Raw genomic sequence first — 288,358 nt, 5'->3', positions numbered from 1 at the left:
AGAAACAAGATAACAAAGTTGTCAAGATCATGAGCATAGGTCATGGAGAATAGTTTGATACCACAAAGCTATGCACAACTACTAACAAGAAAATGAATTAAGAAGAATCGTTAGAGGCTAAATGTGAAGACTTCATTAACTCAAATTTTCATTGGGGTACTAAAGAAGAAAGCATGAATATTTTACATGGATATTTGATCCTACAGACATTTAATATATTTTGGTGATTACTTTTCCAAAAAACTATCATTAATTCAGTAGTTCATATTACACACCATGGCTTCATATAATCTGAGAAATATAATAATTCATTTAAACATAAATATATAAAATAAATACTATATAACAAAAAATACAAAAAGTAAGCATGTATGTATCAAAAAAAGTCTTTTTGAACTATATTATGTCTGCTTTACTTCTGTCATTCAATTCACAGCTTTTATTAGAAATTAAAACTGTGTTGAAGTGAAGTAACCTTATTGCAGTAAATATTTTCCAACAGATATATATATCAAATCATCATATTATATACCTTAAACTTACACAATGTTATATGTCAATTATACATCAACAAAGCTGGGAATAACAAATTTTAAACTGTGTAAATAATACTTCAATACTTACCATGCTTTGGTAAGAGCTACAGTGTTTTAAATTCAACTAGTCTGATTCTTTAGGAGTTTTCAGAGCCAAGAGACTGCACTGATTTATTATTTCTTTCTGAGGTAGTGTTTGTTTTTTGAGCTAATTCATCCATTTCACCTTCTTTTTATACTTTTTCTGCCTTTTATACACAAAGAGATGATAAAGACAACAATGATGATGATAATGATGATGACGACTTATAAACTGAATTACAGAAACTAGTATTATAATCATGGTATGTTAACTAACTGGAATTTCAATAAAAACTTGGAAGAAAAAAAAGTATGCATGGCAGGAAAAACTGAAATATAAAATACAAGGTAATAATCTGTACTCAAATATCACATTGTTGGCATACTATTGATTGATTGATGAGGATGGTGTGTCTAGTGAAGGACAAGGCAAATGAGAACTAATATTACTAATATATGAACTTTATCATTTCAAACCTTGTTAAGAATCAGAATAGTCAACATGGGAGAAAGTAGATACAATATTAAACAGAAGATTTGTTAAGTTAAAAACCTGCATCCTGAATTTGAATTGGAAATAAGAATGTGACCATGGGATATATTTACCTTTAAAAAAAAAAAATCTAGCTTTGTCCACTGAAAAGAACAGAAACCTAAATTTAGTAACAATGAACAGCCTTTGCATCCAGATTCTTGTCTTGAAATTCCATTTCCCACTATTAACAGTGAAAACTCATTGGAGGAAAGGCTGACCCAAAGTTGGGAGTAGGAAATATATAAGATGAGTCTGGGACATTTTGCCATAAGACAGCAAGGAAGCTACCAAACACTGAAAAAAAAAAAAATGACCTCAGAAACCAACTCAAAAAGAATCATCTACTAGCCAAAAATGGAAGAATTTAAGCATCAATAAAGAGGCTTACTGTAATAACAAAAGACATCAAATATATTGAAGTTTATGACTTCATCATGATTTTTAAAACTATTTGGTCACCACTGGAGGAAATACTTATGGATGAAACTACATTACATCTAGCTTTTGCCTCCAAATAGTATGGCAGAGGAAGTCAGTGAGGGTAGAAACAAAATAATATTGGCATGATTTGGTAACTATTGAAACTGTGTGATGTTCATGGATATACACTCTGATATTTTCTTAAGTTTATTTATTTATCTTGAGAGAGACAGGGGAGTCACAGAGAGAGAGAGAATCTCAAGCAGGCTCCACACTGTCAGCATAGAGCCCAGTGCAGGGCCTGAACTCACAAACTGTGAGATTGTGATCTGAGCTGATGTCAAGAGCCAGATACCCAACCAACTGAGCCATTCACATGCCCCTACACTATGATACTCTATCTACTTTTGTAGATGTCTTAAATTTTCCAAAATAAATGTTAAAATTTTAAAAATCTGGTTTTAACTTTAAAAGAATTTTCAAAAAGTTTCTCAAGAAAAATATATTCTAATGAATGTTGAAAGCAAAAAAAAAAATAGCATGAATGATAAGAACCCTGGTTATAATGCTGTTAAACAAACCAGAGCTAAATATTTAATCAGAAATGCAATATACTGATTATTCAAAACATTAAGATATCAGATGCAGACTGAGCTATGCAGAGACACTAAACAGAATTCAAAATAATCAAAACTCTATTTTAAACTATTCTTTCTAGGAGCCTGGGTGGCTCAGTTGATTTACCATCTGAATTTTGATTTTGGCTCAGGTCATAATCTCCCAGTTCATGAGATCAAGCCCCCTGTCAGGCTCTGTACTGACAGCATGGAGCCTGCTTGGGATTCTCTCTCTCCCCCTCTCTCCCACTTCCTCTCCTCCCCCCTCAAAAATAGATAAATAAACATTGAAAATAATCTTTCTAAAATTCAGAACTTGTGAGTCATTTTGTTACCAAATGGCTTAATGGCAGACCAAATGAAGACTCAACATTCTAGTACAGTGAGTCCAAACCAAATTACAAAGGAAATCAAGCCTGTCTTCAGTTATAGTCACCCAACCCTTCCAATGTCTTCTGCCCTTTAAAGATATCCAGGATCATCTTCCACTTTCTCTTATAAAAATCATCTTTGAGGGAAGAATATGATCACATTCACCCCCAAACTGTAAATGACTCAAATGATTTACCACTGGAATCCTTAGGCAACTAACCAAGCAGCATTCTCCTGTTCACTCACAAGTGAACAAGTGGCCAATTGCCAATAAGCCATAAGAACTTAGAACAGTGCTTATCAGTTAAGATATTAGACCAGAAGAGTCACCTGACAAAAAAATTAGTGGAAAAAAAAGAAAAAAATTTATTATACTATAAATTCATCTTTCTTATGACATACATTTCAAGAATTACATGTTATTAAACCAGCATAACACTGTCATAAAAGAAACAGTTTTGGTTTTTGTTTTAATGTTTATTTATTTAATTTGAAAGAGAGAGAGAGAGATAGCACAAGTGGGGGAGGGGCAGAGGGAGAGAGAGAATCCCAAGCAGGCTCCATACTATCAGTGCAGAGTGTGGAGTTCGATCTCATGAATGGTGAGATCATGACCTAAGCCAAAATCAAGAGTTGGACACTTGACCAACTGAGCCACTCAGGCGCCCACAAAAGAAATCACTTTAATAAGAATATACTCCAGAGGACTTTTGGAAAAATGGTGGAGTAGGAGTAACACATCAGTGTAAATAACCCAGAAAACTAGCAGAACAAACTCCACAACTAAATGTAGAGAAGAGGCCACATCAAAGAGGGTAGGAAAGCCAATGTGGCAAGGACCTAAATTGACCTACATCTTCTGTCCAAGGGCATGGGGAGGGGCAAGAAACAAACTGTCACACCAGGAACTCTACACAGGGAAAATGAATCCCTATAGCATTTGGCTTTGAACACCACCAGAAGGGCTGAATTCCATAAGTTCTTACAACCAGCAGGCCTTAAAGCCTGGAACTTTAAAAATAAGCAGGCTTAGCTCTGGGAGAAGTGGCAGAGCACTGAAAGCTGAGTCCCCACCCTTAAAGAGACAGCACAACAAAGAGCCCTCAGAGATACAATATATAATCAGTAGTTTGGAAAACATCTGGGTCATATGGGAGAGAGTTAGTTACTTATTTCAGAGTGTCCAGGAGCAGGGTTCACTGAGGGACCTCTCCAAGAACAAAGGAGCTGGTAGGTGTCATTTCCCTTCCCCACCCTTCAGTATGAACACAGGGACACCTGTGGTCCTCAGTCCCAGCAACAGAGGCAGCTGGTCACCTCTCACAGAGGAGTGTGTATACCTTGTTAAAAGTGTGTGCCCACCTGTGCATGCTTTGTGGCTCAAACCCATGCTGCCCCAGTGTCAGCGGTGGGAGCATGCCACCTGTGGAAGAGGACTGATGCAAAACTTGCAGGTACCATGTGCCCTGCCCACACACAATTTGTGGAGGGGCCCTGGCTTCTCTGGTCTTGGTAGTGGAAGTATGTCCCCTCTGGCAAAGAACTAACACACCTTGTTAAAAGTGCATGCCCTATCCACTACTTACAAGAGCAAGAAATGTAGCTGACTTCCTAATACACAGAAATAGACACAGAGAGTTGACAAAATGAGGCTACAGAAGAATATGTCCCAAATTAAACAACAGGACAAAACCACAGCAAGAGACCTAAGTGAAATGGATATAAGTAATACGCTTGATAGAAAATTTAAAAATAATGATCATAAGATATCTGCCAATGGCATACTGGATAAAGGGTTAGTATCCAAAATCTATAAATAATTTACCAAACTCAACAGCCAAAAAACAAATAATCCAGTGAAGAAATGGGCAGAAGACATGAATAGATACTTTTCCAAAGAAGACATCCAGACAGCTAACAGACACATGAAAAGATGCTCAACATTGCTCATCATCGGGGAAACACAAATCAAAACCACACTGACATACCACCTCACACTGGTGGTATGAGTGGCTGGTGAGAGTGGCTAAAATTAACAACACATGAAACAACACATGTTGGCAAGGATGTGGAGAAAGGGGAACCCTCTTGAACTGTTGGTGGGAATGCAAACTGGTGCAGCCACTCTGGAAAACAGTATGGAGGTTCCTCAAAAAATTAAAAATAGAAATATCCTATGACCCAGCAATAGCACTACTAGGAATTTATCCAAAGGATACAGGAGTGCTTATTTGTAGGGGCACATGAACCCCAATGTTTATAAGCAGTACTATCAACAATAGCCAAATTATGGAAAGAGCCCAAATGTTCACCAACTGATGAATGGATAAAGCAGATGTGGTATATATAAAAAATGGAATACTACTCAATGATGAAAAAGAATGAAATCGTGTCATTTGCAACAATGTGTTGCATTCCAACAACTCATATGTAAAATTGGAGAAATTTAACAGAAGACCATAGGGGAAGGGAAGGAAAAATAAGTCACAAACAGAGAGAGAAGCAAACCATAAGACACTCTTAAATACAGAGAACAAACTGAGGGTTGATGGGGGTGGGAGATTGGGGAGGTGGGGATAAGGGGTGATGGGCATTGAGGAGAGCACTTCTTGGGATGAGCACTGGGTGGTGTATGCAAGCGATGAACCACAGGAATCTACTCCTGAAGCCAAGACTGCACTGTATACACTATATGTTAGCTAACTTGGCAATAAGTTATTTTTAAAAAAAATTTTTTAAATAAAGTACTGATCATAATGATCCCCCACTGGACTTGAGAAATTTTACTTGTAATTGCCAAAATTTGAAAGCAACCAAGTTGTCCTTCAGTAGATGAATGGAAAAATAAACTGTGGTACACCTCAACACTCAAATATTATTCAGCACTAAAATGAAATGAGCTATTGAGCCATGAAAAGACGTGCGGGAAACTTAAATGCATACTACTAAGTGGAAGAAGCCAATCTGAAAAGGCTATATACTCTGTGATTCCAACTATATGATGTTCTGAAAGAGACAAAACTGTGAAGACAATAAAAGATCTGTGGCTGCCAGGGGTCAGGGAGAGGAAGGGATGAACAGGCAGAGCACAGAGAAGTTTTAGGGCAGTGATATTATTCTGTATGATACCACCATAGTGGATACATGCCACTGTCTATTTGCCCAAACCTATAGAATATACAGAACCAGAGGGAAATCCTAATGCAAAATGTATGGACTTTAGGTAATAATGATATGCCAAAGTAGGTTCATCAATTGTAACAAACATACCATTCTGGTGGGGGATGTTAAGAATGGGGGAAGCTATATTATATGTTGGGGTAAGGGAGTAGATGAGAAATCTCTGTACCTTCCTCTCAATTTTTCTGTGAACACAAAATTAAAAGTTAAGTTTTTTAAAAAGTGTAGGATCACCTTTCACCTTCAGCAAACACCCTTTACAAATATAGCAGTTAATAGCATGAACTTTGGAGTCAACAGAGTCAACTGGAATCCTGACTGTGATGTGTGACTTTGCACAACATACTTAGCTCTCTATGCCTCGGTTTTCAAAACTAGAAAACGGAGATTATAATGGAGCACCTGGGTTGCTCAGTTGGTTAAGCATCTGACTTCGGCTCAGGTCATGACTTCACAGTCTGTGAGTTCAAGCCCCACATCAGGCTCTGTGCTGACAGTTCAGAGCCTGGAGCCTGCTTTAGATTCTGTGTTTCCCTCCCTCTCTGCCCCTTCCCCTCTCACACTCTGTCTCTCTCTCTCTCTCTCTCTCTCTCAAATATAAACATTAAAAAAAAAATTTAATGGTTATGCCTGAAGGCTGTTTGAGAGGATTAAATGAGATAGTATCCATTCGACATTTGGTACAGCACCAGCGACAAATGCTCAATAGATGTGGACTGTGATGCAACATCCTCATGTTCCAACATTCCCATCTAGGGAAAATAAAAGGCTCTTCTCAACTTTGTACACATATAAGTATAGAACAGGCTATGGAATATTACCTCAAACTATTTTAACAAAGTTTTCATTTTTTATCCTGATGAAAGTATCTGTATAGCTACCAAGAAAGTCAAGGTTAAAAAATCTTATATATTCAAATGTTATAAAAGATGGTCTGAGTCTCACAGCATCAGTGTTTCACACATTCTGGGTCCCAGATAAGTGCTGAATTCATAAATAAAATGATTACTAAAAGAACATGACATATAATATAGCCTTCCTCATCTTTTGTTCCTGTGGGAATGAATATATATATATATATATATATATATATATATATATATATATATATACTGTTTTATACTTTTACACTTTTCTGAAGACACAGATGAACAATGCTCTTTTACCAAGTGTTTGATGGAGTGGGAAAACCGTCAATCTAAATTGGAGAGAACATTTGGAGTAATGGGAATCTTATGGTTTAAAACCTTTTGAAGTGCTAATGGGCTTTTGCTTCAGGAAGGAAAATAAGCACTTGTCAACTTGGGTCAGATCGAGCATTTCAAGAGTAGTGTTTATAGAATGCTTGGTAACAAAAAAGGCAAAAGCCAGAACAGAACAGAATAGTTCTTACCAAAACTACCTCCCTACAATAGGAAATAAACACGGTGAGTTAGGCTCTAAGGTAAATTAGAGGCATGCATAAGATGCATGAAATATAACGCTAGTTCTCAACACCATTTCTTGGCTTTTTAAAAATAAGTCTGACAATTGGAAGCACTGTCCCCTTTGATTTTTAAATACTGCGCTCAGAGAGAAGATCATGCTATAGAGGTATCAAAATCTGAAGGCTAAACATGCATAGTATAAAAGGTAAATGAGGAATCTGAGATGTAAGTAGGGTAAGTGGTTTGGCCAAGTCCATGGAGCTTGAGCCAGAGGAGGAGCAGAGCCAGAAGAGGGAACAGAACAAGCCCAAGAATCCCAGTTTTCCTCCCAGGCTCCAAAGAATCCTAACACAAGCAGGTCAGCTTTTAGACATAACCTCAGGAATAACGTGATTTCAGAGATAAGAATTTTTACTTGTTTGGAAAAAGGTTTTGGGCTTGGGGCGCCTGGGTGGCGCAGTCGGTTGAGCGTCCGACTTCAGCCAGGTCACGATCTCACGGTCCGTGAGTTCGAGCCCCGCGTCAGGCTCTGGGCTGATGGCTCAGAGCCTGGAACCTGTTTCCGATTCTGTGTCTCCCTCTCTCTCTGCCCCTCCCCCATTCATGCTCTGTCTCTCTCTGTCCCCCCAAAAATAAATAAACATTGAAAAAAAAATTAAAAAAAAAATTTTTTTGGGGGGCGCCTGGGTGGCGCAGTCGGTTAAGCGTCCGACTTCAGCCAGGTCACGATCTTGCAGTCCGTGAGTTTGAGCCCCGCGTCAGGCTCTGGGCTGATGGCTCAGAGCATGGAGCCTGTTTCCGATTCTGTGTCTCCCTCTCTCTCTGCCACTCCCCCGTTCATGCTCTATCTCTCTCTGTCCCAAAAATAAATAAACGTTGAAAAAAAAAAAAAGTTTAAAAAAAAAATTTTTTTTTAATAAAGAAAAGGCAGGGAAATTTAAAATAAATTAATCAAATTTAATTAAACAAAATAAAATTGTTAAATCTAATTTTTCCTTTGTATTTCACCCAAATGCACTTTATTTTAATTACAAAATAAAAAAGCAGCACACAAATGAATGCCATTACTATATACTTTGGTTTGAGAGCAAATTCAATATAAGTCCCAATCAATAACTTTTATACAGTTCTGTCTGCCAACAAAATATATCCATATCTGATATGATATTGGCTGATAAAACAATTCCTGGGTGGCAAATTTCCTATGAAGAGAGGACTCAATTTAAATTTTTTTCTACAATTTAAATTTTTAAATGCTATTTTAGCAAAAGCAGTTATGGAAATATTTTGAGGTATACGGACCAGCAGCATTATATCCTGGGAAACTGTTAGAAAAGCAAATTTTCAGGCCCCATCCAGAGCTAATGAATTAGAAATTCATGGGACAAGCACCAACAATTATGTTCCAATAAGCCCGCCAGGTGATTCTGATGCACACTGAAGTTTGAAAATCACTGGTCTAAACTCTAGTCAATACGGTAGCATGTTTTAGATACTCCTGGTTGAAGCTTCCTAATCACTGAGAGGCTGCCCCCACGGGTAATAGAGAACCTAAAATACTTGGTTTATGCCATGCGATTACAGGGAGAAGTTCTGTACTCCACAACCAATTACCAACAGCCCATAAAGTGTGCAGGGGAAGGAGGTGGCAAAACTCCAAGTCATATAGCCTCAAGTCACAATTAGACATCTAGAAGCCCCAAATTTTACCCCCTACAGGGAATCCCTAACCAGGATGAATGCAGCTACAAACAGAGTAAGGAACTCCTTCGCACCATGCCCCTGCCATGAAACTGAGCAATGTTCACCAGTGCGTGTGGTAACAAAAAGTGTTTCCGGGGAGGCTTGACTTAGAAGATCCTTTCAATATTTCAACTCCCTTTTAAGAGAAAAACAAAAATGATCTCAAAGGCCTAATCCATTTTAATGGACTGAGATTCTGGGCTTTCTAAACTATTGGATTGGAAACTGTGGGTTTTCACATTATTTCAAAGGATTAACAGTTTGTAAACACCCTAGGCACTGTGGAGACAATAAATAACAAAGCAGTCACCATTCATTCATCACTTGTCCTGTGCCCAAAACTTGCATGCATTCACTCACTCAAGCTTCCCAATACTTTCTATAATATACAGGTTAATGTTTTTAAGTATTATGAATCTGCCTAAAAGGCAAGATAATTTTATCCAACATGACCTATAGCTGTAGTGCTTAAGGTCTAATTTTACTTAACAAAAAAACCATTTTTTCTAACTTTCTTACCTAAGGCCTTGTTTTCCTAGCCCCTTCACACACACGTAGAGAGAGAGAAAGAGAGAGAGAGAGAAAGAGAAAGAGAGAGATTGTATACCAATTTTAAAAGCAAACCATTCTAAGATATAAAAGCAAGGCTGCAATAAATACAATCAGGCATTATATCACCTAATCCCCACTTTGGCCTTTAAAATATCATAACAACTACAGGATATTTTAATTTTTTAATGTTCATTTATTTTTGAGAGAGAGAGAGACAGAGCATGAGCGGGGAAGGTGCGAGAGAGAGAGACAGATTCCAAAGCAGGCTCCAGGCTCTGAGCTATCAGCGCAGAGCCTGATGTGGGGCTGGAACTCACAAACCTCGAGATCATGACCTGAGCTGAAGTCAGAGACTCAACTGACTAGGCCACCCAGGTAGCCCTATAAAAAACTTAATTTTTCACTTAGCATAACACTCTCCAGTTCCATCCACGTTGCTACAAAGGGCCATATTTCATTCCTTCTCATTGCCACGTAGTACTCCATTGTGTATATAAACCACAATTTCTTTACCCATTCATCAGTTGATGGACATTTAGGCTCTTTCCATAATTTGGCTATTGTTGAGAGTGCTGCTATAAATATTGGGGTACAAGTGCCCCTGTGCATCAGTTCTCCTGTATCCCTTGGGTAAATTCCTAGCAGTGCTATTGCTGGGTCATAGGGTAGGTCTATTTTTAATTTTCTGAGGAACCTCCACACTGTTTTCCAGAGTGGCTGCACCAAGTTGCATTCCCACCAACAGTGCAAGAAGGTTCCCATTTCTCCACATCCTCTCCAGCATCTATAGTCTCCTGATTTGTTCATTTTGGCCACTCTGACTGGCGTGAGGTGATATCTGATTGTGGTTTTGATTTGTATTTCCCTGATGAGGAGTGACGTTGAGCATCTTTTCATGTGCCTGTTGGCCATCTGGATGTCTTCTTTAGAGAAGTGTCTATTCATGTTTTCTGCCCATTTCTTCACTGGATTATTTATTTTTCGGGCCTTTTGTAGCAACGTGGATGGAACTGGAGAGTGTTATGCTAAGTGAAATAAGCCATACAGAGAAAGACAGATACCATATGGTTTCACTCTTATGTGGATCCTGAGAAACTTCACAGAAACCCATGGGGGAGGGGAAGGGAAAAAAAAAAAAAAAGAGGTTAGAGTGGGAGACAGCCAAAGCATAAGAGACTCTTAAAAACTGAGAACAGGGGCGCCTGGGTGGCTCAGTCAGTTAAGCGTCCGACTTCAGCCAGGTCACGATCTCGCGGTCCGTGAGTTCGAGCCCCGCGTCAGGCTCTGGGCTGATGGCTCAGAGCCTGGAGCCTGTTTCCGATTCTGTGTCTCCCTCTCTCTCTGCCCCTCCCCCGTTCATGCTCTGTCTCTCTCTGTCCCAAAAATAAATAAACGTTGAAAACAAAAAAAAATTAAAAAAAAAAACTGAGAACAAACTGAGGGTTGATGGAGGGTGGGAGGGAGGAGTGGGTGAGTGATGGGTATTGAGGAGGGCACCTTTTGGGATGAGCACTGGGTGTTGTATGGAAACCAATTTGACAATAAATTTCATATACTGAAAAAAAAAGAAAAACAAATAAAATAAAATAAAATATTTAATTTTTTAAGGTCTCAGATACATTTCTTTTTTTTTTTTTTTACATTGAAGTATAGTTGACACAATGTTATGCTAGTTTCAGGTGTACAACATAGTAATTCCATAAGTTTAAACACAGTGCTATGCTCACCACAAGTGTAGCTACAATCTTGTCACCGTACAATGCTATTACAATGCCATTAACTATATTCCCTATGCTGTGCCTTTTATATCTGTGATTTATTCATTCCATAACGGGAAGTCTGTATCTTCCACTCCCTTTCATCCATTTTGCCCATCCCTCCACCACCACCAGAGCACCCCCCCACACCGCCCCTCTGGCAACCACCAGTTTGTTCTCTGTATTTGTGGGTCTGCTTCTGCTGTTTCTTTTGCTTTTTAGATTCCACAAATAAGTGAAATCATATGGTATTTGTCTTTCTCTGACTTATGTCATTTAGCATAATACCCCCTAGGTCCATCCATGTTGAGTTAAAACATTTAATTTTAATCAATATGATTTCTTGTTAAGTCTTCTAAGAATAAAACATTACAAATTGTTTATGTATTATAAATCACCTAATGAGTCGATTGCTAAATAAATTGATAGGTATAGCAAGTTAAAGGTCAGGGAACATCTCCTAAAAACGATGTCTTTGCTTTTGAATAGTTAATCTAAAGCTCATCTCTCTTATACCAGCAATAAAAGTTGGGCCAGTCTTCTATTCCTAATTTGTGACTGTGAATCCATGCCATTTACATTAAGAACAAGATTAGTGTTCAGTCCTCTGTAGTGTGGTGGAGAATAGGTGGAGTGGAGCAATGACAGTGGAGCAGTGGGATTGCTGTATCAAATGGTAGTTCTATTTTTAATTTTTTGAGAAAATTTCATAATGGCTGTACCAATTTACATTCCCACCAATGGTGCACTCTAATTTTAATATGCAGTTATGTTTATAGGATAAATAAATACTGGGATTAAATGTACATGACTATAGTTTTTTTTTAATGCAGTTATGTTAAACATGACTTGTATCCATTATCATTTAACAAGCTGTATTTACCTTTATTAATTTTTCCTTATATCATCTGATTTGTATATGCAACTTTTCCCCTGAATTCCCCCTGATTTGCCTCATATATCTAATCTCCTTTCTGTCATGTAAGAAAAAAACAAGGTAATTTATTTTTTTCTTAAAACCCTATCGTTTCTAACCATTAAATATACCTCCAGCTTTTTTAGCAAGGACATTAAATTCTTGTTTGGTACATTGAATATCAAAGACATTATTTCTTTTTCATGAAATGACATCTTGAATAATCCATTTTCTTTCAAACTTCCAACAAATTATTTCTCTCCCGGGAGTGACTGTCATTTTTAAAGTAACCATACTATTCAAGCATTGTTTACTATGGTAAATCCAATGTCTTTGAACTAAACTCTGTTTTTCATTTTATACATTAAGAAGTGACTTATTTCTATGCTTTCATTGAAACAAGGATAGATGTGCATTTCAATATGCAGCAATGGATTTCTAAATTCTGTATTTTACACAAAGAACTTAAATTTATTCTGAAAAGGCCAGGAGTAATTAATTTTTCCTTAAGAAAAACTTTTTATTATGATCTTAAGACCTTGGGGCCACTGTATTTCAGACTTTTGCATGCTTCTCTTAGCATATGAACCAAAAATATTCATTTTCTTATAAGAATTATAAATATTTGTATAAATTTATAAATGTTGAATACATAATTTTATGAACATTGATCATCCTCATTGATGACTCTCAATAAGAACCTTCTAAATACAAAGTACTACAGAAGGTGGAGTTGCAAAGAAGTTTCCAGACTTGTACCTCAGATAAATAACACATCATAAGTAAAGTGTTCATCTCCTGAACCTGGTGATGTGAATGTTTGCCTTGCCATGTCTATTTTCTGAGAACAATAAGATAATGCTATCCTCCATCTACAAAGATTTTTTTCAAAAGCTGAAAGGTTTTTTCTGCTTTGTACATTTCTGAACTGTCCAATATGGTAGACACTATACAAATGTGGCTATTGAACACTGGACTTAGGCCAGCCTAAAGCAAAATGTGCTACCAGTATAAAATATACATTGATTTTCAAAGAATCATCATGAAAAAAAGAATGCAAATAATACTGATTACATGTTTAAAATATATTTTGGATATACCAGGTTAAATAATAAATTATTAATATTAATTTCACCTGGGTTTTTTTAGACGCTTTTTAATGTAACTACTAAAAATTTTAAAGTATGTACATGGCTCACATTATGTTTCTATTGAACAGCACTGGTCTAGTCTCTCTCTCCTGGATCCTAAATGGTACACATTTATAGGTATAAAACATATGATCTAAGTTAGGGGTATCAAATGTTACAATGATACAGAATAAAACTAGCCGGTCAATAACAGGATTAAATATATAATGTCAAAATCTATAACTGAATGTTAACTTTACATATTGTGGTGACTGTTTTTGCATTGCACACCTAAAACTAATATAATATGTCAAATACACCTCAATAAAAAAAATATATAACTAAACGAATTAACCATCCATACTTCCAAGGAATTCGTGAATTAACAGTGGGTATAAGTATTAGAGAGCAGCAAGAGGTCAGTCCTGTCAATTCAGATCCTGTCAGTCTGGTCACTTGGGGAAATCTCTGGGACCTGCAGTGCCTGAATGCTCACATGCTTGTACATGTAAAGGATAATGGTAAAGATAACTGTCATGTACTGAACATTCAATTTATGTTCGATGCTTTACGAAGATTCCTCCTGCAGTCTTTATATCAATCCTAGAGTTGTGTTAGTCAGGGTAGGCTAACTGCTGAAACAAACATCCTCCAAATTTCAGTGGCTTACCAAAATACATGTTACTTCTTCCTTACATCTAATGGGGGTGGTAAGAGTGTCAGCAGACTCTGCTCCAAGCTTCTTATGTCTTGTAGCTCTTATGTCTAACAGGTCTCTATAGTTGTCTCCAGTCAGCCAGCAGATGGAGAAAATGAGAGAAGAGGCCACCTGGGGGATTTTTATGGGCCAAACCAGGAAGTTTATTTCCTGGCATTTTATTTCCACCAGCATTCCATTGCCAGAACTCAACTATGGACAGACTAATCTGCAAGAAGGGCTGAAAATACAGAGTTTAATTGTGCCCAAGAATACAAGGAGAACATGGATATTGCAAACATTAGCAGTCTTTGCAATAGGTCTTATCTCTATATTCTATATTCTATGTAGAATAATATTCTACATTATTTTAATAATATAAAATATTATCTCTATTTTTCAGAATAGGAAACTGAGTCTTAGAAACATTAAAGTAGGGACAACTGGGTGGCTTAGTCAGTTGAGCATCCAACTTTGGCTCAGGTCATAATCTCACAGTTGGAGTTTGAACCCCACATCAGGATCACTGCTGTCAGCCTGTCAGTGCAGAGTTGGCTTCAGATCCTCTGTTCCCCTCTTTCTGCCCCTCCCCAGCTTGTGCTCTCCCCCTCACCACATCAAAATAAAGAAACATTATAAAGTAAATCCCTAAGGCCACAGACCTAGAAAATGACATTCAACCACAGGTCTGCATGCCCCCACAGCCCATGCTCTTTCTAGGTAACACTGCAGAACTCACAGAAATTGCCACCATCTCAGTATACTTATTGCAGTGGAAAGATTTAGCAAATGGTCAGAAGATGTTAGGGCACTGAACTATTTATCTTCTCCTGTCATTACAAAAGGGCAAGTTTGGGAAAATTTATTCAGGCAATGAAACTCTCACTCTGCATCGCTAAAGAATATGTCTGCATGACTTCAGGAAAATCTTCAACAAACAAAATACACAGAGCTGATGAGGTGGGCATTTCATTGCCAAAATGCCATAGTCAAATACATAAGTTCCCAGGATATTCCATAAATGATTACAGTCTAAGAGGATTAATATGAGAAAACCAAAGGATACTTATGTTTTGAAGGCTAGAATAATCTACTATTTATCCAGAATCCAAAAACACCCAGAACACCTTAATAATCAGATTTACTTTTCAGAACGACTGAATAACAATTCTTGCTTGTATTGGTGAGCCTAGGCCACTCCAAGATTCTAAAGTTTCTTCTGAATTATCAAAGAAAGACTTTATCATGTTTAATCTTATCACTAAGAATTCTATTATAAAATAACTCATTCAAGATTGATAATTCACGTAGACTAGGTATGTTAACTCAGCCACATTGTTCAAACATTCAGGATTATTTTATTCCCTGATATTTCTGGACAAACAGAAATCAATTACATTTAGGGAAAGCACAGAACATGAAGTGATTAAGATGACAGTGGAGTACTTTCTTCATAGGCAAATGGCTAGTGAACCGGCAACGAAGTGCAGGTAAGATTGTTACATATACGCAAAAATCATTAAGCAAATTTGGCTATAAACCAGACAGAAATCAAGGCACACCAAAAATCAGTTTGGTAAAAAGTGCTGGAACAGCTCATAAAAAGTCTTGAATTTCACAGACTTAAAATCTGATTTGATATGAAAAGACCACCTTAGGCTCTAAATTGCTGATGGAAATGATTACATTTCTTCTAAGTGGCCATGGAATTATGCAGTTGGTTCTGGTGGGAAAGTCTGGAAGCAGATAGGAAAGCTGTTTAGAAGGATGATCACTATGGTAGTGAAAAAGAACAGATCCAGTGGTGGCAGTCATTTGCTCTTTTTCCCCCCCTCTATTTTTTTATTCACTGCATCTCAGGAGCACTTCCATATCTTGTTAGTCAGCATTTCTGATCCTATTGAATTTTATGAACGTGTTTCTGAGAGAATACAGTTTGTTTTCTTGTTCAGTTTTGTCATTCTCGAATGTTATTTATCTAACTTAAGCCTCCTTGGGACAATTTTTTACTGTTCTCACAATATATATTTTCTAAGCTTAATGTTACTTAAGCATGTTTTCTACAAGTCTGTAAAAAAAAAAAAAATCATATGCCTTAACTCCATCCTCAGAGACATGACTTGAGTTAAACCTATTCCTCTAACAGGTACTGTCCTTTATTTTAGCTGGGTGAGTGGTATTTTCAGAAAAGCAGTTTTCCTCCACACTCTGTCAGGTACCACGTAAGCTAATTTTGTTCTATCAGAGCTTCCCTACCTTACTCAGGAATATTCCTCAAAGCCAAGGCTGTCCCAGCTCCAAAACTGATGTAGGACTATACAAGACAATTGGAAGTCAAGTGCTTACTTAAGTTTTTACCACTATGTGTCAAGCACTGTTCTACCCACCTTCAATCATCCCCAAAATTGTTCTGGAAATCCAGTCATCTGATCTGTCAGCCTGAACCCCATTCTCTCTTTGAGAAAGGCTCCTGTGAGAAATTCCATTGCCCTTAATCCTGTGTACTTTCATTCTCATGGTCGACTGTGGCTCCCACTTGTACTGAACTCTTGATCTCACACATGTCTTACAGAGGTCTTGCATATGCCTGCTTCTTTGTTCTAAACAGAGCTGCTTTCCTTGACTTCCCGCAAACCACACAGACAATGCAGTGCTCTGATGTGTTATACTGTTGAAAGGTTAACAACTAAATATTGTAAATTAGATATCTATGGTTTTTAAAGTTCTTGGCCACAAAGCCACCAGGGAATTTTATATCTTTCTCCAGAGGATCTAGCCTCCTATCTATATTGTATGGCCTTTTCTCCAACTCCACCCTTCCTTGTCTTTCTTCCTGACATTCCTCCTCCCACATCTGTGTTCACTTCTTTATGCAGAACTGCTTGGTTCTCTCTTTGTACTGCAGTCTCCTTCTAGACTACACTCTCAAGGCCTCACCTTCCACACTCACAGAAGTTTATCAAGGCATTTTCCTAAAAACAGACAGTTCTGTAAGTAGAACTGTAGTAGTGGTGTTTAATGATATTTTCTAAAACACACACACACACACACACACACACTTCATTTAAAAAATAAAGCAACAAAGTATCAAAAGAGGTAAGTTTCACAGCTCACATAGCTTGATAATGCAAGTCACTTTAAATAGTTTTGTCTTTTTGAAACACAATGTTACAATAATTCTTTACTCTTGAATTTTTTTTTTCATTGACTTGTATTTTTTTTTATTTTTTTTTATATATGAAATTTATTGACAAATTGGTTTCCATACAACACCCAGTGCTCATCCCAAAAGGTGCCCTCCTCAATACCCATCACCCACCCTCCCCTCCCTCCCACCCCCCATCAACCCTCAGTTTGTTCTCAGTTTTAATTTTTTTTTTCAACGTTTTTTAATTTATTTTTGGGACAGAGAGAGACAGAGCATGAACAGGGGAGGGGCAGAGAGAGAGGGAGACACAGAATCGGAAACAGGCTCCAGGCTCCGAGCCATCAGCCCAGAGCCTGACGCGGGGCTCGAACTCACGGACCGCGAGATCGTGACCTGGCTGAAGTCGGACGCTTAACCGACTGCGCCACCCAGGCGCCCCTGTTCTCAGTTTTTTAACAGTCTCTTATGCTTTGGCTCTCTCCCACTCTAACCTCTTTTTTTTTTTTTTTCCTTCCCCTCCCCCATGGGTTCCTGTTAAGTTTCTCAGGATCCACATAAGAGTGAAACCATATGGTATCTGTCTTTCTCTGTATGGCTTATTTCACTTAGCATCACACTCTCCAGTTCCATCCACGTTGCTACAAAAGGCCATATTTCATTTTTTCTCATTGCCACATAGTATTCCATTGTGTATATATACCACAATTTCTTTATCCATTCATCAGTTGATGGACATTTAGGCTCTTTCCATAATTTGGCTATTGTTGAGAGTGCTGCTATGAACATTGGGGTACAAGTGCCCCTATGCATCAGTACTCCTGTATCCCTTGGATAAATTCCTAGCAGTGCTATTGCTGGGTCATAGGGTAGGTCTATTTTTAATTTTCTGAGGAACCTCCACACTGCTTTCCAGAGCGGCTGCACCAATTTGCATTCCCACCAACAGTGCAGGAGGGTTCCCGTTTCTCCACATCCTCGCCAGCATCTATAGTCTCCTGATTTGTTCATTTTGGCCACTCTGACTGGCGTGAGGTGATACCTGAGTGTGGTTTTGATTTGTATTTCCCTGATAAGGAGCGACGCTGAACATCTAAAGAAGACATCCAGATGGTTACAATAATTCTTTAAAAATACCTAATAAAGTATCATGAACAGAGAAACCATTTCTGTAAGTAGCCCTCTCTTATTCATTATAATTTCACCTGATGTGCAGTATAAACTCGACCATTTCATCTGCATAAACTTAAGAAGTTAAATAAGATGTTCTCCCTAAGTTATTTATATATCTGAAAAACAAATTTTAAAAATTTTAATTAATAAATAAGGGGGCCTAGGTGGCTCAGTTGGTTAAGCTTCCAGACTTCTGCTGAAGTCATGATCCCACAGCTCGTGAGTTCAAGCCTCCCCCTGGGCTCTGTGCTGACAGCTCAGAGCCTGAAGCCTGCTTCGGAATCTGTGTCTCCCTCTCTTTCTGCCCCTCCCATGCTCAGGCTCTGTCTCTGTCTCTCCTTCAAAAATAAATAAACATTAAAAATTTTTTGATTAATAAAAATATTTTAGAGTATTTTTAGGCTCACATAAAAGTCAAACCAAATACAGAGAGTTCCCATATACCCCCATCCGCCTACACACACACTGCCTCCCCCACTATCTATACCCTATACCTGTGGCACCTTTGTTACAATTGATGAACCAACATTGACACATCATAATCACTCAAAGTCCACAGTTTATATTGGGGTTCACTCTTGGTTTTGTATATTCTAGGGTTTTGACAAATGTATGATAACATGCATCTATCCTGCATCTATCATACAAAATAGTTTTACTGCCTTAGAATTCCTCTGTGCTTCACCTATTCATCTGTCCCTGCCTACCACTGATCCTTTAACTGTCTCCATAGTTTTGCCTTCCCCAGAATATTGTATATTTGAAATCATACAGTATGTGGCCTTTTCAGATTGTCTTCTTTCACTTAGTAATATGCATTTAAGGTTTCTCCATGTCTTTTCATTGCTTGATAGCTCATTTCTTCTTTCTTTTAAGATTTATTTTTAAGTAATCTCTATACCCAGCATGGGACTCAAACCTGCAACTCCAAGATCAAGAGCCTCACATTCCACATTCCAGCCAGGTGCCCTGATAGTTCATTTCCTCTTAGCATTGAATAATATTCCATTTTCTGGAGGTACCACAGTTCAAGTTTTCTTTCACTTACTGATGAATATCTTGAATGCTTCCAATTTTGGCAATTAGAAATAAAGCTGTTATATACATCCATATACAGGCTTCTGGTGAACGCAAGTTTTTAACTCGTTTGAGTAAATACCAAGGAGTGCAATTGCTGGATCAGAGGGTAAGAGTATGTTTAGTTTTTGTAAGAAACTGCCCAACTATCTTCCAAAGTGGCTATAGCATTTTGCACTCCCAAGAATGACTGAGTGCTCCTACTGCTCACTCCTTATCAGCATTTGGTGCTGTCCGTTTTGGATTTAGCCCATTCTAATAGGTGTGTAGTGGTACCTCCTTATTGCTTAATTTGCAATTCCTTAAGGACATATGATGCGGAACATCTTTTCATACACTTACTTAATATCTGTATATCTTCTTTGGTGATGTATCTGTTCAGATAACACTGTTTTTTAAATAAAACTTTTATAATATCCATCATCTTGCATTGTCATTGACCCTGCTTTCATTTTTTTTAAGTTTATCTATTTATTTTGAAGACAGAGAGAGTGGAGAGGGGCAGAGAGAGGAGAGAGAGAGAATCTCAAGCAGGCTCTGTGCTGTTAGTATGAAGCCCTATGCATGGCTCAATCTCACAATCTGATCTGTGACATGGTAACCTGAGCAGAAATCGAGAGTCAGATGCTTAACTGACTGAACCACCCAGATGCCCTGACCCTGCTTTTAATATTAAAATAAATCTACTCCAGCTCTTTCATCTTACAAATAAGAAAATTGAGTCAGTAGAGGTGAAAGTTGAATCCATGAAAGTAGCTACAAATTTAGAGACAGAAGAAGTAGGCTGAGGACTGAGTTTGTCAGGGGAAAGAAATCAGTGAAACATGAAGTAAAGAGGTGGCCAGAGAGAAAGAAGTAGAACAAGAAGAATAGAGTTTTATAGGAGTCCAGGGAGGCTAGAGGTGAAGCAAATTTTGTTTGTTCATTTGCTTTGAGAAAGAGTGTGGCCAGCAACAATAGGCCTCTATGTACTGCAAATAATCATTCCTCCTTAGGAGGCAGCAGGGCACAGTGGAAAGAACATTAGACTGTCTCTGTCCCATAAACTGGGGCACTTAACTTTTTTAAAATTTCTGGTTTGTTCTAGTTTGTTTATCTGTAAAATGAGACTATGTTTCTTCTAGCTTCCAAACTCCATGTTTTCTTTCCTACGGTCTTTTCTCTTTTACTTTTTCTAATTATTGGATATCATCTTTTTTTTTTTTCTGATAATTTGGTAATTTATTTAGCATCCACCTCGCTGTGGCCAGTTATATCTCTAGTGATTGACCATCTAACCAAGGTGTTATAATAATTCTTTAAAAATATCTAATAAAGTATCATGAGCAGAGAAACAATTTCTGTAAGTAGCCCTCTCTTATTCATCACAATTTCCCTTGATGTGCAGTACAAATTGAAATTGACCATTGCATCTGCATAAACTCAAGAAATTTAAAAAGATTTTCTCCCTAAGTTATTTATGTATCTACAATGTCCTATTGGCTTGGATACAACTAGAATTTGGAATTAAATAATTTTTGGAGTTTAAAGTATCTATTGGCAAAGCTATCTCTAATCCACTGTTTTCAAAGAAATTAATACCAAGAAGAAGCAGTCTTTACCCAAGTGAGAATTTCACAGCTTAAATTTACAAACAAGCTATCAAATTGTTTTATTGTCTTGAATAAAAATAGTATAAGTCAGCTAAGATATAATTACAACTAGTAATTGCTACTATTACTATATTAGTTTTATTTATAAAATAGTACTTCTCCCTTCATTAAGGCATCCACTGCTTTGTGTAAACAAAATGTTACGTGGTTATATTATGCAGCCCAACATGTGAATACCAAGAGTAAACCAGATAATATCAACCAAGGCCAGTGATGTGAAATGGATTAAAGAAAAATTAAGTGCAGTGAGAGAAGATTTAAACCAAAAGCTTACCTGACAAACTGAAGTGTCCAACAGGTCAGTCAAGTGTGTATACAGAGTCAGGTGGTTTCCAATTCAACAGCAAAACATAGGACAGCCCAGCCTAACAACAAGATGATATAGTAGGGAGGATGTTGCACATTTATTTTCCCTTAGAGAGTTGAGATGTACTTGGGAATACTTTTTCTGTACTAATTTGTAACTTTCAAGATAAAGCTATATTTATTGGACTCTGGAACTCTGTGTAAGATAGGCAGAGGAGAAAAGTAAATAAACCTGACTGGCCAAAGTCCCCATGGACACAGCATACCCTATGCCCACTATCCTGTTCTACCTGTATCATTTAAGGTACCAGAATAAACATCTTTAACCTGTAAGGAAGCAAACCACAAACCTGGAAATAATAAGAAAAGAGAGGAGAGCTATTTCCTGTGTCTGGGGTATTTATAAGATAAGGTAGGATATTATCTTCATTTCTGGAAAGTCTGAATCCAATTACTTTTTCTAAAAAGAAAAAAAATCCTTCATATACTATTAGATACTTCTCTGACTTTCCTTTTTCTAGTCACTCACTCATCCTTTAACAGTTTGTCAACCAGTTCCCAGTGAATCAATTTTTTGAAGGTCATTAATAACCCTCTAAATATTATATTCAATAGACATCTGTGCCCTCAATTTTTTTATAGGTCTGTATCATTTGGCATTATTCATCACCTTTCCCTTTTTGAAAGTTTTATATCCTCTGGTTCACAACATTGCGCTATTTTAATCTTTCTCCTACCTCTTTGAGCCTTTTCTGCCTCCTTTGATCTCATCACTTATTTATATATTTTCCACAGGTAATTAACTAGAAAGTATTACAACAAAGTACAATATAATTCAGTATCTCCAGCCTCTTTTTGAACAAGCCAAGGACCTTAAGATGCTTTAACCAAATGCAATGGAACGTCTCTCATCCTCTTTTGTTATAATGTCTAGAATATTTTTTTAGTTTCTATTTTTGTTTCACTATCCTCACACAAACAAGAAATCATTTTCACTAATTAAATTTAAAAAAATTTTAACATTTATTTATTTTTGAAAGACAGAGAGAGAGCACTAGTGTGGGAGGGGCAGAGAGAGAGGGTGACACAGAATCCAAAGCAGGCTCCAGGCTCTGAGCTGTCAGCACAGAGCCTGACATAGGGCTCGAACTCACGAACCACAGATCATGATCTGAGCCGAAGTCAGACGCTTAACCGACTGAGCCACCCAGGTGCCCCAGTAATTAAATTTTTCAACATGTTACCAATTTCTGTAATTACTGTTGTTTCTTCCATGCCATGCTTTCCTTTTGGACTTAGTAATATCACAGAGACATAGTCTATGATAATATTTTAGTGAGAAATCTATAGGTAGTAAACTCCTTTAAGTCTTCGTATGTCTGAAAATATCTCTATTTTCCTTCATTATTGAGGAAAAGTTTAACACACACTTCTAGGTTAATTTATTTTTTTGCCCCTCAGCATTTGGAATATATTGCTCCATTCTCCTCTGACAATTTGGTTTTTTAGGTGTTCAGAACTGCCATCGTAAGCTGGATCCCGTCAGACACTCCATATCATACAGGCAGGCAGCCCAGCAGAAATTCAGCCCAGCAGAAATGAAAAGGCATAAACAAGCTGCATGAACAGGTATCCCAGACTCCCATGCCACACAGCAAGGCTGCACTAGAATACCATTATGAGCTCACGCCAATGGTTACATTGGTGGTTCTTGTATGAACAGCTAAAGGAGGAGGAAAAAACTTGAGCCCTTATGTATAGATTTATGGATAGACTGGCTTGATAAAGAAAGTTCCAGTAGGAAATGGAAAACAACTGCATGACAACACTGCTGTGTGTCCTTGAATGATAATGGAGAGCAAAAATTCCTCAAAGGGTAAAGCTTTGGGCTTTTACCTAATGATCCACTTTGTGTGGAGCTCAATAAATTAGTTAAGGCTAAAAGCTACACAAGTCAACTTTGAATTCTTCTCCTCTTATCCATTATTATTAGTTAATATTTTTAGTTTTAAGAAAACAGAAAACTCAGTCAAGCTACTTCTGTAAAAAAAAAAAAAAGTGGGCGAGATTTTATGACAAGGATACAAGAATATTTTCTAGAACTCTAGGGCAGGAATGAAACCAGGCCTAAAGAAAATTCTAGAAACAGAGATTAGAATTGCATCTGTACTCTTCCTCCATCTCCTCTCTGTTCCTCTCTGGATGTATGATTTCATCTCTTTCTCTCTCATTTTCTCTCCGTTTCTCTATACACTGTCATTTTCTGCTTCTCTGCTAGAAATGGTATGTATAAAATGGCCAATCTACATCTGTCAAAGTTTTATATGTATGTATGAGTGTATGTCATGACCCACCATCTGGGAAACTTAATTTTAAAATTTGGTGTAGGGGTGCCTGGGTGGCTCAGTTGGTTAAGCGTCTGACTTCAGCTCAGGTCATGATCTCACAGCTCGTGGGTGTGAGCCCCATATCAAGGCTCTGTGGTGACAGCTCAGAGCCTGGAGCCTGCTTCGGTTTCTGTGTCTCCTGCTCTCTCTGACCCACCCCGATTCATGCTCTGTCTCTCTCTCTGTCTCTCTCTCTCTCTCAAAAATGAATAAACATTAAAAAATAATACTAATAAATGAAATTCGGTGTAAATACAGATTCCCAGGTTAAAAACAAAAACAAACAAAGCCAAAAAACACCTCTAACTGTCACAGCTTGAATGAGGTGCCTATTCCAGATCCAAACAAATTATGTAGAGAGTCATCTTATTCAGAATGGTTGCTAGAAGCTTTGCCTTGACTCTGAGGAAGAATTGGGTCCTGATAAAATAAATAGATAAACTCATCCTCATTTATTCTCTCAGTTATCCTGGCTGAAAACCTCAAAGTCCGATTTGGCTTATCCTTCTCTCTTATTTATTATATAGTTCTGTCACCAAGAACAATTTCATTCTTCTCTCAAAATTACTCTTTTTTTCTATTCTACCTTCATTTCCACTGCTTTATTATTTGCCAAAATGATAGATCCTAAAAAAAAGTTAGTTCACTATAGTTAAATTTGCATTTCTTTAACTACTGGTGGAAATAAATATTTTTCATATTTCCCTCATGTTATAGACTATTAGTATTTCTGTTTCATTGGTTTGTGTTATACGAATTATGTGTCTCCCTCTTCTCATTCATATTTTGAAGTACTGATCCACCCCACCCCACCCCCATGTGACTGTACTTAGAGATAGGGCCTTTACAGAAGAAATTAAGGTTAATTTGGGTTACAAGTATGGAGCTCTAATCAATAGGTCCTCTTATAAGAGGAAGAAATGCCAGGGAAGCTTGCCTACATAAGAAAGGCCATGGAAAGACACAGTGAAAAGGCTTTCTGCAAATCAGGGAGAAGCCTCAGGAGACATTAAAACTGTCAACATCTTATTCTTGGACTTCTAGTCTCCAGAATTGTGAGAAAATAAATTTCTGCTAAGCCACCTAGTCTGTGGTATGTTGTTACAGCAGGCCTAGCTGACTAACACAGTTTCCCTGTGTTCATTTTCCATTTTTCTTTTCTTATCTTCTGGTGAGAGCTCTCTTAATATTAACGCTATTAGCCTTTCATACAAAATAAATGTTACAAATATTTCTCCCAGTTTATTTTGCACCCCCTCACCTTTCTCTTTTGTTTTGTTTTATATACTGAAGTTTTTTTTAGTGTAGTAAAACTTTTCAAGCCTTTCATTATGGTTGCTACATTTGAAATTGTGCTTAGAAAGTTCTTCCATTGTTACAGCATACTTATGGTCACCCATATTTTCTTCCAATTCTTTTTTTGTCTCATCTGGATTTTACTTTCAATGTATGATGTAAGATACAGATCAATTCTTTTTTCATACAGCTAACCAATTATCCCTGTACCACTTACTCATTTTCCCATTTATTTTAAATATATTATCATATCCTAAATACTTATATGCACTTAAAACTTCTGTTGCTTTTTGTTTATGATATTCATTTATTCAATAACTCATTTTGGAAATTATATTGTTCCACATTTATCATTAAGGAAAAAGAATTTTCCACCAAATTCAAGAAGCACTATTTTGGGTGTCTCAAATGATAGAAATTACAAAAATACTAAGGAGAAAAGTTTTTAAATTAAAATACTATCACATACTTGTTTTTAGTTATAAATAAACATCAAAATAGATACAAAATTGCTTTAACCCAAATGAAAGAGGGAAGGGGGTACCATCTGATTTACTTGCATTTTTTGATCTAACTAAATGATAAGAAAAGAAAAACATAGAGGAGAAGCTTCATGAGGATTGTCAGTTGGCCTTTTCAGGTTCCTTTCAAGAGAACAGTTGTCTTTTTAGTTAGTTATCTTTAAAAGGTTTTTTTTTTTTTTCTTCATGGGACAGGAGAGGTAATATCTATATAAAAATATCTTTTACAGGGGCGCCTGGGTGGCGCAGTCGGTTAAGCATCCGACTTCAGCCAGGTCACGATCTCGCGGTACGGGAGTTCGAGCCCCGCGTCTGGCTCTGGGCTGATGGCTCGGAGCCTGGAGCCTGTTTCTGATTCTGTGTCTCCCTCTCTCTCTGCCCCTCCCCCGTTCATGCTCTGTCTCTCTCTGTCCCAAAAATAAATAAACGTTGAAAAAAAATTAAAAAAAAATCTTTTACATACTTAGTGGTAAGAATAAAACCTACCTAATGGGGATCAGTGGGTTGAAATTAGTGTTGTTCTCTCAAGAAAGGGGTACAGATAAGATCTAAGTTGCACAGACCCAGCAATGTTCATGTTGAATGTGCTCTGACACCAGTTGAGTCTCTCCTGTCAATATTCAAAGCCAGAATCATTCCAGGGATTTTAAAGAAAATTCAAAAGATGAAAATCATGTCAAATCTATTACTATTGGCTATTCGTTATTTTCTCTTTGCTTTCCATACAGCAAGCACTTAAAACCACACTGCAAACGTGAAAAGTATTGCCAACATGACTTTAGAAACAATGACACTGAAACTCAAGAGGAATCATTAACTCCCCAAGATTAAACTAGCAGAAAGCAGTTCATCGCAACAGAACTCTTTCCCGTACCGTGGCGCTGTGCAGCCTCAAAGAGCGGTCTGTGCCCAAGACGAACCGGTAAAGTCAAATTAGACAAGGCTGGGGACAATCGCAGACCGGCGTCAGAGAAATGTAAAAGCACTCTCACTCTGCCCAGCCTGGCCTCTCCGGAGCTTCTTCGGAGGTAAGCTAGATAGGGGGACAGTCACGGACGGTGGGCATGGAAAGGCGGCGCTAAGAGGGAGGGCGCAGAGAAAACTCACTAAGATTTTTGGAAGCCGTAACGTAAACACGTTAAAAACTATTAATAACGTGCCCAACCAACATCTGGTAAAGGAGACACTGCAAAATCCTCGCAGCTCGCATCCGTAACTGTGGGGCCTCCAAGCCCATCCCAGCATCCTTTGCACCACGCACAAAAAGCCTGGCGCGGTTTGGCTCCTTCGGCCGCCGTAGTCTCTAAGTTGCTATGGAAACCCAGCTACCTTCGCTATGTCTTTGCAGCAGGCCCCTCAGTCGCGGGTGTTCGTGGAACTGGTTCCCTGGGCTGACCGGGGCCGGGAGAACAATGTGGTCACGGGGGGTGAGTTGCTGCCAGGACCCCGACGCCACGTCCCTTCAGCACAGGCCCAAACTGCGACCCGCGAGGTGCACGTTAGCGGCACCGCTGAGGTGTCTGCGAGCCCTGACCGGGCGCAGGTGGCGGTGCTAGTGAGCAGCACGAAGGAGGCGGCGGCCGAGGCCAAGAAGAGCGTTTGCCGCCGCCTGGACTACATCACACAGAGCCTCCAGCAGCAAGGTGTGCAGGTGAGAGCTTCGTTGGGGAGGGGCCTCGGGCGGGACCGCAAAAAGCGGAGGCAGAGTTCCAGGCTCCGACGGGTGTCAGTTGGAGGTGGCGAGGGTCTTGACCTTATCTCATCGGTATTACAGAGCGACAGGACCTGGCGGAGTAGAACTTTCGGCCCATTTTTCTTCTAGATGAAAGCAGTTATTGGTCCCAGTGGCTTATGAAATAAAAGAATGTAAATGGAGTAGGTTTTTATTTGGCGACATTTGCCGCAGTAATTTTGTATTTTACCTTGATATGGTTAACTGTTAGACCTGACACATTACATGAAAGTGCTTGCCTGAGTATACTAGACACTAATATATTTTTTTTGTTTTTATTCTGCACCAGGCAATTAGCAAGTGAAAGCATGCTTCCTCCCAACTATGTAAAGATTTGCATGGAGTGGTTCCTCAGTATTTTTCGCAAACAGTAACGTGAGGAGGAAAATTGCATCCATTCGTTTAACGAGCACTCAAAACATTTCGGCAAATTTTTTAGTTTTAACTTTAAAAACAAGCCAGTATATTGTAGATGCCACATAAATGAAATACCTTTACTTACCAGAGATGTCCATAAAACAAATCCCTAAGTAAATCTACCTAAACTCTGCTTGTAAGAAAAGGAGAAAAAAATGAACCAGCTTTTTATTTCATCTGAACAACAGTTCTGTTAGACAGGTTTTAATATCCCCATTTAGATTCAAAGAGGTTACATAATGCCCTAAGCTTTAGTCAGGGCGGTGTTTGAACTCTTGTCTTCCTGAGACTAAACTCTACATTGCTTCCAACCATAGTTGGCCCCAGATAATTAGAAAAAGGAAATGAAGAAGCCACAGAATGAGTCGACTATCTCATTTCCTTCATTTTACATAGTATGACTCAAAAGGCCAGAGTTGCGATTATCCAAAGTAACACTGAGTGCATAAAAGCGCTTCTAGTCTATTGTTAGAAATGGCACACCCCCAAAAAGCAATTTTATTGCCTTAAGGAAAAAAATACATTTGTACTGCATTTACAGACATAGAATTATTTTAAAAGTCATTTGGAACAGATGTCTCCATGATTTTAGAGTTTAGAAGAATTCAAAGGCTAATTATAGACAATGTGATTTAAGTGGTTTAATATGTGGAAAAAAATTCCTCGTAAAAACTATTGCCAGTGCTACAGTCCTGTTTGAATAATATAACTAATTCTTAAGTATACCGAGCTCACATGGCTATAACTTCTAACATGGAAAGCAATAAATTACTGCATCTAACTTAATTACATTAAGGTTCAGTGTTCAAGACAGAAAACGTCAGTAATCTCCCAGTTATCTCTGCTAATGGAAGAAAGCAGTCATGTAGACAATTTATTCAGTAGATGATGCAAAAAACAATTTGTATTACTTTTCAGGATGAATTATAATGGGTTTTCACAAAGGTATTCATTTTAGACTTTGGAATTGAGGGTTTAAAAACATCCCTCCCCTACTTTAGGGTCTCCTTATATCCCAGGTTCCTTTGCTTAATAGATGGAACCTAACTCTGTTTCCTCTCTTCTCTCTCCCCTCCTTGACTAGCTGACTCCCAGTTTTTCCTTTAAGAACTAGCCCAAGGGGCACCTGCCTGGCTCAGCCAGCGGAGCATGCAACTCTTGATCTCAGGGTTCGTGAGTTCGAGCTCCATGTTGGGTGTGATTGCTTAAAAATAAAATCTTAAAAAAAGGAAAAAAGAATCAGCCCAAGCTTACTTTCTTGGCATTCCTTTTCTAACATAACTCTAGTCTCTGCCATACCACACTCTATTCCCTACTTATAATAAAACGTATCCCTGCATTCAAGGGTTACGCTTCACACACATCACATAGTATATACTCAAAACATGGTTTTTGAGGGGTGCCTGGGTGGCTCAGTCAGTTAAGCATCCCGTTTCGGCTCAGGTCATGATCTTGCAGTTTGTGAGTTCAAGCCCGGTGTCAGGCTCTGTGCTGACAGCTCGGAGCCTGGAGCCTGCTTTGGATTCTGTGTCTCCCTCTCTCTTTCTTCCCTCACTCACACTCTGTCTCTCTCTCTGTCTCTCTGTCTCTCTCTTTCAAAAATAAATAAACTTTAAAAAATGGCTTTGAATGACTAAAAAAAAATGAATGAAGCACTAAAACTATTCAATATATTATAGATCAACTACATTATAGATTATTTTATGATCATATATAGTTTCACATATGAAGGCATACCCTCATTTTCAGTGTTGTAGTTTTTTAATGTTTATTCATTTTTGAGAAAGAGAGAGAGAAGGAGGGAGAAAGAGTGAGTGGGAGGTGGGGGGCAGAGAGAGAGAGGGAGACACAGAATCTGAAGCAGTCTCCAGGCTCTGAGCTGTCAAGAGTCAGACACGGGGCTCGAACCCATGAACCGTGAGATCATAACCTGAGCCAAAGTCAGAGGCTCAACTGACTAAGCCGCCCAGGCGCCCCTTCATGGAGAAATGTTTTAAAGATACTAAGCAATATTTATTCAACCATCAAACATTTTTTAAGCATTTCCTGTCACTGTTTAATTTTAAATAGCACTTACATGATAGTAATTATTTTGTTTTCCAATGTGTATGTTCCTTTTGTAGGTACAAAGTCCAATATTTGCCTACTCACAATTGTGGAGTTTTTTGATAAATGTGTAATAGATGCATATTGCTGGGCACCAGAAATGGAAGTGAATCTGTCAGATCTTGAATAGTGACCAAAATGAAAGCATTCCAATTCCGCACTAGAATGCAGCAAGTATGTGTTCAGGGCACTATATACAGTTCATTATGGCTAGGACACAGGAGTACTTGGGAAAAATGGACGAGAACTGAGATAAGACTGAAGAAGAAGGCTGTAGGCAGAACATGGAAGAAGGCCTTGTTTGCTGCATTGAGGAGTTTTGAATGTTATTGGTGATAAAAAACCGCTTATTACTGCTAGATCTTTTACGAATGTTATCTCATTTGATACTCATTCCCATCATATGAGACTGGCATTTCAATTGCTATTTATAGATGAGAACTCTTGGGATCAAAGTGATTATTGGCAGGTCGCTTGCCCAAGGTCACACAGCTAGGAAGTGACAGAGTTTCAACTCCAGTCAAGAATTTGGACCTCAAAGCTCTTGCTCTTAACCACTGTAGTATGTCTCTGCTTTATTGTCTTGGCAGTGGGTGATTGAGTTTTAAGTAGGGGATGTAGCAGATGCTATTGATACCCCACACTTGTATCCCTTGGCACTTCACATTTGTGTGCATACAGGCCCAACTTCCATCTGCCAACATGGAGCATCCTTTGCCAGTTTTTCCTGGCTGCAGCTTTTCCTGGCTCCACCCACAAATGGGCCAGCCAGTAGTGCCAGAGGATTAACAGCCCCTCCCCAAGCTCTAACAGCCTTCAGCTAAGAAGTGAGGGAGGTGAATGGAAGGAGACCTTACCTCTTGGGCAGGATAGCTCTGAGGCATATGTTCTGCCCTGGCTCCCAGAATTTCTCTGCAGGAATAAGTTCCAGTTGCCCACAGTGGTGACCGCTTGACAATCCACACTTTAATGGCTTGCTTTCCTTTTGTTTCACTTCCCATTCCCCTATGGTGCTTCCAAGGATTATCTTTTTTTTTTTTTAATTTTTTTTTTTTTACCCCACCCCCCCCCCCACCCTGGGGAGAGGGCAAAGAGACTGGGAGGCAGAGGATATGAAGCAGGCTCCATGCTGACAGCAGAGAGCCCAGTGGGACCTGGAACTCACAAAACCATGAGATCATGATCTGAAATGAAGTCGGCTGAGCCACCCAGGCGCCCCTCTTGGGATTGCCTTAAAAATTAACTGCTTGTACTCACATCCATGTTTCAGAGTCTATTTCTAGGTGCATTCAAATTAAGATAGGGAGTAGTAGGAATAGATTGAGCATATCATAGTTTTTCATTATTAAAAATGGTGACAAAATGAATAACCTTGTTGCTAGGTATTTATACATGTTTTAAATTATGTTTTTGGACATTAATTCCTGGCTTATGCATATTTTTAAGGCTTATGAAAAATTACAGTGTAGGACAATAAGTTTACAACTTCACTACAAATATATCTTTGGCATAGTGGGCATTATTTTCTTTTTTAACTTTGCCAAGTCAGTAGCCAAAAAAAATGTTACTGTCATTTCCTATGTTTCTTTTTTTTTTTTTTTACATTTGAGGTTAAACTTTTTTCATGTAAGTTGCCAGTTCATAAAATTTTGTCTGCTTTTTCTACTCTTTTATTAATTTATGGGAACTTTTTAAAAATTAGTTTCAGCTGTACAGTATAATGATTCAACAATTCTGTACATTTCTCAATGCTCATCAGTGTAATACTCTTAGCTTCCTTTATCAATATCCCACCCCCCACTTCTCCTCTGGAAACCACCAGTTTATTCTCTGTAGTTAAGAGTCTTTTTTGGTCTCTTTTTTTCTTATTTGTTCATTTGCTTTGTTTCTTAAATTCCACAAATGAGTGATATTATATGGTGCTTGTCTTTTTCTGGCTGAGTTATTCTACTTACCATTAAATCCTCTAGATCCATTCATATTGTTGCAAATGGCAAGATTTCATTCTTTTTTATAGGTAATAGTTCAGTGTGTGTGTGTGTGTGTGTGTGTGTGTGTACATATAAGTGTCTCACATCTTTATCTATGGATGAACACTTAGGTTGCTTCCATATCTTGACTACTGTAAATAATGCTGCAGTAAACATAGGGGTGCAGATATCTTTTTCAGTTAGTGTTTTCATTTTCTTTGGGTAAATATCCAGTAGTGGAATTACTGGATCATATGGTAATTGTTTTTAACTTTTGAGGTCCCTCCATACTGTTTTCCACAATAGTACACCAATTTACATTCTCACCAACAGTGTACAAGAGTTCCTTTTTCTCCCTATCCTCACCAACATTTGTTACTTCTTGCATTTTTTATTTTAGCCATTCTGACAGATATAAGGTGTTAACGCATTGTGGTTTTAATTTACATTTCCCTGATGATGAGTAATGTTGAGCATCTTTTCATGTGTTTATTGGCCATCTGTATGTCTTCTTTGGAAAAATGTATGTTCAGTTCCTCTGCCCATTTTTTAATTGGATTATTTGTTTTTATGGTGTGAAGTTGTATAAGTTCTTTATCTATTTTGGATATTAACCCCTTATCAGATATATCATTTGCAAATTATCTTCTCCCATTCAGTAGATTGCCTTTTTGTTTGGTTGATGGTTTCCTTCACTGTGCAAAAGCTTTTTACTTTGGTATAGTCCCAATAGTTTAATTTTGCTTCTGTTTCCCTTGCCAAATGAGACATATATAGAAAAACATTTCTATGACTAATATCAAAGAAATCATTGCCTGTGTTTTCTTATAGGAAATTTATGGCTTCAGGTCTCACATTTACGTCTTTAATCCATTTTGAGTTTATTTTTGTGTATGGTCTAATGAAAGTGGTCTGGTTTCATTCTTTTGCATGTAGCTATCCAGTTTTCCCAATACCATTTGTTAAAGAGACTGCCTTTTTCCCATTGTATATTCATGCCCCCTTTGTTGTAGATTAATTAATTAATTAACTGTCATAGGCCTATAAGTGGGGTTTATTTCTGGGTTCTCTATTCTGTTCCATTGATCTGTGTGTCTGTTTTTGTGCCAACATCTACTGTTTTGATTAGTGCAGCTTTGTAGTATATCCTGAAATCTGGGATTGTGATACCTCTAGCTTTTTCTTTTTCAAGATTATTTTAAGGGAACCTTAAGATTATCAATAACTCTCTCATTATTGCAAATATTTTCCCAATTTCATATTTGCCATATTTGTTTACAGTATTGAACATTCAAAATTTTTAAATTTTATTTAGCTAAAATCACTAATCTTGTCAGTATGTTTCTTGCCTTTGGTATAATACTTATTGGGTCCTTCCCAAGCCTAAGGTTATATAGCTGTTAACTAATATTTCCTGGAACTTTTAGGGACCCTTTATACTACATTAAATATTTGCTATGTTGGAATTTATTTTGGTGTAAGGAAAAGGGCTTTGTTTTCTCTTAAATGGGTAAGTGGCTCTACACTTATTTTATGTAACTTTTAGGGAAGGTTTAAAACATCAGGCAAACAAGTTCTTTCTGCATTCTCTGTTATTCTGAGTTTAATAAGTTCAGGTTTCTACTTTATGTTTTAGAGTAATTGCATTTGGTGGCCAAACATTGAGTAATCATACTCTTGTACTTTCTGCTTCAGGCAGAAAATGTAACTGTGACAAAGGATTTTAGAAGAATGGAAAATGCTTATCACATGGAAGCAGAGGTATGTACTTATCATGAAAAATAATTGGTAACAGCATGATTTTGTGGATACAATTTACATTTATTTTTATTCTTGAACTGAAATGTATAGGAGGACTGCTTCTCATGATATTGATAAAAGATTATTTTTCTCAGGGCGCCTGGGTGGCTCAGTCGGTTAAGCGTCTGACTTGAGCTCAGGTCATGATCTCAGTTCGTGGGTTTGAGCCCCACATCGGGCTGTGTGCTGTCAGCTCAGAGCCTGCAGCCTGCTTCAGATTCTGTGTCTCCCTCTCTCTCTGCTCCTCCCCCACTCATGTTCTGTTTCTTAAAAATAACAATCGAAAGAAAAGAATTTTTTTAATTATTTTTATTTTTATTATATATATATGTGTATATATGTATACATATTATATATATGTGTGTATATGTGTATATACACATTTTTTTTTAATTTTTTTAAAGTAATCTCTATACCCAACATGGGGCTTGAACTCACAATCTGGAGATTAGAGTCGTGTGCTCTTCCGACTGAGCCAGCCAGGCGCCCCTGTATGAGCTTTTAAAATAAATTGTAATGAGATATATTTAAGAGAAATTGTTTTGAAATGGAATAAAAATAGCAAGAAGGAAGAGCAGTTAATTGCCCCCTGAATGAAATTTTAGTAAAGTTATCACCTAGTGAGCAGGAAAACACTATAGGAAATTTCTTCTCAGATAAAAAGCAAATTAATAATGTCCTAACATAAGGATTGAAACACTTTTCAACCTTATTTTCTTTCATAATGCAATTTTACTCTATTGTGCTAAGTTATCAGGGTTTTGTTTTTTTTTGTTTTTTGTTTTTTGTTTTTTGTTTTTTTTACAAAAAGCACTTGGGACACCTGGCTGGCTCACTCAGTAGAATGTGTGACTCATGATCTCAGGGTTGTAAGTTTTATCCCCACATTGGGTGCAAGGTTACTTAAAAATAAAATCTTTAAGGGGTGCCTCAGTTGGTTAGGCATCTGACTTTTGATCTCAGGGATATGAGTTCAAGCCCCATGTTGGCCTCTGCACTGGGCATGATGCCCACTTAAAAAAAGAAAAATTCTTATAATTAACTAAAAAAAATAAAGACCACTCAACCTCTGCCTGAATTAAAAAGAACAAAATATTTTTTGTGCACTCAATGATAACATTTAATTTCTACAACTGCCTATACTTTTTACTTATTTTTAAAGATTTTATGATCAGGATTTTATGAAATCAGGTATGTTATAGTTGTGGTTAGGTTATAGGACTACGATTTGTTTCAGCACCCAAACATCTTGGTATTTGTGTGCTAGTTCCATGCTGCCTCCTCACAGGAAGCAAACAAGAATGGAGTTAGAGTTAGAGATAAACTCTTATTTATCTAGTCAGATAATCTTTTTTTTTAATGTTTATTTTTGAGAGAGAGAGAGAGAGAGAATGAGTACGAGTGGGGGAAGGAGCAGAGAGAGAGGGAGACACAGAATCCAAAGCAGGCTCCAGGCTCTGAGCTGTCAGCACAGAGCCCATTGCAGGCCAAACCCACGAACCATGAGATCATGACCTGAGCCAGCCGAAGTCAGCACTTAACCCACTGAGCCACGCAGGCGCCCCTCTAGTCAGATAATCTTTATGTTTAGAGGTGGGAAATATCTCAAAAAATCATCTAGTCCTACCAGATAATCTATTATTTTTATAATTTTAAGGGCGTGACTTCAAGTTCAGATAACTTGGGGTCTCAGACTTCCCAGTCATATTAAAAGAAAGAACGGAAATTAGAATCCTGCCTAGCTTCTTACCTCCTTGAAACAGTAATTTCTACAATACACTGTTGCTCCAGTACTTAAATAGTTTTATTTTTCCACTTAAAATTTAACTATCTCAAGGAATTTTAAAATTACTCATGATAATTTTAGAGATCCACATGGCAAAACTTATTTTATGGTAGTTGGGATTGAAAAATATCTTTCATAACAGGATGAAGAGGGGCATTAGGGGATGGATAAAATGTGTGAAGGGCAGTGGGAGATGCAGGCTTCCAGTTATAGAATGAATAAGTCACAGATATAAAAGGCACAGCAAAGGGGATATAGTCAGTATTATTTTAATAGTGTATGGTGACAGATGGTAGCCACACTTCTGGTGAGCACAGCATAAACTATACACTTGGGAGGGCACCCAGCTGGCTCAGTAAGAGAGTATGTGACTCTTGATCTCAGGGTTGTAAATTCAAGCCCCATGTTGGATATAAAGATTACTTAAAATAAAATCTGGGGGGAGGGGCGCCTGGGTGGCTCAGTCGGTTAAGTGGCCGACTTCGGCTCAGGTCATGATTTCACGGTCCGTGAGTTGGAGCCCCGCATCGGGCTCTGTGCTGACAGCTTAGAGCCTGGAGCCTGTTTCAGATTCTGTGTCTCCCTCTCTCTGACCCTCCCCCGTTCATGCGCTGTCTCTCTCTGTCTCAAAAATAAACAAACGTTGAAAAAAAAAAGTTAAAAAAAAAAATCTGGGGGGAAAAAACAAGGTGTATATAGACTTGTTGAATCACTATGTTGTATACCTGAAACTAATGTAACATTGTGTGTCAAACTGTACTTTAATTAAAAAAAAGTAAGGGGAGTTATGAAACTTCTCAGATGTGAAAAGTTTTAATATAACTTTTAGTGATTTTTATGATATCACACTATGGTATCACTGTTTCATATCAATTGTTTTCTTAAAATAAGTTTTTCAATTTGGGGCTCTTTGGGTGATATTACAATACTGGATGTCTTGAAAAAAAGGAAAAACAGGATGAAGAACAGAGGGGTAAGAGTCTGTATTACAGAGAACAAAGCTGGAAGTTATTCTAGCACTCCTCCAGCAGTGATTACCTGTCAGGACTTCAGGCTGTAATGAACATACATTGGCTCAGGTTATCTCAAGTGAATGGGGTTTAGTGTGAGGGTACCCCCAGAAGTAAGGAGAAAAAGGAATGGTTCCAGCAAATACACAGAAAAGCTTCATGGAAAACTGGCATCATTTTCAGACTTAAGTTGTTTTAGGGACCAACTATGCAATTACAGAAAATGCATTAGAGCTGCTTGTTTTGTTAGAAGAACATGATTAAATTAGGACTTGGCTAAACTCTGCTTTTTTCCCCTTCTGTTATACTTTTTAATGTCCCATACTCAACTTCTTGAGAGAATCTGATCATATTTTGTATAGGGCTCCCTGATAGCCAGAATTCTTATGTCATGCAATCTGATAATATTACCCTTAGGTCAGCATCAGCAGTCAGCAGAGACCAGGGTGATGGGGTCACAAAGTACAAAATAATGTCTAACATATACCAGTACCCCCGTGGACAGTTAAATATATAAAGTTAGATTAGGAGGTAGAACATTACTTTACAAAATAACTAAGATTTTTATCCTGAATGGCACTTTAGAGATTCTTTATCTAAACTCCCACCTACCCCCTGCTGTTTCTCTTTATTTTATAGGTAAGAATATTGAAAGTTAGAAATGATGTAAGTACATGAATATAAAAAGCTTATTCCATTTTCAGATGTCTAATCAATACAAATTTTTCTAACATTAAGCCAGAATGGACTTAGTAGTACTCATCCATTATTAATGATGTACCTCTCCAAGAACAAAAGGCAAATACTACTTCCTTGAAGTATATACTTGAAGTTCAGTATCATGTTGATGCTAATTTTTTCTTCTCCAGGGGTAAGAATCTCCAGTTTCTTTAGTCATTTCTTATAATAAGACAAACTACTGAGTTAACCAATTTCCATCCAAAGCACCTACAACACAACTACAGTGTCCTAATTGTGATTTAGCCAGTCCACATTAGTGAAAGATGATTATCTCCTTTATTCTGGAATGTTTAAGACTGAACTTGGTACTTGTATCACATTGTTCCCTTGTATTGAGCTCACAGTTATAATCAGTAATTAAAATTATCAAAGTATCTTTCTCACATGCTGTTTTTACATATTTCTATTTTATACCTCTTATTGCTATTTCAAAATAAAGTATGAGAGTTTAAATTCATCTCTGTAAAATTTTATCCACTAGATTTGACCATGTTTCCAGCCTGTTAGGATCTTTTTGGATCTTGATTTTATCAATCAGTGTTTATATTCTGCCTGGCCAGCTTTCTGTCACCTGCTGATTTTATCATCCGTGTACCCATCTGTGTAATTAATAAAAATACTAAGTAACATCAATCAACTATGACCTTGACAATGTTGCCATGAAGACTATATGTCAGTATATCCTAAGTAAAAAATAAATTCTTTATTGCTACAGTATTTCTCTGGTAACTTGCCAGTTAGGAAGTCAAGTTTAATACATCGTGATTTGTTCTTAGTAATCTCAAATATACATGCTCAATAGATTGGCCTTTGGATAGAAATAATTTGGCAGTGGTTGAGAATGGTAGAGAGCAGAAGAAAAGCATAGAGTTGGTGAACTTCACTCTCAGGAAAAAAACAAAGTGAAAAGTCAGATGAGTTCTTACCTAACATCTCATCAAGAAACTCAGTACTTAAGAGAACTTAGAAGATTTTACTCTTAAATTCCCGTGTCCTTATTTTGTTCTTCCCTGAATGCCTTCTTGGAGGACCATTAAAATGAGAAAACCCTGTATTCTTTTCTTCAGTGACAGAACTAAAAACAAAAACTGGGGGATATTTAAAAAGGGAAGAAAATAATAGATTGTGGCAATTCCAGAAAGAAAAAATATACAAAGTACTTGGAGGCCTGTGGCAAGGTAACAAAATGAATGACAAGGTCCTATCTTCTTTGTTTCTCATAGAAACCTTTTCTTTCCTAATTCCTTACAAACTAATTTTTTTAAGTATTTATTTAGAGCGTGGGAGAGAGAGGGAGCACGTAGGGGGGTAGGGGGGGTGAGCAGCAGAGAGAGAGAGAGAGAGAGAGAGAGAGAGAGAGAAAGAATCCCAAGCAGGCTCCACTCCACACTATAAGCACAGAGCCCCACAAGGGACTGGAACTCAGGAACTGTGAGATCATGACCTGAGCTGAAAGCAAGAGTCAGACACTAAACCAACTGAGTTACCCAGGTGCCCCACAAACTAATTTTTAAAATAATCTTTTAGAATCTTGCCCAGAATTGAAAGGTGTCTAGCCTACTACATGTAGTTTGTTCAGTTTTATACACTTGCCTTTTTTGGAAATTAGAACTGCAAGTATTTTTAAAGAGGCTTTGGCCTGTTTCTCTATGGTAGTTGAGATTAGCAATAATTCAGAAGTCCCATTTGCAGAAAATTTTAATAAACTGAGATTTGATTTATCCAGGAGACAAATTCATTAAAAACACTTAAGAGCTCACCTTTCAGGGTACTTGGCTGGCTCAGTCAGTACAGCATGAGACTCTTGATCTTGGGGTCATGATTGAATTCCACATTGGGGGTAGAGTTTACTTAAAACTCACCTATTCTGGAATTCAGTTTCTTTTTTAGTACTGAAATTTCTAAACTAATGAGGATTCTTCTTGACCAAAGAGATGGGAAGCATTTATCTATCAATCTGTTTTGTAATTTAATATAGTTATTACAAGATAGTGTGTAAATGTGCATACATTTGTAATCACATTATTTTACCATGATGAAACATATAATGAGGATTCTGAATATACGGATTTATCTTTATCTTCAAGGTATTAGGTAGTTAAAATATTTTTATCCTAAATACCTCTTTAAAAATTGTAATGCAACATCTCTATTCTTCAGCAAAGTGACTCAACTTCATTAACTTGGATTTCTGTCTAGCTACATTTTGATTATATACCACATTGCTGAATTTAAAAGCAGAAGTTCAGACCACTGGAAGACTTAAAACAGTTCTTGAACTGTTAGAAAAAGCAGAAAACAGTTTTTTTTCCTACCAAATTTAGTTGTTAATCATTCAACACAAATACTCCTAAACTATACTTTGTTCATGGTCTGTTTATCAATGTAGATGTACTTCTAAAAGCTACATCTGCTAACTTTTTAAGTCATGGTAATGGTAAGAGGGAAGAAAGGCAGAGAAAATCTTGTTTGAGCAGCCACAGAGCTGATCTTAACAGACAGGTTTTCCTGTTATTTATAGAAATAGAGCAAGTAAGTACCACATGTTAAACCTGATTCTGTAGGAATAAATTTGCCTCAGATGATTAGGGGTAGAGGGGAATTGAAGAAGGAAAAATTAGTATCTTTTTTGCAACCTGCTTAGGAATTTTTACTGTCCTTCCAGATAACTTATTTTTAGCAAAGAAGAATACCAAGGATGCAAACGATTCAGCATATTTCATAGGAAAGCGGGTATATTTATAAAAATTATTTTTGTTTTAAGTTATCAGAGTAGAAATTGGAATAAATTTTAAAAATAAAATGCATTTCAAGGGCACTTGTATAGCAAAGAATTGCTTTTGTTGACACTTGAAACCTGTTATACTCAATCACTTTAATCTGCATGCAGAGAAACCCTTTGAACTCTCATATTTGGCTACCTTCCAACTTCCACAGAGTCACTGTACATCTTGCTATGTTTCATTACATGTAATGAAATGTATGTACAGGGCCGCTGTGGCACTTTTATAGATTAAATACAGCCACAAAAGACAGGATTTGTTTCCATATTTAAACTATGCAAATGCAGAAAAGTATTTATTGTCTGTACTTCTTATTAAAGGCAGCCTATAGGCATTTTGGAGCTTTGATTTTCAACCAGGAAGGAAATATAAATTTGGAAACTTACCCAGAGATTAAAAACTCGCATCTTGGGTATGGCTGAGGAAACTGATTTTGACTAACAGAAAAGTTTATTAGCCCATATAGTGTTTAAAAAAACAAAACACACAAAAAAAGACTTCTCTTCAAAAGACCGACAAGACTCCTGCTTCTAAGGTAGAATAACATGCACCAGATTTACCTTCCCACCTGAAACAGCCAAAAAATTGACAAAGTATATGAAACAATGGTTTTCAAAAGAGTGGACATAAAGCAATGAAACACTGTGATCCCTGAGAAAAAGGAAACAAACAAAAGTCCTACAGTTGTCCTAACTCAGTGTCTCAAGGTGTCCAGGCAGCTTCACAGGGAAGGGAACCCAGACAGAGCCTAGCAAACTCCTTGTATTGAAGAAATGGAATTGAGAGCCCAAACAAGACAGCTAGAGTTTGTAGGAGAGTAGAGGGCTGCAGAGAGAGAGTTTTTCGGAGAACCACAGAGGGGATACCACCAACCCCTGCCAAGTACTCAGCAGAATACTGATCAGCACACCTATGTGTGAAAATGACCTGAGGTTAGAAAAAGAATCACCCCGGGGCGCCTGGGTGGCGCAGTCGGTTAAGCGTCCGACTTCAGCCAGGTCACGATCTCGCGGTCCGGGAGTTTGAGCCCCGCGTCAGGCTCTGGGCTGATGGCTCAGAGCCTGGAGCCTGTTTCCGATTCTGTGTCTCCCTCTCTCTCTGCCTCTCCCGCGTTCGTGCTCTGTCTCTCTCTGTCCCAAAAATAAATAAACGTTAAAAAAAAAATTAAAAAAAAAGAATTACCCCAAAATTTAGAGGGAACAGTGTTTGGGGTTCATACAGGGCTGTATAGCACCAGATTAGAAAATTTTACAATTCATAGGGCATGAGATGGAGTATACAGAAGTATCTTGCCTCAAACATTACTCCAGTCCCACGTAACAGATCTTAAAAGCAAACCGAAAGAGATCAGTTTCCAAGGAAGTTGATGGAATTCTAGAACAAATAATTAATTATTTATAGTGGTATATACAAGAATATCCAACACCTCTCATAAAGTTAATTCACAAGGATTACCTGATATACAAAACAGCATGGAAATAAAACTCACAATAAGGAGGAAAGTCAAACCAACCAAGAACCAATACAGATATTAAAATTAACAGACATAATCATTAGTTATTATAACTATTATGTTCAAAAGTAGAGATACTACTTAAAAATAATTTAATAAAATTTAATTTAGTTGTTGAGTATCAAGTAGGCTTATCTGTTACATATTATAAAATGACCTCGTTATCTGGCTTTAATTTTTTTCCTCATATTTAGAGAAAACTTTATTTTTTATTTTTATTTTTTAAAAGTTTTAAGTAATCTCTACGCCCAGCATGGGGCCTGAACCCATGACCCCAAGATCAAGAGTCACATGTTCCTCCAACTGAGCCAGCCAGGTGCTCCTAGAGAAAACTTTAAAAGAAGCCATCAGGCATGAAAATAATTTCAAGTGTCATTTCATTTACAGGTCTGCATTACATTTACTGAATTTGGAAAAATGCAAAATATTTGTAACTTTCTTGTTGAAAAGCTAGATAGCTCTGTCGTCATCAGCCAGCCCCAGTTCTATCATACTCCAGGTTCTGTTGAGAATCTTCGGTAAGTTAAGCACATCTTTAACTAAATTATCAATTAAACAAAACTATTCAGTGCTAAAGTTCATTGAATGTCATATTAATAATCTCTGCATTTAATTCCTAAGACGGCAAGCCTGTCTTGTTGCTGTTGAGAACGCATGGCGCAAAGCTCAAGAAGTCTGTAACCTTGTCGGCCAAACTCTAGGAAAACCTTTATTAATCAAAGAAGAAGAAACAAAAGAATGGGAAGGCCAAATAGATGATCTCCAGTCATCCAGACTCTCAAGTTCATTAACTGTACAACAAAAAATCAAAAGTGCGACAATACATGTTGCTTCAAAAGTATTTATAACTTTTGAAGTAAAGGGGAAAGAGAAGAAAAGAAAAAATCTCTGAAATTCCAACTAAAATATATTGTATCTTTTTATTTTTATACTTTTTATGTTTGCTTTTTTCATGAATATATATATTGTATAATATAAAGTATTTCTCCCCCAAATCTGTCAGTCCTTGAATCCAGTCCCACAGTATCTAAGCTTATTTTCTATTTTTAAAAATTTAAGTATGAGAAATACTCTGAAAACAATGTGTTATATGTGCATACTTTTATACTGACAAGAAATGTTTATATTTCTACTACAGGAATAAATATTGGCAGTTATTAGCATGATTCTTAACATTAACAGAATGATGAGGAATACATTAACTCTTGATAAAAGCAGAGTGAGGTATACTAGGAAAATATTTTGATGCCAGAAATAAAATATATGGACCAGATCCTCTTCACCAGGCTCCTGTGATTGATTATACCGGCACTCTTTAATACAAATAAAAGAAAGTCACATAGTAATTTCAAATTACTTAGTTGACACATAGAAAAAAAAGTAAAAAATAAAGTAGTTGAAACTAAGTTTAATAATATTTCATTTAACCTAGTATGTCTAAAATATCATTTCAGCATGTAGTCAATATTTTAAAAATAACTAATGGATATTTATATAGTGTACATTTTATATTGTAACCATGTTAATTCAGATGCTAAATTTTCATCAGAAATAATCTGTATTTATTTACTAAAATGTAGTTGAAAAAATAGATTCACACACACACACACACACACACACACACAGGTTGTTACAAACATGCTTAAAAGATGTAGTAACTGAAGTAGCAATTTTCAAATTAAAATTTTTAAAAATTTAAAATTCAGTTCTTTGATTGCACTAGCCACATTTTAAGTACTTGAAAGTGGCTAATGGCTACTATGTTGGACAGTGCAGGGTTATACACTGAGATAATACTGATCTTAAGACTGAGATGTATAACGGCAAGTACATGGCATTGCTATTGCACTGCACATTATCTACAGATGATCATAAACCAAGACTGTTACTTAGCACAGGCTTCCATTTCTCACCATAGAGTTATACAGGTCGTAGCGTTCTTCCTTTGATATATCTTGATACTCATATACCAGTATTTCTTCCCTATAGCACGCTCTAGAATGTAGTTTACATCCCCACCCACTTTCTTAAGTGGCACTGAAACAATTTTATCTATCTCCTCTATAGTGTGTCCTTGGCAGGAGGGAGTGTAAAAGCTAAGAAGAAAAGTTTTAGATTGCAACACCTGTGTTCAAATCCAGACTTTACTACTAGAATGTAAGCTCCTATAGAATGAAGATCTTGTCTTGTTCACAGCTGCATTCTCAGACCCAGCATAGTGTCAGGGCCAACACAGAGCAGGCTCTCAAGTATCCGCTGTGTGAATTTACCAGAGGTGTAAACTTAGCCAGGCACTTTAATCTCTCTAAGCTTTTCTTTCCTCACCAATGAAATGAGGCTAAATATCTACGTTGCAGTGTTACTATAAGGGTTAAAGCTGATAAATACAAGACCACAAGAATAATACCCAGCACCACAGCTGTCACTCAGTAAATGGTTGCTATTATAGCAACTGCATTCTTTGATTACTATCAACCCAATTAAAAGTTGGCTCTTCCAAGTCTTCCATTAAGATGAATTTAAAGAGTCATATTAAAAACAAAGTTATCATGAACATTGGGGTACAAGTGCCCCTATGCATCAGTACTCCTGTATCCCTTGGATAAATTCCTAGCAGTGCTATTGCTGGGTCATAGGGTAGGTCTATTTTTAATTTTCTGAGGAACCTCCACACTGCTTTCCAGAGCGGCTGCACCAATTTGCATTCCCACCAACAGTGCAAGAGGGTTCCCGTTTCTCCACATCCTCTCCAGCATCTATAGTCTCCTGATTTGTTCATTTTGGCCACTCTGACTGGCGTGAGGTGATACCTGAGTGTGGTTTTGATTTGTATTTCCCTGATAAGGAGCGACGCTGAACATCTTTTCATGTGCCTGTTGGCCATCTGGATGTCTTCTTTAGAGAAGTGTCTATTCATGTTTTCTGCCCATTTCTTCGATGGGGGGTGGGAGGGAGGGGAGGGTGGGTGATGGGTATTGAGGAGGGCACCTTTTGGGATGAGCACTGGGTGTTGTATGGAAACCAATTTGTCAATAAATTTCATATATATATATATAAAAAAAAACAAAGTTATCACAAAAACAGTTTAAGATAGGTTTTTATTTCCAAAAAACAAAGCTAAATAAATTCCATTGTAGCTTTTATTTATCCAGTTGGATAGGAATATACTGTGGGGGTTCAACATCAAGAAAAAAATTGTTTATACTCAATAAACAATTATATTTGTAGATTTTTCTTAGCTGTACCTTTATTTTAATTTGGTTCCATTATATTTGGTAAAGTTTTCTACTTAGCATGAAATACCTAAAAACAAATTTTAAGTTACCAAATAGTTTTTAGAGTTTACATGAATTTTTAAAGATGTTGCTTTAAAAAAAAAAAAAAGCCTATAAAATGGGCAATGCTACAATTCTGTACAGCAATGAAGAGAAAAAAATCCTTCAAAGATTGGACTGGCTTATGTATGACATCCTATGTCCTTAAGACTAACGGTATCAAATTTAGTTGTCAGCTGACAGAGCTGAATTTCTGACATGTGGCATATACTAGAGTCTCACAATGAATTCCTCAGGGGACCTGTGCCACAAAGCCTGCTAGAATCAGCCTACCCCAAACTTAATCCTTAAAAAAATTTTTTTCTGAACCCCCCTTTTTTTAAATTTTTTTAAATGTTTTATTTATTTTTGAGACAGAGACAGAGCATGAGCAGGGGAGGGGCAGAGAGAGAGGGAGACACAGAATCCGAAACAGGCTCCAGGCTCTGAGCTGTCAGCACAGAGCCCGACGCGGGTCTTGAACTCACAGACCACGAGATCATGATCTGAGCCGAAGTCAGACGCTCAACCGACTGAGCCACCCAGGTGCCCCTGAACCCCCTTTTAAAAAAATCTTTCAGAAAGCAGCAAATTTTAATTGCTGTTTTCTGAAAGAAAGAAAAAATTTCCAATTAGGATATCTGAAACAGACCCACTATATTCTTTTTTTTTTTTTTTTTTAACGTTTATTTATTTTTGAGTCAGAGAGAGACAGAGCATGAACGGGGGAGGGTCAGAGAGAGGGAGACACAGAATCTGAAACAGGCTCCAGGCTCTGAGCTGTCAGCACAGAGCCCGACGCGGGACTCGAACCCACAGACCGCGAGATCATGACCTGAGCCGAAGTCAGCCGCTTAACCGACTGAGCCACCCAGGCGCCCCCAGACCCACTATATTCTAAGCACCTTTGTAAAAGGAACTACTATTAAATATACAAGTTTTCTGAATATTACCGACAAAATTTAGGATTCTATTCAGTTACATGGTAAAGAATACATTTTTTTGGAGCAGCAATTTACCTTATTTTAAGTATCAGTGTTCTTACTTGACAGTTAATTTTTAGTTCAATGTAAATAAATAAGACCTGGACAAATAGTTTGTAATTTAGGATGCTGTACTTCATATCCCATAATTATTGTTATGTCCTCCTCAGGAATGTAGGTCGAGGATATCCTAATTCTGTCTGACATGTTGATGAGAACTTGATAGCGAGGAATTCTTTTCACTGGCCTAAAAATATAAAAACATGAATTAAGAGGTCAAAAATGGGAGTTAATATATTATCTATATTACAAAATTGTGTAGGAGGCAAATGCTTTACTATTCATTCCTCAAAAAACCCACTGTATAAATTAGTTTAAAATAACATTTAATATTTTTATGCATATTGTATTTACAGCCAAATGGCTCCTACCAATAATCTAATGTGGTTTAAATTACTTTACATGTTCAGTTTTGTTTCAAAGACTAGATGGGACACCTGGGTGGCTCAGTCGGTTGAGAGTCCGACTTTGGCTCAGGTCAGGATCTTGCAGTTCGGGAGTTCGAGCCCCGCGTTGGGCTCTGTGCTGACAGCTCAGAGCCTAGAGCCTGTTTCAGATTCTGTGTCTCCCTCTCTCTGCCCCTTCCCTGCTCATGCTCCGTCTCTCTCTGTCTCTCAAAAATGAATAAACATTAAAAAAAATTAAAAAAAAAAGACTAGGATTCACAGTGGCTAATCCAAGTCAAACTGTTCTCGGGGTGAGGTAATAGATATTTTTCAAGAGGGATGATTTGTGCTATTTTATTAAAAGAATAATACCCTTGGGGTGCCTGGGTGGCTCAGTTGGTTAAGCATCTGACTTCGGCTCAGGTCATGATCTCGTGGTTCATGGGTTTGAGCCCCGCGTCGGGCTCTGTGCTGCCAGCTCAGAGCCTGGAGCCTGCTTCAAATTCTGTGTCTCCCTCTCTTTCTGCCCCTCCCCTGCTCGTGCTCTGTCTCCCTCTCTCTCTTTCAAAAAATAAAAAATTTTTAAAAAAAGAATACCCTTTTATAACTTGTTTATCAGGAGGGTATTTATGTTTCAGCCACTCTTCTGCTGGAGATCTGGCTTCAATATCTTGACCAACAATTACTCCCAGATAGCCATGGTGATTGTGGATGATCACCAATCCCACCTCAAAATAGTGTCCAGCCTATCTTAGTTTCCATACTAAGGGATGAAAAGCCCAGGTGACAGGAGAAAGTGCTAGCCTAAATGATCCTGAAACCAGTAAGTGATCCCTAAATTTAAAATAAAAAATCCTCCAAATATCATGCTACTTACCATCTGGTGGGTGGTGGAATGTGTGTGTGTGTGTGTCTGTTTTTTAAAATATGAAGATTGTATCACTTATCCTCTGCTTCCCTTCTGCAAACAACTTTGAGCAAAGAGTTAAAAACAGATAAATAGTGCCAACACTTCATACATACATCAGGTTTACACTGATCACGTTAATTACATACTTATGTTTTATCTGTCTCTATATAAGACTATGAACTCCTTAAGATCTGGGCTATATCCTAAACATTTCTTTTCCCACTATCTGGCTAATAACAGGCTAAGAAGAGGAAAAGCTGGCTGTCAGATCTTTTGTTTTATTCCCTATCAGAGGGATAGCGTTTATAGCAGAGTACAATGCTGGTACACATAGAAGTAGGGAAGGAAAATGCAAAGCACTGGTTCTACAACGTTATGTTCAGAATGCCCATTTTATCTCTAAATGGGTATGCTTTTATTTCTCTAAAGTTTAGCTTTCTCAGAAAATAAGTCTGTGGCTATGCAAAAACATATTTTGTTGTCTAAACTAATCTCTTAAATTATTTCAGAACCTATATTCACTTTAAGCTTACAGATCTAAGCTATAGGCTCTAAGTGTCCACCTCTGCCCTTTAGCCACCTGCAAAACTGAGTCATTATCACTTGTGCCACACATGCCTCACCAATAGAACAAAATACACTGCTCAGGGAAAGTTGCTTTTGAAATTCTGACTGCAACCACTATAAAAGTGCATCTAATAAATTAAGTTAACTTTTAATAAACAGATGCTTAAATTGAATTTGTTTCCATTAGCATTAAATTTTACTTTCAAAGCTTATTTTAGAAAACCATATTTGTATTTAATAGCAATAACGCATTTGTAGTTCATACAAAAAGGTTTGTTTTCCTTTTATTGAATCAGTCACATTTGCTGTAATTCATTTAAAAAGAATTGGTACAACAATTCAAATATATCAACTCTAGCCCAAGTAAATAGCATCAAAAGAAAATTTTTCTTAGTTTATGCTAAATTAATCATGGAAAGTCTAAGATATTCTATATTGGAGTGGGGGAAAGGTATAATTAATGCTGAATGTCAACCAAATAAAATACAAAATTATTTTTAATATATCAAGTGTTTCACCAGCTCAATACTAAAGTAAGCATAGATTTCTTTTTCATCATCATTGTACCTATTTCTAGAATTATAAAGATGCAGTGATTACAAACTGATGTGTCTCTACAAAGAAGCCAATATGAATATGCAGTAGAAACCTTTAAAAAATGTACTTGCAAACCATAGAGGTCAGCATGTATTTGAGGAATGACTATATTGGTTTCATTCTGTAGGGATGTTGAGATTTCATAGTACCCCAAAATGTTACTACTCTTAAACATTACATTCATTTAAAACATTCAATTGTTTACTACTTCATTTGAATAATAATTATCTCATGACTATTAAATTCAACACAGTGGAAATGTTTTATGTAAATGTTTAGACACTTCATTAACAAATATTAACTAATGATTTTTCATATTATTTGGGAATAACTCTGGAAACATAACACTGCAACAACCACACAACTGAATAACTATGAGAACACCTGCAGCTCTGAGATTTGTACAGATTCCAGCCACTTACCCCACCCACCACAGCAGCCCTGATGGCAGGAATAGTAGAAACCCCAGCAGTATCCACACAGCCACCCAACTACTGTTTTGCTATGTGTGAACAAGTGTGTTCAGAAAGGGAACATGGGAGTTGGGAGAATAATGAACTTTTTTGAAACATAGTATGGCAATGATAGGGGTAATACCACTTCCAGAGGTAAAAATGGAGGTTGTACTTTCTTTGCTTAGTTTTCAGTCCACTACTTATCAGAACTATTATTTACACTTAAAAATTTTTTTAACGTTTATTCACTTTTGAGAAACAGAGAGAGTGTGAGCAGGGGAGGGGCAGAGAGAAGGAGACACAGGATCAGAAGCAGTCTCCAGGCTTCCAGTTGTCAACACAGAGCCTAACCTGGGGCTCGAACACATGGACTGCGAATCATAAACTGAGCCAAAGTTGGACGCTTAACCAACTAAGCCACCCAGGCACCCCATATTCACGCTTTTTGAACACCTGTAGATAAATGCAATGCACCTCCTATATACCTAAGTGAGTATGCAGACCTGAAAGAAAATGTAAATCTGAAGAATTTTTAAAAATCATGATCAGGATTACGGAATGTAGTGTCACTGTGATGCTACACTTGCAACATATGATAAAGGGGCAAAAACTAAAAATGCTTGAAATTAATAAAAAAATAAAGAGAAATCACTAAAATTTTAAGTATTCGCTTTAAAAAAAAAAAAAGAATTCTCAATACCATTCTCATTCTCCCCTTCTTATCCTGTCTCACAAAGTGCTATTTCCCATGAATGTTCCCTGTCTAGTCATAGGAAGGATGAACAGCCTAAAAGTTTGCACGTAAGTGCCCTTAACTGAATCAGCCACATCACAAATAAGGCCAGACATCTTTTAGTTTTTGCCACTGAGAACTCAAATGCATTATGATGGAGAGGTTTTCATGACTAATTTGGAAAAAAGTGGATTATGTGTTTGAAACTATTTATCAAGTCTTTAATAATAGTGATGGAAACTAAGGAATATTGGTTTACCTAGAGCATAGTTCCTTTTTCATAATCTATCCCCATTTCTAGCCAAGCCTAAAATAATCTGGGACAAATGGAATAAATATCAAGTTACCTAATTATTGCTTACAGTTTTTCTCATTCTTCTTCTTAAATAAGAATAAAATCAGCACAAAAATGTCAAAAATTTTATTTTTATTTTCAAGGTTGGCAATGAACTTTGGATAAATCTTCTTAAATTTGTAGTGCCTATTAAACTATTCTGTTTACTGATGCCTGTGGTCAGTGATACCCCTTGGCCCATAATTATTTTTGGACCACTCTTCATTCCCTAGTGGTCGTGATGCTTTTAAATTCATGGATTTACACTATTATCTGAAAAGTTATATAAACATTTATGTGTATGTATAGAGCTAGACAGACATATAAATCTTCAAAATAAAAGCATTACTCTTTTGCCAGATCTGCCATTACTCCTAACACTACAGTTGAAAGAAAATGAATCTGCCTCCTCTTTTTTAAAAGGAAGTAATTATCCTTACTCTTAGTTCTCTGCCCTTTAAAATATTTATGCAGAAAAACATCGATTTAATAAGTATTAAGTAGATGACTAGAAACTAGGTAAATCTTCCACATGGTCAGAAAAGACCTTTCCTAACTTCCTTTATTTTATACACAAAATCTTCATTCAAAATATATCTTGGAAATGGTATGTGCAAGTCAAGAATCAGTTTAGGACTCAAAGGTAAAATGTGAAAGCAGATTTATATCACATAAACGTATACTACTTTATCTTTAGTAACCAGTCTTTCATATGAGTCATCCATGCTTTCATTCTTTGGTATGCCCATCTAAAACCATTCCAAAAATCAGAAAGCACTAAAAATAAATAAAATGCTTAAAATATGCATATTAATATATAGCAAATGATGCTGCTTGTTACATAATGTCTAGCTGTCATCTGAGTAAAGGACTTGTCTTTTTTTTTTTTTCTTCTAGAGAAACAGACAGCGGGGAGAGGGACAAAGGGCCAGAGGGAGTGAGAGAAAATCTTAAGCAGGCTCCACACTAAGTACAGAGCCCAGTACATGGGGTTCAATCCCACAACCCTGGGATCAGGACCTGAGCCAAAATCAAGAGTCAGACGCTCAACTGACTGAGCCACCCAGGCGCTCTGAGAGGGGACTTGCCTTTTATCCAACGACACTGAGTTGATCTGTGCGAAAGTTAAGAGAAGACAGATCTCTCTTGTAAAACAAGAGTATTAAAATACATAAACACACACACATTCTGTATCATGACCAGTAAATTTTCTCTTTTTCATGAAATAAGGTGTCAGAACTTCAGATTATTGTATCACAAGAATATAATCTATAAATCAGAAAAGTATAATCTGGCTACATAACATTTTTCTGCGTTTCTGTAATAATTTTATTTTTCCTTACAGTCAATTTCCTTTTCCCACAAAGGCTCTTTTTCTCGTTTTGTACATGCTTATTTTTTTGTTACATGTTTAAAAGGACTATAAATCAGATAAAGTTTATTGTTCAGAAAAAACTTTTTGGAGCATATTTGTTTTTAGAAAGTGAAATACATCTTATAGGGCAATGAGTCACCTCTGGAATACTTTGGAGCTTTTTGGGGGTCAAAATTGGTCTAGTCTAATGGTAAAAAGAATTCTAAAACCCTATATACCAATATTTAGCATTGATATGTGATTTTACAATATTTTGCTACTGTTCTCTAATGTCCCAAGAACATATAAAACTGCAAACAAAATAATGGAGGCTGAGGGTAAAATCCAGATTTGGGGCAGCCAAGAAACTTACCACATCCTCTACCTCAGCCCTCAACGACATGACACATGATGTCTGTCTGAAATAGCAAGAGTAACTTGGGTATTTCTCTCCCCCAAAGGATAAGACAAATATACACCAATAAATTGCTGAAAGTAAGATTTTTGTGTATGGCAGAATAAACTACTCTCAGGTATATGGAAGGATGAATATTCTTTTTTTCTGAATATGATTTATTTTCCAACTACATAGGGAAATGACAGATGAAATAGATAAAGACAAATTAAGATCACTTTTCCATTATCCTCACAGTCTTGCTTCATCTTCCTGGAGATAAAGCTAAAAAGTAAACATTTTTCAGAAACTACACTTTGTCAACTAAGGTTATTAAGTGACCTTATTTCTCTCCAAAATTGTCTGAGCCCCCATTTCCCCATCAGTGCTCAAGCTAGTGTTTTTTTTCAAGCTAGGTTTTACGAGATTTGAAGAAGAGTTCCTCTTTGTTCTTAAAGCTAACTGAAATTTTTAAGTAGTCAAATCACTCAAATATTGTTGAAAAGTATTCTACTAATCTAAACAAATAGATTTAGTGTTACAATTTACTACACCATCCTCTTCTGCCCTCATGTAAAAGGAGGGACGATTTAATTACAAAGCTTCCACTACAAAAGGACAATGCATACTGATCTTGGATTAGTTTAGTTTACTTTTGTTTTCAAATATTTACACTAGGATGATTATATCAATGTGTTAGGAGGTTTCTATTCCTGAACTTTTTCAACATAAATAGTAAGATGTGCACTTTTTAGTTTGTTTATTTACTTTGAGAGAAAGAGCACAGCAAGTGCAGAAGGAGATTTGGAAGGACAGAGACAGAAGGAGAGAGAGAATCCCAAGCAGGCTCGGCACTGCACTGAGCCCGATTGGGGCTTGATCTTACAGACCGTGAGATCATGACCTGAGCCAAAATCAAGAGTCAGACATTTAACCAACCAAGGCACCCAAGCACCCGACATGTTGTTTTATATACTTTATTTGCCAAAAGCCACTACATTGATTAATCATTATTTTCTGCCCTGCAATCCCAAAACATTTTATTAAATAACATGTAAAGGTCTCCTCTGAAGGATGGTAGCAATTTTTTTTAAGGATGAAAGAAAATAAAAGAATTACAATACAACACAACTTTTTTTTTCCTTTAAGACTGTGACAATTGCTCACATACCCCGGAGACAAAACACTGCAAGGGTAGAGCTGTCTACGGAAAATAGAGCTACAAAACCCTCAGTACACTATTTGCAACAATCTCCACAGTAATAAGTCTTCTAAGATGCTTCTCTATGTAGTATTATCAAACAAAAAGGAGGAAAACATGTTTACTCACCCTTAATGTGAAAATTCCTTTAGCAACATTTGCATGTGAAACAACAGATGGTTTTCCAATTACTACTGCCAAACTCAGAAGGTTACTAATTTTTAGTTTTTGGCATTTTTACTTTTTGGATTGAAAGCTATTATAAGCATTACCAGTTCATTAGGTTTCCTCCCAGCTATTACTCGATTTAAAATAAATGATAAATAGCTTAACTTGGTTCCCCTAATTCAAGCACCCAATCTTCCACAAAACTTGGGTTCACTTAACAGGTGTCTCACATTTGTGAGCCCAGAAAGCTTACTTCATCTATGCAGCAAAAACAGTTAAAGAGACATCTTAGACTACAAGAAAAGCTTCCCTCACTAGGATTAGAAGATACTTTCTTAAGAGGGGACTGAAATTCCTGAGACCCATTTAATCCATAGTTCCTGTATTAAAACAATAAAAGGTTAGAACTTGGTACAGAATAAAAAATTGAGAGAGTCTAATTACATTGGACTTTTCTGCTGACTTGAGCTCTCTTACTCTGGTTACTAAGATGGCATTTGTCGGTCAGTGTAACATAGCTGCCTACGTTTTCCTGCGGTGTTCATCCGCCAAAAGAACTACTGGTTTTAGACATGTAGTGGGGCAGAAAATCAATGTGCTATCATTTTTTAAGCTGTCATTTCACACCTTCAGCTGACTCTTCGCCAACAGTAGCCTGACTGGTTTCTCTCCTTTCAACTTCTTTCCCTGCATCAGGTTTGTTTCTTGATTTACATGCAATCCTGGAGTTGAAGGACCACAGAGGTCAACTCTGGGCCCACCTTCTACTTAATCCCAAACCTTTTCTACAGCATCTTCGATGAATGGTCTTCAGCGTTACAGAATTGGTAGAAAACTATAAAGAGTAATAGCGTAAAAAGCCAGTCTTGGGACTAGGGAGAAAATATGAAATAAGAGGGGAAAAGTATATATTGAGGAGGAGGAAAACTACTAATTTAAGAAGGGAAAGCAGACAAATAACAGATTGGCCTGAAGGTCAGCACATCCTTCTCTTTCCCTGAATTGTAAAGATTTTAACCTAGCTTCTCAGCAAACCCACCATGTGTTCATGTATTAAGAGTGTCTGTATGTTTTCTAAAGTACATCAAGGATCCCCCTGAATGCAAGCATAATTTAAGAGACTTTAAAGCCAAAATGCTGGCTTTAAGTGCATGAAAAATGCACAAGAATTCCAAAACTGTACATCTAAACATCACTGGTGAGTCACACATTTCACTACCTATGAGAAGGGCCTTAAAAATAGGGGTGCCTCCCCAATTTTAATAGCAGCACTATCAACAATAGCCAAAGTATGGAAAGAGCCCAAATGTCCATCGATGGATGAATGGATAAAGAAGATGTGGTATATATATATATACAATGGAGTATTCCTCGGCAATCAGAAAGAATGAAATCTTGCCATTTGCAGCTACGTGGATGGAACTGGAGGGTATTATGCTAAGTGAAATTAGTCAGAGAAAGACAAATATCTTATGACTTCACTCATATGAGGACTTTAAGAGACAAAACAGATGAACATAAGGGAAGGGAAACAAAAATAATATAAAAACAGGGAGGGGGACAAAACATAAGAGACTCATAAATATGGAGAACAAACTGAGGGTTACTGGAGGGGTTGTGGGAGGGGGGATGGGCTGAATGGGTAAGGGGCACTAAGGAATCTACTCCTGAAATCATTGTTGCACTATATGCTAATGTGGATGTAAATTTAAAAAAATAAAATAAAATAAACCAATTAAGTAAGATTAAAAAAATAGGGGTTCCTGGGGGGGCTGAGTCAGTTAAGCACCCTATTCTTGATTTTCGACTCAGATCATGATCTTGCAGCTAGCTCTGCACTGACAGCAGGGAGCCTGCTGGGATTCTCTCTCTCCCTCTCTCTCTCTCCCCCTCCCCCATTCATGCGCGCGCGCGCGCGCGCACACACACACACACACACACACACACACCCTCTTCCTCTCCCTCTCTCTCAAAATAAATAAACTTAAAAAAAAAAAAACTCTTACTCCGATAACAATAAAAAGGTACAGAGGCTGAGATGAAGTCCAGATAGAAGGGGAATGTATGGCTTACTTAAAATATATTAACCGGGGCGCCTGGGTGGCGCAGTCGGTTAAGCGTCCGACTTCAGCCAGGTCACGATCTCGCGGTCCGGGAGTTCGAGCCCCGCGTCGGGCTCTGTGCTGACTGCTCAGAGCCTGGAGCCTGTTTCCGATTCTGTGTCTCCCTCTCTCTCTGCCCCTCCCCTGTTCATGCTCTGTCTCTTTCTGTCCCAAAAAAAACAAATAAACATTGAAAAAAAATTAAAAAAAAATATATTAACCAATTACAACGTGTGGAGCTTATTTGGGTCCTGATTCAAACAAACTAAAAAAATATTTACGGCAGGAGATATTTGGAAATTTAAATAGTGCCTAGATGTTTGTCGTTATTTCTATATGTTTGCTATTTGCATAATATAGTTGTTTAAAATGGCATCTTTCCATTATAGTATGCTGTTTCTGACAAGAATATAGGGAATGGGGGGAAGAAAAAGTAGGAAAAGACTTGGGTGGGTCACAAAGGATAGACATGCAGAGTCTGAAAGACAGGCTGAAGCCCGATGCCAAGCCTAGACATGTGTCTGGGTAAACAGCAGGCTACAGTGGAGGGAAACTGGAGTCGCTCTCGGATAAAGTGCGAGGTCCATGACAGGGAAGAGGGCAAGTCTGGAGAGTGGGCGTGTGATCAGGTCACAAGAACAATGAGAAGAGGATACTGGTTTCTCTCCGCATAAAAACGTGATAGATTATCAAGAATGTATTGAAAGTCCACCATGTACCGACCACTGTCCTGGACATTATGGAATATTCAAGAGATATACACGTCCTAGAACTTGGCTCAAGAGTCAGCATCACTACAAAATCACCAGGGCAGACTATTCACAGAAAGTAGTGGCCTTGGTGTTAACATTCGACAGAAAAATCTATTTCCGGTTGAGTCCACAGTTACTGACGGAAGACTTCCACTGATGTAGATCCAGGTTGTTAAAAAGTCACAAAATAGGGGCACCTGGGTTAAGCAAGAGCCTCTTGGTTTGGGCTCAGGTCATGCAGGATCTCTCAGCTTGCAGAGTTCGAGCGCCACGTGGGGCTCTGCGCTGGCGGTGCGCAGCTTGCTCAGGATTCTCTCTCTCCCTCTCTCTCTCTGCCCTTGCCCCGCTCACACTGTCTCTGTCTCTCTCAAATAAATTAAATTAAACTTTTTCTAAAAAAGCCACAAAATACCCGAAGAAACTAACCAGTGGGATGTAACAAGGGGAGGAAACCTGACAGAGACCGGAAGAGAGAAAGGTACGGACCACAAATCACAAACCAAACTTTGAGAAAGATAAACACCTGTCCTCCCCGAGGCCGACAAAGGCGCACTAAAATATGCACGTCGCCTCCTTCTCCCTCACCCCAAAATACCTGAAATGACGCAACAGAGGCAGAGGGCGCCGCCATCGCCCAGGTTCCTCGTCGATCCTGTTCAGGGGTCCCAGAGAGGAGGCCCCTCGCGGGCCGTGCCCTCAATCCGCACGCGGCCCCGCGGCCCGGTGCCCTAAGGAAGCAAGCGGATGAGAGCCAGGGGCCTCTGCCAGGGTGCCCCCCACCTGGGCCCTAGTGGTCTGGCCCCGGCTCCCGCTCCTCACTTCCGGGTGGGGCGCAACGGTAGGCTGCGGGCACAACGCGGGCGAAAACCGCGCTCCCTCCGGCGGGGCGGCGCGGGCATCGCGGCGGGAGCGCGCTGCACACAGAACCGCCGCGCGCACTCTTCTGGAGGCTTTAGCGGGGCTAGGGCGCCCCCCCGGGGGTCTGAGCCGCACCTTCTCCGCCTGCGGAGTCGCCAGGCCCTACACGGCGTCTATTCTACCGAGTCCACCCAGAGCTCCCGCTCGTGTGGTGAAGCGGCGTCCTAGGCGGTGGCTCTGCCCTCTTTTGCCCACTGGTAGTGCCAAGAGGCAGGATGGCCTTCCTATCCGCCGCATCACTCACGCTTCTTACACAGCCAAGGGCTGTCGATTTGGTCCATTTTCTCCCCTCTCTTCTCAGGCAACCGCCTGAGAGCAGGCCTCCGGCCCCACTGATCACCCTACTCCAGTCTCAAAATCTGATCCCCTCAAATCCACACCAGAACGCAGTGGCCTAACTTAAACTCGACTCTCATCGCCTTCTTCCCAGTTTGGGAAGGACTATACCGACCCTTCCCGCCAAACCCTTTAGGTGGTTTCTGATGGGCAGCAGCAGGGAGACCAACGCCCTCTTCGAGGTTTCGAAGGCCCCTCAAGATCTGGCCTCTTGGGAGCCCCTGGGTGGCTCAGTCAGTTAAACGACTGACTTAATCTCCGCTCATCATGAGCTCACAGTTTGTGAGTTCCAGCCAGCATTGTGTTCTGCACTCTTTCTGAACCTGCTCTTTCTGACCCTTGCCCGCTTGTGCTTTCTCTCTCAAAATAAATAAACTTAAAAAATTTAAAAAGGTCTGGCCTCTGTGCTTTTCCCATTCTCATCCCTCCTTGTATGCTCCAAGAGAAAACGAATAGACTCCCTTCTCTGGTATAGTCCTCATCCCAATTGCCTCCCAGGCTTGTCTGGCTATTTTACTCATCTTTGAGTTAAAAAATGGGCTCTGACATCCTATCTTCCGGGATGGCCATCCCAGCTGAGTTAGAGGACCTTCTTGGGATCTCCGGAGCACCTGCCTGTTTCTCTCCATTGTAGTCACCATCATTATCCAGCTATGTAGTCACTTACCTTTCCCAGCCCACTTGCAGCAGTTCATTGCCAGCTATTAGGCACCAGGCACGAAGTTAAGCAGGTGTTATAAATTATTTAATACTTAGAACTACCTTATGGAGTAGCCTCTATTATCCTCATCATACAGGAGGGGTATAGACTAAGCAAGCTTAAGAAATTTGTTCAATGTTACATGGCCCAGACACAGGGAACTCAGGCTTCCATATTTTTAAAAATAACCTCCAGGTGATTCCCATATACAGCCCAGGAACCACTGCTCTAGCCTGATGAGCTCTTTTAGGACAAGGGGCCTTGTGTTTCCTCTGTGGACCTAGTCCAGTGACTGGGTTGGTGTTGTGGAATACCACAATCTTCTATACCACATTGGAAGGCAGGACATTCAGGAATCATAACTGCCTTTTTGCTGTTACGCAGAGACTCAGAAAGCCAAGTGAATTGAGAATTCATAAATAGCAGTACCATGGTTGAAGACTAGAGACATCTGACTCTTCTTATGCTCTTTTCACCATAGTGACCTTTTCTGGGACAGCCTCCCAAAGGAAGAGTATTTTTTTATTCTTCCTAGAAAACTTTGGTAATAAGGATTAGTTTTTTTTTTTTAATTTAAATCCAAGTTAGTTAACATATAATAATGGTTTCAGGAATAGAATTTAGTGATTCATACTAAATACAACATACATACAACAGCTAGCATTCATCTCAGCAAGTGGCCTCCTTAATGCCCATCACCTACTTAGCGCCCCCCACCATCATCCCTCCAGCAACCCTCACTTTCTTCTCTGTATTTAAGAGTCTCTTATGGTTTGTCTCCCTTTTTTTATCTTATTTTTCCTTCCCTTCTGCTATGTTCAACTGATTTGCTTCTTAAATTCCACATACAAATGAAATAATATATTTGTCTTTCTCTGACTGACTTATTTTGCTTTGCCTAATACATTCTAGTTCATCCATGTTGTTGCACAAGGCAAGATTTCGTTCTTTTTGATCACTGAGAAATATTCCATTGTATCTACATACCACATCTTTATCCATTCATTAGTTGATGGACATTTGGGCTCTTTCCATACTTTGGCTATTGCTCATAGTGCTGCTATAATCATTGGGGTGCATGTGCCCCTTCAAATAAGCATTTTTGTATCCTTTGGATAAATACTTAGTAGTGCAATTGCTGGGTTGTAGAGTAGGTCTATTTTTAATTTTTTGAAGAACCTCCATTCTGTTCTCCAGAGTGGCTACACCAGTTTGTATTCCCAGTGAGAGTGCAAAAGTGTTCCCCTTTCTCCACATCCTCACCAACATCTGCTGTTTCCTGAGTTGTTCATTTCAGCTATCTGATAGGTGTGACGTGGTATCTCATTGTGGTTTTGATTTGGATTTCCCTGATGATGAGTGACGAGAATCTTTTCATGTGTCTGTTAGCCATTTAGATGTCTTCTTTGGAAAAGTATCTATTCATGTCTTTTGTCCATTTATTCACTGGATTATTTGTTTTTTAGGTGTTGAGTTTGGTAAGTTCTTTATAGATTTTGGATACTAACACTTCATCTGTCATTTGCAAATATCATCTCCCATGTTGTCAGTTGCCTTTTGGTTTTATTGATTGTTTCCTTCACTGTGCAGAAGCTTTTTATCTTGATGAACTCCCAGTAGTTCATTTTTGCTTTTGTTTCCTTTGCCTTCAGAGACATATCAAGTAAGAAGTTGCTGCAGCCAAGGTCAAAGAGGGTGTTGCCTGTTTTCTCCTTTAGAATTTGATGGTCTCCTGTCTTACATTTAGGTCTTTAATTCATGTTGAGTACTGACTTGATCATTACAGCTTTGTCATACAACTTGAAGTCCAGAATTGTGATGCCTCTACCTTTGGTTTTCTTTTAAACATTACTTTGGCTATTCTGGGTCTTTGTGGTTCCATACAAATTTTAGAATTGTTTGTTCTAGCTCTGTGAAGAATGCTGGTGTTATCTTGATAGGGATTGCATTGAATGTGTAGATTGCTTTGGGTATCGACGTTTTAACAATATTTGTTCTTCCAATCCATGAGCATGGAATGTTTTTCCATTTCTTTGTGTCTTCAATTTCTTTCATAAGCTTTCTATAGCTTTAGGCATACAGATCTTTTACCCCTTTGGTTAGGTTTATTCTTAGGTTTTTACGGCTTTTGGTGCAACTGTAAATGGGATCGATTCCTTGATTTCTCTTTCTGCTGCTTCATTATTGGTGTATAGAAATGCAACTCTTCCTTTTGGGTTTTCTACATTATGAGTATCATGTCATCTGCAAAGAGTGAAAGTTTGACTTCTTCCTTGCCGAGTTGGATGCAATTTATTTCTTTTTGTTGTCTGATTGCTGGTGCTGGGACTTCCAGTGCTCTGTTGAACAACAGTGATGAGAGTGGACATCCCGTTTTGTTCCTGGCCTTAGGGGGACAGCTCTAAGTTTTTCCCCATTGGGGATAATATTAGCTGTGGGTCTTTCTGTATGGCCATTGTGATGTTCAGATATATTCCTTCTCTCCCTTTTCTTGAGGGTCTTTATCAAGAAAGGATACTGTATTTTGTCAAATGCTTTTTCTGCATCTATTGAGAGGATTGTGTGGTTCTTATCCTTTATTTTATTAATGTGATGTATCATGTTGATAGATTTGCTGATATTGAACCACCCCTGCAGCCCAGGAATAAATCTCACTTGATTGTGGTGAATGATCCTTTTAATGTATTGTTGGATTTGATTTGCTAGTATCTTGCTGAGAATTGTTGCATCTATGTTCATCAGGGATATTGGCCTATAATTCTCCTTTTTTAGTGGGGTCTTTGTCTTGTTTTGGAATCAAGGTAATCCTGGCCTCATAGAATGAGTTTAGAAGTTTTCCTTCCATTTTTATTTTTTGGAACAGCTTCAAAAGAATAGACATTAACTCTTCTTTAAATGTTTGGTAAAATTCCCCTGGGAAGCCATCTCTCTCTGGACTCTTACTTACTGGGAGATTTTTGATTACTAACTCAATTTCTTCACTGGTTATGGGTCTCTTTAAATTTTCTATTTCTTCCTGTTTCAGTTTTGGTAGTTTATATGTTTCTAGGAATTTATCCATTTTTTCCACATTGCCCAATTTGTTGGCATATAATTGTCATTATTGGTTGTATTTCTGTGGTGTTGGTTGTGATTTCTCCTCTTTCATTCGTGATTTTTATTTATTTGGGTCCTTTCCTTTTTCTTTTTGATCAATCTGTATAGGGGTTTGTCAGTTTTGTTAATTCTTTCAAAGACCAGCTTCTGGTTTTATTGATCTGTTCTACTGTTTTTTGACTTTGATATCATTGATTTCTGCTCTAATCTTTGTTATTTCCCTTCTTCTGCTGGATTGGGTCTTTATTTGCTGTTCTTTTTCCAGATTCTTTAGGTGTAAGGTTAGGTTGGGTATTTGAGACCTATCTTCTTTAGGAAGACCTGGATTGCTATATACTTTCCTCTTATGACTGCCTTTGCCGCATCCCAATGGTTTTGGACTGTCCTGTTTTCATTTTCATTGGCTTCCATGTATTTTTTATTTCCTCTTTAATTTCTTGGTTAATCCATTCATTCTTTAGGAACATGTTCTTTAATCTCCAAGTATTGGCAGTCTTTCCAAATTTTTTCTTGTGGTTGATTTGAAGTTTTATAGTGTTGTGGTTTGAAAATATGCATGGGATGATAATTGATCTTTATACTTGTTGAGGGCTGATTTGTGACCCAGTATGTGATCTATTCTGGAGAATATCCCATGTGCACTTGAGAAGAATGTGTATTCTGCTGCTTTAGGATGAAATGTTCTGAATATATCTTTAAGTCCATCTGGTCCAGTGTGTCATTGAAAGCCATTGTTTCCTTGTTGATTTTCTGCTTAGATGATCTGTCCATTGTTGTAAGTGGAGTGTTAAAAGTCCCCTACTATTATTGTATTATTATCAAGGAATTTCTTTTTTTGTGTGATTAATTGATTTATATGTTTGTGTGCCTTCAAGTTGGGGGAATAAATATTTATAATTGTTAGACATTCTTGGTGGATAGATCACTTAATTATGATATAATGCCCTTCTTCATCTCTTGTTACAAACTTTGCTTTAAAATCTAGTTTGTGTGATATAAGTATGGCTACCCCAGCTTTCGTTTGATGTCCATTAGCATAATAGATGGTTCTCCATCCCCTTACTTTCAATACAGGTGTCTTTAGGTCTAAAATGAGTCTCTTCTAGGCAGCATATAGATAGGTCTTGTTTTCTTATCCATTTTGATATCATATGTCTTTTGATTGGAGCATTTAGTCCATTTACATTCAGAGTAATTATTGAGAGAGATGAATTTAGTGCCATTGTGTTGCCTGTAGAGTTAGTGTTTCTGGTGATGTTCTCTAGTCGTTGTTGCTTTTGGTCTTTTTTTTGTTTTATTTTATTTTTTCCCCCACTCAGCAAGGTCCCCTTAAATTTTCTTGCAGGGCTGGTTTAGTTGCTCACCAATTCCTTTAGGTTTTGTCTGTATGGGAAACTTATTATCTCTCCTTCTATTCTTAATGACAGACTTGCTGGAGAAAGAATTCTTGGTTGCTTATCTTTTCAGTGATAAGATATTCACATCTGACCGGATTTGGAGCATCTATACAGTGCCAGAGTATGCAGCAGAGAGGGACGGGGTAGATTTGTTGTCGAAAACTGTGTTCCAGAGCTGAAACATAGCACAAAGACAGAGTTTGGAGAAAAAGAGAAACAGTAGTTTTATTATTTTGTCAGGAAAAGGAGGCTGCAGCAGACTAATGCATTCAAAACTGCAGACCTGCCCAGGGTAAAAGTCTGAGGGGTTTTATAGGAAAACACAGGATCATGGCTGTTTCAACAGTGCTGCCAGCTGCTTTCATCATGTCTTTCAAGGTGACTAGCACTAGCAGGGGGCCATCCAAGTCTGGTTACGTTAAGGTCAGCAAGATATCCATATCAATGCCAAGTTCCTAAAACAAAGGATTCTACAGAAAAACAAGTGAAGGGGAGGGAGAGGCTTCAAGAATGAGAAAGAGAAAACTTTTTCAGTTTAAAGTCAAGCCTTGCTGAAGCATCAGTGTATCCATCTTAATTTCCATCCATCTTTACGTTTCTATAGCGGTTTCAGCTTCTGGTGACAAAAAGAAAGAGAAGTAGCAAACTCACTGAGCAACATTGCTATTTTTTTTTTTTGTTTTTTTTGTGTTTTTTTTTTTAACGTTTATTTATTTTTGAGACAGAGATAGGGGGAGGGTCAGAGAGAGAGGGAGACACAGAATCTGAAACAGGCTCCAGGTTCTGAGCTGTCAGCACAGAGCCCGACGCGGGGCTCGAACCCACGAACTGCAAGATCGTGACCTGGGCTGAAGTCGGACGCTCAACCGACTGAGCCACCCAGGCACCCCGCAACGTTGCTATTTTGATGAATATCCTCAAAAGGAATGGCTTGAGTTCACTGTAGTTATCTTGATATCATTACAGGCCATCTGAAATATTCCAGGTGGTTAGGCCAAGTCACCAGGTTGAAGGATTTTTAAGTAGAAAAGTAGTATGATAAGAATTGTATTTACTGAACACACACACACACTGTCAGCAAGAATGCAGAGGATGTGGGGAGCCTGGATGGCTCAGTCAGTTAAGCTTCTGACTTCGGCTCAGGTTAAGATCTCCCAGTCTGTGGGTTCAAGCGCTCCAGCTCGGAGCATGGAGCCTGGAGACTGCTTTGAATTCTGTGTCTCTTTCTCTCTCTCTGCCCCTCCCCCACTCACACTCTTTCTCTATCTCCCCAAAATAAATAAACTTTAAAAAAAGAATGCAGGGGATGAGTTGTGGGACAAAAGCAAACACAGGAAATGATGTCTATAGCAGGGTTGTTCAGAATAGCAAAAGGCTGGAAAGGATTACCATGTCTTACTGGCAACAGTGATTAGATTTTGATAAATTCACAGGATAAGTATTATATACAGCAATGAAAATGACTGAATTATACCTTGTGTAAAAACATGGTATTTTGAAAATATTACAAAATTATTGTCATATAAAGGGACAAAGAATGTGCCACCAAAAATGCAGAAATGAGATATAAGAGGGGTGCGTGGCCAGCTCAGTAGGTGGAGCTTGCAGCTCTTCATCTCGGGGTTGTGAGTTCAAGCCCCACATTGGGCATGGAGCCTACAGTTAGACAAGATCTAAAAGGGCGCTCAGGCTCTTTGTTAAAGAGAAATGTGATATCCGTATTTTCACTTATTGTATTTGCAACTTATTTCACAAACATCTGAGTGTTTATATTTTATAAGGCATCTATAAGCACATGAAGAACATGTTGTATAAACACATAATGCGTTTGGAATAAAATGGACTGTGAAAGCATGATCGATGGCACAAATATTACTGCGGAGATGATCTCGTTTACATATGGAATCTAAAAAAGTGGAACTCATAGAACGAGACAGTAGAGCAGTGGTTTCCAGGGGCTGAGAAGGGGATAGGGGCTTGGAAGAGGCTGGTCAAAAGGCATAAGCTTTGTTATGAATAAGTTCCGGGGATCTAATTTACACAGCATGGTGATTATAGTTAATAATTTTGTATTGTGTGTGTCAAATTTGCCAAAAGAGTAGATCTTTAGTGTTCTCACTACCACAACTGAAGTAACCATGTGAGGTGATGGATGAAGAATTCCAACTACAGGGAATTTAATAGGCCAGGGGCCCCCACAGCCACACTCTGACTGTGGTAATCATTTCACAATGTATACATCAAACCATCACATTACACACCTTAAATATATACAATTTTTGTCAATTATACATTAATAAGTCTAGAAAAAATAAGAATTTAAACCAAAAAGTGAGGAGAACAAATTAATTAACACATATTTAAAATGAACTTCCTTTTTCTTTAGCAGTATTTCACCCATTTTTGTCAAAGGAGTTAAATTGGTTATTTCTTAGACTTCTTGGAAAAATACAGCTATTAGGTAAAATTGTAAGTAAAATGGGGAGGGGTAAATAGGAAGGAGCAGGTGATACACTCTGATGTCTTTTGACACTTTCTAGCAATGACAAGATGACAGAATGAAGAATCAATATTTGTAATAATTGCCATATTATACTTGCCAAATAATTGCCAAAATTCTTGTGTGATATGTACTGTTCCAAAATAAAATTTCACTTGTAATATAGACCACTTTAACCATTCCTCTAAATTAAAAGAAACTTGTTTTAACTAGTGATCAAAAAGTTAATATGTTTATTAGCTAACTCCTGGATGATTTTAAAAACTTGTAAGAGAACATTGAAAATTTTTCTCAAAACTCAAGAAAAAGCGTGTGTCTTAACTTGCCTCTCACCTTACAAAAATTATGAAAAGATTAACCCAGAGGCTAACTTCTTTTAAAGTCTTGACTGAAATGAATCTTAATTTTAAAGATGAGCCATTTTCTAAATTTTGGAATCATAATATCCAAAATGTAATATCCATTACAATTGTTTGTACAATACTTTCATGTTTCTAAAATTTTGGAATCATAATACCCAGCAAATGTAATATCCATTACAATTGTTTGTACAATACTTTCATGTTTCTAAAATAAAGTCTAGTTTTTGCATACCAAGGCTATTGGTAGGCAGGCATCCAAACTGAGAAAAGAAAATGTCAGACTGTAAGGTCTATTTATGCAGTTATAATCTGACATTTCTGTATTATGTCTAGTGTGTTTTAGGTTGTTCTGCCTAAGTTCCATTTCTGCAAGTGTCCTGGTTGATGGCCTCTATCATGTAAAAAGTTAATTCAAGGTTGGGGTGCCTGGGTGGCTCAATTGGTTGAGCATCCAACTTCAGCTCACGTTATGGTAGGTGGGTTTGAGCCCCACGTTGGGCTCCCTGCTGTCAGCGTGGAGCCTGCTTCAGATCCTCTGTCTCCCTCTTTCTGTGCTCCTCCCCGTCCACATGCTCTCTCTCTCTCTCTCTAAGATAACAAACATTAAAAAAATTTAATTCAAGGCAACACTCCTAAACAGTTTTAAAGCTTTCTGTGATATATGGCACATACAGAATTGCTCTCAAGATTTCTAGTGAATCATCCATTGCCTATATGTAATGATGGAACAACTCCCTTGTAAGGTGATTATGACACTTGGCTTAATAAGCTGAATAAATTTTACTGATACTAATAATATTAACAATTAAGTTATAGTTTTTATATCTTAGGTATTATAGACAGAATTGTCATCATGTTTGACATACGAACTTCTGGCCACATCATATGGGTCATGGGATACTGGGTTGCATATCATGAATTAAATTATGAACAACTGAGATTAGCAGAAAAACATATTGAAGGACTGAGAGTCTGTATTCTTAACAATGCAATACATCAAGAGGTTAGGAGTGATGGAAATAATGTAGCAAAAATGTTACACTGAACTTAGACTAAAATAAAGCCAAAGCTCTTCAGCTGCTTAAGCATATTGTGTTGGCCTTGAGAATGCACCTTGAAGAATTCCAACTACAGGGAATTTAATAGGCCAGGGGCCCCCACAGCCACACTCTGAACTCCATTGCTGCATTTGTGCCATAGATCCATCTTCCTGGGGCTGCTTCCAGCCAATATTGGCATGCAGGGATACTAAAGCAGGTGCATACATACCTGGGAGATGGTGGGGGGGGGGACTCCTCTGGTGGTCAACTTTGGTTCAAGGACTCCCACTTGTCCTGCTGAACTTCCTTAGACTACACAGCAAAGATAATTTTTTAAGTTTATTTATTTATTTATTTTGAGAGAGAGAAAAGAGAGTGCACATATGCACACACATGGGTGCAAGTGGGAGAGGAGCAGAGAGAGGGAGAGAGAGAGAATCCCAAGCAGGCTTTGTGCTGTCAGTGCAGAGCCCAGTGAGGGACTTGAACTCATGAACCGTGAGATCGTGACTTAAGCAGAGATCAAGAGTCTGACAACCTCCTGAGCCACTGAGGCACCCCACTCAAAGTTACTCTCATCCAAACTTACTTCCCTCTCTCCTTCATCTGGGGTCACACTTAGATTGCATCTGATGGATCTCAGCTTTTCCTAGCTCCCTCCCAATTTTCTTTCAGAGGCATTTCCTTTATTCAAATCCTTACATGTTTAATCCCATCTTGGTGTATACTTCTTTAGAGGACTTTGACTAACATATGTCTAGAAATATACTGTTGGGGATTAACAGTAATGTGATCCATGACAGATTAGTGATGTTTTTAATCCAAGATATCAGAAAATGATCATGGGTAGTACAAGTAGGACCTCTTGGTGGTCTGTGTCCTGGCCTTTTGTAACAAGACCTAATCTTAGAAAAAATTGCCTTTAGAGCCAATATTATAAATCACAAATAGAAATCACTCATTAATCTAGTCAACTCATTTGGGAGTAGAGAGCAAGTTACTTAATCTCTGTATGTTTTAGTTTCCCTAACGTAACATGAGAATAATAATTGTACCTAACTCATAAGATTATTCTGTAGTCTAAAAAAACTACTATAGGGGGTGCCTGGCTGGTTCGGTTGGAGGAGCCTGCAACTCTTGATCTTGGGGTTGTGAATTTGAGCCCCACGTTGGGTGTAGAGATTACTTAAAAATAAGATCTTAAAAAAAAAAAGAGCTGCTATATGTAAAGAATGTAGAACAGTGCTTGGCACATAGTGTTTAGTGTGTTAGCGATCATTATTACTATCAGTATGAATTTGGTACTTGAGAACACGTAGATTGCAAACACAGCTAAGATAGAAAAATCTACATGTAAGTGAAAAAAGTCAGAAAAGAGATGGTCAGAGTGGTTAGAAAAAAGCTAGAGTTTGTTCATTCAGTGACATGTCTGAAAAGGGAAAGAGAACTTCTTTCATTTGCTCTAAGTTTTGCACTGTTTTTATATAGCAAGCTTATTTATTAATTGTAATTTGACATCTGGTGAATAATGTCACTTTATTTTATAAAATATGGCTACTCTACTATGATAATTTAATTAGCATTAAATTGGTTTCCTAATAGCAATGATGGAGAAATACATTCTAGACCAACCTTTCAAGTGGTCTTAATAAGTGAGGAAGACTGGCTAAAGTAAAAGAGCAAATAGATCACCATGGGGATTAGCAAAATTTAGTGAATCATGAAAAAACAAAACTGGGACCTCAGAGTCTTTAGGATACCGCTCTAGAAGCAAATTGGCTATATACGTTTATTATTTCTCTGGGATAAATATGGCCTACACGGGTTTAATAGGGTTGTCCTTATATGATGAGAACAGCAGAAAGCTTCATGAAATTATGTTTTATAAGTCTGGATATGGTGTTTTAACTGAGTATATGAAGTCCTTTCCAAAGACTTTTAAGATTTTGGTTAAAGGTCCCACCCAGATCAAGTAAAGTTACATGTTGACTTACAGATTTTGTCTAGTAGAGTTAAAAATCATTTCTGTTTATTGGAAAAGATAACTACAAAGCTATTGTATTGGTCTGTAAAACATTAACCAGGTTTTTTATGTAATCCAGCGATCTTACCTTCCTGTGAATGAGCCCCACTTTCGTCTTTGCATGCAATTTTTTGTTTAAAAAGTGGACATTTAAAATGTCGTAATATGGTAACTGGAAACCACATTTGCCTCCCAACCCAGACTTTTTCTAGTACGTGTAGGAGACATTAAAAGCAATCTTTCTGGGGCACCTGGGTGTCTCAGTAAGTCGGGCATCCCAGTCTAGATTTCAGCTCAGGACATGATTTTATGGTTGGTGAGACTGAGCCCTGCGCTTGGGATTCTCTCTCCCTCTTTCTGTCCCTCCCCCAATCGTGCGCATGCCCATATGTGCATGTGCCCTCTCTCAAAATAAACTTTAAACATTTATTTAAAAGTTTATTTATTTTTGAGACAGAGAGAGAGAGCACAAGCAGGGAAGGGGGCAGAGAGACACACACACACAGAATCCAAAGCAGGCTGCAGGCTCCAGGCTCCGAGCTGTCAGCCCAGAACCCAACATGGGGCCTGAACCCATGAACTGTGAGATCATGACCTGAGCCGAAGCTGGATGCTCAACCGACCGAGCCACCCAGGCGCCCCCAAAATAAATACATTTTAAAACAATCTTTCTTACAAAAACCACTGGCTCACAAACGTCTTAAAATGGGTCCCAGTTCATATAATTAAGGTGACTCTCTGGGCAAATTAAGCTGATTTAGTAATTTTGGTTTAAAACATTTTTTTAATGTTTATTTTTGAGAGACATAAGAGGGTGAATGGTGGAGGGGCAGAGAGAGAGGGAGACACAGACTCCGATGCAGACTCCAGACTCTGAGCTGTCAGGACAGAGTTTGAGGTGGGGCTCAAACTCATAAACCTTGAGATTGACCTGAGCCGAAGTCAGATGCTTAACTGACTGAGCCACCCAGGTGTTCCAGTAGTTTTGGTTTTAAAAGATAAACAATGGCTGCATCTTTTCTATGTATACAGTATAATCCAAGAATACATTTTATTTTTAAAATGAAGATTGGATTTGCTTTCTCAAGAGACTAGTTAATCTTAAGTCCTTAAATTTATGTCGGTCTACTGACTAGATAAGCTAACATTACTTACATATTTGGAAGAAAAACATAAAATGTGTTCAAATTGAATTATGCTTCTGACAAATATTATTCATTTTTTAAGATTTTATTTTTACCCAATCTCTACATCCAACACGTGGTTCGAATTCACAACTCCATGATCAAGAGTCGTATGCTCTACCAACCAAGCCAGTCAGGTGTCCCATGACAAATGTTTTAATTAACAGTAATAACATTTCATATTATGCCAGCTTGAACATAATTTCCAAGATCCTCAGGTAACTTAAAACTTTGGACTAATATTAATGGGCAATCATTACTTATTTAATTGTAAGATTCAATACTAAAATACTGCTCACTCAGCATAATTTCATTTACATTTGCTTCTTATATACTATGGAGTGGTTATCTTTGGGTCATGTATTTAATGAACATGTTCATTTTTGCAACGTTAAGGTTTCAAAGTTGTGTATTCATGAGCTTTGCTATTCTACAAAAATGCTTGCATATGAGTTTTCAATTACTTTCCTTTCAGTTTTCTCAGTTAAATAGTTACTTTGCTTAAAATTTGTAATTAACGTATGTAGCTGAGACCAGGTACAAATACTGATGGAAAAATACAATTAAGTATCGGAATAATACAATGAGTTTGTTTTTCAGTTTTTTCCTGAAGTGTCTATTTGCTCCAAAATATGAAAAACTGGAGTATCTAGAAGAAAAAGTAAGAGTCTAAAAAGAAACTACAAAATGTACTACAAAATTTCCCCAGTTTTGATGCACTTACTCACAAGGGAGAGAAGAGCGTGTGAAAACTTTATTGCCAAGTACTTATGTCAATACTGAACTAGAAGTTGATTTTGTTAAAATAATAAATTGTTCCTTAAAATAAAAAAATAAAAAAAAAAAAAAGGGGCGCCTGGGTGGCGCAGTCGGTTGAGCGTCCGACTTCAGCCAGGTCACGATCTCGCGGTCCGTGAGGTCGAGCCCCGCGTCAGGCTCTGGGCTGATGGCTCAGAGCCTGGAGCCTGTTTCCGATTCTGTGTCTCCCTCTCTCTCTGCCCCTCCCCCGTTCATGCTCTGTCTCTCTCTGTCCCACAAATAAATAAACGTTGAAAAAAAAAAATTTTAAAAATAAAAAAAAATAATAAATTGTTCTTAAAGAGCTCAAAAGAAGACTAAATTGCTCTATAACTTCTGTATAATTTGCTCAAATATCCCATATCTCATCAGAATAATTTGCTTGGCTTTAACTTTATAATGTTAATTATTAAAACAAAGATCAAAATGAAAGAACATGTTTCCCATTTGCGATAGAGGAGTTTCCTTGAAATTGCTCTGCCTTCTAGGTTTCTTTTTAAATATTTTCTCTCACTTTTATTAAGTGGGAAACCCACTATTATTCTCAGGCACCCATGATCCTATCTTAATGAAGTGATTAAATCTCTGAAAACTTTTGATTTTGCTTTCCCAAAATTGAATCCTAAAAATTTCTAGGTATGTTTTACACAGAAACTGTCTTTGAGACTTCCCAGAGGGCCCTGGGAAAATCACAAACTTTAGTACTCTTTATTAGTAGCAAACAAATATTGCAACTCAAAACTCCATTTTCTAAGGGTTCACAAGATTTTACACTCCCTACAATTAGGTCATGGTCATATGTACACTTACTACAATCAGCTTGCTTGGAAGTTATACATTAAATGGCTTATTTTATTTATGGACTAAACAGAAAAGCCAAGACTGATCCATGAGTACAGCGGACAATATACAAATGAGAAGTAACCATAGGCTATTTGAAATGAATTGGACCTTGGAAATTATCTAATAAAATTTTTTTTAACTTTACAGATGAAGAAAGTAAAGCTAAATGAGATGAAAGGACTCAACTCTAAGCCTACTTCATTCCATTACGCTGCTGCCACCATGTCTAGCTAATCAGGCTAAAAGGTATTTCATTGAATCTTTCTATTCTTGTCCCAAACAAAACCGAAGAGCAATCAATACACAGTAAATGTGTTAAGTGCAGAAAGATTACAAATACAAGGTATTATACTGCAAGGGACAGAAGTCTTGTGCTTTGGGTTTTAATCTTACTGTCCTTAAATAATAGGGAAACAGCCTCGAACATAAAATTGATGCTATTACAAAAAGAAACCAGTAAAAAGTGACTGCTGAAAATGAATTTTTCTTGACTGGTTCTTCTAAGTATATACCACATGTAAGTATCCGTCTATTTTAGAAAGAGGGAAAAAAAAAGTACCCCAGGAATGCCTACCTGCTTTCCTCAACTTAGAAATTTTAGTCATTTAAACAAAACTTCATAGGGAGAAATGATCAATAGCACAAAAATACAAATCATCCCTTTAGCTGCTTAATCTGAATGGTCATTTATTATAGCCTTATATATTCTTTTTACTATAATTGGGATTCTTGGGAAGTCAATAAGCAATGCTTTCATAAATCTTATCTTGTTATAACTGCTTAACAAGTGAAATATTTCCTCATTCCTCCATTTCTTTTGCAGAAATTTTACTTCACATTTTTGAAAAAATACACAAACTGTTCCTTTGAATTATCTTACATATCTGAATACTGTATTTATCACCCAGTACAGTAACTTGCACACAGTAACAAATTAATAATTTAAAATAAAATGTACACATTAAAAGGCAAGTGACTTATTTTCAACCTCTGGTTATTTTGGAATTAGTGTACCCACAATCCTTTAACTGGCTATTAATTTTAACATTTTGGTAAATAGGGCAAAACTCTAATGCACCAGCATTTACATAATGGCTTCTTTGGTACAGTGCCTGTTGAAATTATGTACTGAGCACGTTATGTGTTACCCCCTCCCCCCCCACACATACAAAAGAGCAAGTAAGAAATCAGGAGGCTCTACAAAATAGCTTAGAAAAACAAGTTTTCTATTTATTTTAAAAATAAGTTTGTAGTTACTACATTGCAGGGACAGGAATTCTTACACATACATTCTAGTTTGTATAAAAGGATTCAAAGAATTATGCATCAAAACTAACATAGAAAGTGTCCACATAACAGTAAAGAAAGGTCCAATCAATATGTACAAAAAGAAAGGGCACTGCTATTCTGGTGTGAGACTGCCGTTTATAACATGATACTTCCAGGTTTCTGGAAGGAAATAAACAAAAACCTCAATAAAGCTAAATAATTTGTCTTTAAACTCTGTTACTTATTACATACAACAGATTTGCTTGTGTTTAACATTGTTTTCTGTACAAAATAAGTATAAGTATAATTTTAATTTGAAAATGTGTCAGTTTCAACTTTAACCCTCTAGGTCAGTTACTTTTAAAAAATTGAGCTACATTCTACACGTCTAAATATCGTGTGACAGGATTTAACAGTTTTCTAAAAGATCTTTAATAAGACCTCATCTTCTTGCAGTTTTAATATGGTCCAAAAATGTAACTTTGTATTTTGCCTCAATTTATAGTTTATCATTGTGATTAATCAACACACACAATCTTAAAAGTCATGAGCATGTGTGTGCCTCTGTATCCTATCGTGTACTATATATCATCTCAAACCTATTCTCTTAGCTCCTTAAATGTAGAAACTCATAGCCACCCACTATTACGTATTTGGTTTGTGCCATATAAAGGTTAATTTCCTGATGATTTTATCTGCATTAAAAGAAGTACTTCAACACAGAGCTATCAAAACTAAAAATAATATATACTTATAGCTCATAATATTTTCTAATTGTTTTACTGTAGTGTGTACAAGATTTATCTCTGGAGCGCCAAAAGTGGTACTTACAGTCTTCTAACTCAATTTGACCTCTTCTTAGTTACTGTACATAGTACATCATTTGGAGTGCTTAGCTTAGTATAATTAAGAACATAAGTAGTTTCTTAGTAAATGTAATATTCAGTTCAAATCACTTGGAAATTTGGGGAACTTTGGAGAAGTGCAAGGAGGAAAGTAAGGAAAAGGTGTATTTTTCTAATTTTAATAGGAAAATAAATTCTCACCTAAACATAACTAAACCACATCACAACCTGTTATGTAAAAAGTACTTTCTTAGTATGGGGGTAATTCACAGAACGTATAAGTACTTCCCCTTTTATGACTCTACAACCATGTATTTCCTGCATATAAGAATGCTTATAGCCCTTTAAACACTCAAGTATCTTGGTCCTTTCAACCTACTCAAAAATTAACTTCAGGTGAATAAAAACATTCAGAATAACAATTTGCTTTTAGTTGACATTTGAGAGATACAAGCTATGTTTGTATAAAGTGGAATGCTAGAATTAAACATCAGCAAGAAGAACTGATTTTATATTATTAATCATATTTTAAAACATGTAAATGTGAATACAACATAAGCAAAATGTTATTTGAATATGTCTGTTAAAATGTCTGATTAATATACTACACTCCAGATAAGGGTCAGTTCTAGGTGTTAACACACATGTGCTGCGTGAGGATCTTTTTGCAGACCAGTCTATCTTAACGCAATTCATTTCCAAGCGATACTAAATTCTGCCAAACTCGTATTTCAGATGTGACATGATCAAGCCCACAACAATTCTATACAGTTACTCTAATTAAATTTAAGGAGGAAGATAGTTTCATAATAATGTTAACAAAGAGCCTTCAAATTTGTGAAGCTGTGCCAATAATAAAAACAATGGAAACAAGACCAACAAATCTTTACTACATAAATTTAAGCAGAAAACAGGATGAAATTTTAAGAAAGTATAGATCTATTGCCCAGAGTTATGAGACTGTAATTAGATTGAATGATTTATACTGCTCATTTGCAACCTTTTATAATTTTATAAGATTTGATTGGGACTGGTGACTACCAGGTGGAGAGATTAGGTACTTAAAAATACAGAAATTGACTTATATTTTCCATGTATGTAATAAGTTATATTTCTGAAGCTTTCAATAAACTTGAGGTTTTTATTGCTCACCTAAGACAACTGCCAAATTTTCTTTTGGCCTACAAAGAATACATACATGGTGTCACTGTCTTAAAGAGGGTAATTTTTTCCAATACTTTTGATATCTGGTCAAACAGAACAAAAATACGGTGATGACATAAATTTCTCAATTCAACTTTTGCAATGTATAGAAGCTAAATTATAAAAATATAAAATCTAAATATATCTGATATTACTAATACATTTTTAAATGTTTTAATTACAAAGAATCTGAATCCATGTCATTTTTGCTTTACTAAGAAACCAATGTCTAATAATGTCCAAATAAGGTCATAAATATACAGTGTCTTTAGAACAGAAATAATACATTTACTTGTTGCATGTAAGATGGTAATTACTCATTTCTTTGCTCAAGAGTTAGAACTAATCCATACATCATACTAGAGGTATATTCCACTCTAAGACTGTGTACGCTCTTCCTTTTTCTGTACACACCTTAAAACTGTACACTTATTTTTTACAAAAATGGATTTATAGTCTATTTTTTTTCCAACACAATGCAGATAACATCAGGAAATTACATGTTTCAAACAGATTGCCTTCAAAAGCAACAAATTACTTTAATGACTTAAATTTCAAACATACACATTATTCTCAATAATGGTGTAACTGAAAGACTCATTTTACTATACAACCAAGCCATCCATTTCTGCATTATGAAGAGTTTAACTACTGACTTTTAATTATATAGTTAAATATATTTGTTAGAAAAAAATAAATATACAAAAAACCTGAAAAATTTGAAATTATTTTTCAACTGCAAAATCACAGCAATCCAGTTAAGATCTGGAAAATGGTTTACTTAATTTCACAGGAGGTTTTCTGTACAAATTTAGGTACAAATGATCTAAAAAGCCCAAATGCATCACTTTCCACTGTTCTTCAAGACAATTAAATGACGGCTAACATTTATCCCTACCAGAAATAAGTAAAGAAATAATTATGTAATGTATTTTGCCAAGGTTCAATTAAAGACTTTATTTTTCTACATCAGGGTCATGCTGATACAGATTTTCCCATCCTCACTTTTTAAAAATGTAGTATCTGAAAATTTTGGTTACATTTTTGTACCATACCAGTCCTCAGAAAATACTACATTCTTTAAACTTTTAAAAAAATGGACAATTTTTAAACAATAGAAATGGTATTTATGTTGGTTTTTAAGGTATAAAATAACTACTGTACCATAAACAAATAAATAACTGCTTTCCTTTTCCATAGCAGTACATATAGCAATACATTCTCCTAAGTCATATAGTTATCATTTACAATAGACAACTCAATTTTACTAATGATGCAAAAAATAATAGAATACAAGGCACAATCATTAAATGGAATTTTTCTTTAGGGTGTATATTGACATACCAGCGTGATAAGGATACCATAAAAAGTGCAGAAAAAACACAATGTGCAATGAGACCACTGTATAAAACATGATTGCATAAAAAGTGATTTGGCCTATTTTAACCTTTAATAATTGAAAATAACCAATCTTCCCCTTAAAATTAAACTATAAAGTATGACATTTTAAAATTATTTTTATTCTACCACTATCTAAAAAATCCTGAAAAAAGAATTTATACCTGGGTAATAGTATATAAGTATGTGTTTGTATATATATTTAATTATACCCATTTATCAATATATACACATACACACACAGACACATTTCTTTGTAAGTCATTTTAGCCTATTAGATATGTCTAAAGTTTAGAAACGACATTAATCCAGATCAACAAGTAAACATCAAATCCCATACCTTTTTCCTGTATTCTCCTTGAATCCTTTAACCACTTAAACATTTTCTCTAAAACATCTCTGTCAAAGGACCCACCAGTGCATTATTTTCTACTATTAAGTACCAAAAAAAGATACATCTCAGCATAACTCTTTTTAATAACGTGCTCTTTAGAATAATATATAGCCTTTCCAATATTGAAAAGTGTATGCTGTCCTGACAGTCAAAAACAGGCTTTCCACTGCACTGATTCTCAGTCTTTGGCACAATAAACAGAGATTGAGTGATTGATATAAGAATCAAGGTCTGAAAAATTAGACAGTCAAATGTTTTCCAATGTGGATATGTTTCCTTTCCATCAGTACATTTTCTCTTATGTTTGGCAGAAATGGAATACAGCAAAAGCCTCATCTAGATTCTTTGTAGATGAACAATCTATAGTTAAATTAAACTTTTTAGGGTTATCAAATGGTGGGAATTTTTATATTTATCTTTAGAGGAAACACACTTCTGAATTTACTGCTACTCTGGTAACATCTGTCTTCCTAGGGGCACGACCTTCTGTATCAATAGAAATGTACCTGGCTTGGTCAAAAATAATTCATTTTAACATGAAATGCTCTATCACTAGGAATATTATGCTCCTTAAGAGTATAGCAGAACTGTCTTTTCCAGAAATAAACTGGGAATTCATTATAGGTCCTCAATTTCTTTTGTTTCAAACAGTGAATGAAATGAATGTTGAAATGCATAACCTATCTAAAGGCAATAAATAGCAAACATTTAAAATATATATGTATATATTTATATATATATATATTCATTTAAAGAAGTGAAGTGTCTTGTAAGTTTGTTTGTTTGTGGTTTTTTTTTTTGTTTTTTTGTTTTTTTTTTTTGCAAATCAAAACATTCCCTAATCCACCATAGCAGCAAGGAAGCAGAAGCCTTAGTTCTACGTATTCCTTAACTGTACCTGCTTTATGATTTTGAAGTAAAATATTTTGGTACAAGTTACCAACCAATTAAATTAGCTTTTGCTTTTTCAGTCAACTTTCGGACTCGTCCTCTACTAGAAGTTCCAAAAGTCAAAGAGGTGTCTTCGAACAACAGCTGCCTTTGCTCCTCTTCAGAATCATCCTCATTATAGAAAGCTGTCCTTCGACCTTGGTTTCTAGTTCTCATGTGGGGTTCAGAGCCTTTAAGTTCCTCAAACTCTTCTTCCTCATCCATAGGATCATCTGTCTTTTTTCGGTTACTTCTCCTTAGCATTTTAACACTTGTAGGAACTATGAGATCTGAATCTAGTTTTTGTGTCTTCATCTTCCTTTTCGGTTTTCTGCCTCCACGACTTTTTTTCTGTAACAGATCCTCCTTTACAGTATTAGTTTCAGAAAGAAAACTGCATGTTGAAGAAGGAACTACTTCGTCTCTGATTGAATGTACATTATTTTGCTCTGAGTTTTCTGGCTTTGCATACTGTAGTTTTTTGGGCTTTCTACCCCTTTTCTTGTGTATAATTTCACCACTATTGGTGTTAACTTCTACCTTAGGCTTCCTTCCAGGTCCTCTCTTTACAAGTTTAGATGGCTGCCCTCCATGGCCATTTACTTGAATGCTTCCTGGTACAAGAGCATTGTTCCTGCAATCTGCTAAAAAGGAACAACAGTACACTTAACATAGGGAATTGCTTTTTTTATTGGACTCTCAAACTAGTCATAAGGACACTGCTATACTTACGTAAGCACGTAATTCTAATCTTTGTTTTTACTAAAATGAGAAAAGGAACTAACAGAAGGCTAATAGTTTAATGATATTATCTTCTACCTAAAACTCACAGAGGAAGAAAGACCCTTAATGAAATCATTAATGACCTCACATGAGGGAAATGACACTCAGCAAATAACCTGTTAACATTGTAAATTATGATATAGCTGAGATCAGCCAAGGTTTCTTAGCACTATTACCTTTACTACATGTTCTAATATATGAACACTGTTTCGATTACACAAAATGACCATATTCACTTGTATAGAGCTTAGCAACCACAAAGAACTTTACTGCTTACCTCATTAACAAGTTTTCAGTATTCCTACCTTTAAGCAGCTCAATCATGGAAAATGATGTTAGTATAAAATCCATGACCTTTTAACTTGGTAATCTGAATACATAGTAAGTATAACATCTCCTTCCACTTACCTCTAATAACTTTTTCTACTAGGGATGGAAGAAAAAGGAATATCAAGACTGGAATGTTTCTAGCTCTTATTTGATTCCTTTTTGGATACGATCATCATACCCTCTCTGGTATCAGAGAAGAGTTTACAATTTAAATATCTGCTTATGTTCCTCAGAGGTAAGAAGAATTTCTTCTCCTAATCCTACTACAAAAGAGGTTTTTGAGTACATCTATTAGAATAATTTATATCAATTATTCCCCATAAAAACTACCATGCCTTTGACATTCTTCCTCTATCCTAACTACAACACTAGAAATCAGTTACTCTTGGTTATGAACTATGTTCTCAGAATAGTTTAAAAAGGATGAAGTAAACAACTAAACAGTAGTTTCCTTCACAGGCTCTTTCAAACGGTTCTATATCCTTACGTAATTGAATGGCAAACGATTTATTATCATAAGCATGTATCAATCAAATCTATTATGTATGCCATTATAATTGCAACAAACTCCAAGATAAAGGCTATTGTGCTTTATAAAAAAATATAAAATTCTAGAGATCAAACTCTAAATCTATCTAGAGACCATGGTGAACTGCCTTTCTGTGTTAAAAATAAATGCTATTACCCCTTTAGATGAAGGAAAAAGATGACAAACATGTATTACTACTACCTTTGTTCTTCTAAAGTTCTTAAGTTTTTGTGTTTGGTTGTGGTGGGTGATCTACACTGCAATATTCTAAAGAAAATACATAAAGAGATGAACACTGCTTTTAAAGAGAATGCTTCCTCATAATGATATCTGTATAGCTTTGAATTATACTTCATATATATCAAGAAAAAAATCAAGAGGTCACAAAAGGCCAGAGCCAGAAGCAAAGGGAAAAGGCAAAGCCCTCATTTCCTGACCCCCATGATATAAATAATTTTCTTTAGTGGTTTTCCGGCATAAGGAGGGGAATGGGAAGAGGGGAGAAATGTGTGTGAGTGTGAATAAAGTAATTAAGTATCTTCTAACACACAATTACACTTAACCTGTCTGAGGATTCTGTATATCTTACTTGTTTTACATTAAGACTGCTGACAAGGTTGTAAATAACCAGTCCACATACTCACTATAGAAATTCTACAGTTTGGCTTCAAGGACTCCATGAATTTCTTGAAATGTCCAAATTTTGTGTGAATATGCCTATGGGCATTTTCTGGGGAAAGGACTACAGGTTTCATCAACTTTGCAAAGCAATGCATTAAGTAAAAAGGTTAAGAATGAATGTAACACTCTTTATATGGGCCTGTGTTCAGTATGGTAGTTATTAACCATGTGGCTACTGAGCAATTGAAACAGCTATGCAATTGAGGAACTGAATTTTTAATTTAAATGTGAATACTGAAGCACTGTACATTTTGAATATTGATTACAGGTTGAAATGATAGTATTTTTGATATGATGGAATAAATTATTAAAATTAGTAATTTTACCTGTTTGTTATTATTAGATGTAGTAGCTACTAGAAAACTTAAAATAATATACATGATTTATAGTGGTTTATATTATATTTCCACTGGACAGAATTGCCTCTTGATTCTAACAGTTAATCCAGGTGTCAATGTTTATGTAATAAGTCATCATTAATGACTTATTAGCTAATTATATTTCTATACTGCACTGGTAACTCATGTATTTGTGATACGCAAAACTTATAAATCAAATTGGTTACTGGACCCCCTATTGTTAATGCTAGAACCAATTCACTATGTACATCTGATTTCCGTAGGGTTCAAAGTGACAGAAGCAAGGCCAATATACTATACAAAAAACTTTGAATTTAGTTCAGAAAGGAAGAATAATAAAAATGTAAAACACTGATATACAAAGTCATTTGCTTCTTTATTCCCTTACTGACCACTATATAGTAAGTATAAGTGACTGAAAAAGTAATTAAACCCAGAAGTTCAGATTCCACTGGATACAAATACATGTAAAAAAGAATACTCTAATAAGTGTTACCACAAAAAGCAATGAACAGGGTGTTCTGGGAACATAAAAGAAGTGCTTGATTCTGTCTAAAGAACCCAAGAAGAGGCTTCCTGGAGTGGATAATATTTCAAAGTGGAACTTGAAAGGTAATAGGAAACCATTAAATTGGGAGGGAAAAAAAGACATTCCAAAGAAGGAAGAAAAGGACAATGATATTTCAGAGACTTCAAGTGGTATAGGATAGCTGGGACATAAAAAGGAGAGGGAAAAGTAAAGAAAGCTGGAATGTTAGGCAGCAGCCAAGTAATGAAGAGTCTTATATAATAAGCAAAAACATTAAAATCTGACTCCATGGATGATTTGAACGCAGGGAAGGATTTCAACTGTGTGTGTGTATGGGCATGCATGCATTTGTGCTAAAGATAAATGATCAGAAAGATCACTTTTATGCAATGTGGAAGACGTATTGGGTAAGGAAGAGTTGAGAATCAAGACAGCAAGACCAGTTAGAAAACTAGAACAGTCCAGGTGAGAAATTATGTAGGCCTGAATTAAAAACACGGAAGTGAGAGGAACCGATTTTAGAGAAATTAAGGAGGCAGAAATAACAGAAACTAACGACTGTGAAGTAGATCTGGAAGAGAAGGCTAGATGACTCCCTGACTTTAAGCTTACATAGAGGGGTATATCCCAATGCCATTATACATATAAAAGGACATTTCAGTAGAAATATTAAATCTTGAGAGGTTTCTGAGGAGAACACTGAAGAGGAAATTGTTTAGGCATACGTTGGAAGCTGTGATACAAAATGCTTCTTCTTGAACTGCTCACTGCCAATAAGCCATAATTGTTTTAACACATCATAGGGTGTACTATATCAGTTTCTTTCTCCATCGTTCAAACATAAAGCCTTTAAAATGAAAATCTGCAGATGAGAGAACTTGGAAGCATAACCGTAAAGGGCTAAAAGTTTCATGACAGAACAAAGGTCGGGCTGTGGACAACCCTGATGAGTTAACATTAGGTGAAGAGCAGGGCAGTGTGCTGAATTTTGTGATGTAAGAACTTAATTTTTCTAAAAAGGAAAGGCGTCTACATTTGGTTAAGTAAATCTAATTTAATTTAAACTACCTGAAAATACTTTTTAAGGTTTTGTAATAATGAAGTCAGGAATTAGTTAACTTACATCAGTAAAAGCCTTTGATTCTAGAATTTGTTTTTATTTCCATAAAGCAAGTTTATCTTGGCTCTTAAAATTTAATGACAATACAGTTTGCTTTGGGCACAAAGCTGCAAATCAAAAGATGTCTCACTGAATGTACCAACTAATACAGAATGTGACTTTTAAATGAGCAACCTAACAAAAAGTGGATATAAATGCTACCTCCAACAAAAAGCATCATTCTTAAGAAATACCTACTTTATCTTGGAAGATACAAATAATACCTTACCTTGCTCCATGACGGGTGATGACTTTGCAACAGTGGATGTTTTTGAGAGTACAGATGATTTCACTTTACGTTTGACTGGCTTTTCCTTTTCTGTGTTTTCTTTTGCAGAATTATTCCTAGTGCCATGACTAATACTGGACTGACCAGGACTTGAAAGAGTATTCAAGGTTTTGGAATGTTTCACAGAATTTTCTAGAACTGAAACACACACACACACACACACACACACACACACACAATTAAAAGCTAAATTATTTAACCTATAAATAAGCAAGGAGGTTGGGATTACTTGTAATTTGAACTGCTTGAATTAGCGAAAGGATAAAACCTAGGAGTTGCTTAATGCTTTCTTAGGAAATCTACTTTCAAACAGGAAAAAGGAATACACAAAGAAACTCTTTTAACAGTTTCAGACCTTTCTGATGATGTCCAGTAACTTCAAGATTATGAAGGCAAGCCATAGCAAGTTGTTAGCAAGTCTGGGTACTAGGATTTTAATCCAGGCAGTTTGCATCAGAGTTACTATTTTTAAGTATTCTATGCTAACATTACTAAACCTCATTTTTTTTTCTTATTAAAAGCAAAAACAAATAAGCAAAAAAGAGCAAAACCAACACTTTCTGCTGGAATTTACAAAAATCTCATATATTTCATTTGGCAAAATAAAAGCTAAATTTAAAAATCATATATACTTCAATTTAGAAACTGTAAATGATTCTTACTTGTTTTCCCTGGCATTGCAGATGTATTAGCTTTTGAAATTAAAGCCTTTGCTGCAGAAGAAGTAGATGGCTGCTCAGTGGTAACTGGATCTACAACCACTCGATTGCTTCTGGTTCGAACTACAGAACTGGATTCTGTTTTACCATTTATCTGAGTGGCATTATGCCTCGGTGGTATTGATCGTGTAGGTGTAGAGAATGGAGAGGTAGAGATATCTGACTTTAGCTGGGGTTTTAAGGTCCTTTTTTTCCTTTCAGGGCTGTAAATAAAATAATATCATTAGTCATTCCTATAGCTCTATGCGGATAAATAAAATAGTTTTATAATACTGTTGGATTCAATATTTGTACTATTATGAAATATGTTAAAATATGAGATTTGTAGTGGATTTCATATGGTTGTGAGCCTTTGAAAGTGAATATTTAGTGAAGGATTGCCATAAATGCTACAGTTATATGACAGAAAGCATGATGCCATCACTATCCTAAAAATGCTGTTTTACTGTATAGATTTAGCAGTTTGAATTTAAGCACTTACACTAGTATAGCTTTAGTTAAAAGATTAAAAATCCTCCACATCATAGGAACTTGCATGTCAAATATATCATTCTGCAATATAGGGAATAGTAAAGGAAGTATTAAAAAACACCGAGTTCTATCATTTAGATGACAAAGTTAAAGATCAGTTGATGTTTTTTAAAATAAATCATATACCTTGATGCAGCACTACTGGAAACAGAGCTGCTTCTGTTTCTTTTCTTCCTCCTTTTGGTTATTGTATTTCTTTTATGAAAACGAAGAGCAGATTTATAATCTGATAAAACTGAACTAATGTGTTCTTCAAAGAAAGCAGACAGGCGCAAACTCATGCTGTAAATCTACGATAAGAAAAAAAGTGTTTAAATGTGGAAAGGAAAATGCCTGCTCAGTAAATATTAACATATAACTTAAGTATTTTCTTTAGCAAAAAGTTTCAACAATTTAAACATTATATTTTTCCAATCTCTTTAGATGAAGAGTAAAACTAAAGCCTTTTTACATTTAAACTGTATTTTTTTTTTATTTAAAAAAAAATTTTTTTTTTTCAACGTTTATTTATTTTTGGGACAGAGAGAGACAGAGCATGAACGGGCGAGGGGCAGAGAGAGAGGGAGACACAGAATCGGAAACAGGCTCCAGGCTCTGAGCCATCAGCCCAGAGCCCGACGCGGGGCTCGAACTCCCGGACCGCGAGATCGTGACCTGGCTGAAGTCGGACGCTTAACCGACTGCGCCACCCAGGCGCCCCTAAACTGTATTTTTTGTAAGTTTTATTTTTAATTTTTGAGAGACAGAGAGAGAATATGAATGAGAATCTTAACTAGGCTCCACATTCAGTGCAGAGCTCATCATAGCACTCAATCCCATGACCCTGGAATCATGATCTGAGCTGAAATCAAGAGTCATACACTCAACTGACCGAACCACCCACGTGACCTGACAATTAAACTATTTTTACATTTGGATTAGAAATCTTCCAAGGTTTCAGAGTCTAAGTTTTTATTTTTTTTTTGGGGGGGGGTGGTTCGAGGAGCAGAGGGAGAGACAGAATCTTAAGCAGGCTCCATGCTCAGCACTGAGCCATTATAATGCAGGGCTCGATCCTACAAACCTGGGATCATGACCTGAACCGAAATTGAGTTGAATGCTCAACCAAATGAGCCACCCAAGGGCCCCGGATTTCACATTCTTAAATAAGAGCCCTAGTATCAATTCACACAGCCTATACAGACAAAATTCCTTTGAACTCTATCACACTGAAACTATCCCTGAGGTTTTGAACCTGTTACTACCTAGGACTATCATCTATATTTTTTCTTTTTTTTAATTTCCTTTTTTTTTTTTTTTTTAACATTTATTTATTTGAGAGAGAGAACACGAGTGGGTGAGGGGCAGAGAGAGGAAGATACAGAATCTAAAGCAGGCTCCAGGCTCTGAGCTGTCAGCACAAAGCCTGATGCAGGACTCAAACTCATGAATTGTGAGATCATGACCTGAGCCAAAGTCAGACGCTTAACCGACTGAGCCACCCAAGTGCCCCTATTCTTTTTCATTTCATTTCCATATATCACCCTTTTGTGATATCTTGTCTGCCCAAAGAGAGGCAAATGATATTTATAATTTTACTCATTTTTATAAATCATTCACAAAAATACCTTTCCATTAATGCAGAAAATAGCTGGAAAAGTTAAGCCCACATAGCCCTAATATATACCAGGACAATAAGTATGTGGTATGTGTTAAGGAAAAGTAACCATCCCTAAACATTAATGTCATCACTTTTATTTTATAGAAGGAAAGAAATAAAAATATGTGAATTCTTTTTTCCACTAGGATACCATTAAGAACATAATATAAATTTTGCTCTATATTTAATTAACAGAACATTTAGTTACTTAACATACTTTGCTACTAATTTCATTTAAATTAAACATAGACAAAACCAGTTTTAAGTATATACCCTTGATCTTTTGCTTGGTGTATAGGCTTTGGAATTGCTAAAAATAAGTCTGACATCTTTACATAATTCCATGGGTGACTCATAATTCCCAGCCTCTAAAGTTTCTCTAACAGTAGCAAAATCCATTGGAGTGTCAATGATGTCTCTGTAGTCCTAAAAGAAGAAAAACAGGTGGTATTACTATTAACATCACTACCACAAGGCATTAATACTCAGCACAGGGATTGACATACAATTCCTGTGATGAATATAAGTCCTAGAACTATTAATAATCCCTTACTTTCCTCATCAAGGCTTTTTTTTTTTCCTAATAATTATTTTTTTCATGCCCTCTCCCTTTTATTGCAGTCAACATAGGTTCTTCTCATTCAAGAAGCTATTGAGTTCTGCTGCTTTTTCTTGAGGAAGAGGTAAAGGGTAGAGTTTTTCTGGAAAAAGAGGATTAAGAGTACTGAAAAAAACCTTAGATCCACAACTAACAAATTTCACATAATAAAACTCAAAATTTTATACTAGCTATGAACTCTAAAGGCTCTGACATATATCTTTAAAATAAGCAGATAAAAAATAAATAAAAAATAAAATAAGGAGATAAAACAATAGAAATACACTAATACCCCATTTGTGTGGAGGCCTGAATTCTAGTAACTTCAACTTTAGTACTACAATTGGGAACTCTGCATTAATCAGGAATTGTGAATGTAAATAGTTGTCACAAAGCCTATACACTTCATCAGACAAAGGAGAAGTGGAATCACCTAAAGTATCTACCTAGTCAACTGTGTATAAAATAAGGCAATAGATTAGAAGCAATAAAAACAGACAAGTGAAAGCAGAAAGAAACAGAAGGGTATAAAATTATTTGAATATGGTATCTTTTAAAAGAGAAAGAGTAATACATCTTTTCCATAGACCAGAAGTATGTAACTACATTTTTCAACACGTAGCTTGAGTTTGCACCATCAAGTTTAAATTATGATCAAGTATATTTGACCATAAGGGAAATAGCATTATTACCTTTTACAAATAGGGTCAGTTTTATTTCTTCTGTAACAATCTATATGCCTTTTATTTCTTTTTCTTACCTTATTGCATTGGCTAGAATTTGCAGTACTATGTTGAAAAGCAGTGGTGAGAACAGGCATCTTTGCCTCATTCCCAATCTTAGGGGGAAAGCATTTGGTTTTTCATGATTAAGTACAATTTAGCTGTAGGTTTTTAAACAGATACTCTTTATCACGTTTTCAAAGTTCCCCTTTATTCCTAGTTTACTTAAGAGTTTTTTTTTTTTAATTATCATTAATGGTGGTTATCTTACATTATGTATTTGTCTATATTGCATCCATTCATCACAGGACTAATTACATAAATTATATTTTCATATCTTTTGTATTCCTGATGCTCTGGTGATTTGGGATTCTTACAGACCTGAAGAGAGCCTGCCCCTCCCAGGACTAACCAATTCTTTAAATTTTTTTTTTTTTCCAACGTTTATTTATTTTTAAGACAGAGAGAGACAGAGCACGAACGGGAGAGGGGCAGAGAGAGAGGGAGACACAGAATCGGAAACAGGCTCCAGGCTCTGAGCCATCAGCCCAGAGCCTGACGCGGGGCTCGAACTCCCGGACCGCGAGATCGTGACCTGGCTGAAGTCGGACGCTTAACCGACTGCGCCACCCAGGCGCCCCAGGACTAACCAATTCTTAGAGACAGACCAACCCTACGCCCCAAAGCCCACTGGAAATATTCAAATTAGCCAGTCCTAAAGTGTTTACCCTGCTCTGCCTTGCCTTTCTCATAAAAACCCCAATAAAGGCTCTGGCTTAAGCATTTCCTTGCTCCTGCCTTTTGCCATCTGACCAAAACCTGATGTTTCCCTTGTGCCTCTAAGTGGCATTCAGTGACACCATCTCTGGGACTTGTGAATGTAATAAATTTCCTTTTAAGCCCCATTCTCATTTCCTCTTATGGAAATGCTGACTGTACCATCTAATCCCATATCCGATATGTGCATTCTTAGAACAAATGTGTATTCTGTCAAATACTTTTTCATATGCATTGATACAATCATCTGACTTCTCTCCTTTAATATGATGAATTACACAGATTCATTTTTGAATACTGAATGAGACTTACATACCTGGATAAAAGCCCACTTGGTCATGGTATAATATCATTTTTATATATCACTGAATTCTATTTGCTGATATTTTATTGAGAATTTTTGCATTTTCTTTTGTATTTTTTTGGTCCAGTTTTAAAATCAGGATAATACTGGTTTCACAGAATGGGTGCAGAAGTAGTAGTCGTCCCTCCTCTGTCTTGTGAAAGAGACTATGTAGAATTTGTGTTAATTCTTTAAATTTTGGTAGAATTGTCCAGTGAAGATATTTGGACTTAAGACATTTCTTTTTTGAAAGCTTTTAATTACAAATTAAATTTCCTTACTAGTTACAGGGCTATTCAAATGATCTATTTTCTATTGGGGGAGTTGTGGTAGTCTGTACTTTGAGAAATGGTCCATTTCACCTATGATGTCAAATCTGTACGTGTAGAGTTGCCTGTAGTATTTATTATCTTTTTGGTATCTGTATGGTCTGTAGTGATATCCTCTATTGCATTCCTGATATTAGCAACTTGTGTCTTTTTTCTTAATAGAGATTTGTCACTTTTATAGATCTTTTCAAAGAACCAGATTTTTGGTTTTATGGATTTTCTCTATTGTTTTTGTTTTCAGTTGCATTGATTTCTTTTTATTATTTCCCTTCTTCTGCTCACTGTGGGTTAATTTTACTTTTTCTTGGTTCTTGAGGAGAGAGCGTGGATGACTGATTCGAGACTTTTTCTATTCTCATGTACTATTTAGTGCTCTATGTTTTCCTCAATTTTTTAGCTTCATCCCACAAATTTTTATATTGTATTCATTTTCATTTATTAGTTCAATGTGTTTTATTTCCCATAAGACTTCTTTGATCTCACAGATTATTCAGAAATATATATTTATTTAGTCATCAATCAAGTGATTAGAGATTTTCCTGTTACTTTATTTCTGGTTTCATTCCACTGTGGCTGGAAAACACTCTAATGATTTCAATTACATCTGTCCTGCTGTCTTTTTACTTTTCTTCCCAATCTTCCTTGGTCACTTGAACAGATTCAATTTGATTTATGTACTGTGTTTATGACTGTAACTCTATGAATACACCTTTTAAGTGGTTGATCAGGTATTTATAATATATACAAAATTATCAAAATATACTGGTGTTATACACAAAATAAAGCAACCCATGGAATGGGAGAAGCTATTTGCAAATGACATATCCAATAAAGGATAGGATCCAAAATATATAAAGAACTTATAAAACACTCAAAAAACAATCTGATTTTAAAAATGGAAAAAAGCAGACACTTTTCCAAAGAAGACATACAGATAGCCAACAGATATGTGAAAAGATGCTCATCAATGAGATATCGCCTCACACATGTCAGAATGGCTAAAATCAAAAATACAGGAAACAACAGGTGTTGGCGAGAAACAGGAACACTCCTGTGGAGAAACAGGAACACTCATGTACTGTTGGTGGGAATGCAAACTGGTGCAGCTACTTTGGGAAACAGTATGGAGGTTCCTCAAAAAGTTAAAAATAGAACTACTCTACAATCCAGCAATCACACTACTGGGTATTTACCCAAAGAACACGAATTCAAAAGGATATATGCACTCCTATGTGTATAGCAGTATTATTGATGAATGGATAAAGAAGGTCTATATATATAGTGGAATATCATTCATCCATAAAGAAGAACGAAATCTTGCCATTTGAAATGACATGAATGGAGCTAGAGAGTATAATGTTAATTAAGCAAAATGAGGCAGAGAAAGACAAATACCATTTGATTTCACTCATGTGGAATTTCACAAATAAAACAAGCAACAGGAAAAAAGTGAGGGGGGGGAGTGTCAAAGTAAGAAACAGACTCTTAATTATAGAGAACTAATGGTTACCATAAGGGATTAAGGAATGCACTTGTGGTTATTTAATAAGCACAGGGTGATGTATGGAAGTGCTGAATCACTATATTGTACAGCTGAAACTAACTGAATGTTAACTAACTGGATTTAAAATAAAAACAAACTTTAAAAAAGTGAAATAGAAAAGAATAATATATCCAAAGTGAAAACTATAATTTCAGATTTTCCTGTGTAATAAAATCATATAAATGACCTTTAAAAAAAAAAAAAAAGACATTCCAAAGACTGAAACCCTGATTCTTAAGATAGTTTGTAGGGGGAGGGGCTCGGGGGGCAGCAAAGTTAAAGGAGTTAGAAAACTGCTTTATGCAATGGTAACGTCATTTGAACAGTGTCTGTGCAACCTCTCTCTCTCCTTAAGGGTAACTAACCACTTCAACAGAAACTATAATTACATGGATACTGAATATTATGACATACTGGCTCTATAAATTTTGCAGATTTTAGGAAAATGTTAAATATATTTATATAGAACACTTCTTCTTGGTTCATATCTTGGGTTTCTGTTACTCCATACACTATATGATAACCATTTAATGTATCTGTTGAATAAATGGGGTAGAATATTTATGTAGCATGCTGATTTCCATCAAAAAATTTTAATTTTTAAAATCCTGCTTTAAGTATTTGACTAAACTCAAAATGTGAACAAACATTTTCATACAAAAGCTGAAATATGAAGAATATGACTGCCATAAATATTCTAGTACAGTTAGGCTGGCAGTTAACTTATAGTTAATTCTGAAGTATAAAAAGCAGATAAATCCGGTTTTCTCTTCTCAGTGATAATAAAAAACAGCAAATAATCTTAAGTCTTTACACTTCCCTCCATCAAGGAGTACTGTAAGAGACAAGTGATCAAATTAAAATTTTTTCTTGCTTCTTCTATTTGTTTAATACTTTTGGCTGCTAGAAGGAGAACCTCTAAATACTGTTCTCATTATTTTGAATACCTCAGTACCTCAGAAAGACTACATTCTTATATACTAGTTATTCTGTAAGAACACTGCCTAAGCTCTGGTGCACCTGATATAGGAAATAGGGGCTCCTGTCCTCACTTTGTCAACAAATAGCTGTGTATCTTGGAGAGCTGCTTAACATGAGCCTCAGTTCAACAATGAGTCAGCTATACCTGTATCCATATATAAATATATGTATTGTTATCATATATATATTTTTTACACACACACACACACACACACACACACACACACACTCTCTCTCTCTCTCTCTCTCTCTCTCTCTCTCTCTCTGCAGGTGTTTGTATTCTGGACTTTTCCCCATTAAGGAAGAGAAAGATACAAGCTTTAACATTTAGATTCCAGATGCACAAGTGTAACACTATATGCAGTCATGAGAATAGGTCTCTTCTATATTTTTTGTATGGCTGTTTTAACATTTTTCTTTTGTACTTAGAGTTTTGATTTTTCACTATTATTCCAGGTAAAGATTTTTTTTTTTCATATCTATCCTGCTCAGGAGTCATGCTTTGTCAAATGTTTATGAAACCTAGAAAACCTTCAGCCATTAACTCCTCAAAGACTGCCCCTCTCCCATTCTGAAACTCCTGTAAGTTATGTTTTGAATTTTTTCATCCTATCTACTGTATCTCCTTTCTTTCAGAGAGTTTTAATTTCAATTATTTCACATTTCATTCTCAGAAATTCCATTTTGTTTACAATTTTTTAAAATTTATTTATTTTCAGGGAGAGAGAACATGCAAGTGGGGGAGGGGCAGAGAGAGAATCCCAAGCATGCTCCATGCTGTCAACGCAGAGCATAGCACAGGGCTTGAGTTCACAAACTGAAATAACCTGAGCTGAAATCAAGAGTCAGATGCTCAACCGCCTGAGCCGCCCAGGTCCCCTTATTTAGTTTAAATTTTTAAAAATATCTGCCTTTTCCCCCTCAAATAACGTCTTTTTTTCCTTATGCTTCTTATCCCTCCATTTATCTATTAAACCAAAATAACAACCAAGTTTCATTGGCAGCATTTTTTCCTTTCTTGGTGATGCATAAAATAAGTCATTAGTGTTTTATATCTGATGAAGTATAGTATTTCAGAAATAATCTATTATGTCAAGTTTTGGGGAAGAGGGTACTAATATTTCCACTTGTTGTTTCTGTAATATTTATGATGGATCACTCCCTCATATAGCTTGCGATTTCTTTTTATCATTAATTCACCTTTGTTTAGGGTTTGGTTTTTTTCTCCCTCTGATGAATTTCTACAAACATGGATACTGTAAATTTAGGCTGTAAATCTATGCGTAGAGCCAGCTATGAGAGATTTCTCTCTTGACAACAGAACAACAGAGATATTTTTCCTTGTGGAGGGAATTATACTATTGTTTTCATCGAGGGTGAAGTCTTTCAACAGTCCTGGGAAGGGGGGGTCTCAGTTCTAATTTCCTTCCTCAGTGTGGATTGCATGGCTTTTTCTGTCTCTACGTCATGTTATTCTTGTGCCTCTAGAATCAAAACATTAAAGCTTACATTTATCTCTTCTTTTCTGGGGAAAAGTCTAGAATACAAACACCTGCAAGCATTAGATAAACTATAATGTTTTCTAAAATACATAGCCGGGCTTGTAAGAAACAAAAGGAAATCCACAGGTTCCAAAAGCAAAGAGAATTGAAAACCAGAGTACTGTAGCATTAGCTTACTTCTTCTATGACTTTTTTGGAATATAGGGTTCAAATTAGCCCAGTTTATTACATTGCTGGAATTAAAAGTTTATCTTGTACATTCAAGATTCCAGGTTTCTCGATCTTTAAATGACAAAAAAAAAAAAGGCATTTTATGATATTTATCTACTGATGAAATTTCTCTATTTTCATTCATCATTTTGAATTAGAACACACACATAAAAAACAATTAAGGAAGTCAGATGATATCACATTTGGGTCATGATCTCTTATAAAATATTTCATTTTTATTTTCATTTGAAACCATAAATGAATGTTACCTGAACTGTACAACCTTTAATAACTGAATAAAGGAATAAAAAAAAAATCACTTTAAACTATATTTAGATTGCTAAGACTGCATGCAAAAATAAATATTTGGATCAGTTTTACTCAACCTCCCTACCTTGAATTCCATAAATATAATTATGCCACCTTGCATTTGTATATAGTGCTACAAGTGAAAAATTATTTTAATGTGTTCTCATTTCATCCATAACCCTGTAGGGAAGGTTAGGTATTATTACTCTTGTTTCCTGTAACTGCCATAATAAATTCTTGGAATTAGTCTGAGAAAGAAAATAGTAAAAAATAATATTCAGATAAACAAACTAAATGACTTGCTCAAAGTTGCACAGCTGGTAAGTGGGAGTGCTGGGGCCATAATCTAATACTTCAGAGTCTTAATTTGGGGTTCTTTCTGTTTTAAATACCACACTACTCAACTTAGATGCTCCATTTAGCCAAATAGATGAGAACACGTATTTAATAATGAAGAAATAAACTATAACCATAAGAAATAGCTTAAATAGCCAATTGTCATGTGTGAGATATATGGCAAGCTGACAGGTAAGGTAATATTTTCAAAAATACTTACTGGATATTCAAGGAGATCTACTGGCTGGCGGAAAGGCTCAGAATCTTCACATTGAAATATGAGATTTAATAATTCTTGACATTGTTTCTTCCATGCTTGAATATCGTAAGATTGAGCTCTGTTACGTAATCTCCTTCTAGGCTGATGGTCCTGAAATGAAAATTTTCAATGTATTAATAAAATAAAACATATAAAAGCTTCAAATATATTAAAATAAAAAATAAATAAAGTAACATTTATACAGTACAATTTGTATTTTTAATGCAATCTCAAATAATTAGGTCATATACAGTAACTCAAATAGAAAATATTATTCACCTAGTTCTGAAAACCATGTATTTTGTAATGGAAACTGATTTAGAAGTAATACTTAATCTGTCTTTAAAAATACTAAGAGTTAAAAAACTGCCTTTAATACATTTTAATTCATATAAAGTATTTCTGCTAAAACAAAAAATCTTACCTTTCTTTTTCGGGTAGAAGTTCCTGGCACATCAGCATCTTTCTCTTCTTCCTTTGAAATAAGAGTTTATCAGATTCACTAAACATTCTAGACTTCATTACATGTTTTAGAGTTTAGAGAATCTACCATAGTAATTTATATACCAATTATCACTTTTACACTTTGGAAAACCCATAATGTATATGCTGGAACACTTTATGGGCTCAGTAGAGAGTCCCCCACAATATTTTTAATAACTACAGCAAAAAAATGCTGAACTACTTTTTGGAAACTACAGCATTAACCAAAAATAATTTTCATTACAGCATTTACCTGAAAACTACTATGTGTACATTTCTTTATATATATATAAAGACCAATATTAATATCATAATATCATAATGAAATGTTAAATACCTCAGAATCGGACAAAACTTTCTTCTTCATTGAATTGTACAGTGGAATTAAGTTGTAACAAGTCTGATCCCTAAACAGCAAGGAAATGTTAGTACGTAAGATTAGAGTCCTGAGATTTTATTTTTTTTCCTTTAAATCTGTTAACAAAACCAGATTTTAAGATAAAGTTTGAAGCGGAAGGCTTTTTTCATTGGTTAACTCCAAAACCCTATACCCACACACCTGCCCGTGCCCCTCCACCCTATGTGGAGCTTCCATTCTGGCCTATTTCAATACACCAAACCCAATTTTTACCTCCCAGTATTTGCTCAGGTTGCTGCTGTGTGTGGGATGCCCTCTTCCATTCCTCAATACACAAAGGAAAGCTAAGATACTTCCTGTCTTCTAATTTCTTCTTCCTTTCATTCTTAAATATTTATAGTCATTCCCTAAAATTTTGTCCTTTAGTCATCTTTTCTTGACACTACAGCTTTTGCCCTGATAACCTTACTTGTGTAAATGAATTCCGAATTCTATAATTTGGTCTGACTCTTCTGTTGAGATTCCTATCATCATCTAGAATTCCACATGTCTAAACCTAATTTTCACTCTCCACTCTTCCTCCTATTTTTAACAGCATTACCATTCTCACAGTAATGCGTGATTTTTCACTATTCCTTCCCTTGCCTCCTTATAAACCCAATCATTGGCCAAGTTCTGTGATTCTACCTTCAAAATCTCTTGGACTCTGCTTCTTTCTCATTTCCATAAATTAAACTCTCATCACCTCTTAGTTGGTCAGCTGTAGCAATCAATCTGCTATTTAGGCTTTCTGTCTCTTCCCTATCAATTAATATTAGAAATGCATTCAAGGCCCTACATGATCTGGCTCCAACTCATGCTTATAGCATTGTATCCTTATTACTTATGCTCGCGTACTCTCTAATTCACCTGGTATAAATTGCTTAATTCCGTTAATAACTCCTTACCCTTTCCTACCCCTTATGCCACACTCCTTGTCCCTAGAATGGCTTTCATCTAACTTTTGAATCTATCGATATCTATCTTGTCTGTAACATCCTAACCCATGTTTCCCGTACCTAAAACCCCACTTTCATAAGCTAGAAGTAATCCCCATCTAAATTTTCATACAGATTTTCTTGTTATTTTCCTTATAGTTACTTAAAATTTATCTACGAAATTGTATTAAGATGATAAATACACATTTCTATCTCATTTATCTCTTACATCACCTCATTATATATACCCTATTGCTTGAAATTTGGCCAATAACTCAAAGTTATGAGTTATCTCAAACTTTGAGAAATAACTCAAAGTATAATAAAAATTTCAAGATATACCTAATATTTAAAAGTTACTGTTAGCTAAAAATGTATAAACAAATTATATACTTCTAAAAAAATGCAGGGGTTTATTTTTATATACATAAAATATAGATGCTTTAAACATTATGGGGCGCCTGGGTGGCGCAGTCGGTTAAGCATCCGACTTCAGCCAGGTCACGATCTCGCGGTCCGTGAGTTCGAGCCCCGCGTCAGGCTCTGGGCTGATGGCTCAGAGCCTGGAGCCTGTTTCCGATTCTGTGTCTCCCTGTCTCTCTGCCCCTCCCCCATTCATGCTCTGTCTCTCTCTGTCCCAAAAATAAATAAACGTTGAAAAAAAAAAATTTAAAAAAAAAAAAAAAAACATTAATCTATTCTTACAAGGCATTTCAAAGTAACAGTTTGAAAAATATTTTATAGACTATTCCAAATATAAAAATAATTGTTTCATGTAAATTATTTCACTAAAGTGTGAAATTCCTTTATCACACAATTCTATTGATTCCTCTTTGGAAAAGAGAAATGTACATACACACACATATAGCAAAATTACAGACTATAAACTTCACTGGCAAAATATTATAAGCCCTTATAACTAAGTTATGTAAGCAATCTTCCAGGGATAATTAATCCTTAATTAGTCTTAATTAGTTTCCCCATTAAAACTGGGGAAAAATAAAAAAAAAAAAAGGCATAGTAAAAATAGCCCCCAAACCATTTGAAAGGCAACAGATTTCTTTACAGAGTGAGGTAGAGAGTAGGGCATAACATTTATCTTACTAATTTTCTTTGGTGTTTTCTTATATTGAAATTACCTACGTTCTTTACCAAAAAACTTCCAAAAAACAAAAAACAAAAAAAAAACCCTAACTAATACCACAAAAAGGGGCCCTATGATTATGCTGAGTAATGAGAATGAAATTGGAGATGTTTTTAAAAAAGCCTCAATAATATCTTCATGTAAAAATGAAAGCTGTCAGCAGCTGAGTATTTAAACTTAACTTATAAAATATATTTTTTTCTTAGCCAGAAAAAATTATCCAATTTAAATAACCTTAGTATGAACTCAAGAGTGGTATGTTAGACAAAACATACCACTGAGTCATTCCTCTGGCTTCAGTTTAGAAAGCTCAATTCATTCTGTGGCTATATAAAATTCATTAAGATAAAAAAATAAAAGAGCTACTCCCTTAAAGAGCTGCAGTTATCATTCTTGGTAGGAGATTAATGAATGAGGAAGTAAACCTGACTTTTAAGAAGAATCTTGAAAGCTAAATTTAGTTTCTTGCTGGACTACATAAATACTTATTTACAAACTTGTCAAGGGCAATATAATGTTAAGATGAAAAATTCTTAGATGGCAGACACTCCGTTCCTGTGCAAATTAAACATGTAAACCTCTACAACTGTTTTCTTAACTGTTAATTCCAGATAGTGATATCTGCCACCTGTATTATTATTATTTGGTTTAGAACTATTTTAGGTAAAACATTATTATGTTCTATAAGTGCTTAACCCCTTACTATTATTATCTAACAGCTAGATTTAGAGAAAGATTCATATTTTTTAATATTAACTATAGAATATAACTGTAACAGAACTTTTATGATTTCATAATTAATATCAGCTAATGAACTAAGTGTTTAGACAGACATTGTATGCTTCCTATCTTGAGTGGAGCTAGTTTATAGCACAGCATGCAACATCATACATATAAAAAATAATTGCATTTTATATTTTGACATTTTTAAAGCTTAAAATATTGACATTAATTAATTATAATTAAGTGTGGAAAAACTACTCACTTTATAAAATGTAGAAGAAGATCAGTCACAAACTTAGCAGATTTCACAATAGGGCTTCCAGGCTCATTAAATGTTCGTGTATTATGCTCTATATATCGAACTTCCCACATTAGGGAAGAAACTCGCCTTAAACAAACAAAATACAGAAGTCTTAGCCTCATTTTATTTAGAAATATTTCCACACAATTTAAAACCAAGACATTCCAACTTTTCAACGGCAGTCTCAATTCAATTACAAAACTCACCACTTAAAAAATTATTCTGAAAAAATATATATCTCATTTGGGCAGGGGAAAAAAAGGAGTAGCAACAGTAACTGTGTATTTGCATAGAAAATGTCACCCTAGATTAGACACACTAGACTATTAATAGTGGTTTCTTTTCTTTCTGAAAGTAAAGAAAAATCCAAAAATGACATCTAGAGTATCATCCAATATGTGGTCCCACTTAAAATAGCAAAGAAGAAAATGCTCAGAAAATATTACTGATACTGATGTGTGAACAGAAACACAATTATATGTAATTTTACAAATATTATATACAATTGTGGGTACAGAAGCATACAGAAAGCTGTGTGCTTTTCATACAGCATTGCAAGACTTATTCTAGTAACAGAATCACAGGCATCTTCAGGATACTCTATAGAAAACTGTGTAAAATAAGGTATTAGATTAATGCCCAGCAGGGCAAACTGACAGTAGTAGTTTAATGAGACTGAACCAGAGGTATCAGAGAGGAAAACCATAAACTGCAAGAAATCTGTAGCCAATGAGTAAAGGAAAAACAAAACTTGAAGCAGTGAAAACGCACATGAAGGCATCATTTTATTAAATAACATAACTCAGGTCTTTATTACCAGATTCAAAAACAGGCAGTTTGTTTCTAATTTATGTAAGGATTGTGTTCCAAGATTTTTTCTTAAAGTGACTACTAAGCTAAGCAATTGCCAATAAAGCCTATTTAAGCTATAATGTACCCTAAAAAACACTACACGTTAGCAATTACCATATTAAGTAGTATTTCTATGAGAAAGTACATTTACAACAATAGTGGGAGATGTCAGGAGCTTATCTTTTTAGCTGTAATCCAACAATTAGTGTATAGGAACAACTCTTTCTCCCGTTTTCCTCCCCTATCTTGTTCCATCTCTGAAGCACTAAGTACAATTCTTAAGGCTTAGCAATTTTAGGGGTCTAGGGACAAGGAAGGATATAGTTAAAAATAACTACTCCATTTTCTCTTAAACTTCTAACATGTGATGTTAAAAAAGATTTAAAGAAGTGTACTTTGAAGGTAAGATGGCTGGGAGGCGCACATCATTATGATTTCCTCATCTCTATGCTTTTGACAAATATCAATATACCAACAGCAGAAGCACCTAACAAGATCAGAAAAATCTTTAGAACCTGAAGTCTTAACATCTTAGCTGGCAATGTTTAAAGGCATTTTTCCTTTTTACAACTAGGGGTTACTATTAGCACCCAAAGGGTAAAGGTATGGACAGCCCCTCACAATAAAAAATTTTCTAGCTCCCAAATGTCAATAAATGCTTTTGTTGAAAAACCTTGCTTAGTAAGTTAAGGAATAATAAATGGTGTTTTCAGTGCAGGCACAGAAAGTACCAAATCAGAATTATAATTTAAGGAATAAAAAGAACCGAAGGCACATTTTATATCAAAATATATGAAATATGAATAAAAATTCCCCTAAGTTAAAATGAATAGTAATGTAAAGAACTGCAGTAAAATGAAAGTGCTCACAAACTTTTTTTTTTTTTTTTTTTTTTTTAAGCAGGCTTCACTCCTAGAGCAGAGCCTAATGTGGGAACTTTTGCTAAGATCAAAAGTCAGATGCTTAACCACCTGAGCCAGCCAGGGACCCTCCCAAAGAAATTTTTTAATGCACTGATTTAAATTAAAATGTTGTCTTTTAAGCAAAAGTCATGAAAACTGGAAATATGATTTCATTATGTGAAAACTATAGACTTAAATTCACTTTTCTAAAAACGTATTCTAGGCAATAAGCCTACGACGCATGTCTCAGATTAGAACTCAATGTTTACTCAAACCACTAACGAGAAGATGCAAATTAATTTAAATTAGACGTCTTTTTTTTAAACTCTATATTTCAAGCTAAAGTACAGCTATGAAAAATACCCTAATTTTCCTAACTTTGTTGTTCTTAAGTATTTATAAGCAAAATAAGAAAAAAAAACCCCACTTTTTAATATTGTTCTATGAAAAAATCCATGAACAAATATTTCAATGTGATGTCTGTGGGAAATGAAATACTCTGGCTTGAACTGTAAAATACAGTATGAAGACAGTGAGGTCCCACTCATTAGCAACTAGAAAAAACCATATCTATGAACCATATTCCAAGTCTATAGATCAGGAGCATCAGCATCCCAGGGAACTTAGAAACGCAGAACCTCATGTCCTACTAAAACTACTGAACCAGACTCTGCATTTTAACAAAATCCCTAGGTGGTATGTATGGACATTAAAGTTTGAGAAACACCCAAGGATCATTTAGTATTCTTTTGGTAGTAGCTACAGCAAATGGGTTCTAACCTGTAAAACCTGTTTTCCAGTCTTTGTTTAATTGTACTTAAATCCGTTGGATACGCCACTACAGTGCAATACATGGGATAGGCTTGCAGATCTACAGGGGCCACAAACGCTGAAGCAATATCTAGAATAAAAAAATTAGTTTGTATGTTTAATTTTCATGGTTTAACAAGACTTCACAATTCTGCTTAAGACAAGTTCTGATTCATATAACCCTTAGACTGCCACTGTCTTTTCATAGAAAATACATACAGTTTAGCTAGCATAGTAGAGTCTCACTTCTTATTACATCTATATTTATACTGCAAAATTCTAGGGATATTTGTTATTCAGATTTCTTAGAAGAAAAGCCATGACAGATAATACATAAATCTGACCTATTAAGTATACATATATTTCTATACTTAAAACCTGGCCAGTCCTGAATCTGTAGGTTTTTCACAATCATTCAGTAACACTATAATAATACATTCCATTCAAATGTAACCTTTCTCAAAAACCTACCTTACTTTAACAACATAATTCTGTGAAATATCAGGCAAGTACAGAGGAAAAACAGATCCAGAAGTCTCTGACTCAACGTCACTGACCAAATGGCACACAGTAAACTGGTAAAATCTAAAACCTGATAAAGATCACTCTCCATTTTTTGCTTATCCACATTTAGTGTAAGACAACTTTTTATGCTAAACTACTACTAAAATTATTTAGGATTATATTTATAGACTCTTTAAATGAAGTGTTGCCATATTTAAAAAGACTTCAAATGAAAATATCATCCAATATGTGTCTCCAGAGTATTTTCCTCTTCTTATTCATCATTTTTCCCTCTTTTAAGCTTGATTCCCTATCGACAGAAGGGGTTGCTACCAACCACCACACCAGTTAGAGTTGTTTTGGAAGCCCTTAATTCAGATAACCAAACATTTTGTGGCCATTGTTTTTCTTTTTTTCATATGAGACAAAGCATTTCATTCTCTCCTATTACCTTGCAAGTATTCCCTTGTGTATATATTCATAAAGTTAAGGGGAAAATTGGTACAGCTATTCATATAATTATAATTCAGCATTCAGCCCCACTCTCCCAATTCACATCATGTCAGCTTAAATATGTTGAGGGATTTCAAGCTGGGTTCTGGAGGATCCAGATTTTTCAGAGGTATCCCTGGCATTTCTGGGGGCCCTCACTCTATTTGAAAACCACTGACATGACACTGTGAAGAAAAATTTTATTCAAATACTAACAGTTTTCCTTTCCTTTGCTTTTTGCCAGCTTGTCCTGCATTGCTGTGTTACTATTATTATTTACCTAGTGTCATCAACTGGTTTATTCCTGCAACAATTCTTTCACATTCTTCATCCCTGGGATTGGAACCCCATTCTCCATCAAGAGGTTTATAGATCAATGATCTGCATTCAACATCAGTTAAAGGAACACTGGTACCTAGTTCTTCAGGAAATACAGCTGAAATACACAGAAAGAAAAGCAGATTTAGTTAAAATATGTCTTTCTTGCTAATATTTAGGTTATTTGTTAATATTTAGGTTACCTTTACAAAGAGTTGATATTGTCAAAAAAACCTAAAGTATAATCTTGTAAAGATCTGGTAAGTATATTCCTTTTTTTCATTAAAGAGAAATATGTTTCAAGGGTCAATAACATTAATTTTTAAAACATTAATTTTATAAATAATTCTCTAGATGGGTATATAATTACTTTTCCAAAATTATACCAGACAACTTGCTCTACTATCAGTTTCAGATAAAGGACAAATATTTCTGTAAAATGATAGAAATTAAAGATTTTCTGAATTTTATAATATAATCTTCATATTTATTTTGATAAAACATACACAAGGTGAAACTGAACTAAAGTGGTGTTTTTCATGAATACTGTAATCGAAGTCTCAACTTTTTAAAATGTGGAAACAGAGAACTATTAATACTAACAGATGATTCTTATGCTTCTTGCTTTTAAATGATGAAGGCATGCCTTCTGCATACCTGAATCTTTAACAGTATCGTTAGGAGGTGATGGTGACATAAAATTTACAAATCTGCCAAGTACCTTTTCCTTTGAGCTAGACTTCATCAGAGAACACTGGAAAATATGCTACTATTTGTATACAAAATTCTTCCTCTACAAAATGTAATTAAACTCCATAGGTGCATGTGTGTATATATATCAGGACAGAACAAAACCAACAAAAATCACCCCCTTCACCCACAGCTAAATTTAGGTAGGAAATACCGTATTAATTAATGCCACTAATTCATTTCAAGAAATACCCCAAGCATTACAACACTGACTAGCATCACTTCTCTCATATATAGTCCAATGTGACTTCAAACTCAAGCTTACAAGATAAATAAAATCAGAAGATAAGCCATGTAACAATGTTACAAGTTGTATAAGATATTTTATAGTTTCAAACAGCTCTAATTTAGTAGTGAGATAAAAAAATATGTTATTGGTATTAAATTTTCAAAGCGATAATTTTGAGAAAGAACTAGTTTTAGATAATGTATAAGCATGATTTTCTCATCTCTAAGGTTTACCAGCTGGGTTAAATTTCCAAGTTATCTTTTCTCTGACTTTTGAGAATACAATAACTAGTGAACAACTGCATTATAAATGATTATTTCTATTATGTCACAAGAGCTCCTCCCTTTTGTTTTTTAAAGTCTTTATTCTTACCTGAAAAGAAAAGTGACACATTGGGAAAAATCCCCAACCTTTATAAATAATCATTCTTAATATTCTGGAATATACAGCTTTTTAAGTCCTTTTATGCATATACACTTATGTGTGCGATATCTTTTTAAAAATAGAAACAAAAATGGGCACTGAGGTAGAAGGAAAATGCAATCTACAGGCTTCACCCACACCGGCTTTTTTTCAGTTCCAGGAAGAGATCTGCTTACTGCCCAAATCTGACTCCCTAATCCTAAGGCAATATATATCAGGCCATATGCAAGAAGACAGTTGTTATTAGTAGCAAACTACCTACTCTTGGAGGCCCTTAACATGTGTCAGGCTCTATATTAAGCTCTTTATGCACATGATGGCATTTAATTCTCACAACAGCCCTGTATTGTATTAGTTTACCTACTTTCAAAGGCTGAAGTCCTAAAACTCTGAAGTTTTAAGTCTTTTAAAGAGCTTGCCAAGGGGTGCCTGGGTGGTTCAGTCAGTTGAGTGTCTGACTTCCGCTCAGGTCATGATCTCACGGTCCATGGGTTCGAACCGTGTCAGGCTCTGGGCTGACAGTGCAGAGCCTGGAGCCTGCTTCAGATTCTGTGTCTCCCTCTCTTTCTGCCCGTCCCCTGCTCACGCTCTCTCTCTCAAAAATAAATGAATATTTAAAAAGAAAAAAAAAAAAAAGGGAACTTGCCAAGATGACACCAGATAGAAGATGGCAGAGACAGGGTATGAGTATTTGTCTCACTCAAAAGGCTGAATCTTAATATTATGTTATAGTCTTAAGCGTTCCGCTGGAGTTACCAAAAAAAAAATCTTTGCTCCCAAATGCTCACCTTCTAGGAGGACACAATAATTAGCAAAACATTTTCATATTTTGCTATAATTAACTAATTTCAATCTTCACTAAGATTATAAATTCCAAGTGGACAAAGATTATGTCTATCATGTTCAATGCTATGCCATCTCTACCTTCAATCCAAGGTCACAGCAGGTGTGCAATAAATAACTGCAGAATATTTTGTTTGCTCTTCATAACAACCCTACGCAATAGCAAGTCAGCAAATCAGATTCCTTATTTAAGAAACTAATTTTGTAACACAGACACAAAAAGCCTAACATACACTTACCATTATTAGGAATAAGCTCCATATCCCAAGGACTCATCTTTTCTGTATCTCCATTGTCCCAGCTTAAAGGAAGGAAAATCCTTACATTAAAAAATCTAAATATTGTGTTGTAAGTTTTACAAAATCACATTAAGTGTTTAAAAGAAGTGTCTTTGTCACTTTATTAACAGATGGGGGAAAATATTAAAAGTAACTCAAGCTGAACTAAAATACAACAAACACTCCCTTACCAAACGTTATAGCACTGAAACAAACTATCAGGGTACTCAGGCTGAAGAGGTTCCTGGCTTTCAATTGTTCCAAACCACCAGGCATCATCTATGACTGATCTGAAACGGTCACCTGGATAAGAATAAAAGCCATCTCATTACTCTGAAATGTACTGATGCTGTACTTACTCCTTTTTACCCAAATCTAAACTGCCTGTATAATTTCAGAAAACATATAAAAAGTGACCTACACATTCCAAAATAAACAATAAATAAAATTAGTAATATTTAAGAAAAAACTTATTTAATAAACACATCAATATGACTTACCAGTTTCCAGTACCATTTCTTATATTTATTAGGGCCAGGAGAAATTCACTCTTAAGCATTTTTACCATTCTAGAATTTTAAGCTCATCATTAGGACTATGCCCAAACTTTTCATTCAAATAAAAGCACAGTTTAGATAATTTCTACCCAACAAGTATTTAGAGTCTATCTTTATTTTCTTGTTTCCTATAGGCAAGTTCCTCCAACAATCAAGACTCCAGCCTAGAAACAAAAATAAAACATCCAATCTGTTTGGTCCCTTTCATGTCAATCACCCTGAAGCTGTAACACTCCTATATATACTCACTTTCCCTTTCCTATAAAAACAAGAAACAAAAAGAAAAACAACTAACCTTTGTAAACTAGACATCATTCCTTTTGTCTCTTTCCTTACCCAACTGTACTCAGCTACTGTCATGTTACTAAAACTACTTTCCCAATAGACCCAATAAGCTATCTTCTCAACTTCCTTCTGTGTCATATGAAAACTGTAAATCAAGTCTTCCTTTCTGCCCCTCTTTCCTCTTCCTTGGCTTTCACAGTACAGAGTGGTTTTCTCCTGGTGAGCATAGGTTAGGGTCTGAAGGACTTGAGTTCAAATAACTTATCTGTGTGACTTTGAACAAATTAGGTATTTTAGAACTCATCTGAGTAAGTTTCATTCTCAAACCCAAAAGAGCAAGCATTTGTTTATATTCTCATTTTTTACAAAAAAAAAGATTTAGAAGTTTAGAGAGACATATAGCATAAAATGAACTAAAAACTAAAAAAAAAAAAAAAAAAACTAAAAAAAAATTAAAAGAAATTTAATGACAAACGGAAACTGGAGCCAGGAGTAAGTTAATAGAACACAAGTGCATGTTGCTGAATTATATCTAACTTTGAATGGGTATGCATTGGGACCCAAATGCAGATTCAAGCATTCTAACAGCCAATGTTAAGCAGTAAACAGGATCTACTACCAGATCAGATCTCTACTTGCTCTTCAGATGCATATATATTAGTGACACTAAGCTTAGTGAGAAGCTACCATATAATTAATAAACAGCATTCTTGATGTCACCACAACCTTACAGTAAACTTGAGTTTCAAAAAGCTATTTTTTATGATCTTACACACACTGATGACATTATGCTAAAGAAGAGGAACTGGATAATGTATGTCTAACCTCAACAAACAATACTACAGAATAACAGTGAAATTAAGCAAGGAATAGAGTACACCATTCAGAGTAAACTTTAAACATTTCTGAAGACATAGGTTATCAGCTCATTTCCGGAATATTCCTAAATTCTGACTGTTAATATTTGTTCTGCATTTTATTGGCAGATGCATGTCTTTAAAAAAATAAAATTTAGGGGTGGCTGGGTGGCCTAGTCAGCTGAGTGTCTGACTCTTGATTTCAGTTCAGGTCATGATCCCAGGGTCATGGGATCAAGCCCTGTGTTGGGCTCCATGCTGAGCATGCAGCCTGCTTAAGATTCTTCTCTCTCACCCTCTGCCCCTCTCCCCTACTCATGCTCTCTAAAACAAAAAAAAATATATAAAATAAAATTTATCAGTAACACATTCAAATAGTTTAAACAACCAAGTGTACCAAAGGCTTATAACCAAAACCAAGAAAAACCTCTAATTCTTGCAAAGATTTCTTCTTGAATTTATTTAGACTTCTAAATGAGTATACAGCTTCACTCATTAATTTTAGACATTAAGTACTGACTTCTCCATATAATTGTATAAACAATTTATGTGTATTTTATTTAATCTATTTTGTTTCTATCAGCACTATGTTTGCTACAAAGCCAAACATACAATTCCCTTCTTCTATAGTTTTGTATAAAAACTGCTTCACTGTCTGTGGTTGGTTTTCTCTGTATTTATAAAGTCTTCCCACATTCTCTAAAGGCTTAAATTATAAAACATTCCTCAACTTAATTTCCAACAAAGTCAAACACATTAGATAATTCATCTGTTCCATTTTCTTTTTTTCCTAAAGACTGCTCTTAGAGGACAACATCTTCTGAATTATCATTTTATAGATCTTGCTAGACAGATGCTATCCTGAGACTTCTATGGACTATTACTGGGAATTCATTTTGGCTCTTTTTTGTTCTGGATTTTCTGTTTCCTGGTGGAGGGGAGGGGATTCCAGGTCTTTCTCTTCCTTGGTTCATTTCCTTATATGATGGAACATACCTTTCAAAGTTTCCAGAAAAATGGTGTAATAGAATTTACATGGAATGTAAATTTTTTGATAACTCCCATGTCCCTAATTTTGATAAACTGTATTTCTCTAATTTTTCTTTTTGGAGCACACATATGTAAATTTCTAAGTTTACCATGACCAAACAAGACAAATCACCATGCCAATGCCTTCCAATGGCACTGGAAGAGAGGTGGACTGGCATATCAACTGATGTGGTTTTTCAAACCAAATATGCCATATATGTACCACTCCAAAGAGTGCCCCTATTTGAAAATTAAAAAACAAAAACAAAAAACCCAACTCTAATGAACTGCACATCCATGTGTACATAAATGAATACATCTTAAATGTCTGGAATCTTTTAAGAATTTTAAAGTTTCGGGGCGCCTGGGTGGCGCAGTCGGTTAAGCGTCCGACTTCAGCCAGGTCACGATCTCGCGGTCCGGGAGTTCGAGCCCCGCGTCGGGCTCTGGGCTGATGGCTCAGAGCCTGGAGCCTGTTTCCGATTCTGTGTCTCCCTCTCTCTCTGCCTCTCCCCCGTTCATGCTCTCTCTCGGTCCCAAAAATAAATAAACGTTGAAAAAAAAAAAAAATTAAAAAAAAAAAAAAAAAAAAGAATTTTAAAGTTTCTTTGAGTCTTGATTACAATATTAAGTTTAAAGATTATAACAGATTAAACAAATGAAAGGAAAATGTCAGTTTAGCTTTGGCCCCAGTCCAAATTATTAAACATTTTGAACTGGAAGACATCTTCTGCTTCAACTTTGAATTATTATATTTTTAAAAGAAAATTTAAGTCAACACATAAAACAGCTGAAGAAATAGCTATAAACAATCTAATGAGTTACCAAATCTGAGAGAGAAAATGTTCAGAATTTCAGCATGAACTATATTAAAAGGAGAATTGAGCCCTGAACAATACAGGTTTAGACTGTGTGGGTCCACTCATACATGGATTTTTTTCCCTGATATATACGGTACTGTATATGCATTTTTTCTTCCTTACTATTTCTTAATAATATTTTTTCTCTAGCTTACTCTATTTTAAGAATACAGTATAGGGGCGCCTGGGTGGCGCAGTCGGTTAAGCGTCCGACTTCAGCCAGGTCACGATCTCATGGTCCGTGAGTTCGAGCCCCACGTCAGGCTCCGGGCTGATGGCTCAGAGCCTGGAGCCTGTTTCCGACTCTGTGTCTCCCTCTCTCTCTGCCCCTCCCCCGTTCATGCTCTGTCTCTGTCTGTCCCAAAAATAAAAAAAAAAAAAAAGAATACAGTATATAATACATATATAAAATATGTATTAATTGTCATCAGTAAGGCTTCTGGTCAACAGTAAGCTATTGGTAGTTAACTCTTTGGGGAATTAAAAGTTATACACAGATTTTTGATTATGCAGGGGGTCAGTACTCTTAATCCTTGCATTGAAGGGTCCACTGTTAAATACCTGACACCATATCTTACTTTGCTATCAATGTTCCCACAAATGGCAAGAAGATTCCTCTGATTATCTTTTTCTAAATTATTAAAAATAGTAAATAATTTATTAGATTAAAAAAATTACGAACATGTATGGCTTCTAAATAAATTACCCACCTATGTTCCACCGCCTATATTTTGCGTCATCAAACTGTTGTCTCAAGACTAGGAAATCTATAACATCAGGCATATCATGGTATCTAATTACAAATAGAAACAAATTGATTAGGTCACATACCTAAAAATATCTAAAAGTTCAAATTTATATGAATCTTGAAAAACAATCTACAATACTAAGAAACCACTGCCTCTTTCAATAGTCCTTACTTCATGGTAAATGATCCACCAGTCAGTTTACCAGTGTCAGGATCAAGAAAAGCAAGTTTAAGGCAGCAAAGTGTAGGTAATCCTACTTCATACTTTATGCCAACTATTTTCATCAGTTCTTGTTCCTGAAAAAAGATATAAAAAATAAGAAACCATCTTCACAAAATAAACTGATAAAAATAATTAAAACATTTCTTCATTTCTGTCTTGATCTAGGTGGTGATTATCCTGTGCATGTAAAAATTTGTTGACCTGTGTACTGAAGATCTGTGCATATTATAGTACACAAATTATATCTCAACAGAAAATTTAAAAAGAGAGGGGCGCTTGGGTGGCTCAGTCAGTTGAGCATCTGACTTTGGCTCCGGTCATGATGTCATGGTTTGTGGGTTTGAACCCTACATTAGGCTCACTGTTGTCAGTGCAGGGCCTGCTTCAGATCATCTGTGCCTCCCCTGCCCCTCCCCCACTCAAGCTCTCTCTCAAAAATAAACATTAAAAAATAAATAAATAAAAAATTTATAAAGGGGAAAACTTTATTGAAATAAAAGTTTTCCAATATAGTTCCAAAGACCTCTACATAATTTTGAACTCTGTCTGATAAATCTAGAAATACTCACACATACGTAGTTTACCTTAGACATTAGTACTAATTTTCTCTATAATTACATTTTGTACCCAATTTATAAACTATAGGAATATATAAATCAATCTTGTGTCTCTCTGAAAATACCTTCTACTCTCTAGGACTGCTTCAACTAAAAAAGGTATCTTCATGGAACAGTTTCTTACAGTGAAAAGAGTACCATTCAATACAATTTTCTACATAATCTAGAACTTTTTAAATAATAAACACCATACCCGTAGTTCCATTTTATGCCACGGCTGTTTTTTGGGATTGATACTATAAATCTTATTTTTCCGGGCCATTTCAACATATGCTTCATGTCCTTGCCGGAAATAATAAACCTAAAAAGTAAATAAAGTCACAGTTTTAAAACTTGAATGTTTCCTTTAACCCAAGATGCAAGGTATCAACTAAAATTGCAGGAGAGAATTTAATGTTCTTTGAACAGAAAGAAATTCTAGTATTTTGTTATTTTTCCCCTTCTTTTCCTAAAGTTGTCCTAATGTCACTTAATCATAAACAAAGTGTTCTAAATAACATTACTTTGGTTACACATTAAGAGGATAAAATGAGCAGTTTGTTTGTTTCACTGTTTTATTTTTGGATTCAAAGTAAGTTGACCTATGTTATATAACAAAGTAAATTGTAAGTAGGAGTCACCATCAGTTTATTATTCACTTATTTTGGTAGCAAGTGGTATATACATATGCAGAAAACTTTAACATGAAAAATGTATTTATATAAATATATTTTATTGTTAAAAAGAGAACAAGGCATATATTTGTTCCAATTTTATGAAGGTCAAATTTGACACTTGACTACCATCTTGTAAACTGGTACTTGACATAGTAGTCTGACACCACCTATTCTTCCCACTACAAAAAAAAATAATAGAGCTTGTTAAGAAATGCTGCTTAAAATTTTAAAGATGTTACTGAGTTCTTAGTAACATTTTGGGATATCCATTATTCTACGTACTTTTGCTCCAGTTGTTTGAAATTTCATATGAAGGAATAGTGCTTGCTGAATAATGAGAACTTACCTGTTTAAGCATCAATGATCAAAAAGACAAGTTTAACATATTGAAAGAAAATTATTTAACAAGGATTTACACACTTTCTAGTAATAGTGAATATAATTTACTGGAAATAATAAATATAATTTAACCAAGCATCTTCTTGATGCTCAAGGATCTGTTAGGACCTATCACCATTACGGGAATGTTCTGTGCACTTCATGTCTTCTTTAGTAGGGTCTCTAAATGAGTTTTTTTGGACTGCTCTTTAGAGTTACTCTTGCATTATATGTTTTCTTTTTTTTAATGTTTATTTATTTTTGAGAGACAGAGACAGAGCCTGAGTGGGGGAGGGGCAGAGAGAGAGAGAGACAGAATCCGAAGCAGGCTCCAGGCTTCAAGCTGTCAGCACAGAGCCCAGTGCGGGAGTGGGGGGTGGGGGGGGCTCCAACTCATAAATCACGAGATCATGACCTGGGCTGAAGTCAGACGCTTAACCGACTAAGCCACCCAGGCGCCCCTTGTTTTTTCTTTTTTCTTTTTACTGTCCACTGTCACTTGCCACTTTCTACTGCTCATTAGTGTGGTCTGCTAAAGAAGCTCATATTGTACTTCCTAATTTATTACTGCTAATCTACTGGATACCAGATGACTCTGCTTCTGAACATCTATGCATAAAATAAGAACACATGAACCCTGGAGTGAGAAATTTTGATCTAAGATCTTACATTTTCATTTCAAATTCATAAGTGCATAGTCCAAAATGATGGCCAATCACATTTTTTAAAAAATGAAATATTCCTTATCCTAAGACAATAAATATTTTAAAAGATCTAATAAATAAATTATAAACATTGTATTTAAATGAAAACTTATGAAATAAAATTAAATAGAAATAAAATGCTGAATTGCATTTTTCCTTTAACATGCTATATATTTAAGCCTTAAGCTAAGAAAAAAAAATATTTTTAGAAAGGAAAAGAAAACTGGCAATAGAATCCTCTTGTTAAAAACAATACGAGTTTTTAAAATGTTAATAAAATTCCCATTCTCTTACAATATTTAGTTTTTGCTATTGCAATATTTAAAGTGGCAAGTGGCCTCAAAAAAGATTGGAGCTTTCCTCCTAATTAGTTCTTCCATACAAAGCTTACAAGCATCCAAAAATGAGATACTTCATGAGACTGCTACAGTTTTCTACAGTTCTGTTTCAAGAGCTATAAAAAAAAAAAAAAAAGGCTTAAAGATAAGATTGTTTTTAAAAATTTTAAAGTACCTCATCTCCCATCTGTGGCACAAATGGACATCTTCGGGGAAGAGTATCTGTAATCCATGTTGAAGGTAACCATTCTTCTAATGTCAAACCATTTTCCGTGAGTTCTCCTACAGCCAATCTCTAAAAGTTAGAACATTATAAAGTAATATTATCAGAAAAGCATTCATCTCTCAATCTGCCCTTTGAAATAACTATAAACGTAGTTAAATAAAAGGAGGAAGATATCTTTGAACAAAAATATATATTCAGCTTTTAAAAACCTTATTCTGGGAAGACGGCAGCAATGGCAGTATAGTTATCCAAATCACCACAAAAAAAGAACCAGATAAACTAAAACCTACAGACAACATTCAGAACAAAAGGAGGTGAACAACTGGTGCATCACTCTGAAAAAGACTACGAAAGCTCCTCAAAAGTTAAAAACAGAACTACCCTATGACCCAGCAATTGCATTACTGGATATTTATCCAAAGGATACAAAAATACTCAGAGGCCCATGCACCCCAATGTTTATAGCAGTATTATCAATAATAGCCAAACTATGGAAAGAGCCCAAGTGTCCACTGACTGATGAACAGATAAAGAAGATGTGGTGTATATATAAAATGGAGTATTAGCCACCAAAAAGAATGAAATCTTGCCATTTGCAACGACATGGATGGAGCGAGAATGTACTATGTTAAGTGAAATACAGAAGGACAAATACCATATGATTTCACTCATGTGGAATTTAAGAAACAAAACAGATGAACATAGGGAAGGGAAGAATGAAAAGAAAGAGAGGGAAGCAAACCATTAGAGACTGAACTATTGAGAACAAACTGAGGGTTGCTGGAGGGGAGGTGAGTGGGGCATGGGCTCAATGGGTAACAAGTATTAAGGAGGGCATTTGTTGTGATAAGCACCCTGGGTGTTAAAATAAGTGATAAATCACTAAACCACTAAATTCTGCTCCTGAAACCATAACTATATGTTAACTAACTAGAATTTAAATAAAAACTTGAAAAAGAAAAAAAAAATTAGAGCCACAGATTTCAGTTTTATACATTGAGGTTTTGAGTTAAAGTATGTGTGAAAAAGGTTTCCTTGGACTTATTAATAAAAAGAAAAAAAAAGGTAGGAAAAGTCTGAAAATTGTTAATTCCAGCCTCAATATGGGCTATTAATTATAGCAGAAAAATATTTCTCCCTGTAAGGAAAATACCTATATTGACTGAAATAGTGAACAACACTTACATGAAACCAGGTTAAGTTGGCTATTAAATAGGAATAATATTTATAACTGTAAGACTTTGGTATGGCACAGCCAAGAATCATTACGATGATACATCTTATTCCTCAATAATTCTTGGGAAACCTAGAATTTTTAAAGTAGGTTTCTATCACTTAGTACTTAAAACCACTTAGGAAATAAAATGCACTGAATATTCCTCAAAATTTCCAGCCTCATCATTTGAATTTTTGTTCATTTTGGAGATACAGGTAATTGAGATCTTTCCTTTGTATTCATGGAAATTCTTCTAAGTCTACCTCACATCTTATTTCTGGAAGCCTTAACCTGAAACTCTAAGAAAAGATGTCCTTATTTGATTCGAGCTATCATCTTTAAAATTAATCTGGTAATTAAACATATTAGACAATGTGATATTCTATTTTTATCTTGGGGGATTAAAGCAACTTGTTAATCACACATTGTTTTCAGATAAGTACTATGTCTTACACTTCTTTTTATCCACTGTATTGCTTTATAAACCGTAAGCCTTCAATAAAAATTTATTAATCTGGTTTCCAGAGTTCCTAACAATATAATGGACATATATCAGATACATCTGAGATGACTTTACTGCATCTCTGGAGAATTCTATTAATAACCATTTTCTTTATCTGCCTTACTGGCTCTTAATTAATTTGAATACAATTAGTCATATGGAAAATGTCTTCATCTGTTCATACTTGCAGTAAATATTACTTAATGAATCTGTAACTTTCCAACTTTATGACCCTATGCGTAAGAAGGGAAATATTATTGTGTTTATTTGGAATAACAAAGAGACTAAAGAATAAGAACAATTCTATTGTTAGATCCATTGGTAGACTAATACCAAACCATGTGTACAAAAACCAAATTGAAGGGAACAGTCTATAATATCCTTACCTCATGATATTTAAAGTCTGTCCCACATAAATTCAGTGGCACACAGATCCTGTTGTAATACTTCAATAAAAATTGTGAAGTTAAAATATGCCAAACAGCAACAGTGGATCTAAATGTGGCATTGCATGAAAAAGCCCAAGGTGTTAGTTTACACACAATTATCAATCAAAAGGAACCAGGTGAGTCAGGTAAACTGCACTCTTGAGACAAAAAAATTACGTTCTCACAGTGACTTAACACTGTAAACCTCAAAAGTTAATCAAAACTGTCTTGAGATAAGAAAAAAAATGTTTATTAGTCAGATAGAAGGCTAAATCAGTTTTCTTCAACCAGTCTGTGTACCACATAAAATAATGGGTCAGCCTACATTTATCATCACTGACACACAAGAGACACACAAGAGAAAACTGAGCACATATATGTGTGATACTCTCTTTGGTAAATCATCCCCAGACAAAAGCAAAGTAAGTAATAAGAATAGTAGGCTGTGGAATCCAAATTAATAAATAATTATAAAGCTGAAACAAGAGTTCAGATGATACAGATAAAATAAACATTAAAAACAGAAGTATTCTTAAAATTTTCAAAGCTCTCTGGAGATAAAGACAGCCTCCCTAGTATTTAATCCTATAATTAACAACTTATATTTAATTCTAAAAATGAAAGAGGTTAAAAAAAATCTTCCTTGTGTTTATTTAACCAAATATACTTTCTACTTATAGTCTTTTGGGGAATAGAAAACATCTCCCTTGTATTTCATTTACTTTAGAGCAAAAGTTAAACAGCTCTTATTTTTCTTAAAAGAATTCCATTTCCATAAGAGCTGACAGTTTTTATTTCCACAACATTTATCTCTTACGTTCTGATTTGTCTCAAATTACCCAGACTAAAGATGAAGTAATCAAGTCAATACTGCTACTGACCTAAGGATCATCTAATTATGGCTCATCTTCTCTATAAATTAATGAAAGCTTGTTAATAACTGTAGTATCCTATTTTAGATTCATATTTGCCTTGTAGTCAACTATGACAAGTTCTGCCATTATTATTCCAAGTCATGTGTGCTCTATGCTTGCTGGTTATTTTCAGCAATTAACAATCAATAAGGATGGTCAAAAAGCAAAGGAAATTAAAAGACTCATAAAACTATATGTTTTTAAACTTTTTTTATATACACAAATCAATAAATCCCAAGAGATTACCAAAAAAAAAATCTGCTCCTAAGATTAAATGCTCAATATTGAGAATATGGTAATTCTATAAGTAAATACTCGCACATGCTAATTTAAAACTTGAGAAAATTAAATACGTTTGGCATACTATATTTTGCTACTGTATACTTCTGAGTTTTTTCCAATACTACTTGCTGGTATGCCTCAACAGCATTTATGTTTATCAGCAGCACTTTTAAAAAGTGTGCTTTGTTTTCATAGAAAACAATTTATATTAAAAAAAACAAAAAAACCTTTTGTTTTCTTTCTTTGGGTTTCTTTTTCTTTGGTGATATTTGTCCATCTTTTTCTTCATTTACTTTTTTCCTTTCCTTTTTAATCTGTTTTTGCTTCTGTTTTTCAGATTCTTCTTCTTCATCTGAACTGCTTTCTGCTTTCTTGGTTTTATGCTTAGGAATTTTCTTTGGTGGCTGCAGATTAATTCCTGCATCTGCTGTCCAGTCAGAATAATCACTAGAGTAGTCACTAAAAGGCAAAAGGGATTAAAAAATACAAACAGAAGATATACCGTAAGACTATTTTATAAATATAAAGAGATCACAATGACAGAGTAACAAATAAACTAAAAACACTTCCCTTTCAACTCATGTTCTAAACAGTTTCTTAAAATTCTGTCAGCTTAACTTAAGTATCTCAAAAACTTTAAGATAAATAAGGCTATAGCTTTAATTGAAACATGAATTTAAGTGCCTCCTATGATTTTAACAAAAATATTAATTTCTGGGGCACCTGGGTGGCTCTGTCAGAAGAGTGTTCAACTCATGATCTCAGCTCAGGTCATGATCTCACAGTTTGTGAGTTTGAGCCCTGTGTTGGCTCCTCACTATAGGTGGGGAGTGTGCTTGCTTGGGATTCTCTCTCTCCCCCTCTCTCAAAATAAATAAATAGACTTAAAAAAATAATTTCTGAAGAGTGCTGCATTCTGGGGCAAAATATTGTGGGGAATACAAAAATAAGGAGCAATTCTAGCAACGGCAGGTAATCTTGGATGCCGCAGAGATACCAACATTAAGGAGGAGGAAGCATAGGGATTACTTATTTGAGAGGAGCAGGGAACTCTTCATCATAGGTATTTTGATGGTAGAGCACTGGTGCCTTCATGATAGCTGGATATTAAATGGGGGTGAGGTGGGGTTTGTCCCAAGTGTTCCAGCCTATTAGGAAGGTTGTGCTTGCAACTTTTACTCAACATCTACATATACCTTAGACATAGCTTATGCTTCAAAGAATGCCATGATTCTGAAAACTACATGCCTTAGTGTTTTATGTATCACTACTAAGCATGTTTGCCATTTCTTTTCAGTGTACCTTCAAAAGACTCAAATTTTATTGAACTGATGTTGGTGCAAAATAAAGAATGCAGTTATATTATCTTCTGTTCTAATTTTAGTACATGAGAATACTACTTGATTTTTTACAATTTTAAAACTATAAATGCCTTAAAGAAATCTAAGTTACACTATGTTAAAATCAATAGTTTTCCTATATTTAGTGATGATGTATAACCTTACTTCTCTAAAAAGATTAACATGGAAAGGACAGATTTGTCTGGAGTTTTATTCTACTACCACCACTTCTAACCCCTGTCCCCAAAATCCCTAACAGACATCTACCTATATCTCCCTAAGAATAATCATTACAGATAAGAATCAAATAATTAAGGTGCATTCTAGTATGATTTCATGACTTCGTTTTAATCTGAAAACAATATTAAAGAACTTGGTTTAAAAAATATTTTCAGATTCTATACTGGATGCATGGGAATGCATCTGCAGAGCAAACATCTATCCAAGAATAAGCTGTCCTCAACTTATGAGCATTTATTTATACTAACTCCAGCCCATGGTCACTAAAAATGGCACCTGCCAAATACTCACAGCTGCTACTCTCCAGAGCACTTGGCACTCACAGAAAATCTGATGCCAGCACAGATCTGACTACAAACTGCAGAACCCGTGGTCTTTACAACTGCCCCTAACTGCTGAAGCCACTACTACTTTCTCAATATATGAACTTCTATGCTGTCTCATGATTTGAGATACTCTATTTTCCATTGCTGAGCCAAAAGAAAGTGAGTTTTTCTTTTATTGCCCTGTTTCAAATATAGAAATCTCCCAGACACAACCACGGGTACATGCATATCATCACTAGGAATCAATGTTGTAGGAATAAGAAAGCCCTTGATTCTAACACTGATATAAGGAATTCTGATAACCTCCACCTCTTCGTTTCCTTGGCAATTTTAAGAGCTACTGCTGACAGGGATAAGTGTAAGGAGCTAAATATAATCAAAAGCTACTTTCTTGGTACTAAGACCTTATAAGGTCAGCAAAGATCAGCCCTATAACAACGTAGATCACCATTATAAGGAAATAAAGGAATCCTCACTTCTCATTGCTGGAAGAAATAATTATCATTCAACAAATTATACTGTATGAAAATAGACAATTCTACAAGATCTCATTACTTCAATGCTTAAGTATTTCTCAAAACCAGTAATGAAACTAATTTGTAGTTCACTATTACAAATAATAGGATTCAGAATATAAAAGATCAACTAAGAGGACAAATTAAAAGCATCATTTTGCACATTTAGTTGCAATGACCAAAATTTTTTTCTGCTAAGATAAACATATCAGAAAGAAAATCTCCTAACTTTTGGACTACAAAAAGACCGCCAAAGAAGAACCAACTTTATTTTTTTTAAGTTAATTTATTTATTTGGGGGGGGGGCGGGCGCAGAGAGAGAGGGAGAGAAAGGATCCTACGCAGGCTCCATACTCAGCCTGCAGCCTGACACGGGTAAGGCTCGATCTTACAACAGTGAGGTCATGACCTGAGTTAATATCAAGAGTTGGACAATTAACCAACCAAGCCACCCACGTGCCGCCAAAAATAACTTTAAACCCAAAGAAAATTTGAAATGTGTTGCTGATAAAAACGAACCTTCAGGTTTGTAAAGATTTTATATTACACGTGTAGAAATAAAATCCGATGAATTACCTAGAACTGCCATCACTGTGCCATGCTCTCTCATCCTCTTCAGACGTTCCACCACTGACAGCAACAACTTCCCCTTCCTAAGAAATATTTAATATATATTTTTTTGTGTAATTTTACATTAACATTCTATGATTATACAAAGAATCAGTCGCTCAGTTCTACTCCTGATGTTATTACACTATATGTTAACTAACGATTTTTTAAAAATGCAGGCTAAAATGGGGGAGGTAGCTCGAAGGAAATATACCTAACAAATACTTGCTTTATGTATCCCTGGCTAAATGGTTATGCATATGTGATTATATAGATACAGACATAATGGGAAGTAGCATATTTTAAAGCAACTTAAATGTCAAAAACTTTTTTTAATCTCATTTGTTCTATGTTCTTATTACATAACAATTAAAAAAAATATCAGTGATATTTAATAGTACCAATCATATAGTATATTTACAACCATTAAAACCTGATTTTAATTAGCTATAAAACACAGGTCTTATATTTTTATCCAACAAAATTATTAAACATAGCCAACAAAATAATACCTATTAATAATGGATTCAGAGCAATCTCTCAGGTGATTAACATTTTGTTTGTTATTGTTTTTTAAGCCTCAATATATCTTTGCGATTGGATGTTAAATTCTATAGATAACAATGGGAATCAATTTTACTTTTTGGCCCATTTTAAAAACTTAAGGTTTTTCTACAGATGTTATGAGAAGCTTAAATTAGGAATTTATATCTTACTGTTACACTCTGATATTATTCTATACAAATAGTAGAGGATTAAAAAATACCCAAACACTTTCTCTTCAGTAAATATACTCTGCTCAACGTAGGATATTCCAGAGAAGCCATTTTCTTTATAAAAATTGTTTTTCAGGGTCACAAAATCTTACACAATTTCTCCCTTGCTCAAATAAAACTTTATGCTTCAGTAAAAATAACAGCTCACGTTAATTAAGCTTTTATTAGTATTTCAGAAATTATTCAAAGCATGTTGTATACATTATCCCATTTGACCTAGACAAAACATTGCTGGTGATAGGGAGCAGTTATTTAAAGAAATTAAAGTTTAAAAAGGTTAAGCAATTTACCCTAGGCAGCATAATTAATAAGCAACTAAGCTACTCCAAAGCTTAGACTCCTCTCCACAAGAATGGTTCAGTATTATCACTTGCTGGGCATATTCACAGAATTTTCCAAGATGATTAATGGGATGTATTCCTTTACTAATTCAATAAAATAGCCTATTTGGGGAAGAATTTTTTCTTTTTGATGTCTTAATAATGAAGAATATGTATTATACAACTATTCCACAATGTTTTGAGAACTAAGCAAATATGAAAAGATCAAATCCAACAGTAAATTTAATCTCTGCTCAATATAACTGAAAAAATAAACAAATGATCCGATTATTCCCATCATTACTATACATATTACTTCTTTAAAGGGAGAGAAAAGAAATGTACTTCTATATACTTAGTAGAAAATTAAGTACTATAGAGAAGTACAAAATATTTGAACTAAAAAAAAAACAGGATTCTTTCCATTAATATATTGTACCATACACAATATTCTGTTCTCAATGTATTCCTCTAGAAATTTATTCAGTTGCTCTGAATGAATGTTAAAGTATAAGCAAATTAGTTTTGAAGACAAATGAAGGATTAGTTAACTTTTTCCTATGTAACAGATATATGTGAAAATATGTTTCTAATAAGCTGAATCATATTTAGAATATTTTATAGAAACATATTACTAAAACAATCATACTAAATCTTTCAAAAATAAGGAAATATTTTATAAAGGCAAATAACTAGCTCACATATATTTTATGTGTATATCTAAACTGTCATGTGTCAAAATTATGTTATTAGTATATTTGGTCATTTTACTAGATTGGACATTATCATTTTGACCTGGCCATACTAGGACCTGAAGCCAATGGAGATTAACTTCTCAACTGTGGTTAGCATACTCTCACAGTTTGAGTTTTACTGCCATGTCTACAAAGTAGAATATACTCAGAGAATTCCCGTATATGTCTAACATTGCTTCATAAACATACAGTAGTCAATAGGATCATAGAGTCTTTGACCTAACTGGGGGAGGGATGATTGGGAAGGTGGAGAGGGTAAGGGAAATGTTGTAAATACTTAAGATTAATTTATGATCGTAAATTGGTTGCCTTTGTTGAAAGAATATATAGTTTAGTAGGGACAATGATATTTATAGAAATAATTAGGCATAAGGAAAATTTAAAAGATTAAATTAAGAAAGTCATACACTAGTACAGAGCTAAAAAGCTAACCAAAATTGCCAAATGTCTCTTAATTAGTTATTATAATTACAGACTAGAGCTACATGGTATTAGTTTAAAAGGTTGGCTTTAGTGTAAAGAAAGGGACTTGGGTTTAACTCCCGCTCTACCATTTAATAATTAGGTACATAGGTAATCTAAACATCTCTGAACTTCAGACACCTCATACATAAAATAGGAATAATTCATTCATATGCATTTGTTTTGTGGATTTGGTATTATGAATATGTGTGCCATGCTTGGAACATATATAATAAGTCTTCAGTAAATGGAAGCTATCATTATCATTGTAAGACCTAGAAAACATCATTTTTGAGCTACATCTATAATACATCAATGAATACAAAGAATGAAAGTCATATTAAAAAAAACAAGTAAAACTGATAACAAATTTATGAATGTGCTGAGATCTTACATCTGAAGAACTAGTGCCATTTTCCATCTCTTCTGAAGGTCTAGGAGTCTCTTCCAATGCAGATCTTGTACGATAATTGTGTTGATTTGTCTGCTGCCGTTTGGATTCTCCAAGATCCAGGAAATGCTCATGAGCATGATTCTGGAAAAAAGTAAATTAAATTTTATTTATTTAAAATGTGATCAAAGAGCATGCTTTTTCCTGTAGAAGTTATATATTTTTTAATTATTAAAAAATACATTCATATTTAAGATAATCACATAAGTGGACTATAGTTCCAGTTCAAGTATTTTAATAGTAAATCATTAATATTAAATATTTAGGTTAAATCACAGGTTTGTGAAATGCTAAAATTCACTTACTGATAAATTAGCTTAGAAAAAGTTTTTTTCTGATTAAGTGATACAGACTAAACGATTCATAATGGCAGACTAACAATTCTCCTATACCCACATTAAACCTATAGAACAGATATAAGAAAGAGGACGATGGGCTGTGAGACATATGTCATTAGGCAGGGGCAAACTGGAAACCAAAACGGTGATCACAAAACTACCCTACCACTGTGAGGCTAGGACAGACACCAGGTGGCTGGCTATTTCTCTTTTGCTGCAGACTGAACGCAGCAGATGAGAACACAACTAACAATGATCAAAAACTGAGAAAACCCAACATGGTGACAAACCCAACAAACCTAAGAATTCACACCTGAAAAAAAAAAAAAGACTACTTGTGAATATAAAAGAAAAAAGAAAATAAAGATTACTTTTAAAAACAGACTGCCATGAGATTTATGCATACAATATATCATAAATGAATATATATCATACAATAAGAAAATCTTTAAAGTGACAGAAAATAACTTTGAGACTGTAACCAATTCCCCACCGCCCTCCAGCCCCGGCTTTTTTTCCCCTTCTCATTAAACTTTGTTTAATGGGTCACAAAATTCTGTGACAGATTTCTGGCCAAGTTGTTTCCATTAAAAGTACTGATTTAAAAGCTAAATTACCTTAAAATTGCCACCCCCCGCCCCAACACACACCAAATGATCCACAAAAGGTTCTTTCAAGAGTTTACAATGCATTACTATCGTTAAACAGTTTCTTAAACTTAAAATGGCCATCGGAGGCAAACAGCTCTGAGATTACTCTTCCACTACTAATTAAGACAAGGTGGCCAGTATTAGGAATAATATTCATTTAACTTCCTGGGTGGACTTGGTGACCTTGCCAACTCCAGCAGCCTTCTTGTCCACTGCTTTGATTACACCCACAGCAACTGTCTTATGTCACAAAGAACCAAATGACCCGAGAAGGACAGTCAGAGAAGCTCTCAACACACACAGGCCTGCCAGGAACTATATCAACTATGGCAGCATCAACAGATTTCAAGAATTCAGAGTCCGCTTTCAGTTTCCTCCCAGAAGACCAATCAATCTTCTCCTTTGGCTCAGCAAACTTGTAAGCAATGTGAACTGTGTAACAATTCAGCACAGGTGTACAGCCAGCACTAATTTGGCCTGGATGACTAAAGATAATAATCTGCATTGCGAAGCCAGCTGCTTGCACTGGTGGGTTATTTTTGCTATCAGCAGCCATAGTGCCATGGCAAGCATCTTTTATAAATATGGTCTTGACACTAAAGCCCACATGAGCACCAGAGAGAGCTTCATGGTGCACACATTTCAACAAGCTTTACTACAACTGTAGTGATTCAAGCAAAGATGACCACCATGCCAGGTTTGAGGACACCAGTCTGCACTGGGCCTACGGGGACAGCACTAATACTACCCAATTTTGTAGGCAACAGGGAAGGGCGGGTACAAATGTCTGTAAGTTGGATGAGTTGGTGGTAGAATGTCAAAACTGTCCAGAACTACAAGCAGCATGGTTCCGTTGGCACTGTCATCTTTACAGGTGATTTTCCATCTCTTGAACCAATGTACATCAGCACTTGGTTCTAATATGTACCAGTCCAACTGAAAACTGGCACAAATGCTATGGTGTAGAGGTTACAGTCAATTTCCTTTTTGAGAGAGAGGAGGGAGAGCGTGAGAGAGTGAGTGAGTGGGGGAGGGGGAGAAAAAGAGGGAAACACAGAATCCAAAGTGGGCCTAGACTACGAGCTGTCAGCACAGATCCCGACGTAGGGCTTGAACTCACGAACAGTGAGACTATGACCTGAGCCGAAGTTGGACACTTAACTAACTGAGCCACCCCAGGTGCCTGAGCCAATTTTCTTAATGTAGGTGCTGGTTCCTTAACAATTTCTTCATATCTCTTCTATGAGGTGCTCACAAGAATTCATGCTATTAACACAAAATAAGAAGTTATGTAACATTAATCGAGTTTGTGTTCATTTTCAGGTGATTCTCGGTCAGGAAACTTTCAGAATGTTGTTTTACATGTTTTCAAATCTATCACGTGCTTAGTTGAGGTTTTAAAATTTTTAATTCTATATCATTTACTCCTTGTTTCTACTGTTTGGCATGGCACACCAGCCAGGTTAATTTCAAGAAAATGCTGGTTTATTATTTTTCAACTCTTTCCTCCCTCTATTGTCTCTTCTTCAGAGACTCATTAATACTTTGCATGCTCTCTTTACATATACCTACATACATATTACATAACTATGTACGTTTGCTTTTTATACTTCCCTCATTCTTCCCATTATTTCATTCCCTGTTGATACACTCCGGGGGAGTTCTTCAACTTGACTTTCCAGCTTACTAACTAATTTTTCAGTGTCTTACATTCTTCTAGTCAGGTCATCCACTGAGTTCTTGGTTTCAATAATGATGTGTTTCATCCCAATGTATCTAATGGGATCCTCTCCAAAACTGCTTAAGGTTACATGTTCCCAATATCCTTGCCTAGCTCTCTGAGAATATGCTATTTCAGCTATCTGTTCTGTGCAACCAATTAGTTTCCCTATGTAAGTCATGTAAGTCCATCTGTAGTGTGGTTTTTTTTTTTAACCTATCATGCTTTGGCTTCACAAGCATGTTGGGGCGCTAATATTGCACTGAGGAGGAGGAGGAGAGAAAAAAGCAAAAATCTAGGTCTTGTATTGTACTCCTAAAAAAGATTATTGAGGTGTATGGGTGAAGGAGATGTGCACTTCAAGACTCATCATACTGCGAGTTCTGCCCCTAGGAGAGGGGCTGTGGTCCCAGCGGTGGGCTGGGGACAGACATCGGGTCTGACTGTGGCCCCGCCCACCAACACAAGTTTCTCTGGACAGCACAGGGGAAGTACCCTGCAGTTTGCAGCTACTGCAGGGACTACCCCAAAATGACGAAACGGAAGAATTCTCCTCAAAAGAAACTCCAGGAAGTAGCAACAGCTAACGAATTGATCAAAACCGATTTAAGCAATATAACGGAAGAAGAATTTAGAATAATAGTCATAAAATTAATCGCTGGGTTTGAAAAAAGCATAGAGGACAGCAGAGAGTCTATTGATACACAGATCAAGGGACTAAAAAATAGTCATGAGGAATTAAAAAATGCTATCAATGAGGTGCATAATAAAATGGAGGTGGCCATAGCACAGATTCAAGAGGCAGAGGAGAGAATGGGTGAATTAGAAGATAAAATTATGGAAAAAGAGGAAGCTGAGAAAAAGAGAGATTAAAAAAATCCAGGAATATGAGTGGTGAGTTAGAGAACTAAGTAATGCAATCAAATGGAACAATATCCCTATCATCGGAATTCCAGAAGAAGAAGAGAGAGAAAGGGGCTGAAGGTGTACTTGAACAAATCATAGTTGAGAACTTCCCTGATCTGGGGAAGGAAACAGGCATTGAAATCTAAGAGGCACAGAGGAACTCCCTTCAGACATAACTTGAATCGATCTTCTGCACAACATACCATAGTGAAACTGGCAAAATACAAGGATAAAGAGAGAAATCTGAAAGCAGCTAGGGATAAACAGGCCTTAAAATACAAAGGTAGACACATACGGGTAGTAGCAGACTTATCTACTGAAACTCGGCAGGCCAGAAAGGAATGGCAGGAAATCTTCAACGTGATGAACAGAAAAAATATGCAGCCAAGAATCCTTTATCCAGGGATGCCTGGGTGGCTCCGTCGGTTAAGCGTCTGACTGCAGCTCAGGTCATGATCTCATAGCTTGTGAGTTCGAGCTCCGCGTTGGGCTCTGTGCTGACAGCTCAGAGCCTAGAGCCTGCTCAGGATTCTGTGTCTCCCTCTCTCTCTGCCCCTCCCCCACTTGCTTGCTCCTTCAAAAATAAACAAACATTTAAAATAACTAAAAAAAAAAAAAAAAAAGAATCCTTTATCCAGCCAGTCTGTCATTCAGAATAGAAGGAGAGATAAAGGTTTTCCCAAACAAACAAAAACTAGAAGAATTCATCACCACCAAACCAGCCCTACAAGAGATCCTAAGGGGGATTCTGTGAGTGAAATGTTGCAAGGACCACAAAGTACAAGAAACATCACTACAAACATGAAACCTACAGACATCACAATGACTCTAAACCTGTATCTTTCAATAACAACACTGAATGTAAATGGACTAAATGCTCCAACCAAAAGACACAGGGTATCAGAATGGATAAAAAAACAAGACCCATCTATTTGCTGTCTACAAGAGACTCATTTTAGACCTGAGGACACCTTCAGATTGAAAGTGAGGGGATGGAGAACCATCTATCATGCTACTGGAAGTCAAATGAAAGCTGGAGTAGCCATACTTATATCAGACAAACAAGACTTTAAATTAAAGGCTGTAACAAGAGATGAAGAAGGGCATTATATAAAATTACAGGGTCTATCCATCAGGAAGAGCTAACAATTATAAATGTCTGTGTGCCATGTACAGGAGCCCCCAAATATATAAAACAATCAGAAACATAAGCAACCTTATTGATAAGAATGTGGTAATTGCAGGGGACTTTAATACCGCACTTGCAACAATGGATAGATCATCTAGACACAGGATCAATAAAGAAACAAGGGCCCAAACAAACAGATGGACTTGACAGATATATTTAGAACTCTGCATCCCAAAGCAACAGAATATACTTTCTTCTCGAGTGCACATGGAACATTCTCCAAGACAGATCACATACTGGGTCACAAAACGGCCCTTCATAAGTATACGAGAATTGAGATCATACCATGCACACTTTCAGACCACAATGCTATGAAACTTGAAATCAACCACAGGAAAAAGTCTGGAAAACCCCCAAAGGCATGGAGGTTAAAGAACACCCTTCTAAAGAATGAATGGGTCAACCAGGCAATTAGAGAAGAAATTAAAAAATATATGTAAACAAATGAAAATGAAAATACAACAATCCAAATGCTCTGGGATGCAGCAAAGGCAGTCCTGAGAGGAAAATACATTGCAATCCAGGCCTATCTCAAAAAACAAGAAAAATCCCAAATACAAAATCTAACAGCACACCTAAAGGAAATAGAAGCAGAACAGCAAAGACACCCCAAACCCAGCAGAAAGACAGAAATAATAAAGATCAGAGCAGAAATAAACAATATAGAATCTAAAAAAAATGTAGAGCAGATCAATGAAACTAAGAGTTGTTTTTTTGAAAAAGTAAACAAAATTGATAAACCTCTAGGCAGGCTTCTCAAAAAGAAAAGGGAGAAGACCCAAATAGATAAAACCATGAACGAAAATGGAATAATTACAATCACTCAAAAATACAAGCAATTATCAGGGAAAACTATGAAAAATTATATGCCAACAAACTGGATACTGTGGAAGTAATGGACAAATTCCTAAGCACCCACACACTTCCAAAACTCAAACAGGAAGAAATAGAAAACTTGAATAGACCCATAAACAGCAAAGAAATTGAATCAGTATCAAAAATGTCTCAACAAGAGTCCAGGACCAGATGGCTTCCCTGGGGAATTCTACCAGACATTTAAAGCAGAGATAATACCTATCTTTCTGAAGCTGTTCCAAAAATTAGAAAGGGAAGGAAAACTTCCAGACTCATTCTATGAAGCCAGCATTACTTTGATTCCCAAACCACAGACCCAGGAAAAAAGGGAACTACAGGCCAATATCCCTGATGAATATGGATGCAAAAATTCTCAATAAGATACTAGCAAATCGAATTTAAGAGCATATAAAAAGAATTATTCACCATGATCAAGTGGGATTCATTCTGGGCTGCAGGGCTGGTTCGATATTCGCAAATCTATCAATGTGATACATCACATTAATAAAAGAAAAGATAACAACCATATAATCCTATCAACCGATGCAGAAAAAGCATTTGACAAAATTCAGCGTCCTTTCTTAATAAAAACCCTCGAGAAAGTCGGGATAGAAGGAACATACTTAAACATCATAAAAGCCATTTATGAAAAGCCCACAACTAATATCCTCCTCGATGGGGAAAAACTGAGAGCTTTCCCCGAGATCAGGAACACGACAGGGATATCCACTCTCACCACTGTTGTTTAACATAGTGTTGGAAATGCTAGCATCTGCAATCAGACAACAAAAAGAAATCAAAGGCATCAAAATTGGGAAAGATGAAGTCAAGCTTTCACTTTTTGCAGATGACACGATATTATACATGGAAAACCCAAGAGACTCCACCAAAAGTCTGCTAAAACTGATACATGAATTGAGCAAAGTCGCAGGATACAAAATTAACGTACAGAAATCAGTTGCATTCTTATACACCAATAATGAAGCAACAGAAAGACAAATAAAGAAACTGATCCCATTCACAATTGCACCAAGAATCATAAAATACCTACGAATAAACCCAATCAAAGATGTAAAAGATCTGTATGCTGAAAACTATAGAAAGCGTAGGATGGAAATTGAAGAAGATATAAAGAAATGGAAAAACATTCCATGCTCATGGATTGGAAGAATAAATATTGTTAAAAAGTTAATACTACCCAAAGCTGTCTACACATTCAATAAAATCCCAATCAAAATTGCATCAGCATTCTTCTCAAAGCTAGAACAAGCAATCCTAAAATTTGTATGGAAACACAAAAGGCCCTAAATAGCCAAAGTAATATTGAAGAAGAAGACCAAAGTGGGAGGCAACACAATTCCAGACTTTAGCCTCTGCTACAAAGCTGTCATCATCAAGACAGTGTGGTATTGGCACAAAAACAGACACATAGACCAATGGAATAGAACAGAGACTCCAGAATTGGACCCACAAAAGTATGGCCAACTAATCTTTGACAAAGCAGGAAAATATTATCCAGTGGAAAAAAGACAGTCTCTTTAACAAATCGTGCTGGGAGAACTGGACAGAACATGCAGAAGAATGAAACTAGACCACTTTCTTACACCATTCACAAAAATAAACTCAAAATGGATGAAGGACCTGAATGTGAGACAGGAAACCATCAAAACCCTAGAGGAGAAGGCAGGAAAAAACCTCTCTGACCTCTCCCGCAGAAATTTCTTACTTGACACATCTCCAAAGGGAAGGGAATTAAAAGCAAAAATGAACTATTGGGACCTCATCAAGATAAAAAGCTTCTGCACTGCAAGGAAACAATCAACAAAGTAAAAGGCAACCGACAGAATGGGAGAATATATTTGCAAATGACATATCGGTCAATGGCTAGTATCCAAAATCTATAAAGAACTCACCAAACTCCACACCCAAAAAACAAATAATCCAGTGAAGAAATGGCCAGAACATGAACAGACACTTCTCTAGAAGACATCCAGATGGCCAACAGGCACATGAAAAGATGCTCAATATCACTCCTCATCAGGGAAAATCAAAACCACACTGAGGTATCACTTCATGCCAGTCAGAGTGGCTAAAATGAACATATCAGGAGACTTTAGATGCTGGAGAGGATGTGGAGAAACGGGAACCCTCTTGCACTGTTGGTGGGAATGCAAACTGGTGCAGCCACTCTGGAAAACAGTGTGGAGGTTCCTCAAGAAAGTAAAAATAGATCTATCCTATGACCCAGCAATAGCACTGCTAGGAATTTACCCAAGGGATACAGGAGTGCTGATGCATAGGGGCACTTGTACCCCAATGTTTACAGCAGCACTTTCAACAATAGCCAAATTATGGAAAGAGCCTAAATGTCCATCAACTGATGAATGGATAAAAAAGTTGTGGTTTATATATACAATGGAATAATACTACTTGGCAATAAGAAAGAATGAAATCTGGCCATTTGCAGCAACAGGGATGGAACTGGAGTGTGTTATGCTAAGTGAAATAAGTCATACAGAGAAAGACACCATATGTTTTTACTCTTATGCGGATCCTGAGAAACTTAACAGAAGACCATGGTGGAGGGGAAGGAAAAAAAAAAGTTAGAGAGGGCGAGAGCCAAACTGTAAGAGACTCTTAAAAACTGAGAATAAACTGAGGGTTGATGTGGTGTGGGAGGGAGGGAAGGGTGGGTGATGGGCATTGAGGAGGGATGAGTACTGGGTGTTGTATGGAAACCAATTTGACAATAAATTTCATACAAAAAAAAAAAGAAAAATGAATAAACAAACATTAGTAAAAATAAAGCAAATGTAAAGACTTAAAAAAAAAAAGACTCATCATAACTGCAATCTGAGTTCAACCATTCCCTGTTCTTTCATCCAACTCCACTCTCCAGTTCTTTCTTCGCAACCACTCTTGTCACTAGGACACTGCCTTGCACTTCAGCCCTACTCTTGTCCAAATGGTTACTAGCAATAGCCATGTGAAATAAGACATTTTCACATACAAGGACACAAGATTCACTCCACCTGGATTCTCTCTAAAAGGATTATTGAAGGGTTTTGTAATTTTCTAGGAATTCTGGGAAATTCAAAAGGGTATAAAAAGGAAATAGTGGTCAACTAAAATCATGATTGTAATGCATGAGGAATGTAATGTACCCTACTTCTTTCATCTAACATTTTCACCTACAATTCAAATTCATTTAAAAATTTACGGACCAGTGGACCAGGACCACCGACTAACGCTTTTATCAGAGCAAAATATAGTTTCTATTTATTTAAGCCAAGTAATTTTTTAGGACGAAACCTACTGCTAAAAATCCTTTTATTATTATTGCTTTCTACGTTTTTATTTATTTATTTATTTTTGGGACAGAGAGAGACAGAGCATGAACGGGGGAGGGGCAGAGAGAGAGGGAGACACAGAATCGGAAACAGGCTCCAGGCTCCGAGCCATCAGCCCAGAGCCTGACGCGGGGCTCGAATTCACGGACTGCGAAATCGTGACCTGGCTGAAGTCGGACGCTTAACCGACTGCGCCACCCAGGGGCCCCTATTATTATTGCTTTCTAAACAGTTTCTTGTATTAATTTATACTTCCTACCTGCATACTAAGTACCTTTTATTATTGGAAGAAAAAAACATTGCAACTCTGAGATGAAAGATGGCCATCTCATAATTTATACACCTGTAGGTATGGTTTCAAACCCTTATTTTGATAAAATTTGAGAAAAAACTAGGTCATAAACCTTACTATCATACTTCTTTTTTTACTTAAAAATACATCATAAACATTTCTCTAAGGCATCAGAGTTCTAACTCATTTTATTAAAAAGCTGTATAATATTCCATGGATACATAATGACAGCCTACCTCACCTCTCTTCCACCAGTGGACACTAAAGTCATTCTAGTTGTTCCCATCAGAGAAACTATAAATATCTCAGTGCACAGACACACATATACACGTACATACATGTACATCAGTAGTTTTCTATTAAAAAAAAAACACCCATATTCAAAAATTTTTTTAATGTTTATTTTTGAGAGAGCGAGCAACAGAGCACAAGTGGGGGAGGGGCAGAGAAAGTGGGAGACACAGATTTGAAGCAGGCTCCAGTCTCCAAGCTGTGAGCACAGAGCCTGACATAGGGCTTGAACTCACGAAACATGATAATGACCTGAGCTGAACTCGGGACGCTTAACCGACTAAGCCACCCAGGTGCCCCCCACAAAAACCGCTCTTTAAAGTAATCCAAATACCACTGGATTAAAAGCAAGCATGTTCTTTTAACAGATATTACCATATCTCATCCAAAAAGGTGCTAGCCATACAAATTCTCACCATCATTACATGAGTTTATATCTCCACATCCTTGGATTCTGAACAAAGGATCCAGAAAAGGGTGTGCTGTTTAGCCACCACGAAAACCACCAACAACCAACCAACCAAAAAGACCCCCAGAAAACAAAAGATTACCTCAGATTACACTAACATGAACCTTTGTGAGGTCCTACTGATTCCAGAGTATGATACCCCTAAATAAAGGAAAATATACAATAGCAAAGGACCACCTGAGTCCTTTAAAAACAAGAGTCACAAAATAAAAAAAAAAGAGAGTTCTTGTAAGCAAGACTAATATACAATAGTTTTAAGGAACTCAAATAGAAAGAGGAAAGAGGACAAAGCAGGGTAAAGAAATCAGTTATTTTTTGTTTAGATGGTGACTTCTAAGAGAAAAGAAGCACCATAGTTTACTTCCATTTTGCACTCTAAGGCTCTGAACCTTCTAAGCGAAGATGGTTTGAAAAAGAGAAAGAATGGAAAAATAGGTCATTGTGATTCTTTGACATTCAAGAAGATAAGTACACATCTTTCTCAGATTAGGGAATGACTAAGAAAGAGAAAGCTACCAGATCCAAAAGCTTTTCCAGAGTAGGAAGACAGAGAAACCAACAAAGCAAACTCATAGAAACAATTTTTTTTTAATAGAGATAATAAGAACTATTATTTATAGTAGCATAACTGACTTACCTAGAAGAACAGGTACAAAACAAAAAAATGGATAGGACAAAACAAAACTAAAAAACTTTTAAGTGTGCAATCAATGGCAGAATTAAAAGGATCTTGCTTATTAGACTTACAATACAATTTATTACATTTAATGGGCAAGTAATAATTGGCATTTGGGGAAAAGGTATGCTTGAAGGCAGTAAAATAAAAAAATAAAGTGATAACTGATCATCCAAAGAGATAATCAAGAATTAACTATATAAACTTTATTTCATTAATGAAATAGTCTTTTAAAAATGTTAACATTTTTAATTACCAAAGGGCCTTAAAATATTCATTATACTTATGAAGCAAAATATTAAACATCAAAGTAATTATTATTTACCTTTGCAACAGTGGGTATTTTATTTTCTTTTGGAACAGCGAAGTGTTTTCTTTTCTCTTCTGACCTGTAAGTTTTTATTTCTTCTTCTCCCTTTGCAGTTCTCCATTCTTCCTGCCTACTGAAAGAGAATTATAAGTCACACGTTAATCTAGAATTATTATAAAGGATTTCTGAAAGGTAGGTTCAGTGTCAGAGAAGGAATGCTACTCCTGTTGTTTTCTTTTCAGGCAGAGGATATGATAACCATTTCTAAGTTTAAATGCATAGGCTATGAGCTCTGGACATTTGGCATTAAATGACTGGAATACTGGAAAGACAGATGGTCTACTTGAACTTGATACTACTGTTTCTGCTTATGGTCCCTAGCAAATCAAGTACTCAGTCCTGGGAACATGGTTATTCCTAAGGTAACTACTCCAAGGGTTAGAAATTGTATTTTTTAACATTATGTCAGGGTAGGGCTGTGATGATCTTTGGGCTGTGATGATCTCTTGTGCCCATGGATAGCTAGAATCTTACAAAAAGAATTAGGAGAAAACCTTGAGGGTGAACTAATATAACTTCTAATGCCCTGAAAGAACTATGTCCTCTCCAATGAAAAGTAGGTATAGCTTCAGCTATTGAAAAAACTTCAACTCATTCCAGGCATCAAGCTGAAAGTGAGCAACAGAAAAAAAGTTGAAGAACATTAATTGTGAACTTTAATTTCATGGAACCTCGCTTACAATTGCAAGAGAATTTTATTTTTTATTTTAATTCCTTACACCTTTAAAGTTTTTGACCTGCAGGGCTATTTAATATTTGAACTTTAATTTTTCCCTGGAGATTTCAGTTGGAAGGGAGTTAATATTCAAACTTGGAATAGCTCTATAATATGGATATTTTATTACTAGAGTATATGAATGTTGTCATTTTACTTAACTGGAGAATCTCTAATGCAGCTGGTCATAATTCTAAATGGAAAATAGAGTAAATTTAAATCTTGTAAAAAGAACGGGCTTGATTTAATTTTTTGTTTGATCTTGATTTCTTATTTATTTTTTTAGTTTATTCATTTTGAGAGAGAGAGCAAGCAAGCAAGCGTGCACGCAAGCACATGCCCAAGTTTGGGGAGAGGAAGAGAGAATCCCAGGAAGGCTCTGCACTTTCAGCACAGAGCCTGAAGCACAGCCCAAACCCACGAACCATGAGGTCATGACCCTAGCCAAAGTCAGATGTTTAACCGACTGAGCCACCCAGAAGCCCTTTATTCTTTTTAAATTAAATTTATTGGAATAACCATAGAATCACATATAGTTTTAAGAAATAATACAGAAATTCCTTGTCTCCTTTACCCAGTTTTCCCCAATAGTAGTATTTTGCAAAACTATAATACGCTATCACAACTTGGATGTTGACATTGATACAACATATTAGTACTATTCAGAATTCCCCAGTTTTTCTTCTACTCATGTGTGTATGTGTATTTAGTTCTATTCCAGTTTATCAATGTGCAAGTTTGTGTATCCATTACCCCAGTCAAGATACAGAACATTTCCATCACTACAAAGATCCCTTGTGGTATACTTTTAATTATCATGCCCACACCTTTGTATTCCCTCTCAGCACCTCCTCTCCACAAAGTCTAGGACCACTAATCGGTTATCCACCTCTATACTTCTGTCATTTTAAGAACAGTCCATAAATAATAAAGTGTGTAGCCTTTTGAAACTGATTTCCCACTCAGCATTATTTCTTCAAGATTCATTCAATTTGTTTATCAATAAGTCATTCCTTTTTATTGCAGAGTAGTGTTCCACAGTGTGTATATAGCTAATATGTTTAACCATGCACTCACTAAACGACATCTGGATTGTTTATAGGTTTTGGCTATTACAAATAAAGTTGCTATACACTTGGGTACAGGTTTTTGTGTGAACACAAGTTATCATTTCTTTGGGATAAATGCCCAAGATGCAATTACTGGATAATATGGTAGTTACACATTTAGATTTCTTTAAAAAGTGCCAAACTGCTTTCCAGAGTGGCTGTAATATTTTACATTCCCACCTGTAATGCATGAATAATCCAGTTTCTCCACACTCTCCTTAGCACTCAGTGCTATTATTACATTTTAGCCATTCTGATGGGTATACAGAGATTATTTTTATACAGAGATTGTGTTTTTAATTTGCATCTTGCTAATGGCTAATGTCAAGTATCTTTTTATATGCTTACTTGCCACTTGTATATCCTTTTTGATAAAATGTTCTTGTCTACTGCCCATTTTCTGACTGGATTGTTTTATTCACTGCTGAGTTTTGAGAGTTCTTTATATACTATAGACAATACTCTGTTAGAATCCAATCAGTGCATTTGCATTTAATTTTAATTAACGTAATAGGTCTAACCCACTTAAGAGCCTTCTAGGAGCAAACTGTAAACTACCTACCAGGGGGGAATATCCCAGGAAAATTCTCAAAGTGAGAGTACTAAGTATTGGGGGAAAAGCTCCAGGAAGTCACTGGTCACAGCCTTGCTTGACCATCAGCTCAATGGTTAAGCACAATGTAAAAAGGATAAAAAGACAACATATGAAGAGAAATAAATCTTCCCCACTCCTCTGGTTTCTTCCCAATCTTATGCTCTTATTTGCAATGTATACATTCTGTTCTGCATTTTAAAGAATCAAACCTGCTTGCCTCACATGGGGTGAAATACTGTGATCCAGTGCTACTGGTGTTTAGGGTTCAGGACTAGGAACACACTTTCATGCAGATAAAACCCTCATCCTCCACAGTTGTAGCAATAATAAAGAGTAACATTCGGATTTCATATCCCATTCTTTTTTGTTTTCAGTTACTATAGAACTATTGTTAAAAAGATGCGTGTTACTTATACCCCCTTCAAACCTTAACGTTAGAATTAAAAGGTGGACAAAAATCCAACTAAAAATATACCATGAGGGGCGCCTGGGTGGCTCAGTTGGTTGAGCGTCTGACTTCGGTTCAGGCCATGATCTCATGGTCTGTGAGTTCGAGCCCCGCGTCAGGCTCTGTGCTGACAGCTCAGAGCCTGGAGCCTGCTTTGGATTCTGCGTTTCCCTCTCTCTCTGACCCTCCCCCGTTCATGCTCTGTCTCTATCTCAAAAATAAATAAACATGAAAAAAATATATATATATATACACACCATGAGAGTTAATTTTTTATTAACATCTGGGTAGACTTGTCATCAAGTAACGTTGTTGTTCAAATTTATACTTTATTTCTATAATTAATCTTAAATCCTGACACAAATTTCAAGTATTGTCCAATCAAGAAGCATAATCTATATAAACATTCAGGTTAAAGGGGTTTTTAATTTTATTTATCTCTTTATTACTGAAGTTTATTTATTTGAGAGACAGACAAAGACTGCACGAGAAGGGGAGGGGCAGAGAGAAAAGGGAGGGACAGAGAATCCCAAGCAGGCCCCATGCTGCCAGTGCAGAGCCTGATACAATGCAGGGCTCAACCTCAGGAACTGCAAGATCATGATCTGAGCCGAAATCAAGAGTCGGACGCTTAACCGACTGAGCCACCCAGGCACCCTTAAAAGTGTTTTTAAATTGTATCATTACTATCTTTTGAGTTCAAGTCCGCTTATGCATGGATTTTTGTTTTTAGAAGATTAAAAAAATTTTTTTAATGTTTACTTGTTTTTGAGAGAAAGAGACAGAGCATGAGTGGGGAAGGGACAAACAAAGAGGGAGACAAAGAATCTGAAACAGGCTCCAGGTTCTGAACTGTCAGCACAGAGCGCGGCATGGGCTCGAAGTTGGGAACAGCAAGATCACGACTTAGGCTGAAGTCAGATGCTCAACCAACTGAGTCACCAGGTACTCCACATGTGGATTTTTTACAGTAAAGTAGTATAAGTGCATTTTCTCTTCCTTTTGATTTTCTTAACATTTTCTTTTCCCTAGCTTACTTCATTATAAGAATACCATACATAATACATACAATACACAAAACATGTGTTAGCTGTTTGTGTTATTAGTTGAGTTTCTGGGTAGTCAAAAGTTATATGCAAATTTAGTCGTACAGGGGTCAGCATCCCCAACTCCCATGCTGTTCCAGGGTCAACTTTAAGTTAGTACTAGCTGGGTTCATATGGACCACATTCATGAATAATGCATTAGTAAATCAAAAGAAATCAAAAGCAACTGGATATAAAGTTCTCTCATAACATGGACCTTCAGAACAGAATTATATCAAATCAAAATTTATATATGTATACATCCAAATATAAAAAATAATTAAGGAACCATTTTGATATATAAAAAATGATTATATAATGTATTACCAATAAATACCACGCATTTCACTATATTTGTAATTCCACTATAATTATTTCATTATAATTTCACTATAATTACCTATATATGGTGTGCAGAGCAAAATCCATAAAAAATTATAACTTCATGAAATATATGTTTTAAAATATAGTTAAACAAGATAAACTAAGATTTAAATATGCTGCTCACCTTAACCCCCCCCCCACATCTTTCACATGAATCATTTGCATGAATCATTCTAGAAAAGGACATAATTGAAACTTAACTTTCCTTCAGAGTCATGGCTAGTTTATTTTTTTATTTTTATTTTTTTAAATTTTTTTTTCAACATTTATTTTTGGGACAGAGAGAGACAGAGCATGAACGGGGGAGGGGCAGAGAGAGAGGGAGACACAGAATCGGAAACAGGCTCCAGGCTCTGAGCTATCAGCCCAGAGCCTGACGCGGGGCTCGAACTCACGGACCGCGAGATCATGACCTGGCTGAAGTCGGACGCCCAACCGACTGCGCCACCCAGGCGCCCCAGTCATGGCTAGTTTAAAACACTAGCTCTTCAGATAAATTTAAAATAAATTAGAAATTTGAAAAGGTACTTTGAAGGCTATAATTCAAAATGAACATAAACAACTGCGGTACATAAACTTCACAACCCCCCTTACCTGGCTACACCGGCTGATAGCTCAGGTACCACAACCCTTCGACTCCAAGCTACCAGATCCCGTTCTGTGGCTATTTCACTTCTTGGTGCATTGCTGTGCATCTGCCGTACACCTTCAATTTGTCCACTACGTCTCAGTCCTACATTTGGTGGTGAATGAACCTCTGAGGTAGAACTTACAGAGCCTAAGTGAAAAAATTAATATAGTAAGTTCTAGTTAGAAACATAAGCTTATAACAGAAAAAACAAAATCTATACTATCTTCCACATGAAACTTCATATTAAGGCAAACAAACTACCAAATCAGGAACCAGACCACAGGCAAAAGTTTAATGAAAACAAAACACAGTTACTCAGTTAATTAAATAAGCTAATGAATCATAACTACTAACTGACTGTAAACATGTAAAATCATTAATTTTTAAAATATGCTTTGTACTCTGGGAAACCTATGTAAGAAGCAAAAACAGATAAACCCAAAATATTTATGGTTCATAAATTTGCTTTAACTTTTCTCTTAAAATAATGTTACAGTAGGGTGACGAGATATTTGAGAATGTGGCAGGTATTTCATACATTATTGAATACATTTATTTTTTAAGTTTTTCTAGGTTCTACATGTTTACTATGGGAAATTTGAAGAATATATCTATTTAAAGACTCATTATCTACAGTTTGAAACCTTATGTTATGAGAATTTTCTTAGCTATTATGTGTTTTTAAAAACATGATCATTCTGGCAGCCAAATATTTCATTTTATGGATGTGCCATGAATTTGTTTCATCGCCTCTTTACTGTTTAAACTATTACAATTTTTAAAATATTTTACTTAAAGCAATCACTGCTTACCTCTATTTAAACGGCTGGTATTACTGATACCTGCTTCACTAGAACGTCTCAGGTCTTGCTCCTGTTGTAGTCTTTGAATCATGCTGTCCAGTGGGCTGATCTCCTGGTTTGCTTGCTGACTTAAAACTTGATTCAGTCCTATTTAATACCACATAAAATGCTAAGGACACTTTAGTCCACTAGTCAAACCATTTTACTAATTGAGTTCACTTTGAGTCCTGAATTAAACATAAATTTTGCTTGAGTAAGAGACCTAAAATGATTAATTTGAAATAATGGCAGTAAAATGCGTGCACACACACACACACACACACACACCAGGAACATGACAACGCAAACCTAATTTGCTACAAATAACAGTGACATGGATAACTTACTGTTTACCATGATTCAGGCACTCATATAATCCTCACAATAATTCAGTAAGATACGTATTATTAACTCCACTTACAGATGAGAAAACCAAAATAATTACTCAAAGTCACATATCTGGTAAATGGCAAAAGTAGGATTTCATCTTAGACCAGTTTCTTTTAAAAAAGGCAAATCTCATTACCCAACTTTCTCAAAAAAACTTTACTGCTTCATTTATTCACCAAATCCTTGAGTGTCTATTATGTGTTTGGAACTATACCAAAGAAGTGAGGATGCAGTGGTGAGTAGAATTCAAGGTCCTTGCCTTTAAGCAGCTAACATCCTAATGGAAAAGTTGGAACAATAAATACATATAAAAAATGCAGACTGAAAAATGTTAAAGATGATAATGAGAAAAAGAAAATGGGGAAGAGAGATGAGAACTACTTATGGTGAATCAGAAAAGTCAAAGAAGCCCTCTTTGAGAAGGCAGCATTTGAGCTAAGACTTGAAGAAAAAGAATTAGTCGTCCAGGTGAAGAGCAAGAAAATGAACACTCCAGACAAAGTAAGAATTGGAACAAAGCCTCACGTAGGTAGGAACTTGGTGTGTTTTAACCCACCATAATTTTCCAGCATCAACTTTCACCTGTATCTGTCATATGGGACTACTTGACTCTTCTGCTCTCCTAACAGGATAAACACCTTTATGCTTTGGAGATTTTAACCACAATACTCCCAGTTCAAGTATAAATCTGAAAAACACTAACTTATCCTTCAAGCACCAACTGAAAAGGCAACTCTATGATACTTCCTCTGTGAAATCTTTCCAGACTACCCCTGAAACACTTAGCTGCTATCCTCTTTCATTTCCTCAAGCCCAATATAAAAAGGAAGCCCACTAGATAGTTCCTCAAAAGCATGGATTGCTTTATTTACCTTAATATTCTAATTTTAAATAGGGATATAAGAATGTTCAATCCTGCTGAATAGATAAAAAATGTGTATTGAGATACATGAAAACATTGCCATGAGAAAAAAGGAGCAATTAGTATTGGGTGTGTGGGTATATAAGAGACGGATTTCTAGAGTGGGCTGGGAACAGAAGATACAAAGGACATTCTGAAATGAAGAATTAGTAGTAAGGAAGGTATAAGGAAAGGGAAAATTACATGTATTAATAAGCACACAATGTTATTTCATTTTATGAGAGAAGTAAAATTCAATGGGATAAAATGAACTTGCCCAAAGTCACAGAGCTACAAAGTGGTAAAAGTAGAGGTAAAAGCTAAAATGCCTGTGGATGTTCCTTTCCTGTTAGGCTGCTGGGTAGTGTCTCATGTCTGAACATCAGTGACTAATCTGATAGCTCAAGTTATAACTGAAGCAGCATATTTAAAAAGTGCACTGCTCAAATACAAATTTAACAGTGTAAATATAAACTGCACTGAAGCAACTTATTATCATAACAGCCATCTATTTTTACCTAATTCTAAGGGATTTCCACAATAAATTTTATTGCAGATTTAGATTTACAAATAAAAATATAGTTACAAATGATGCTAAAAATATTTTCCTTCTGTCCTATATTACACTAGGTTAAGTCTAAAATAATGGAAAAAAAATGAAGTTTACCTTGAATTTTGTGACCTAGAACACTTAATCCTATGACTCACGTTGAAGCTATAATTATTGCTATGGGTTCTCTTGTGGTCCTGTACTAATAACTGGTGTCTAACTTACTGTCAAGAAAAGGAACACTCTTTTACTGTAAGGGCAGCTTAGTATGGAAGAAAGAATGAACTAAAAGTCAGAGCTGGATTTAAAGTCCCAGTGGTTCCATATACTTAACTTAAATAAGACATGTTACTAAATTTTCATTTTCTCAACTTTTAGAATAAGGATGCCATATATATATATATATATATATATATATATATATATATATATGATATTATTTATGAAAGTCCAATACAAACTATTAAATGGAAGAAAAAAGTGATAACCATGATAATCATGTTGCACTGATATTTTAATATTTCTCTATGCCTGAAATCCCAGCCTAGGTACCTATTTTGAGACCTGGGCAAGATTTGATTCTTGCCAGTTCCCCTCCAAGAGACTGAAGACATTTATCTTAATTTCAGTCCCATGATCAAGACTTCTTTAATAATTGAGACTTCTCTAATTTGAATACTTGCCTAGATTTCTCAAATACTACCTGTTCTTAGATTCTTTGAGTTTGTGCTATGTCCATGTATGAGACATTTTAGTTTAACATATTTCAGACATTCAGGCCTGCTGGATTGTACTACTCACTGCAAGTAGCAGCAGGGACTATTCTTCTAATGCTTCTCCTCACCTTCCATCCTTAGTGGGCATATCTACTTTAAAGAGTAGCCCTTCCTATCCAATATGTTCACCTTCATGGCAATTTCATGCCCAATCCTTAATGGAAAATAAGAGATGCGCTCTCTGTAATACAGTGAGATGGGTTTTTTGATGCAGCCTTAATAGAATCTAAATCCATTATTTCAAAGTTACTCAGTATATATTACATCCCATATGTGTCCTTTACATCTACTTAGAACTTTTGTCCATTATGCTAGCGTTCAGAACTTAAAATATTTTCATAAGCATTTTTCTAATCTAAAATATAACAGATTCATATATTAGAAAATTGGTTTAATCTTCTTTATAGGGTCTCTCCATTACTTTCACTTCATTAATTATTCCCACATTTTTTGTCAAAAGGAAAGGTCTGCAGACCTTGTTTCCATTTCAACTTCCTTTCAATTCTTCAACTAATTTTACTTTTACTCTCCATTACTTCACTAATAAGATCTCAACACTTTTGTCCCTAACTTACTTAAAATTGTTAAAAGTTGATCACTTCTTAAAATAATCTTTGATATGAACAGGCTATCTAGTCTTAATCTTTCACCTCATACTATTATTCCCTTCAAGAACATGTATCACAAGTTTTAACTATTTGTTTACAACTGTGTTTATGAATTTTATTCCAAGAGAACAAGGATTGTGTCTGTTTAATTCAGTACTGCAAACCAGTTTAGAGGTGTTACAGAGAAGATTCTCAATATATGCTGTTGAATAAATAAATAAATGACCAAGATTATTGCTCTCCAATGCTCCTTAGTTATCTTGTAGTACATACTTAAGCATTATTCAAAAGACTTAAGAGAAATTTTTAAAAATCACTTTACTTCTCATTTGTTCAAAATAGTAACAAAATTTTACCCAATTAGCAGTTTTACAGGACATCAGTAGAAATGGAAAATTTGGCAGTCTATGAAAATGAGCATTTACCTGAGGAAGTTACTCCCATTTGAGGGATGAGTTGCTCCTCCCTACAATTTTCACGACCAGGAACTAATCTCTGATATCTTGATGGATGAGGGTTACCATCAACATCAACCAAAAAAGGAGGAGGCATGAGGTGAGGTGCTTGCTGAGTCTGTTCATCTAATACAAAGTTGTTGGCATCACGAATAAGGGGCCGATAATCACTATGAAAGAACATCTGATCTGCTATCTGTAAAAAGAAAAGACCCATAAAAGACAAGGAAAACAAAAATTTATCATTGATAAATTTCTAATGGAAGGCAATGTTTTAATGTAAATCATGGTATTAAGCAACAATATAAAAGAATATTCTTGAGTTAATGGTAAAGAAATCTTTACTATATTTTTACATTAAATTTTATGATCAGAAAAGCAGCTGCTCTCAATTTTCTCTGGAACAAGGAAAAGACTGTATACATAAAACACTAACATAATTAAAGTTGTGTAATTTCAAATTAAATGGTAAAATAAAATCTAGGTATAAATCATTCAGGGGTACTATTACTTTCATAGAGCTACCATGCATTATCTTATTTTTTAAATTATTAAACAGTAATTGTTTTAGCATTTTGCAAGAGGAAATCACTCAATGAATATATTCCTTGAATTAAACTCTAATGCAATCACTTATACAATTTAAGAAAACTCTTAAGTATACTATACATGTGACTTATATTAACCTAAAAATCAACATGACAAGATTTTCCAAGAGTTAATAAGCATTTTCGCTAAAGAATTTTTTTTTTAAATTAACACAAAATTATTAACATGAACTCATGCCTGACACATCTGTAACTTCACAATTTTATTGATTTGGTATTTCTTAAACTATGACCTATTCAACTTTTAAGTCTTTTAATCAATGAACTTAAATAGGCTCTTTAGTATTTAAAAATATTAGCTACATCAGTGGGTCATACATTTTTGGGAATCATATAAAAGCTACAGATTTTTACCCCAGGTAAATAAATGTATTTTATCCATATAGATAAAACATTTTACATAATTTCAGAGTCTCTCTATGGACAACCTCTCTCATGCTCAGCTTTAGAATTACAAGCTATATTGCTCTAGCAACCTAAGTAAAAAGTTATTCTTTCTGAAATATAGACGACTGAATAAAATATTACCTAATGTCTATTACAGAGAAGAGGAATTTAACAACTGCTATGTTCACTGAAACTTAAGTCTCTAGAATACTTAAAATATGATTCTTAAAGCATAAATGATGCTTACCCACCCCTGAAGAAGAAATACAACCCCTAAGCATCCACAGATTAAAAAAAAAAAACAAAAACAAAGAGAAGGAGAATCATCATCATCATCATCATCATCATACTCTACCTTGTCATATTTGCTACTGGAGCCAAAACCAAAAATTAGAAGATGTCCATGAGAGTCTGTGCATGCAAAATGCTGACCATCAGGAGAGCATTTGCAGTCAAATACTGCACCATGTCCTTGGCCTTCAATCTGAAATATATTTAACCAACAATCAGAAAGGTACCATTAAAATAAAAAGACTGGTCATTACTGTTACTAAAATTTTATGGTAAAAGATATGTAAAAGTATACATCCCAATGAAGTGAAGATTAAGTATAACACAGTACAGTAACAAAATTTGTGAATATTCATGAAAAGTGCCAGATTAATAGCCTTGAAAAACAAAGTGTTTTCTTTATGCACACACAGACCAGACACAATTCAGGAAATAAAACATCAATCTCCCCCACCCATAGAATTCTGCTTCATGTCTTTAAGCCACATTTAAAATATAATTGCACCTTGCATTCCATCTTATCTGCATTTAATCAAGCCCTTTCAGCAAAGGCTGACAATGTGTAGTAACTGTAGCGATTTTTTCTTAACTCTTGGAAGTAGTAGCCAGAGATTATTGTTCACAAGACACTAAATTTTTTCCTTTTGGTAATAAATTCCCTTGATGGTCTGACTCATCTTTTAAATGGTGAATTTCAAAGGTTAAAGAAAAGGTTTTTTTTACCTGATAATTGTTTTCTGTTTTCCAGTTCCATTAATCCAGAACGAATGGGTTTCTCCCTGCAACCTGTCAATCAAACAGAGGTGGCCAATCACCACTCTGAATTTTTTTTGCTCTCAGTGCTTCTTCAGACTATGTTCCAGTTGAAAACTTCTTTAGCAGTGTTCTGAAAGAGGTAAAAGTTCTACCCTATCTAAAGCACATCTAGGGACTGAATTTCAGAAAACAACTAAAATAGGGAGTCGACTCCCTAACAAATAACAACTAAGGATGATTTTCAACAAATGCGATTGGATTTCTGGATTAGCAGAATCGGAACACACACACATTATCAGGTAAGAAATACCTCCTCTCTGTTCCGGTATCCACTGATCTAGAACAACTGAATTGTACTAGTACTATCCCAATATTCCAGGAAATGCTTAGGGAAGAGAGAAATGGTAATTTTCTTTCTTTAGTGTTAAAAATATGGCATAGGGATGGATGTGTAGTTCACCAAAAATGGAAGTGAAATTAAAATTCAGAAGAAAAGTTAATTTCTCAAGGAAAGTTTGCATTGTGGTCAAAAGAGAAACTACCACTCTAAAAGAAAGGGCTCTGCCTAAGAAGTTAACATAATATCACAAATGGGACTGACTCAAAAAGAAAACTAGTTTTTCTTCAGCTTTTTGAAAAGAAGGAAAGAGACCACTGGTGTTTATTAATGTTTTGGATAGTGGTAATAATGGGAAAGAAATAAGAATTTTCTTAAAATTAATCATATGAAAATTGGTAAACTTACCTAATGACTAATACACTTAAAGATTTACCATACAAGGAAGAAAATGGTTATGAAGAAGGTTGGAGGATAAGACAGTAGAGAAAGGGAACTGATTCCAAGTCTTGCTTAAAACTATTCAAAAAGAGAAAGAATAGAATGATTTCTCCTAAGTAGCATACAAGCATTAGGAGATACACACATCTCAGTATATGCCAAAAATGAAAGACTACAAAAAAAGAAGTGTCAGGGTTCAGGTCTTTCTTTTTCAATGTTTTCTGACCAAATAAAAAGTTACACAAACTATTATAAGCAAGTAACCACTTGAAAAAGTTTACCTCTAGACAGAATTTCATATAAAAAATTCAAGACAATTCAAATTGCCTTGGCAATTGTTAGATGTTTTATCTCAGTTCATTCCAAATTTCACAAAAAATGAAAGTGAAAACAAAAAAGCAACTACTTTATAAATCTACTCTATTATAATAAATGCTTCCCAAAATGTAACACTATTATTTTAAGTCTAAGTTTACAATTCTAAGTACACAGAACAGAGGAAGAGATCTGAAAGAAGTCTGATCAGCAATGACAAGGGATATTTAATAGATGTTCATAAGCATGGTATCCTTTACATGTTTAGGCAACCCTACTCTACACATTTTCTTTCCTTTTCTTTTCTTTTTTTTCTTTTTTTTTTTTGTGGAGTGGGCTGTATGACGATTAATCAACCCTATTTCCATTTAATCTACCAATGTTGCCACATTTATAGTTAGTAGATCTCTAAAAGAATAATTGGGAGATGTGGAACTTATAAAATTCTAAAGAAGCAAAGAAAAAAAATCAGTCCTACTGAGGGTCACTGTCTTTCCTATATAACACATGATGTTTGAATATGTCAGGACAGTACCAATTTTCTTGGTTTAAGGCATCTGTTATGACTTTCATACGGACAAAATAAAAGTATATTTCCAGAACATCAGAAAAAAGTAAAAGCACATTATCTGGCTTAACCATTATTCATTAAAGAAGGCATTGAAAGAATCTACTCATGAATCAGAAAAGGTGTCCATAACCTTATTAAAATGCCAAATTTATCTTTAGTAACTGCTCCTCAGAATATAATCATCACACAACTATAAAATGCAGACTAGGCTCTCCAGCTGATACAAAGCAGAAAAATTATTTTACTTTTCCTATATAACTACACTGTAACTGTTTTTATGCTATGATTAAGTAAGCCAACCAAAAAAGAAAGTTACGTATTTCTCTCTGAAAAATGATTTCACCTTAAATCAGGCTGAAAGTATTTCTAAGAATTCCCAAAGGGAAAAAAAAAAAATAATGAAGGCACTATTTGAATATTCATGTGCAACTAGAAAACAATGAAGCTTCTATTCAAAAACCAAAAGGATGAAAATATCTTCTCTATCCATATTAAAGTTATATGGGCCTATCATAAAACTAAATGTACTGACCAAGAATAAGTCAACATAAAATTTAATACAGCACGTAACTTATGCTAGTATTTGATGTATGTTGTAGAAAATTAAAAATGGAAAGGAATAATAAGAGAAGAATTTTCAAAGTAAATTTTGGATGAACTACTCCTAATAAAATCAAGCATGCTTAAGAAACATTTGGAACATATGTAAATACAGACCACATAATAAAACTCATACACATTAAATCACAATAAGGAGAGCTGAGAAAATCCAAGAGATGGTATTTACCAGTAAGTGCAAAAATTTCAAAAGAACAGGAGTTAAAATAAAAAATTTATTATGCAATTATGATACAGAAGTCATTCTGTTTTATTTTTAAAGCAAGAGATAAAAGGATTAGATGAGTTAAAATAATAATAATTCCTTTGTTAGGGAAATTCTCATTACTGACCAAAGAATTCTCGAAATATTTCCAAGAAATGAGGAGTACTATTTAGAGGTTTACACTGAATTTAAAATAATACAAAAACTTATGAGCGAAAAGCCATGATGATGACGGAACTGTCATATTTAATGAAGAATACTAGTATCTTTTTTAAGGCAGAATACTATCCACAACTACCAATGTAATTTTTGTGAAATAGAATGATGAATAATTAAAGGAGACAGAGAAATGAGGCCTAAGACCTAAGAGACTTCTCTGGTTATTGGCAAATCACTTAATCTCTCTGCGATAGAGATAATTTAAATGATCGCCAAAGTCCTACCCAGTTCTAAAATTCTAACATCTGATATTCAGGAAGACTTTTTGGAAAAATTAGACAAATCTGGAAATGAGGTATATAGTAAAAGCACTACAATGCAGACTAAAATTACAGAGTCTAAATTACATCAATCATGAAGAATATACACACAGGTGAATGAGAAATATGCAGTCGTGGAGAAACTCAACATAATTCAAGAATGTTAAAAATATGGGCTATCTTGGGGCGCCTGGGTGGCTCAGTCGGTTGAGTGTCCGACTTCGGCTCAGGTCATGATCTCACAGCTCCTGATTTCGAGCCCTGCGTCGGGCTCTGTGCTGACAGCTCACAGCCTGGAGCCTGCTTCGGATTCTGTGTCTCCCTCTCCTTCTGCCCCTAACCCACTCACTGTCTCTGTGACTGCCTCTGTCTCTCTCAAAAATAAACATTAAAAAAATTTTTTTTTAAAATATGGGCTATCTTAAGCAGAATCGTCCTGTTAAGGAATTATTCCAGGTTTATGACCAGGGTCAGGTTTTTTGTTTTGTTTTGTTTTTTGCCTCATTCATTTTTAAAACTATTCCACTGTTTAGAAGGGAGCATCTTACCTAGATGCTTCAATCCATAATTGAAATTATGAATCTTTAAACATCCTAACGATTCTGTGATACAGACTCATCCCAGGAATAAAATAGCTGGGAAACAGAACTTATGCTAAGAATTATCCTTAGAAAGTCCTTATGTATAAAGAACTTTTAGAGTTTATCTACCAGGGGAGAAATAAACTTAATTAAGAAAGTATACTAAATACTGAAGACAGACACTGTCATACATATGCCTAAAATATGCTTTGGCCACTTTAATCATTATGATGGTTACAGTGCAAACAAAAAACATCTTCAGGGAAATTACCCACACTGTAATAGGCTAGGTAGGTGTCATCACATTACTTTAAAGACCATTAGCAAATGAATGTTTCCTTTAATATCGAAAATTCTTTAATGTATAAACATTATTAAATATGAATTAAAGGTAACTGTTCACGGAGTGCTAAGATAATAAATTTATATAAAAAAGGAAACTGCTGTAACTATCTTGATAGAACCAGTAGATACATAAAAGTGATTTTGAAGAATGAGCTCTAATTTTCATCAAAGGAACATTTCTTATCAAAACAAATAACTAATCTTCAAATTTAACAGCATTCTGCTTACCCATATTCTGATTTCACTGAGGGCTGTAATATTATTCATCAGTCTTCCTTGTAATCTGTTCTCCTCCTTAGGCCTCTGACATAATATTAGCATGGTATCTTTCTAACACACTCTTTAAAGATTATGATCTCTTCTCCATTTGCTAAATAGGACTATATTTTAAAAGTTTAGCTGTAAGCCCTCTACACTGCTCTATCTCCGTGAGGTAAACAGCGTTCTACATGGAAGATTTCAACATCTCTTTCCACTCCTAGCCCTTCTAAGTATTCTATATTCAATTGTTGGCTGGCCATTTCCACATAGATCTCCAACACTACATCATAATAAAGATGAGCTAAAAGAAATCAGTTTTTCTTCACATAACTCATATTTCCATTAATATCATTTTTTCAATGCAACCTGGGGTACACTCCCAACATATTTATTAAATTTTCCAGCACTCTCCAGCCCTAATCCTTCTATCAGTCACAAAACTCCAAGTCTTATACACATTTTTCTTTCACTAATTTTCTACTACCTTAACCCCTATAAATTTTCATTATGATTTCAATGATAAAAGTAGTTATCCCCCAACCTATTCAACTTCACACCTGAAATACTACTACTGGCAATCAAACCTTTTCCCTTGTTTCTGAAGTATAATTTATGAAAATCCCACCATGTTAACTATTCTTTTTACGCTTACAAGGTAATACGAGGCCATCAACAATCCACCTCAACTTACACTTTTCAGCTTGTCATCCACTTTTCAAAATCTATTCCAGACAACCATTTTAAATTACATCTTAACATATCTTACTTGGTTATTTATAATATTCCTTTCATTTATAAAATTAAGTATCTTTCTTAATGACTCAATTTTTATTTTTCAAGCCATAATTCCAATTCTTTTCCTCAAAAAAACTGTTTCTGAACATCCATCCTGAAGTGATCCTTACACATCTTTAGATACAACAATTCTCTTTTCTCACATGCCATGCTACCACTGCCGGCTAAAAACAAGGACAATGTCTTATTCTTCTTTGTGGTCCCCATATTTTGTGCTAATGCACAAAATACTCAAATGTTTGCTAATCAAAGTGTCTTCCATGTGTATGTTTACATACTTCCCTGTATAACTATCAAATCTCCAAAACCCTTGTGACAGTAATTCATAGACCCTGTCAAAGAATTACATAAAAGTAATCCACTAAATATAATACAGTATGACAAGCTAGAGAGACAAACTCACATTCATGGCAACAAATTTTAAGATATGTTTTTGATACCAAAGATGAGAAAGAGACAGAATCTAGAGAACCGGAGAAACCTGAAAAAAAAGTGACAATAAAGTTTATACTCAGAAGATTGAAGGTAATTCCTTACCCAGGGAGGCTGAAACAAGGACTGGAAGCATCAAAGAATCCTTTTAACATAGAGTGCAGATATATGGCATCTTGTTAGATGATGATAGATAGGTAATGAAAGAGATGGAAGGATGAAAGCAAAAAAGGAAGGAGAAGAGAGAAGGAGAAAAAGAGAGAAAGATTTATCTTGAAATCTTGATTCACAAGAGAACACAATACGAGATTGCCTATTTTGAGCTTCTCTTTCTCCCTTTCCTAGATATATGCAGCTACAACTGTCTAAAACTAAATTAGAGGTCACACTGAGAACATATTGTCAGAAGTATGCATGTGCAAAAATTCTGAGTGGTGGATTGGCAGCCTCTGCTTGTTTGGAACGTTGCAAGGAGAAATATATTGTTCTGGATTAGTGGACACTGGAACATTTTTTTAAAAATCTCAAGTAAAAGAAAGGTTAATTATAAAAATAAGGAAAATTTTAATTAAATAAATAAAAATTGTTATTTGGAATTTACTCATGAAACAACAAAAGTAAAGCAAAACTCAAATTCAGTAAATTGCTGTCTAGAAAGAGACATTGTACTCTTCAATTAAAATCAAAACCAGACAAGAGGCAACAAACTACAGCTTTGAGTAACATGAGAGAAACAGAATGATATGAAAAGAGAACATCATAGACACAGCTAGGAATAATACGGAGAAAAGGAAGGGAACAGAAAAGATAAAAGCACCAGAAACATGAGGAAAGCTACTAATGTGGGGTCTACAATCCCACTTCAAACAGCTTTTATTTACTTTCTAAGAATCAAATCAAACTAAGAAATTTGAAAGTCCCCTTTCAAATTAACTTATTGTTCATTTAAACTTGTAGTTAAAACGTAGTTATACTGTGTTAATTTAAGGTGAAAAGGGCTAAAACAACTTTATATTTAGGACCATCTATGGTTATATTAAACTCTCAAACTTGCTTACCTCTTTCAGGAAATGGGAATAGTACAAAATCCTTTAAATTCAGTTCAAGGAGTTTGCACACATTTTCAAGTTATTTCTGGGAACAATTTATCTGCCTTTTAACATTTAACTGAAGTTTCAGAGCCTTTAAACTAGAGTTTAGAACACCTCTCATTAAAACACATCTATACTAGGCTTGCTAAACAGCGCCTGAATAGTTTGGAATATTCTTAATATATACTATCTGTCTTCAACAAAATACCCAAATACACTTTTATCCTGAATATATATATGATATAGGTATATAAGGTCTGTTCAACTAGAACATGAATAACTGTCACAGTTTTTAGAGGAATGTAGACAAGTAAAGCTCAAGGCCTAAAATTTATATATATTTTTAAAGAAAATAAAGTTGTCTTCTAATCGTCTCTACAATATTCTTTACTTTCATTCTCTGGTTCATTTAAAAAAAAAAAAAAAGGAGGGGTGCCTGGGTGGCTAAGTCAGTTGAACATCTGGCTCTTGATTTTGGCTCAGGTCATGATTCCAGGGTCGTGGGACTGAGGTCTGTGTAAGTGTTGAGCCTGCTTAGGATTCTCTCTGTCTCTCTCTCTCTCTCTCTCTCTCTCTCTCTCTCTCAGCCCCTGTACCCCACTTGTGTGCTCTCTCAAATACAATAATAATAATAATAATAATAATAATAATAATAATAAAGGTAGGTTCCAGGTTTCTTCCTCATATACTTTTCCAACAAATGCTATTGAATGTTTAAGATTATTTTATTTTTAAAGATGAGACAATGGTGGGGGGGGGTGTTACAAGGAACATGAACTGTCTATTCTACTTCATGCTCTGTTATCTCTTTTCACTTGTCATATACTTCTTGTATGTAACAAAAGCAAACCTAACACCCACCCACCCCTAATTGCTTTTTCATTCAAATCTTCCATTAAGAGGAAAGCTAGTAGTAAAAATAAGCAAGGTAACTCCATCACTTTTTCTAGACAATACCACTAGCAGGTTAAGAATCTTTATTAAATTTTGAAATGAAATAAATTAGGGGGTTTTATGTGCAAATAAGTAATTAACTCTTTATCTCAATTCTTAATTTCAAACCTTGTTTACAAATTTAGGTGGTCCTAAAATAAAGTGTCAGATTTTTAAAAGTGTAAGTCAAGGCTTGATACGGGGGGGGGGGGGGGGGGGAAGTAATTAGAATATTTATCAGAATGACAAGTATCAGTGCAATATTAATACATCAATGCCTCATACTTTAAATTTATTAAATGTATATATAATTTTATTAAAATGTACTTACTCCATGCCAAACATAGGCATTTACAAAACTCAACTTTTCCCCCATGAAAGGCATTTTTGATGACGTAGAATTTTTGACTATGTATAAAATTTCAAAAAAAGTTTAATTTTTGTAATAGGTAAAAAGGGACAGTAAAATGCTGATTAACACGTAATAATTATTTGTTACATGATTTCAAAACTTCTTACAAAGGTATGATGAATTTCAAGTGGAAAATCAAAGTATCATAAAAAAGAAAAACCAGTATTAAAGTATTCTCAAAATATAATTGATAAAAACCTGCATCTTAAAGAATTATATATACATTTTTTTTTTCTTTTAAAGGCAGTTTACATGCCGTATTTTCTGGCTGTATATCTGTTTAATGGTGATTTTTTTCTTCATGTTGTAAAGCTTTGATTTTAAAACTCACATGAAATATTATGTAGCCCTAATAATACTTCTTCTAAACTTTACCAGTTCTAGTCTAAACAGTGAGTATTCCACTAGAATTATTCATCCTTAAAAGAGGTCTTCCAAGGCACGCTATAAATAGTTCCTCTAGAGAGCACTAAAAAATTATTTACTAGGTCGAACTTATGATTACTGGTACAATTTAATATTAGAGTTTGAATTTGTACTTCTTCAACTTTTATGGTATTTTAGTAACTGAAAAAATGACTGCCTTGCTACACAGAGCTAAACAGTTATAACTACTATAACCAAAATGCTACCTTCATGATAGTGGACAGTGAACACAAGCTTCTACTCTCCCCTCAAATTGTTTTTATTTTAATAGCAATGCTGGATGCTTTATCTTCCATCTGTCCATAGATAAAACAAACAATGAAATGAACAAAAAAGCAAAGAGCAAAAAGCAGGGAGGGCACTTAGAGAACTTATAAATGAAGAGACAGAAAAAAATCATCAAGCTAAACTTTAAGATCTCAAATGATCTACTCAGAGTTAATACCATTATAAAAACATCTCCTCCAGGTGACATATCACTAACTAGGTAGATTTGGAAGTTAGCTGTGCAATGGCCAACCATTAACTAGAGTTATTAAGAACACAGTAACAATGGACCAAAAAATACGGGTTTAAAACCCCAAGTTCCCCTGTAACAGGTGTGTGACCTAGATAAACCTGGGCAAAGCAATTCATCTCTGTACAGTTTCTCCATTCATAAAACCAGTAATAATAAAATCTACTGTTGATTGTATTACAAAGTTTTCATGAAAACCAAATGAGGTAATACACAGAAGTATTTTGGAAGTCATTAAAAATCATGCAAAAAATTAAAAGGAGTATCTTTATTTTAATTAGATAAAATGTAGTTCATTTTCTAGTTTTTTAAGTGCAGGATATATTTTTAATCCTTTTTAGTCTATGTTTTGTCTTTCTCAATTTGAGTATTCTATGGATACCATCCAATCTACTTATTACATAAAGTTGTTTCTTCTGCCCTTTAGAGACTTTTCCCTTATTCTTGGAACAGGAAAAATATCCTTATCTAAAACTCTTAAAACAATTTTTAAGGCAATAATGTTAACTAAATCCCTTAGTTAATTTCAAAGACTATGCAATATAGTATGTCTGACTTCAATTCCCGGCTACATCACTTATTGTAATGGTCTAAGAGCAAATCACTTAAGTCTCAATGTATTCCAATTTTTATAACATAAGGTGGAATATTAGTGTGATCAACTTACCTGAACAGGAAAAATTCACCTTTGTAGCTTAAAGGTGAAAGCAGTATTCAAGTATGAGATAAAACTTTCCCCCCAAACACTCAATTAACCCACCAATGCCTTTTGAAAATATGAAATTACTAAAAAAAAAAAAGTCACTAAAATATATGTATAGGCCACAAATTGTTTTCTTTTGAAGCTATAAAGACAAATTGAGAAAATAGTATTTTTATTTAAACAGAGATGCCTCAAAAAAGAGCAAACCAGAAACACAAGGATAGAAAAGAAAGAATTCTTTACCAGCATATTTAAGGATTTGCTTTAAAAAAAACTCTCTATACACATATCACTAAGGAAATCCACCTGTCACTAAAAATTGTACTCCAAATAATTAGCAGTCTTTTTAGAAAAATAAGAATTTGACAAATCTTAAGTTCTTACCTTATGTACACTAAGGTATATCTATAAAGGCAGGTAACTGAATTCCTTCACTAATAATGCTTTTATCTTCTTATTCCTCCCTCTGACTTTTTAATTACTTCTTACTATGTAGAACTTTACTATGATTATCAATGAAGTATAGTATCACCTTCATGAAATTTTTTCACAAAACGTGGCATTTCACAAATGACACTTTGAGGTTTTTTTCTTTTCAAAATAACTGACTATACACACTATTAATTGTACCTTTTCATGACTCATTACAAGAGGCTTCCATAATTGATTAAAAAAAAATCTAAAGATGCTGAAATAGTGGAAATAAATGTTTTTCTTTTTCCTTTTGTTGAAAGGTATCCCTAATACCTAGGAAGTAGATGTTTTAAAAAGTGACGATAAACAGCAGTATTTGAAGAAAACTTCATACAGTGGTTAGAGACAAGTGGAAAACACTGCACAGTAAGCTACATATATACTGAGCAAATTATACTAAAAATTTACATAAGAAGCAAAATTTGGAGGGGAAAGGGTTTAAACACAATAAATATCTAACATACTACAATTCGATGATAAAAGACAAGAAAGCCTTTAATCTGGCTCTAATTTTAAAATGGGTGCATTGGGGCAGTGCCTGGATGAGTCAGTTGGAAGAGCATGACACTCTTGATACCAGGGTCATTAGTCAAAGCCTCATGTGGGTTATAGCGATTACCTAAATAAAACTTTATAAAACAAATAAAATGGGTGTACTGGAATAAAACTGTGCACAAGAGGGCTGCTGAAGTACACTAACACAATATATTTATAATTTCTTAACATGGTTTTCCAAACTTTTTTCTAATCTATATTATTTTGTATCTTTCTACTTGTGAGTTTCTCAAAGTATCACTTTTAAAACTATTTTAGAAACCAAATTAGTTATCACCAATATACATGTACTGTTAATATGCACAATTTTCTTTTAAATTTAACACCTAAATATAAGTGTAGAATACAGAATTGTTTTTTGAAACTTAAAGGCAAAAAAACGTCTAAATAAACTCCTAAATGGATTTCCTTTGTGATATGCAGAGTACCTGCATGAAGTCCCCAAATCTTTAAAATGAAGAGACTGATAATTACCATATTGAAGTAAGATCGAATTTTGACTCCTCTTGCCAGATCCCACACTATCACATTTCCATCGTGACCAGCAGAAAAGAGAACTCTCGGATCGAACGGGTGTGGCTCAAGGACAAATACCTCATCTTCATGACCCTGAAATATTTTTGAAGTTGCACAGAATTATGAATTTAAAAAAGAAAATTCAATCAAACATCAATATGGCAACATGTCTAGAATCTGAATTCTAAGACAATTATTAGAATTGAATAATTCTAGAATTAGAATTATTAAAGTGGCAAAAATCTTCAAATTTGTCAATGTATAATAATGAAGCTGAGCTAATACCACTATTCAGGGCTTTGCTATCATTTAGTGAAACCTGAGAATACTACTGATGCAGCCCTACGTATTAAAGAACAGCCAAGAATTTTGATTTCCAAGTCAAACCTGCTTAACTACATTTTAAAATTATTTCTAATCTCCCACAAAGACCTGTTATCCATCTAGCAAGATTTTTTGGCTAACTTTTTTTATAAAAGACTTTAGTCCTCAATGAAAATATTCCATTCTATAATAAGCTTCATTATACCAAATAAAAATGAGTTTTTTTTCCTCACCATCAGGACATGAATTAGTTGACCGGTGTAAGAATTCCAAACTTTCAGAGTCATGTTATTAACTGCAGTTATAACTGTATTGTCATGTCGATCCCATGCTACCATAGTTACTTTCATTTTTGTGATTTTATCTTCTATCCCTTGAAGGTTTTGGCTGAAAGTGATGGAGGCAGTATTTGTTTACACCAATATTATTTATTAAAATACTATTATGACAAAAACCTAAATGTGTTTTCTTATAATCTATATTTAAGTTCATTACATGAATAACTATCACTTAACAGCAATTAAGAATAATCTGTTTCAACAAAGAATGAGCGCAAAAACACTGCACTGAGTCAGCAAACACCCAGGATTTCAGCACTCCTAAGCCCTTAGTAATAGATGACCTTGAACATGTTATTAATGCTTTAACTCTATCTGGATCCAAGAATTCTATGCCATGCAGCTCACTCTCTATCTTCTGCTGCTGTCATGCCCCGCTAATTGCTTTGCTCTCCCATCCACCTGAGACCACTACATATAAATATAGAATTATTTATTAAATATTAAAACCAAAATAATAGTTACAAAGTGTAATATAATTTCTCTTGGCTGGAGAAAACCACTAGATACACTACATCATCTCTCTGTGACAGATTAACACTAGAATATGTTCTACTTTTTAAAGAAAACTAGGAGTATTCCTGTAGTACTATCATCATCTTAATAAATCAAACTGAAAAAGTCATTAATGCAGATCTTTGTGTATATATACGGCAATAAATAATTTTAGAAATATCCCCTTTCCATCTCCAGTAACACCTCTAGTTATTACAGAAAAGTAATCATTTTAACATAGATTATGACGTATGTTTCTATAGGCTGAGAGTCACACCAGCCTGTAATACAGCATACTTTAAATGATCTACCTATATTTATGTAATATTTCAAATTCGATCTCTTACCCTGCCGGACGAGTAGCCATATCCAACAAAATGCTCTTCCATTCTCTTCGTTTAAATTGCCAAATACGTGCTGTCCCATCACGGCTCCCACTCACAAATCTGAATTAAAGGAAACCCACCCCCCCAAAAAAAAAAAACACATGTACTTTACTAAATGAATTTTTCCAGAGCTGTTTTTCAAAATACTAAAAGACAGACTCATCTTTATTTACACAGCATTCTAATATAATACAGATTACTCTCTGTCAGATATTCTCTACTAAATTAACAACTTCTGCAACTTAACGGGCTTTTAAAACTTTATATACATATTCTAATGTGTATGGCTAGGTCGCAAAAGGACATTCAAAAGGGATTCAAGGCCACCATTTACTACCTTACAAATAAAATGAGTATTTTCCAATGGAAAAATACTGATTTTCCTCTCAATGTTAAAGAACTTGACTTCTTTTACTCAAGATAAAAGGTACTTAGGAATAGCTTTCTTTCATTTTCAAATAAGAACCTGGGAAAATTTACAAAACATCATTTATCTTCAGTAAACAGTTCTGTCTCAAATATTACATTATGATACATTTCCAAACTCTACTAAGTTTCCCTACACTTTGATATGTATAGAAAATATATAGGGTGGATAAAAGTCCCTATTGTTAAAAGTGCCCAAATAAACTAACATTTATAGAAATAAAACATAAGACCTGTTCTCACATGCATGTGAAGGCTATAGTCACTCTTCAGTGTAACTGCTCAAGATCCTTATTTTAGTAGCTAAGTTGTATACAGTTCTAATTAAAATCTGACTGTAGGAAATGTATTTGATAACTTTAAAATTGGAATTAAATTTACAAACAAAAATAATTATTTTACCTGTTACTAGTGTTGGAAAACTGGATACTGTCAACTTTGTCCTACATATAAAGAGATAAAAAAAATCCTGAATATAAACTGTTAAACTCATTTAAATTGTACCTATCTTATTCTTTTTATCAGTACTTACAGTATGGAACTCCAATTCTGATATTTTCTCTGGCTGACCTGATCCAAAAAAATAAACCCGAATAATATGATCCGTGCTTCCTGTGGCCAGAAACATGCCACCTGAGGAGTAGGAGCAAACATTTGTGAGTAAAACACTTTCAAAATCACTGAAAATAAAATGCAAGCAATATTACCATAATATATACTGATGATTAATATTTTACTCTAAAACTATGCATATTTATCCTAAGCATAAAAATTACATCTAAAACTGAACTTAATGAACTTAAAATACATTTAACTAGCACAGCTTTAACTAAGATGCATTTTCAATATTTACAGATTTCCACTACAAATCATTTCATTAAGTGATTCCATAATTCTTTGTTAAAATTTATCACCCTCCCTAGAAAACATGCCCTTTAACTCTACTGAAGTCCCTCTCTTGCCACATTTCCTATGTTAAAATCTATCAAACTTTTAGGGCCCAATTTCTTCAATGGGTTGTCTTTGCCACCCTGCAATCAAATGAGCCTGCTATCCTCTGAACTCTTATTAAGACTTTGTCTGTAATACATACATTCTACTTTACATTACAGTTATTTATATAGCAATTTGCTCTCTCCACTTTGAATCAATATTCTCCTACAGTGCTGAAAACAGTGCTGTATATAACTCCTTACAGAGTACTCTGAAATCATGTATAAAGCCTGTAATTGTGTTATTACGAAAAGGAAAATGGTCTTCATGGCAGTAGAAGTGGAAATCTAGAAGTTAGAAATTAAACACATTTGGATATTAATATGGAAAAAACAGATTTATGTCATTAGTATGCTATCACTTATCTGAGGAACTACTGCTATTCACAATTATGAATTGAAAAGACAAGTAAAACTCGAAGTAAATGTAAAAGGAACTGGTATTAGGAACATTTAATAGGTGTTAAATCTATTAATATTTCATTTCACTTTCTCATCAATTCATTTCAAATCTTCAAATTATAGTTTGTTTAAAAAGACATGTCCATTCAAAATGCTACTGCACAAACTCAAAACATAATTGGAGTTATCAGCATTGCTATATAGCTACTTTTTAAAGAGCAAAGAACAAGAATTTGGAGCGAAGTATTTAATATTTACAAATAGCAATCAAATTTATTTTACTTAGCTACAGGATACCTCCCAAATGTCATGAAAATATAAAACGTATTTAAAATACCTTTCTCGCAATGAGATAACTATTCAAAGATATATTCTTTAACAGAGTTGATTCTGAAACTCTTATTCTCCAGAGCAGAGCATTATGGTCTCAAGGAAAATTCTTAGTCATGTGAATACATAAAAAGACTCTAGCAAAGTTCAAATATTTCTAAATTAATTTATGACCATCCCCTGGTTTATGTATGTGAATATGATTTATATTACGATAATAAATATTTTCCAAAATTTTATGTGTTCCACTAGAAGCTTTCTAATGTACAACTTTAAGTGGAAAATTAGGGAGAGAAAAATCTTACCAGCACTAAAAGAAGAACAGATCATTTGAACTCCAGGCCGAGGGCGCTCTGTAAATTTAGCAGGTCTTGGACTATAATATAAAAAATAAACAATTAAAAATATCCCTAAAGGGAACAGCAACACCAGAAATGAGCTGTTTCAAAAACTAAATACAGAAAGACAAAATTAAATAAGAAGCAACAGATGGCTCCCTTCCTAAACAAGTTGGAAATCATTATGTGTCGTGATCAGCAGATCTTATGGAAACTCTACAGATTTCATAGGAGCCCCAGATTATACAACAATCCACACATGAAACACTCTCAAAGCCACTGTCACACCAGACATGTAGTTATTAGTTATACTTACTTCTAACCATATTTAACAGGATTTAGTTTTTCATACAGTACCGTAGCAATGCACAAATACATTAGAAAATAAGTCATTTGAAAACATGAACACACCAGCAAAATAGGTACTGCCTCTGTGGCATAAGTATACCATCAGTTAACTAAACTTTTTCAGTATTAGGCACTGTTAATTAAATATTTCCCTCTGTTTATCTTCCAATGTGACAAAATACGCTTTTTAAGACTCCAAAAAGAATCTTAAACACTTATCCTAGTGAAAATCTGAAGACTGTTTGAATCTTATGTCAACTATAATGTTCATTCAAAATAGACATCTACAGAAAAATCATCTTCCTTTAAATATATGTACATTAACTGTATAATTTTGTATTACAGAATATGTCTTATATTTACACTACTGACGTTACATGTTTGTTACAATCAACAGTATTGAAGAAAGAAAAACTGTAGATTTTATACCATACCAGGTCCAATAAGTACACAATATATTTGTAATGCTCTAATACAGGGATTTTATTTAGAGCCCTACTTAATGTACATTTTGATCTAGTTTTCCCTTAAGGTATCAGGGGAGAAAATTCAAAGAAATAATTAGAGCTTTCAATCAAAGTGCACTGCATAAATTGTATAATCCATAGCAATTGAAAATAGAGTGGTTTCAGTTTTGTAATCATATCAGGGAAAAAAAGGACAAAATATTTATGATCTATCAATTACACATTCAGAAAAAGGAATTTTTGTCAAAGTGATACAGAACACAAAAGTATTTGTTAAAAATTTTAATTAAATAAATTTTTAAAGTGACATTTATACAATTTTTCCTAATAGTAACAAGCCCTGACATAACTGAGCATGAATAGTTTAGAGAACAGAAAGTTATTAAAACACTCTTAAAACCTAAACAATTATTCAGAGTAGAATTAAGTAACCATAATTTAAGTAATCTGAAATTATAAAGACAACTAAATACACTACTTTCATTAATATCTTATGGATTCCAGCTCTCCATTTTTGTTAATTTTTAGCACATTCATTCTTGTAAGTGTTAAGCAACCATTTAGCTGTAACTTACAATCAGAATATACAAATAATCATACAAATTACCATTTTAAATGGACTTTAATATTTTTAAAGGGAAAAAATAGATAAACAAGTACAATAATTTATTATTTTTTAAATGTTTATTTATTTATTTTGAGGGTGGGAGCAGATAGAGAGAGGAAGAGAGAGAATCCCAAGCAGGTTCCACGCTGTCAGCAGTGGGGCTTGATCTTACGAATTGCGAGATCATGACCAGAGCCAAAATCAAGAGTCGGAAGCTTAACCAACTAAGCCACCCAGGAACCCCACAAATAATTTGTTTTTAAAAGCACATCTGGGGGCGCCTGGGTGGCGCAGTCGGTTAAGCGTCCGACTTCAGCCAGGTCATGATCTCGCGGTCCGTGAGTTCGAGCCCCGCGTCAGGCTCTGGGCTGATTGATGGCTCAGAGCCTGGAGCCTGTTTCCGATTCTGTGTCTCCCTCTCTCTCTGCCCCTCCCCTGTTCATGCTCTGTCTCTCTCTGTCCCAAAAATAAATAAACATTGAAAAAAAAAAAATTTAAAAAAAAAAAAAATAAAAGCACATCTGAGGAAATATTTTAAGATAAAGCTTTGGTATCAGATTCTGTGAGTCCAGTTTCCAGCTCTGCCACTTATCAAGCATTATGACCTTAGGCAAGTTAACATTTCTGTGCCTCAGTCTCATCTATAAAATGGGAGTAAAAACAAAGCATATCTTAAGAGTTATTGAGATAATTGAATAAATTTAACCCACGTAAAATGCTTAGTACTGCACACTCAATAAGTATTAGTATCATTAGTATTTTAATTAATTTAATTCAACCAGTTCTAGATAGCCAATCAATGAATAACTGCTTTTTAGTTTGGCACTCTGCTTGAGAGGGGGTTGACGAAATACTTCCAGTATCCACCTCTATTTTCTCTCCTATCTGTCCTAAAGAAAATAATTGTACCTTCTTCATAGGGTTGTCATAAAGATTAGTGAGATGACAAATAGAAAGTGCTTATTAGTACAAGCTTGTCAGACTAAGTGCTTAATAAAAATTTGTAATCATTATCATCTATATATTTTAGGATTCCCATTCTCCTCTTACATCTAAATATGCTTGGACAGCCTTTCTCTCCTACTCAGAGATCTCTTCAGTCAGATTCCGAGTCACGCAGCCACTCCTATTTCTCATCTAAGAAGCAGCATCTTTATTAGTGGAAGTTGTTACCACATACATAAACTCTGTATAAAAACAAATTTATCAAGAGGTTTGGGTTTCAAAATAGGTTTCATTAACTTCTAAAAGAATTGATTTTCTCAATGCAGACTGGGTTGCTGAAGGCACCTCCTCATCAGATTATACAAAAGCATTACAGTTCAATACAATTTTTGCCTTTGATCAGTAATTAAAACCCATGTGACAGTAACAATCTACATCCTGCCAAAATTTTTGGCAGTTATTAGCCATGAGTAAATATGGAAAAGAAACTAAGTGTCCCCAAGTCTATAACTAAGAAAAAATTACTCCTTTATGCCTGACTGTAGGTTAAAAGCTTTTAAGGGATGATTACAAGAATAGAAAAAAATCCTACCTATAATAACTATAAAAAAATTTGTATGTCCAAAAATAGGAAAAACATGAAGCAAAGTATAGCATAACAACTCAGTGGAACATAATGCAGCTATTAAAATTATTATAAATACCTATAATAAAATGTTAAGAAAAAAACAGCAGAAAATTATATACATTTCTCTACTTGCATCTACATTAAAAATACACATTTATGTGAAAAAGCTGTTAGGATAGTTGGTTAATGGGTAAATCTCTGTAAAGGTTCTGAAAAAAATATCACTTATATGGAATAATTCACTTCTCAAGAATCCAGATAAATATTATCGTACTTAGCAATGTAATCCTCAAGAAGCACAAAGTTGAGAGTTTAATTCTGTGAAAACATTTTTGTTCCTATGCTAATTTGAAGACTGTTAGTCATATTTTTCTTCTGTATAAAAACAAAACATGAAAACACAATGGTATCCTAATCTGGTCCATAAGAAGGTAAAAAACACTCAAAGGAAAACAACAATTAACTATTGCTATTGTCCACACACATCAGTAAAATATTTAAACTTTTATTTAATGTTTACAGAAAATCTTTAATATTCCAAATATTAAGAATGCAACTAAAATTAGAAATCAACTTGCTTTCTCCAAACATTCATGTCTTAATCAGAATCCTTTTTTTCAAATGAAGTACATTTTATTATGTTATTCTACCTTCCACGGCCTCTTAATGCCTTGCCATTAGCAGCACTCTACAGGAATCTTAATATACACGAAGCTTATCTAAATACTACTGTTTTAAAATTATAAAGACATTCTCAAATTACTCAACTTGAGTTGATATTTATAAACAAAAGTCAGACAGAATTATTGAGATATCCCTTCTAATCTGAATGATGTTCTACCATGAGAGCACAGAGATGACCATTTAGACACTGCAGAATCACTGAGTGCACCAATTCCCCATTCACAGACTGCCTATGGGGCAATATGCAGCACTTCCTCTCCCTATTATACCCACTTGAGAGGTGGCAAGGCATAGATAGCATGGTACCAAAGGGCAGAGAAGTGTTGTTCTAAGTCCTGGCCATGCCAATTCTTAAGAACTGTTTTGCCTCATTGTCCTTAATCGAAAGAGAACACTGTCTAACCACCTTGTTTTAATAAACCAAGATACTAGAACAAGAAAAAGCACAGATGCAAAATGCTATTATGGGATGAGGTGAGGATGCATTTATCTACCTTGATGTAATTTAGTAAAAACTTAATCTGTTTTCCTACGTTTCCTGAGATCTTCAATAAAACCTAAAGTTTGTAGATTCAGTGACACAAATAAACTACAATTCTTCTAAAGAATAGCCTTAGGAATTCTTAAGATTATGTTCTCAACACCAGAAGGAGCTACTGAGATGAAATTATGCCGTATACAGAAAGGAGTGATAATGAAACAGGTATGTTCTGAAGGAAATGGCTAAGGCTAGGAAAAAGAGAAAAAAACCAAAAACCAAACCTGTTAACATAAACTTTCTTTGAAGCATGGAAAAAAAGGGGGGTGCGGGGAGAAGCATGAAAATCAAAGAGGTCAGTGAATGCATTTCTGTTTTTTACTCAAGGAGAATAAATAAATTTATACTTATTGTTGACTACTTTATATTATTGCAATTTTAACCATTAAATTAAATAATCGATTCTATGAAATAAAAGAGCAACTGACTTTATTTTAAGGGTTCCAGCATCCCACAGCCAAAAACAAATAGTGCCATCTGCCCCTGTAGAAGATAGATATCTCTTTGAGCCACTGCACAATGGTGAGAACTGAAAAACAATTGAAGAAGAAAAAAAAAATATAAGAAGAGTGACACAATCCAAATAACCCACTTTTTACCATATAAACAGCAACTAATAAACAGAGCTAGAAAGCATTCACAATGGATGAAGGTCATGACTACCATGTATTTAAAGTCCATATATTTATAAAGAAAAAAGAAATATTCCTTTCTTCATTTTAGTTGGCTTTATACAATGGATTATAACAGTGACTTAAAATTTAAATCATAATCAAAAGGATTTTACAGGGATTAAGCAAATTACCTGTAGTGATGTTATAGATGCACTGTGGCCTTGAAGAACAGCCAAAGGTGCACATGTTCGAAGACACCAGACTCGGATCATTTTATCACAACTTCCAGCTGCTATCATGGTATTCTCATAGTTTACAGCCATGTCTGATATTTCAGCAGCGTGTCCTCTTAAAGTAGCTAATAATCTTCCATCATCTGTTGCCCAGATTTTCACAAGGCAGTCATCAGAACCCTTAAAACAAAAATGAGTATTAATGGAATTAACTCTATAAATTGTAATTCAAATTCTGAACAGAGATAAAAAATTGTATCTGTTATGTTCACTTCCCAACACTTATATTCTTAAGTACTGGAGTGTTAAACACTTATTTTAGGAATTTTCCTCTATACAAGTCTATTTTTATTAAATCATTCACTTATAAACAATACCTGTGTGTCCACCAATCTACCAGGAGAAACACGATGTTAATAATAACATTTACCTATGATCTCCTACCCACCACCTCTGGTAACCTCTATCTGGAATCTTGTGAAAGAATCTGAACTTCTGAAGTAACAAAACAAAATTGTAATAAGAGAACATAATGTAATACACAATAGTGATTAATCCTGTATATGATATTATGTTATACAGAAACGAAAGCTAATTTTTCTCCTAGGAAGTTAAAAATGTAATTCATAAATGAGTTTCCCATCAGTAATCTTCAGCTAAATACGTTACATATAAAATCACCAAAGCTGATTTGTTAGTTACCAAAACAAATTTCATTTTATCTCCCATGAAGTCAATAAAAATACATAAATTACACATTCTGCTATACTAGCATAAGCTCAGAAAGAAACTGTAAAAGATACACATTTTCCAGGAATATCTATATTTACAAATAGACATTTCAATTTCACATAATCAAATCCAGAGATTAGAACTTCTAGGCTTTATTATTTTTTTTCTTAGTTTCCTTAATTCATTTTATAGCTGTAAATTTATACTTTTTTACCAACTTCTATTTCCTCTTATTTTCCATTATTTGAAAGTTTTTTTTTTTTTTTTCAACGTTTATTTATTTTTGGGACAGAGAGAGACAGAGCATGAACGGGCGAGGGGCAGAGAGAGAGGGAGACACAGAATCGGAAACAGGCTCCAGGCTCTGAGCCATCAGCCCAGAGCCTGACGCGGGGCTCGAACTCACGGAACGCGAGATCGTGACCTGGCTGAAGTCGGACGCTTAACCGACTGCGCCACCCAGGCGCCCCTATTTGAAAGTTTTAAATACACAAAAAAGTGGAGAATATTGTCATTAGCCTTATCCATTTCCCAAATTCAAACTTATCAATAGGTTTCAGAGGTGGCATGTTACAACCATCCAATCTAATTCTTAAAAAACAACCCCCTCCTTATATCTGACATTAGAAAGTAGTTAGAAGATCCACAAAAGCAAATGTGCAGATGTATTATCACCTTCATACTGATAGGACATATAAATGACCACAAACACAGTATTAACAGGACATTTGTTTTAAGTAAATATTTATTGAGAGAGAGAGAAAAAGAGGGAGATCGAGCAGGGGTTTGGGGGAAAGAGGAAGGGAGGGAGGGGGAGAGAGAGAGGGAGAGAGGGAGATAGGGAGGGGGGGGAGAGGGGGGGAGAGAGAGAGAGAGAGAGGGAGGGAGAGAGAGAGAATGAATGAATATATCCCAAACAGGCTCCGCACTGTTAGTGCTGATCTCACAACCACTGAGATCATGACCTGAGCTGAAATCAAGAATCTGACACTCAACCCACTGAGCCACCAAGGCGCCCTAACAGAACATTTTAAATGCCATATCCTAAACCACAGTCGGCCAACACTACCTACAATACTCTCAATTAACTCACATTCTTCTGAGCTTTGAAGTGGTGGGTAACCAACCACTAAAGACTAGTGATAAAATTTAACTTTGGTAAATTATCTACATTAAAATCTGGTATTTTTATCCCATTCACTTATCTCAGGCTCTTTATCTATAAAAACAAGGTGGTTAAATTGGATGATTCCTAAGGTTCCTTCTACTTTTAAAATTCAGTGATTCATGCACTCATTTATTCATTTGCCTGAAGATTAAGTATGTGCCAAACACTAGAAATACAAAGACACAGGATTCCTGTCCTTAAGAAGCAAGGCAAAAGAGTGTAAATGCAGTAACATGTCTGAAGTGCTATACTGTTGATCAGAAGAGATTCAAACAAGGGAACAGGGTGTTTTTCCTGAGAGGTGAAGAAATAGGATCTGGAAAAGAATCCAGAAGCAGTGATGCCTGGACAGAGCGTTCTGCATGAAGACACAACGTAATGTAGTAAGCTTTGCACACAGACTCCAGGGTCAAACATCTTAGTTCATGACCTGGTATGGCCACTTTCTATATGTTTAACCTTGGGTAAGTTACAGGTTTCCTATGCCTAAGTTTTCTTTTCTTTACGCATATCATCGCACTGTTGCAAAAACTAAATAAGTGAGGATGGAGTACCTGGTACACAGTAAGACTATTACCACTGCTTCTGTTGGTAGTAGTATTCTTATTTTTACTTTGGCGATATTCTTTTTAGGTTTCTTTATTTATTTGGCGTGGGGGGAGAGGGGACGGGAGGGGGAGAGAGAGGGAGAGAGAGGGAGAGAGAGAGAGAGAGAGAGAGAGAGCGAGCGCCCAACTTGGGGCTCGATCTCACAACCATGAGATCATGGCCTGAGCCGATACCAAGAGTTGGATGCTTAAATGACTGAGCCACCCAGGTGCCCCTACTTTAGCAATACTCTTACTACTTTAAAAAAACAGAAACATTCCATATGGCAACAATAGAGAAAAGTTTGATCAAAGGCATGAAAATGTCAATGTAAGAACTCCAAGTTAGTCTGTACGCTAACTTAGAGTGTGAGGTAAAGGCATAAGGATGAAGTTAGGGAAAAACTGTAAAGGACCTTTTATGGTATACTATGAAATATGTTTTCTAAAGGGGATCACTTAAGATTATTAAGCAGGTCAGTATCAGCAAAGAAGATTGTATCTCTGCTATCAGTGAAAAGAGAAGAAGGAATGGTAGTAGACTATGACTTCCAGAAAGGTGGTCTACATACCACTTGGCACATGGGAATTGCACTAAGCATTAGCTGAATAAAAAACGGCAATAAAGCATTTATTCAACTCTTAAACTTACTTATTCAACTCTTTTAACTCCACAAATTAAGTCAATTTATTCACTTTATCTTCTAAAAATTAAGGTAATATTTGGCTCTGACCTAAACTCACAACAAAAGTAAAATTTTATATATGGTAGAATATATGAAAAAGTAAATGGTAGAATATATGAAAAAGTAAAATCATGACATCTCGTGCTTCATAATACTGATAGAAATCATTTTGTTCTTGTGTATTTGAATAAAAGTTTGCTTTACATTCTACTATAGAGGGTGTTTCACATATTTTCATGTTAACAAAGAGGGAAAAACAAAAACCAAACACCTTTTTGACCAAAATGCCAGTTTTTAATGAAAATAGTAGCAACCTGAAAGTCAGCGTTCAGTGACTTTTCACCAACTAAAAGAACAAAAAGTCCCATTATATTCATATTGACTTCATTATTAGTAATATCACCAATTTAATATTTTAATAATTTTGCTCTGTATAGACAAGTACTAAAATAAAACAACATTATGCACATTTTCCCCAAGTGTGTTTTATTCCAATTGACCTCTTTTCTTCCATTTGGTTGCAGGAGAGAAATCTTTGACCTTTTAGGGAAATCTCTCTTTACTATCCTCTTCCATGACCTATACAATAGTGTGCTGTCCCATCCTCACCCCTACTCCCCGGAACTCCTGGCAGAATTTCAAACAGAACTCTAAAGCATCCTTAAACAATTTCTATTTCATGCATCATTACTTGTGATCATTAATTTATTTTTATGGGAATGTAAAACTAAAGATGACCTGACAAATTCACCTAAGTTCTTTTAAAATGGCTATCAGAAACATAAATACACATAAATCGACTGAAAAGGACTGCACAAGAAAAATTAAATTTAAATTAAATTAAACTAAATTAAAAGAAAACATTTTTATATTTAAATGTTTATTTTTGAGAGGAGGGAAGGTGCGGGTGTGGGGGGACAGAGGATCCAAAGCGGGCTCTGTACTGACAAGCAGAGAGCCCAATGCAGGGCTCAAACCCACAAACCATGAGATCACGACCTGAGCAAAAGTCAGACGCTTGACTGAGCCACCCTGGCGCCCCTGGGAAAACATTTCTAAAACCACTATACACATGTTTAAATTGAATGTGGAAGGATAAATTAAAAACTGATTATTCTTAAAAAACAAAAACAAACAAAAAAAAAAACGTAGAGCAGAATTAGAAAAACTTTTTCCCCAAGCCTACCTCAAATGTTAGTTGGGTCAATAATAAACCAAAGAGTAGGGCACTACAGTCTTAAAATGTTAAAAAAGTGTTAAGGACATTAAAATAAGACCAATGTTATGTAATGGTGAAAGGAACAAGATGAACAACATAGTCATCGTGGTTGGCTTTGGCTATGAGGATTACACAGGTTTCTAAGATGTATGAAGAAGAAAGAGGTATGGTAGAAATAGCAAATTTAAAGTAAACTGGAAAGAAATTAGATGATTCTTAACCTCGGCAACAATACAATTATCTGAGGATTATTTCCTAAAATGGGGAAAGGGAGAAACAAAATAAGGAACCAGAAAAAAAAAGTGAACAAAGCTTGGAAAATAAAGTGGAAGAAGAGCAGTAAGAAAAAAGGAAAAACTCTGTAAGCAAAAGGGGAATGTCCTGCTAAAATTAGATAGCATGATTTTAGAAAAACTTCAACTAACAGTTTTTTTAGCAAAGCTCCAATGCCTAGGGGAAAACAGAGTAGTCATTTCTTTTCAATAACATCTAGATGTTGCTCTTAGGACAGGGGATTGCCAAAGTGAGAAAAGCTGGGAGTACAAAGTAGAAGTGGAAACAAGAAACAGCTGGAAAGGTTTTATCTGAGTAAGATAATAGACGGTTTTAAATACCTGTTAAGGAGTTTGGATTTAACCCAGTGAGGTAGCTACTGAAGAATTTTAAGCAGACAAGACTTGGTTACCACAATATTTTTAGCCACAATAAACTCTAAGAAACTATGAGCTAGGTGCAAAATAGAAATTGCTTTTTTTGGAATTCATTTTTGAGTCAAATTTAAATATTAAGCTAGTGTTTAATGACAAGCAAACATAAGACAGCAGTGTATCACTACTTTCACTCTTCAATAATGTTAAATTGTCATAATTACTGTGAAAAGTGTGCTCATTAATATGTTGTCATTTGTGTTTATGTCAAACCTAGCATTCAAAAAATCTGAAAAAAATTACAATGAGAATGTGCAGCTTCACTTATTTAAATCCTCAAATAAGATGTGACACCAAATTTTCAGTGACTTTTTTAGACATCACTGTCAATGCAAAGATAAAGCCAAAGAAAAAACAAAAAACAACAATAACTTATCTTTATTTGGAAAAACAGCAGTGTAGATGTTATTTATGAAAAGGCCTGGTAAGAAAGAATGGGACTTAAAGAAAACAGATTTGCCTGAACACAGGACTTAGTTTGAAATACCCTATTAATTTGTATATTCCACTGCCACACCAAGGAAGCCATATTCACAATAAAGCCGTGTGCCTTTAAAATAATCAATATGCTCTGTAGCTTAGGATAGAGGAAGAAAACGGAGTCAGACTTTACCTAGGAATCATTGTTTCTTTCTTTCTGTTTCTCTCTTTTTCTTAGACTATGGAGATAATGGCAGCAAAGACCTCTCCTTCCAACATGAAACTGGATCTCTTACACTGTGGGTAATTCCTAACAACAACAAAATTCTATTTTGTGAATCCCTCTTGGAAATTTCGAAGTTTCATGAAAATAAAAAGTTTGAGAGGTAAAGTTCAGATAAATAAAAATATCGACATTCTCCATTAATGAAGCCTAGGCAATGTTAGGTACGCATCTGACTTTGGTATTCTGATACTCCACAGGTCTCTGTGACATGGCTTTCCACTTTGTCATGGACTTGGGTATTAAAACTCTCAAAATCTAGAAAAAAATGTGCTATTAATGTTATGAAAACTTTATGAAACAATCAGTAACAGGGCTCTGAATCACTTAAATGCTATGCAGAAACTAAAGCAGAACCTAAAGTCTGCACTCCCAAAATTTAAATTTTAAAGGCTTTTTTAAGGCAACTTTTAAAGGCTTAACTGAATTTGTATTTATGTATTTACTTAAACTAAAAGCTAGAAGATTGGAAGTGACAATTATGTGAACTAGTCAGTGATGAAGAAAGTCCTTTACAAGTTGGAACAGTAAATGCCAAAGAATGATTGACTTCTGCAAGCAGAAAACCACACACATTTGGCAACAGTACAGCAGGTTACATCTACACAGATTATCTTAAAAGGAAAAAGTAGATCTATAAACTTTTCCGTGCTAAAAGGAGCATCAACTGTGCAGACCAACCAGACATTACTACTTTGAAATAAAAAAAGAAATTATGTGATATTTAAACCTATAATATCTTGGAAAATCTAGCATTCCTTGGCAGAAATCAAGAGAATTCTAATTTTTCTTGCTACTACTACACAGATTTGAATCAGATTTCACTCTTGATGTCTTTAGAACAGAATTAAATGTTAAAAACATCATGTATATTGTCATGTATACTACAGTATCATTTTCTTATTCAAGCTAAAAAGTACCTTGCTCTTCAGGCAGCTAAAATTTGCTTATAATTTAAATGTAGTTCAATGTTTTTTTAAAAAAGATGCCATTGATTTTCTTTCCTACCAATCTACTACAGACCTGTTTCATTTCCCTTACAAATAATCCCAAACTTCAGTGTCAATCATTTCAACACATGCCCAATTTTCTCACTCTCTCATCCACCTACACCACCAATGACTAACCTGTATCCATGTAATTATCACTTACTCCGATCCTGCTCCCAAGATACTAGGTACTATTATGGAAAAAGAAGATATGCGTACTAAATCTGCAACACTGAAAATATTATGAACCCTCCCTCTATTTATTTGGGAGGCTAAAGCTAACTGGTCCCTATTTGTCACTCTTTTCCTATTACGAGGCTTTATCACATACCTCTAGGACCCAGTTCTGTTTCCTAACATAAAGTATTTCACAATGAAAGTAGAATCTGCTCATTGTGAACTTAATTAACTCTCTCTTGAAATAGGCCAAAATAAAGTGCTCTTTACACATCTCATCTTCATCTATTTATTCTATCCATCCTCCTTAGATCTTCCTATATCAAGTCTACTGTTCTAGTTCCATCTCTTTGACCAACAGTTTTTCACAAATTTATCTTCCTATAAATTACTATGCTCTTGCTTTCCTTTCCATTACTACCAAACTTACTGAATACTCACTATACTTCTCATGCACTTAAAAAAAATAATTTTTAATTTCAAGCTTACAGAGTTTCAAGAACAGTACCAATGTCTTCCATATCTCTGTAACCCAGATTGATCAACGCACCCGTTACCATTAGTTTTTTCCTGCACCATTTAAGAGCAGGCTGCAGACTTGATGCCCCATCACTTCTAAATATCCCAGTCTGTATTTCTCCAAAACAGGGATACTCATCTACATAAGTTGGTAAATCCATATTTATATAACTGCCATCCAATCCACAGACCCCATTCAAATTTCGTCAACTATTGTGAAAATGTTTCCTTTTCCTTTTTGGTCCAGGATCCCATATAGCAACACATGTTATATTTTAGTTATATTATCTCTGCAATTTCCTTCATTGTAGAAAATTTCCTCAGGCTTTCTGTTTTGTGTCCTCAGAAATTTATAAATACAGACCTTAAGTTCTGTAGGATGATCTCAAGCCTCAGTCTAATGTTTCTTCACGAATGAATCTAGGTAATTACTGTCTTGACAGGAATCCCACAAATAAAATGCTGTATTTTTCAGTGTACCACTTGAGAGAACACACCATGTCAACTCATCTCACCACCTGTGAAGTTAATTTTATCATGTGTTTTCAAGTTTTCTCCCCTGTAAAGTTGCAATTTCCCCCTTTTAATTAACATGTTGTGGGAACATATTGCAAGATTAGGCCAGTATCTTCAAACCAAGATCCTCTACTAGTCTTAGTTAGCTTTTGTTAATGACACACAAATGAATCAACTACCACTGTGATAGTTGCCAAATCATCATTCTTTCTACAATTATCAGTTGACATTTGACCTAAATAAGAGTTTTTCCTCCTTTCTCATTTATTCATTTACTTACTTATATCAGTACAGACTCATGGGTTCCTATTTTAGTCAATGCTAATAAGATAGAATCCCTGACTATCCTAATGGTGCTTACTAAGAAAATAGAACAGAACCCCACTTCTATTTACTTTTTTTAATTAAAAAAATTATATTTACCTAGAAGCATTCACAATGTCAACAAAACAGCTGTTAACTTTTTTTTTGCAATTAGAGTGGTATTCCATCAACAAAACAATTATTTACAATGTCACCAAAACAGCTGTAACTTTTTTTTTTTTGCAATTAGAGTGGTATTCCATCAACAAAACAATTATTTCCTATAAGCTGCACCAAAGAAAACTAAAGATGAAAAAAGCTACCATCCCCATGCATAACTAGTTTCTGCTGTGTACCAATAAGAACCTGCTTTAAATTTCCTTTTAAGTTTTATTTCGAGAGAGTAAGAGCATGAGTGGAGAGGGGTAGAGAGCGAAAGAGAGAGAGAGAATCCCAAGCAGGCTTGACACTGTTAGCGCAGAGCCCAGTGCAGGGCTTGAACTTGAAACATGAGATCATGACCTGAGTCGAAACCAAGAGTTGGATACTTAACTGAGCCACCCAGGTGCTCCGAACCTGCTTTAAATTTCTAGGTCAATTTACAACCCCTATACTGTACCAGGCAAGGTTAGTGGCTGGTGAAAATACCACAAGGACAGGGCTATCTAAAGACACATTTGGTATTGTGTTAACTATATTAAAAAAAAAGACAATCTACAGTTTAAAAACAAATTTTTATGCAACCCTACATTTCAATTTTTTTTCTTTAAAAGTTGTGTACAGCAGGCGTTAAATGCTTTATAGATCAGGGGAAAAAAAAACTGCCCTACTCCTTCTCATTCTTTTCATCTTCCTCCTCTTCCCTGCTTTCCTCAGCCTTGACTTTTTTTTTTTTTTTTTTTTTTTTTGCCACATCAGGCTTTCCTTTAGCTCACTATGCAGCAATGTCCTCTATATTTTTCCTTCAGCTTTACAGCCTTCTTTTCACGAGGTTGCTTGTCATCTGCAGCAGTGTTATTCCACATCTCTCCCAGTTTCTCTGCAACATCACCAATGGAGACTGGGATGTTCTCCTTTGATTTTGGGGTGATACTCAGAACAAAACAAGAAAAGGGCTGAAGGAGGCCTCTCAGGTGTACTGAGATCCTTGAACTTCTTTTTTCGTTTCTCCTTTAGAAGGGATGTAAATTTTCATTTCTCTTTCTTAATGGGCCTTGCCCACCTTTGCCATGTCTTCTAATTTTTCTTTCTATTTAGCAGACATAGTCTTCATCTCTCTGAGCACTTCTTAGAAACTCTTGAGAAGGTGACTGAAGCATCTCGGTGCTTCTTGTGCTCCTCCCAGTGAGTTTGCATAAAGAAAGCACATGAGGACATCTGCCTCTTGGCTTCTTAAGGATCTCCTCTGTCCATGTTTAATTATTTTCCTCAGTGAGGCAGTCACCACCCAGTGCCTATCTGGCTCTCACTTGCCCCAGCGTGGTAGCTCATAAAACTCAAATTTTTAAAATATGAATTTCAGACAATGATACCTATATTAAGAGAAATATAATAAAGTGTCTAAATGGAATAGACAATGTTGAAGTATGGGGAGGGAAGATAGGAAAAAGTCTGTAAGAAGGTGGTGTTTGAACAGAGACCTGCTTGGGGCGCCTGGGTGGCGCAGTCGGTTAAGCGTCCGACTTCAGCCAGGTCACGATCTCGCGGTCCGGGGGTTCGAGCCCCGCGTCAGGCTCTGGGCTGATGGCTCGGAGCCTGGAGCCTGTTTCCGATTCTGTGTCTCCCTCTCTCTCTGCCCCTCCCCCGTTCATGCTCGGTCTCTCTCTGTCCCAAAAATAAATAAACATTGAACAGAGACCTGCTAATAAAGGAGTTAGTCATGGGAATATTTTGGAAAAAACAATTCAATGCAAAGGGAATAGGTACTACAAAGGCTCTAAGCCATAAATGGGCTTTGCAAGTGTGAAGTACAGAAAAAGACCAGTGTAAAAGGAGGATACAAGAAAGGAATCAGTCTTACAGACATCTGTATAGATCTCCCCTAACAGATTCTAAGTTTCTTACAAGAAAGAACATTATTCATTTTTATACCTCTGACTGGTTGATTCATTCATCATTTGTTCCACCCCTAATGTATGCACAAGATACTCTGAGGCATTAAAGATCTAAAAAGGTTCAAGAAAAAAACCTTTGATATTAAGTTCATAACTTAAAAGAGACATCTAAACAAATTCATTGCAACATAACAGAAAAATACAATGGAAGTATGCAGTTCAGTGATAGTACTCCACATTCAGAAAACGATTTTTTTTTAACTGTTAAACTTTTTGAAGAATGGTCTGCGTTAAGTCTCTTCCATTCTTCAATTCCCAGTCCCTCTTCAGTGCACTGCAATCTTACTCCTATTCCCAATACTAAATTAAAACTGTTTTTTGTCAAGGTCATTAATGGTCTTGACAACCAAAAAATGCCTTTCAGTTCTAATTTACTTTAGGTTTCCATCTTTCATAAAATATTAATCCTTTGGCTTTTAAGACACCATTTCTTTTATTTTTCTCTGGCCTCTTAAGCAGCTCTCAGTCTCAATTATTGACTCCTCTCCTTTTCTTTCACCTGTTTTAAAAGTTAAAGTTTCAGCCTTAGGTTACATACATATGAGGTAATACAATCAATTTCCATATTCAATGATTCCCAAGCTGAATCTTCTAGCCTTAATCTTTTTCCTGAGCTCCCAATGCCTCTTGAACATTTCTATTTGGCTATATGGGTAAGTATCTCAAATTCAACATGCCCACCTTCACAAACTTCACTTAAATCCCTACCACAGTAAATGATAGGACTTTCTATCCAGTCACATAAGTTAAAAACACGTGATCCCATACTCTTCCCACTCAATTCTTCCCTATATTCAAATGAAGCTCTTAAATCCTACAGATATTTTTAATCTGTTAATTCCATCCCTAATTTCACTGTGACTCTGTTCAAGCCTTATGATTTCTTTCATGGATCAATGCCAGAACCTTTTCACCAATTTCTCCATATAGACTCTGTTTCTTTCAATCCATCCTTACAATGCCAAGAGATTGTTAAAAAGAGAAATTATACTCACTCTTCTGTCAAAATCTGTCATTTTCTCTCCTTTGCCTTCAGGAAAGAAACCCACTCCCCTTCATACATCATCAAAAGGATCTTGATGATTTTGTCTCCCACTAATATCTCCAGCCCTTGTTTAAATGATTATCTATATTTATTCTTTGCCATATCTAACAATACACAACTGCCTGTTACATTCTTCTAAGGTTTATAAATGCCTTTCCCTAAGTTGCAATATCCAGCTAAATTCAGCTGAGGTGTTACCCCTAGTGTTTCCCTTACCATCTTCTACAACACACTGCATTAGATACCTCTCCCTCTATGACACTTCAGTATCTTATATAGCCTCTTTCAAGTTTCTTATCAATTGTATCAATATTGTCTGTTGACTACTGATGAACTTTCCAGGGACAGATACTCTTTCATTTCTAGATACTAAGTGTCTGGAAGAGTGTCTGGCTGTAACCTACAGCATTTATGGAAGTATTTTATGCCCTTTTGCCTTAATTTGAAAAGAGAGATATATTTTTCTTCTATAAAGGGGAAGGGAAGAATATTTTTATATGGTTCTCAACATACTTTGTGTATTATGAGTGAATAGCTTACTCCTGAGAAAATTCATTAACTCTGCTTTTCTTTGGTAAATATTATTTAAGGAAATGATTCTAAAACCAAGTAAAACAACTTACAAACTAAGAGAATTAGGAAGCAAGTCTGACTTGGTAGTAATGCTGTCTCCCTCTCTGGGTTCTTATCATTATTCTACTGGGAAATATCTGTTACAACATTCTAGTACAAAATATTTGTAAATTTTCCTATTATAGAATTTCTCTTATTAAAGTGATTTCATTTTTGTTCTTGTATAGAATTTACAAATAAGATTTTAGTAAGAAAATGAAATGGATAAAATTTAAATCTATCTATAAAATCGACAGCAGTAGGTAAAACTTAATGATTGCTTACTGTAGAGCTTGTTCTACACTGATTACATGCATTATTTCATGTAATCATATAAAAATCTTCTGGGGTTGGTATTATTATTGTCTATTTCCCCTCCCTCCTTTTTTTTAGAGATGAGAAAACTAGAGATTAAAGTGATGAGGTAATCTGTCCAAATTACACTGCTAGGAAGTGGTAAAGCTGTAAAGCTGCTAGGAAGGGGGTAAAGTGGTAAAGCACCCCCTAATGCCAAAGTTGACGCCCTTAAACACAGTGCTATCTATTTTGTCCCTAGCTATGTCTACTGAGAAAGGACTCAAGAGAATATGTCGTCCCTTGGACAAAAACTTTCAAATACATCTACACAAGAACTTTAGGAATAAATATGTAAGGTCTTAAGATACCAAATACATAAAAAGATAAAACTGAGTTGATCTATTACTGAACCGTTGTTCCAATAAATAACAACAGTGTGCTCTCTCACAGGAATGTCTCATTGGTCAATCATGATATCTACTATCCTAAAGCTTTATCCCATCAGTTTTCAAGACTGATTTTCAAAAGTCAGTCAGTGGCTAGTGTGTTTCAGTGGGATGAGCAGCCATCCTACTTTATGAAGTTAATATGAACAGTGAACACATATGTACCACATTGCCACTTGAGGTGGGAATTATAAAAATACAAGGAAATTTTAAATAAGAGTACTCTCATACCTTTTATTTCTTATCACATAGTAACATTTTGGACTCTATAACTGCAAATCACCAGTACAAAATTACAGTACTATGAGTTTGGCCCAACTAGCAAATTATATCACATACATAAAACATCAACAATTTTAGGCTCTGGTAAGACCATATAAAATAACATAAACATTATTTCCCTCCCTTTAAGTATGTGTCCTCAACTGTAGAAAAATCATCAAAAACAGCTTTTTTTTTTTTAAATGTTTATTTTTGAGAGAGAGAGACAGAATTGCGAGTGGGCGAAGGGCAGAGAGAGAGGGAGACAGAATCCAAAGCAGGGTCCAGGCTGGCTCTGAGCTGTCAGCACAGAGCCCAACACAGGGCTTGAATTCACCAGGTGTGAGATCATGACCTGAGCTGAAGTCGGAAGCATAACCACTGACTGAGCCACTCAGGAGCCCCAAAAAACAGCTTCTTCTTCACACAGCATTCCTTCTCCCCAAATCTAGAACAGGAGCTGCATGCAGATTTTTTCCCTACAGGGCCACTAATTATCTTAGGCTTTGTAACCATAAATACTCAAACATGCCAGCCTCTGTCATAATTACTCAATTCTGCCATTTGGTAGTGCAAAAGCAAGCATAGGCAACATGTAAACAACTAAGCATGCTTGTGTTGGAATAAAATTTTATTTGCAAAAACAGGTAGAAGGCTGGATTTGACCCACAGAAGTAGTTTGTTACCCCTTAAGTTCAAAGAGCTGCTCTTCCAAACTTCTTACCTACCACTCTACCAAACTCATGAGATAGCATCAGCACATTATTGCACTGCATTTTCCTGCAAAAAAATTCTAGATTATGTACCTAAATCAAATTAAAATACACATAATGCGTCATAAACTACAAAAACAAATGCTTACCACCCTATCATTTTTAAAGAAAGAATCCCCACAAGGTATTTTACTAACATTAAAAATTAAGTTATATATTTTTAATTTTTTTTATTTTTACTTTTTTTACATTTATTTATTTTTGAGAAATACAGTGAGACAAAGCGTGAGTGTGAGAGGGGCAGAGAGACAAGGAGATACAGAATCTGAAGCAGGCTCCAGGCTCTGAGCAAGCGGTCAGCACAGAGCCCGACATGGGGCTCAAACCCACAAATTGTGAGATCATGACCTGAGCCAAAGTCGGATGCTCAACCAACTGAGCCACCCAGGCGCCCCAAGTTATATATTTTTATAGCCTCAATGCAATGGCATTAACTTTATACTCACCAAAATGAAGTACAAACACAACATAATGCTTCTTTCTCATAATTTCAGCTTATTACTTTTTTCAAAGAATCCTTTTAAACATGACAAATGTGAAATTTACTTTGTTTTGAGAACTGAATTTAAATATTAGTATACTGAGCCTGAAAAAGCTAAATGTGATTCCCCATTACCATTTGAAAGCAAATTACTGTTGTAGGTATATCAAGCACTTGGGCGAATTTATAGATACCGGTTCTCCACTTTGAAAATAATGACCTGTCAGAAAATTTCGCTTTTATTTTGCTTCACAGAGAACAATGGGGAAAGGTGCAAAAGAAGGTGAAAGAGAATACTAATCTAAGAAATGATCTGAAAATGCCTGAGTAGATTAGAACCAGGGAAAAGATATGTATGGAAATCCTTTCCCACATCCTGCTGTTTAAGCAAACATTTTACAGATGACTGGGTGTATGGGTAGAGAAGAAGAAGATATAAGTAAATCTTATTTTACAGGCACATTTACTTAAAAGAGGAATCTGGGGGTGCCTGGGTGGCTCAGTTGGTTAAGCATCTGAATTCAGCTCCAGTCATGAGCTCGCAGTCCCTGAAATGGAGCCCTGTGTCGAGCCCCGTATCAGGCTCTGTGCTGACAGCTCAGACCCTGGAGCCTCCTTTGGATTCTGTGTCTCCCTCTCTTTCTGCCCCTCCCCCCACCTGCATGCTCACTCTCTCTCCTTCTCACTCTCTAAAATAAGTAAACATTAAAAAAAGAAGAATCTGTAATTGTCCCAAACTGTATAAAATTCTCAGCTGCTCTCCAAAGACAGAGATAGGAATTTCTATTTTAACTTCCATTTCCTATTTCCTTACTTCAAAGAAAATTAAGGGCTTTGTGAATGAATGCATACCTTCAGCCCACAGGGTAGTATTTAATTATAAGAACAGTGTAATAACTATTACCCTTAATGGATATAATAAAGCAACTAAAAATAAAAATATTTCCAAAAGTAATTTTCTAAGTTAAAGCTGAAAAGCTGCTTTTCTCCATTAACAAGCTAAAAGAAACAACAGCAAATAAACCCAAAGAGCCTCTTTAAACACAACATCAGATACACTGAAGAAATGAGGTGCTAAGGATAATATAAAAAGATACATTTAATAGTCTCTTCTAATTTGCTTAACACACTTTAGAAATGCCCCTGTATACAATTTAGATTATTATATGACATTTTATAAAATGTCCAACTGCAAATTTGATATAATGCTCAGAATTACATTTATCCATAATGTAGCACTATCATATAGCTGTGCATGTATTACAACATGTCCTTTAGGAACTTTCCAAACCTGGATCAAGTTCAACTTCAAGTAATATCTTTTATTATAGTAAGCTAAATTACCTGAATATTCAGTTTTTCATTAAAAGAAAAAAATCAAAAGCTCTATTTCAAGTTCAACTATAAGCAGTGTTTCTTCAATGCCTTATATGAATTAAGATAATACTTCAAAAATTACTTACAGTAAATATCCGTCTGCCAGTTCTATCAAAAGTTACACAGTAGACAGATGACAAGTGTCCAAGAATTCGCTTATGCATTTTCATGTGCTGATAGACTGCCGTTGGAACAAGTCGCTCAAGCCTGTATTTCCCATTCAGCTTCCGTGAAAACAAAGTATCCGCTACCAAGAAAAAGGGGAAATAGGAGTGTAATTCAGAAATTCATTTTCTCAATTACCATCTTTCAAGAATTCACATACTCCAACTTCTCATATGTTGGTAAAAATAAAGACACTTTTTCTAATGCATATGGTTCCTAGTTAAAATTCCCTAAAATAGTCAAGAAAAACACATTATTTCACCAGAAGTAAGTCAGGCGCTATTGTCCTCATTTTACAAACAAGCAAAGTCAGTTTATGACTGTCTGAAGTCACAAAATAAGAAAGACATGAAGCTAGGATTAAATTTAGACTTCTTTATTCTCTGGCTAGTACTCAAAAACTTTGCATAAATGAAGAGTGAGGAATAATATATTGCATTATTTTAAGAAATAATTAAACTGGGGATCTTGCCAAACACCTGCATAATGATTCCCTCTCTAGAACCTATTAGCTCTATTTTTCAACTCATCCATTTTAACCATCTTTCATGATATGTCTGAAATTTATCTTCTGCCCAGAGCCTGATGTGCTGACTCCAGCCCAAAATGTTATCTTCTAACTAAATCACTACTGTATTTTCTATTCTGATAATTATGGACAAAGACAATGCTCAATAAATACATTCTGACTAATCTGCAGGGATGTTATTTCAACGATAGATTCCCTTTAATACACTTTTTAAAATTATTTTAATATATGACTTTTTATTTCTGACTATGACTGCCATCTACTTTAGATAAACACTGCAGCTTCTTACTTGAATTTGGTCCCAAAGAAAATTTAAATATACATACAAAATACTATTTAACCTAGATTCAGAGCCTAGCAATTATATCCTAAAGTTGATGAAATACAAGTATATTGGTGTATCATAAAAAAAAAAAATCAGTATTATTTTATTTATGTACAACAAATGTTTGCCTCACACTCCATTTAAAAGCAAAAATCAATCTTGGGGACTTACGAAGAGAAATGTAGAAAAATGCTTTGTATGATATGTCAAAGAATAACTACATATTTACATGTTCTTTTACTACATCAATTATTTTATATTCTAAGAGTGTACCTTTTGCTGTTAGCACATAAGCTCTATGCTACAATCTATTTTAACATCTGGGATATCTGAGATAAGCTTTGACAGTTGTGAATTAGCATATTTAGGCTTCAGCTACTTATACAACAACAGTAATTCATTAATTTTCTAATAAACCTGACACATTTTTCCTTATGCACAGAAATAGCCTGGTAAAAGACATCCTCTAGTGCTTTGGTTCAAATAGCCTGGTAAAAGACATCCTCTAGTGCTTTGGTTCAAAATCCACCAGACATCAAATGTCCTGATGATAAAGGAGAACTCAAAATGATCTTATCCAAACACTAAGATCAATGACATCCCAAACTTACCTGTCTATTTTATAAGAAAGTCAGTGATGACAAAAAACACAAATGCTGACAGTGTTACTAAGATGTAATTTAATTCCCGCTAACCAAAATTTACAATATTTTCAAAATCACAAATTTTATTGAGGTATTTAACACCTTTCAGGCATAAAAATATGATTATTGGAGATAATTACAATATCAAAACTATTATTTTAAGGATGATCAGGCATATGCATGTCAAAATTTGTAAAAATAAATTCATTATAAAGACCATTTAAAAATCGAGTTAATGAAGTATTTTCTAAGCAAAAAATCCTTGCCCTAAGTAAAGAAAAATGTTGTTTGTCTCTTAAACATAGTTTTTTTACTGAATCTTTCTAAATTGGGATTAAATCTTTATTTTCATTTTAGGAGGCTAAAAAAAGAATATCTCTTTCTTTTTTTTTTTTTTTAAACGTTTATTTATTTTTGAGACAGAGAGAGACAGAGCATGAATGGGGGAGGGTCAGAGAGAGAGGGAGACACAGAATCGGAAACAGGCTCCAGGCTCCGAGCTGTCAGCACAGAGCCCGACGCGGGGTTCGAACTCACGGACCGCGAGATCATGACCTGAGCCGAAGTCAGCCGCTTAACCGACTGAGCCACCCAGGCGCCCCAAGAATATCTCTTTCAAAAAGCTACTTTACAATTAACTTTTCAAGTAAAACTTATCAGAAACAATATATTTAAGTAAAATATATTTACAGTTAAAACTATATTCTACGCTACCTTTTGTTATGCTTGGCTACCAATTAACTATTTTAGCCAAGTCCTTAGATTTCAGACAAATTACAAACTTTGTGCAACAGTAACTAAAAGATAACCTATGCAGAACAGTCTGTAGAATTAGCAGGTAATAAGATGATGGTTCAAACTTGATACAGGGAGTTAGAGAAGAAAATTTAAGTATGGTTCAATAGTTGAAGTTAACCTGAGGAGGCTGAATTTGAAGACCTGACCAAATTAAATAGGTAAAAAATTTTACAAAGGTAGAGAGAAGGATTTTCTAGGACTCCCATTCAATGAATTCAACATTTTCTTTTACTATACCATTTGCATAATGTCTATCTCCCTTATCTGATCTTAAGTACCCTAAGGAAAGAAATTCTTACTCATATTTCCCACAACTGAGTATAGAGCCTTTAAATAAAAAAGTATATAAATGAATCTTAGTTAATAACATACACATGATGGTCAATTTAATCTGTAGTTTTATGACAAAAAGGCAAATGGCAATTATTCACTTTCTAAAGAAACTGTTAATAGACTAATTGGATTTCTGAGTAATAAGGAAATGTCTCTTGGATTATAGAAACTCCTTAAATTTTATTAAACTAGAACATTAATTTTTAAAATGAGCATGGTTAAACAGATATAAGGGGTCACAAAGGAGTAAGTTCCTTATATGACATTATTATAAATCAAGTAACATATAGGACTTGGTTTGAAAGTACATTTATTTTCCTAAGTATGGTGATGGGAAATATTCTTAAATTAAGCCTGCCAAAGCAAATTTCTATCTTCCTTCACTTGGCAAATTCTTTCTTACCCTCTAAGGCCAATTAAAATGTCACCTCTTCTAGTAAGACTGTAGTGAATTTCAAAAGCAACCTAACTGGTCACCTTATAATATCACTCCTATTCAAAACTACAACAATGCTCATTTCATTCAGAATAAACATCAAATTCCTACACCAAGCCTATCAAGGCGATGCATGATCTTGTCTCTCATTACCTCTCTGATTTCACTTGCTACTTGAAACCCTTTACTTGGTTTACTCCAGCCACTCTATGCTCCCCCATTCTCCCAACACAGGAGGCATGCTCTTAATGTAGGGTTTCTGCACTGGCTGTTCCCTTTGGCTAGAATACACTGCCCCCATACAGCTAATGCCTTGACCTTCTCCAAGTCTTTTCTCAGATTTCTGTCACTTCCCAATGAAGCCTAATCTGATCAGTCCATTGAAAATTGCAATTCATTCCCTATCACAACCCACAACTACTCCTGGTCATCCTTTATTTAGCTCTATATTTGTTCTTTTTCCATCAGTTATCAGCTGATGGTATACATTTATTAGCTTATTATGTTCAATGTTTATTTCTTGCCTCCCCAAACTACAACTTATATAACAAGCTCCATATGTGCCAGATTTTTGTCTTTTTTGTCCTTGTATTACCTAAAAGCTGACAATGCTACCTAGAGCTATAGCATAGAGCTGACAATGATGGCTGGCACTTAGTAGATGATCACTATATATTTGGTAAATTCAATGAACAAATTACATATAAATATATAATAAGATTATTATCTTATTAGATAATAAATTATCTTATTAGATAATAAGATAATTAGGCTTAAGGAATAAAACAAAAATGGAGGATTTGTCAAACTGATCACATATCCAAAATATCTCTAAATAGTTCTTCATTTCAACTTCTCTGCTAAATGGATTTAATTTGGAGGGAAAGAGAAAACTAAACATATATTACTCAAATTCCTAAGTAAACAGACCAGCAAATAAAATAAACATTCAGAAATCACTGTTAAACATTTGAAATATCAGTCTCTTAAAGTGTGAAGAGAGAAAAGAAACAAAATGGTGAAAACCCCCACCTGTACCAAATCATTCAGAACAGTCGTTGAAACAAAGTCTATGTGCACAAGCCTACAGAACTATTAGAGATAAACAAAAGGCCCACAAATTTTTAATGTTAGATATAAATACATACATATCTAACCTGTGGGCTCATGTTCATTACTTCTGTAAGTATAAGGATGATAAATCAAATCTCCCCACAGGTCACTTTTCCCCAGTTTATACCTAGTTATTTTTGAAGAATTGATTCATTTCTCTAATCATAATACTATGGGTATTCAGTGCAGAAAATAAGAGCACAAATGAAAGAAGAAAAATCCATGATTCTAACACCTAAAGCAGTCACTTCTAAAATTTTGCAAAGATTTCCCTCATAAACAGCATTTTAACAGCTATGCTATATTCCTTAATGAAGTAAGATTAACCTTTAAGTTTGACAGACTCGTGTTCAAACTTCATACCGTGGGGACTTTAAGCAAGTGATTTTATCTCAATTTCAATTTCTCCAGTTATATTTCTAGAAACATCTTCCACAATATACTTGACTTTCATGTTATGTTGTTCTTTCATCTCACAATTTCACAATTTTCAGTATATTTCCCTTTTTAAAATAATTTTTTCTACTCATTTAATATGAAGAGTTCTCCTAACCAGCCAATAATACAACAAATATCCACTTACATTTTCTTTTACTTCTCTGCGGTTTAAATTTCTTACTTAACTCCTTAATTTATCTGGAGTTTTAGTATATACAGAAGTGAGTCTCTAAAGACATTTATTCTACCCCAAATAATCATTTGTTCCAGACTTTTCATTTATGAATCCTTCTCTCTATTAAAAATTGTGATTAAATTATCTTACATATGTATATCTGTGCCAGATCACTGACCACATGTCTATTTATATGCCAGTACCAAAAATTTAATTTTGTAACTAATAATGTTTTAGTATTTATCTGGCTATTCATCACTATGCATCCATTTTTAAATGTCTTAGTCTTGATTATTATCCAATTTGAGGATCACTGATAAGTTAAAAAAAATCCATTTGTTGGGAATGTAAGGATAATTTCATTACCTTATAAACAACTGACATCTTTCTATCTAGGAACATGATGCTCTTTTCCTATACCTGGGACCAAGTTTTCAATACAGATGATTTTAAGAAAAGATAAACATAATCAAAGTAACCTTACGATTTTCCTCACTATACAAATCTGGACCATCTGAACCAACTTCCTGGGAAATCTGTATACAAATCTGTACTATTTGAACCAAGTTTTGTAAGGAAACACTGGGTAGCTGCCAGGAAAGAGCATCTGCAATAACCTCAGTAGCTATGATTTTGAGGACACTGGAAAAATACATGATAAAATCTCTGCAAACAAAAAAGAACTGAAATAGAAATACTATCATTTCCCTCCAAAATGTTTAGAATTTTTTCTCCTTCTGCTAAGTACTTTTAAAATGGAGAAGAACACATCGTGGAATTGCAATAAATTATCCAAGATCAAAAGTAACCATTGCTGGGTGCCTCAGTGGGTTAAGTGTCCAACTCTTTGATTTTGGCTCATATCATGATCTGTTTGCAAGATCAAGCCCCACCCACATGAGGCTCTGGACTGACAGCATGGGGCCTGCTTGGGATTCTCTCTCCCTCTTTCTGTACCTCCCCCACTCATGCTCACTCTCCTTTTCCCTCCCTCTCTCTCTCAAAATAAATGATAAAAACCTTAAAAAAAAAAAAAAGTAAAACTGCTTAAAAAAAAGAGTTGGGGAAAAAAATTTTAATTACTATGAATTAACAAAAATGCAGAGGTTATAACATTTTTCTGGGTTTTGCTGTTTTTTCTTAACAAAGAACAATATAACATGCTGTACAATGTAGATCTACTCCAGTGAAGGAAAACTGTTTTCCCTTAACAATCTAAACTAGTATAACTAGTGTTTGCAACTTCTGCCAGCTCATGAAAGCAGAGTCCTGCTGGTGCCATAATGAATGCAAGGAGAAGCATGTGGCTGTAGATTCCAAAACCCAGAGAATTTTTATGACAATAGATGAAGAAGCAAAGGAAAGACAGAATATGTAATTCAGCAGGTATCTCAGTGTAACCTGGGATCTTTTCTTATACAGAGAAAGGGGTACTCAGATAAAAAACCTCAGGGTACTTTATAAGAAGAATAACTGATTTTTACTAAATTTATTTTTGTACTATATTTTGACTAATTTTATTCTGTGATTCTGGTTAAAAAAACACTTTGGGGTGCCTGGGTGGCTCAGCTGGTTGAACATCCGACTCTTGAGTTCAAGTTAGGTTGTGGTCTCATGGTTTGTGGGATTGGATTCAGGCCCGTGTTAGGATCTGTGCTGACAGCACAAAACCTGTTTGGTATTCTCTCTCCCTCTCTCAAAATAAATAAACCTAAAAACAAAACAAAACAAAAATCTTGGAAACCTCCCAGAGTTTCTGTAAATAAAATGCAAAATATTATAACTTATAATTAATAACCACATAAACAATTCTTAAATTAAAGTAGAAAAGAGTGACTTCTGGATAATCAGTACCAAGGTTTCATTTTAACCTCCATTATCTGTGTTAATAAAGGCTTTCTAAATGTAAAATTAGGAACTCATAACTATAAAACAAGAATTTGGAAACCTATAAAACTAAACTTGAGTGAACTACAAAACTGGTAATAAACATGTAAGCAAGACCACATGAAAACAAATTCCAAACTGCTTTATTGCTAGATGATAACTAGTTTTCCTAACAAAATAATGCTATATCCATGACCAGGCACTTACAGAATAATTACTATAGAAAACACCCTGCAAGTTCAAAAAGTTGCCTATGAGTGTGTTGGTGATTTCAAAATTTTCATTAGATAAATGTGTGGTGTAAGGTATTTGATAAGGCATAAAATTACATAAAATTTTATTCATTTTAAAGAACCACAAAAATGTTCTAATGAAAAGAAGATATGACTATGGGGTCACAAAAAAATAGCTATATGAATCTCTAAAAGAGAAGTTATGCTAAAGCCAGGAATCAAACACCTTGAGAAAATGGCTGTGATGAGGAAAAAGTCACCAAGGCTTAGAGCTAGAGACTTCAAGAATCCAATGATTGGAGTGCCTGGGAGGCTCAGTCGGTTAAGTGTCCGACTTCAACTCAGGTTGTGATCTCATGGTTCACAAGTTCGAGCCCCACATCAAGCTCTGTGCTGACAGCTCAGAGCCTGGAGCCTGCTTTAGATTCTGTGTCTCCCTCTCTCTCTGCCCCTCCCCCACTTGCACTGTTTCACTCTCAAAAATAAATAAATGTTAAAAAAAATTTTTAAAAAATCTAATGACAGAAAAAGTCTTATCTGCTTCAAATAATGTGGGTAAATGTCAAAATACAATACAATTACTAAAGTGGGGATAAAAATGGCTACAGAACACTATTATGAAATAACAGTTTGGAAAATAATGGCTAATATTTACTGAGTGCTTTAGTACATGCCAGGCATCTTACATTGATTCTCATTTAATCTCACCCGTCTTTTACGGCAGATACTATTATCTCCAAGAAGGGGATATTCCTTACCAGTAAGGAAACTGAAAGCTAAAATTTAACTTTCCCAGAGGTGAAGTCCAAGGTTGAATTCAGGCATCTACTCCCAAGAGCGCACTCTTACCATGGTGGTTAGGTAAACAAATATTAGAAAAAAAAAAATGAAAGGAAATATGCCAAAGCAGTAATAGCAGTTAACCAGTGAGACTGACTGCTTTTTGAACTGTTCTCTGATTTCCAAGTTTCCTCTACTGATTATTTCCTCTATTCATTCTGATTAATTTTAATTAAATAAAGTATAGCTCAGTCTGTCTCAAGGAACTCAAAAGAGCAATATGACAAATCTAAACTGTCTGAAGAGATTAAATTCAAAACCTGAGAAAAACACGCCCAAGGATAAAGATGCAAAGCATTTAAATTTATTTAAGCATAAAAAAAGAACCCTTAAGACTAAGCATACCAAAGCATCAGAATTGTATACTATAAAACAGACAATAACCACTGTCTATATGACAATGGATTGAATAAGACTACAAAGAATTTACACCTGGTTTGATTCAAAAGCCATAAAATAATACAAAGCACCATTAATTTTGTTTGTAAGTTTTGTTTCTAAAATCTTTCCCAATAAAATTTTAAAGTAAAAGAGAAATATATCAAAGACAGTGTAGGTTCAATTTTATTTGGGAAGGAATCCTGTAAGAAGGAACTTTTAACAGTTAATTCACCATAGAGCCACGATTGATAAGCTTGCCACAATTCTCCTGAGGTTACTAATATAGACATTAGTAGGGAATAACAACCAAATGTTCGTAATTTGAGGGCCACAGATAATCTGGAAAATAATTCAACACAGATTGGCTTATTTCTACATCATCATCTGATCTTTGTATCATTCTGCACCAGTAACTAGCAACTAACCAACACGAGAACAAGGCAAATAAATCACCGTTAACTATAATGAACAAAATTCCCAACTTTAGTTTTATAGTAAAAGGGGTCTGTAACATTACAAGGACAATCCTGTAAACAGCTTTTGGTCCACAAAAAAGGAAAGAGAGAATAGAAAAGTATAATAATCACCTGGGCAACACAGCACCCAGGAGAGCTTCTCTCTTTATTTTACTACTCTAACTAAAATAATTAGTATGCACAGTAGCTACCCTCCAAATCTCTACATAGTCAATTTGGTGTTTAGTTGTACCTCCCATATGAAAGACATCATGTTTTTAAGATTTAGCAGATACCACAAAGACAAGTAAGCTCTAAAAAGGAGAGCACAAATACTAAAATAAAATACAGAAAGTAAAGAGATGATTCCAAGAGTTAAGCAAAAAAATCTCATGAACCAAGTACATAAGCACAAACAAAACAAACCCCCAAAACAGACATTACAATTACAAGGATTCAAATTTACTAGAATTGTAAAATTACTAGATTTGTATTATTCTTCCTCCTCTTTTCTTTCTTGGAAACTAGTCTGATGGTATTTCAACCATAAAACTTTTAAATGTTTTTATAGTAATTTTAATAAAAATTCATTTTTTTAAAGCTATATAGTTTTATGCCAAACATTTTAATCATTTAATTTTAAATTAACAAACATTTATATAGCACCTATATGGGCCAAGTATGGACTAAGGGATGTAACAGAGAAAGAAAACACACAGTACTTACCCTCATGAAGACTGTAGTCTAGCAGGGAAGACAGACGTGAAACAAGGACTTAGAACAAGAAGTGTCAGCAAAACAAAAAAAAGGTTCAGAAAAACCTTAAAATATACAGCAGAGGGCCCTAAATATATGGCAGGGGAGGGAAGGGGTTGCATATCAGTGAGTCAGGCTTTTCTGAAAAACCGACATTTAAACTAAGACCTGAAAGTGGAACAAAGAATGTTGGTGGGAAGGGAGCATATTCTAGGTTGAGGCAAGAGCATGTGCAATGGTCTGAGGCTGGAAAGAACATGGCACTCAAACTATATAAGGAAGTAGGTATGGCTAGCACACAGAGCACACTGGGGAAAGTGTCAAGTGAAGAGATGGGAAGGTAGGGCACAGACTCCAGAATGCTTTATAAGCTATGGTAAGGCATTCTGGACTATTTCCCCCAAATTAGGAAGTTAAAGGTTATTAAGGAGAAAGAAGTGGGAATAACATAAGATTTGCTTTGGGATAACCGATTGCCATTTTATCTCTTGACCACAATGAGAACAGATCACAAGGAATATGGCTAAAAGCAAAAGTTGATTTTGCAAAAGAAATCAAAGGGCTCAAAAAACAAAATTTCATTTTAAACTAGAATGTAATCAGTTTGCCAACAAGACTGTTAATAATACTTTCTCAAGGAATTGAATTATTTTCTCTCAAATTAAGTTATTTATATGGAAAGAGATAAACTTGAAACAACATACCATGTTTTAATCTTTCTAAAGTTCACATTCTGAATTCAAAGGCTCCTATACCCAAATCAATAAATGGACACAAGTGGTACAAGGCTAATGCATAAAGAATTTCAGAGAAGGCAAAACGGTGCTAAATAAATGTGACATAAAGTTAAATGCATATTTCAGAAAAACACAACCAGGGATAACTGACTTGGTCACTACCTCTTCTTTTTTTCAGCTTCTTTGATAAAGTTGGGGTATCTTGCAATGTTGTTATGAAAAGCAAATGAGACAACATGTTCTATAAACTCAAAGGTATTATATACTACCACAATATTGACTTTGAACAATCAAATCTTCATGTTATAAAATTAAATCTTACTAACCACGGTTTTTCTTTTACTTTTTAAAAGACTTTATGGGACATCATTTTTTCCCCTTCATCTTCCTTATGGAGCTGAACAAACTGCTGCTCTCTTCATATAAATATCTATTCAGCCTGATCATGGATTTCCTAGTTTCAAGATGTCTAGGAAGATGTTCAATTCCTTGCCTTTTTTTTTTTTTGGTTTAAAATTTTTAATGTTATTTTTATTTTAATTTTTAAAATGTTTATTTTTGAGAGAGTGAGCAAGCGAGTAGGGAGGGTCAGAGAGAGAGGGAGACACAGAATCTGAAGCAGACTCCAGGCTCTGAGCTGTCAGCACAGAGCCTGACATGGGGCTCGAACTCACAAGCTGTGAGGTCGTGAGCTGTGAGATCATGACCTGAGCCAAAGTCAGACATTTAACGGACTGAGCCACCCAGGCGCCCCTAAAAAAAATTTTTTTAATGTTTATTTCTGTGAGAGAAAGAGACATTGCAAGCGGGGAAGGGACAGAGAGAGAGAGGGGGGAAGACATGGAACCTGAAGCAGGCTCCAGGCTCCAAGCCGTCAGCACAGAGCCCAATGCGGGGTTTGAACTCGTGGACTGTGAGACCATCACCTGAGCCGAAGTCAGACACTCAACCCACTGAGCCACCTAGGCGCCCCAGAAAACGTTCAATTCTTAACTTCAAAATTCAAAATAAAAAGTCAGAGACTTTATGAAGAAAATAAGATAATTTGCCTCACTTAAACAGATATGAAATTCAACATCAAAGTAAACAATCTGGAAAAATATGGGACACAAACTAAAAGGGGGTAATGAAAGGCTAGTGCTTCCTAATTACTACTGACACTGCTTGCCAGACATAGTACAACAAGAGGGCAGGGGGCACAGATGATACCTCTCATCACATCTATGACCTTAAAAAGAATTTCTTCTCATTATTAACAAAAGAAAATAAAACACAGCTACAAGAGCAACAATTTGAACTCACCTAAGTAAATGTCATTCTTCAAAGTGTTTCCCCTTTTCTGGTCAATCATAAATTTGAAAAGAAATTTAAGCAAAAGAAAAAAATAAATAATAATGTCTATTTTATATATTTGGCACTTTGGCATAATGAACATTAGCTTTATTTCCCTTAAAACAAAAATGCAATACATCTTAGGAGTCTCTCACAGTTACCTATTCTTAGAAGGCAAAACAAGGAAGTAGAGAGGCTGAGGGAGGAGAGGAAGGGGAGCAAGGAAGAGAATTAAAATAACAAAAACCTGTGCCAAATGGAAATATGAATGTCATTCTGAACTTTTCTTGTCCCACCTCATTCATTAATTACATCAATTACCTACTTCCTCTTCATTTAATATTTACTAATGCTGAGGAATTGGGTCCATAAGGAGCAATAAAATATAATCTTTATCCTCCAGGCCCTAACAGTACAGTAGAAAAAAACAAAGGTAAATAAATATCATTCAAGGGACAGATTAAAAAACAGAAACCAAGACCAAAAAATAAAAATCCAAAAAATATAACTAAGTCAGAAATGATTAAACAACACAAATTATAAAACTAAGATTAGAAAAATAGGAGAAAATGAGTTCTGAAAGAGAAAATGGTTACTGAGAAAATAGGTCAAAATGAATGTATTTAAATAAGTGATGAATAGATGCCTAACTTAGGATAAAGTATGGACTGAGGTAAAAAAGGTACAAAACTTCACAGAATATGAGGTAAAGAATACATGAACAGGAAAGAAACTACAGATTATTATTATAATCTTACAAATTACTGAATTAGATGTCAAATGTTAAATTATATGTTAAATCTTACAGATTTATAACATACAATGTTATTAATACTTATGTAAGAAACATGGTTACATAAGGAAAAACTTAACTCTAACCTCCAGATCTCAGCCCAGTGACAAATTATGTTAAAAAACTACCAACTGTAGAATAAGTCAAATATTGGAAATGTGGCAAAACAGCACAGTAAAAATAGAAGGGGAAAAGACCCTTTGCTTTAAAAGTACTCAAGATTTACTAGCAAAATAATGCATTAAATGAGAATTACACGATGAAAGGGCAAAAAGTTACATTTAGTGTAGTCTACATTGTGCATACATAGTCACTTTGCTATCTCATTTAAGTTTCCAAATTACCATATATGGTAAATTTCACCCCTATTTTACAAATGAGGAAGTTGAGAGGCTAAAAAATTAAATAATTTGCCTAAGGCCACACATCTAGACTAAAGCCGAGTCAAGATTTATAATCTAATTTTAAGCAAATCTTTGCTGCCTTTGCTCAAACTAGTTTTCTCAGAAAAAACTATAAATGTAGATGAGATCTAAAACTTCTTTTCATACAAAAAGCTTCTTAATGTTAACTGCATGTTTGTGTAGCAAGGCTATTTTTCAAGGTAAAGCTTTCCTTACACTCACACAGAATGAGATTTCTCAATACTCCTTATCCTCACCCACCAAAACTGGAACTTTGCAGCAGAAGCAGCAAGTAAAATGACAGAAGCAACAAGTAGAACTACATAGGCAAAACAACAAACAAGATGAGATATGGAAAACCTAAACACAGAAAGTTTACTTGGCTAATATGGTAAATGTCAAAAAATATAAACAGGCAATTAGCAAAAGATTGCTTTACTTACAACCTTTTCCACAAGATAAACATGCATTAAATGAATCCCCAAATTTAACTTTAAAAACAGCTTTAATGTACCTATGTCTCTTCTTTCCAGGTCTCCCTCCACTAATGTCATTTATTATTAAATTATGCCTATTAACATAGGCAAATACAGAGTAAACTATATCTGAAAATAGGCATAATATGGGTACGGAGATTGGAGAAAGCACAATACCTGAGATCATAAGTATGTTTGAAAGTAAATCTGTTATTATGCCTAATACATGATCATGTATCTCTTCTGTAGAAAATGAGTTAGAAGATAATGATAACAGATTAGTAGGACCTTTCTTTTCTTTTATTTCTCTCCCATTAAGAGAGGTTCTAGAGGACTAGAAAGCAGCTGACTGCTTTGGTTCTCCAAATTTGAATTCCAGTTCAATTTTCACAATTTACATCAAGGACTAGGAGATGCAAAGCAGTCGGGATTTATAAAATAGGGTAAAGACACACTGAGATAAGCTCAATACCTGGTTCTTAAATTATACAGGTATGGGTTTTTGACATCTCAAGTGTAATGAACTGATAATTCATTAATAAACCTTAATTTCTTAAAAACCAGCTTCTGAGGTTTTCCCTTAATTCAATGATATCCTTGGACCAAGTCTCTCTCTTGGCTATTCCAACCATCTATTCCAATTTTTACCCCCTATACACTGCTGAATTTTTTGAGTCCCACTCCAGTTCATCAATTACCAACTGCCTCTTCATTTAATGTTTACTAATGCCAAGGAGTTGGGTCTATAAAGAGCAATGAAACATAATCTCTATCCTCCATGTCCTAACAGTATAGTAGAAAAAGAAAAGGAAATAGACACAACTATGTGACAAAAGCTATAGAAGAGGTAAGTATAAGCAGACATTTAAAGTTTAAAGAATGAATAGATATTCATAGAACTAACAAAAAAGAGAGACATTGCAGACAGAAATAAAACGTGCAGAGACAAAGGGTTAAGAGGTTAGCTGACTGTTAAGAACTGCCAAGGAGTTGTACAAAGCTAGAGTACAGGTAGAGGCAAGGAAAAGGCGGGAAGATGGGAAAAGGTCAGCCTTATGAGCAACATTACATGGTTAAAACTATTCAAAGTCAATGAAGGAAAGGAGGCATGACAGGATCACACATGCCTTTTACAACTTTTAGAGTTCTCAACTGGAGACAATTTTGCCCCAGGGACATTTGGGAACATCTGGAGATATTTTTTGGTTGTCACAATTCCAGGGGCAGAAGGTGGGAAATGCTACTAGCATTTACTGGGCACAGGCAGGGATGCTGATACAACACCCTACAATGCACAGGGCAGTAGCCTACAACAAACAATTCTCTGGCCCAAAATATAAACAATGCCAAAGTTACAAAACCTTGATTTAGAGCTAAATCCTAGGGCACAGGAATAAGACTAGAGGCAAGGGATCAAGTAGCCTATAAGTTCAAGGAGAGCAGAGGTCAAGCATGTTCTTATTTATCCTAAAACTCCAGATGCTAGCCCAATGCCAGATATAATGAATGCAGAGAGATTTAGTAATTACTTAGTAAGTGAATGAATGATGTTACAGCTCCAGGCAAGAAGTACCAAGGCCTCAAATGTGGCTATTGCAATGGTAATGAAAAACAGACTCAAGAGATTAGAATAAAATACACATGCCTTATTTACTAAACGAATGTTAAGAAATGAATTAAGAAGTCTAACTCCCAGGCTTGGAATAACAAGTTTCACAGGGTTAGAAGTTCTATTTTACACATTTTAAAGTTTCAGACAAATGTGAAATACTCAAATTGAGAAGTACAAAAGTTTGCATATAGTCTGCAAAAATCTAAGAAAGTAAAATCCAATTTATCACCACACTTATCTTACGTAATCTTCTGAGTTACAAGAGAAAGTTCATTAAAAAAAAACAAAAAAACTTAAATTCCTAAGTGCAGTTTGGTAACCTGGAACAAGAAAAGACAATTAACAGAAAACCTTGGTGAGATATGAATAAGATCTGGTGTTTAGTTAATAATACTGTCCCAATGCTGGTTCTGTAGTTTTGAGAAATGTACCAGGTAATAAGATTACAACATTAGGAAAAACTGCACAGGGTGTATAAAAGGAACTGTGAACTATCTGTGCAACTTTTCAGTAAATATTTATTTCCAAGTTAAAAGTTTATTTTTAAAACTTCTGTATCTCAAATGCTTCAAAATTTAAATATCTAGATGTATATTAAATATTTAAATCCATAGTTTATGAAAAGTTAAAATGTTAAGGTTTTTTCCTTACGTCCCTTTTTACTTGGTAGTACTACATAGATCAAGGAAAGAGCAAAGAAAATCTTTAAAAGTAGCTAGACAGAAAATAGCAAAGAGGAATCAACAAAAGAATTAAGTCAGTACTACAAATGTTCATATTTAAAAAAAAAATCTTCTAACCCATACTCTGTGATAACGTAAAATGATACACCTTATCACCATGCAGGCCAAAAGCTTGATGAACTTTTCTTTCCACTTCCATCCTATTCCCAATTTTGTAGCAGTCACAAAACATTCAAGACTGTCACCAAGGTGAACCAAAAAGAGATGATACTAAACTATGACTATAATAAATAGACTCATTTTTAGTCCAGCTTTTTTTCTTTGGGAACTTAAGAAACTATATGCAAATACGAAAAAACAGGTAAAATTGGCATTATAATAGTTACTTTTTTAAATAAAAAGAACTAGTATTTTCCTGAAAATACAAATGGAAGAAAAAAGCATTCATCTTAACCCTTATGAAATTAAGTCTTTCAGAAAGATACAAAAATTACCAGCTTGGTAATTAATTCTGATACCTGAATATATCAGTTGCATTACTCTGCTGTAACAAAAAACTCAAGACATTTTGGTCATATTCCCTATATCCATGTCAGCAATATTTACTAATCTGACCATGAGACTTAATACCAATTTTCTTGAATAGCCAAATGCTACGACTTGAAAGTTTAGCTTACTGAAAATAAGACAGCATAATGGAGTCAGGCTGGTTTCATGACTCACTAAATGTGTAACCTTGGTCAAAATGCCGACGTTTTCCATGCCTCAATTTCCTTCTCTATAAAGTAAGAACAGTTCCTCCTATAGGCCATTTAGGTTTTAAAAGAGAATATAAATGAAAAATGCTTTGAGTACTGCCGGGCACATAGTAATTACTCACATAGGAAATGTTAAGATGAAAGTTATGTACCGTCAATCATTCTTGCACTTGCATTGCCTACCACAGGGCTACATGACAATGTGTTGAAAGAATAACATAACACATTCTCTTTACTATACAGACCTGTAGTTTTTCAAAGAGAGGATAAACTTCTCCCTACCAGTAAAACTCCTTTAATATTTTACCTTCCCCTTCTTTCAACAAAACCATTTTGCCCCTAGTATAATTTTCTAAGTGCAAATATACTCTAGTGTCTCAAATCCTTTGTTTTAATAGTTGTTCTTTATATATAGATAATATATAAATATCATTATGTAACCAAGACAATATACTGAAAAAAAAATCATCCACGATTGTCTGCCATACAAATGTCACATAGGATACCTTTGGAAAATAGGTCAGTGAAAACAAACCAGAATACATCACAGAGACAAAAAGATAGAAATCATAAAAAAAGAGAAGGTGATAGAGAAGATAAAGTAAGGGAGTCTAGTATGTGTTCAACTGGAGTCCCAAAGGAGAGAGAATGGAGCAAAGATGATATTTTAAAAGATAATATTTGAGAATTTTCCAGTGCCAGTAAAAGACATTACAGATTCAAGAAACCTAATGGATCTCAAACAAGAAAAATAAACCCCACAGACACCAAGGCATATCACAGACAAACTGCAGAAAATCATCAAGATTTCCAAGCAGCAACAGTTAGGAGATTTAAACTCACATATATCAATAATTACACATACAGAACAAAATGCCTTACATAAAACATTAAGACTGCCATACTATATTTTTAAAAAGCCACTTCTTTGCTATTTTTAAGAGATATGGGAAATGAAAGGACACAAAAAGGTTAATAGTAAAACAGTGAAAAAAGATATACCATATAAATCTTAAGCAAAAGGCAGAACTGCAATGTTGATGATCAGTATAAGTATCCAGAAAAGGAAGAAGTAAGTACGATTTGGATAGGTGGGAGAGGGAGAATAACACTCCTGAATAGGCAAAAGGGTGGGGGTGGGAGAAAAGGCTATGACTAAAATATGAAAGTCTCTGAAAATTAGAAGTTTAGATTGGTGCTAGAGGAAGTATGACACCATTAAAATATCTTAAACAACCTCTTTATACTACCTTGAGTAGAAGGACAACACAGCAAGGGTAGAATTAAAGAAGATTAATATTACAGTATTCTAAGTATGACCTGGAAGGGAAAGAGGGAGAAGACACTGAAAGCAAGACTGGTTTGGAAATGCTACAGTAATCCAGGAAGACCAAGGACCAGGTAGAAGAGACAAGGGATGAATCTACGAGGTATTTCAAAAGGAAGACCTAGCTGCATCAGTTTTCCTTCTTTGAAATTTTAAAGGCAGAAAAATACACTATGCTTTATAAAAAAAATAACCGAACTATTTTTGTTTTCCACCATCATAACTAATGTGTATTGTGATACAGTCACCCACAAAATCAATCTAATACATTTTAGGAAAACAGTTTTTCTGTAAAAATAGAATATCAATAAGCTAGTTAACCTACATTACGTACAATACATACAATCCATAATTACATATCGTGACTTCACTATGAAGATTACTGACATAGTAAAAAGAAATGATAGCTTTTTCCTTACTTGAATGCTAATGCACATAATATGAAATTCTCTTGAACTAAAACATTTTTATATTCAAAAGCTCTTTACCAAGAGGATATCAACTTGGTAATGAACTCAAACAACTCACCAATGCTGGGTGGGCTACCATAGTTAATTGGTGACTCAGGTGGTCTTCCACAATGCAATGCAGCCAGAGCAGATCCTTTCCACACAACATGCTTGCAGCCTATTAAACACACATATTTTTATGGATCCAAAGGTAGGACACATACACAAAAAAGAATGTCTAAATCCTATTACAAATTGTTCATACTTTTATTTGTGCGTAGCAAGGACTGTCTTCCAGCTCCTAATAAAGTTTGTACTCCAGGAACGCTTTGTGGAATTTCTTGTTCAAGAAGAGGTCCTAGCCGATGACATATTTGCAGCAAGTGATCAGGTGCTAAATGTCTGTAATACTTCACCTATTATGTGAAAGACATATAAAATACTTGCTAAATAAAGTGATATAGTTCTTTGTAATAAATAAAATATACTTTAAAAAATAGAATAATTTGTTCTGGCTAGTCCACATTTCATTTTACTTGGGGTCAAAGTTCATGTCTGTTCTGTTCAACCACTTGACTCACAGAATAGTTACCCCAACCATCATTTACTTCAGTGAGGAGAAAAACTGCTAAAGAATTAATGTAACCTAAATATAGCAAGTTATAAATTAGCAGATTCTAGTCAATGCAAATACTGAATGAAGAAAAACTATATAGCATTATAACCTAAAATGATGTTTAAATTTTAATTTTCAAAAGCTTCAAACAAGTCATCCAACTACAAAATATAATAAATGTTTTGAATCTTTTACATAAGGAGTATCTCCAGAATAATTAAGGACAAAACAAAAAAAACCCTGATAGTTCATGTACTCATCACAAAATTTAAAAACAATTATATAGCCTCTATGATGAATTCTGTAATTCACAAAAAACCTTAGAGAGAAAGGCCAAACTGCAACTACTGATTTAACTAAGCTTCGACTATAAAATAAATCTACCTACCACAAAAAGTTTGGGCACTTTGGAACAACTTCAAAACACTGTTTAATTTATGATAGCATTTGAAACCAAGATATGAAATTCTAATATTTTTATTATCCATCCTGAAAGTCTTTTAGAATGCTTTAGAAAGAGAATTACAGAAAAAAAGTATACTATTTTATCATTTCATGATTAGGGTATCAAGTTATAAAAAATTTGTCAATGTACCACCTAAATATTATAGTTCAGCTGTTCTCAAAGTGAGTTCTGGGAACTCCTGAAGGTTCCTAAAGTAAAAGCCATAAATAATACTAATATATTATTTTTCTTTTTCACTTTCTCATGGTGGATTTTTCCAAAGGCCAAGTGGCATGTGATATCACAACAGACTAAGTGAGGCAGCAGATATAAGAAACCTATTAAGCCAGACATTAAACATTCCTGATAATGTAAAACAATGCCACTCTTCAAAACTTTTAGAAAACTGTTATAAAAAATGTTAATCAATATGAAATGAGTTTATTGTATTTAAATGAATAAAATATTTTATAATCTACCTTAATTTTTAAATCATATGAACAGGTAATTCCATGTAAACAAAGAAAGTTCAGTAATTTTTATTAACATAAAGCGGTTCTGAGGCCAAGTGTTTGAGAAATGCTACTCAAGTACACACGGTAATGGCACTTTTAATATGAATTCCTTATAAGATTGATCTGGGGAAGGAAGTGAAGGGTTAAATCATTTCATTCCATCTTGCAGTATCTGTTATACCCAAACTATAGAAGAACATGAATGGTGTTTTTATAAAGTTAGCTACTATTCATCCTTCTAAGCTGAAGCCAATTAAGAGAAACCAACCTACTTTTTATAATACATTCCTGTCCTAGAGACAACAGAGAGCCATACTGTTACACTGACAATTTAAAATAATACAGTGTGTGGCATATAGTAGATGGTCAGTAAGTACTAATGGAATGAAGAATTGCAGAAAAGAGGTCCCAATACAAATTATATATACTATATTATGTACCTCTGAAAAATCCTGAGATAAATCTGTTTGATTTTAATACAATTTCCTAAACTTATTAAGCTAGGATTCCTTTTCCCTAATATCACCATCTTGACTTAAAACATACTTTTTCAAACACTAAGGTGATTAGCTAAGCAAAAAAAAAAATTAGAAGAAATTACCAAATATGAATTTTTAAAATTATATTTAATCTTCCCTAATTTGCTTAAAAATAAAATTTAAAGGAAAAAGCCTAGAATAGAGTCCCTTCTAGTTCTAAATTGTATATCATTATTCTAATGTGCTTTCTTTAAACTAATCAAAATTTCTTTTAAAAATTTTATTTTAATCATAAAGTTCATTACTTAATAACTTTAGTTTTGTGATTGTCCTGTTTTGGAGTCATTTTGCAAGACTCATTTCAGGTATGGAACCTGAATATCTTTATTGCAGAATTGTGTCTTTGAATAAAATACTATGAATCCACTTTCTCAGACTTAGTCTTCCCTTGGTGATTTAGTACATTTCAATTTTTCAAAATCAACTTTCACTTTAAAAGTTAGATACTTTCAGTTCTTAAAATCCTCAGGGGCTTTCTGGCTTTTGAAACTTTATACAAGCTGATCTGTCTGCTGGAAATCTTTTCTCTGCCCATCCACCTTCCCCAACTCATTCTCCTTCATGTCTTAGTCTATGCCTCACTGCCTTCTATGACCTACTACAATACCTCTGCCCCCCTTTTTTGGACATTCTATCTTTGTATTTCCATAGCACATTATACTCCTCCCCAAAATGTTCTTTTACCCCACTAACCAGCAGTCTGTAGTACTTCTATCATATTGTTCTTCATATATTTCGTTATCTAGACCTCAGTGAGAATCTAATCATAGCTATGATCCTCTTCCCCCCAAACAACAACTCTATCTTGCCCTGTTTTGAAGGTTCCTAAGACCCCTGCAATATCCTAAGACTGCCGATTTACTTGTCCATGACCTATATAGGTAAACACAGGCTTAGATCTCGTTCACTTGTTCTACCAGAGTTCTACCAGAGTCCAGCTCCAGACCCTATTTCTTCTCACTCAATACTTCCTACTTGGACAATTATTATACCAATGATTCCAAAATTTGTAACTGTAGCCTAGGCTTACACATCAAACTTCCTTAAAAGATATCTCTCTTTGGATCCCAAGCCCTCCTCAGCTCAACATATGCAAAATGAACTCATAATCCTCATGTCAACACTCACCTCCCAAAATGTTCTCTACCCTGACAAACGGCAACACTATCCATCCAGCCTCAAGCGAAAAAGTTGTATTTTTTACATTGCCCATTCCTCCATCTCCTTCCCAATATCCAAGTAGTCACCAAGTTCAATTGATTTTCCCTTCCTCTTCTCCACAACAATCCAATTCAAAATCATCGTTGCAATAACCCCTATCTCTCCCACATCTACTCATGCCTCCTACCTCATTCGAATCTATAATCTCTTCTATTCCAGAGGTACTCTGTATACTGCAATCATAATGATCTCTCCAAAAGCTTTATCTGGTCAAGTCACCTTTACTTAAAACACTTCAGAGGGGCACCTGAGTGGCTTGAGTCAGTTGAGTGTCCGACTATAGCTTGCGGTTCGTGGGTTTGAGCCATGCACAGGGCTCTGTGCTAACCGCTCAGAGACTGGAGCCTGCTTCAGATTCTGTCTCCCTTTTTCTCTGCCCCTCCCTAGCTCACGCTCTGCCTCTCTCTCAAAAATAAACACTTATAAAAAATTTAAAAACACTTCAGAGACGGGGCGCACCTGAGTGGCTCAGTGGGTTGAGCGTCCAACTTTGGCTCAGGTCATGATCTTGCAGTTAGTGAGTTCAAGAGACGTGTGGGGCTCTGTGCTGACAGCTCAGAGCTGACAGCTCAGAGCCTGGAGCCTGCTTCAGATGCTGTCTCCCTCCCTCTCTGCCCCTCCCCCATTTGCACTCAGTCTCTCAAAAATGAATAAACATTAAAAAATAAATTAAAAAACAAAAACAAACACTTCAGAGACTTTCCTTGCTCTTTAGATATCTGACTCCTTAACATGGTCTACAAATCCTGAAAGGCACGTATGGTCCATTCATATTTCTCTGCTTCATCTGGCACGTTCTTAGTCCTACACGCTCCAGCCCCCACTTACCACATTTAGACACACTGGCCTTTTTTCAGGTTCTTTACCTGCACTCTCTGCTCTCAGGCTTTTCCCAGGTGGCATACTCTCTACATTTCCCCACATTCCTTGCCCAAACAACTCTTCAATGTGCTTCAAATCTTCTCTTCAATGTAACCTCCCTAGTTTTCCTTTATCTTACCAGTCTAAATGTGTTATCTTGGGTACATACTCTTGGCAACTTTTTCTTAACTCATGTACCAGTTTGTTATTATACATCTAAAAGTTTAATAATTCAATGTTTTTCTTCTCAACTTTGCCATTAACTACAAGAGTGTAAGAATCAAGTCTCTTTTTGGTCCAAACTGCATCACATACATACATACATACACATACACACACACACACACCCAATACATACTTATAAAAATAAATGAAAACTTTCTTTTGCTACCTTAAATCATTATTCTTAAGGAGTATTAATCCATGTCACTATGGTCAATAAAATGTAAAGACAAACACAAATTTTAAAAAATGAAAATGGTTCAAAAAATTAAAATGGCTCATATATGACTACACATATGTGATTTTTAATTTTCAAATTAGTAAGATACCGTATCTTTAATATTAAGCTTTTTAGTTTGAATAAATTTTTATTTTATTTGTTTATACTAGTAAATAACTAAAAGGAAATTAAAATCAAAAGGGAAATCGGAAATGAGATCGTAATAAAATCCCTTAAACAAAATGTATATATTTGGATTCTTGGTAATGGTTTGTACACTATTATTTGGGAAAAACAAAACAACATCCTCAATTCTAATATACTGATTACTTTCCATGACCCATGCTGCTTTCAATTTCTTAAGACATTCAATGTATAAAAAGTATGATCAAATTATAAAGTTAAAGGTGATAAATATTAATAACACTATCTAGCTAACACATATTGACTACACTCTAAATGCTAGGCCTTGTGGTAAGTTGGTAAATTTTACATGTAAAAGCTCAGTTATTTTAATAACCCTAAGAGATATGAACTATTATTCCCGTTAATGAAGAAATTATTATACAATAATATAAAACAAGGTTCCCAAGATCACACACATTTAGTGGATAGCAGAGATGAGAATCAAACCAAGGAGCTGTAACTCCAGCCCTCATTTACACTGCCTGTAGTACCTATTGCCTCAAATACATATATATCAATATAGAAGAAAGCTTAAAAATAGACATCCTGAACAGTTTTCAACACAGACATTAAACTATGCCGAAAAAGAAACATTCTAAAGTTCACTTTCAGTACTAAACAAATTAGCACAAAGGCACAAATTCCTACAGGTAAAGGGTGACACTTAAAACAACTAAGGATAGAGGGGCATCTGGCTGGCTCAGTAAGAAGAGTATGCGACTCTTGATCTCAGGTTTGTGAGTTCAAGCCCCACGCTGGGTGTACAGAGTAAATAAACAAAACTTTTTTAAAAAGATAAACAACTAAGGATGGAAAATAAAATTACAAAGATAGAGTGACAACCCTAAATACTCTCTCCTACTATGGTTATCTCCTACTATGGTTAAAGGAAATCAATGTGATCAGCCCTACTTTTCTCAATATTTCTAAGATTAAAATTTTAAACTCTTAAAGTTAGAAGGTACAAACAGATTAAACCATAAAATTTATGATTACTATCCTGAAAAGAAAATAAGAAAAATACACTATTTTTTAGCTGTGCTCCCCTTTTAAATTTTCATAAACATCTCATCTTCTCTCCTACTCAGATGCAAGAGCCTGATTTAAGGATGCAAACTCTGATGTCATCTCACTGAGATTCACTCTTACACCAGGGGGCTAGTCAGAGCTTTTTCAAACTTCTCATATCCCCACTCCCACCTCCAATCCCAAAAGAAAATCACTTGATACAGTAACAACAATCTTTGGGTTAAGGGTCCATAATTAATGGTTAAAACCTGAATTAAAGGTGTCCCTGTGTAAATAGGATATCTAGAACATAGGTCAGCAAACATTTTCTGTGAAGGGTCGGATGGTAAATATTTTGGGCCTTGGAGGCACCTATCAGCTGTACATACATATTTTTACCAACTCTAAAAATGTAGTAACTTTAGCTTCGAGGCCTTATAAACAGGTTTCCTACACAATTTACCTGCAACCAACATAGTTTACCACCCCTGATCTAAACAATTCTTGGTTCTATCAACATTTCCACTAGCAAGGATAGCAGAATTCTGTGAAAGAGACAACTCTGCTCAAGCCTTCGCCCAAATCATAAACCTTTATCACTCCTTTTTCCAGCTGCATATTTAAAACATTTCTAGAATTGTCTATCACAATTTGAACAACAGGATCCTCTTCTGAAAATGTAAACTACAGCAAGGAAGGAGCAAGGAAAGACTGAGGTCTTTGAGTAGTTTACTTTCTTGCATCCCTGCCTAAAACTATCTGCTTCTGCTTACTATGCTACTTCATATAAACAGCCGTTCTTCCCAGCCAAGAAAATTTTGACATTGTCAATGGAAATTACCGTTAAAAGGTAAATTTTATCAGTGGGAAGAAAATATAAAAAACTTGGAAGCCACTGCATTCCACCAGACATACTGTCATTAAGAATTCTACTCAATTTTTAAAGAAAAGGTCAGTAGTTTGATTGAAAGCTCTAAAGTCCAACAGTCTACGTTTAAACTTGCTGAGCGCGGGAAAACATTTATTCCACATCTCAATGCCCTCATCTACAAGACTGAGACTGCCAAGTCACCACCTTGGGAGGTAGTGATGGTAGGTGACATGGAGTTGTCTGTCATTTAAATTACACTTCACATTACATGCTCCATGTTGATCTTTCATGTTGAGAATCTTTCTAGACCTACGCAGGGAAAAAACATTTTGGAAATCATTTTAAGGACCTTTCCAAAATGAGGCAGATCAATACAATGAAAATACTTGATTTACCTATGAGATCTAGAAATATCAGTTCTTCCTCTAGCATATAATTTAAGAAGTCCCGATGAAAATAAGATCCACAAATATTTAGCACTACTAGGTCCTGAACACCTGATCTGTTCTAAAAATGTCAGTTTTTTCACGTTTTCTCAATTTTTTTCAAATCTGAAAGGCTAGTTACTTCTGCTCTCCACTATAGTTCTAAATTTTAAAAGGTCAGCTTAGTGAAATACAATTCTTATTTTTACAACTATTCTAACATATGAACAAAATCATAAATTTAAAAGCCCTATTTACCATTAATCATTCTCTAATATCTATTTTTAAAACCAGATCTCAAATTCTGAAAACTTTAAACTTCTAATTATAAATCAACAGATTTACAATGTATAGGCTAAAATTACATCCACCATCTTTAAAGCTAGTTTACATTTTCTGAGCAATTTTTTAAAAAACTGTGATAGCCTTCCACGTAGAAAATACACGGAATACTTACTTTGTGTCAAGTATTCTCAAAATTTATCTTCACAAGCAAGTAAGATCAAGTATTTTCCCCATTTCACAGATATAGAAAACTGAAGTCCAAAGGTTACAGCTTCTTAAAAGTCATACATTTAGAAAATAGGAAAAATTAGTAATCAAACCCAAGGTCTCCTGATTCCAAGATTACTGTTACTTTCACTACATTAGTTTCCTTCTCAAAACTTTAGTCCCTGCTCCACTGTCACACAGCTCTTAGGATTTATACTCTTAATAGAACCTACATAAACATTTTTCGAGTCAAATCCTCTAATCTGGTAACTATTCTCACAAGGACTCTTTACATGCCTATGATTTCTTTGTAATTAGAAGTATAATAAAATTAATACAGATTCTTATTAAGTGTCAAAATTAATCTTGGTGGTCTATTTACCCTTAATTAACTGTCAATAAACATGCTTGAAAGACTGTCTTCTATTCACAATTTAATCAACCACCTAAGAATTCATTTAGATAATTCAGCTAGTATTATCAATACAAATCTGTCTTTTAAAGAATATGCATGATGCTCTTCCAAATTTTATTCATCACAATCCGACTATATTTTGCTACAAAAAAAAAAAACTTTATCAAGAATTTAGGTGTCCACAAACTACAAAGGATTCTCTATAAAAATTAATTTAAAACACTACATGATAAAATTTAACTTTTTGAAATATTACATTTTGAAGTTTTGTTTTTAAATTAAATCATGTTTCCTAAGCAAAATTTGTACAGTTAAGAAATCCTCTTTAAAATATTATTTACTAAACTAGAATTTAAATTTCCAATTCGGGATTCTGTTGGAAAAGTTATCGTCTATTAATTTAAAGACGGAAAATTCTTAAACTATTCTTAAAATGTCAATATAAATACTCTTAAGAGAACGACTAGTTTCATTTTTAGTCACGTTTCAGTTTCAAACAGTATACTCAAAATAACTAACACCACACATACAATGGCAGTGAAGTTGTTTAAAAAAAAAATGCACATTTCTCCAAGTTGCCTAGAATTTAGTATTTCCTCAAAATCTAAACCAGAATCAAATGACACAAGGTAAATATTTCTTGCATTTCTACTATAACCTCTGCCAAGACAGGCTATGTGCCTGTTCTCTATCCCTGATAAAGATCAAATGGGTCATGCCACCATGATCACAGGCCACCTGGAGTCCAGAATACGTGCCTCCTGCTGCCATCATCCATGCTATCACGAATAACCTAAGCTATATTATAAACCTCATTCCATTTACAATTTAGTTTTAACTTAAACAGAAGGAGCATCAGATCATGTTGCTAACTACATATTCTTAGTATGAAAAACTTCTCATCCAACCAACCACCCTTTTCCTTATCTGTCATCCCTGAGCTCAAATAGGCTGCTTCTGTGTGTGTAAGGCAAAAATAAAGATGCACCAGCATCATATCTGAAGATTGCCTTCTCTGTCACTACAGAGACCAAACGTTCTCACTTACATATTTCATTCTTCTATATCATAATTTTGATTTTTTAGTACACTAAATTCTCAAATTCCATAGAGAAAAAAAAGTATCATTTTCTCCAATCTGTTCTAAAATAGACTCTTCTATATTCCATATGCTCAGTAACATATACTTATCCATTCTAAGATAATTTATTAGTTTTCACAAATTACTCATAATTGTACCCATAATATAGCTTTTCACAAACAAATCAGAAATCGATAATCTTTACACATTTTAAATTTTTTTTCTAAAATTTTAAGTTTGGTTTGTATCATATAATAGCCTTTATTACTTTTAGATGTAATTATAAAAGCAACTTAAATACCCTAGAAGAAAAATACACTCATTTTAATGCCTGATTTTCTTGAATATAATTAAAAAGCCCATTAAAATGGATACTTAGTACTGTTAACTAACGTCCACTTTGCTTATTAGTATTACATATACTTTTCTGTGAATTCAGAAACTTAAACAGAGAAACTACAAGAATGAAATTAACCTGTCTGGTATTACTTGTCCAGAACAAGTTGTATAGGATACAATTTTATCTGTTACAATTCTGCAGTGACAATGACAGGTAACTATAAAATTTGGGAAAAAGAAAAATGACTGCAGTAGACTAGATAAGGTGCTTCTACATAAAAGAAACAAAAACTTGTGATCTGACAAAGGAATTTTGAGTGGATTAAAAAATTGGCATTCATAGGATTAATTTAACCTAGTGCTCACTTAAAGATTAATTCAAAAAGTCTGTATTAAGCTCTGTTTAAAACATGTAACTTTAAACCAGACTGACAAAACATGTCCTCTCTGACAATTTCAAAAATACAAACCATTGTGAGGAGTTTAAATTATACAAATCTTTGAACAGAAGGAGACAGAAGCAACAGCCAAGTTCCCTTCACAAATCCCTAAATGTCATCTGACTACCAAAAGAAAAAAAGTTTCATGTATTCTCTAACCAGTTTTGGATACTTCAACTACCCAAACATTTTTTAATGTTAATTAGTCCACAAAAAAGTCATAGAATCACTATACAGACCACCAAAATTCTTCTAGAATTCTAGCCACAATGTTTTAAAAATTATTTACTTTTGGTATTTATTATACTTTTTTCTACCTTAGACTTAATTATTGGATCTACAATATAATTCTACCAATAGTATCTTCTGAAGTTTTAAAGCGGTCTTTCTTAGGCTGCAGCTGCTATGTTCAGAAAATTATGCATACTTACTTCTCAAATAAAGATGTTTTCTGAAACTTTAATGCATCATAAAGCTATAATTGGAACCTTTACTACCACGATTAAAGTCCTGATAATTGCAAACACAAACCTTTACATTGTACTTGATTTGTGCCAGTCAGTTATCACTCACCGAATCCTACAAAATAGGGCTATTTTTAGCCCATTTTACAGACTGAAAACAAGCTCCTGCAGTACTATTCTGCCTCATTACAGTCATGTAAAACACCCTTATGTAGTTGGGGATGGGATAATCCAACTCCTCCTTATGTTCAGGCCACTTTACAATCATTTGGGAGTATAAAGAACTTAACGGGTACTTTGTTTCCTTTAAAAATATTTGTAAATGCCTCCAACTTCTTAAAATAATGGTATATATACCAACAGAATAACTGCATAGATAAGAAAGGATCAAGTTTTGCCCATTTGAGCCCTTCAGCATGTTTCCCTAACATGTTAACTTTGTAGTTTTCATTAAAAGAATTAGGAGATTTTTTTTTAAGTTTAATTTATTTTGAGAGAGAGAGAATCCCAAGCAGGCTCTGTGCTATCAGCGCAGAGCCCGATGAGGGGCTCGAATCCATCAACCATAAGATCGTGACCTTAGCCAAAATCACGAGTCGGACACAGCTGACTGAACCACCCAGGCACCCCAAGGACTGACTATAGGATACAAAAGCTGTGTTTTAGCGACTACCAAGCAAATCTTACTATTTCACTGATACTCTATTAAAAAACGAAATGTAACTCTATTCTGCACATTCACTTCATTACTCGTCATCCCCCACCCCCAAAATTTTACTGGTTAAGTTTTAAAAGCTCCGTATTATCTTCAATATAGAACAGAAATACCTCATTCAAAAACATGTTTTTGTTTCTTTTCTAAAACTTGTCTCCTAGGTTTTGAATCTTAACTTTCACATTAATCAGCATACTCTAAATACATGCACACGTATGATCTATACTTAAGTATATCTTATTCATGGTTCTTATTCTTCTCTGAATTTAAGACTAGCAATAATTTATGAAAACTAGTACTTAAACCATGGAGAAAAATATACTAATTACAGAGTAAAGAGGCAGTCTACAATGTGGGTAGGGTATCAAAAATATTCACCTGTCTCTAAGAAGAAATATACTACAACCTAAGAATGGCACTATAAAAAGCATTTATATAATTTTCTAATCTGCAGGTTTTCTCCGTATCTACTTTTTTGTGTTTTGGATAACCATCAACAAAATGAAAGAGTTGAGCTTTTAGAGACAATGTATTGCTATTTCTTGTTCAAAATCAATTTTCAGATTACAAAAATTTCAATTCACTTATTTTACAAATGAGCTAACTGGGACCCAGAGAAATTCCATAACTGCTTGAGGTAACCTGCAGGCTAACTGCTGACAGGACTAAAATCACAATCCATATCTAACTCCCAATCCTTTCATTTGAATAGAAAGATTTCTAGTAAGTGGAATGATTTTAGGAAAAGTAAATACCACTACATAAAATAAAAATTACATCATTTTTAACATTTAACATTTTAACTGGGTTTAACAAGAACCCAGTTTTTATGTATATACATATACACACATATACATATATACATATATATGTATGTGTGTGTATATGTATACAAACAAAACAAAACAGCCATGTAAGCAAGAAATGTAATCAGAATCCCAAATTTGGTAAAAAGTGTTTAAAGATTCTGCCTCAAGATCCTTAAGTATGCAATCACCACTAACTAAAGTGACAACTAGACAGCAAAACTTAATACACCAACTAATTTCACTATTCAAAATAAGAAATAAATGACAAAGCTTTCTCTTTGCCCAAAAATTATCTGAGTTTTCCTGTTCTATAAAAAGTTACCTATGCTTGGCTCCATTTAAAAAATAACAATTCTGATGAAAGCTTAAAATATACCCTTTTGCTTTAAGACCAACCTATTTTTAAAAATACAAACTCTGATTAAACATATACTATAAGAAACAAACCATTTCACTTTGTATCAAATTCCATTCAATCTTAAAAATGTTTTAAATCTTAAGGTAGATGGTAATACAATGATGTTTTATAATAACTTTATCAATCACACTTGGCAATAAATGCATCCTTTTTTTTTTTAAAACCTATGATCCTTTAAAAGTGCTCTTAAAACTCCAGTTTCCTCTTGGTCAAAACTCAATCGCTGTGATTTACATGGAGGCTGACTACAGATGCTGATCTATGTTAAATAGCTGTAATTTGAGGTTTTCTAGAAATTTCAATCTGACATATATATTCTTCCACTTAACATATTAGTCAATTTATCAGTTAACAGAGCAACATATTTCCAGGTAGAGATAGACACTACTGAAATCACAAGTAATAGTTATTATTTTGGTTTCACTCACCAAATTAACTTAAAACCAATGTTAAGTAAATTCAACTTGAAGGCAATGAAGTTTTTTAAGTCATAAGAATAAATTAAGACAATAGAGAACATTATACAAGAGATTTTGCATGTGCTCACCTAGACATATGGTGTTCCAAAATGTCTTAGAGCTAACTGAATTTCAAAAACCCAAATTAAGTTAAACCAAATACCCACACACCTAGTTATATAGTTTGATGGATATAAAAGCACTTCAAAAGGTGTCTTGTATCCAGTAGATATGGAGTGAACAATATGCTGAATGAACAAAAAGAGAAAATGAACCAGGAACTCTTACATTTTAACAAGAATTCTTAACTGCCTCGTAAGTATGCCAAGATGACTGTTCTGGTAAAAGGAGAAAACACTCCAGGCAAAAAACCCCACTTCCATGCAAAATAGGTGGATTTTGAAAAATAACACACTAAAGAAGACACCACTTACTATTCTAAATCTGTTAAAGAGACAAGGAATATAAATTCATTTTATTAATATATGAAATGAAAAACCCTCTCAAGAAACTAAAAATGAACATTAGTGCCCCTGTTTTTACTGGAAAAAACATGATATTCATGCAAGTATTACACATTCCCATAATTTAGCAAAATACCATCAGCTGCTTCATTTTAAAAATGCAGTAATATTACATTTTAATTTTACAAGAAAACAGCAATCTTCAGTGACTGAGGTTTTTATGAGATTCAAGAATGAGTTTTGTAAAATCTGCCCAATTCTTAAAAACAGAATACTATAAGCTCCATAATTTTTTCAAGTAACAAGTCAAGGAACCCACTTAGGATTTTGTCAAATATTTACATCCCCCCCACACTCCAAATTAAAATATTGCAGGCACTGAATCTTAAGAGTTTGCTTCAAACTCCCTCCATTCACTGTAGCAAAGTATTGAATGAAAGCCTCGATCACTACTTGAAAACAGAGTGTGGAAATAAATATATTCTGTTAAGGCTCCATTAAATTTCCTAAACCTAATGGACGCTTAATCTACATGAAATCGTAAGAGATTTAAATTCAAACGTTAGATGTTCTATCCAAATGAAACAAATGCCACCAAAATCTTGTCATGCTTTCACCTCACAGAAGACATTCAATTCTAACGTAGGTGAAACTTCCTAATCGTTTCAGAAGCCCTCATGAAATAACGTTATACTCGTTAGAACCACCTCAAAACATCAGTTCCGAGTCAGTTGCACTGCACAGATTAAGCGCCCCCACCACCCCCGCCGTGTGACTGCTTTTACTGCTCCAGACACACATATTCATACAAACAACCTAAATCGGTTTAGGAGAGACAATATGAAAAAATACAACTACCGAACACAAATACGTTACTCGTCCAGCCACAACAGGTCCACTTTCATAAGACCATTTTTAGAAATTACTAACATATTCACTGTGAAACCCCACAAAATTAAAAAAAAATAGCTACTTTTCAAGCTATTAAACAAAATACACCCCAATATAAGCTGGAAAACTTTTACTTGCCAAGTTCCATACCACAATAAATGTAAGCGTAAAAATCAAAACTCTTCAGTGACTTCCAATAACAGTTTTTACTGAAGTCGCGGAATAGCACGAGAATCAGCAAAATTAGAAAAAGCCTGTTAAACTTCTGGCTTTCAGGGGGGTTACAGGCTTTTACACTTCTGCGAATGTGTTTTGGAAAAAAGCAAGAGGAGCCTCCGGCCGACTATCATCATACATCCGAAACCCTCAAACAAAAAACCTAGCTCTGAATTTAAGGAAAGCAAAAGAATCGAGAGAGAGAAAAAAAAAATAACGCCTTGCTACGGTTCCGCTGCGGCTGAATAGCCTGCTTGTGAAATGCTAATGCCACTTCGGAGCAGTTAGTCACCAGCTATTGTGTGGGGCAGGAGAAAGCCGAGCCGACCGCGCGTGCAGAGCAAGCGAGCGAGCGAGCGAGCGAGCAAGCGCGCCCTCCTTCCTCGCGCCGCTCCCGCCGCCGCCGCCGCCGCCTCGCGCGCGCCCCCGCGCCCGCACGGACGCGCGCGCCGGCCCCTCCTCCTCCGGCCTTGCACTGCACAACACTCATGACGTATCTTTATTTCTAGTACATTAACAAAATATCACAAATAAATTGTTGGCAGCCCCTGCGGCCTCGGGGTGCGTGTCCCCCCGACCACTGCCCCCCGAAGCCCCCGCGCCGGCCTCCCAACCCTCCCCGTGGCCTTTGGAGCTTTCACGTTCTGGGGCCAAGTTTTTGTCTCTGTAAAAAATTGCGGGAAATTCAATTTTTATTCGACTCGGGGAAAAGTTTCTTTGCTCCGCGACGTGAATGTCTCACCAGATTCTGGTAGGTCCTGGGATGCTCCTTCCCGGTCCAGTCGGTGCGGCGGGGCAGCAGCTGCGGGGAGAGGACGCCCCGTGAGCCCGGCCCCCAGCCCGGGCCCGCCAGCTCCCCTCCCCCGCCCGCCCCGCGCCCCGGCGGGGACCCCGAACCCCGCGCCCCGCGCCCCAGCGGCGGCCGTGGCGGCGGCACGGCCCAGAGGCGGCCGCGCGGCGGCGAGACGCGCCGGGCCGCCGCCGCCCTTACCTCCTTCTCGGCCACCTCGCGGATCAGCACCTGCAACAACAAAGCGGGGAGAGCTGAGCCCCGCGCCCCGGGCCGCAGCCCCGCCGCCGCCGCCGCCCTCCCCCACGCCCGCGAGCGGCGAGCGCCGGCTCGGCCCGCGCCGCGCGCCGCGCGCCGCCGTACCTGAGCCGCCTGCTGACAGGGTCCATCTTCCAGGAACCGGGCGATGAGGAAGTAGAGCTCTGCGCGGGAGAGGGGGACGGGGAGACACACAGGCTTAGCGGCCGGGCGGCGGGGGGCGGGGGACCGCGGGCGGAATCGCCCGGTGCCAGCGGCCCCAGCAGCCCCCCGACTTACCCGATCGCAGCTCCGAGAGGCCTTTCCTCTCACAAGACATGTTTATGGGTCACTTCAGGGCCGCCGGCGGGACACCCCGCCGCCGAGGGGAAGCGGGGATGGTGCCGCCGCCTGCCCTATAGCTGTCAGTGTGTGTTCACGAGCCCAGCCTCGGCTCCACCATTCAAGCAACGGCGGCGGAGGCGGAGGAGGAGGAGGAGGAAACAACAACTCTCAGGCAGCGGCTACGGCCGCCGCCGCCTCCGCCGCGGATCCCTCCGCCGCAGAAAGGAGTCCGCCGCCTTCGCGGCCCGGGCTTGGCCCGGTCCTCGGCCCGCGCCCCCGCCCCCCGGCGCAAAAAAGAGTGCCTCCGGCCCCGCGCCCAGCGCCCCCGCGCCCAGTGTGACGAGACCCCTGCCCTTTCCTCCCCGGCCAAAGGTGCGATTTATTTATTTATTTCCAGTCGGAGAAGATGTCGGAGTCGGAGCCGCCGGTTGGCTGAAAGGCGCTTTCTCTGTGGAGGCCGACCGCGGGAGGGAGGGGGCCGGGGACGGCTCCGCGGAGGGATCTGACGCACACGAAGCCGCAGCACAGGCTCTATTCAGTGGCGCTGGCTGGGGCTGAGATGGAAGTTAGTTTCTATGTAGCAGAAATGGGAAACAAATGAAGCAAAACTGCCCAAAGAGGGGAAATGCCCCGAGGATGGGTCTCACTCTCACGCGCGCACACAGACACACACGCAGAGAGCCCTCTCGCGCTGGGCAAACTCGGGATCGCGCTCCCCGGCCCGAGTTGAATGATAGTGTTTGGTTTCTGTCTCTTGCCATGTGCATGTGTATAAATGCTGCGGATTGGCATCTGTGTAAGTCTTGTCCTGCGTTATTTCTGCAGCCTATGCAAAGTGTTGTGTAATTTATTGGAGTGCTGTATATTGCAATAGAGGTTCGGCTTTTTTTGTTAAGCACTTGGCGTTTGCAAGCCCGTTATTTGCCGAAGCCACCTCTGCGTATGTCTTTTATTATTGCCGTTGCCTTAAGCATTTTACATTTTAAAGATGTTTTATTTTAATTTATTTTATTGTTTACGGGCAAAGCGAACTCCTGATCTGTACTTCAGATACTCTTTTTCCTGGTTACAAAAAGGCTAGTGATGGCTAATTAGCGACTTGGGATTAAAGAACCTTAAAGGTTTTTTAAGTATTTACAAGAAGGAATAATGTAAAGCTGAGAGAAAGGAAAGAACGCTAATATTTATCTCTAACTGATCGGGAGGTAATTTACTGACAGATCAATACCCTACCGAAGGATATTGAAAGAGTATACTACAGTTTAACCAAGGTGATTAGTGATTAAATAATTTAAATTATCTGTGTATCTTGCAGTTGACTTCGTCATGCTAATTAATGGCTTCTAATTTGAGGTGTAAACCATTCCTGTTTACAGTTAATCACGGGAAGACTTCTTGAAAACTGACGAAAAGAGAAAAAATTAATCTTTCGTAAATTAGTAGGTAATTACCGGTTTTATATGCTAAATAATACATCTGTGTTTTGCTGATGAGGGTAAGGGCCTTGTTTTTTAAAAAAACGAATATGGGTGAAATTAATGGAAACAATGGAAAAAGCCATTTGTTAGAAAACAAGGACACCAAGTGATTTTTATCTCCAGATGATTTAAGCACTTTTCAAAAAGACTTGATAGTTGATTTTTTTAAGGGTTGCATTTTAAAGGGAATTAGGATAGTCGTTCTTTGTTAACAATTAACAAAAGATTCCCCTTTAAAATTTTAGATAATAAACTGCGTTTTATGTATCTGGTCTAAAAAGGTTATTTGTGGGTAAAGGACCAACAAGCTGTGTTATGGTTTTCTAGATTGTTTCCTCAAGCCTTGTTCCCTCCTAGCTCGTTACATTACTAGTGGGAAATACTTGCTGCAACTGCCTTGTGTTGCACTGCAAGACTGAACCGGTGTGATGCCCTATACTAAATATCCAGAAATCATCCTACATGTGAGGAAGAAGAAAAAAAGCCTCAACCTCTTTGGAATGATAGGATGTAAAAATTGCCTTTTAGAACAATCTTAATCGAATAAAAAAGAGAAGTTACCATGACTCGTCCTACTGCAGCCTGGTTATCAGAGCTACTGTATTTATTGAAATGGCTATCCTTCAAATATTGAAAGTATTTGCATTTTTATAGACATGAATTCCATTCTATCTATTGTAGGTAAGTGGCTTGCTTCTAGATAGTTAGCTTTGAAAAGACAGACATTTAATATGCCTTTTTGCAGTTCTATTTATTTCTATGACTGATGCTTTCTATTTTAACTTTTTAAAAAGTCTTATATTCTTCGAATAATTGTGATATTTTATATCATCATGATGTTCTTCTTACAAACAGATTTTAGGAACTAAAAATTATAGTCATAATCTTGTGGTTTTGAAATATTTGTATTAGTCTGATTCTTACTAATAGATGTTTTATCCTTGCAAAGGAAAATAAACCAAATTATGGCATGGAATATAAAATTACCCTGGGTAAAGTTTTCCATATATGTCTTGCGAGTGTTATGTAAACATGGAAAGCTAGTATGATTATCTCATGTATGCTTTTCATTTAGAAGCCACGAAAACTTTTCCTAAGCTTGCTACCAGTACTTAGCTCCTAAAAAATTGTTAAGGAAAATTTCCCTTCTAAGTTTTCTGGAAATGATGCTCTTGTCATTTTGACTAACCTTGGACAATGTTTATGGTTTCTTTTTCAAATACCTAATTTGAAGACATTTGTAAGCTTGTCTTTGAATTAATTTATTACCATCAGTCTGTTACAAGAAAATACAGGTTACCAGCTAAAAATTAAAACTTTTTTACAACCAAATAAACTATTTGTTTTTAACAGTAGATGTTAAATTGGATTTTTCTAAGTTCTTCAAATATAACAAATACTTCCTTATAATTTTTTAATTTCTTTAAACATGAAACACATTTCTGGATTCTGGCATCATCAATTAACTATAAGGTTTACATTAAGTCACTTATTGTGCATATGTATGCAGAAAGTCTGTACATAGCAGATAGAAAGAAAGTCTGACCTTGAAGTCCTATACTTTAGTTCCCAAGGCCATGGACCTTGCACCTCTTCTTCCAGTATTAATTCTTTTGCATGTGAGGATAGCTCAGATTCCATCTATATCCCTTTTTGTTGATTATTTTAACTTTTTCATGGACTTCAAAAATAAAATGCCAACTTAAAAGGATTTCCATGCCTTTTATATTAGAAGGCTAACAAAAATAGTAAAAGTTTGAAAAGCTAACAACAAATGTATTTATCTAATACACTGTTTCGGAGAATTATGAACTTTTCTTGAAATGTCAGTTTCTGTAAAATTCATTTGGCATCACATGAAACAAGATAAACACTTAAAAAGTTTGTCTTGATCATGATAAGCTATTATTCTAATGAAATAATCAAATGTTGCCATTTAAGTCCTTCCTAGAACAAGATGGGATGATATTTATAAATGAAAAGATCCCACTACCTTTATGAAATTTGGTTTGTCTCCAGTAGGATGATGAAATAATACATAACTCCAAAAAGATTCTGCAAACACAACTTTTGAATTATATATTAAGTCTTGTGTTTATTTTGATGTTGTGCTTTTATTTTATAGCAAAAGCTTCATCCTATAAAGTGTAGAAATGGAAAAGTAGAAAGCATTCTTCTTCAGAAAATACCTTCTTTTTTAATACTCATCTGCCCTAACAATAACACACAACTATCAATAGAGTCTTATTTAACACACCCCACTCCTCCTCCTGGCTTGCTCCCCGATACTGTATGTTTCTGTCCATGTCTGTTTGACTTTCTCTCTACACAGACATTCTTCCTTCACAAAGCTTGGATGTATATCAAATTTGAAACATATGAGCAGATATACTCTTTGGCTACTCCAGAAAGAAAAAGATAACCAGCTTTAATAAACCAATCCATTATTTAACAATTTATATCGCCTACCTGTATCTCACTGAAAAACCTTTTTACTTATGTTAGAGCACAGTTCCTTTTAATATGTAACAAAAATTAGTTGTTTACCAACAATTGTATAATTTCTTACTTATTTGAATGTTATTAGTAATTCACCATTCAAAAAATTTCCATTCAAATAATTTTCCTCCAAATTAAATAATCCTAGTAGCTTACATATTTTATATGTAAGTCTTGGTTTACACAAAAAATACACATCTTCATGGACTTATTTATTTTTTTAACAACATGCATGAGTTAACAGTACAATTACAAAGATTAAAGAAGAAAAGCAATTTTAGAACATATTCCCACAAGATTTGGAGCAGCACAGTGGATGAAGTAGAAAAAGCTGTTCCAGATGGGAGGAAACTTAAAGGAGAAGTCTGTAGGCATGTTCTATCATATGCAGATGTCTGATGGATCAAGAGTGGGCCGGACTGAACACAGAACAGTGGAAACGGGAAGGTAGACTCTGGGGAAGAGATGGAGAGGCTTTGAAAGTTGCTAGTGGTGGTGTCTTAGATAAAACATACTATTATGAATGTGATTTAAAGATGGGATTTGAGGACAAGAGGTAAGTAGTCACTTGCCTTTCCATATTCCTGAATTCATAAACTTTGAAAACCCCAAAGAAGAAAAAGTATTTATATGGGAAGAAAGGGGGGGGGATTTATATGACAGTGAGTAATCTCTACATGATAAAGAACACTCAGAATCAAGGACACAAAGTAGATACTGTTGGTGAAGAAGGAGAATGGTTGTTTAAAGAGTAAGACCTTACTGACAGAATGCCCAAAAGTCTGACCTGATACTCAAATATGAGAGTAAGATATTATAAAAGTAAGATACAACTCAAAATTGAGAATGAAACCAGTTTAGATTTAAACTGACTTTGTAAAAAAAAAAAAAAAAGTGTTTCCATTTTCTGAATTCCTACAGAAAGGTCTGTCAAGTTATACCACCTTCCTTGTAAATTGCCTTTATTTTTCTTCTTATGTATATATACTTGGCAAAGATATTATGTTTCTGTTACTTTAGTCCCTTTGATAGGTATACTTATATTTTTTGAAATGGTGATTAGCTAACTAGCTCAAACAAAGAATGCATTCTATTATACAGTTATAAAATTTAAAATAATGTTGATAACAAGTAGATCTTTCACCTGAGTTGTGTGTGTGCAAAATTTAAGAAAGCTTACAATTTGATTTTGATATTATACCTACAAATTCCATTGTATTCATAGTTTTCATACTTAAATTTAAGCACATAAAAATATAGATGTAGATGAAATGGGTACAGTAGATTTTTTTAATGATCATCAAAACTTATCAAATAACAATGATTTATAGAAAAACTAATATAGCCTTTAAATGGAATCTCCTCGTAAGCACGTCTGTGTTATTTTCTCTCAATAGTTATCAGAAGTGATGTTACTGAACATCATTAGGGAACATCTTTGTTAAGAATATTGAGTAAGTGGTATCATATGGAAAAGAAGAAATATATTGCCTCATTAAATGTCTCACCATCCTTACCTCTCCAGTTCGCATACATTACACCTTACACTTATTTTTGTCATTCAGTGTTTTGGGTTTTTCGGTACATATAAGATTTCCGTGTTTCCCCGATATCCCCATATTTTCAGTTTTTTCAGGGTCTCCATGAAATTTTCATTCTCTTCCATCACTGAAACTTTAGTTTCCAATGATAAACCAAGCATAGGAATTAAGATATGTAATTAATGTGGATATATCCTAAGAGCTCTAAAAATATAAAGAGGATCTATGCTTCTTATAGTTGAGAGTGCCACACATTAAAATCTTCAAGATCTCTTATTTTCAGCTCTCCTGGTTATTTACACAAAAGACTAGGGAAATAATTTACACAACTTGTGAGAAAAGGAAGAAAAAGGGCTTCCGTTCTCTACTTTTCCTTAAGAAAGGAGGTGCTAAGCAGGAAGCATTTTCTGTTTGTGAAGTATATTTATCTATTTTTGTGCTACTAAATTTTTATTTCAACATTTTTGCCGAAGTCAAGATAAATGTGGCCTCTTTAGATATTAAATTTTGCTGAGTTAGAGGAATTACTAATTTTTGAGAGAGAATCTTTGGAGTAATTAATGCAGCTTTCAGACTGTCGTTTGTAAAGTTTTCAATCTAATAGTGGCTGAAGAAAACTTACATTGACTCAAAACCCGTTGTGATGTGCTTAACTTAACCTCTTTGAGATATTTAGTATGGGAAACTTACTTCATTTCCAGAGCCGGATCCCATCATGCCAAAAAAAAATTTTTAAGGCATCCTTGATGAACACACAAGGGCAAATTTCCATGGCACGATAGTAAGATATTGCCCCCTAACACCTATTAACATAGCATTCTTCTATTGAATAATTATAAAGGTCATTTTCCCTTTCAATTAGCCAGTTTCTCATGTGGCTTCTTAGTTTTTTCCTTTTTATTATTAAGAGAGTATGTTGATAGAAACTTATTTTGTAAGTGTTAAAAAGAAAAATAAGAACTTCATCACAAGTTGTGACATGTACCACTTCTGTGAAGCCGTGTTTCTTTTTCTTGGGCAACACTGTTTGAAGTGATACAAGGACCAAAAGTCAACCTTTAATGTCTGCCCTTGTCTCCATATGCCATTCCTACTTCTATGCAATCCTCTTTGTAACATGCTTACTTTCTCTCCATGCATTAACTGAAGAACCAGCATTTAAACACTAGCTTGCAGTTGGACCCTCATTGTGTACTTTCATACAACACATGGAGATACGCAGCTCACCAGACACTGATTGCAGATATGACAGCTAATCTGAAGTAGCTGAGACCCTCCTCCCTCCCCCAAAATGGCTGCATCTGGAAAGAAAAGGTTTTGGTGGTAGTCTGGCCAGTCCCCAGAAATTGTCAATTATTAAAATCTGACTTTATCAGCAGCAATATCTCAATTTATTGAACAGACTGCAAGAGATAGAATCAGTGGCTCTACATACCATTCAAATTTAACGATGATGGGGCGCCTGGGTGGCGCAGTCGGTTAAGCGTCCGACTTCAGCCAGGTCACGATCTCGCGGTCCGTGAGTTCGAGCCCCGCGTCGGGCTCTGGGCTGATGGCTCAGAGCCTGGAGCCTGTTTCCGATTCTGTGTCTCCCTCTCTCTCTGCCCCTCCCCCATTCATGCTCTGTCTCTCTCTGTCCCAAAAATAAATAAACGTTGAAAAAAAAAATTCAAATTTAACGATGATGAATTCACATTCCTGAAATAGAAACTATGATACATTTATACATGTAGACTATGTTTTTGTGTGTGTGTGTTTTTTTAAATGTTTATCTTTGAGAGACAGAGAGAGATAGAGCATGAGCAGGAGAGGGTCAGAGAGAGAGACACACACACAGAATCGGAAGCAGGCTCCAGGCTCTGAGCTGTCAGCACGGAGCCCGACATGGGGCTCGAACTCATGGACCACGAGATCATGACCTGAACCGAAGTTGGACACCCAACCGACTGAGCCAGCCAGGTGCCCCAATGTTTTTGTGTGTCTTAATATAATTGCTTTTAGTACTAAGTGGATATATTTTTCAAATACTAGCAGGAATATATTCCAGCAAGTTATTTTTAGTAACTGCAAAATTAATAACATAAAATTTTGTGAAATCAATTGCATGCGATATAGATTAATGTGAAAGCATTTCTTTCACAACACGTTTTTGAATAAGGGTATGATTTCCATATTTAAAAAATTAAGAATTTCTAACATTAGTTGCAATTCTATAATATAAACTATAAAGAGGTTTGAGTCAAGAACTTTTCTAGCCACAATTAGTTTGAAAACTTAAAAATCTAGTGTCAAGAATTACATTAAAACTCCAAAAATTTTTATAGTATTCAAGGTTTTTCTTTTAGTTTTTTTTTTTTAAGTTACAAATGTATTATCATTCTTTAAAAGCTTAGTTCTTTTTAACTGAGATATTTATGCTTCAAACATTAACATTTGGAATCTAGAAATCAAGTTGCCTTATTAACTCAGGAGCAATTTTTAAAAACTTCTTTATCATGGAAAAATATCAAACATAAAGTAAAGGAAATAGAAATATGATCCCCTGGGTACTAGATGCCCAGTATTCATGATTATTTACATTTGAACAATCTTATTTTATCTATCCTCCCCTACCACCCCCTTTCTTGCCTAAATGTTTTAAAGAAAATCTCATCATTACTCCTGTAAATAATTTGATATGTAGTCCAGAAGCAAATACTAAGTAGCTTAGTTCTTTCATTGATGGATTGATCCATCATATGAAATTTTTTTTACATATGGTAAAATATGTACCATATTTTAGACACTGTATTAAGTCCTGGAAATTGATTAGCTGGAAAAAGTCATCAGGACCCTTTCTAAGCAGTTCTCTTATGATGGGAAATGCACAGTTAACAAATCAGATCATCCCATTCAACTGCTTAAAACCTATCAATGATACTTTATGAACCCCTGGACAATCTGTAGTAGGATATGTGAAACCCCTCATAATCTGCCTGTCTCAACCTCTCCACACTCAACTTTACCCACTGGGCCATAAGCAGTCTAAATGCCTCCTATATGGAATTAGTTTTCCAAACATGCCTTTCTTTCATTTTTGCACATGCTGGTCTCTCTTTCTGGAACCTTCATCTCAAAACCAGATCAATTCTCATGTAGTTTTCAAGACGCCACTCAATTATCCATTGCTTCTTTGAGAAACTCTGTATGCATCTCCTCCTAGCAAACAAACCAGGTATTCATCCTCTGTGCTTCCAGAACAGTTTTCTGTGTGTCTCTTGTAGCACAGCTTTGAGGCATGTTATTGTTTTATATTGTTTTTAGTCACTAAGTTTTTTTAGGAAAGTCTCTGAATTTTGGATTTCTGTATCCCCAATATATGCAACAGTTCAGAATAGATAACAGATATTTAATAAATACAGTGTTTTTTTTTTCTTAGAATGTGCTTATTAGATGAACTGTGGTCATTTCTGAAGGTGTAGTAGGATGGTTCCTAATAATGACCTAATTTTAGTTTGCCTAATTTGACGGGACTAAAATGGGCACATGGAAACACTGACAGTTTTGCCATTAGAGGGAAGGAAACAAAGTATGCATTGTATTTAAAAGAAACACCAGAATGTTCCACAAATTTGGATATTAGCTCTGCCTTCTCGGAAATTCTGTTACAGTATTATTTGAATATAAAATGAAGGAATGATATGGTCAATAAAAGAAGGTCACAGAATACCAAAATAATAACAACAACAAAAAAGGAAGCCTAATTTAAAGTGAGTATCAAATCCCTCTTTTTCCCTCTGAAAAACCCTTTGCTACTTAACTTTAACATGTCTTTTTTAGAACATTTTCCTTACATGTCTTTTGTCTCTATCTTTTATTTTATACCCTAAAGAATCAGAAGAAAAACAAATATCCGTGTAAGTAGAGTATCAAATAAATGGAATAGTGCCTCAGCAGGGCCCCTATAGCAAGTGGAAAAGAGGGTCTCAGTCATTACATCCATAATCATGGATCATAGAATTTTAGAGCTGGAAAAAACCCTACAGCTTATCTAGTCCAAATACCTTTTCAAGGAGGTTAAATGATTTGTCCAAACTCACACCTCCTTTTCAAATTTCAGTCAGCCTTGCAATTTTTCTGAGGTATTGGTGTAAGGGTAGTATAGCTGAATAGCTAAAAGAGAATAATTTAGCATGGAATGAGTCAACATGACTTCTGCATGAGAAATGATGTTTGTTTGTTTCACTAGAGTTGTTTGAGAGAATAAATAAGTATGACTAAGGAGATTTAGAGAGAAAAATCTATATTTAAATTTCCAACAAGCTTTTTGACAAGTTCCTATATCAGACTGTTTAAACAATCCCCATAAGAAATTGGATTGGAGAGACTTAAGGAGAAATTTTAGTAGTTAATAACCGACAAGAATCAAGTCCTAATTCTGTTTTTTTTTACTGAGTGTCCTGGTTCAAATTATTTAACCTTGCTTATGATCAGTTTCTCACAAATAGTATGAATAGTAATTTTATCTAACCCACCAGGCTGCTAAGAGGATTGAATGAGATAATAACACTTTATAATAAAAGCTACTATATGTTAAGTACTCATTATATATCAGACACTGCTCTAAGTGTTTAACAAATATTATCTCATTCAATCCTCACAAGACCCCAGTAAGGAAAATATTGTTATCATCTCCCCACTTTAAAGATAAGAGAACTGAGGTATAGAGTGGTGAAGTAACTTATCCTGAATCATGAAGCTAATTGTTAGTAAAGTCAGGAATTGAACCCAGGAAGGCTAGTTCTGGAGCCCCTACTTTTAACCAGTCAACTTCTGACTCTTGTGCTATCAGTATGTGCAAACCCCTTTTCATGGACAGCTTAAGTACATAATAAGTACCTAGTAAATGTAAGCTATTAATACTTTCACACTTTCTCAAGTGGAAGAAAAAAAAAAAGAGAGAGGCCTAATATTGACAGAAGACCTACTTTAAGCATAAGGCATTCTCTTTAAAACCAGCCTGGAAGGCCATAGACACCCAGACAGTTTCCATGGTCCCACCAAGGTCAGAAGCCAGTATAGGTGAGAAGAGAGATTAAGGGGATAATAGTCTTATTCTAAAGCCCATGTTGTTTTTACTACATTTCAGCCTATACCCTTACTTGAATTCACACTCTTGTTATTCCTCTTTTACGAAAACCACACTTAGATGTATAAGTAGATATGTACAGAATACATAAAGCACATTTATACATAATATCGATATTTTTTGGACCTATAGGCAAGCGATACTTAGTAAAGAGAATTTGAACAGTAGCAAGGGAAACTTTTACTAAGTTTCTGAAGAACAGAAGCTGATGGCTGATGCCCCAGAGTCAGTGCTGGAGCCAGTTGAGTTTCATGTTTTAGAACATGATGGGGCATTCAAACGCACATTAAAATTGACTAATTTTTAGTTGACCCTAAGCTTTTCTGGGAAGAAAAAGGCCAAACCAATGATATCAAATGGTAGGATTCCCAGATGAACTGCTAGACAGAGGATCTATAGTAATTTTACATTATTCCCTGTAAAACATTGTCCTGAAAAGCTTTTGTACCAAAAATGAGTGCAAAGTGTCACAAGGAAGAGCACTGGAAATATAAAGCATTATCCCATAGTACTGTACATCAGCATTAGGAATATTTTTTGTTCTATTCACCATACCTGAAGGGAATCATAAGGCCACAAAGCCAACCCATCTAGAGAAAGGCAATTAAAATGACATAAAGATATGGAAAGTTGTCTGCCAGAAAATGGACCAAAAATATTAATACACTGAAAACTGAAAACTTTTAGGATGAAAATGGGTACGATGAACACAAACTTATTCATCAAGATCTAGAGTTCCAGAACCCAGCAAGTTGTTCTTATTATTGTTCTTAATTAACCCCCAAATGCTTCAGAATATATCTCTCAAGAGAAAGCGTGTCTCCTACAGCATCACCCTATATTATCACAGTTAGGAAATTTAACATTAATGCTATTATCTATTATATAATCTGATCCAAATTTCTCCAATTGTCCCAACAAAGTCCTCTATAGTTTGCCATTCTTCCCTTCCTACCTTCCTTCTTTCCTTGTATTCTTTTTTTTTATTCAGAACCCAATCAGATGGCTCTTATTGCATTTATTTGGCATAACTCTCTACTCTCCCTTAATATGGAAGAGTCAGCCAGCGCTTTTCATCTTTCTCATCATTGATTGTTTTTTTAAGAGTCCAGGCAAATTATTTTGCAGAATGTTTCTCAATTTGAATTTCCCTGATTGTTTCCTCATGGTTAGATTAAAGTTTTTGGCATGAATACTACGTAAGTAATGTTGTGTCCTGTGAGCACTTCTTAAAGCTTGAAAGAGGAGAAATTTAGGACCGGTGAATTCTCACTGTACCCCCAAATTGTATTTGTTATTTCCAGGAGAAGACAAAGGAAGTAATATTATTGGTTCAAACATTTAAAAAAAATTTTTTTGACATTTATTCACCTTTGAGAGACAGAGAGTGACGGAGCACAAGTGGGGAAGGGGCAGAGAAAGATGAGACACAGAATCCGAAGCAGGATCCAGGCTCTGAACTGTCCTCACAGAGCCCCACTGGGGGCTCGAACCCAGGAACTGTGAGATCCTGACCTGAGCCAACGTCTGAAGCTTAACCCACTGAGCCACCCAGGCACCCCTATTGGTTCAAAACATTCAAAATAAAATTTCTTAATATATAAAAGTCAGATCCATTAAGAGGTAAAGAGATGTTTCAGAAAACCTCTTTAGCTTTTTGCAGGTAACATTACAGGATGTAGTATACCTATATCTCTCGACATTACTCTCAAGGACAGAATGCTGACTATGCTATGCTAGCTTGACTAAAAATGGTGTTTTCTAATATCTCCCTCTTTTTTCACAAAACCAAATCCCAGTCTGTTAGGCATTTGCAAAGTTTATTCTAAATGCTCCTTTCAGACTATATTTGAAGAGATTTTAAAATCTTTGAGAAAAGAGGATTTATACATCAAGACTGGCTAACTCTAAGTTACCTATATCCACAGTGTCCTCAAGTGTACATATATATTTTTAAAGTTTATTTGTTTGTTTGTTTTTAAGTAATCTCTACCTCAGATGTGAGGCTTGAACTCATGACTCCGAGATCAAAAGTTGCATGCTCTACCAACTGAGCCAGCCAGGTTCCCAAAGTGTATATTTCTTTAATTTAACAATCCTAAATCCCCCAAATTTGGGCAAGGTGTAAGATGCATGTAATTGACAGCAGATACAGGCAATCACTAATTTTTTCAAAATTTCCAAAGTGAAATTTACTTATTTTTTCATGACAATATGAAATAAAATCAACATTGATTTTTGATGCAGAAAGAATTTAAACCTTAACACTGTTACTTTCCAGCTTCTTAGCTACATACAAATCATTTAACTTAAGTTGTATTCTCCACATCTGTAACATGGAATAGCACCTACCTTTCAGTGTTGTTATAAGAATTAAATGTGATATCACATGAAAAAGTGTCAGTTTTATATAATTATTGTTATATTGACCAGAAAAAAATTCTTTGATGTGATCCAAGAACAGAATGGTCCATCTGAACCATCTCTCTTTTTTGAACAAACCAGTTGCTTGATCATACTTACTATTTACTAAATTTTCCTTCGTGTGAAAGGTGCTAGACCAGATGTTGTCCAAATTCCTTCTTTTACTTGATACCAAGTTCCCATCCTTGGGTTGGATGAGAAAATCTTATATCCATATTAAAAATTCTCCTGTTTGCTTAATATAGATCACATTTGATTTCTGTCACCTCCAAGCAAAAGGAATATAGTACCATCACTTATGGTATCTAACCAGCTGGTTAGATGAGTCACTTTAATGAAAGCTGCTTAAATGTGACACCAAAAATGGTCAACTAATGCTAATAACTGCTTCAACAATTGTCTACATTTTTTCATTATACTTATCACACCAGAAGTTGGGATACACTTAGGATTTTACATAATCCGATACAGTTTTTGTTCTTTTAAAAAAAAATTTTAAGAACAGTTTTAGGTTCACAGCAAAATTAAGAGGAAGGTACAGAGAATTCACAGATAGCCTCTACCCTCATTATGCAGAGCCTCCCTCATTATCAACATCCCCACTGGAATAGTATATTTCTTACAATTGATGAACCTATATAGACCCATCATAATCATCTGAAGTCCATGGTTTATATCAGGGTTCAATCTTGATATCATATATTCTATAGGTTCAGACAAATGCATAATGACATATATCCATCATTATGATATATAGAGTAATTTCACCATCTTAAAAATCCTCTGTGCTCTGCCTGTGCATCCCAAACCCAACCACCTCCAATCCCTAGTGACCACCGATCTTTTTACTGTGTCCATAATTTTGGCTTTTCTAGAATGTCACATGTTTGGAATCATATAGCACATAACCTTTACAGATTGCATTTAAGTTTCTTCTGTCTTTTCAGAGCTTGATAATTCATTTCTTTTTAGTACTGACTAATATTCCATTATCTGGATGTAACAGTTTATTTATCCATTCACCTACTGACTGGCATATTGGTTGCTTCCAAGTTTTGACAATTATGAATAAAGCTGCTATAAATCTGTGTGCAGGTTTTGTGTAGATATAAGTTTTCAACTCCTTTGGGTAAATACTAAGGAGCATGATTACTGGGTCATAAAGTAAGAATATGTTTAGTTTGTAAGAAACCTTCAAACTGTGTTCCAAAGTGGCTGTACCATTTTGCATTTCCATCAGCAATGAATGAGACTTTTTGTTTTCTCACATCCTTGCCAGCATTTGGTATGTCAGTGTTCTGAATTTTGGCCATAAGTACTAATATTGTGTAGTGTATCTCACTGTTCGCATTTACTTGATGATTTATGATGTTGAGCATCCTTTTATATAGTTATTTGCCATCTGTATATCTTCTTTGGTTAGGTGCCTACTAAGGTCTTTGGCCCATTTTTAAAATTGTATCGTTTGTTTTCGTATTAAGTTTTAAGACTTCATTGTATATTTTGGGTAGCAATCTGTAGTCAGATGTATATTTTGTAAATATTTTCTTCCAGTCCATGGCTTGTCTTTTCATATTCTTGACATTGCTTTTCACAAAGAAGTTTTTAATTATAATGAAGTCCAGCTTATCAATTATTTCTTTTATGGACTGTGACTTTGGTGTTGAGTGTAAATAGTCATTGTCATACTGGGTCATCTAGGTTTTTTTCTATGTTATCTTCTAGGAGTTTTATAGTTTTGCATTTTACATGTAGGTTGTGATCCATTTTGAGTTAATTTTTGTGAAGGGTATAAGGTCTGTGTGTAGACTCATCTGGCTGGGCTCTCTGTTCTGGTCCATTGTTTATTCTTTCACCAATACCACACTGTCTTGATTACTGTGTATTTATAATAAGTATTAAAGATCAGTAGTTTCAATTCTCCAACTTTGTTCTTGTTCCTCAATATTGTGTGGGCTATTCTGGATCTTTTGCCTCTGTATATAATCTTTAGAATCAGTTTGTCAGTATTCACAAAATAATTGCTGAGATTTCAGTTGGAATTGCATCATATCTATAGATCAAGTTGGGAAGAAAAGAAATCTTGACAATATTGAATCTTTGTATTCATGAACATGGAATATCTCTCCATTTCTTTAGTTCTTCTTTGATTTTGTTCATCAGTTTGGTAGTTTTCCTCACACAGATTTTGTACACATTTTGTTAGGTTTATACCTACATGTTGCATGTTTTTGGGTGCTATGAAAATGTTATTGTATTTTTTAATCTCAAATTCCACTTGTTAATTATTGACATATAGGAAATAATATTTTGTTGAAGATATTTGCATCTGTGTTCATGAGAGATATTGGTTTATAGTCTTGTTTTCTTTAATGTCTTTGGTTTTAGTGTGCAGGCTCATAAAATGAGTGAGGAGGTATTCTCTCCTATTCTCTGAAAGAGATTGTAAAGAATTATAATTTCTTCCTTAAATATTTGATATAGTCACCCAGTGAACCTATCTGGACTCAGTGTTTTCTGTTTTGGAAGGTTATTAATTATGGATTCAATTTCTTTACTAGATAGACAAATCTATTCTGATCTTGTGTTTCTTCTTGTGTGGGTTTTAGAAGATTGTGTCTTTCAAAGAATTGGTCCATTTCATTTAATTTTTCAAATTTGTTGGAATAGAGTTTTCATAGTATTACTCTATTATCCTTTTAATGTCCATAGGATCTGTAGTGATGTCCCCTCTTTCATTTCTTATATTAACAACTTGTGTCTTGTTTTTCTTTGTTAGTCTGGCTAGAAGCTTATTGATTTCATTGATCTCTTCAAAGATCCAGGTTTGATTTTGTTGATTTTTTCCTATTGGTATCCCATTTTTTCCTGTTTTGATTTCTGCTGTAATTCTTTTTTTATGTAATCTGTGACAATTTTTTAAATTACATTTTCATTTTAATTCCAATACAGTTAACATGCAGTATTATATTAGTTTCAGGTGTACAATATAGTGAAAAACTATGGAACACTTTAGAAATTTGTGTGTCATTCTTTCACAAGGACCATGCTAATCTCTGTATCTTTCCCACTTTTTAAAATGTATGTGTTGCTGAAGTGAGTACTCTGCTCTAATTCTTATTATTTCTTTTCTTCTGCTTACTTTATTTATTTATTTATTATTATTTTTTTTAAACGTTTTTTATTTATTTTTGGGACAGAGCATGAACGGGGGAGGAGCAGAGAGAGAGGGAGACACAGAATCGGAAACAGGCTCCAGGCTCTGGGCCATCAGCCCAGAGCCCGACGCGGGGCTTGAACCCACGGACCGTGAGATCGTGACCTGGCTGAAGTCGGACGCTTAACCGACTGCGCCACCCAGGCGCCCCTCTTCTGCTTACTTTAGATTTAATTTGCTTATCTTTTCCCAGTTTTCTCAGTGTACATTTGTATTGTTGACTTCAGCTCTTTTATCTTTTTTAAATGTATGCATTCAATGCTGTAAAGTTCCCCCTAAACACTGCTTTCACTGCATTTCACAAGTTTTGATAAATTGTGCTTTCATTTTCATTTAATTCAAAATATTAAAAAATTTCTCTTAGTATTTCTTCTTTGATCCCTCTGTTGTTTAGAAGTGTGTTGTTTGATCTCCATATATTTTGGGACTTTCCAATTATCTTTCTGTTATTGATTTCTAATTTAGTTCCATTGTGGTCTGAGAGCAGACATTGTTTGATTTCTATTGTTTAAAAAAAATTTTTTTAATGTTTTATTTATTTCTGAGACAGAGAGGGACAGAACATGAGCAGGGGAGGGGCAGAGAGAGAGGGAGACACAGAATCCGAAACAGGCTCCAGGCTCTGAGCTGTCAGCACAGAGACTGATGCAGTGCTTGAACTCATGGACCACAAGATCATAACCTGAGCCAAAGTCGGACGCTCTACCGACTGAGCCACACAGGTGCCCCAGATTTCTATTGTTTTAAATTAAGGTGTGTTTTATGGCCCAGAATGTGGTCCTTCTTGGTGAATGTTCCATGTGAACTTGAGAAGAATGTATATTCTGTTGTTGTTGGATGAAATAGGATATAGCTGTCAATTATGTCATTGATTGTTGGTGTTGTTGAGTCCAACTGTATCTTTCTGATTTTCTGCCTGCTGAATATGTTCATTTCTGGTAGAGGGGTATTGAAGTCTCCAACCATGATAGCAAATCCATCTATTTCTCTCTTTTCTCAGTTCTGTCAGTTTTGCCTTATGTCGTTTAACACTCTGTTTTAGGTGAATACACATTAAAGGCTGTTATGTCTTCTTGAAGAATTAACGACTTTGTCATTATGTAATGCCTATCTTTATCTCTGATAACTTTCTTTGCTTTGGTGTCTGCTATGTTTGTAATTAATATAGCTTCTCTTGTTCTTTTTTAATTAGTGTTCACACTGCATATATTTCTCCATCCACTAAGTTTTAATCTGTATTTGTCTTTATATGTTTTTAAATTTATATTTAATTCCCAATTATCTTTTAATTTATATTTGTCTTTCCATCTATTAATTGGTGCATTTAGAATACTGACATTCAAAATGATTATTGATACAGTTGGATCAATATTTACCATATTTGTTACTTTCTTCTACTTGTCTTTATTCTTTGTTCCTATTTTTGTCTTCCACTCTTTTTCTGCTTTTTATGGCTTTAATTGAACGTTTTATATGGTACCATTTTCTCTCCTTTTGTAGCATATCAATTTTATATATATATATATAGAGAGAGAGAGAGAGAGAGAGGTTTTTTTTTTTTTTTTACTTTTCTCCGTTGTTGCCCTACAGTTTGCCATATACATTTACAACTAATCCAAGTCCACTTTCAAATTACTCTATACAACTTCACAGATAGTGTGAATACCTTATAATAACGAAATAATCCTAATTATGCCATCAATCCTATGTATGCCATCATACATTTCACTTATATATAAGCATACACAATTATATGTATGCATAACATAGGCATACATACATACATAGGAATATATCATCAAATACATTGTTGCTATTGTTATTTTGAGCAAACTTATTAGATCAATTAAGAATAAGATAAACAAACTTTTTATTTTATCTTCATTTATTCCTTCTTCACTGCTCTTCTTTTCTTTATGTAGATTTAAGTTTCTAACCCACATTTTTTTCTTTCTCGCTAAAGACCTTCTTTTAACATTTATTGTAGGCACATTTACCAACAACAAATTCCCTTAATATCAGTTTGTCTGAGGAAGTCTTTGTTTCTCCTTCACTTTTAGAGGATAATTTCACAGGATACAGAATTCCAGGTAGATTTTTTTTTCTGTTAATACTTTAAGTATTTCACTCTACTCTCTTACTTACATAGTTTCTTAGGAGAAGTTGGATATAATTATTAAATTTTTTCCTCTATAGGTATGGTGTTTTTTCTCCCTGGAATTTTGCAGAATTTTTTCTTTATTTTTGGTTTCTGTAGTTTGACAATGATATGTTTAGGTGTAAGAGTTTTGGGTTTTATCCTTCTTGGTATTCTCTGAGATTCCTGGATTTGTGGATTGGTGTCTGACATTAGAGAAAAATTTTTGATCATTATTTTTTCAAATATTTCTCTTATTCCATTCTCTCTTTCTTCTCCTTCTGGTATTCTCATTATACCTTTTGCAGTTGTCCCACAGTCTTTGGATATTCTATTATGTTTTCTATTCTGTTATGTTTGTTACAGTATTTTTTCTTTTTTAGTCTCTAGCATTTCTTTTTGATTCTTTCTTAGAACCAAATTTCTATATCTTTGCTCACATTTTTTATCTGTTCCTGCATTCTGTTTATTTTATCTATTGGAGTCCTTGGCATATTAATCATAGTTGTTTAAAATTCCTGGTCTGATAATTCCAACATACCTGGCATGTCTGGTTCTGATGCTTGCCATTTCTTCAAATTGTTTTGGGTTTGTTGTTGTTATTGTTGTTATTGTTTTGGGGCGGTTAGCCTTTTTAGTATGCTTTGTACTTTTTTTTTTAAGTTTATTTATTTTGAGAGAAAAAGAGCATGAGCAGGGCAGGGGCAGAGAGAGAGAGAGAGAGAGAGAGAGAGAGAGAGAATCCCAAGCAGGTCCCGTGCTGTCAGCATGGAGCCCACTGCGGAGCTTGAACTCATGAGCTGTGAGATCATGACCTGAGCCAAAAACCAAGAGTTGGACGCTTAACTGACTGAGCCACCCAGGCGCCTCTGTACTTTTTTATTGATAGCCAGACTTCATGTCTGTTTATAGGCAATAAGCTGGGGGAAATCTTGGTGCTCATCTCATTTGTGTTCTGTTTCATTGATCATTGTCACTCATTTCCCGAAGTCCAATTTCTTGAAAACCAACAATTCATATATTTATTCAGTTTTTTAATTTGTTTTAGGCAGGAGAGTAAATCCAGTCCCTGCTATTCCATTTTGGCTGGAAGCAGAAGTACATTCTTCCACTTTAAAAATATTTATCTCACCCAAATTTGACTAACTTAACTCTCTTACATTATGCTTATTTTTTAGTAATATTTTAAAACTTTGACAGTAAAAAAATCTGACTTTCCCCCGAGAGGAGAAAAAAGCTTTTCATTGTTGTATTCATCTTGGTGCTTGACTCATACAATTTTTACCCATCAGCTTCATAAAAGGTCTTCAGTGTAAGCTATTGGGATCAATTTGACAGTAAGACTTTGTATGATGAATGCATTCCCTAATTGTGGAAAAAAAAAAAAAAGGAAAAGAAAAAGAAAAAAACCTAAGCAAAAGATTTAACTGCTGTGCCTAATTCTTCTTTGCCACTGTACTGCTTTTGCAAAAAAAGGTTGGAAACCAGCCATGTTTTCTTTTGTGTCCATTTTCCCCCCATATTGATTAGTTGAGAAGTCATAAAGACATATTTCTTAACCATTTAGACAACGAAAGATGTAAATTCTTCTACAATTATTTATGTAAAGTATACATTTGTCTATCAAATCTACCATAAAATTAAGAGCTAAAATTTGAACATTAGACAAATTTAAGTTTGACTTCTTTGGGGCTGTCAGTGAGGACAGACTATAATATTTAGGGCTTGTTCATTCCTTTTGTGTGCTGGCATGTACCCTTCTGGGGTTTATACTGGCAGGCAAAGCTCCTCTCTTTTGCCGTTTTATCTTCCAGTGAGCATTATACCTACTGGCAGCTGAGAATATCGCATTATGGAAGATATATAGACTTCAGTGGCAAGGAAAGGCTGTTTCATGAAAAGGCAAGTTCATGGCATATGTATCATTGCCGAATAGTTTCTTAACCTGGACCAGATACACAGGAGCTTTGAAATCTAAGAACATTTTTAAATTGTATGCAAATGTTGTATATGTGTTTATACTTTCTGTACGTAGAATCCATAACTTTTATTTATACTCAAAGAGAGTGTTAAATGATGAGTCCTTCACATAGTCTGACTGCAGAGGGGAGCAATAGAACAACCAGACGTACTGTCAAAGTAATATAGAATTACACCCCCATAAAATTATCCTCAGAATAAATTAAGAATCTCTATCACTCAAGCCTCAGAGTGGACATTTTTTGGCCCAGTGATCTCCTGCCACAATCCAAATTATAGCTGGTAATTTAACACCAAGATAATCAGCTCTTCTTGTGCCTTAAAAATATAACCATTCCTGTGTTTGTTTTTTATTTTTTTCTGTCACGTTAAAACCATGTAAATAAATATATATTCAGGTGAAACTTTTGCTCAAAGCTGAAAAACTTTCTAGGAAACTGACATTTAAAAAAAGAAAGAAAAGGTTGCTTATCCACATGGTTAACGTTTTAAGTGAAATCAAGGAGATGTTAGTTAACCAATGTATTGCTTATCAATATGATAAGATTAATTGCACTATATATCAAGACTTGAATGATTTTTTAAAGTCACATTTTTCTTCCTCACAGTCAACCATGTCTTTGCTACTTTTCCCTGTCCAGTTAAGCAACACTAAATCTCAAAATGTAGGCTAGTCATTTTAATTACTCTGTAATAAATCGGTCTATCATTATACAGGGGAAGTATTGTTATTTCTATGTCATTTCTAACAAAGTGGAACCTTCAAAAAAGCTTGTGTTCATAAGAGAAGTCCACCTCCTTGTGTGTTTTTTTTTTAATGTTTTTATTTATTTTTGAGAGAGTGTGAGTGAGTGAGGGGCAGAGAGAGGGAGGCAGGGATCCAAAGCAGGCTCTGCACTGACAGCGGAGAGACCCATGGGGGCCTCCACTAACCAACCATGAGATCATGACCTGAGTTAAAGTCGGACACTTGATTGACTGAGTCACCCAGGCACCGCCCCCCTCCTTATTACTGAATCTGTTTATTAAGCACTATCTTTTGATCTAAAGCTCCCTTTAGCTTCATTTCTGATGCTTGGGGATATTTCTTTGGCAAAAAGAAGGGTAACAATGAAATCATCCTTCAAAAGAGTATTTCTTCATCCAATCACATTCGTTGTTTTTCATGCCGTGTCTCAGACTCAACTTAAACTCAGTTCTCTCTTTGGCAGTTTCCCATTTTGATTTCAACTCCAGAATTAAGCAGTATATATCAAAAAAGCAGGTCACTCATAACAACAGAGTCAATAATATACCAAAATAAAATATATTTCAAGGTATTTCCTTTCATCACTGAAGTATTTTACTGCATTATTAATATTTGAAGATATGTCTTATTTGCCAATTTTTCCATACAATAAAAAGAGCTAGAGATTCCAAACTTTTCTACGAAATCTCTCTTTCTTTCTTTGTTTTGGTAAAGAGTACATTTCTTTTAAATTTTGTAAATGAATGAATATTGATTTCTAAAAATGCCAAGTCTTTAAATGAAAGTTCATCCTTTATATATGTTCTTTCTGAAGTTATTACTTTAAATCATTATTTAAGTTTGTCCATTGTATTGATTGTGTTGGGTGAAGTATTTTTTTATCCTAAAAGGAAATTATCATTTATCTATGCAAAATTGATATAAAATGTTAAAGTTAAGGAAAAAAGCTAGATTTAATACCAGCAATTATAATCTCAAAAGCAGTATATGATTGTAAGGAATGCTTTTAATGTGTTCTCTGAATTTTATGGACCATGATAACGATAAAGATAATAAAGTCTGGTTGTGCTTGCATGTGGCTTCCCTTGAATATGGTGGGCAGTTGGTGGCACAGGTGGCAAAAGTGACAAGTTGCAATATCTTAGCATGATATGGGGACTATTTTAAGATCCATCCCTGTGGAAACTTAGGCAGATCAAAGGAACTGAATCTGATCTGTTAGTATCAAGCTACAATACTCCATGCTGCTTTTTACTAAGGTCTTGATAAACAAAGGTATTGGATTACTTTTAAAAAATTAAACATCTTTACATAATGAAATTTTTATTTACAGAAGGTCATACTGACTTTAACATATCATGACACAGTTATTCATAAAACAATATGAAAGATCTAAGAAAGCAATGTATTCCTGACATAGAAACAAATTCTAGATAGGCTATGAAATTTAATTAAATAAAAGGTTATAAAATAAAATGTCCCAATAGTGTTGCAACTCTGAGCTAAAGATCACCTAAATATTGCTGGTTGGGCTAAATGATACTGGAAGAAAAACAAGGATCTAAAAGGACCAGTAATGGCAGGCTCTATTTATTGTTTGCTTTAGTAATGATCTTATCCCAATATCACTAGCTTCAAAGCATACAGTTTTCAATTTTTCCAGAGCCAGGACATTCAAATATTTTAAAATTGGAGATTTCTTCTTGTTTCAATCCCAATTAATTTCCAATCTCTGTGACCATTTTTTTTTTTAAAGTAATTTCTATGCCCAACATGCTTGAACTCACAACTCCAAGATCAAGAGCCACATGTTCTATTGGCTGAGCCAACCAGGCATCCTTCTATGACAGTTCTTAAAAAGTGGCAGTGGAACTCATTTAATGATCACCAATTGTTTTCAATAGGCCTCCTGGTGGAAAACTCTTATAAAAACTTTTAAAACATTTTTTAAAAGATAATTTTTAAAAATACGGTGGCAGAAACTTACAGAACCGTCAATCTACAATGTGTATTAACTAATCATGTCCTAGAAGTTTTAGAGGATAAAGAAAACAAAATTATTTGTTAAGCAATTCAATTGGACCTGGGTATATTTAATTCAACCACATTTTTTTTTAGAACCATATATTTGAAAAACAGATACTCAAGTCACAACTAGCAATCTGTTGGAAGCACAGAAAAAATACATGAATCCCTCAATTATAAGTTGCCAGCAATTTTGAGACACCTCATCCATTTTACAGTAGCTTTTAAGGAGGAAAAAAACTATATTAAATGAAGATATTTTTTTAACTTGCCAATATCTTTTATCCATATAATTAGGGTTTTTTTTTTCTTTCAGCAGCAAATCAGAATTTGAGAGTAAATTTTCTGCATGTCTGACATCTAAGAAGTCTGCACTACGTTGGGTATTTTCAGTTATGGATAATACCATAGTGACCAACTGCATTTCATAGTTCCTGCCCAAACCTTGACCTCTTTAACGTCTTAAGGCTTGATAGAATTTCCTAGGCACATTGAGGAATATGTGTTTTTCCTGCATTTTCTGTTTGGGTAAAATCATAGGTTTTTTTGTAAATTAAAAATTACTTTTCTTAAGCCAGCTGGGAGCTTTTGACAGATAGATGTTCAATGCTTTAGTTAATGGCTTTCACTTCACATAAACAAGATCCCCATTTAACTTAAAATTCAACAGCAAATAACAAGATTGAACAGATTCCTTCTAAATACAGGTTGGCACATGCACAGACAATGACAATGTACTGTTTTTGTTTTTTGTTTTTTTCCCCTTCTTTCTCTGATGGCTGGCAGGGTTTTAAGAAAATATCCCTGTAAAATATAACCCAACTCTAGGTGCATTAAGTGTGAAGACAGAAAACTAGAATGGAGAAAATATAGTATGTTTCAACTTTTTTCTTTGCCATTTTGTAAATCAGTCTGTATTCTCAGATCTTTTTTTTTTTAATGTTTATTTATTTTTGAGAGAGGAAGACAGAGACAGAGTGTGAATGGGGAGGGGCAGAGAGAGAGGGATACACAGAATCTGAAGCAGGCTTCAGGCTCTGAACTGTCAGCACAGAGCCTGACGCAGGGCTTGGACTCATGAACTGAGATTATGACCTGAGCTGAAGTCGGACACTTAACCGACTAAGCCATGCCCCCCTGCTTTTTTAAAAAAAATATTTATTTTTGAGAGAGAGAGAGAGAGAGAGAGAGGGAGTGGGGGAGGGGCAGAGAGAGAGGGAGACAGAATCTGAAGCAAGAGTTCTCAGATCTTCTGTGTTCCTTTTGAATATTACAGCTATGGCAGCACATTTGAAAGAGTTAAAGACTTGAAGCAAAAAATAAGAGCAATAATTGGGACATAATCAATGGGAACTTTATAACAACAACTCATAGTATCTATAAAAGCAGAGAAAGTAATCAGACAGTTTACTTAGTTGTTCTTTCAACACTATGTTGCTGATGTCTTGACTACAGATTCTTTAATACTCACTAGATAAAGTTCTTGCATGCATATGTCCCATGATTTTTTTTCTTTGTTGCTAGTTTAATAAGGAGCCCCTTATTCCTACTCTACATTTTCCCACTTGGTCTACTCAGCTCAGCATCCCATCTGACAGATACCATCTTAACCATGTAAACCATAATTGTGGCAGATGTTGGTTGGATGGCAAAAGAGATATCAATTTTACCATATTAAGGTGACAGAAAAATTAAATTGGGTTATGTAATCTAAGGAAATACTGAACAACCAAATAAGCCAGGAATCACTGAGTCTGAGGAAACACTGGAAACATGGGCAGAGGCCCTGGACCAATTTAATTATGTGAGTGAAAGGGAGCATTTTCTAGAAGAGGACTATTAATCATACACTTCCAGATGTCCCCTACAAAGCAAAAATAAAGTTTATGCATTGCTTATAATCTGTGAAGATGTTGTGACGCTTCAGTTGTGAAAATTTGGTGTACAAGTATTATAATTAAGTTCCATAAAATAAAGTATTGCAATAGTGAATCACTGACATATTCTGAAATTTTGCTCACCAATACTCTCACCAATGCTAACTTTTAAAAGTTCAAAAAGTCATTAGACATGGCAAAAGTTAGATTGATATTAAAACATTTCTTCCTCAATTCTTGTGATCATTCACTCCATCTTCAACTGCATACTTTTCTTTTTCTTCTTCTTCTTCTTCTTCTTCTTCTTCTTCTTCTTTTGTTCATAGTCTATAAATATTTTGAGACTGCGTTGTTTTATAATCTAAGGGAGGACAAAATTGTCAGGACAAATGTGTTTCATAATTTCCTAATGTTGTTAGTAAGTATCTTAAAAATAAGAGGAGCAAGGGAATGTTGCTCCCAGGTGAACAGGAAGAAAACCAAACAACTATTAACAACAGAAAGAAACGTATTTTCCAGAAGAATACACTGGTGATGTGGGAGCAGACAAGCAAAGGAAAATTATTTGGGAATAACTTTTTAAAGTCAGATGTATTAAAATCTTCAGAACAAAGAAAACATGAAAATCAAAGTTTATGGAGCTCATTACACCTTAACCAATAATGTTCACATCCAGCCTATTATCCCTGTTGGGTCACATGGCTGCCAATGCCAGAGCTAGGGTATGAATCCACATCCTCTGGCAACAAATTAATGTACCTTTTCTTACTCTATAATGCCTCCCCCTCAAGCTCTTTACATATTTGAGATCAGGCATGCTTTCTATGTACTGAGAATCAGAAGTTCTACCCCCAGAACCTATTAGCTCAGTGACATCAAGCAAGTTACTTTAACCTCTTTGCACTTCACATGACTCTTCTATGCAATGAGAAGGAGGAGATCTTTCCTGTCACTACTGAGTTGTTGGAGGATAAAGTAAGATAGTGCTTTTTAACAATAACATGTACACATATAAGGGATTGTTATAATTGAAATGCATAAAGAAAATGGTTGATGAGATTTACCAGCCACTAGATATTAGCTTTAAGGACTCATGATAGCAATAGTTGGAAGTAATTTCTCTCTCAATTAGGCACCCATTGGGCCATTGTGGAGTTCGTATTGCATCTAGTTTATGTCTCCTCACCTTGAGGATGCCATGAAATGGGGAAGTTCAGAATAGTTTAATAATATGATTAAAGCGGTGAATAAATAAGACCCATGAGAACAGGTAGAAGGAGTTGGAATTAATTAGTTTGGAGACAATAATTGCCTCCTAATACATGAGGCATTATCATAAGAAAAATGTAGAGCGACTTTTATCCAACTTCTCTGATAAATGACTTGAAAGTAACCATGAAAATATAGTACAGACATAAGAAAGAATTTATTGATAGGGTTTTTTGTTAAATATTAAAATAAGCTATAAAAAGAAGATGTGAAGTCTCTTTTGTTGATGACTTTTCCACAGAAAAATAGACAACACATCAATTTGGTTTTGGCAGGGAACAGATATACTTGCAATCAGGAAACTAAAAGTCTGAACTATTGAGATTTTCTCTCAGCTCTCAATTCTACAGTTCTGTGGCTAACACACTTGAATTATCACAACATAGGTAGATAGCAAATTTTTCTAATTATCCTTGTCCAAATGTACTCACTACATGACTCTGCTACTATCCTAATATATATATATCTAGTTTGTTTGTTTTGTTGTTTGTTTCAGACGGTGTGATAAATGCAGAGGTTGAGTTAATCTAACTCTCTGGTCCATGGCACAGTATCATCATTAATCTGAGCAAGGCAAAAAAGCAATTTTAAATGGATTTCTTCCCCTGATCACATTCTTCACTCCTATCTTCCCCTCCCCAACAGATAACTGCTCTAATGTGTTTAATGTGTATTCTTAAGTTTAAATGTGTCTTTGGAAATAAGTAGTATTTTTTTTTTTGGTGTGGATTTTAAAATGTATGCAAATAGATCTCATGTATTTTCTTCCATTTTCTCCAAGCATTATGTTTTAAGAGTGATGTTGTTTTTAACTGCGGGGTCATATTCAGCAGTGTTCATCTACAGCCTTCTCCTTTCTCTAATGGTAGGCAACGAGGTTGTTTCCAATTCCCTGCTTCCACAGTGTTGTGAAAAACATACTCTCTTACATGTTTCTTATTGTAAGGTTTCTCTCTCTCCCTTTTACTTTAGAAGTGTGATTGGATAATCAAACATAATTGGTACATCTGCAAATACTTTGCCAGATTGTTCTCCAAAATGGCAGTGTTCAAGTATGAAGGAGTTGTTGGTACCCCAGCCACACTTAGCATCATAGAACTGGCCAATTTTTCCCAATGCAGAGCTTAAACTCAAGATCCTGAGGTCAAGACCTGAGCTAAGATCAAGAGTCAGATGCTTAACCGACTGAGCCACCCAGGCACCCCCAGATCTTCAAATGACTTCTAACATCATTTAGTAGAATTTTAAATTTTCTCCCTAATGAACTGAAGCATTAATGATATCTCATCTAAAATGTAATTATCCCTCTACAAATTTGGCATTATTCACCAACTTAATGTATATGTTCAATATCAGCCCCATTTATGCCCTGTATATCTGTAGTGTTTATAAACTCCTTAAAAAAAGGTCTGTTTATTTCTATTTTTTAATGTTTATTTATTCATTTTGAGGGAGAGAGAGTGAGCGGGGAGGGGCAGAGAGAGAGAGAGAGAGAGAGAGAGAGGAGGGAGAGAATCTCAAGCAGGCTTCACAGCACAGAGCCTGACTCAGGGCTCAGTCCTATGAACCACAAGATCATGCCCCAAGCCAAAACCAAGAGTCCGATGCTCAACTGACTGAGCCACCCTGGTGCCCCCAAACGAGATATGTTTACAAACTTCATCTGTGCATGAAGTTCAATGTCTACACAGCTCTATGTAAAGATAGATATCGATATGTACTTTAAAGGATTATTTATTTTGCCTCTCATAAGATCCCTCAAAGTGAAAAATCCTTATTATTTATTATTATTTTTAGAATAAAGACTTATTTTTATAATAAAGAGTTTTGATTCAATAATAATATACTCAACTAGTAGAGTAATCTAATCCCTCATTTATATTATAAAATTTTTACTGACTTCCTATCATATGGTAGGCTATCAGGTATTCTAGGATCATCTGTAGATCCCTATGATCCTGAGACCCTTTCAGAAGGGCTGTAAGAGAAGAATTCTATTTATAACAATTTTAAGATGTTATTTGCTTTTTCAACTCTGTTGACATTGGCACTGATGGTGCAAAAGCAATTCGAGAGGTGAAACTTCCCAGTATCTTAGCATGAATCCAGACAGTAGCACCAAACTGTGCCAATAGTCATTGTATTCTTCACTAACATGCACTCATAGTGAAACAACAAAAACAAAAAAACACCAGCTTTATTCATTAAGGTCTTCTTGCTGAGGCAATAAAATTATTAATTTATTAAATCTAACACTTGGATATGACTTTTTAATATTCTGTGATAGAATGCAAAGTATACATACTGAAGTACAATGGTCATCTTGAAGAAAAGCACTTTTGCCAAAAAAACAATCAATTTTTTCATGGAATATCGTTATATATTGAAAGAACAACTGGCTGACAAACTGATTATCAGACTTGGATATTTGGCAAATATTTTCTCAAAAATGAAAAAAGTGAGTACTTCATTTCAAAAGAAGCAACAGTTAATGTCAATAAAAAACTAAAGCTTCCAAATGAAAATTAGAATTTTGGAGAATTTTTATTCACTACCATGAGCTTGATGGCTCCCCAATACTTTTCTGATGGGGTCAGAACCAAATGTGATTTTTTTTATATTATATAATAAAATGTGTCAACATTTGAAAAATCTGCATAAATGATCAAATGACCAATGCATAAAGTTACAAAATCATACATAGGCAAACAATCCATTCAAATTTTAAAATAGACCAATAAATATTAATGCACATTGAAAAAATTAATTGAGGGGTGCGTGGGTAGCTCAGTTGGTGACGCATCCTACTTCAGCTCAGGTCATGATCTCACGGTTTGTGAGTTCCAACCCCACATCAGGCTCTCTGCTGTCAACATGGAGCCCACTTTGGATCCTCTGTTCCCCTCTCTCTCTGCCCCTCCTCTGCTCATTCTCTCTGTCTCAGAATAAATAAACTTAAAAAAAGAGAAAGTTAATTGATATGATTTCAAATTCCATGTTGCAATTGGCATTTAAGGAACTACTACTTGCTGAGTTTTCGTGTAGTATCAAAGAAAATATACACAAATGTCTGAAAAACCTATAAAATATTCTTCCCTTTCCAACTACAAGCCAGTATGAGGACAGATTTTTTTTCAAGTTTTATTTATTTATTTTGGGTGGGGGAGGGGAGAGGGTAGGGCAGAGAGAAATGAGTGGGGGAGGGGCAGAGAGGGAGAGAGAATTCCAAGCGGTCTCTGTGCTGCCAGCAGGGAACCCAATGTGGGGGGGCTTGATCTCACAAAACCGTGAGATCATGACCTGAGCTGAAATTAAGAGTCGGATGCTTAACCGACTAAGCCACCCAGGTGCCCTGAGGACAGATTTTAACCGACATAACATATCACAACAGATTTTGCAGAAATAGATATAAGAATCCAGAAGTCTTTTGTTATACCAGAAATTAAAGTTATTTGCAAAAATAAAGAAAAATACCACTGTTTTCACTAATATTTTTAGAAAATAGAATTACTTTTCATAAAAATGTTACTTATGGTAACATGTAATAGGTTTATTATTTAAAAATAAAAGAATACTTAAAATTTTTTAAATTTCTCAGTTTTAATTTCTAATGGTAGATTCATAATAGATATAACTCACATATGCAAAAGTTTTTTGGGGTCCTGAATGCTTTCTAAGAGTATAAATTTCCTGAGATAAAGAAGTTTGAGATCCACTGCTCTAAGGCTGGAGAGGAGAATGAAAGAGACAAAGTCCCTACCCTCATTCTAGTTGGGGTATACAGGTGAACAAATATATTTAGATAACTTCATATTGTGTAAATATTAAAACAAATGAAGTGATGTGATACAGAGTACATGGGTAAGACTACTTTAAGTATTAAGCTCAAGGAAGTTTCCTTTGAGGAAGTTACTATTTGATCTAAGACTTGGAAAATAAGTAAAAGTGGCCAATTAGAGAGCCAGAGTTAGAGTATTCCAGGTAGAAGGAGAAAGAATTGCATCAGTCTGAGACAAAAAGAGTTTGCATGTTTGAGAACCAAAGATGAGGCCAAAGTGGCTGAGATAGAACAGTCATCAGAGAAAACAGTGCTAGAGGATTTGGACAAGTGGGCAGAGGAACAAGGACCTTCATGGCAATGATTTGGATTAAAACAGAAATCCATTAGGAAGCCACAAAAGGCTGGAGTGAAGAAAAGTGACTCTGGCTATTGTGCTGAGGATGGGTTGCATGGTAGTAAGTTGGTAATAAGAGTTGAGGCAAGGAGACCAGTTAGATAGGCAAGACACTGGCACCAAGAGGAGGCAAGTAGCTAGGCCACGACAGGGGCCATGGAGATTGAGAAAAGGTGATAGATTCCAATGTATATATATTGGTTTGGGGAATGAAAAAGGGAGGAGTCAAAATTGCTTCTTGGGTCTTCGAGTAAAGCAACCAAGTGATTGAGGGTGCATTTGCTGAGATGGCTCACCACACTGACACACCTTTAGCTCCCTTGCACCTCTCCATCACTTCTTCCTGGCAAAACCCAAACCTGCTCAAATCTAAATCTCCATTGACTCTTCATCTGCATCGGAACAATGAAACATGGATAGAGAAAAATCACATGCTCAGGCTAACTGATTCTCTTCATGACCTCAAAATTTGAGTGGACCTTTGCTCTGCCATGCAATCCTACTATAATTTCCTAGCTAATTAACCTTCCTATTCTCTCAGATAACTATTGTACACTTTATTTTCTCCCTTTTAACCTCCAATACCTCTCCATTCCCCATTTTCTCAGCTTATAATGACCTGCTTTCTATTTCAATAAAAATCGAACTTCCACACTTCTGATCACACCTGCCAACCACTGCAAAATGAACCTTCAGCCTTACCTCTCATTGCAATGGATGAACTGTCTGGTTTTCTACCTGAGACAACCATCTGCGTCTAAACCCTGGATCCTATGTTTCTTGCCTAACTGTGAGCACTGCTTCAACAGATAATTCCTGTCTTTCTGAGTCATCAGTTGGCATCTGCAGTACTCCAATTCAGGTTTTTACTCCCTCCATTCCATGGAAATAACCTTGTCAAAGGCCTCAATGACTTTCACATTGTTTATGTAATGATCGTTTCTCAGACTTTATCTTACTCACCTTCTCAGCAGCATTTAAGAGAGTCAACCACTCCCTTCTCCTTGAGATACTTTTTATTTTTCTTCCAGGGACCATCCTTTCTTGGTTCTCCTTTTTCACTGGTCACTCTTTCTTCAGTCTGCTCAGTAGGTTCTTCCTCATCTTCCCAATCAGTTAATGTTGAAACCTTCCCAATCTCACTCATTGGAACTTCTGTCTACACTCACTCCTTTGTTGATCCAATCAGGCTCTGTGGCTTTAAATACTCTTCATACACTGATAAGCCCCAATAAGTATCTTCTACCTGCCTGCTCCCTGAGACCCCAGACTCATACATCCAGCAATCATTTTTTAAAAAAAATTTTTTTTTCAACGTTTATTTATCTTTGGGACAGAGAGAGACAGAGCATGAACGGGAGAGGGGCAGAGAGAGGGAGACACAGAATCGGAAACAGGCTCCAGGCTCTGAGCCATCAGCCCAGAGCCCGACGCGGGGCTCGAACTCACGGACCGCGAGATCGTGACCTGGCTGAAGTCGGACGCTTAACCGACTGCGCCACCCAGGCGCCCCCAGCAATCATTTGACGTCACCATTTAGTTGTTTAACAGTTATCTCAAATTTAACAAGTCAAACTGAGCTCCTGTCCCCTGCACTCCTCCCACATCTGTTCCACATACAACCATCATCACCAGTAATATCGTAATTCTATGTGTTTAAGTAAAATATCTTAGAATATGGCTGGCACTCTGTTGCTCAGTCCGTCAGTAAAATTCTGCTGGCTCTAACTTCAAAGAATATCCAAAATCCTGCTACTTCTCACCACATTTCTTGCCACCACTCTAGCTCAGGTCATCATCATCTCTTGCCTTATCCACTCCTAACTGGTATTTCTGCTTCTGCCTTCATCTTCCTACAAGACATTATATAGCAGCCAGAGTGATTTACTTAAAAAGTAATTTTTTTTTTAATTTTTTTTTTCAACGTTTATTTATTTTTGGGACAGAGAGAGACAGAGCATGAACGGGGGGAGGGGCAGAGAGAGAGGGAGACACAGAATCGGAAACAGGCTCCTGGCTCCGAGCCATCAGCCCAGAGCCTGACGCGGGGCTCGAACTCACGGACCGCGAGATCGTGACCTGGCTGAAGTCGGACGCTTAACCGACTGCGCCACCCAGGCGCCCCAAAAAGTAATTTTAATAATGTCTGCTTAAAACCTTCCAAGGCCTTTCCATTTCACTCTGAATAAAAATCAAAATCCTTAGCATGGCCTTCACTAAAGGATCTAGTCCCTTGCCACCTCTCCAACCTTGTTTCCTAACAGTCTTCCCTTTCCATCCCACCTCTCAACTCCACTTCAGCAACACGACTCCTTGCTGTTCCTTGAACACATTAAGCACACTCCTACTTTAGGACCTTTCTCACTTGCAGCTCCCTCCATCTGGACTGCTCTTCTTTTAGATATCTTCATGGCTTACTTCCTCACTTCTTTTGGGTTTCTGCTTGAATATCATCTTCTCATAAAGATATTCCCTTAACACTCTTCAACTTCTAGGTGAAGATGGAAGATTGAACACATGCATTTCCTTCAACACTCTCCTCAAACTCCATGAAATGGCGGTTAATGAAATGAATACCTTCTAAGCCCATGAACTCACAAAGACAAAGACAACAAAAGAAGAGACGCTCATGACAAAATTTTGGAAGCTGGAAAGGAGACATAACAGAAAAAAAACCACACACACACACCCTTTTCCATTCCTTTTACTTTATTTTTCTTAATAGCACTCAACCTAGATAAATGTAGATGCATATAAACACAAGACATATATTTGCTTTTCAATTTTTTGTTGTCTCCCCACCCCCTGCCCCAAGAACATAAGCTGTATGACAGCAGTCTTTTCAGTTGGGTTCAGTGTTGTATTCTCAGAGTTTGGAATCACACAGCTATTCAATACAATTTTTTGACTGAATAACCGGGTGGCCTGGGCAAGGTGCAGTTTGGGGAAGGTGTGGGGTTGTGGCAATCAAGAATTCTGATTTGGATACTAAATCTTAGGTACCTATTAGACATCCAGGTGAAGAAATCAAGTGGGAATCTGGGTATCTGGGCCTGAATGCAGAATGCAGAGGTCAGGGCTAAGTGTATACATTTTATTTATTTATATATATATATTTATTTTAATGTTTATTTCTTTTTGAGAGAGAGGGGGGCAGAGCATGGTTGAGGGAAGGACAGCAAGAGAGGGAGACACAGAATCGGAAGCATACTCCAGGCTCTGAGCTGTCAGCACACAGCCCGATTTGAGGCTTGAACTTACCATCCATGACATCTTGACCTGAACCAAAGTTGGATGCTTAATTGAGCCACCCAGGTGCTCCTAAATATACGCATTTTAGAGCCATTAACATCAGGACTAGGTGAGATCACCTGAGGGAGTATGAACATAAGAGAAAAATGCCAAGCTCTGAGTCCTGGAGACTCCATCAGTTAGAGTCCAGGAAACCTGTGGTCTCCAAACCTTTAGAATCACATAGCATTATCTGTAAGAAGAAGAAAAAATAAATTGAGCCGTGTGAAAGAAGGTACTTATTTATTTATAAATTATATGTATTATTGTTCAAATATATACATTATCAAATACAAAGACATAGATATTAAAAAAGAATGAACTGAAGGACTTCCAGTTAAAAAGGAAGTATTGAGTACATGCATTTTTCAGCTCCCTTCTGAAGACCACTCTAGTGATAGTAAATGGATTTTTAAAAATAAAGTATGAACCCACAAGGACTAAGAGAACAAGAGTAAAACAATAGCATCAGAATACAGGAAGCTGGAAAGAAGAAAGACGAATGGCAACTAACTTCAACTCATGAAAGCTGAAGCTGTGGTGGGGAAAAGCCAAGAAGCAACCTGATTTACAATGCAGAATCCTGTCCTCACCCCCACCCCAAAGGCTCAGGAATGGGTGTCTGGCACCTTTGGTAGAGAAGGTAAATGTCAGGCAATAACAGACTTGGCTGAAAGTCTAAGAAGCAGCTACACCCACAGAAACCTCCACCACTCTGCACTGCAGGTGACTAACCCCCTACTATACAGCAACAGACTGGAGCTTTATTTGCTGGAGAGGATTAAGTAGAGAGTCTTGACAGGAGAACCACAGACACACTTGAGGATGGGAATTCCAAAAGAAAAATAGGTAGATTAAGTCAAAGTTAACATCCGAATGCTTAACATTGAAATATCGAGAAGGAGCTCTATATGTTTCTTAGGAATACGGAGGCAAAGAAGAAAAAGAACACTCTTTTGATGGGTAGCAATGGAATTCACCAACATAAAGGGAACTTAAGAAAATGAATGCTATATAGACTGTTCTTTATTTCTTAGAGCCATTTAAAATATTTATTTCTATTTCTTTTCAAGTGCATGGATTGTTTGAACATTATCTCAGTACATGAATGCAGACATTTTAAGTAATTGCATTTACTGTATCCTGGATTGAAAATACACATAAATATTGATTTCTTCTGTTCTATGTAACTAACGACACGACTCTGCTTTGAGTACCTTAGCATCACCAAAATTTATTCATACATTGCACATGATGTATGTATATATGTAGAGAAACAATCCTTAGAAATGAAATAATAACCTCTCTTTTATAATATTACGTTTTGATATTTACATACCTTAATTATCCAACATAGTCTATACTTCATTCACTGTGAAATTGTCTTTGTTATTGGAAATCACAATGCTTTTATTATTCTTTGCCTGCAATGTCCTTTCGTCCTTACCTGTCTGAAGAGCTCCCACTTACCTTTCAAGAACTATCTCAAGTATGACCTCTTCTTTAAGGGCTTCTTTGACTTCCCTCAGCTGCTACTGTGCCATTATTTATGCAATATAGTACCTTGTGTACATTTCCATCAAATCAGTCCCTGCATTGTTTTTTTTTTTTAATTTTTTTTAACGTTTATTTATTTTTGAGACAGAGAGAGACAGAGCATGAACGGGGGAGGGTCAGAGAGAGGGAGACACAGAATCCGAAACAGGCTCCAGACTCCGAGCTGTCAGCACAGAGCCCAACGCGGGGCTCGAACTCACGGACCGTGAGATCATGACCTGAGCCGAAGTCGGCCGCTCAACCGACTGAGCCACCCAGGCGCCCCAGTCCCTGCATTGTTTTAAAATTATATTTATAAGTCTGCTAACTCTCTTAGTCCAGGTACTATGTATCATTTATATATGTAGTCTGTTAACCTATCATAATCCTGGGCACACAGTTGTTATTTAATCAATGTTTAAATGGATGTTTGGAAATAATTTTGTGCTCATTATCTCATTTGATTTTCCTAGATTCAATCAGTCACTAGTTCCTAGTGCTCTAAATACTTATAATATCTGTTACTTCTTGGGCATAATATACCATGCCAATGTCTACTGCCAAGAATTCATGTTCTTGCTATACGTTGTTGGGACTATTGACATCTTAACCCGACTTTGGTGCCTAATCTCACTCTCTTCCAATTCATACTATATTTGCCCATTAGAATGACTTAACACAAATTTTACCATGTTCTATATACCTTGAAACCTTTAAGTTGGCCACATGACAGATTTGATAAAGTAAAAATGAGTGTATTTATCCTCCTGTTTTAAACAATTAGAAACAAGACAAAACAATTTTTAGGCATTTAGACAATAGGCAGTACAAGACACTGAACCTAGAAAGAAGGGAAACTAATAAAGTGAACCCTTTTATTGCTCTAGCTTACTGCCTGGAAAAAATTTTCTGCCATAGCAAAGTAAGAGAGAACCAGGACAAAGCTTGGCATTCTTGCTCAGTTGAAGAGACAGAGTTTGGAGTTCAGAGAGATGAAAGTAGCTAGAATTTGTGAAGCAAAATACTGAAGAGGTGAGAGCTTCAGCTGGGTGGGGGAGACTTGCTCCAGAAAGTTTCTGAGGGTTCCCTGAATGTCGAGGCTGAGTATTGATCTGTGAATGTATGGAAGGAACTGCCTGGGAGTGAAGAAAAACTGTTAGGAAGAAATAAGCTGAAGAATCCTTGAGCTCACATAGTCAAGTAGTAGTTTGTGTTCGAAATAACTAGAGTGGAGCAACCTCCTAATACATAGAAATTAAATAAATCCTCAGAAGGATGGTGTCTCAGTAATGGGGACACATTAGCCTACACAAAAGGTTATTCTAGATCGGCTTCACAAAGCTTAAAAGCAAATGGGAAAGGATCAAACTGATTCCAAGCCACAAAGCCCAACAATACTTAAATGAATGCAACAACATCCAGTGTCTAACAATGTAAAAATTAATTACATTAGTATTCAATCAAATATTTCTAAGCATGCAAAAAAGCAAAAAACATGCAACTCATAAGCAGGAGAAAAAAATCAATCAATAGATACAGACCCAGAGATGAGAGAGACAATAGAATTAACTGACAAGGATGTTAAAGTAGCTATTATAAATATGTTTTGTATGTTCAAGACAGTAGAGGAAAACATAAACATGAGAATGAGAGAAATGGAAGGTATTAAAAAGCAAATTAAGCTTCAGATTTGAAACAGACAAGATCCGAAAAGTAACTGAATGAGATTAATAGCATATTACACACTGTAGAAAAAAGATTAGTGAACTTGATGCAGTAATAGAAACTATCCAGAATGAAGTAAAGAGAAATATCTATCCATCTATCATCTATCTATTTATTTAGAGCACAAGTTGGAAAGGGGCAGAGAGAGAGGGAGAGGGAGAATCCCAAACAGGCTCTGAACTGTCAGCACAGAGCCTGACTTGGGGCTTGAACCCATGAACCATGAGATCATGACCTGAGCCAAAATTGGACGCTTAAACTGACTGAGCCACCCAGGCACCTGGAGAAATAATTTTTAAAAACAAACACGAGATTAATGAGTTGTGGGATGATATCAAATAGTCTAATAATATGAATATCATTGGAGTATCAGAAGGCGAGGGCAAAACAAAAAAATATTTTAGAAAATAATGACCACAATTGCTCCAAATTTGATGACATTTACCCACAGATTTAAGAACCTCAATGAACCTCTATAAGCAAAAATATGAAGAAAATCACATCAAGACACATCATAATCAAATTACTAAAAATCACTGGGGTACCTGGGTAGCTCAGTCAGTTAAGTGTCCAACTTTGGCTCAGGTCATGATTTCATGGTTTGTGAGTTCAAGCCCCGCATCAGGCTCTGTGCTGACAGCTCAGAGTCTGGAGCCTACTTCGGATTCTGTGCCACCCTCTCTCTCTCTGCCCCTCCCCCACTCGCACTCTGTCTCTCTCTCAAAAATAAATAAACATTTAAAAAAAATTTTTAAAAATACTAAAAACCAGTGATTAAAATGAAATCTTAAGCGCATCCATAGATAAAGAAGACATTATGTTCAGAACAATACAGATAAAAATGGCAGCAGAGTTCTGATCAGAAAACATGCAGACCAGAAGATAATAGAAGTTGATTAAAGAAATGAAACCAAAAGAAAAAAAAATTTAACCCAGATTTCTATACCCAGAAAAAAAAAACCTAAAAAAAAACACCTTGCAACAATGAAGAAAACTTCTGCTTTTTTCTTCAGATGTAGAAAGCTAGAAAGAATACTGTTTTTATCATAACAATGAGAACATGTTTGTAACAATGAGTTACAAACTCATAAATTTTCCTGAACCTATCAGATAGCTATTACAGGGCAACCATAAGCTCTGAAATCAAAAGCAGACAGACCCCTCCAAAAAAGAGAGAGAATGTGAGAATTGGCTCATCTGTGGCATAACATGGGAAAAAGAGATGATATACACCATAAAAATATGTAAGAAGAGTTTAGCTAAACATTGAAGAAATGGTTAAAAAAAATGTTAAGTGTGGGCTAGCATGAGAGTATACCTACTTGAGAGTCACAGCACAAGGTTAGTGTGTACCAACCTGCAAACCCTTTTCCATGGTTTCCACTGGGAACTCACACACAAAAAAAGGTTATGGGCAGGACAAGAGACCAGAAAGAGCTTCCTTCAGTGGTGCAGGATCACTGAAGGGGATTGAGTGCTCCAGTGCAAAAGGCATGAAGCTTCTCTTGGATCTTTTACCTCTATGGAATAAAAGCTTTAAGTCATGGAGGTAGAAGCAGTAAACAATGATACTCTCAGGACACATTTGAAGTACCACGGTGGCTGGTGATTGGGTACAAGAAAAATACCCTGTACTTAGTCAGGAAATAGTTCTATTTCACAGATCCTATATAAATCTATACCATTAAAGTACTCCTATTACTGGGATGTAGTGGGGGGCAGGGAAGCAGAGTCTGAACAAGACTCACTAAGGATACAAGGCACAGTTTGACGGTCATGGGGAAGAGGGACAAGATCATGAGAAATCTCCATCACAAAGGCTGAGGCACAGAGAGTATAACAAAGACTCAGCTGGACCAGGACAACAGAGAAGCTTCCTGCCTCCTCCCCAGATAGCAAGCATTGAATAATAATCAATAGCAGGCTACCACTGGGGAGGAGGCAAGATTGTGGGGAAATATCTCCAATGTGCCATAGTTGCACAAGGAAGGCTGAAAGCTGAGGGTATATCAGGATCATTGGAAAAAAACATTCAGCACAGAATCCCCAACCCTAACCACAAGGTAAGCTTACTAAAGGATACTGAAACTGGTGGAAAACTGTAATCATAGAAACAACAAAACCAAAACCAGTTTAACTTCTGACAAGTTTGAATCAACACTGAAAACTCAGTCTAGTAGAAGAGGTGTGCCTATTTCCAAATATAAGTAACATCTACTTCCATTTATTCTCTTCTTCTTCTTCTTCTCCTTCTTCTTCTTCTTTAGAGAGAGAAAGAGAGAGAAAGAGCACAAGTGAGGGAGGGGCAGAGAGAGAAAAGGAGAGAGAGAGAGAGAGAGAATTCCATGAGGGGCAGAGAGAGAGAGAGAAGTGGGGCTCACTCAAAGCAGGGCTCATGTTCACCTGAAGCGGGGCTTCACCTCACCTGAAGCAGGGTTTGTGTTCACCTAAAGTGGGGCACAAGCTCACCCAAAGTGGGGCTCGAGTTCATCTGATGTGGGACTCAAACTTACGAACCATGAGATCATGACCTGAGCCGAAGTCAGATGCTTCACCTACTAAGCCATCCAGGTGCCCTCTACTTCAATTTCTACTGTTCTACATATAATGTCTAGTATTCAATAAAAATTATCAGACACATAAAAAGCTAAGAAAAGGCAACCCATTGTTAAAGCAACTAACAGAATCAGAATCAGAGATGACCTAGAGGTCAGAAATCATGAAGTGAATTTAAAATAGCTATTGTTAAAATGCTAAAGGTTCTACTTGAAAAGGTGGGTGACATACATGAGCACATAAGAAATTTTAGCAGAAAAGTGATAACTATGAGATCTAATAAAATGCTAGAAATAAAAAAAAAATCCTCCAAAGCAACAGAGATATGTAATGCCTTCAATGTGTTCCTCACTTAACTTGATACAGGAAATAATCAGTGAACTTTAAAATAGCTGAATAAAAATTATCTTCATTAAAACACATAGAAAAAAGGCACCTGGGTGGCTCAGTCCGTTAAGCAATGGACTTCAGCTCAGGTCATGGTCACATGGTTCATGAGTTGGAGCCTCACACCAGCTTCTCTGTTGTCAGCACAGAGCCTGCTTTAGATCCTCTGCCCCCCTCTTTCTCTGTCCCTATCCTGTTCATGTTCTCTCTCTCATTCTAAAAAAAAAAAAAAGTTCCATTAAAAAAGTAAAACAGTGGGAAAAACATAACAGAGTATCCAAGAATTGTGGCAATATAAAAATGGTTTAACATACATGTAACTGGACTTGTAAAAGGAGAGAGGGATAATGGGGTAAAATATGTTTTGGAAAATATAATGGCCAAAATTAAAGAAGACATTTTAGATCCAAAATTCTCACAGTATACTAAAAATCTTAAAATATACAAAAAATTAACCCCTACATATATCATCTTCAAAGTGTGTAAAACTTATATCAAAGAAACAACTTTAAAGGTATCAAGAGAAAATGCACACACACATAAAAAGGAATGGAGATGACAATTAAAGCAGATTTTACATCAGAAACCATGCAAGCCAGAGCAATGAAGTGACATTTTTAAAGCATTGAAGAAAAAAACTGTCAACCTGGGATATTTTACCCAGAAGAACTATCTTTCAAATACAAAAGCAAAATAAATATTTTTTTCATAAGAATACAAGCTGAATGAAATTATTACCGGGGACTTGTGATATAAGAAATGTTAAAGGAAATTCTTCATGCAGAGGGAAAATGATATCATGCAGAAACCTAGAGCTATCCAGAGAAAGGAGGAGCTCCAGCAATAGTGAAAATAAAGGTAAATATGAAAGGCATTTCTCCATTTCATTTTTTTAATTTATTTTTTTTAATGTTTATTTATTTTTGAGAGAGAGACAAAGCACGAACAGGGGAGATGCAGAGAGAAAGAGGGAGACACAGAATCTGAAGCAAGCTCCAGGCTATAAACTGTCAGCACAGAGCCTGACACAGGGCTTGAACCACAAACCACGAGACATGACCTGAGCCGGAGTTGGACGTTCAACCGACTGAGCCACCCAGGTGCCCCATATTTCCCCATTTTAAATTGCTTTAAGGAGCAATGGATTTTTAAAGCAAAAATAGAAACAATGTTCTGTGAGTATTTAGTACATGTAAAAGTATAAATGTATGACAAAAATAACATAAATGAAGGGAGAAAGATATTGAAAGTATGTTGCTCTAAGATTCTTACACTATACGAAAAGAAGTAAGATATTCTTTAAAGGTAGGCTGTGGTAAACTAAAACATGTATTGTAAACTCTACAGAAAATACTAAAAAAATTAAAAATTATAAGTAACAAGTCAGCAATGGAAAAAAAATTAAATAATAAATTAATTCAAAAGCAAACAGAGAAAGAGAAACAAAAGGGAAAAAGTAACAAATAGAAGCCAACCAGCAAGATGGTGGATTTTAATTAAATTGATTAAAAATGAAACTGAATGAAAATGGTCTAAACCAGTGTTGTCCAAAAGAAATACAATGTGAGTAAGGTATGTAATTTAAAGTTTTTTAGTAGCCACATTAAAGACAACTAAAAGAAACAGATGAAGTTAATTTTAATAATATATGTAGCAAAAACTATGTAAAATATTGTTATTTTGACATATAGTCATCATAAAAATTATTAATGGGATATTTTACATTCTGTTTATTAAAATTTTATGGGTACTTTACACTTACAATACATCTCAATTCAGACCAGCCATATTTCACGTTGTCCAAAGGCATATGTGGCTAGTTGCTATCTTACTGAAAAATGCAGATCTAACTAACCATCCAAGTTGAAAGACAGAGATTGTCTGATTAGATTAAAAGCAAGACCTAACTAAATGCCATTTACAAAAAGTCACTTTAAATGTTAAAACATAGGTAGGTTAAAAGTAGGATGAAAAAAGGCAAAAGAATGGAAGAACATGTACTAGGAAAAAAATCAAAAGAAAGCTGAATTCACTACTTTAATATGAAACAAAGAATTCATAGTAAGAAAAAGAAACATTACATAATAAGGAGCCAGTTAACTACAAAGACATGATGTAATGTATATGTACCTAATGATAGTTTCAAAATGCATAAATCAAAAAGTAGTCGAACTGAAAAGAGAAATAGACAAAAAAATACAGCTATACTTAGATATTTCAACACTTTTTTCTTAGTGATTGATGGGAAAATTGAGAGTGAATTATTGAGAATATAGAAGACCTGGACAACACTAATAACCAACTTGTTTTAATTGACGTTTATGGAATGCTCCACCTAAAAACAGCAGAACACATTCTTTTCAAGTGCACATAGAACATCCACCAAGATAGAGCATATTTTAGGCTACAAAATAAACCTTAGTTAGTTAGTTAGTTAGTTTATTTATTTTTAATGTATATTCATTTTTTGAGACAGAGCATGAGTGGGGGAAAGACAGACAGAGAGGGAGACACAGAGTCTGAAGCAGGCTCCAGGCTCTGAGCTGTCAGCACAGAGCCCTTGGTGGGGCTTGAACTCAGGGGCTTCAACCTGAGCTGAAGTTGGACCTTTAACCGATTGAGCCACCCAGGCACCTCAAACCTTAGTAAATTTAAAAGAATTGAAATAATGCAAAATATGGTCTCTAACAACAATGGATTTAAGCTAAAAAACTGATAACAGAAAGATATCTGTAAAATTCTCAAATACTTGGAAGTTATACAACATACTTGTAAATACTAAAGAGGAAGTCACAAATGGATTTAGTAAATATTTTGTACTGAATGGAAGTGACTACGCAACATATCAAAATTTGTGGGACACAGCAAAGGTAGAATTTTATTTACAAAATTTATAAATTTACGGCATTAAATGTTCACACCAGAAATGAGGAAAATTCTTAAATCAATGATCTAAGCATTTACCTTAAGAAACTAGCAAGAGAAGAGCAATTGAACCCAAAGCAAGTAGAAGAAAGGAAATAATAAATAGTATAAAGCAATAAAATAGAAAAGAGAAAAATAATTTTAAAAATCAATGAAACCAAAAAATTGATTCTTAGAAAAGTGACTAAAATTGATTAACCTGTATCTATGCTGGTTAAAAAGAAAAAAGAAAAGACACACTAACAATATCAGATATATGAAAACAGACATCGGTGTAGGTCATATATTAAAGGTATAATGAGTATTTATGCTTAACTGACTGAGCCACCCAGGTGCCCCTAATAAGTATTTATGAAAATAAATTAGCTTAAATGAAATGAACAAATTCCTTGAAAGTAAATTATCAAAGTTTACTCAAGAAGAAATAAGTAACTGGAATAGCTAGTGTTTATCAAAGAAAATGAACTTATCGTTAAAAATCTGTTCATAAAGAAGACTCCAGGCCCAGATGATTTCACTGGCAAATTACATCAAGTATTTTCAGTGAAATAATACAAATTTTATACAAATTCTTCCAAAAAAAAAAAGGAGAGGAGGGAATGCTTCCCAACTGGTTTTATAAGGCTAGCATTACCCTAGTAATAAAATGTGACAAAGACATAACAAGGTGGAAAAATACAGACCCATATCTCCCAAGAACATAGATGCAAAATCATCATCATAATACTAGCAAATCAAATACAGAGAAAAAAATAATACAATGCATCAGGACCAAGTGTAGCCTTTCTTGGGAATGCAAGGATGGTTCCACATTAGAAAATCAATCAATGTGTGGTGTCTTGGTGGTGCAGTCGGTTAAATATCTGACTCTTGATCTCGGCTCAGGTCATGCTCCCATGGTTTGTGAATTCGAGCCCCACATTGGGCTGTGTGCTGACAGCACGGAGCCTGTTTGGGATTCTGCCTCTCATTCTCTCTGTCCCTCCCCAGCTTGTGCTCTCTCTCTCCCTCTCAAAATAAATAAATAAACCTAAAGATAAAAAGAAAATTAATAAATGTAATTCACCATATTAAGAAACAAAAAAGAAAAATGGTATGATCATCTTAATAGATGAAGACAAAAGCATTTGACAAAATTAAACAGCCAGTCGTCATGAAAACTTCCAGAAAATTAGGAATTAAAGGAAACTTTCTTAATCTGATAAAAGTGACTACAAAAACACCTGTGGCTACCATAATACTTCATGGTGAAAAACTACATGCTTTCCCCCTAAGTTTGTGAACAAGGCGAGGATACCTACTTTTTACTTTTATTAAACATTCATATGACTAAGCAGTTTCACTTCTAGAGATCTGCCCAAGAGAAATGAACACATATCTTTATAAAACTTGTACAGGAATATTTATAGAAACTTTATTCATAATAGCCTCAAACTGGAAATAATCAAAATACTGTCAAACTATGAATGAATAGATTGTGGGATATCCATGTTACGGACTACTACTAACCATAAAGATGAACAAAGTTCTGACACACACAACAATGTTGAGAATTCTATAAAGCATTATAGTAAGACAAGTCACACGTAAGATGCTACATATTATATTATATTATTCTATCATAACGAAATTCTAGAAAAGACAACACTATAGTGTCAGCAAAGTGATCAACATTTTCCAGGGGTGAGGGTCAGGAATTAACTGCAAGGGGAGCATGTGGTAACTTTTCATGGTGATGGAAATCATGGAAACCATATCATGATTGTGTTGTGTTCATACTACTGTATCCAATTGTCCGAATTCATTAATGTACACACTTAAATTTGATTAATATTATTTATATAAACTGTACTTCAGTAAAACTAACAAAAATGTTTAATAGGAAAAAAAGAGTGTGAGAAAATAGGCCTTTCTTTCAGTGACTCTCCTTTGTTCATGGGTGAAGTTTGTTGAGTAAATTACAGTAGCCACATGAGTGGGGGTAAGAGAAAGGCTGCTTCAAGGTATGGATGTGGAACAAGGAGGGAATAAGAGGAGTTTCTGAAATGTACCTAGAGGAGTGGCAAAAGGAATAAGCTAGTTTGGGTAATAGAGGAGTGACTAAGGAACTTTTAAGGGAGAGCCATTTTGACTATGGAACCATGAAAGGAGAACCAAATATTATATTATTTACATATATTGAGCTGAGGCTTGTCTACCTCTCCATCTAACTTACCTACTCCTCCTCTTATTCTCTGTTTTCACTCTTATTTCTCTGTTAACTCTTTCATGTATTCCTTTGTGTGCTTCTCATAGCTCTATGCTTGGTACTACCCTTTATTCACTTTATACCCTTTGCCCTCTTTAGGTCAATCATCTACTTCCATGGTTTTAATTATTATACCAATGATTGCAAAGCTGGGAAAAACCACAGAGGTTATTTATTTTCTCCTTATTGTTGAGGGTTATTAGGCAATAAGACTAGCTACCTGAATTGGCTTTGGGAATGGAGAAAGGAAAAAGAGGCATTTATGGAAGAAGGCAAGAATGGGCAAACATGAAGGAGAGAAAAACGTCTGTTGGTATTTCAAAATTATTATCCTTTCAGACTGAGTAGTGTTCTCTCTTAGCATCCTACATTTCTTCTCTGAAGAACATAACACTTGAAATAATTTGTTTAATATCTATCTTCTGGGCTTAGCCTGTAATTTCTCTAGGGGTCTGTCTTAGGGATCTGTCTTATTCACTTCTGGATTCCCCCAAACCAAGCAGGGTACCTGGAACTTAAAAATCACCTAATAGCTGTTGCCTAACTACTCTACCTCTCAAACTTGTTGCTTCATCCAAGCTTTGTTTGTACATTATATTGTTTCATGCCCCTATACATTTTTCTGCATGGATTGTCCAATGTTTCCATTCTCTTCCTAACCACCCTCCAACCCTAATCTACCAGCAAAATTCTTATTTTTACTTTGAACCCCAGCTTAAATGTCTTCTCTAGAAAACCTTCCTGACTTCCCTTAACTGGAGGATTGTGTTACTCCCATACCTTGTACAATCTTCCCTTGTAGCTAGCTCTGCATTGAAATGATGTTTTCATGTCTATTTTCCCTTCTTAGTTGATTCTGACCTTTACCCACCTGCCACAATAGTTATCACATAGTAGATTCTTAATACATATTTGTTAAGTGAATAATTTCTTTTCCCATCTATCATGTGATACATACAGAGAAGTGTTATGCCTAGATAATTATCAGGTTTGTGAAGTGAATGAGCCCCAAATTCCTTACATGTAAACTAGTTAAAAACAGAATGAATCAACTTCTACAAAGATGAATGTCAAACTTCAAATCTTTTGAGAGAGTTGTTATTGGAATTTCTAACCATTGCTATAAGTGACATTTAAATAAATAGTAAAGCAACCCATTTTATCGAGTTCTCCAAAAAGAAAAAAATAAATTCATGCCTACAATTCCTTTAAAATTGGAGGGTAGCTACATTAGTTTGTAAATAACTAAGTGCCAAGTTACCAAGAAATTTATGCAAAAGAACTTTTCATGTGACCAAATTCAATGTTGTGTGAGGCAAGTGACTTAGTTAACTCAACTCTTTGTTTTTGTTTTTGTTTTTTTTACCTACTTACTTCCAGAATTAGAGTTAAATGTCATTATCGGGAAATTCCTAACCATGCAAACAAAAGAATTTAGTTAGTGTGTAGGACAAGCAATGTGTGACTGTGTATGGTTTTTAAGTGTGTTAGATCTGTAAAATAATGGTTTAGTTGAAATGTAAGAACTTGAAGACAGGTGCACAGAGGCCTCAACTTCTAAAACTCTTACTAGCATGCTAAAGAAAGGATTTATAGTACAGAATTTGGTCTGAAGTTAACATATTCAATTTTCTCCAATGACACCAAGATTTTAAAGCAGGTCATCTTACTGATGGAAATGAATATAGTTCTGATTGTTTGCTTGTTTTTCAAACATGAACAGTATAGAAGCAAAAACCTCATCCCCTTATTCCTGGTTATATATAAGACACCCTGTTACAAATACCTGAAAATCATTTTAGGTTGAGATGATAAGTATGAGAAAAGCCATACATAAATGTGTGAATTGTCTATGATTTTCTAGTCTCAGGTTTCGAGGTGGGAGAGGGGCAGGAAGGAACTAGAAGGAGGTCTGAGTTCTAGGTTCCAGCCAGCTATACTATTTGAGTCACTTAAGGAAAATTTTAATTCCTTTCTCATAAAATAAGCCCTGCTTACCTGAAGCTTCTTGCACAGAGCCAAGACCACCTCTATACTTTGTACATTCAGAAGGAGCAAAATAGTAGTCACAAAGGATCTTTCTCTTTCCTTTCATTTCATTGAACTCAGTGAAGAGAATCCTCCTGGAAACATACAACCTACCAAGCTAAATTATCTCATTTCTACTGAAAGATCTTACTGCAAATTCCATTCCACTCTGATCAAGCCTTTCTTGGAATATATATCTAAAATTTGTACTAAATTGTCATATGCTCATGTAAATGTTACCCTGCAATTATTTCCTTAACAAATTAGTCATTTGTTCAGTAGTCATTTTTAAACAAAATTTATTGAACACGATATGACAGACCAGGAATTACACTGCTTAAGGTGTTTGCCCTTGTGGAATATATAATCTAGTGGGAGAAGAATACCATGATAAATGAATGAGTATATACAACACCAGGAGTGAACCCTAATGTAAACTATGGACTTTGGGTGAGTATGATGTGTCAATGTAGGTTCATCAATTGTAAAAATGTACCACTCTGTTGGGGGATGTTGGTAATGGTAGAGGACGTGCATGTGTGGGGTCGGGGGCTTACGGGAAATCTCTACACCTCCCTCTCAATTTTTCTGTGAACTTAAAACTGCTCTAAAAATAAAGTCTTAAAAAATGTGTGTATAATAAAGGAAACATATATAAAAATAAACAAGTAAATGATAATGATTACAAATCACAGGAAGTGCAATGAAGGAAATAATAGGAATAAAGGAAAGCATGTGAAGTGATTTGAGTTACATTTGAGTTTCAGGGAAAGTCTTTCCAGGAGGTAATATTTAAGTTGAAATCTGAAGAATGAGAAGGAGCTAGCTAGGGTGTGTGTGTGTGTGTGTGTGTGTGTGTGTGAATGTTCCAGACATGTGTAAAGCCGTGAGATGGGAAGAAGCAAGGCAAAATTAGAGGCTGAAAGAAGGCTAGTGAGTGATACCGGCAAGAGCTGAAATTTAAGAGGAAGAGGCATGATGATGCAGGACTGTATAAAAAAAAGTAATCGGTCTGGATTTTATTCTACTGACATGAGAAACCACTGAAGGATTTTTCAGCAGGTACGTAATACGATTCTCTGTATCCTGAAAAGATTAGAGAATGCAAGAGTAAAAGGTGCCAGGTTAGGTCTGTCTTCGCGCCTGCCACTAGATTTTATTTTTTTTATTTTTTATTTTTATTTTTATTTTTTTACAATATGAAATCTATTACTTTTAAATGTTGGCTCCCAAATGGAAATACAGTGCTGGCAAAATAAAACAAGGCTGCGACTAGATTTTAATAGTGAAGAGAATAGGTGCTGCCCCTTAGGGCCTAGCCCTGGGCACAGAGAAGGCGTCCAATGTATGCTTATTAAATGATAAATGTAATTTTTACATTTTATGATCTGGTGCACTTTTTTACTTTAATAACATTTATTATAGTCATTAAACAAAAGGTAAGTGCATTAAAAGATCTTTCTTTATGAGGCTAACAACACCTGTTTTATTTTTACATCTAAAATTGGGTATCAAACCAAAACCACATTCAGCCAGGCAAGGAAGATGAAGAGCAGAAGGATGAGAGATGACAATTTTTTCCCTCTTGCCCATGATCCTATTTCCTCCAACTCATTTCTCTGTGAATGTCTTTGGCTAATTTAAGGAACCTATTCTTGACTACAGGAACCATATGTTGTTTCTAAATGTTATGCCCTTAGAAACAGCTTAAGTTTTTTTTTTTTTTTGGAGGGGGGTTACTCATACTTGATCTTTATAAAAAGCATCATCATCATAATAAATAATCTCAGTAGGAGTATGATCTTTTGAATGTTTGATGGAGATAGTAAAATATTTCACTTTTGCTTATCCATTAAAGCCATGAAATTCTATTAGCTGTGCATGTGCAATATGTCTAGATTTTCATGCCATGATCATATAATTATGAATAATATGTTGTTTGATTCAGCAAGTATCTGATTTACATATGGAGGTCCATAGCACTGGAAAGATTAGAAATATATTTCATACAGTATTTTACATTTCTATTTTGGGTGTATTCACCTAGTCTATATTATAAAAACAAAGCCTAAACTGATTTCTGATACATTACAACCAAATCATTTGCCTATTATTTCCATTTAATTTCCTTTCATAAAAAAAGTCTTCATTAGATGAAATGTCTCTATGGCCAAAATTATGCACAGATCAAAGGTTTTGGCCCTTGGGCTCTCTGTGAATATAACCAGTTTGATGATGGTTAAGAGTGAGAATGGGAGCCAAGTATCATATCTTCGGGTGCCATGCTCAGCCTCCACAGATCCCTAGTCCTTCAAACATGTGCTGAAGCCCCCAAAACTGGCCAATCATGTTTTCAGAATGAAGCATCTTGGGCACAGTTCTTTGAGAACCAGTTTCCATCTGGCGTGGTCTTTACTTAGAAAGGTGGATCCTACAAAGCAAAATTCTTCAAGAAATTAGGGATATGAAAACCACGGTTTTTAAGAGTAACTTACAATTAGTTAGGAGTTTTATATTTTTCAATCTGTTAGCAGCATTACTGCCTCTGGAAATTATAATTCAAGATTGGTATATAGCTTTTTGATGATGATGATGATGATGATGATATTGATATAATATGTTTTGAATGATTACTATTTGCAAACTCTGATAATTCCTTTGTATCATCTTATTTACCCTTTACAACAATCCTATAAGCCAGATATTACCCTTCCCACCTTACTGAGGAGGAAATGGAGACTTCGTGCTTCTAACTACTACCTCTTAATGTTTCTTATAAAAGTAGTTCTTCCTTAGGGAGGAAATTGGTTGGAATATACTCTTCTCCCTAGTCCTAGAAGAGAGGAACGGTTCAGTGTCTTTGTCATCTTTATGCTCTCTTCAAAGATTTCATCCCCAGACAACCTGAAATTGTGTACCAGGATCTGTGTTAGATTAGAACAAGTTATCTCTATTTTTCTTAACAGTTGAAGAAATTGAAGCTCAGAGTAAATGTGTAACTTGCCTAAAGTGAGAATCGCAATTTTACAGCCAGAGCCAGGTTTAACTTAGGATTCCACCGTTCACTAGTGTTGCTACCTTCGCTAAATTTTTAAACCTTTCTGAGCCTCTGTTTGCATTTAAACCATGCTGATAAAAATGCCTATATAATAGGTACCTAATTGTCAGGATCTTATTGTGAATATTTAATCAAGGGCCTATGTCAGTGCTGGCTACAGAGTAGCTGCCCAATGAAGGTAGTTATTATTGTGAGTTCGATTTGTGAGTCTCACACAAGAGAAAAGATAATGCCCACTTCTCTCCAGGCATTCACAGATATCACCCGGGATGTGCTTTCCTTGTTATCTAAAGAGGGAATGTTCCATGAAGTTTATCTCATCAAGAAAGAACTCTTGGCCCCAGTTTCCTCCTGGAAATGAATCTGAAATTTAATATTGCCAAGGTGACAGTAACTGCAAGATATGACCATTAGTTGTGTAGATTTATATGTCTTTTTCTTAATGCACCATAATTATATATTTTTAAATTGGCAGGGTAATGAGTTTTCTTAGGAATTAGTACCATTAATAACATAATAATATTATTATAAATAAATTAGTATGAATAAAGCAAAATAGGCCTTGCATAGACCAATGATGAAACTATCTCATGAAGCAAGGATTATGTCAATCTAATTCTATGCAGCTAGAGTCCATCAAAAATAAAACAAAACAGGGGCACCTGGGTGGCGCAGTCGGTTAAGCGTCCGACTTCAACCAGGTCACGATCTCGCGGTCCGGGAGTTCGAGCCCCGCATCAGGCTTTGGGCTGATGGCTCAGAGCCTGGAGCCTGTTTCCGATTCTGTGTCTCCCTCTCTCTCTGCCCCTCCCCCGTTCATGCTCTGTCTCTCTCTGTCCCAAAAATAAATAAACGTTGAAAAAAAAAATTAAAAAAAAAATGAAACAAAACAAGAAACTTTACCACTTTTCAAAAACCTTCAATGGCTTCTCGTTGCATTAGGCCTCTCTTAGGCTTTAAGATGTAATGACTAGATGTTCCCCGTTTCTTTATTTCTTTAACATAATGGAAGGAAGGGAAGAAGGAAGGGTGGAAAGGAAGAAGAAAAGAAAAACAAAAAGGAAATGGGAGCAGGACTGAGTGACTCTTGAATTTAGTGAAGCTCATCTGACAGCAACGAGTCAAACAAGTTTTTTTCTTCATAATCTTTCATAAGAAAACAAAATAACAAAAAGTTGACTTGAATACTCTCCATTTGTTCCAATTTAGAAGGAGATGAATAAATCAGTGAGATGGAATAGAGCATACAGATGATTGACAAGTATTTGGCTACTGTCTTTGGGGGGGGGAAAGTATATATATAAAAGAAGAAAAAATATATAAAATAATATACATAATATATATAAAATAAATAAATATATAATTTATATATAAATACATAAATACAAAAAGAGGAACATATATATAGTCCTCTTGCAAGGTGAAATATGAAATAACATATAGACAAAATAAGACTTCTATGAATTTTAAAGAATTCCTCGGTGTTAAAAAAAATTCTCAATTGCATGCTTTTACCTTTGGATTTTGAAATGTTAAGACCTTTGCTCTTTCTCTTGGAGAGAAAGAAAATGTTTGTAGGAGTTGAAATGTCAGAAGTCATTCTTGGTGCCTTCAAGGCCTGGGATCAAAAGCCCTGGGCTGGGGAGATTAAGAATAAACAAAAGTAGGGGCGCCTGGGTGGCGCAGTCGGTTAAGCGTCCGACTTCAGCCAGGTCACGATCTCGCGGTCTGTGAGTTTGAGCCCCGCGTCAGGCTCTGGGCTGATGGCTCAGAGCCTGGAGCCTGTTTCCGATTCTGTGTCTCCCTCTCTCTCTGCCCCTCCCCCGTTCATGCTCTGTCTCTCTCTGTCCCAAAAATAAATAAACGTTGAAAAAAAAAAAAAAGAATAAACAAAAGTAGAAGCAGAAGGCAATGTCTAGCAGAATTCTCAACAGACCCTCTTGCTCTTTGAACATTCCTTCTGACATTAATTCATTTCTAGCTAATTACTCTGCCCTCTCCTTGATTCTCTCTCTTGGTATATTTTTATTTCACCACCTTGGTTACTTAGCATCCTCTTGCTTGCTCCTTTTTATTTATTTTTTCTTTTCAATAACTGTTAGGGCTCAACTTGCCTTTGATCCTTGGCTCCAGCTTCTAGGTTTGCTCTGCACCTGTGTTCAACCAGGCTTACCTTGACTCCTTCCAGTTTCTGATTCCCATTTTAGGGAAAACTCTTGCTAAATGTTTGCATGCATAGCTACCCCTCCTGACTGTCTCCTGCCTTTTTCCTCCTCAACTATCTCCAGCCAGTCTTAGAGTATGGACCAGCATATACATATATATACATATATTATATATATTATATATATATAAATATATAACATATATATGTATATCTCAAACTTAATAATAGTTTCCATTTTGAGGATTAGTGATGGACTTAACATATGAAGTGATCCTAGTTTTCAAAAAGCATTTTCTAACAAAAGCATGGTCCACATTGGCTAAATTCTATATGGTATGGCTTATGATAAGTGAACAAATAAAACACTGTTTTGGCCAAGATCCTCTTATCTACGTGCTTCTATTTTAGAACATAAGAAAGATTCAGAGGATAATAATTTTTATCCTACACTTCAAGACAAATGGTGGAATGCCATAATTAAGTGAATAAGCATTATAGAAATGCCCAAAATTAACGGTTGAAATTACATGCTAATATTTCAGCTTTATCTATAGCCCAAGCCTTCATGCCTATGTCAAATATAAGTTTAAAGGATTCTAACTTACAATTATAAGCTTCCTCAGCATATTTAAGATCTTCCTTAAACATTTGTTTAGCTTTATTATTATCAATTAGTCAATTCTTTTCCAACATTAATATTTTCACTTCATGTTCATTTATAACATATATAAGCAAAATTCACATATAAGCAAATTTCACATATATATTCTTGATATTATAAACATTATCACCAGTCATGGAGGACATGCCAGAGCACCCCCAGCCTTTATTGCAAGGCATTGTATCATAAATATTGAGACATACTTTAACTCCTTTAAATGGATGATTGGGTTAGTATGTATTTTGTGTCATGCTATGTTTATTTAACGTTGCATAAATAATATAATGCTATCAGTAATTCCTTATCTCACGCTACTTATGCTACCAATAATTAAAAACATTTTTTTAACATTTATTTATTTTTGAGAGACAGAGAGACACAGAGCATGAGTAGGGGAGGGGCAGAGAGAGAGGGAGACACAGAATCCGAAGTAGGCTCCAGGCTCTGAGCTGTCAGCACAGAGCCCAACACGGGGTTCAAACCCACAGGCTGCGAGATCATGACCTGAGCTGAAGTCAGATGGTTAACCAACTGAGCCACCCAGGCACCCCTGCTACCAACTAATTTTTAAAATAAATATTTATTGTATTCTCTTTTTAAAAAATGAGACATAACCCTGACATAAATAATACTTCAAAAATTGCAACATACACTCTCCACTATTGGTATTCAGAAATTTTACTATTCATGGATTTATTCAGCCATTTATGCTCTAAACATTTGCTGAAAGTCTTCTATGTGCCAGGCACTACTATGTAAGGTGCTGAATATGTGAGTCAATAAAATACAATTATTCCTTCAATGATCTCATTGTTTATATGGAAAGTCAAGAAATCATACAAATAATAATTATACTATGATATATATATAGGTATATAAACCTATATGATATATATAGGTATATAAACCTATATAATATAAACCTATATTATATAGGTTTATAAATTGCAGATACAAGACCTTCTTTCTGTCTATAGGACTTATGGAATGAGCAGGAATGCTGCAGAGGCAAGGAATATAGATGTATCCCAGGAAGGAGCATCTATCTACATGGAAGCTGGAATCTCATGAGTAGAGAAAATAAGGCTTGTGGCATGAGACCTGTGGGTAACATCAACCAGTACAGTGTGGCTGGAATGTGGGGAATATATCAGGGAAGGTATGTAGATGAAATGGTGGGTGGGCATTTTTCAAGATGGTTTACACTTGGCACGATTTGTGATAGAGGCAAAAGATTCAGCAAAATGAGAGAGATGACTGATACAAACATGGAAGAAACAATTCCATATGGTCCTCAAATCTGTTTCAAATCTCTTTGAAAGCTCCATTTCCAGCTACCTTGCTGTTAGGCAAGGTCATATGAGTAGTGCAGATGAATACGTTGTGAGCAAAAGTTCGATGTGTTACTTGTGAGCTGAGATGGTGAAAAACACCTGTGTTATTTTTTAGTTTCTCACTTCCCCTGCCATGGGAACCACTGGGGCCTCATGTTGATGTGGGGAACCACATGATCATAGCTACCTGAATTCATGAGTCACCATATCAAAGTCAATTGCACTGGAGAGTTGCCTATATCCACAATAGTTTTGGTGGAAGGAATAAATGAACACATTTTTTTATTAATCCACTTGATTTTGGGATTTTTGTTATTGCAGTATAGCGTAGATGATTCTGACCAAAACACAAATCTGAAATTCAGTACTTAATGGGCATGCAATTTAAAGGAGACAGAAGAAAATGGATTCAAGATGGTAAGTTAGGGGGTCTGGAGAGAAATTGGACCACCTCTTCCTCTCACAAATGTTGAAAAGTTTAGAGAGGGACAAAAATACAGAAAAATTTGGAAGCAGAAAAGGAGAAGTTAAAGGAGTTTATTCATGATGGACACAGCATTCTTGTGATATTAGAAATTAAGTCATCTGCTGAGAAGGTGAATAGCAAGACTGTGGGCAATAAAATTATTGAGCAGTTGGGGGGACTATTACTATTCAGAATGGGAAAGACAGCCAAGTAGATAGAAGGAAAAGAACCAAAGAGCAGTGGTAGGCAGGTGTCAGCTGGGTCATAGGGTTATAGTAGAGTCAGTCAACACTAGTGTATCATTTTATATAGCTGTGATGGCCAGCCTGAGAGAAGCAACAGAAAAATCAAATAATTATGCCCACAGTAAGGCTTGGAAAATAAGTTTTAGTACAAAGAGAATATTTCAAAATAATTAAGGCTTGCAAAAGTATAGTGATTTACAGTATTGTTAAATCCAAATAGGAAGAAAGTAAAGTCCAGAGAATCTGATAGGGCAAAAGATTCTACAAGAAACTGTATGTTTAATGTGGTTAAAGAAAAGGTTTAGCAGGACTATTGGCGCAGAAATAGTTAAAAGACAGGAAATCATGCTTACAGAGACAGGAGAATAATGTAATAGTGGTTAAGAGGAGGTTACCTGGGTTTAGATAACAACTCTGCCCCTTGCTACCTATATGGCACTAGGCAAGTTAGTCACATTTTTTTTTCTGTGCCTCAGTCTGCTCAGAGGACATTTTAAGCTACACTGAAGGATTTTTGTGAGGACCGAATGAGTTAATGTACATAAAGCTTTTAGAATTGTGCTTGGCAAAAAGTGTTCTGTAAATGTAAGCTGTTATAATGATAGTTTTTATGTAGCTATGGAAGTGGGTGTTGAGGAATAAGGAGATGAGCATTGTAGATGGAAAAAATATTAAGGAATTGCAAGATGGGGATTTGGTGAATCATCAATGTGGATGGTGTGTATTCTCAAGATGCTGAGGATAAACAAAGAAAATAAGATTGTGAGATAATGTGATGTCACAAGGTAATGACCATGAGGATGGGAGAGGAGAGTGGTATAGCTATGGCATTGTTCAAGATTGGTAAGTCAATAGTGTGGGAAGGTTGTCCATTCCTAAAACTTTTCACAGAGGCACAGGGGTTTTGAGAACATGAACAACCTCTTCTTTCAAGAGTTTTCAGGAACTGGGGCACCTGGGTGGCTCAGTCAGTTGAGTGTCTGAAGTTGGCTCAGGTGGTGACCTCGCAATTTTTGAGTTCAAGCCAGAATCGGGCTTGCTGCTCTCAGCCTGTCAGTGCAGAGACCCCTTCAGATCCTCTGTCCCCATCTCTCTCTGCCCCTCCCCCACTCATTCTCTCTCTCTCTCTCTCTCTCTCTCTCTCTCTCAAAAAAAAATTAATAAATAAAATATAAAAAAAAGAGTCTTCAGGAACTTTTGCTTCATATGAATGAGGAGTCACAAAGCCACTTTGGGCAAGATTTGTTTTTAATTTTTTTTTAATTTAATTTATTTATCTTGAGAGAGAGTGTGAGTGTGGGAGGGGCAGAGAGAGAGAGAATCCCAAGCAGGCTCAGAGTAGCCAATGCAGAGCCTGATATGGGGCTTGAACTCACGAACCCTGAGATCATGACCTGAGCTGAAATCAAGAGTTGGATACTCAACTAACTGAGCCACCCAGGCACCTTAAAAATTTTTTTCCAGTTTATTTATTTATTTTTGAGAGAGAAAGCGAGAGAGCCTGTGCATGTGCAGCAGCAGGGGAGGGGCAAAGAGAGGGAGAGACAGAACCCTAAGCAGGCTCTGTTCTATTCACTGTCAGTGCAGAGCTCAACGTGCGGCTCAAACTCACAAACCGTGAGATCATGACCTGAGCTGAGATCAAGAGTTGGATGCTTCACTGACTGAGCCACCCAGGCACCCACCCCTAAATACAAAATTATTAATAAAAATATTAGCAAATAAAGTGTAGTAGGTGTCAGTAGTGGCCAAGTATAATTCATTGCCAAGATGCAAAGATGGTTTTGTGGCAGGAACTTTTTCAATAACATAATTTATTACATCATTATTTTAATGTATTAAAATGATATTAATAGATGCTGAAAAGGCATTTGGTTAAATTCACCAGCCATTTCTATTAAAATTTCAATCAAACTAGGAATAAAAGGAAACTACCTAACGTGATAAATACTACTTATGCAAAACCAAGAGCAAATATCATTCTAGACATTAACCAAAAGACTTAAAGATTCAAGTTTGAAACTGTTATAAGGGAATTTGGTAACATGCTTATATATCATACTTATTTTAAAGGTAATGGTATGGCTCTATACTAGAAATAATCAGAATTATAAATGTAAGAAATAATCCACAGACAATAATATAAAAACTTTAAATATTTTGAAATAAATTTAATAAGAAAAGTTCAGGGTCTATAGGAAGAGAACCAGAAAATCTTACTGAAGAACTACATCAACAGCTGAACACATGGAAACATATACCCCATTCTTACAAAGGAGGATTAATTTCACAAATTTGTCACTTCTGCCCATGTTGTTATATATATTTAATGAATTGTAATTTATATCTCTATGTTTTTAAAAAATTGAAATATCTTACATTTTATGTGCAAGAATAAGTGTCCAAGGGAAGCTAAGAAATATATGAATATGAAAAATAATGATGAGATTCCTTTCCAGATATTAAAATGTTATAAAGTTAGCATAATCAAAATGGCGAGGTATTAGCATACAGATAGATCGGATAGACTAATAGATTAGTAGACCAAATCAAAAATTGCAGAATACATGGGAACTCAATATAGGAGAATGGTAATATTGCACTTCAAAAGGGAGAGAATGGTTTAGTAAATTAGTACATTTTATTTTCATATTAGAAATTGCTTAATTAGTTATTCATTTGAAAAGATTAGTATTGGACCATTACCTCATATGATGTATAAAAGCATTCCACTAATTTTAAAAGGTAAAAAATAAAATAATAAAATGTTTAAGAGATAAAGTTTGCGAGATAATGTGTATAACCTATATGTTGGGGATATTGTGAAAAGCAATATCGTTTTGCTATTAGTAAGTACTTACTATTATTAAATTACTAACCAGATTATTAAGAAAATGTATGATTGACTCTATATAAATATTAAGCTTTTTCTTGGGGCAAAAAATACCTGTGTTAGTTAAGATGCATTCCACTTGAAGTACCAAGAAATCCAAGTCATACAGGCTTTAACAAGAAGGGAATTTATGGGCTCACATGCCTAGAAGTCCAGAGGCAGGGTGGTCATTAAGAATGGCTTAACTCAGTGTCTATATCCAAATCATTTTTCTGTGATTCTCTCATCTTTGCTCATTTTTTTTTTTTGAAATGGCTTCCTCCTGGGGTGCGTGGTGGTTCAATCAGTTGGGCGTCTGACTTCAGCTCAGGTCATGGTCTCTCGGTTCCTGATATCAAGCCCCCGAGCTGGGCTCTGTGCTGACATCTCAGAGCCTGGAGCCTGCTTCAGATTCTGTGTTTCCCTTTCTCTGCCCCTTCCCTGCACTCTCTCTATCTCTCTCTCTCAAAAATAAATAAACATTGAATTGGTTTCCTTCTGAAGCTGGTATCAAGAAAGCTATAGCAACAGTTTTTCTAGAAGTGACACCTATACTTGACAATGGCCAGGATAAAAAGAGCCATTTTTTTTTTCCCCATGACCTATTCTTAAGAGTGAGGAAATAAAACCTTTCAGCCAGTTTCTTCTCACATCTTGTTGGCCCCAACTGGCTGCACTTCTGAATCCCTGTGGCTAGGGAAATGAACTGAGGGATTTAGGCCTAAATGTGTATGCAGAAAGGATTGTCACAAAACTTGTTTTTCTCAGTGCGGGGGATTTTGTGTAATTTTTACTTTCTTCTCTAATATCAGATTAATTTTTAGAAGTTCACGGGATTGTTACTTAATAAAAAATGATAAAGCTATTTTTTTGTGGAAAAACGTTATTTCATAACAGATTGCTGAGGAGAGTACGGATTTATATATATTTTTCTCTTTATCATTTCGTTTCTATTTTTGTCCTGGCAGGGAGTCTTTTTTAATGTAAGCCCCTTTTAAAAATGGCCCCCCAAATACTATGTATGTACCAGGAAAGATTTTCCTCCAACAATTTGCAATGAGTTTAATTATGTTTCGTTATACATTAGCAGTACAATTAACATTTACTTCTCATCAAGCCTCTCTGCTTAGTTGGAACAATGGTATGGTTGACAGGCTTGAATTATATTTGTACCTCAACAAGTGTACTCATATTATGTCCTTGAAGCCATGCTAAGTTATACCACTCTCATCTGAGAGAGGAAACACACCAGTTCCTTTTGATCTGATCTGTGTAAGAGTGACTATGAGCAAATTCCGGCGGAAGTCTGAGGCCCCCGGCAGCGGGTGCAGGGACGAAGGATAGGGTGACCCCGCACTCACTGCACTAGTTGTCTTTACTGGAGCCTTCATGCCCCAGGAAATGGCACCGTACTGCCACACACAGTGGGCTATTTTTAGCCCTGTGGAAACTGGAGAACTTGAACACTCACCAACAAGGAAGTCGAAGAGAGGGAAGGCTTAAGAGAGAAAGATGAGATGCTTTATCTTTTCCTCCTGTGATTTTATTTGGCAGCTAGTCATCCAGTTAGCAAGGTCTAGGAGATAACGAACAGATAAAACGCTGAGTAGTGAGAGATGGTTGGGTGAAGCAAAGGTAGCTGGCAGAGGGAAGGAGCACGGGACATTTTCATGTGCAGGGGAGGAGCAGCTATGGAATTGAGTTACTTAATCCTAGAGGGAGAGGTAAAGGCAAAGAGGCTGTTTCTGGAGAAGTCGGTCAAGACCTGAAGTGAAAATCTTTGAGTGTTGGAAAAATGGTTTTAAAAAAATCAGATATGACTTACGGTAACTTTCCAGCTATGTTAATTTAGGCAAATTACTTAAACCTCTCTGAGCCTCAGGTATTTATTTATAAAGTGTAGGTTTTAAATACCTACCTCAGAGGGTTATGAGGCTTAAATGGGCCAAATATATGTAAAACACTCCGCATGGTGCCTAGACCATAGGAAACACTTATAAGGAGTGGCTATTATTACTTTGTTTTAATTTCTGTGTTCTGAATGGAATTGCTCTACTGTTCATAAAGAGGCAAGAATAATAATAAACTATTCAGCAAGGGGGACATTCTCGCTCTTGTTCCTCATACACATACACTCACATACAGGAAAACAAATTACAGGTGTCTTCTTGGTAACATAATCCACTCATAATGAGGCAATGCTCAAGAGAGTTATTCTACTGACACTGTCAGTATTACTCTGACACTGTCCACCTCTGTTTTGTAGTTGCTCAGCAAAGAGGGAAAACCTTCTGGATTCTCATGAACATGGGGTAAGTGTAGTGTAGGTGTGAGAGCAAACCAAAGCAAATCAATGTATGTCCTTTAGACACTCATTGCTAACTAAATGTAATAGTTCCCATGGGTAAAATTAAACAAAAGATACGTAAATGCACCGATATTAAGACAATCAAAGAATGATAAAAAGCAATGTAGTGCACAGGGCCTCAAGTTGATATTTAGCCAAGATTATTAATTAAACTTCAAAACAAGAAAATATAAATTAATATTAGAAAAATATTTATGTGTTCTAAGCAAAAATAAAACAATTCACAGAAGGTATTTTTGCACTGGCCAGGACTTGACACTATGAGACTTCTAAGATCTTTCAACTCTCAGGAAAAAGTAATATTATCATTCCTTTGCATGAAAAACACAATGAATGTTGTCTTTTTAAATCTTACCTTCTCTTCAACTTGATTTTCTTCAGTTTTTCAGTGAGAGGCAATTAACACTAAAAGTCTTGGCAAATGGTATTTTATAATCTGCATAACAAACATCAGCTCTACTCTTCAAGATGACTTGAGTTATTTTGGCTTATAGAGAAGTTTATAAAATTTTATAATTCGTATTTAAAAAATTACCAGCAACTTTCATTTACATTTCTTTCTTATTTTTAATTCTACAAGTTCTCTCTTTCTCTCTCTCTCTCTCTATATATATATACACACACATATAAAATCCTTTCCAATGCAATCTAGAAAGAGATAAATGTGCAGAATTTTTGTTTCTCCTATCTTTTCTCTCTCCTTGCAACAATACCCCATTGACTGTATCTGAAATTTAAAGTAAACAGAAATAAACTATAACTGTTTTTCTATGTGACTTATATATACACAATCAATGTATATATATGAGAATGTACTAAATTTTCTTATATATACATTTAAAAAAGAGGGAAGACTCTAAATGACCTGAAATTCCCCCCATATTCTTTAGATTTCTAGAATTGGCAGATAGATAGGTGAAATTATATATATATATATATATATATATATATATATATACACAATCATAGGCAAATGGATCTAAAGGTGGCTGCTATAGGACAAGTCTCCTAGGAAGGAGCCCCTGAGATAGACATCTCTGTGCACAAAATTTACTGGACTGCTCTTGGGACTGACACTTCCAGGGGAAGAGAAAGAGGCATGATGGGCCCAAGAAGGTAGCCTGTAATATATATAGTCACAACAAGACTTCAGCCAACTCCTGGGATTGGGTTAGGGAAAGAGGCCCACCTTTATACTGGATATGAGATGGCTGTAGGAAGGGACTCCACTCTAGGAAAGGAGGCTGACTACGCCTGAGGGAAATTCCCAGAGAAAGTTGAAAGCTGATGGCTGTCAGCAAGTAAAATTTCTAGCTTCCAGGAGAATAGGATCCTTGGTCATGGAGAGACAATCTAAGCAGTGTGGCACTGGATCCAGAAGTCATGGAGGATAGATGTCATTCTTGGGTAAGGTGCTCGCTGCGAATGTGAGGTGACTGACAGTTGAGATAACCTTTGGTTGCTACCCCAACCCCCACATAGATATTCCTGTACCCCATACTTGTCTGCCATTCCATCTGCTATTATCTTGGCAGAGGGATGAAACAGCAGAATACAGAGAACACAAAGATCAATTCTTTGCTTTTGAGTTTCAAAAGGTTTGGCCTTGGCAAAGACAACATATCTGAAAGAAAGCAGGCTGTGTAAGAAGAGAAGGTTTCTCAACTTTTCCCAGACTAGATAAAGATTTCATGGGCTTTGGCAAGGAAAAGCAGAAAGAAAAATAAAGACCTTGGAGGACTGTGAATTCCTGGGGTGGAACTCGGGAGCTCAGAGCACAGGAATGAAAGAGACCACACTGTCCCTGACCTCAAGGAATTCACAGACTAGCAGAGAAGATACATTCAACAAATAAACGCCATAAAGCAAGTTGACTATTATGATAGAACATACAGGAAGGGAACTGAACTAGGCATACACGTCTGGGAATGCTTTGCTAAAAAAGAGATTTAGTTGGGAATTTGTAGCATAAGTAGATGCTGTCTAAATGGAGAGTAGAGAGAAAAAGTGTTTCAGGGAATAGGAGCACATGTAGAAAATTGTGAAGGAAGAGCATGTGGCATGTTTTAGAAGTCAAGAGAAGTCCAAGATGATTACTGGAATGGAGAAAGAAGAGGAACAGTAGGAAAGGTAGGCAAATTCATTAGGAATTTAGTGCTGTAATCGATAGGGAAGGGATAGCGGTCAGAACTCCAGATGAACCCTGGGAATGTATGGAATCAAATAGATTGGAGAGGTAGCACTGATGAGACTTGGTGATTGATTGCTGTGGGAATGAGAAAGAGCTTGTGGCAAATATGAAAGATCTAGTAGGATTGTCAGGAAATATCAAGTACCTGGTTTAGGATGATGACCAAGAACTTTACAGTAACACAAATTCCCTGGGAATATACAGAGAATTATAAGTAAATAATAGCTCTGTATTCATACATACCTATAAATCAGGTTATTTCAGAAGATCTCTCTGCCTTTGGTCTTTCCACTCCTATGGAGTTATTTATGCATCTTCATAGACCTAGAGAGAAAAACCATGACTATGAGTTTACTTAGGGATTCCATTCATGTGCAGTGACTTCCTAGAAGGAAGGGATTTGCTAAAGGGAGGTGGAAATAGGAGACTAGAGGGGAGGAAAGGTTTGAAGGGTCCTAAGGAAGTTTACTTTTTTGGCAGCTCAAGGTTATACTTTCTGGTGAGCTTCACTTATTGATTGATTCGTTCAAACTCTTTTACTGAGTACTTATTATATTAAAGGCACATTGCATGCAAGACCTTGTGAAAGATCTAAGGGTGACTAGCAATTAGAGGGCACAGACTCCCTTGGTAGCTCTTTCAAGTCTGCCTTGGAATCGCTAGTCCTAAAGGATCACCCTTAGTGTTGGACTGAAAATAGGGAACTCTTCAAATTAGATCGGAAATCATTCAATATACCTTCCTTCCCTCATTTTGGAGATCTCTTGATCTCCTCCAAGTGCGAATCTTCCTGTTTCTCGTGGAGATTAAGCTCTATATCAGCTATTTCAACTCTTTTCTGCTCCAAGTCCTCAAACAATGCTACTCGGGGCTCCTTTTGATTTTTCTGACCTTTAGCCTGATAATATTAATGCCATTAGCTAACATGGCCATTTCCCATTCTGTCTTACCCCTGTACGTCATCATGAGTGTATCTCAAGCAAGAACACCTTTGTTGCTTCAGACCTTCAGAACCCTTGACTCAGGCCTCCCCCTGCCTTTTTCAGCAAGCCCATGGTAGCCTATAGACAGCCATTAAAGCACATGCTCATGAATTTGGACATTGCTTGTTTTCTCCTTCCTTCTCTCAATGGCACAACTTCTGGTCACTCCTGTTCCATTCCCTACTCTTTCCTGCTTTCCTTCAGTGTCCCCTCTTTCTCCTCTACTTTTCTTACTGGGTAAGTCATTAAGGGAAGCAGAGATCTGTAGTAATGAGAGCTGGGCAGGAGTTGAATACTCTTTCCAACTTTCCACTGGAAATACTTTAGATCATAGACTACTGAGATACAGAGAATTGTATTAAAATAATAAAATATTGCAATTAGCTTGGTTGTCCATTCCCTAGGTATATAACTTTAGGTGAGATATCTCTCTAGGCTTCAGTTTCTTGTATGTATAATGAAACTAGTATGTGATTGACGAGTCAAGATGGAATTATTAGAAAGCCTATGAAGCTTAGCTAAAGCTGCACAGATCCCTTTCCAGAACCTTGTAAAGGGCCATGGTAATTTTGTATTATTTTCTTAAAGATCCATCCTTCCCCAAACCCTATCAACTTCAAGTCCCATTGAACCTAGCTCTGCCTCTACTGGTAGGGTTTTGTAAGAATGAAATAGACAATGTATAGGAAACACTTAGCACAAGCCCTTGAAGCTATTGCTGTCACCATTATCATTATTAATACTACTATATTACTTATCTATACAAAGGATTGTAAAAGCTCAATCAAAATTAAAAATCAACACCTGAAACTGATGTAACATTGTGTGTCAACTATATTCAGATGAAAAAACTTAAACTACTTTGTGTCAAACTTTAAAAGCTATAAGAACAAATGAAAAACATACATTTTCCAGTTTTTATAAGGCTTTATTGTAGTATATAGTAACAATATTTTTCAAACATTTAAAATTTAATTTTAATTATAAAAGGTAGTGTATGATTGTTCTAAAAATCCAAACAGTACAGTTAAATAAAAATCTTGAGTTAAAAATAAAAATCTCCTTTCTGTTTCTCCCTTCCAGGCTATTGTTCCTCCCTCCCCAGAAACATTCTCCTCCTAGCGTAATCATAAAATAAGACTTTGATGTATGTTTTTCTGAATCTTAAAATGTACTTTCCATTTAAATGTAAAAATTCCTGGGGCACCTGGGTAGCTCAGTTGGTTAAGCATCTGACTTGGGCTCAGGTCATCATCTCGTGGTTCATGAGTTCAAGCTCCTTGTAAGGTTCTGTGCCGACCGCTTGGAGTCTGGAACCTGCTTCGGATTCTGTCTCCCTCTTTTTGCCCCTCCCCCGCTCATGCTCTGGCTCTCTCCCTCTCTCTGTGTCAAAAGTAAATAAACTTAAAAAAAATTTAATGTAAAAATTCCTATCTCACAAACAATACAAAAGTAATTTTTTGTTTTTTTTTAAAGTCCCCCCTTCTGTTGAAAACTGGCACAGAAAAGCCATACCAAATAGGTAACTAAAGAGAACACACACACACACACACTCACTCATAGTCCTAGCAGTTTCCACAAATCAAAATACCCAGAATCTGAGGAAACCAGGACTGTCTTCTTATGGATTTTGCCAATTCATGAAAGACCATTATTTTAAGTGTTATCAGAGAACACGTGCTAAATGACAATGCACACATTAGGTGTCAACCTGTGCTGAAGACCAGTGCTTGAGCCTCGTTCTACACAGGTCAGGGTGTGAAAGGCAATGGAAAGTAACCCCAGATAAAGCAAGGCAGGTGGGATCGGCTTTGTGTCTCTTTTATCTTTCTGCTTCTTAGTTGTAAATATTATGCATTAAGCTCCTGTATTGAGGAAGAAATAAAAATTAGTGTTGCTTCTGTATGCATTTTTTTAAAAATTGAAGAGTATGCCAACCATAGAGACTGACACATTAGCTATTAGAAAATTCCTTCAAATGTGTGTACATGTACTATAAAAATGTGCATTATGGAAACTGTAAAGACCTCTTCATAAATTTTTTAGGTACTTTTTTGCTACTACTATAAATACCCCTTTGGAATTATTTCCAGTGCTTGGTGGAACATTCAGCCTGCAAAACACATTCACCTGAGAAAGAGTTAAATAGATAACATGTTTAAAAACCTCATAATGTAAAGGAGAGATGGAAAAAAAACCCGAATATTATTTATTCAAGACCTTTGTGTCATATTCTTCCAAAAAATAATTATTTTTCAGAGAGAACATAGATGGTTGTTCTTATAATTTAATTCGTAAGGAGTTTTCATAAATACTTCTTAAAATGAACATGTTTTATGTGCTTTCTAGTTTAACCTATTAAGTGCAATTTAAAATTAAAGAACAGCTACAGTTCATAGTGAAATCATTAACATTGGATTTACACAGAATTTTTCATGTCTATTATTTATAAAATGTATGTATTTATAGCTTAGTGTAATAAATACGAATAAATTAAACTATACATACTATTTTCTCTAATTTATGAACTTGATTTGTTTGTTTTACTATTACCTACATAAATAAACGAGTTTAATTTAAATATTAAGTTGTAAGGGAAATATATGTCAGGTCAGGTAACAAAGAACCTAAATTGAATAATTTAATTCCAGACCATCTTAAGACGTATACAAATTCCATGGTAAAAATATGGTTGGCTTGTTTTGCTTTGAATATATTGTAGCACAAAATCTATTTTTTCTTAAGCAATTATATGCTTAGTAGATTTCTCTCTCGCACATGCACACACACACACATTTTACTAGTTATTTCTTTTTTCTGCCAGTTTGGTTTGTACTCACAAACCATAGCTAAAGTGGAACTTGCAAGTTGAAGTCCAAACAGTACCAGAATTTGATTGCAAGCAATGAAAACAAACTCTGCCTAATTAAACAGAGAAGAAATTTGTTGGAAGAATACAGGTTAGCTCACAGAATCAAAAGGAAAGCTGCTGAGCAGCCCCAGGAACGGCAGACCTAGAGCAGTTCTAGGGATTAGGTAAAAAGGATCAGTGGACAATGTCTGCGGGAAGCTCACTGGAATGAATCTACACCCTGTCTCAGCAGCATTCTGCTCAGGATCCAGATTCCCAGAATGAGAGTTCACAAGGCCACACCTTGACTGGGACATTCTGAACATCTTCATTGAAATTATGACGAAGAAGGCAGGGAGTTGGAAAGACATAGATCTCCAGAGGTAAATCAAGGCATGGTTACCAAAAACAGGAAAAGATTCTGGGAGTTGAGAGTAGTACATGTTCTTAGATTCTGAAATATACTGTAACTACCATAACATTTATTTGTAATTGCTATCTATGGCTTTGATCATTAATAGTTAGAACACGTGGGAGGATATTGTAGCCAGCAAGGCTTTTGCTAAGACTAATAAATAAGGGAGTGCCTGGGTGGCTCAGTCAGTTAAGTGTCGGACTCCTGGTTTCAGCTTAGGTCATGATCTCACAGTTTGTGAGTTCGAGCCCTGTGTCAGGCTCTGCACTACAGCGTGGAGCTTGCTTGGGATTCCCTCTCTCCCCACCTTTCTCTGCCCGTCCCCTGCTCACAGACTCTCTCAAAATAAATAAATAAACTTAAAAAAATAATGAACAAGAAAAACAAGGACATTTCTTTTTTTAAAAAAGTTTATTTATTTTAAAGTTTATTTTGAGAGAGAGGGAGGGCATTTGTGAACACAAGCAGGGGAGGGACAGAGAGAGAAGGAGACAGAGAATCCCAAGCAGGCTCCTTGCTGTAAGTGGGGAGCCCAATGCAGGGCTCAAACTCACAAACTATGAGATCATGACCTGAGACAAAAATCAAGAGTCACTTGCTCAACTGACTAAGCCACCCAGGTGCCCCTGTTTATTTGTTTTTGAGAGAGAGAGAGAGAGAGAGAGAGAGAGAATCCCAAGCAGGTTCCACACTGTCAATGTGAAGCCCAATTTGAGGCTCAAGGCTCAGTCTCAAGACTGTGAGATCATGACCTTAGCCAAAAGCAAGAGTCGGATGCTTAGCTGACTGAGCCACCCAGGCATTCCAAGGACATTTTTTATTTATCCTATCTCCCTCCTCCTTCCACTTGTTACTACTAAGCTTTCAATGGAATATGCAAACCTTAAATGAAAACTTTCTCTGCTCTTGGATATGTACAGGCAACAAGCCAGGAAACCTAAATCACATTCCCAGTTGTTTCTCTAATATGCTAAGAGATCTTGGCTAATTGAACCTTTTTTAAGGTTTAGTTTCTTCATTTGAAAAATGAAGGTGTTAGACTACAATTTTAGCTATAGCATTCATTTCTGTGGTTAGACAACAGCAGGCAGAGCTCTTTGCTATTGGTTTCTGCCAACCTTTCCCAGGGTCAGGCCATTCAACAGAGGACCCATGGGCCCATGTGCTTACATTCCTGGATGGTGACTAGTGGAAGGAGAATGTCCAGCCCCTGCTGAGGAGTTGGGATGAGTCCATTCATTTGTCCATGTACTCATTCAATCAATCATTAGCCAAGCCTACAGTGTGCCAAACCTTAGAGGATGAAGGTGAGAGCCACTACCCTCAAGAAGTTCAGAGATATCGGTTCACAGTAATTCCTAAGAAACAAGATCTCGTGAATTTGAACAAACCTGAAGAAAAAGAGGAAGAGTCATATACAGATCACCCTAACCTCCAGTGCTAACTGTAGTGACTGGATATACATAAAGGCTTATGGGAGCAAGGAAGAAAGCACCCTGTCCACTACAGAACAGGGTTAGAGGGCCAGGATTGGTTTTGAGGGGATTTAAAAAATAAATAGGAGTTTGGTTCATTCTTTCAACAGTTATTGGGCACCTTTGTGAAGACATGTGCACAGCAATGGAAAATGGCCATAAAATGAAAGATAGATAGTCTAGGAGATGAGAGGGAGGGAGGAAGGAGAGAGGAAAGAAAAGATGTTGTAGACAGAAAAGTAAAGAAACAACACACCTGCAGTTATCACTACATGAAAACAGAATAATATTAATGGCTAACGCTTCGTGCTTGCTCTTTGCTAGGCACAGTTTTAATTGCTTTCCACGTACCGATTTATTTCGGGGATAGGCACCGTTATTATTCCTGTTTTACAGTTAAGAAAAAGATAGAGAGTTTATTTAGGCAACTTGCCCAGGGAAATGTGGAGAGGATGAGGTAGGTTTGGGATTTGAACTCAGACAAGTCAGACTCTGGAGTCTGGGCATTTAACCACCATGCTATACCACCTCTGCACATACATAACAGCTGAACACTCATCCAGTGTAAATTTAGTAGGGTTGGTCTATTTTAGACCAATTCAAAATACAGAGCCAGTTTAAAAGAATAAATTAGTACCCACAGCTATAAATATTCTTCTTAAAATTACACTATCATTTCCTTTATATAGCTTCTTTTTTTTCTTTTTTAACCTTCGCTAAACCTCCCCCAAATTCAGCCTTTATGACTGAATCTTTGGCCAAAAATTAACGCTTAACTAGAGCAGGAGAAATTCTGATCCACTTGGGTCTTCCTAGGTCAGAAAAAGAAAACGTTTGAAAATTGAAAAGTGTGGTTATTTTGTTGTATGAAGATTAGTAGCTCTGACTCATAATAAATAAGTGAAAAATGAGGTCTTATGAATTTGAAGAAAACCTGATGGACAATATGTTAATGTTTTTTGTAAGACAATCTTGTCACATTCCTCCCCCTCATATTTAAGTAGTAATATCATTAAGAGTTATAAAATTTCTTATTTGATTATAGGGTTTTTTGTTTTCTTAGTACCACTCATTTTTATAACTATGAATTTATATAACGACATTATCTGGAGATACAAAGTCATGCAACTAATTTTGGTCTCGTTGTTGCTGTTGTTGGGCTTTAACTGGTAACTGAAAGAATTTAGGGACTAAAATATTAAAAAATAAACAACATGACATACCCAATCTCATAATATAGCTTCACAGCACAAACATGTTTGAGGGTTGATGTAAAAGATAACTTTTTTTGTCACTATAGAATTATCTTTCATTAAATAATGAGAATCTTAAGTCTAAAGCCTGAACTTTTTCTCTCAGAATTCTCTCTAGACCCTCAAACCCATGGAAACCTTTCCTTCTTCTGAACTTCCATGACATTCACTCCCTCTTGTATCATTGGTCCTTATCACGCCCTGCCTGAAGGATACTATTATTTCTTGCTGGAGTATAAGTTCTCCAAGATGGGGACGGTGATTACATTCCTCTGTATCCTCTAATACAAACTACCACACGGTAGACCCTCAGTAAATATGTATGAATGAGATATTTGATCAACTACATACCACACTGGGTAATTCAAGCTAAAAACTTTCATTAGAGAACATTATTTAAACAGTCTGTCAGGGCGCCTGGGTGGCTCAGTCGGTTAAGTGTCCGACTTTGGCTCAGGTCATGATCTCATAGTTTGTAGATTTGACCCCGGTGTCGAGTTCTATGCTAACGGCTCAGAGCCTGGAACCTGCTTCCGTTTCTGTGTCTCCCTCTGTCTCTGCCCCTCCCCCCCCAATAAATAAACATTAAAAAATTTTTAAACAGTCTGTCAGTCTACATTGAATCAAATGGGTGATTTCAAAGTTCCATTTCATATTAACTGGTCACACGCAAATAAATGCAAATAAATGATTAAATGCATCGGAAGAGTCAGATTTAAATCAAACAATTGTTTTAACTGTAGAAACAGTGTTGACACATATAGGCCATGTCTTCTATTTTATTTACATATTTTTCCTCAGTATCTAGTACATTCCCAAGAAAAGCCCAATAAATGCTGGGTGATGTTGAATGTATATCTATATGACTACAGCTTTGCAAATGTTGTTTTATTATTGCTTCCATAAATGTATTTTGATAGGTTTCTATATCTGTTTTTAATACTGAATTTTTAATAAATGATTTGAAGTCAGGAAAGAATCAGTTGTCCCCAGCTAATGTAAGAAAGTAAAAGCAAAATATCTGTTTTCTGATAAGTAGGCCACACATTTTTTGTAAGTTTGTTTGTTTGTTTGTTTGTTTAGAGAGGGAGAGAGAATCCCAAGCAGGCTCTGTGCTGTCACTGCAGAGCCCGAAGTGGGGCTTAATCCCACAACCGTGAGATCATGACCAGAGCCAAAATCAAGAGTCAGATGCTTAACTGACTGAGCCACCCAGGTGCCCAGCCACACTTTCAATATGCCATTATCCTCCACTTCTCTTTCTTTTGGGACTTTCTTCTGGTGTTTAGAGAGTCATATGAATATGGCTGGTGGATCTAAACGCTAAGGCTTGCCAATTATACAATGGTTAACAATTTGAAATTTTCTCTGGCATCTGGAATTAAAATAGAAACTCCAAATAGCATTTCCATACCAATTTCATACCACTTCCATATTAATAGTTTCCCAGACTCACCTTTCACAAGTGACAAACACACGGGCCTTGATAGAGAGTTTTCACTCTCTGGGACTTGGCCAAGCAATGAATGCCTGTGGTAGACAGGAACATTGGGTGGATTTTATCTGGTAAGCATATTTCAAATACATAATTTATGCCACAATTTCCTTGGAAGTTTTGTAACATTATGATAAAACAAACTCATGCATGGAGAGACAATTGTCTTTTTACATATGGAAGTTCTCTGTCTAGCTCCAACTATTCCATTTTCATATAGTAAAAACCCACAGTGAAGACTGAGCATGTTGAGCAGTATTTTAGTAAGACCTTGACCTAACAGATACTAGTTTCACAGTCAAGTAGAGCCAGCCTTAGGCAAAGACAGGGATTGTATCGGGCATCATGGTCAGTTGGGGCTCAACGCTTGGAGCCCTCTCTTGAACGCAACTAGTTCTGTTGAGAGAAGGACAATGATTAACATTCCCAAATCAAAGACATTTTAAGTGTCTAGCAGTTGGCTGGGTTTAAGTCACAAGTTACTGCACAGCTATAAATTAGGCCCCAGCCACACCAACATGGGTGCACCAGGCTAGTATTTTCCAAATTTACTGACGACAAAACACTGTCAAATTTTAGTACGCATGTGTGTTTGGATAAAGGTACACAGTAAAGAAATGATATCATATACACCTTAAATTTACACAATGTTTTATATGTCAATTGTATCTCAGTGAAAATTAAAAAATTTGAAGCAGAAATGACCTCACAAAGGAATGGAATTCTGCAAGAAATGATTAAAATTTGATCTGTGACTTTAAAAAACTATAGTTAGACTCTAATTAAACAATAATAAGAAATTAGAAAAATTAAAATATGTCAATTGTGAGAGTAAAAAGAACAATATATAAAGTTAAACGCACATTTTATAATTTTGTTAGAAAATCTGCCATACAAAACCCCCCAACATTTTAAATTAGCAAACTGATTTCTTTTTACATTGCCAAGTACTTATTCAATATTAGAAATAATATTCTCGATTCATACTTCAAATATATTTCAAAACTTTGTTTTTATGGTATGAAGTTTGAAAAATAAAAATCATTTACACAGCTCTATTGAAGAGAAGAATATGAGCATTATTTTTTAACAGTTACGCATCTTGAACTAAGCTGCTTTGCATCTCCAGTCCAGATATCATTTTAGAACCCCAGCTCCAAACAGTCAATTGCTTCTCCAGGACACCATTTGGATTTCTCATGGCAATCCCCTTTTGGAAAGCCTCTTTTGGCATCCCACATCCACTCTTATATCCTCTAGTACAATTTGCACGTAGTAGGCCCTCAATAAATATGCTCTGAGACTTGACCAACTAGGTACCACACTGGACAGTTCAGACTAAAAAAATGCCATTTTCCCCTCTGTTCTTCCTCTGTTCTCCCATACCTCTCCCATTATTGTGCATTTGTTTTAAAGGTCTATTGACTTATCTGTTCCTACTGGATTGTTAGCAAGGACCTCTTAATTACCTATCAAAGAACCTGGCACCATAGGTGCCATAAATACGAGCCAAATAACATATGATTCATCAGAATCCCTGAATCTGTTTTCTCCCCTTATTCTTGTAAAGACTTTCTTTCCTCAAATGGAAGCTTTGAGAAAATTTCCCATGAATTAATTATCCTGATTTCACTTAGTTTTATGACTTAACCTTCTCATATTTCTCTACCCTAACAAGATGATTCTTAATTTTAATTCAAGACTCTTTCTGTGGGACTAGGAGCCACACTCTGTTGAGGATCTTTAGTGAATCTACTATTACATATGCAGTCTTTTCACCATATGTTTAATTAAGGAACATATCAGATAGGGATGCCTGGGTGGGTCAGTTGGTTAAGTGGCCAACTTCAGCTCAGGCAATGATCTCGTGGTTCATGGTTCGTGAGTTTGAGCCTGTTGGGCTCTGTGTTGACAGCTCAGAGCCTGGAGCCTGCTTCGGATTCTGTGTCTCCGTCTCTCTCTGCCACTCCCTGCCTCACGCTCTGTCTCTCTCTGCCTCTTAAAAAATGAATAAATGTTTTAAAAAACATAAAAAAAAGAACATATCAGATAGCCCTAGGCCCTGTGTCATTCCTGAAGAATGTGTCTCCACGTTGCTCCCCATGTAGGGAGGTTGTACTCAGACCTGGTCCTTTGCTGCTTTTTGGCTCTCCTCCTACAACTTCTCAGCTACATCTGCATGCAGCTCTTGATTTCTGGTCTCTTTTCCCTGATACCATGTAATTGGCTTGAACTTGGCTTCTTGTCTATACCCTTGCCTCCTGGCCCACAGCTGAGATGTACCCGCTGCTTGTATGGTCCCAATTCCATCATGCTCAAGGCAGTATGTGCAGCTGCCATTATCATTGCCTGCAGTGAGTACTCTCACTTTCCAACATTGCTTCCCATCAACTGACCCATTTGATCTTCATAGATGCCAGGGAAGGGAAGGCATTCATCATTGCAAAAGCTTTTCTATTTTTAAGGAGGTTGCAAACTTAACTATTTTTCTCATAACTGATTTTTTATTTCTTACCTACTAGATAGTGAGTGTGTTTTAAATTTACAGAGTCACTATAACTGAGTTTCTGGTGGTTTAATCAGTCTCTTTTGGGCATGCCAGTCTCTTTTAGGCAAATGCTAATTATATAAGATTTTCTCTTCCTCCCCTTACTCAACTCTAAGATACTGTCATGATGTCATGTGAGGGGGTGGAGGTGGGGAGAGTAGTGGTGAAAACGGGTTTTGGATTCAGATAGTGACCTCTGAATCGGTGGACCCTCACTGATCTCTGCAGTTGAGTGCCTGGTCTGGTCCCTGGAAATTGCAACTGCTGGTTGCTGACAGACCCATCTGCCTTGTGTGTCATTGTGTAGGCACCCATCACTAGACCTTGCCCCTGGATCTTGTTAGTCTACTGGGTTTTTCTAGATCTTTGCTTTCCTCACCAGGACACACAGAAACTTCTGGATCCCTTGCTTACTGCACACAGGCCAGGCAAGTCAGCAGATCAGACTTTTTGGTGTAGACAGATTCTTCCCACCAAATGCCATTGCTGGGCACCACACCACCTCTTCTCCCAAGGCTCACCAGAGGGAGCAAAGCAAAGGCCTTCTGCCTTCAGGATTCCCCAACATATTTAAGGCATTACCCTTTTGGAAGGGCTTCTGCCTAGGTCTTACTTTCTATCCCTGTCTCTCTTCTCTTTGCTGCAAATCTCCCCTAAGCCAAAAGAGATAGCCTGACCTCTCCTTTCCTTCTTTATGATATCCCCCAAGTTACAAGGTCCTCCCTCAGGTCTTATCTTGAATTCTGTCTATCCCTGTCTCTTTATAACTTCCATAGACAAAGTCAACATGGAGCTAAAAAAATATAGAAAATTGTATAGTCTTTTGACAAAGACCAAATTTCAGGATTATTTTTTTGCTGCAAACTTAAAACCTCTCCTTTGGATATTAAAAGCTGAATATTGAAACTCTCTTTATTTTTGCATTCCGGCTATAATATAATCCTAATGCCTTGGGCAGAATGAGCAAAGGTCACACATTAAGAAACGCAAAGGAGAAAAACTCATTAATATATATCAAAACATTCCCATTACAGTATTGATTCAGAGAAAATATATTAACTATAGCAAATTCCACTAATTTGGACTGAATGGTGAGGTCAGTCTGAATTTTCAAAATGTGTAAGTTATTAACTATTAATAAAATAAGGAAAAGTAATATTAGAGTATGTAGAAAAAAATACTATTAAAGATAAGAAAAGCACAGCTATCACTGAACATTTGGAAGGGCTGGTCTCTAGGTATTTTTCTGTGTGTGCATACATTATACATGTATGTCAATACATCTAGATATGGATTTATTTTATACATACATGTAGTGTATGTATTAAGTTCTATACAAATATGAGCCAATTTATCTTAGTAACCGATTTTACAGAGAAGGAAACAACACAGAAAAATATACTTGCCTGATAGTTGGTAACCTGTTTTGCTAGGTTTGCCTGGCTTTGGAATCCTAATGGATAACTTTCATAAACCTATTTTTTTTTTTTAACGTTTATTTATTTTTGGGACAGAGAGAGACAGAGCATGAACGGGGGAGGGGCAGAGAGAGAGGGAGACACAGAATCGGAAACAGGCTCCAGGCTCCGAGCCATCAGCCCAGAGCCCGACGCGGGGCTCGAACTCACGGACCGCGAGATCGTGACCTGGCTGAAGTCGGACGCTTAACCGACTGCGCCACCCAGGCGCCCCCATAAACCTATTTTTTAAAAATGAATTCTATGAAGATACAACAAATGAAAAAATGTAAGTAATATACTTGTAGAGAAATGACAATTCTTGAAAATGTTTTATCGTGACACATGGTAGCTCCACTTGTGATGAGCACATCATAATGTAGAGAGAAGCTGGATCATGACGTACACCAGAAATTAATGTAACATTGTGTTTCAACTATACTCAAAAATTTTTTTGATGTTTTATTTTTGTATTATTAGATTAAAATGTTTCTATTGTTTATTTTCTTAAACGCTTCACAAATGTTACGAGGAAATTTTAGTGACTAGTTTACCTAGCTATTCAGAAAGTTCACAGTAAACAGATTCACCTTAATGAATTTTTGTTGTATGATTTCCACAGAATTAACATAATCTTTCTTTATGACATTTGCCATTTTATCCACTTTCTCTAGCTACCTTATAATTATACATATCAAAATATTTAGTCAATTCATTAAAAAAAAAAAAAGAGTCAAAGATCACAGACACTTAACATCATTTAACCAAATAGATACTTGAACTAACTGAATTGGCAAAATATAGAAAAATTCAAATTTTCATACCCTAGATTTAATAGTAAGATATAAAAACCAAAATATATGTGTAAATTACTTGCTTGAAAAAAAGACTTTCTGTTCAATATAGGCAGAAATTTTAGACTAAAAGTGACTTTTGGATCACCTAGGTGGCTTAGTTGGTTAAGCATCTGACCCTTGGTTTCAGCTCAGGTCATGATCCCAGGGTTGTGGGATCAAGTCCCGCATTGGGCTTCACACTGAGCATGAAGCCTGCTTGAGATTCTCTCTCTCTGTCTCTCTCTCTCTCTCCCCCTCTCCCTCTCTCTTTCTCTCTCTCTCTCTCCCTCTACCCTTCTCCCCTGCTCATTCTCTCTCTATATATAATAAAAATTTAAAGATAAAAAACCCTAAAAGTGATTTTTGAAAATTGGAAGGCAGCTATGCTCACCACTATGCTACCAACACCCACCGACTTTTGAAAATTGGAACTTTAAAAAATAAAAATTTTACCAGAAACTATAACAAAATAATTAAATTTTTTTGAAATAGACAAAATGTCGGTAAAAGAATGATTAAAAATATTTTATTAAACTTAGTGCCCAGATCTTGGTTTCTAATACCATTCTCTAATAAAAGAAACCAGGGATCTTTAGAGAAATCCTTGTTCTAGGATGAGAGCAGGGAACATGCAAGATGAACCTGGGGTATCTTACATGCCAGAAAATAGGAAATTACTTAAAAAACAACTTACACACACTCACAATGGTGGGGTATGACAAAGGGACACAGGAGCCAACTGAAAGAGCTCCTAATGGCCAAATGTGGAGCAATTTGAGCAACAAAATAAAGTAGTATAGGATTGTATCCAAAGTATAAAATAAATATCCATGAATCATACCAGTATAAATAAATAAATAAATAAATAAATAAA

General features: G+C 35.6%; 2 protein-coding genes, 1 non-coding gene and 1 pseudogene across 6 annotated transcripts; 1 reads left to right on the top strand and 3 right to left on the bottom strand.

Annotated features, from left to right (window-relative positions):
• The first annotated feature begins 26,822 nt into the window (after positions 1 to 26,822).
• Positions 26,823 to 42,288, top strand: IRAK1BP1 (interleukin 1 receptor associated kinase 1 binding protein 1). The gene is made up of 4 exons (XM_047101821.1): positions 26,823 to 27,171; positions 33,441 to 33,506; positions 41,766 to 41,896; positions 42,000 to 42,288. The coding sequence occupies exons 1-4, from the start codon at positions 26,857 to 26,859 to the stop codon at positions 42,268 to 42,270; spliced, it is 783 nt and encodes a 260-aa protein (XP_046957777.1). The 5' UTR covers positions 26,823 to 26,856; the 3' UTR covers positions 42,271 to 42,288.
• A 19,744-nt stretch (positions 42,289 to 62,032) lies between these two features.
• On the bottom strand, positions 62,033 to 211,798 carry PHIP (pleckstrin homology domain interacting protein). Of its 4 annotated transcripts, none has more exons than XM_047101820.1 (41): positions 211,571 to 211,798; positions 211,397 to 211,455; positions 211,235 to 211,264; positions 210,986 to 211,045; positions 196,178 to 196,328; positions 195,992 to 196,090; positions 177,920 to 178,080; positions 162,080 to 162,301; positions 161,703 to 161,803; positions 157,025 to 157,095; positions 155,528 to 155,628; positions 155,398 to 155,438; positions 154,531 to 154,629; positions 153,584 to 153,737; positions 152,985 to 153,119; positions 141,328 to 141,456; positions 139,948 to 140,173; positions 136,268 to 136,405; positions 135,419 to 135,602; positions 130,444 to 130,558; positions 119,326 to 119,466; positions 116,586 to 116,662; positions 113,816 to 114,047; positions 112,351 to 112,410; positions 110,196 to 110,315; positions 108,138 to 108,245; positions 107,277 to 107,401; positions 107,067 to 107,149; positions 102,960 to 103,071; positions 102,730 to 102,791; positions 100,208 to 100,363; positions 98,902 to 99,022; positions 96,329 to 96,454; positions 93,202 to 93,271; positions 92,806 to 92,856; positions 92,343 to 92,492; positions 84,746 to 84,898; positions 82,960 to 83,123; positions 82,246 to 82,505; positions 81,524 to 81,721; positions 62,033 to 62,310 (listed from the first exon to the last, which is right to left on the bottom strand). In XM_047101820.1, exons 1-41 carry the CDS (start codon positions 211,608 to 211,610, stop codon positions 62,156 to 62,158), a joined length of 5,040 nt encoding a protein of 1,679 aa, XP_046957776.1. In that variant the 5' UTR covers positions 211,611 to 211,798; the 3' UTR covers positions 62,033 to 62,155. The 4 variants fall into 4 exon arrangements, with proteins under 4 accessions (XP_046957776.1, XP_046957773.1, XP_046957772.1 ...); XM_047101817.1 differs by lacking the exon at positions 62,033 to 62,310 and adding an exon at positions 72,095 to 77,565 and having other exon boundaries at positions 211,571 to 211,793; XM_047101816.1 differs by lacking the exon at positions 62,033 to 62,310 and adding an exon at positions 72,095 to 77,568 and having other exon boundaries at positions 211,571 to 211,792.
• LOC124528302 (putative high mobility group protein B1-like 1) lies at positions 170,928 to 172,145 on the bottom strand (annotated as a pseudogene).
• Positions 211,799 to 227,681: 15,883 nt separating the features above from the next.
• Positions 227,682 to 227,789, bottom strand: LOC124529492 (U6 spliceosomal RNA). The gene has a single exon (XR_006966383.1). It is a non-coding gene; the product is annotated as a U6 spliceosomal RNA (small nuclear RNA).
• Between the last annotated feature and the right edge of the window lie 60,569 nt (positions 227,790 to 288,358).

The sequence above is a fragment of the Lynx rufus genome, unplaced genomic scaffold (genome assembly GCF_022079265.1).
Source record: "Lynx rufus isolate CCGP_SWC_20201006 ecotype Redwood Valley unplaced genomic scaffold, mLynRuf1.p SCAF_6, whole genome shotgun sequence".
NCBI lineage: Eukaryota > Metazoa > Chordata > Mammalia > Carnivora > Felidae > Lynx > Lynx rufus.
This window is presented reverse-complemented; position numbering and strand designations above follow the sequence as displayed.

What these genes read in the sequence shown, in the direction of transcription:
- PHIP (XM_047101816.1), bottom strand. Translation starts at nt 211,610, where the DNA reads ATGTCTTGTGAGAGGAAAGGCCTCTCGGAGCTGCGATCGG. An exon ending in TACCAGCCGTTTAAATAGAG is followed by an intron (nt 135,603 to 136,267) that starts GTAAGCAGTGAT and finishes TTTTTCACTTAG; the next exon opens with GCTCTGTAAGTTCTACCTCA. An exon ending in ATCACCCGTCATGGAGCAAG is followed by an intron (nt 77,569 to 81,523) that starts GTAAGGTATTAT and finishes GTTCCTTTTTAG; the next exon opens with CAGATTGCAGGAACAATGCT.
- IRAK1BP1 (XM_047101821.1), top strand. Translation starts at nt 26,857, where the DNA reads ATGTCTTTGCAGCAGGCCCCTCAGTCGCGGGTGTTCGTGGAACTGGTT. An exon ending in TCCAGCAGCAAGGTGTGCAG is followed by an intron (nt 27,172 to 33,440) that starts GTGAGAGCTTCG and finishes TTTCTGCTTCAG; the next exon opens with GCAGAAAATGTAACTGTGAC. An exon ending in GGTTCTGTTGAGAATCTTCG is followed by an intron (nt 41,897 to 41,999) that starts GTAAGTTAAGCA and finishes TTAATTCCTAAG; the next exon opens with ACGGCAAGCCTGTCTTGTTG.